The 223,031-nt window shown below is 39.1% G+C and overlaps 5 protein-coding genes, 1 long non-coding RNA gene and 2 other non-coding genes across 13 annotated transcripts in view; 5 read left to right on the forward strand and 3 right to left on the reverse strand.

Moving 5' to 3' along the window:
* Positions 1–23, reverse strand: part of LOC118814697 — a 1,340-nt gene extending 1,317 nt beyond the window's left edge. Inside the window, exon 1 of the long non-coding RNA XR_005007746.1 lies at positions 1–23. This exon is cut by the window's left edge and continues 110 nt beyond it. This is a non-coding gene — a long non-coding RNA (uncharacterized LOC118814697).
* A 585-nt stretch (positions 24–608) lies between these two features.
* LOC118814683 (trichohyalin-like) lies at positions 609–7,021 on the reverse strand. Of its 4 annotated transcripts, none has more exons than XM_036580398.1 (13): positions 6,993–7,021; positions 6,228–6,306; positions 5,912–6,142; positions 4,894–5,415; positions 4,087–4,188; positions 3,767–3,862; positions 3,522–3,573; positions 3,239–3,363; positions 2,360–2,491; positions 2,209–2,253; positions 2,051–2,119; positions 1,841–1,932; positions 609–1,372 (listed from the first exon to the last, which is right to left on the reverse strand). In XM_036580398.1, exons 2-13 carry the CDS (start codon positions 6,261–6,263, stop codon positions 1,216–1,218), a joined length of 1,659 nt encoding a protein of 552 aa, XP_036436291.1. In that variant the 5' UTR covers positions 6,264–6,306; positions 6,993–7,021; the 3' UTR covers positions 609–1,215. The 4 variants fall into 4 exon arrangements, with proteins under 4 accessions (XP_036436291.1, XP_036436289.1, XP_036436290.1 ...); XM_036580396.1 differs by having other exon boundaries at positions 2,209–2,256; XM_036580397.1 differs by lacking the exon at positions 6,993–7,021 and having other exon boundaries at positions 2,209–2,256; positions 6,228–6,398.
* An 11,044-nt stretch (positions 7,022–18,065) lies between these two features.
* On the forward strand, positions 18,066–21,931 carry rplp0 (ribosomal protein, large, P0). The gene is made up of 8 exons (XM_036580419.1): positions 18,066–18,111; positions 18,619–18,727; positions 19,300–19,475; positions 19,809–19,896; positions 19,982–20,128; positions 20,302–20,487; positions 20,826–20,966; positions 21,718–21,931. The coding sequence occupies exons 2-8, from the start codon at positions 18,674–18,676 to the stop codon at positions 21,874–21,876; spliced, it is 951 nt and encodes a 316-aa protein (XP_036436312.1). The 5' UTR covers positions 18,066–18,111; positions 18,619–18,673; the 3' UTR covers positions 21,877–21,931.
* On the forward strand, positions 19,001–19,129 carry LOC118815150. The gene has a single exon (XR_005007794.1). It is a non-coding gene; the product is annotated as a small nucleolar RNA SNORA63 (small nucleolar RNA).
* On the forward strand, positions 19,611–19,739 carry LOC118815151. The gene has a single exon (XR_005007795.1). It is a non-coding gene; the product is annotated as a small nucleolar RNA SNORA63 (small nucleolar RNA).
* Positions 21,932–22,306: 375 nt separating the features above from the next.
* On the forward strand, positions 22,307–31,669 carry LOC118814695 (ras-related protein Rab-35-like). Of its 2 annotated transcripts, XM_036580426.1 has the most exons (6): positions 22,326–22,573; positions 23,469–23,519; positions 23,822–23,945; positions 27,204–27,328; positions 28,541–28,665; positions 29,445–31,669. In XM_036580426.1, exons 1-6 carry the CDS (start codon positions 22,522–22,524, stop codon positions 29,571–29,573), a joined length of 606 nt encoding a protein of 201 aa, XP_036436319.1. In that variant the 5' UTR covers positions 22,326–22,521; the 3' UTR covers positions 29,574–31,669. The 2 variants fall into 2 exon arrangements, with proteins under 2 accessions (XP_036436320.1, XP_036436319.1); XM_036580427.1 differs by lacking the exon at positions 28,541–28,665 and having other exon boundaries at positions 22,307–22,573.
* Positions 31,670–37,204: 5,535 nt separating this feature from the next.
* cita (citron rho-interacting serine/threonine kinase a) lies at positions 37,205–192,579 on the forward strand. Its single transcript, XM_036580388.1, has 47 exons — positions 37,205–37,318; positions 38,513–38,613; positions 38,802–38,943; positions 39,312–39,487; positions 40,286–40,387; positions 50,242–50,384; positions 53,348–53,441; positions 54,051–54,257; positions 55,049–55,202; positions 61,218–61,401; positions 94,050–94,155; positions 97,609–97,752; positions 100,354–100,473; positions 117,597–117,767; positions 120,631–120,684; positions 123,213–123,266; positions 124,450–124,590; positions 127,428–127,553; positions 128,408–128,503; positions 129,451–129,567; positions 134,976–135,085; positions 135,510–135,684; positions 137,781–137,978; positions 139,001–139,054; positions 142,876–143,073; positions 145,068–145,397; positions 147,602–147,706; positions 150,242–150,382; positions 151,992–152,099; positions 153,513–153,708; positions 155,798–155,965; positions 163,688–163,825; positions 165,775–165,955; positions 168,777–168,868; positions 170,122–170,226; positions 170,924–171,093; positions 172,262–172,306; positions 175,970–176,050; positions 176,445–176,580; positions 177,356–177,495; positions 180,492–180,693; positions 180,820–180,948; positions 182,032–182,112; positions 182,316–182,394; positions 182,500–182,679; positions 187,436–187,766; positions 190,906–192,579. The coding sequence occupies exons 2-47, from the start codon at positions 38,515–38,517 to the stop codon at positions 190,927–190,929; spliced, it is 6,327 nt and encodes a 2,108-aa protein (XP_036436281.1). The 5' UTR covers positions 37,205–37,318; positions 38,513–38,514; the 3' UTR covers positions 190,930–192,579.
* Positions 192,580–193,702: 1,123 nt separating this feature from the next.
* On the reverse strand, positions 193,703–219,539 carry LOC118814679 (myotubularin-related protein 3). Of its 2 annotated transcripts, XM_036580390.1 has the most exons (20): positions 219,387–219,539; positions 211,228–211,287; positions 210,808–210,870; positions 209,677–209,793; positions 209,281–209,363; positions 206,501–206,664; positions 206,084–206,180; positions 205,405–205,518; positions 204,190–204,374; positions 203,970–204,104; positions 203,732–203,843; positions 202,885–203,080; positions 201,928–202,113; positions 200,785–200,955; positions 200,231–200,370; positions 198,367–199,408; positions 197,085–197,195; positions 196,235–196,323; positions 195,931–195,957; positions 193,703–194,727 (listed from the first exon to the last, which is right to left on the reverse strand). In XM_036580390.1, exons 2-20 carry the CDS (start codon positions 211,228–211,230, stop codon positions 194,541–194,543), a joined length of 3,222 nt encoding a protein of 1,073 aa, XP_036436283.1. In that variant the 5' UTR covers positions 211,231–211,287; positions 219,387–219,539; the 3' UTR covers positions 193,703–194,540. The 2 variants fall into 2 exon arrangements, with proteins under 2 accessions (XP_036436283.1, XP_036436284.1); XM_036580391.1 differs by lacking the exon at positions 195,931–195,957.
* Between the last annotated feature and the right edge of the window lie 3,492 nt (positions 219,540–223,031).

Below are 223,031 nucleotides of genomic sequence, written 5' to 3' on the forward strand. Positions count from 1 at the left end.
CTTTATGAAGCTGTGACAACCTGGAAAACACAAAAAAACACAAAGAGTTGTGGAGTGTTGGATTTTCTCAAATTTGTAATATTACCACATAACAAGGATTCTCATGAAAGTTCAATCAAAATTGGGAATGCTTAAACTGTTCATACCTATTATGTAGAGCTGCAACAACTAATCGACATCATTGATAACACTGATAATGAAAGACTGCAAGGAATCCAATTATCAATTAGTTAGATTAGACTGAAAGCGTGTCCACTTCTCATTTATATCACTTAAATCACAGAGGGAAAATATAGATGGTACAGACTACAGTACAAGGCTGTGCACGACAGGAAAAGAAAAATATCGCAACACCACTTTAAGGTCATCTAAAAAGAAGGTTTTCTATCTGATGATCTTACTCAGCATGGCAGAATGACTCACTGATTATGACGAAAGCCACCACCCCTTGTAAAAACTGCCATCCTTCTTTCTATTAATGTCGCACTAACATTATTATGTGATATCCAAGAAAATGTCTACTATACATACTTTAATTCCATCCATATTAGAGATTTACGTGCCAAGGTCCCTTGGATGTATGTGGACAACCCCCACTTCCACCAAGTGGTTAGAAATTGTATATAGAATATCATAGATGATGACCGAACTGTTTCTGTGTGGTTAGCGATATCAGATTTCATTATATAATGTTACCAACCACCCAGACCTATTTCATTTATTTTTGCTTTACCATTAGAGGATAAATCATTTAAACAGCAATGCAAGGTTCGTGTAAAATCAACCTGCCTCCAGAGTGATTGTACTGCCATTTAATATTTGTTTATGTGCTATTCCACTACCCTTTCTGCCATATTCACACTGAGCAAAGTTTTGGAGGCCAATGCAGATCTGTTGCTGTGCCCTTGATAAAGGTCTGTTTTTTTTTAAAATATGATTTAAACTATATGGTAAGAAATAATCCTTGTATTTTTAATAAGTAAAATATTGTTTATAATATTGTGAAATATTAATTTATTGGGAGTCTAATAACTGCATTTTTTTCTTTCAATGAGTGACTAACTAATGAAAGTCATAATGAGCTGATTAGTTTATAAAAACAGATGTTGCTGCAGCTCTACTTTTATGTGGTATGAATTACTGCACAGAATCACTATATAATTTGCCCTGGCCTAGACCAAGTTCATTGTGTGGCTTCTTCATGCTAGTCGCAGCTTAGGCCTTAATGAAGCTCGACACTGACCTGCCTCTCCTCTCCATGCAGTTCATTATGCCAGCAGATATCCTGCACTCTGTGTCTCTCTGTGCGTCTCGCTGCATCAGAGAGGACATTATGTTCACTGAGGATGGTCCGCAAGGGGTCGTCACATTACTGACAGAAAGAGAAATATGTCAATTTGTTGAAAATAACAGACAAACATTAAAGAAATGATGAATTAAAGTGTTACCATTATCTACTGATAGTGACAAATCTCTGAATGCTTTTTTAAGAAAATAAGACACACGAGGCCGAATGTAACAGTGATTTTGCAGTGAAAAACAGCAACAAAATACAATATAATAAAATAAATGTATGTCATTACTGTGAATAATAGTTGCTGTACAAAATTCTTCTGGTAAGCAATGTAGTTTGTTAACTGCAGGTTATAGATGCCAAACAAGATAATGGTTAAAGAATAATGACACAGAACTCAAGTGAAAGGTGTGGTCATATGTGTGGCTCATCCAATTGGATTTTAGAACTGAAAATTACTAAAATCTCTTTAGTAATTTATATAATATAAATACCTACAGAAATATTATTTTAGTCATTGTTTTAAAGAATGTCTATATGTCTCACTAGTGTGGATCTCTTCTGTCCTCAGGAGGTGGGCAGCGGAGAAAGAGGGACTCCTCCACCAGTTTCTCCATTGTCCTTCCAGGATGTTTCATCTGTAGTGAGAGAAAAACAATGCGCTCACCATCAAGATCTTCTTTTATTATAAGCAACAACATGGCCACCACACTTCTACAGATATCAGTACAATCTGCATCTGTTCTGAACACCAACCTGGTGAGAGTATCCATAGCCAAAGGACCCATATGTAAAGGTCAGGTCTGCATCCAACTTGCACACTTTCTGAAAATATAAGAAATCAATCTTACATCTCTTTTTCTTCCACATAAACAGAAAAAAGAATGTAATATTTCAAAGTAAGCATGACTTACTTTGCCTCCAAGCCTCAAATCAATCTGCTGGCTAACTGATGATTTCTGCTGGTAAAAAAGAAGCATTATGTTAGTCATTATTGGTAATCAGAGACACTGAGTGGCTTAAAAGAAAACGTTCTACAGATGTGTGAATGAGGGCGTGTCTCACATAAAGGACTTCCTGCAGCTTGATGGTGGTGCTGCCCATGAGTTTGGGGACAGCTGAATCTCCATCAAAAGAGATCAGATCCACCTTTACTGAACTGGACTCCTGGACCCCTAGAGCCTCTTCTTTTTGGATCTGCAAACACAGTCAGGAAAGGCCAGAAGGATTACAATTATTTTGGAAAAGCAGTTCTTCTCATCTGTGCAGTTTCTAATCATCTGAGCAGCTACTCACTCAGTTTGGATGATAATGCAAATTGAAACAAGCAATTATCTTTTGCACAATTATTGTGGTAAGTAATATTATTGTGCAAAATTAAAATAAGAAGTACAATGTGAGCATTGCAGTGCTTTACCCTATAGCTTGCATTTTGTGAATAGCTTCTTCTTCTCTGGCTACAAGTTTGGTTTAGAACCATGGTGTATTGTCTTTATTTGTTGTTGCTGCTAGCTGTGTAGCCTTTAAATTACTAACTAGTAAGATAGAAGAGTAAAGTAATGAAGTTGCATCAGCAGTGCTGTATAACAGATGGAGTAGTTTGCTCATAAAATGTTAGGATTTTAAAATATTAAGCATTTCAAAGTATCTTGAAGCTAATTTTGTTTTTATATTTCCAGGTTTGAAAAGGCAGTTGCTTCAGATTGCACTGATTTGTGACTTCTGCCGCTGAAGTGAGCACCTAAATTCACTCAATCCCTCACCCCTTCGAGCACTCATCCAGTAAAATTAGTTTGTGTAAATACAGTAATGATACGGCCCTTAAGATGGCATCGAGAATGATTAACATCATTTGAGTGATTTAATGACCAGAGTATCTTTAATTTTAACTTTACTTATTTATCTGTTGTACACAAGAAGAAGACACTGCTAAGTAATAGTAACCTGTATGGAGAAGTGTTTCACTTCATTGAAAGTTAGGTTGTCTTTGAAGGGCTGCGGCCTGGAGCACTTCACGATTCTCCCAACAGTGATCCTCACCATACACTGAGTGTCTTTCTGTATTTGAGCTGGTGCAGGGGTCAGGAAAACAGCCAAACCAGAACCAGCACAATTGATCCATGCAGACAAAATCAACTGATTTTAGTTTCATGGCTAGATAACAACACAAACCCAAACCCACAGACTACACATATAACAGTGAGACTGGAATAAACTCTAAGGATACTGTTTTTCTTGAAGTCTCTGCAGCCTCTTATGCGTATAGTCAGGACCCCAGTCTGTGCAATGAAAAAAACATAAAGACATCCATTCGCATCATTCCCTAATATATTCATGATTAAGATGACTTTATACTTGATAGCATGCCACAATGTGGACAGCGAGAGAGCCAAGGTGTAAAATGCTGAAATTAAGAGATATTTTAAAACATTTGCATCTATTTGTTAGGCTTATAAAATTAAAAAGACAAACCGGAGCTCCGAGTGCCACCAATGGACGACGTGGGGACTTGTCCTTAGGCTCTTCTTCCTTATCTTGAACAGCCTGAACTGAGAATTTTTTTCGGAACTGCAGAGCAGAATTAAAAAAGGTAAGAAAACAAAAATAAAGTTTCAGTAAATAAAATGCTCAATTCATTTTTAACCTGTTAAAAAACAACAAATATTAATGGTGAAATCATTTAGTAAACTCTGTAAATGAAATACTGTTAATTGTTTTATAAAAGGAGCAGCTTTCAATGAAAAATATCATGTAAACGCATCTTTCTGCGCAGTGTGGGAGGAAGTAATTACCTCCATGATGGACTGAACTCCAGAGTGAATACTGGACAGAACACTGGACAGCACTCTCTGCACCACATACTTCCTAGATGTGCTGGGTGCTGCGGGCTCCATCTGAGAGATTAAAACATGGTTTTGTTTACTAAAATGTACATATTATGTAATCTAACCACGTTACCCACAGAGTTCTTCAACTGACTTTGTCTTGGTTTCAATATACTGGCTAAAAATGTTGACAAGATAGCACTTAGCAGACCCATAAAAAGTATTTATTGAAAACTGGATAGTAGTTACTGAATAATAAGCACAAGGTTCAAATGGATTAACCCCTTAAATGGCCACGGTCCAAAGTTTTATTACACACTTCTACATCCTAAGAATAGCTCAGCCAGTTTGCATTGAAGCCCAGAAATTACTGAATAATAGGCCTTAGCATGTAATAAGCCTGGGATTTTAAGGGGTTAAGTAAGTTGAAGACACTGGGCCTCATTCACCACTATCTTCCTAAGTTTATTTCTTTCAGTTTTTCTTGAGAAAGGTCCTAAGAAAATATCTATGTCAGATTCATGATGTGTTCTTAAGGACTGTTCGCACCTTTGTGCTCTTGAGTGGGCATAGATTCTGTTCTTACCTAAGAAAAAAACCCCAAATGAGAACAGATTGGTGAACGTCAGACTCTACGTGAATACTGTGTAGGTGAGTTTTAGAAAGACATTTCATTTTAAGAACGGTTGGTGAAGCAGGCTCGCTGTTTTTAACCCCGACCACCCCTGTATTCTTTTTCTACAGGCCCATTTAGAAGGTGGACTTGGGTCTCACCTGAAGGTTCTCCATCTCGATCGTAACTTCTTTTCCGTTTTCTACTGCCTCCTGACTCTCTCTCCTCTCTTTCAGCTGTTCCTCCTCTCTCTGCTTCTCCATTTCCTCAAGCAGCTCTTCCTCACTCTTCCTCTCCTTTATCACTTCCTGCTTCTCACTGACTGTAGCCATCTTCCTATCATCACGCTTTTCTTTCTTTTCTTCCATTTCTCTGTCTGCCTTCACTACGGTAATGACAATTTCTTTACAGATGACCTCCCTTTGTCCCGTCCTCTCTTCCTCCCTCTGTTTTTCTTCCTGAACGATTCTCTCCTTCATTGCTTCCATCTCTCTCTTCCATTCCTTCTTTGTCTGTCTGGTTTTTGAAGTCTCCATCTCTACTCCTGCTATTTTCTTCTTCAGGGTCTTCAGCTCTCTTTTCAGCTCTTTCTTTCTCTCTCTGAATCCCTGAATCTCCTCCTCAAGCAGTCTCACTGCCTCTTCCAGATCCCTGATCTCCTTATCGTTCTCCTGCTCCATATTCTGAAATTATTTTGAGAAATTTTAGGAAATAAGGTCACAGACTACACATTTCATTAAATCGCAGTATGCAATGAAGAAATTCTCACTTTATAGTTAGTGTGAGTTCCACTGCTAAGACAATGTTAAATTCTGTTAGCGCTTCAGTGTTATGTTAGCGCCAAACTAGTGGTGGTTTACAATCAAATAGCCTATTATCCTATTCGATTTCTGCTGATCTGTTCAGCCTAGACCTAAATAAACATTTTTTTATATACACGCAATTAATAACAGCAAAAACATACTATGACTTCATATACTTCAAATCTGTAACTAACAGTTACAAACGTACGTGCATTAGTGTGATCCTGCTGCTGTGAACTTTTTCAGTGAGACTTAAAACAGCGCTTCGAATGCTAATATCACCCCCTTGTGGAGAATCTGCTAAACACGGCTTTATAATGACCTGCGAATACACAGTTTATCGTTTAATGATGAATTAATCACGAGGCTGAATTACCTTCCTCTGCCTCTCCTTCTTTCTCTTCTGGGTTGTTTCTTTCTTAGTCAGCTCCGTTTCTCTCCTCTCTGCCTGAAGCTGCTTGAGCTGCTCCTCCTCTTTCTGCCTCTCCTGCTTCCTTCCCCTTTTGCGAAACAGGGACATTTTAGGGATGCAGGTGCACCCAGGGGCTGGGGGGCTGGGTGGGGGGCTCAGCTCTCGCTCCTGCTTCATCTCCTGTGGAGCTGTTGACTTTACAAAACAAAATGGCTGGATTCAGTCAGGTGTGCTCCTTCAGAGTCTGATAAATAACTGCTGTGGATTATTAATGTTGTACCTGCTTTGTATTTTGGTGCTTTCTGCTTCTCTTCATGACTTTTCACTCTTCTTCTCTTTTCTCATATAATCACTGAAAACTGATATGGAGAATCATAAATAAGTAAAACTCTTCAGTGTCATACATAAACATTTACAGTTGTTTTTGTCTAAAAATGCAACAACTGCTTCATTATCAGACAGTTGAATAAGAAATAATTTACTCTCCCAGTGAGGCATAAGGCCAATTTCACACATATCTACATACATCATCTGAAACAGCTTGGAGAAAAGAAATTACAACAAGTGTTAATGAAACTCATCAATATTTTCAGATTATTAACTTTGCTTAATGTATATTTATTCTTTTCTTCCTCCTCAGTTGTATTTCAAAAGTCGCTCACAATTGATATCTCATTGGTTTGCAACAACACATGACAATTTTGTAAAAATAATTAACTATTAGGAGATGGGGTCAATAATTTTAAGAATATATGTTATTATTTTGAGACATTATGTTAATTTCTCGAAAAAATAAGTGACTCTCATTTTAAAATACATTAAAATTTTGACATACTGCAGTTAGTAAAACCTCTTCACAAATCTGCAGTTTCAGCATTGCAGTCCTTTAGATACAAAATTAACTCTGTAATTATCGTCTATCGACTTTTAATCCCATGTAAAACAAACATTACTCTTTTAAAATCCGATTGGCTTTGTTCACAAACAGTTAGTGAACTACGGACTTTTTGTGTGAATAAAGCTGCATAAAAAGACTCAGACTGACCTGTTTGTGCTGTTATTGTTGTAACGACGCGCTTCTGAAAAGAAAAACCTGGAATTGTCAGCTGGTAGTTCCGAGTATGACTTCACAATGGACCGGTTCTGTGAGGTCATCTCTCAGTGACGTGACTTTTACGCCACTGCTTCTCAGTGTTGGCAGGGTTCCAAACTGGGCGGGATTTGCTTTTATTGGGAAAAAAAGTGCTTTCAGACAACAATGTTTTCAGGATATTGTGGGGTTTTATACGATACTGTAAAACGTAAAACTGTAAACTGCGAGCTCCCCTCATCCAATCAGTTATCAAAAGATTGGCTGAGCTTTTTTCACTCCTGTCGAGAGGAGGCCGCCGACACGACCCTCGGGGTCGTTCACGGTTTCAAAGGACATGGCGGAGATTATCCGCTTCACTTGGCATTAATAACTGCACATATTTCTGATACAGTGTAAAGTTGGAATGGGGTGTGATCTGATCTGATTCCTTCATTTCTATCAAAATCACTGTTAGTTATTTGCATGGGATCACCCTGTCATATTCAGTACATTCAAACTAAACAACGTTAATAGACTGAAAACATTAATGGGTTTTATTTTACTGAAATGAGTTTCTTTGTCCAGGCGTTTTTCTGGTCGTGTTTGAGACACAAAAGCGTTTGGTTCTTTGTACCAGTAGCAATAAACACAAAAGAGTGACAGCGCCATCAACGAAATACTAATCTATCAAAAACATCCCTTATTGGCCTATCATCATCATCACTGCATTCATGGTTGTTTGCATTTATTTTAAATCTGAATTTTTTTCAAGCATATTTCTTCTTAAGTCCTTTTGTCTCTAAATTCCATTGATGAATACCTTTATTCATCAAAGGAATTTAGAGACAATTTAGGACGTTTGCTTTGTCAGCCCGTTAGGGTTTTTTTTTTAGTAAAAAATGCAAATTTGTATGAACTCTGACATTTCTTAAATGCGTGTTTGTTTTCACTTTTACAGTGACATCCTTTCTATATCCTATGTTTAAAACATGTCTGCAGAAAACGATAGCGCACAGCCAATGAACTGAAAATTGGTCTGAGAAATTCTAGTCAAATTACTGATTAAAATTACAAAAGAACATGATTTTTCCGTTGCAGACGTGCTAGAGAACTGCTCACACCAGCACTGTCCACCTCAGACATTTAGCTCATACCGGCCACAAGAGGACAGCACAGTTCAGCATAACACAACCCAGTCTCACAGAAAAACGTTCATATACAACTTAATTGCACCAGCTGACATACGCTGTGAACAACTTTCTGTTATAGGAATACAATACATGCCAACGTATCAGACCACGCTGCTCTCTTAGCCACGATCTGCAGCAATGTTTTACTTGAACACACAGCGTTCACGTCCGGGGTCATTAGCGCTCCCATGGTCTCCGGAGTATTATCCTCCTACTTGAGGATAATCGTTCAGTATACTTTCCATCACTGATCTAAAGAAATGAAAACTGGAGGAAGACAGGAGAAATGGAAAGAACAGAGTTGGAGTCAAAGGGAAAAGTTGGTTTCGTTCCAAAATGCATTATAGACCACGTTTAGGAAATGATATACATTTTTGGGAGTGGGCTTTACATGTACGAGAAATATCAATGCTATATTATGATTAATATCACCTTTATCAGAAAAATAAAAATGTGTTCCATTATTCATCAACTGTTAGTCTATTCTAAAACTTTTTATATCTATAACTCTTACTAAAGAATATACAGCATTTTGGAATGAAACTCTTCATATGTGATGGTCAAAGAGAGGAAAACACCACAGTATTAAAGATCCAGAAATCATTTCTTTAAATGGTTTAATAAATTAATTATTTTTATGTTCTCAGCGTTCCCTGAACAGCCCACTTACCCTTCAGACTGCAACAGATACAGAGTTAAAGGAAGGAATGCATGTTATAGAAGGAAAGAGGGCTGCAGTCTACACTGAGTGAACAGAGCATTCAGGCCACCTGCTTAATAGCTGAACATAACAGTAAAACAAGCTGCATGTGATCAAATTTGAGTGATAATAATGCACTTGTTCAATAACCACAGATCAGACCTGTTCAGTCATTAGAAATAGGTCAAAAAGGTGAATCAGATCAACAGAGACTGACAAACAGTACAAGACAATCACATAATTAAAAACAGACATACTGCTTAGATACTGTGCACACGCCTATTAGATGCACCTCAGAAGCTGGTGTTATGATTGCTTTGTACACTCAGTGTATATAGAATGAGGAAAATGAAAAGGAAAGTAGGAAAAGTTAGAGGAGATAAAACTGGGAAAAGTATGGAAAAAATAAACTGGAAGAGAAGCAGAAGAAAGTGCAGAAGAAAGAGCAGAATAAAGTAAACTAAATAAACACAATCAGAAACAGGTTGTGGTGCTGCAACGTTAAAATAACTGTTTAAGATTTTAGTGGGATTTCAGTTGGTCAGCTGGTACTGTTGGATCTTTCTATTTTTAAGACAATATTAAATGTCTAAATAAATAACTAACTAAATAAATAAAATAAATAATCCATATAAATACTGAAGAATCCAGCAGGACCAAAAGTAACAAGGAATTACTAAAGAGGAAGAATAGAAATAAGGGGAGGAAACATATTGTCACTGTTGCAAAAAAATCTTGTATCTCAATTTTTTATCGATTTTCATTTTTTGCCCTTTGCCTTGTGTCAAAATTTCACGATGAATGGGCCAAAAGAAATGGTCCAAAATTCATTAGAAAAAAATCATGTTACATTAATTTCCATTACAAATTAAGAATGTTTATTCCATTTTCTGTAAAGTTACTGTTTTGGAGACACGAATTTTCCGGACAGTGACCCTATGAGTACAGATAAAGAAAAAAGAGAGAGAATAAGAGAAAATGAGGGGTGTTGAATGGTGGTCCAGGAAGCTACTTCCGGAACCAGTTTCAGAGGGGAGCGAAGCAGCCACAGCTCCTAAAAAGGACAAATGAGAAAACTGTGTTAAAGGGGAACTTTTTTACAGTATTCTACATAATAAATGGTAACCAAAGCCATTCAGAGTGGTTTGATGTGATTTGTTCTGTTTTAGACATACTTGCCAACTCACAGTTGTTCACAGTGGTGGTGATAGGAACCAGACGTCTGAAGAGTTTAATGTCTCTGAAAGCTCCCTCACAGAAAATTATTAAGCAAAACGGTTAGATATGTGCTGCCTGATGTCTGACACACTGTTTTATAAGAGTTTTGTGACAAAAGTTTCATAAATGTGATATAGCTTTCATTAATGACGGAGGGGTACGGACAGGGCTTTGTGAGGCAAAATAGTCTGCAAAGAGTTGCCCACTATTTTACCATCACTAGAATTACATATAAAACGCAGAAGGCACCTGTAGGTTCTTTGCTGGTACTGGATAGTAAATACAATGAATGCGGGGGCCCGGGTGGCGAAGGTCGGGGCTTGCTCGTGCCTCTTGTGGCCGGCACCGTCGTCCTCGTCGTCCACCTCTTCCCTCGGCGGAGCTCGGGCTTTGCGCTCCGCCCCCTCCACACTCACGGCTCTCTCCCTGCGGTCTTCGCTGCGGTTCGTCGCCGCTGGGTGTTCGGGCCTCGCCTTCCTGCCGGCTCTCGCGGCCGTCATCGTCGGGGCCCGCGGGCACATGCCACAGTGTTGTAGGTTCCTATCACCACTAATGTAAAGAAATCAGAATGTGTAAGTTTCTCAATTAACCAAATCACACCAAATCAGTCCGAATGATTCTGTTTACATCTCTGGGACTGAATTATTTGAAAGTTATGAAACATTGGTGAAAATACCTTTTAATATAACATTGATTATTGCAATTCTTATTGGTATTTCTCATCTCTTACTAATATATATCTTTTAAAATATTTTCAATGTGAGAGTTACTGTCACCCTTACTTGCATTTCTTCTTTTTCTTCTTGCTGGCAGCTTCCTTCAAGGTCTGTTCTGTGAGAAGAGTGAAGATTTAGAAGTGAAGACTCAATGCTGTAATATCAATGTTATAACATATCCTATATGAATTTACATACATGAATTCCTAGCTCTCTGTTTCAGTACCTTGCATTGTCTCCTCGTCAGGCATGGCTGCCTCCTCTATGGCTCCAGCGGAGGTCTCTGGTTCCTCCTCCTGGTGCTGCTCCTCCAGGATGATGACCTCCCCGAGTGAGATGGTCTCCACTGCCTCCTCCTCTTCACTCTTCACCTCAGGCTGCAGGTTCTGGTGCAGCTCCTCCACTGTGGCCTGTAGACGCTGAGACACAACACAGAGAGAAAACTGATTTGTGGAACAGTTTAGAGACCTACTTTAAATTCCTTATTCTTTCACATATTTAGAATACCATGACTTCATCAGAAGCTTCATCCTTGACAGACTGGAGCTCCTCGACCTCAGCAGTGACCTATTATAAAACATTTTACATCACTGCAGGCCATCAAATTTACTAGCTTATCAGTCGTGTTATGAAGAAGGGCATCCTTACATTGGTCAGGTGACGATCACTCCGACATAGCCAGTGTTCCGAATCATGAACGATTCCCTGTAAAGAAGTGATGAAGATGTTGAAGGCAGTATTCAAATATTTGTGTTTTAGATATCTGAGTGAACTCAGTTCAGACTGTGGTGTGTTTACAGTGAAATTGAGTTTACCTCAAATTTGGAAAAAAGGGCTTCGTTCTCCTTCAACCATTCCTCGCTTCTCTGCACAGCCCTCTCATCCAGAAACAGCTTCACAAAACATACATAAGTATATTTTTAAGACTCCAAACCATCTTTGTGTCTTCATTTTTACTGACTTTGAGAGGTAAGGACAAACAATCTAGTCAATTCACAAAGGTATGAGTTCTAAAGGATCCATATCATGGAAAACTGCATTGTTCTCACTTTTTTAAGTAAAGAAAGTTTTTTAAGGTTTTACATATCAGTGAAGTTCCAAAACATACTCACTCTCACTCACTCTTCAGTTCATACAGTCCATATATGGAAATGAAGGTGTAAAAACAGGCTCTTTTAAAGTTACTGTTTTTGTGATGTCACGAAAACAACACATTTACATATATCTGCCTATTCAGCTTACTACAAATCAGCCCCATCCATTCACGCTGAAGTTATAAAGAGTGTTCAAACCTAGACTGCCTTTGGAATGAAGGCAGCAAATTAGAACACAGCCTATCTACATATATCAAAAATGTTTCAAAAATATTGCTCCATTGTGTTGTATATGATTGCTGTAGATATTAAGTCAGACCCTACTGTTCTGTTCTAATGAAAATATTAATGTCTGTAATACGTAATACTTCTTTCATATTTATTTTGCAAATTTACTGTTGCTTCCAATTGTTTGGCCTGTAGTATATAATATAAATAGTTTACTATGGTTCTTCATAACAGTCAAAGGGTGTCATGATTTCTGGGGTCCACTGTATTTTAAACACACTCAGGATTCTCTACCTGTTTGTCCAGTCGCTTGTTTTCATCTCTGAGAGCAGCAACTTCACACTCCCGAAACCAAAACCAGTACATGAGAATTACAGTAAAGAACAACAGGACACTCAGTAAATGATATTTGGGCTCTTCTAGCTGCTACTAATAGAAACACTGCTCCACACAGCTTGTTCTGTTTAGAAGGATGGAACTGGTGGAACTAACCAGCTGGTTGATCTTCATGTGCAGGCTGTACATGTCCAGGATGATGGTCTGATCTGCAGCCAGAAGATCGTAGAACCAACTGCCCGCACAAAGCATCATGAACAACAGCTGAGCAAAACAGACAGACAGACAGTCCATCACTCAGAGAGACTTTAGCTACAACACACAGGCTAAAGAATGTGTGTCCAGTTAATAACAGCACCTTTTATCCACCAGTATCCAACATTTATCATTTATCTCATGATCCCATCTGATTTAATGTATAGGAAGGTTTTCTGAGCTTATTCAGAGTGAAACGAGCGACAGATGAGACAGTTTAGCAACACGTGAGCTAAATCCAGCTTCAAATCCCACTGTGGCTAAATACTATCAGATCTCTACTTACATTCAGCAGCGCTTCAGACCGACGGAGCTATTAATTCACTTACAGCCTAAAAGAAGAGACCTGAAAGAGAAAACCTGAAAAAACAAATCCTACAAACACTACTACACTACTACAACACACTAGGCTAAGCTAAGCTACGTACAGCTAATCCTAGAGCTAAGCTAACGTTAGCTAACAATATAAAACACAGCTAAACAAAGTTATTTATCCAGTCAATAATAACCGTTACAGAAATATCTGTGTTTAATGTGTGTAAATGTATCAGTTGACAATTCAGAAAAGCTGTTGTTGGTGTGAAAGAGCAGGTAGATCTCAGGAATAATGAGAGTTCAGTCTCTGAGGGAGCAGTTTGAAATGCGCTGTCTTCAAAGGTTTTTGCTTTAGAACGTTCTTTTGTATCCACAGCGACTGTAATCATTTCTCTATGGTAACTCATTCATTCCAACACAGCCAGCATCTGTTTCTGTGACGTAGAAACAACAGCCAATCTTTAACCAGTCATTTCCTTCAAAATATAACAGAATGTATTTCCCTTCCAGTAAACGAAAAGGCTCTATCACAGCTGAACAAATAGCTGTTTTCATTCACCACAAGGAAGGTAACTAAAGCCCAAACATTAACATTCACAGAGGTTCCCCATTTAAGCACTGTCTGTCTTTAAAGGGCCTATGTAATAAAAAAAAAAAACAATTTTGTAGGCTTTTTGAGATAGAAGTGTTTCATGTGCTATTTAAACACTGTTAAATCATATACATATGTAAAAACTAAGGTGCGAAAACATCCCAGAGAGTCTGTGTCTTTCAGAAGTAAAGATGAGGAGGCGTTCACCACTCTGTGAAAGACTGTGCAGGCAAATAGTGCAACAATTCAAGAATAACGTTTCTCAACATAAAATAGCAAAGAACTTTTGCTTTTCATCATCTACAGTATAGAATATCATTAAAAGATTCAGAGAATCTGAAGAAATCTCTATATGCAAGGGACAAGATCAAAAACTGGACGTGCTGGCCATGATCTTTGGGCCCTCAGGCGCCACTGCATTAAAAACAGACATGATTCTGTAGTGGAAATCACTGCATGGGCTCAGAAACACTTCTGAGAACCACTGTGAAAACTGTCGCTGCATCCACAAATGCAAGTTAAAACTCTAAAACGCGGGCTCATTTAAGACAGACTGAGGGAAAGTGGAAAAGTGTTCTGTGGTCCAACAAATCAACTTTTGAAATTCTTTATGGAAATCATGGACACTGTGTCCTCCGGGCTACAGACTGCTCAGCTTGTTATCAGCACACAATTCAAAAGTCAGTATTAATGATGGTATAAGGGTGCATTAGTGCACATGGCGTGGGTGTCTTGTGAAAGCACCATTAATGCTGAACAATATATACAGGTCTTGGCAACATATGCTGCCATCCAGATGACGTCTTTTTCAGGGAAGGCCTTACTTATTTCAGCAAGACAATGTCAAAGCACATTCTGCATGCATTACCACAGCATGGCTCTGTAGTAAAAGAGTCAGGGCACTAAACTGACCTGCCTGCAGTCCAGACCTGTCACTACTGAAAACATTTGACACATTTTGACACGAAAAATACGACAAAGGAAACCTTGAACTGTTAAGCAGCTGTAATCCTATATCAAACAAGAATGAGAAAACATTTCACTTTCAAAACTACAGCAGTTGGTCTCCTCAGTTCCCAAATGCTTACAGAGTGTTGTTAAAAGAAGAGGTGATGTAACACATGCCCCCCGTCCCAACTTTTTTGGAAAGTGTTGTTGGCCAAAACCCAATATAATTTTTCAGTTTCAGCATTTGAGATGTTGTCTTTGTAGTATTTACCTTTAAAAATATGGTTTACATGTTACATTTGCAGATCATTCAAACAAACTCTGGACACAAAGTACTTTAATTTTTATTTATTTATTTTTTTACAAAAAGTAGAGGCAAATGGAAAGCGGAACATAATGGATACAAAACATCCTCCTTTTAGAAACCCTTTAAGAGGAAGTAAAGTTGGCACAAAGAGAGAGACAGAGAGAGAGAGAGAGAGAGAGAGAGAGAGAGAGAGAGAGAGAGAGAGAGAGATGATGATGATGATGAACTATCCAAGGTGCTGAAACAGGTCTAGCGTTCACTGCTCTGTTTTACATTATTTTTCCAATAAATGTCTTGAATGTATAATTAGATCAGAGGTTATTGAGCTGGGGGTCGCGACGTGGTCCCAAGGGGTCGCCAGGGTGGTCCACACAGAAAAACAGGAAATAATTTTGACGAGTGCGTTCAAGCTCTGCTGAATGGCTCCACCTAGAGGCCACAGAGGACAGGTTCAGAGCCTGGCTCTTCCTGTCCTCTTCCCACTGTATCAAAGACATGAGTGCAAACCGCCAGAGGGCGCCCGCGAGCGAGTCCTCATTGAATGGGGTGAATCGAGCTAACGCTAAACCACTAAAAATTAAAATGAAAATAGTTTCTAACCACTTGTTTAGGACCTTTCTTTTGATTTTAGAATGTAGAAGGATGTATTTCGCTAAAAAGCAAAGAAAACCTACCAGGGTATTTCTTTTTTCTTACAGCAAACAGGTTTTGGGCAGTAGGACACTAGCATAACAGTAGATAAGTCCAACTGTGGTCAATTGTCTACTGGGTTTGATAGTGAGTTGGTGATATTAATGCTTTCATGCGTCAATAAATAAAAAAATACACCAGAAGAGTTTTTCAATGCGCCAACTGTAATCTGTATATGTGTCTTTTTTTGTATTGTAATGCAATACATTACTGAGTATGTGACAGTGTACTCAGTATTCAGACATCACTACTTAATTAAAGTATTCTTTCCAATACTGTACATTTGTGCACTTAACTGTGTTTACAATTAACTCTAATTAAAACTGTTGAAATAAAGACATTTTTTTAAACATTTATAATGTGTAGCATAAATGAAAGTAAAAGCTCTTTTCAGCTCAAGGTATCTGTGCCCGGCACTGCCATTTAAAACAATTCTCACAAGGATTTTTAACAGTGTCCTGCTGAAATCAACAAACAATTTACATTTCACTGAAATTCAAATAGTTTGTATGAATCTGATTATTAAGACTAATTAAGACAGTCAAGATAATTCAGCTTTTTATAGTTAAAACATGGAATAAAGACACAATAACACAGTAAAGAATTGGTGTCTAAAAGCAATTGTTATAGAAGCTCCAGCAGTCTAGACCCTCGGCAGACAGTCTTTCAGTGATAGTTTTAGCAGTGACTGCTCACAAACAGGCAGAAATACCTTCTAAACAGTTTCAATCATGTACTTCCTACTTGTCAGTATTCAAGGCTGAGTGCATAAGTCATCCATGCAGCACCACAAACACTGTGGGAACATCAGCAAGTCCTTCCAGTGCAGTCTTTCCTCTATCAGAGCTGCAGAACTGCAGTGTTTCTAGGAAAGTCCATGTCACTGCTGGTGTCTGATATGTCCAGTATGGTCATTTTCATCCCTCTGATATGAGACGAGTTCCCTGGTCAAAAAATAAATAAATAAATAAATAAATAAATAAATACCATCCATGCATGAGTACTCACAGTAATACAGTAGATATCTGGTTAAATCAACAGAAATAAAGCAGAAAACCTATATTTTATTATGCTCAATTTTGCTTATGAGAGGAGTTTGAAACACTTAGAAATGCTTATGTCTTATGTCCCCGTCCTCAATGCCAAGCGTCCATTGGAGGCATATAAAGCCCCCCAGCATTAAGCTGTGTCTTCTGAAGACGTAGGTGAATTTTGATGACCTAAACTTTGAGCCAGGCCTTCTTTTTGAGCCTGTGTGTGAGTGTTAATACGTAAAGGCAATGTTTGATGCTGTTATCTAATAGAATTGGTGCACAGTTGTGGTAGTACCTTGATTTTCACATCACTTTAAATTGCTTAGGAGTGTTAGCACATCAGCACATCAGCACATCTATGACCCCAGGCCTGTCTGGGGTCATAGAGCCAACAGAAGAGACATAGCCAACGCTGTTAATCAGCTATTTGCAAAAATAAAACAATTCTATCTCATCATAAGAATTACAGTGTAAATATGCAAAGGATGGTCCAAAGGAGATCCAACCCTCTTCTGAAGTGATATAACTAAGTCCAACAGTGGTGAATTACCTACTGGGTTTGATGGCGAGTACATATTAATGTGTTCATGCAAAAACATTCTGAATTTTCCAATATTTTTTACATTCAGAACTGCATAAAATGTCATTTTTGGGAAATTTTCAGCGCAGGTATGTTTGGGTGACAACCCCTGCAACACATTATACATATCAGTAAACATAAAAGATCAACAAAGTAGGCCAACATAAACTTGTTTTAGACCAAAAATCAGGCAGAATGATGGCAAATTAAGTGGATTGTCAGGGGGAATTATTTATTTATTTATTTATTTTTATTTATTTATTTTTTGTTAAGTAAAATATTTTTTCACTGATTTTTATGACAAAGTGGCATCAAGGGCCCACTACAGACACCCCTCATACCCTCAGTACTGGCCTGGGCAGTATTGGCTTTGTGGCCCACTGCACACAAGTATGAATTGTTAGAGGGTTCTCTGAGAGCTTTAAAGTATCTATCTATGTATCTATCTATCTATCTATCTATCTATCTATTATATTATATTATGCGTAAATAGTGCAAAAAGTAACAAGAGGTACAAATAAAAACAATTCTTTGATTGCTTTGATTGCCATTCGTGCGTTCTTATTTTCCAAAATTGTTTGATGATGACATATTGTTTGAAATCTTCCAAAGATGAATAAAATTAGGCTTGGAGAGAGACTGTTTGATTTAATAGATTTAATAATTCGACTGTACAGTGAGCTCCAGCACCCCCCGCGACCCAAGAGGATAAGCGGTTTAGATGACGTATGTATGTATGTATGTATGACTGTGCAGTGAAAGTATGACGCACGCGACTGAACCTATAGAGTGACACCAATATTAACCAATCAGAGTGTCCCGCTGTGTCATATAATACCGCCCCTCGTCTTTTTCCGGTCTCTTTTCATCCACGCGTCCCTACTGTGAGGTGAGGGTTTCGCCGTTCGAGCTCACATTTTCACAGATTTACCCAATTTGTCGACAACTACGTCTCCACTTTTAAGCCGAATATGACTAGTAAGCTTTAACTGTAAGCAACTGGGACTAACCTTATAGAACAAAACGTATTTTAGGCAGACATTCAGTGAGAATTGCCCAGTTAGCTTGTTTGCTAACTAAGGCCTCTCCGCGCCATGTTTCTTCACGCATGAGATTTGTGTGTGTTGGTCGGGAACAGACTATAACTCTACCGCACTCATTTAAGCATTTCTTACGACTTTATAATGATATGTCAACCTCGTGGTTTTTTTTTGTTTGTTTTTACTAATCTTACAAAATTATTTTCTGCCATGTAACCGATCGTCTATGCTACGATGCTATCCTCGTGGCTTTTTTAAAATACTTGTATAACCTAATTTTGTTCCCTGGCTGTTATAATCCACACTGTTTGCAATGTTGTGACTAAAGTGTTTTTTTTTTGTCTTTTGTATTTAAGTTAATCACCTTGTCTTTAAACCGGCTGTTAACCGATCCTTGGAAGCACTGCAAAGATGCCCAGGGAAGACAGGGCCACGTGGAAGTCCAACTACTTCTTAAAAATCATTGTAAGTGTTGATTTCTACCTGTTCTGTGTTGGATTGCTTGAATCTAAAGTAGGATTTCTCCCCTCTATGGCATAAATTACAGGGGAAGGCCACCAATGTATGTTCCTGTATTAAACTCATCCAGAGGGGTTGGTGTGAAATGGATTATTGCAGAGAAACTTACCAACTCTGGTTTCTTCAGTCATTAAGAAATTTGCGTAGATATAGCGCTAAGTGATCAGAGGGCCTCAGATGATGGTGAGACATGAAACATAAAAGCTGTAGAATTAAGCTGTGCAGGAATAGTTACGAATCAGCTGATGCAGTGCTGGTTTGTCGTTCCCCCTGCATAAATTAACTTGTTTCTTACTATCCCTGACTGTCTGCATCCCACGACTTTCAGGGACGCTTGGTCTCACACATTAAAATGCAGTAAAGGAGTTTTAGCATAAGTATCTTGGTGTTATTCATTTGTTGTCTGCATCTCATGGCTCAAAAAATGTCTTGGACATAATCCCTGCATTTCCAGTGTTTTACAGTGTGTAATCAAATTCCTTGTTTCTCATTTTTAAATAACTCTTTTCTTTTTACAGCAATTACTGAATGACTACCCGAAGTGCTTCATTGTGGGCGCAGACAATGTCGGCTCCAAGCAGATGCAGACTATTCGTCTGTCCCTGCGGGGCAAGGCGGTCGTGCTCATGGGCAAGAACACCATGATGCGCAAGGCCATCCGTGGCCACCTGGAGAACAACCCAGCTCTGGAGAAGTATGCAAAGATTTGTTTGTTCATTGTGGCCTGAATCATTGTTTTTTTTTTTTTTGTTTTTTTTAAAGAAGCCTTTGCTCACTCCTATGTGTAGCAGTAAATGATCTGAGGACATGATCTATTGACACAAAAGCTGTGCAGGAACAGTTATGAATCAGCTGATGCAGTGCTGGTTTGTCGTTCCCCCTGCACAAATTAACTTGTTTCTTACTATCCCTGACTGTCTTCATCCCACGACTTTCAGGGACGCTTGGTCTCACACATGTAAATGTATATTGTATTGAAGGAATTTTAATGTTTTGCTGAGGAATGTTGACAAGCTGTGCTTCACAGGCTGCTCCCCCACATCCGTGGCAATGTTGGCTTTGTCTTCACCAAGGAGGACCTGACTGAGGTCAGGGACTTGCTGCTGGCCAATAAGGTAAGTTCTGTTTATCCTCAATATTGCTTTCCTGTTTCACATGAACATCTTGATGTAATGTTTTAACTTGTCTTGCACTTGTTAGGTTCCTGCAGCTGCCCGTGCTGGTGCCATCGCCCCCTGTGAGGTGACTGTGCCTGCTCAAAACACTGGTCTGGGTCCTGAGAAGACTTCCTTCTTCCAGGCTTTGGGTATCACCACCAAGATCTCCAGAGGAACCATTGAAATCTTGGTAAGGTTAAAAACAGATTTCTTAGTTTTGTCTTGTTTTGGTTTGTTTTTTTTTTTACACTGTTCTTTGCATGGAGTTAATTATTGCTTGTCTGATGGAATCTGATTTGGAGATCCAGCAAATGTCCATGCTGTGAGACTACTACTTTTAATTCTTTGCTCTTTTCTGTACAGAGCAATGTGCAGCTGATTAAACCTGGAGATAAGGTGGGTGCCAGCGAGGCCACGCTGCTCAACATGCTGAACATCTCGCCCTTTTCCTACGGGTTGATCATCCAGCAGGTATATGACAATGGCAGCGTCTACAGCCCTGAGGTGCTGGACATCACTGAGGATGCCCTGCACAAGAGGTTCCTAGAGGTGAGTAAGCATGTGAAACTACCAGAACTGGACATTTGTCATGTTATAATTACTGCAGATTCAGTTACATATCAGCTAACGCAGTGCTGGTTTGTCGTTCCCCCTGCATAAATAAACTTGTTTCCTACTATCCCTGTCTGTTGACAATCCAACAACTTGCAGGGACGCTTGGTCTCACACATTACTTTTGTCTGTAAATGGTGCCCTGGAATAGATTGTGCTTCTTAATTCATAGTAATTCAGCACTCTACTGACTTTGTAGTCATGTTTGATGGCATAAATGGTCAAGCTGGGTGTTGATCTGTTTCCCTTACATCTCCATGCCTTTTGTCTTGCAGGGTGTGAGGAACATTGCCAGTGTGTGTCTGCAGATTGGCTACCCCACTCTCGCCTCTATCCCCCATTCTGTCATCAATGGATACAAGAGGGTGCTGGCTGTTGCAGTGGAGACTGACTACTCCTTCCCCTTGGCTGATAAGGTAAAATCGCATCTTCCCTTATTCTGTTGTGGGACAGTATCTCGTCCTCTGCAGGTTAGGTTACAAAGCAGCTGCTGCAGTGCTGTTCTGTCGTTCCCCCTGCAAATAGAAACTGGTTTCTTCCAATCCCGGTCTGCTTGCTTCCTTCAGCAGACAGGGACACTGTCTCAGACACTACATGGATTTGATGGACAGACCAGCAAAGGCTGGCTTTGTCACATAGAACATATGAGTGGAGACTGCTATGGTTACCAGCCCTAGTCCTGGAATTTAGTTAACCTAAAGGGGTGGGTTTTTTCTAATTCAGCATATTAGTTAGATCAAGGGTGTTGGAGCACAGCCATGAAGGGGTATCACTTATAAAACTTTCATTCTAAATTTGTTTCCAGCATTTGTGCCATTTTACATATTCACAAATTACTGTAATACCTGTAGCACATTCACTCTATAAATCACTACAATAGTGAATTTTCACATTTGGTCCTTTTTAAGAGTAAATCTGACCATACAAATGTTGAAGGCCCTAGGTTTGGAAACCATTGCTCTCTTGAGTGCTTTCGTTGAGTTGTCTCAAGAAAATAAGTTCTTACTGTGCTGTCTTGCACCTAAACAATAATTTGGACTTCAGTAGCTGTTCCACCAACTACATTTCACATGGCCTGGGTTATCAGTGGGTACATTTATTTTTATTGTGGCTCATGTTCACTTACATTGTGAAGAGAACTTATGCTGTCAATCTGCTCTCCTCCAGGTGAAGGCCTTCCTGGCTGACCCCTCCGCTTTTGCTGCAGTGGCAGCTCCTGTGGCAGCGGCAGCCCAAGAGACGGCTGCAGCCCCTGCTGCTGCGGAGCCAGCTAAGGAGGAGTCTGAGGAGTCTGATGAGGACATGGGCTTCGGCCTGTTCGACTAAACTGCAGTGAACACCGTAACTGCTGATTTAACACCAATAAAATCTGGAAAAACTATAAATGTGTTCGTCTCTTTTGTAATGTGTGAATGTGAGGCTTTCCTGTATTGGGGTTGTCTTTTAGTAGTGGATGATGAAAGGGTGGTTTTTGCTGTGGAATCATAACTGACTTAGTAGTTTGAGTAAAGGACAACGTTTTCTTTGGAGACTATAACTTGCAGCAATTAAAGAGACCGCTTGTGTCACGGAGAACATTTTAAATACAATATAAATTAATTGGCTAATGCCAAAATAAACCATTGCCGCGCTAAATAGGTCAGTAGTTAACTGCTGTTATCTATATTTGTTAGCAGTTTAGTGTGCTGTGTGTTTTTGGATGCAGTCAATGTAGCGGCACCAACACAGGATGCTCAATGCGGCTGCGCAGTAGCAGGCAGCGGTGAAGGCGGGATTTGAGCTATTGAGCCGCAGCGAGGCTGGGCTGGCGGGAGACTCGCCCTGATGTCCTTACGGGTGTGAACCTTGAACAGAGCGGACACTTCTTTAAAAACACCCGGCTCAGAGGCGGTGGAGGGGACGCATTCCAGGTGAAAGTGCTGCCTCTCGGCCGGGGAGTGTTCCGCTAACAGGCACCGAAGCTGCGGAGGCATGGCGCGGGACTACGATTACCTCTTCAAGCTGCTCATCATCGGCGACAGCGGTAAGGAAACGCCGAGGATGCGCCACGGGAAACGGGCCGCGGCGACGCGGAAATGTATTCTGGCGGTGCGGTGTCTTAAGGTTACAGTGAACGTGTCGTTGTGTTCAATTTAAGCTACCAATTTGTCCTATTTAGGCAGTTGCTCTCCTGGTTTGACCGGCTGTTAGCTGCTGGCTAGTAAACGCAATTATAAACAGGGCGCTGCTGGGTCTTGTTAGCGGACGTTGAGTCGTGCTGGGCGGGGAGCAGCTGTGGCAGCTACCGTAACGCGGTCTCATATAAAAACTTCCACGCGTCAACGGTGGTTGGAAAAATGGAAGGCTGAACCCATAAAGTTGCTAAAATCGGCTTATAGATTAGCCTTTCCTCACTACTCGTCTCTCCACAAGTTTAGCCTCTGGTACATTATTGGTAGCTGGGGAGGTGGCTAACGCTAGCTAGCTCACACCTGCATGTTTTGGTTGTTTTTGGAAGATAAACGTTGCTGCCTGAGTTGTTATTTATATGGCATAATAATGTGAATTAAAGCAGGACACACAACTGGCTAGTTGAGCTATAGTGACCGACTGTTATCCCTGTTGTCCTAGTTAGCTAGTCGCTTAGTAATATGGTTATACTTAGACAGCTAACCTAACGTTAGACAGTGTTGCACCGAACAATTCAGTTCACAGTGGTTTCACGTGTCATTTAGGTGGATGTATTTTAACCCATGTTTTGTGTGATCTTTGGCTATTAACTGTTACTTTTTCTCTTGCCTTTTTTGGTTGTCAGCTAACTGCCTTTAGCAAGTGCAGGTCACATTGCTGTGCTCTCGGGCTTCAGTGTCTGTATCACTGTTTCTTTACTGAGTTTCCATTTCAACCTCTTTTTTTCCTTTCATGTCTTCTCTCTGCAGGTGTAGGGAAAAGCAGTCTACTGCTGAGGTTTGCAGACAACACATTTTCAGGTACGACACTCCTGAATGTCATTCTCATTCCCAACAGTCAGCAAATAATAGCTAAGGGTAACTTAACTCCTCATGTGGCCACAACCTAGTTTACAAATAGAGTGTTCTTACTTGGAAACTTGAAAGAAGTGAACATTGGCAATGACTTCGGCTTTACCGCCCAAACAAGAACAAGAATCAAACAAAATTTACATTGAGTGTGCAGTTTTCTTTCGGTGTTGATCTAACAGCAGTCAGCCATATCACTGTGCCCTCCATATCAGCTGTGTAATCTTTTGCCCTGATGTATATGTGCACTTCAGGTAGCTACATTACCACCATCGGTGTGGATTTCAAGATCAGGACAGTGGAGATAAATGGAGAGAAGGTGAAGCTTCAAATTTGGGACACGGCGGGACAAGAAAGGTTCCGTACCATCACTTCTACGTGAGTACCTCGTTATACCTTTGTACATCTCACAGCCAGGTCGCAAGACAGGCTGCCAACCACTGCTATTGCTCTGCACTTCAGTCCGTTTCTTTTTTGTTTCAAACTTGAACATGTTGAATGGACAGAGCTGAAGTTTAATTCAAGCATTGCTCTCATTCCATGCCTTGTTATGGTCATCAGAAACAAAGATACCAAAACATCCGAGATGGGTTGATGCTTTGTGCCACCCACGTTTGTCACACTGGCACAGGTGTGAATTAGACTGTTTTTTGTTATTGTGTCGTCAATATTGATATATGTAAATGACTTTTGTTCTGATTGGTTGCCCTGTGTCATTCAAAAAGCAGTCAAGGCAGAAACATTCCTTATAACTTAAGCATGAATGATATGGGCTAAAACACTGTAGTCTCTGTAGAGTTGATATAGATAAATGTAGTAAAGTAGATTTTCATCGCATCACAGAAAGAGTAAATTCAGAATGGGCTGTTTTTACAGCTTAGTTTACATATATGCAGTTTACTGACTTAGGAGTGAATGGTATATTTGGAATGTTGGAGTGTTTATATGCTGCATTAAAAATGTGTTTTTCAGTGATATAGGCTGGAAACTTGCATTGAGCTCTACACAGATTTTCACATCAAATTCAAGTTTTATGAAACATTTAACATATAAAAATGAATTTGCACATACTGCCGTTTTAAGATCAAATCAATGTGAATGTTTTATAAATGTGGCCCTTGGTTTTCACTAATAGGCTATTTATTCTTCAGAGTGTGAAAGAATACTGAGAAAGCTGTGATTAAGTGTGATTAAACTGTGCTGTTTTGACTACTGACAAAAAGTAACCTATTTAAGGAACATTGGTATCAATGCTTTTTATAATTTAGTTGGAAGAATATATAAACCTTTTAGTTATTCATTAAAGTTCTCTTTGAAAACAGCCACTTACCATATACTTACATGAACGCCATCTCATCAAGGAAATGGAAGGAACCACAGTTCAAAGCCGTCTCACTTCCTTTTTCAGACAGTGTAAAACCACAAGTCTGAACTACCTTCCTTTTAGTCTGCTCTATAAATGCAGTTTCAAAACACTAAGGTTAAGTTCACATATCAGTCTGTAATTCTTAGCTTAGGTTTTATGTTGTGGTGTGGTGTGGCCTAGCATAGTTTAAGACACAGAGTGGGTTAATTCTTGAAGTGATGTGATTTTTATCTTGACTATAAGTTATCCCCCCGCCCACATTTGTGTCTGAAATTTGCTTGGACCTTAGAATCAAGGAAACTGTCTAGACCTGTGCAGAATCCTGCAGTGGTGAAATACCTTCACTGCATGTACATAACTGTGGAGATAATTTAATTGATACATTGTGCTACTGTAAACCCTTTTTTTGCTCCTTGGACTGCCTTAGAGCTGTATACAACTTACCAACATACACACAAACTTGCAGTGTCTTGATGAGGTGAACAGAAGCCTGTTGTTGTTGATGAAGCCTGCTGGTATGCTGGAGTGCAGTGGCATGGTCTCTCATTAGAGTAAATGGATTTTAGCCATCCAGCACTGTTCTGTCTCAAAATCAGTGGGAAAGGAATATCAGTCTCAAGCAAGGCTGCTGACATGGCCCAAAACTAATGAAGTTTGTGTGCGTAAGCTTGTGTTCAATTCCCTGTCAGATTCCTCTCCTCACTCTGTAACCAACTGGTTGTGAAAATGTAGGTTCAAAACTGTCCTCTAAGTGTTTGCAAAGTAAACAGCAGATAGTAGTTGCATCCTACAGGCTTTTATGGTTTTTCTCAGGTGACCACTTCCTGTCTGTGGAAACGGTTACAGGAAGTGATGCAGCCACAGGTCACCACGCTTGTCCTTCTACGCCAACCCCTTCCTCTCCATTATTTTAAAACATGATCATATCTGAGCGAAGTAGTGGCCTTTCTTCAATATCAGTTCCGTCACCTGACTCCTCCTAACACCAGTCTTGATTATAGAACTTAATTGACGCAGATAGTGATTCTAGTAGGTTGTAATTGTCTCCTCAAAACCTGGTGGTCAAATTACGCTGTGTGTATGTAAGTTTGTGAACACCTGCTCATCCAGTATTTCTTCTCAAATAAAGGGTATTGAAGTAAACCTGAAATCAGGTTAGCTTATTCCCTGGTTATGCTAAGTATAATTGATCATATTATTTCAAAGGCCAATATCCATATAAAATCATATTTTTATGCATTTATTTCTCCTCCTGAGGTCCACATATAGTGGTTTTATGTACCAAAAGCAGACATAATTCATTGTTACATTACCATTTTCCACCTGGCCTCGATTGTGCCTTTAAGACTGGTATATGTAAATGAGCTTTGTTCTGTTTGGCTGCCGTGTATTGTGTCCCTTTCAAAAAGCAGTCCAGGCTGAATCATTGTGTGTAACTTAAGCGTGACTAGGCAGGGCTAATATGCTGTTGTCTGAAAAGGCGGATTTACTTATTTGGTTTGGTTTTCGTGACATCACATAAACAGTGAATTCAAAGCAGGCTGATTTTGCAGCTTGGTTTCAGTATACAGAATTTATGGACAGAGGAGTAATTGGTATGTTTTGAAACTTTAGCAATGTCTATTTTCTGTGTTGACCTATTTTATTCCAAAAAATGAGAATTATTTTGTTTTCCATGATGTGGGCCCTTAAAAGACAAAATTTTCTACAATCTACAAATTATATCACAATCATCAGTCTTTATGAAGACAGTAGAACACAAATGATATGGATTTTTTTTTTTTTTAAGAAAGTTTTCAGACCTCTAGATGAGGGGTCACTTCCCAGTCCATGCAGCCCATGCAGTCACAGAGACCAACTCTTTACATATACCACCTATTCAGCCTACAGCAGTTTAGCACAGCCAATTTAATTCTAAGCAATAAAGAGAGGTTGGAAAATAGTAGTGTAAAATTGAATTGCAGCTGCTTTTTGGTAAATAAAACCATGCAGATGTTATAAGTGAACCTCAGGGAAAAATAAAATAGAAGTGAAGAATTTGAGCCCTGTAGCTGAATTAACTTATTAGAAGGGGGGTCCTGATACTTTTGAACATATAGTGTATATTGTATGTTTTTGCTCATTAAGTACTGAAACTAGAATAAACTTATTTTATCATCATTAAGCAGACAGAGTTACAGAAGAGGAGTTAATCATTGTTTAGAGGGTGTGTTTTGGGATGCAGGCATTTAAGAGAAAAGCAACTGAAATCCTGAACTGTTTCTCTGCAGGTACTACAGAGGCACACACGGGGTGATAGTGGTTTATGACGTCACGAGTGCAGAGTCCTTTGTAAATGTCAAACGGTGGCTTCATGAAATCAACCAGAACTGTGACGATGTTTGTCGAATACTAGGTGAGTGTTTTGGTTCTTCTCTCTCTGGCTTGACATACATGTAAAGAAAAATATCTACAGTTTATAACTTGTTGCCTTCTGAATTTACTCTGTCATGCCTCATGTGTATGTGAGTTTGTGTGAATATAGAAGATTATTGTAGAATAAGAAAATTTAAGAGTTAATATAGAAGATTTTCTCTGTGTATGAGTATATTGTAGTACAGAAGACTGCAGAACTGACCCTGAACTAAACCCATCCCCTCAATACTAGTTGTCCAGTATAGCTTAGCAGCAGTAACCAAGCCCAGTGTCCTCTGACTAGCTTTCATAACAGTAAGGCATACAGTTGTGTGCCAAGTTTTTGTCCATGGTCAGATTAATGTTTCGATTTGATTAAAGTACGTCCTCTTCGGTGAACACAGTTCTGGTCGGTTTTATGTGCAATTACTGTTTATTTGCTGAATTTAACATAAAACATGAAATGTGGCACGTGCAAAAGCTATGGCATATTTTTACTTTGTTTTTATTTTTATCCAATATGTTAAACTTGGCAAATAAACATAAATTGTGCTCTAAGATTAACAGAAAAATGCCATATTTAAGTGTCTTCTCTGTAGGGGAGGTGTTAATTCATTTTCACTTGTCTGGTGGTGTTTAAACTTTTGCATATGTCCGTACGAGTACATTATGCATGGATTCTTATAAATTGGACCATAGCAAGTTTGGAGGGGGGAATAGATTTTACCCATTTCCTAAACTGGAGACACCTGAAAAGAGGTACATAGGATCTGGATTAAAGAGTAACCCAACTACTGAACTATTAACAAAGTCTTTCTTTCTTATTGTTAGCTCATTGGTTATAGTATGTGGCTAAAACAAATTAAAATGATGTAATTTGAAGCCAAAGGTGGAAAAACACATCCAAACCACAATATCACTGCTTACTAGCTAAGAATTTAGCTACCGCTAGTATTATGGAATATACACTACATATTATCCTTAAAATGCATGTAATCACCCTGCCCAACCCTGCATTTCAGCTACATTGTTGCTCTTTATCCTTCTTATCTTTTTAGCACTACTAGGTTGCCGGTCAGCTGAAAGAACAATCAGAACTAAGCAGATTCAGTATCCTCTGCATTGCTGTGACATTCTTTCCTTTGTTAATTGCCATTAATTTAAGCTTTTATTCCTTGCCTGTGTTAATTGCTCCTTGTTCATCTTGGCACAGTGGGTAATAAAAATGATGACCCCAACTCAAAGGTGGTGGAGACCAATGATGCACAGAAGTTTGCTGAGCAAATGGACATCAGGCTTTTTGAAACTAGTGCCAAGGAGAACATCAATGTGGAGGATGTAAGTAAGCAGTGAACCTGTGCATCTTGAGTTTTAGAAAAAGCAGAGTCAGAGTGCTAATAGACCATGTTCACAGACTGATTAGTTCAGTACGGTTTAAAATTTGCTGGTCATGAATAGGTTAGCAATTGTGTCGAAAAAATAGGAGATACACATTAAAATACAAGATATAATAGGCCGTTGCAACTGAAAAGTCACATTTGACATGATTTTCCTTAAAGAAATCACCACTTGCCTTATGTGGTGCAGTAGTATATGAGTGTGCTTTTTTTCTCAGTATAGGAAGTTGTCATAAGTCAGAATACATTAAATGACAACAGAGGACACATTGATACACATTGAACCAGACCAGATTGGTCTGGTTCATTTCCAAGTTGGATATTCCCCTTTAAATGAGTTGGAAGTTTGAGTAAAATTCCTTTTTAAGTGATGGGGAAAGAGGGCAGAGTTTGCAGGCGATCAGTAGGAGAGTTAAAGGGTCGTGTTCCACAGCTGAGATGAATAGAGGTTAGAAAGTTTAAAAACATTCTTTGCTTCTTCCCTATGCTGAAAGCTTGAAGAGGACTGACAAAAGCAGTTTTGAAATTTCTTTCATGAGTTTGAAGTGTTGGTGGCACATGTACAGATTTTGCCAAGCTAATCGTCATAGACCCTTTATGACAGATGTGTTTTTGACATGTATAATTTTATTGAATATCAGTAGTTTTTTCCATTTCTGTTTGAGCTGTATTTCTAATCTGGTATTCGGTATGTACGTGTTTCTGTCTTTTCCATCTCAGATGTTCAACTGCATCACAGAGCTTGTTCTAAAGGCAAGGAAAGAGTCTGTGGCCAAGCAGCAGCAGCAACAACAGAGCGAAGTGGTGAAACTCAGCAAGAACAGCAAACGCAAGAAGAAATGCTGCTAACAGACTGAACGCTCTTACACCAGCTGAGAGCCAGCTGAACATGCCACTGAACTGACAAGAGCCAGAAAACACAAAACGCAGTGTCCCGGGAGAGACAAGCCAAATAAAAGTTATAAGATGTATCTATATTTAGATTTACTAATGAAATTCTCGACGAGCCCTTTTGGACTTGGGAAATCTTAAAGGACTTGTACAGATTTTAAACCGGAATGGGTTCAAGTGGCACCCATGTCCCTGCTGCAAGGGTCAGGGAAGACCACTGCCATAAAGACTTTTAAAGAGCTTGAATTGCTTTCCTTCATATCTGGCCCCACTATCTCTCCCACCCACACACCTATTTTTGAAATGTTGGGAGCTGACAAGAAGGGCCAGATCTCCAAATCTCATCTTGTTTTCAGTCGTAAGCTTGAGTTTGAGTGTTCTGTGATCTCTTGCCACGGTGCCAACCGACAGAATAGGATGGGTAATAATGTGTTGAGTCATAATGTCAATTTATACAATATCACTGAAGCCAATTAGAGAACTGACATCAGGATTCTTCTGGAAACCCCTCCTCTTTCCTATTAAGCACCCAGTCATGTCCTCATGCGCCTCTGATAGACAGCCAAATGAAGTCACAGACAGAAAGCCTGGCCATCCGTGGACCAAATGCTCGCTCTGCTGCCAATCTCTCAGAGACAAGTGTTTTGCCTTTTTGCTCGTTTGTTTCTTTCGTTCTTCTGTTTCTTTTTGTAAATTTGTATTTTTTTACTAACAGAACTATTCCACTGTAAACAATCAAACACATGGGTAGCGTTCATGGAATTTGGTGCCAGTGATTGGACCTTTTTGCTCTCGCAGTGCAGGATGAATTCATTGGACCTCAGTGCAGTGAAGTGACTGAACCTGACTGAAAAATGGTTCCTTGGAAACAGATGACTATCTGTTCTAATCGAGAACAATATTGGACGCTGCTGGTTTTAGTGGAAGGAAAAAGGGTCAGACTTTCAAGAATGTGGACTGTTTGACACTTCGAAGAAATCATCTCATGAATGCGCACACAAATAACGCCACATACCGACAGACCACATAAACAATCTTCATTTTCCATCTTCTTTTCAGAATTTCTATGTAATTCAGTCGTTACAATGTAAACAGAGTCCTTCAGAGTGGTTTGACGTGAAACGGTGCAGAGAAACCTACTGAGTCAATATTGTTCATTGTGGTGCTGATAGGAACAAGTCTGAAGCATTTACTGCTTCTAAAAGCTTCACAGAAACTTGTTTTGTGAAATAGTTGCAAATACTTTTTGGCCTAAAACCTGAATCCCTTAATTGCATAGTTGTATGTAAGAAAGGATGTTGTAAGATAAAAAGTGACCAAAGCAACTTATTTTGTAAGATTTACCACTATTTAACCATTGTCAATATTACATATCAAAACTCACAAAACACGGGTAGGTTTACTGGTCATTTTGAATAGTAAATAAAATGGTTCTGTTGGTTCCTATCACCTCCACTGTAAGGGAAATTGGACTTAGTAAGTTTCTGTATTTCACATCAAACCACTATGAATTACTTTGTTTGTATTTCAGTGATTGAATTATGCAGAAATTTTAAAAGAACAGTGAAATTCCATTTTAAAATGCATGTGTAGCTCCATTGTATACGTAGCAGTCAGATCCAGTTTGTGCAGTGCACCCATGATTTGTAAGCAAAGCGCACATCAAAATGAAGTTTGATCAAACTAAAATCCCCTATGATGCACAGGAAACAGGGCTGTTTGCTAGTTTGGTATCGTATGCAGCTGTCCATGGCACAACGGGTCCATTGAACATTTATCAACAACTTTAAAGCCACAGTGAAATGGACATGAGCCCTAATTTATGTGTGTGCATATCAGCATTGCAGTGCAGTCTATGTGATGCACATACATATGAAAAGACACATATACAAACACGCATGTCTGTATATGGACACTGATATTTGTATGTGTGTTTATGTATGTGTAAACGTGTTGATCTGGTGTACACTGGAAAAAAGAAACTGAAATATTGCCACTCATTGTTTGCCCCATCATGAATCTAACCGATAATAATAAAACATTTTAAGATAACAGGTTGTATTTTGTTTTTCAAGCACATCTAAAGTTAAAATATGCTGCAGTTTTGCCATGTGAACACAAGGAGATGCTACTGTCCTGCACAGTTGAAATTATGCTGCAAGTTAATGTGAATTGTTGAAGGAACACCCCAGCAAACTGAAACCTAGCGTCTAACAGCTGCATCTGTTGCATATAATCAATTTCCCATTACTCGATTAAAGAACCAAAGAACTTTTACTCGAAACTCTCCCTAAACTATCATTTATTGTGCTTTTTGTTTTTTTTAAGTTCAGAGTTTGGTATCCTTTTTTATGTTTTGTGTCCATCAGTCTCACTACAATACCCAGCATGCATTATGCAAATATGCCATATAACCACTGGGAACCCACCTGCCCCAAGTGCCATAAGGAAATTCTATCTGCTACCATAGTCACTGAGGCTAATAGATACAGAAGTGGCATTTGATTTTGTAGCAGTATTGCTAGCTATCTGGCTTCCTTCTGCATTTGCCAGCTTGCAGTAAAAAAAACAAAAACAAATAAAAGAGCCTTCCCTCAACTAGTCTTTAAACTTGAAAATCTCATACCAGAGCCTACTGCAACACCGCTGTAGGAGGCGAGTAGGCCTGTCTACAACACGTTGTGATGGTTACAATTTGTCATTTTGCCTGAAGTGACTCTTTAATCATTTGTATAAGTAGCAGACATGTTTAAAATGCTCCAAAGTTGCTTATCCTTTGCTGAGTGCTGTGTTCATGGGGCTGTTTTTAGGTTGTTAGTGATCATCTATTCCCCTTTTTTGGTCAAGCTTACAAATCTATTCATTGGACCGTTTTGCTCCAGCTGTCCTTGTTTGTCCCTCCTGCTGGCACACTGACCGAGACTCCTGTTAGCATGACAGCTCCATCTGCTGCTACAATGTAGCCATTAGTGTCTTCAGTTGGCCTTTACCTTTTACCTAATAGTGGTTAGAATCACTTGGTACACAGACTTCAAAACTACTCTATGAAGTAGCATTATTCTAGTTGTTTGGGCTGTAAAAGCAAATAAAACATGAAATTTATGTATATTAATCAGTCCTTAATGCATAGGCTGTTAAATGTTTTTTGCTCATTTATATATGTTAATATGATACACATCTAATGTTTTGCTTTAAATGTAAATGATGGGCCTCATACATCAATAAGTTTTTTCTTAAATTTGTTCTTGAGAAAGGTCCTAAGAAAAGTTTACATCAGATTCATTACATGTTCCTTAACTCTTGAGTGTTTGTAGATTCTGTTCTTATCTAAGAACAGATCCCAAGTAAGAGAACATTGGTGAATTTCAGAGTCTTCGTAAAAACTCTGTAAGCAGTTGTTCGGAAGAAATTTCTTCTTAAGAAAGCTTGATGAACAGTAATAATTACATCATTATGGAAGCAGAGGCCTACTTATAAATCTGATTTAGATGTGTGAAAGTGGGGCAGGCCTTTTTGGGTTCTATTACGCTACATCGCCAAAAGTATGCGGACACCTGAACATCACATTCACATGTGTTTGTTGAGGATTTTAAAACCAAGGGTCTTAGTGTGGCGTTGATCCTCCCTTCGCTGTGGTAGCAGCCTCCACACTTTAGGGAAGGTTTTCCGCTAGATTTTGGAGCATGGCTGCGGGGATTCACTTCCATTCAGCCACAAGAGGATTAGTGAGGTCGGGCAGTCATGTTGTGCGATGAGGCTTGAGTCACAGTCTTTGGATGAGGTGGAGGTGGTTTCTGTGCAGGGTAGTCCTTCCACACCAATCTAGACTAACCATATTTTCATGGAGTTCCCTTTGTGCACAGGGGGCATGGTCATGGTGAAAAAGAGATGACTCACCAATCTTATCCCCAAAGGCAGTGTGGCTGCAGGTCTTTCATTTGAGGAGCTGAAACCAACTGATGAAACAAGTGGAATCAGGTGTACTGCTGCTTATTTTAATGAAGACTTGTAGCCACTCAGGCACTTTGTGGATAGGTTTAACTTAATAATGGGCTGTTAATGAGCTGATTAGTTGGATCAGGTATGTTGGGAGCAGGGTAAACATGAAAAAGTGCAGAGCAGTGGACTTCCAGAACAAGGGCTGGGAAAAACTGCTCCAGGGTGTCACTGTAAGCTTCAGCGTTAAGATTTCCCTTCAGTGGCACTAAGGGGCCCAGACCATTATTCCTTTACAACCAAACTTTACAGGTAGCACATTTTATGCCCCTGTTAACAATGGGACTGGCTGAAGTAGCTGAGCCCACTAATCAGAAGGGGTGCCCACATAGCCAGTGCAACTACAGAAGCAACTTTGGAAACCTGTCTTGGTATGTTTGGCGTAAGGGAGAAATTGTGTATTTGATTTTCGTTTAGACCTCACCAAGACTGAATTTAAAGCAACATGTTATAACACCTAATTTCTCTGTCCACCACATCCATATACTGTCGATTACCATGGACACTAAATTCCCAAACCTAGAAAAGAACTGAAAACTTGTAGACTTGAAACACAAATAATAGAAACCAATGGGCAGGTGCTTCAGATATTTTTATGTCACAGATTCAGTCTACGCTCATGTCCTTATATGAGTATTCTGAGAGAACTCTGCAGTGCTGTTGCTATGGTGTTCATACCATCACCAGGGAAACCAGATCCCTGCAGGCCACTGTCATACAATAAAAGACTAATCTGTGCCTGTCATACTGGACGACAGATCAGCTATTCATCACTTCGTGTAAGCAGCTGAGGCAGAACCCTGACACTTATACATATTGGTGCAAGCTGCTTCTCTTCAATACATAAGACTGATGGGCACAGTTTTTCTGCTTTTTCTGCAGACTTAATGAGTAGAATGGAACATCAGCATGACTAATATAAAAGCTTTTTAAATGAATGAGGGTGAAATGCATGCAGAGAAACTATGCAAAAATTACCTTCCATAGGCTTCCATGGTGCACTGAATAAGTAATATGTAGTTATTTTGTGCTAACAACATTTATAAATATGTATACATACTTGACCATAATTCACACAATAACCCAAAGACATGGTATCTTTCAGTCCTACAATCCTATCAGAGATTTTCTTGGGGACTCACTTATGTATGTATGGCTATGGCATCACTGAAGTTCAATCTCCTGTTGTGGTGATGGCTTAGTCAATTGTGCCACTCAGGAACATCTGCATTTGCTCACATTTTGTGTTCATAAAGTGAATTTGAAGCGCTGCAAAGCCACAGCTGTCCATCTCTGGAGACCCAAAGGGAGAAAAGGCCTGACGGGATTGTGTGAGGGAAAGAGCTCGAACATGAATTCTATTTTGTTTACCCAACCAAGATCCAGAACTAGAAAAGGGGGTTGGGAGAACTTTTGACTTAACTAAGAAGTTTCAGTTGTGTGGACTCTAGCGTCAGTTATTTTACAATTTTAAGTTAAGCTGACATCTCATTTTTTACAGTGGAAGTAATAGTAGACAGCATTTTTGGTGTGATATGTTAGGGCAGCTGTTCCTCAGGTGACTAAGAATATCAGTGCAGGATGTCACCAGACTACCAGCAAGAACTGTCCATCCACAACTACATAATGAGGGATATCATTGCAGGGTTGCAGTGCATAAACTCCTCATTACAATGACAAATGCATATTCAGTGATGTCCAGTGGTGTAAAATCCATCAACACTGGTCTACAGAGATATGGAAAATAGTGATCTTGTCTGATCAGCCATTCTTCACCATGTTCACCACAAGTGGATGAGAACAGTACTGGCCTGAATGCTTGACCGCTACAGTGAGAGGGTCCGGTGGCTGTATTATGATGTGAGGAGCACTTTACTGGCATGGTTTGAGACCACTTGTCACCTTAGAGGGGAGGATCACTGCAAATACAAAAGCAGAAGTGATCTCATGGATGACAGAGTGTCCACCCACAGGGCATAAGGGGTCACTGAATGGTTTGATGAGTATGAAAATTTTGTAAATCATGTGCTGCCGTCTTTGTCACCAGATCCCAACCTAACTGAACGCCTATGGGAGATTTTGCATTTGCTTTATAACTTGCAGTTAAGTTAGCACGTTTGATGTAGCATGTAAACCTTGTTGAAGTTTCAAAAGGTAACATTCACTGCCCAATCCATATGCTCCATATGTGAAAACACTCAATGTGTTTATGATGGCACAAAAATTATTGCCTTTACATATATCTGCCTATTTAGTCTACAGTGATATAGCCCTGCCTACTTATGCTGAAGAAGAGAGATCATTAACACATATCATTCTTGAAGGCACAGTAATAAAAAGAGCCTATTTAATTCTAAAGGGATAATGAAATTCAGGTGTCAAAGGTGGACATAAAATAAAAAATGCACAAAATAGAAATGTAGGATATGAGCCCTTTAAAACTAACATGGCCTGAGATGAGCGCAGTGTCTTTTCACTATCCAGCTATCAGGTTACTGTTCACTATGAAAACACCCTTCAACTACAAAGTGTGTGTTTAACAGCGCTCCTTCACCTGACTGAAGAAAAGAAGAGGTGATGCAGCACAGTGGTAAACATGCCGCTGTCCCAACTTTTTTGAAACATGTTACTGGCATCAATTTCAAAATGGGCATATATTTTTCAAAAAAACTAATAAAAAAATCTCAGCTATAACATTTGACATGTTGTCTTTGTACTATTTTCAGTAAAATATAGGGTTAAATGATTTACACATCATTGCATTCTGTTTGTACTTACATTTTGTTCAGCAGCTTTGGAAATGGGGCTGTATTAGCATGTAAGATTTTATTTTTTTAGTAGGGAGAATTTATGAATTTTTGAAAGTGTGAATGAAATTTGACATGTACTAATGAATTTTTCAAAAGTGAAAATTATTACATGATTAATGTGATTATATATATATATATATATATATATATATATATATATATATATATATATAAACAGTAGTATGGAATCAATTTCTCTAGCAAGAAATCAATTTGGGTTAAACTCTAAAATGGCTGAGCGTAATGATGAGCTGCTGTTTAGCTTACTTTTCAGATTAAAACATATGACGAAGACATAATAAATATGATGACAGGATATATTCTATAAATATATTATCTTACAAATAACATAACATTAAGAGAAAAGTTTTTAATAATGAGTCAAAGTCCATTAAGAAAAGATCAAACTTGGGTACATTAGCACTTGTGTATATATAGTATTTACCCTTTAAAATCATAATATTTACAGTGTAGTCCACATCTGGATCTGTATATGAGAAGTAGCATATTACGTCACGTGACTAACTTAGCGGTAGTGTTTTGTTTTTACTTGCAAACAAAATTGAAAGTCTTTTCTTGAGAGGGTTTTCTTTATTGATGCAATTATTCATAACAGTTATAACACACATCACTACAACATATATCACGAACGTTATTACAGTATATAGGTTTATATGGCTTTAGCTCATTGGGAGAGTTAACGGGAGGTGCCGGACGTCATTACGTAATGTCACTACGCAGCCAATCAGCTCTCAGAAAGACCGCGCAAAATTTGAAAGTTATCCGGAAACGAGGGCGCTTTCACTGGCAGCAATGTTTTTGTGTACACTCGTGAAATAGTTTTATATTGTCAAGCTGTTTCGATAATTTAGTCTAAAACACTCCTGTGGGTATTTGGTAAGTACTCGTATGCTGTTGAATGCTAGAGTGTGACATTTTTGTCTAACGGAAGCGCTAAAATGACTAATTAGCGCAACGGTCACTAATATCGACAGTAACGACAGCAGCTCTGGGTCAGTGCTGCTAACAGTGAGTTAAATACAGTTTAAACCATTTACGGTGTTCTCTTTACTGTTTTATTTTTGCTTCAGCAATACTATACTAATGGTGTTGCATTGTGTTTTTAGACGTACGACGAGTGGTTTGCCTGCTTTTAAGTTAGCTGCTAATGGGTCACCGTGTTTTGTCTTAGTTGTGTTTTTCGTGATGGTGTCTGAACTTCGTAACTTAGTCTGTAAGATAAATATATTGTCGTTACTTGACGTTTGTGGTTTTGTGACTAGCTACCTTAACTGTGAGGTAATGTTGCTCCGTGCTGACCGTTAGCTCATGGTGGTCAGTCTAAACAGTCCAAATATGGAACCACCCTGCACTGGGTCCTTATGTGGCTAGCCATAGACTAGCTTATTAGCTTTACATTCTTCAAAGCTACATTGACTGTACACTGATTTGCCCGTCGACAGTGTCTGTTCTGCAAAGGCACAGTAGTTCAGATGTGTAGCGTACACTGATCCATAGCCCTGGGCGAGATTGATAAAGTTCATTATTATGATATTTTTCAAATACATTACGGTGTCAAATGACATTTAAGATAGCTAAGCTAGCATTGTAGCAAGTTAATGAACCCTTTCATCCTGACTACGGCTACAGTATCTTGTTTTGACTGGACTGTTTTTTACATTTTCTCCACTTAAAATGACACAAATTGGAACCTTACAGTGTTGTAAACTTTAACCAGACAGAAATAACATTTCCAGTAAGGAAAATGATTATTTATTTATTTATTTATTTATTATTGTTTTTTAAAACATATTGTTCTGGCGAAACAGCCTGAAGCACCCAGTAAATGAAACACTCCAGCTATACTGCAGTTAACTGTCAGGTCCTGGATACCAGGTGTGAAAAAAATAGAATTAAAAAACTTAAACTATTTGGCAACAGGGACACGGCTATTTTATGAACATTGTATTATGTCCATAATGCTCATCAAATATGTCACTGAAAATATTGGTGAAACTTAACAGCAATGTCACCATGTATCAATAACATAGTACATCTGTACAGACTTACTGATCCACTATATTCCCCCAGAAATGTTGAAGTTCAAATATGGAGGACACGGCAGCGTCAAAGATTTGGCGTCAGTGGATCCCATCACAAGTCGCTGTTCACGCCTTAATCAGCTCCTACAGGTAAATCCTTCAGGCCTTTTTTGGACGACAGTGAATATTTCTTTATGCATCTTAATCAGGATTGAGACCTCGGTTTCATTCCAACCATGGTGACTGTACTTATGCTAATTTCAGGTAGCTGTGGTTTATGATGAAGAATCTATTCTGGCTCTGTTCTCCGTCTGATATTGTGTATAATGTTCATGTAGGGGAAAAGCAGTGTGTATAGCTCTGCCGGAGGACATGGGTTGACAAGGGAGAGTCTGCTGGACGCTTTGCTGCTGCTCTATCAGGAATGCAGCTCTCCACAGCTCATGAAGATCAAACATGTGGCAAACTTTGTCCGCAAATGTGAGTTCTTGCTTTGATTGTGAGGATTCAATTGCTTTCACGCAGAAGAGCTTTAGTGAGGGTCAGAGACTGATGTTGCATGATTGGGTTACAAACGCCATTTCAACTCATCCAAAGGTATTGGATGGAGCTTTATCTATCCAGAGAACTCAGTTCCACTGCTCCACAGTCCAATGCTCTGAGACTTTATACCTCTTATATACCCTCTTAGGCTCATGTGTGACTGCTCCAGAGTGCCCCATTCTAGTTCTTGGTTCAAGCAAGTTAACCAGTCTGTGCTAGCATTCATCAAAGCAGTATGAATTTACTCTGTTACTCATATTAGTAGATATTTTCAAGTTTTTCTTGTGTATGTTCGTATGTGTCAGTCTCTGACGTAGTGGCTGAGCTGCAGCAGCTGCAGCCAGGTAAGCGGGATTTTGAAGTGAGAGGAGTGGTGGGCCGCGGGCGATTCGCAGAGGTGCAGGTGGTGAAGGAGAGGGCTACGGGAGATATATACGCTATGAAGGTCATGGACAAGAACTGCCTCCGCACTCAGGACAATGTGAGTAACTTATACACACAAACATGCCTTCTGTTTTCTCACACAAATGCCTGCAACTGGACATTATATATTGTATTCATTTTGGGGGATACCCAATTTTCTCCCTAATTGTAGTTGTTGTCAGTTCCACCTGCTAGCTAGTTCTCCATCACACAATGTTACCAAGCTGGAAATGTGAAGTCTGGCTCGTACTTCCAGCTCCACCACATCTTTGTGAGCTGCTGCTAATGCAACGTCATTGTACGGCTCAACATGTTTTGGGGAGAACACTATCTACCAATTCTGTTACATTAGCTAACCTGCGCCCGTGCCAGGGGCATTCAATGAGGGGCAGAGGGAGGACTGCTCTCCCAGCGAGGCCATTTATGTTCTATAGGACTCCTGGCCATGGATGGATGTGGCATTGTCAGGGATCGATGTCGCAATGACCAGTGCAAGATCTTTATTTGACTTTTAATTGTTAGATTGAGGATTTGTTACGTTTGGACAATAGACAAAATACAGGTGACAAAGAATATGTAAATGGAGTTGTAATTGTCTGTAATCTGCAGCCACTTTGTTACAACACCAGCATTGTCACAGTGTGGAATTGGCATTGAAAGAAAATGCTACAAATGTATTTTTCCATTTACAAATCCATCATGCTAAAGATAATGATCAGCCATGTATTTACCATGTTATGATAGTTTGCCCCCTTCCCTTCTTAATTGTTGTAGATATTTGGGAGCCTTGCTAATTCTCAAAATTGCCTGGCTCTTGCTTTTTAAGCAGGCTTTCAGTTCACTGTCTTTCATCTAGGTGGCGTTCTATGAGGAAGAGCGGGCCATCCTGGCTCTCAGCAGCAGCCCTTGGATTCCACAGCTCCAGCATGCGTTTCATGACCAGGATAATGTCTACCTGGTGAGTGACCGCTTCTGTAACTTCATGGAAATTGCACTTTGTGGCGTGCTTCATGACAAGCACAATTAGTTCTTAAGAAGTTGAATCAGATGAGTTGGATCCTGTTGTTGTTTCTCAGTATGGAGCATTGTCAAATAATGCTATATAATGTAGAAAATGCATCATGTAAAACAACCAAGGGTGTTTTATATTGTGGTAGATCATTAAAGCCGTTGCCATTCTGTCCCAAGACTGTAGCCTATTTTCTGCTCTCCAGATATACACCTGTAGAGCCTGCAGGTCAGTCTTTATGGAATGAATGGGCTATTAGTGAACAGTGTTATGGTGGGTTGTGAGAAGTAAACTCTTTTTTACTCAGCTTCAGTGGGGGTCTTTAATGGACGCTGTATCTGAAGCTTTAGTGCTACAGTGCTCTGTCTGCATGGCTGCTTAATTCAGGTCGCACCAACCTAGAGAAGGAGAGAATAAAAGCCTTTTGTTCAGTTTTGAGAAACGGAAAGAGAGACTAAAATTACTCCAGGAGAATATGAATGAAAGAAAGGTTAAAAAAAAGCAGTGGCACAAACATTATAGCTTCAGATACCTTTTTACTTTTGCTGCCATTTTAGTAGGTCTACCTAAACTGCGTGCTCGTGTGTTTATAATGGGAGTGAAAAGAGCTCCTAGCATCTGTCATAGACACAGAAAATTTGAGATGTGCACAGAGCTTCTCTTGTTGTGCTCCTTGTGACCAGCAGAGGGTGCCTTAGCCATCTTTTATTCTCAAGCCTTCTCTCTGAAGTACTAACACTTGCATTCAGATCTTCTTCCAGGCTCCCTCACCACAAGAGTCTTTGATCTAAAACATTGCACAGCTTCGCTTGAAGCCTACACCAGATTATATTTGTATTAAGGGGTATGAATGGTTTGTCCTCACATAACTGGAAGAAATCTGCAATTTCATGATAACCCGAGGGGATGCTGATATCTGGCTCCAGCTCTTTTCCGTACCAGTCCTCAGGGACATTGCGCCACACCACATTGGGTAACAGGCTTAATGGTAGCTGACAAATGAAATAGATTACTGTGGGTGGAATAGACCTTAGCTGGTTATGAGGGTCTCCAGTGACTCAATGGGTACTAGTGCTGCCACTAACAATTATTTTTATAATCGCTAAACATATTGACTATGGATGCTTTTCACTACAGCCTGACCGATATAGGAGTTTTAAGACTGATACTTTTTAATTTTTTTTTATGTGTAGTTATTTAAGAGTTCTCACCAAGACAACATAAATGCAATTTAAAAATAAACTTGCAACTTTGGAATTTCACACTATAGTGTTATTAACACAGGCATACACCAATCAGGCATAACATTATGATCACCTCCTTGTTTTTATGCTCATTGTCCATTTTATCAGCTCCACTTACTATATAGGTGCACTTTGTAGTTCTACAGTTACAGACTGTAGTCCATCTGTTTCTCTGCATACTTTGTTAGCTCCCTTTTACCCTGTTCTTCAGTGGTAAGGACCCCCTTGGACCCTCACAGAGCAGGTACTATTTGGGTGGTGGATCATTCTTAGCACTGCAGTAACACTGATGTGGTGGTGGTGTGTTAGTGTGTGTTGTGCTGGTCTAAGTGGATCAGACACAGCAGTTTCAGTGCAATTAATTCAGGTTTCATTGGAATGAAATTCTCCTTGGATAAACATAAACAGTTTTCATTATTTGAAATATACTGTTATTTCTCTTTGTCCATTTTGCATAAACCAGTTACTTAAAGACAACACAATTCATTTATTTAATGTCAGCATATTTTCAGTTTGTTTGTTGAACAATCCCTATCATTCCATACATGCTGTTCTTTTTCAATGTTTGCCTGATTGTGGACTGAACACTGACCTTATCCAGAGGAAGACAGGTCTGCAGATCCTTAGATGTTACCCTTTGGGGTTCTTTGTGATCTCCCAAAATATTCCACACCTTAGTCTTGGAGTCAGGGAAGGGTAACAAGGGTGTTGAATTTCCATTTGTACACTGTTTGTCTAACAGTTGATGAGTGAAGTCCAAACTGTATGGAAATTGTTTTGGTCCCTCCATTGAGGTCCTAATGAGCATTGACAAATAGTTTTCTGAGGTCCTCAGAAAGGACTGAGACATGGCATACACTTACAAATGTGTGTGGTAAAGAACAGCATTTGATGGTGAAGTCTCAGGTTGAAGTTTTTAAAAGGGTAGGATCAGTCACACTCACACCTGATTGTCATTTAATTAATTGAATCTCCCGATCCTAATTATCATCTATACAAGACTGATAATTCTAAAGGTTCACATGCTAACTACCAACAAAGATATTTAATGTTAGATCACTGTGTTTAATAAATGGATGAAAAACTATATAATTGTTTGTATTATTTGTTTTATTGGGTTCTCTTTGTCTATTGATATGATTTAAATGAAGAGCCAGTCGTGTTTTACGTCACATTTATGTACAAATTTAGAAAATGATTAAGGGTTCACAAATTTTTCAGCGGCACTGTATGTATATTGCTGAAATTTTTGGCTGAAATGCTGACAAGCAGTATCGTGGTTTGTCAATATCGTGGTATTCTGGTATAGACAATGGTTCACCCAACACTTTTTTCAGAACTGGTTTAATTAGCTGAGCAGAACATCCATTAAACCAATTCTGATTCTGAAAAGAATAGTGACTGTACACAGTCACAGTTGATCATTGATTTAGTAGTTAAAGTGAGCGGTGGTTGCTGCTTACTGACATATTACGTAATTAGAGGATTTTAGTTTATTTGTGTGGCTGGAATTTGTAAATTACCCTTGAGACTAATATATGAGTCTATATATATAAAAGAATATATATATAAAAGAATATATATATATATATATATATATATATATATATATATATATATAGTCTCATGGGTATATATTTTTTCATAATTTTCATATGTGGACCCCCTCACCACACCCATTGCAGATGGGTTAACCGACACACACACACACACACACACACAGAGTGGTACTGTGTTTGAGAAGCCCCTGCTCATTATCAGAGGGTTGTGCTGAGATTTGAAAGCCTGCAGGATAGGAGTAGGAATCTCCTGAGAGTAAACACAGACAGAGCTAACTGCACAGGAGTGATTTTCTCATTCAAGCCCCAAACCCCCCCGCACTCCCACCCAGCCTCAATATCACCCTTTCCCCAAGCTGAGGCACACCACATAGGAAAATATGCGTGTGCAAAAGAACTGCCTTTGCTTGAGCATTGGGCTCAAAAGACCCTCGCTACCTAGTTGCTAGGTAACATGGACTAGAATGCTGCGGTTGCCGTTTATGGTCTGCCAGTTTTGCCTCCCATTCATGGTGTGTGTGTGTGTGTGTGTGTGTGTGTGTGTGTGTGTGTGTGCGCGTGTCCATGAGAGAGAGAGAGAGAGTGTGTGTGTGTGTGTGTGAAGGTGTGCGTGTCCATGAGAGAGTGTGTGTGTGTGCATGCTTCACACAACAGTGCAGCTAGGGTTGCCAGATTTCAGTCTGTCTGTGGCGGGACACACACATTTATATAGTGAAACCTTTGTAATATTAGGCCCGGACTGATATATTGGCTGATATATTGGCTGATATATCGATGCCCCTGCTAATAACATCCAGTTTTGGATTCGACACTGGTGGGATTTAAACTCTAAGATTGTTGTGCCAATAGTTTATCCTCTTGCCTGCTAGTCGTCACTCAGCAGACATATTTCTGCTCACGTAAAACACCGTTTCACCTGTGTTATGTGGTTTAATAGCCAAGATTAAACCATCCTAAATGTAGTATACAGCACTATCGCAAATAGGATATTTAGCCATATGGCACAACGCTAAGGTAGGCCACAACTAACTCTTTTTTAAATGTCATGATGCTTCTGTTGAGTGTAGCACCATGGTTATATTTTAACTGTCGGTATGCTTTATTAACTAGGGTGTCAACTTTGTTGATTGTTGTTTAAACTATGCATGTGAACTTCAAACTTACTCTTTATTTATTACAATTTATAACATTATGTAAGGCTGTATTTTTCTGTTCAGTAAAGCTTACAGCTTTGTTTTATTTAAAATGCAGTGCTGTTTTAAAGGTTTTTAAGGGACGTAGTTGTTTGGTAGTTAATGATTACGAGTATTAACGGCTGGTTCGAAAGTCAAAAGAGTTTTCCAATGATTTTTCTAAATCTCTCCAAAAGCCAATTATAAAGATATAGACAGTTATTCAGCATTTGATGTGAAACGCTCTGTTTGAGCGTAGAGAAACCTACCAAGTCAGAGTTGTTCACAGTGGTTGCAATAGGAACCAGACATCTAAAGAGTTTAATGCTTCTAAAAGCTACAGCACAAAAAGTTATTACATGATGTGTCTATGAATACGCTGTCTGATGTTCAAGACATTGTTCTATGATATTTTTGAGAGAAACTTTTGGGCTTTGATGTACATGTGTCTCTCCACCATTAATGGATTTAAACATGTAAATCAAAGTAGTCCCCAAAGAAAAAATTTGTTTTCAGATTTACCACTATTTTACTATTCTCAAAAGACACATGTAGGTTAACTGGTGGTTTTGGATAGTAAATAAAATGACCATATTTGTGTTGTACACATTGTGACCCCTGGTTCCTATCACCACCACAGTAAAGAAATGAGTTTGTAAGTTTCTCTGGAATTTATCAATTTATATAAAATCTGGATGGCTGTGACAGGTCTGGTTGTTGATATAAGCTAGAATAGAATGCAGCTCTTTTAGATTGTGATTTTGGTATGAAAACAATTCATCTTTCAGCCCTAGCTCCCAGACAGAATCCATGTGAGAGTGAAGCAGGATGTACGCACACACGCACACACACACGCACACACACACACACACACACACACGCGCACACGTACAGGTTTCCTTTGACTGCTGCAGTCCTGTAGAATGCCCATTCTGAAAAGCTGGTGCCTCAGTGGTAGAACTCTAGCCTCAGGCTGTTTAACATTGATGTTGCTTTGTGAGTTTGTGTGCATGCGTGTGTTTGTGTGAGCTCATGTGTGGAACAGTGTGGCTGGAAAGGCTGGGCTGAAGGCTCGTGCTCTGTGTGTGAATGTGTTTGTCTGATGCGATGTGTAATCAGAGCGCCATCACGCCACACTGAATCAGCCATATCACATCCAACTGCACTCCGGATGAGGCAAGCAGCTGCCATGCAGTCTCTCAGAATAGACCAGATCACTCAGATCAGACGTGTTTTCTGATTTGTTTGTTTCTAAGAGAGAACGTGTGCATGTCAGGGATGTAAATCTCTGACCAAGGCAACAATTTGAGTCGTTTACAGTTCTTCAGGAAATTATTCAGTGATTCATACAATCTCAGTTTTCATCCTAAATTGATTCTAGGGATGAACTGTAATATCAGAATCATACAGATACACTAAATAGGCAAAAGTGTGGACACTTGACCATCATACGAATATGAGCTTATTGGACATCCCTTTCCAAAACCATGGGCATTAATGTGGACTGTTTACTGGACCGATGGATCATGCTTCGTTAGCTGACGCTTGGCATTGCGTGTAGTGATCTTAGGCATGTGTGCAGCTGCTCAGCCATGGATACCCATTTCATGAACCTCTGGATGAACAGTTCTTGTGCTGAAGTTGCTTCCAAAAGCAGTTTGGAACACAGGACAGGCGATTTTTACGTGCTACGTGCTCTACTGCTTCACTGATAAGCTGTTGTTTCTCCTAGACACTTCCATTTAACAATAATAGCACTTACTGTTGACCAGGGCAGATCTAGCAAGGCAGAAATGTCATGATCCCATAACAGTGCCATGTTTAAAGCCACTAAGCTCCTCAATATGCCCCATTCTATTGCTAACATGTGTCTATGCAGATTGCATGGCTATGCGCTTGAACCTGTTAGCAATGAGTGTGGCTGAAACATCTGAACTTAGTTATTAGTAATTAGGAAGGGTGTTTATATTTGTTTGGCCATTTAGTGTATTTATTAAAATTATAATATTGACATCAGACAGATGTTCAGATTTCACCATGATAATAATAATAATAAAAATAATAATTAGCAAGCAACAGAGAGGCTATGAATAACCTAAAAAGTGCACAGGCAAACCAGTATCTTCATAGCAGTAAGGTCGGATGGGTTCTAGGTAAGACAGTAGACAAATTTGTTTACTGAAAAGCAGATGCTAATGGGATGGGCCTGAAGAGTCCATACCATCATAATTGGGTGGTCATGGCAAAGACAAGAGGTTCACCTAGCAGGCCGCTTGTGCATTGTGGGAATCGGGAGGTCATGCAGTCATGCTGCTGCTGTTTTATGGAGGTTTGGCTGACAAAGTAGCTTGTTTATTAAGTGAGATGAAATCGGTTTAGTCATGTTGGATTGCGACAGAGCGATTTGGCACCATGGTTTTTGGAAGAGCTGTCAAATTTGTGATTATTGGATATATGCAGTCTGCATTGTAGTGATGAACTAGATTAAGTTACATAAATTTGTATTTCGAACAAATAAATAAATAAATAAATAAATAAATGAATCCTCTTAGTAGGCCACCTTTTGTACAATTGGTAAGCAATAAACGGTCCTGTGATCTGAAAAGCTGCTTTCATTACTGTTTTTGCAATTGGCAGTTGATGGAACGAGAACCACTGGGGAGCACTGCGCTTTCTAGAGCGATTTGTGATCGAAACATTCCTTCTACAGCAGCTGATTTAGCTTTGCTTGGCTGTGGTGTCAGCCACAAACCGTAGTACACAGAGTTTGAAACTGGCTAGGTGAGCTTTACATTTCTCTAATTAATAATTTTTTTTTGTAATAAATCCTTTAGTTGTTTAGTGCTTGTGAAGTACTGACAGTTGGATCATCACCTTCAGATCAGTGCATCACAATACATGCAAAACATGCACATGCACGTCTGTGTGTGGGAGTGAGAGTCCGTCTGTCTGTCACAAAAAAATGAAGATGAGGAGATACTGAGAACACGTTCCTTCGGAGTGAGTGTGTTTATCTTAGTCATCCTCTTCACGTGGCTGATGGGCTTTCTGAATAATGCAGAAGTGGGAGTTTTGGATATTAGTAGAATGATTATGATAATGAGTCTGCTTTTATATGCACAGATTAGGTTTCTGATTTTCTGATATAACCTAACCAAAAAGCATGAAGCTCAGGCGGCTCCCTCGCACGTCTTTATCAAAACCATTTATTGTTAAATTAGTTCTTCAGACTGAAAGTTTTGTTGTAGGCCTACGGCATGGTAATAAAACATTCATTCACATTTAATAATTCACTGTATATGTTTCCATGTTATTAGATTTGCACCAGATCTGCCTGCTGCAATTGTAATAAAGCAACCTTCACTGAGACACATGACTGTGTTACAAGACTGCTTTTGAAAGTCGTTCAGCTGAGTGGATAAAACTTTACGACGCAACCTCAAGAGGCCATTAGGTCAAACCAGCGTTACTGGTCTGAGAGCATAACCAGTTCTAATTCAAGTAACATTCCCATTGAACTGATCTTAAAAGTTGTTCAGTTTTTCTTCTGCCATACATCTGCAGTTGCTTGGCATTTATGTATTGTTCTGTCTAAGCGTTTTTTCTTTCTTTTCACAGCAAACTTGCTATTAGGCCTGTCTCACGGTGCTGTTTAAGCCAGTTAATTAATTGGCTAATTAGCATTTGCGAGGGTAATTGTGAACAATGATTTGACCGTCTCCCCATCTCTGATGCTAGTGATTAAACGTGAATGAACATGCTCAAGATGGTTTCTCAGCGGACTGCCAAGCGCTCATTAATGGCTGATAAAAGGGCAAATGTAATTATTATTATTGGTCTTGTAGTGGAATTATAGCCAATTACTTGCCACCTTATTTTTGTTTATACATGCACTGACGTCAGATTTTACGTCACCAGCCTTCCATCCACACATTTTTATGCATGTTTTAATATATTTAATTAACGCTTTACATCTGTCGTGGCTGTCAGTCAAGTTAGGCGATTTAAATGTCCATAACATGGCAAAAGTGGTATCAGTGCATCCCTATTGAAAACTAAAAAGACAGAGACAGTAACAGTAGCCGTAATGCTACTTCACATGATTAAGCTTTAGTCAATTTATTATATTTAAGAAGAAGTGAGTTATAGGCTGCGGGTGTGCAGTTAATTTTAACCTATAGCAAAAACTACCAAACAGTTCCAAAAACTACCAAACCATAGCAAACCATAGAAGTTGGCATAGAGCCTAGCATTATCTGCTGTGCTGGAACGGGTTCTTGGATGTTTGTATATTGCATACGATATTAAATGCCCAGTGAAAACAGCAAATATCAAATACATTTGTTAAAATTCATGTAATAATTTACATGGGCTGGATACATGTTTTCGTGATGAATTGTGATGGAAACTGTTTCCAAATAAACAACATAAATACAAATGGAATAAAATGATATGACTGTTCACTTGAATGCAAAACACTGCAGGTGACAGTAGGTACACATGGACTTATCATATTAAAGAAATAAAATATAAGTAATATTAAGCAGTTAACAGACATAACCTGCTGCAGCTGATTAATGAGCATTTCCTAAACCATTATGTTTGCCAGTGCTTTGTGTCTCGACGCTCATATGATTTAACACATACAGCCGTAAAATTCAACAAGAAGTTGCTCAACATTAAATATTTCTCTGTAGACTTGCTGCCTATTTATCAAAGTGTTTTACGAACACGAAGTGGAGAGTTTTATTCTCCTGCAGAGCTGATGGAAACTCTTAATTTCTAACTGTGCGTAATTCATTCATTTCTTTTTTGCAATATTTCAGTTATTCACTTGAATTTAATTCGATGGCTGGCTGGAAACCAGTCTAATATCACTAATCATGTAAGCAGTTAGCGGGAGGTACAAGGAAAGAAAATGTGTATCAAATTTCATTTACAAAAGAACAGTGGCTACTTGATATTTAAACGAACTCCAATTCCAAATAAAAAAAAGAAAGTTTTGTTGAAAGTAAATGTTTTGCCCAAATCTTTCAGCCCTTTCAACCCTGGAGCAGCCAGTAATGAGGGCTTAGGTTGCTGTCATACGTCACCGTCGCCCACCCAACTCCTGTGAATGCCACCACAAATGGTTCTGAGATGATGTAGTGCCAAACACATACTTGTTCCTGCTGTGTCATTGATTATTTGAAAATTTGATTTCCATCACTATTTTTCACATTACCCCTTTATCGAGAAACCAACCTTTCCACCTAATCCAAGCGTAGAAACTTTTTTGGGGATTTTTTTGGTTTTTGGTTCTGAGTTTTCTGTTCATGGAAAACCTCTTTATTCACAACGATTTCTGATTGAGAGAGGCACTAAAGCAAGCTAGTAAGCAAAACTAACTCTGTTTAATGGATAACTGATTTACACATATTATAGCCATATTTTAGCTGTATTTGAAGAGATGTGGAGAAGTACATAAGACAAAATCAGTTGGGAACTTCTGGCGTAATGAATATTAGACAGCTAGCATCTTTAGCCTTTAAACCTATTTTATGCTTACTGCACTTCAAAATGCAGTTTTTCCTAGTTAACAGGGAATTCCTGGTAAGAAGCTATTCTTGGTAACGCTCACTCTCACTGGATGGTTTATCCATACCTTGGTGGTTCCCAGACAGGCCTCACAGACTTAACACAGCATTAGGATCACTTCATTCTAATCCTTCTGCTGCAGGTCTTTAATAGAGAGCTGTAAACAGATGCGCTGTGACCGGGGACAGGTTGTGTGTGTCATGCTGTAATCTCTCCTGAGCGTACAGTGTTATTTGTATTTGTACCTGCAGGTGATGGAGTACCTGCCGGGAGGGGACCTCATGGCTTTGCTGAACAGATATGAGGATCAGTTTGATGAGCCCATGGCTCAGTTTTACCTGGCAGAGCTGGTCCAGGCCATCCATGCCGTACACCAGATGGGATACGTGCATAGGTAAGATGATTTACATCTCTAAGTTAGAGACTTACAGTACTGTGCAGAAGTCAGAGACCTCCATTTCATTTATTTAATTTCTAATCATATTGACAGTTCAGTACATATTATTTATTTTTTAGCATCAAAAAAAAGCAGGCAACATATTTAATTGTCTTTATTGTCTAAGGACGGGATATCTGACTGACTAGCTGAAATTAGCCAGACTTCTTGCTTGTTAATTTTAGGGCGTTTTGAATATGGCAACAACATCATGTCACAATTCTTAAAGATATTATTTGTGATACGCAGCATGTATCACAATGTTTAGACATAGACATGATGCACCAGTTGTGCCACATTTAAAAACTGCCATTAAAACTGATTTTTGTTTAATGTTTCACATACTGTATTGCGCTACAAGCAAGTATACAGTAGAGATGAAACGGTTACCGGTTTCACGGTAAACCGCGGTAAAATTTATGGCGGTTAGTAGTACCGTTTGAACTTTAAAGTATCATTAAAACCGCGGTCGATTACCGCGGTGTGAAAACTCGGAGATATTTCAGCCTTCTAAGAAGACCAAGTCTGACGTTTGGTCATATTTTGGGTTTTATAAAGATGCAGAAGTAAAGTTAATTGAAGATGACCACCCTGTCTGCAGAACATGCCGAAAGAAAATAGCGGCGAAAGGGGGCAACACATCAAACTTTACGAGTCATTTCGCGACCCCCACCCGCTACTTTTTAGAGAATGCAAGGTTAACTTGAACGTAGAAGTCCGTGGGGACTTCGAAATAGAAGAAATGTCACGGTTTGTGTGGTTTAACTTGCGCTTATGGTTCGTTAATCATATAAAATGAAGCTTTTAGCGTCAAAAAAAAAGAAAAACAATCGGTGAATCAACTGTGAATCGAAACTAAAGCTTTTAACACATTTCTGTGGAGCAGAGTCTCCAAAATGAGCTCTGAGTTAACAGTCACACGAGCTCCTGAACGAGACGCTGCAGAGGTTCAATCTGCGCAGCTCCCCTTTCTCGTCTCACTTGCAGTGTTTACTTTCTGAGAAGAGAGTAACACCGTCTCAAATCACTCAGTGTCCCCTACATAGTGCGCTACTGTTCAAACAAACACGATCATCATTAACAAGCGGCTGAGTTTTAAATAGGGGATTTGTAACCTGTTGTTAATGTTGATTATAGATGACTTAGTCGAACGTTTCACGCACTCTTTGGGTGAAGGATTTGCTATTACATGATCCACGAAGTGCACTACATAGGGAAGATAGTGTGCTTTGGGACGGGACCCCGCGCGAGTAGACGCTGTGTGCTGATTTTAGGAAAAGCAGAGTTTCAGAGATTAAACTTTAGGAGTGTTTCTGCCGCAGCTCAGATGCGCGTTAATTTTAAGTTATGTTTTAGTTTTAAAATGCTTTCAGAGAAGCAGCTCCACAGGTGAAGACACACTGTGAGTTCTACACTGTCTGCAGCTCACAGCGCGGTCACGCAGTTCCTCTGTGATTTTGGCTGTTTTTCCTGGTGCACTGTGTTGATTAGTGGTACAGCGCCACAACGGCACAATAATGCTGCAGTTGCAGTTCAGACAGAAATCCCCGAGTGCAGCACTTCTTAGAAGTAGTAATTTTCCATTAAGACCCACCTCAGAGTTGGTCGAGATTTAATTCTCTATGCAGGGAAATCCCTAGTTATTGTAATTAATAATAATAATAATAAGAAGAAGAAAAAGAATAATAACAGTAATAATAATAATAATAATAACTGTAATAATAATACATTTGCTATTCTTTTGTTTACAGAGTATTACAAGTATTGTAAGTAATACAAAAGTAATACTAAAAATGTATTTACCTTATTTTTTAATGTTTATGCAAACAAAAAGTGCATATTGCTGCCAATTCTATTTGTGTTAATATAAAAGTTGGTGAAACGAGTTTCAGTTTGTGTATCAGTATTTATTTTTTAATTTATTTTACTTTTCAAAACATTTGAACAATATCGCGATAATACCGATAATCGTGATAATTTTGGTCATGATAATCGTGATATGAAATTTTAATATCGTTTCATCTCTAGTATACAGGACTAATTATGCTCTCTTTTTTATTGAAACACGCAGTTGATCAGTGTTTTTTTAAGTACTGACAATATCGACAATACAAAAAAAAAAAAGTCATACTAACACGATAATAAAATGTGTCATGATAACGATAAAATATCTGTCTTATTGCCCACCTCTAATCTCACCCTACCTTTGATCTGGGTGGTGAACATAATCAAGTACTTAACCGCTAGAAATTGAACTTTGTTCAACTCAAAGATGAGGCGCCCAGCATGCAAACTGCGTTACTACTATAGAAATTAGTACCACAAAGAATATGTCCATTGTGAACCCCCAAATATTTCAACCATAATTAGAATAACTGTGTGTTAAACTGTCTTTTACTTATTGAGATAATTTATTTTTATTCTATGTTCTATAACGTATGATGTTATTGGGCATCTTCATCAGTGTTCTTAAAAAATGACCACTTCTAGAGATATCCAAGTGCTTTCCAAATGGATGAGATTTATTGTCCGAATGGTGCACCTTGCTGCATGACCAAGAAAAACGTATCCCTCTATTATTCTCGCGATGAATTTGCGAATTATTATCCCAATATAAACCAACGTAAGGTTGCAAATCGCAGACTTGCCTCATAAAAGCACACAACAAAAATCAAAGAGTGTAGAGATCACACTTATTAAGAAAATAATTAACTAATTAAGGGAAAGTATGGCTTAAAAAAATACTGACTGCAGCAAAAAATTGGAATCATTAAGTCAAAACATTTCCTAACGTTTAATTCTTGCTTAAAGCATACGTGAATTCTATTTCTTTCCCTTTTTGTTTCTATAACTCTTTTATTCCTTCTCTCTCTAAGGTCTTTCTTACACTCAAACTACTCCCTCTCTTTCTCTGTTGGCAGAGATGTGAAACCAGAGAATGTTCTTATTGACCGTACGGGACACATTAAGCTGGCGGATTTTGGCTCTGCTGCTAAACTGACTGCAAATAAAACGGTAATCGTTTACAATCAGAAATGATTGAGGAATTGAATCTAAATGAAAAAATAATAATATCTTGTGTTTGTAGTTTATAGTTTGAATATGAAATGCATGCTGATACTTAGTAGTATGGTTGTGTATTAAAGGGTCACTGTCATGGAAAATAAGAGTTTTATGTAGTATGTAGACAGTTTTGGACACATTGTTCAATCCCTCTTCCATACAGTCCATTAATGAAAACTGCTATAATAAAATAAAATAAAACAAAATAAAGTTATAAGGAGTATTTTAGCTGACAGGACAGCCTATCAGAAAAGAGGTCTCTTACCTTTATCTTTCTTAAAGGCACAGTAACAAAAACAGGCTGTATAATTCTGAGTGATAACAGCTTGGAAAGTGGTCATGAAAAGAAATAATTATGACTGTTTGGAAGAAAAATGCACCAAATGGACTCCTTAAGAATTTAAATAAATGCTACAAGATCAGTGTCTGCTTGTGTGCTGAGTGCAATTATCTGTAATGATGAAGTTTTGATGATGATGAAGATGATGATGATGAGATGATGATGATGATGATGATGATGTTGATTGAGTAATCGCTGATAAAGCTGATGCTGTGCTTTAGGTGGGCTCCTCCAGGCTTCCAGTGGGCACTCAGGACTTTCTGGCCCCAGAGGTTCTCTCTGCCCTTAGTGGGGGCCCTCACTGTAGTTATGGTGCTGAGTGTGACTGGTGGTCTCTGGGGGTTATAGCTTATGAGATGATCTACATGAAGTCACCTTTCACCGACGGCACCTCAGCCAAAACCATCAACAATATCATGAACTTCCAGGTAAGACCATCAGCATCAGCTGCTCTCCTGCTGTGTCGCTCAGTCTGATGCATGTCTGTGAATACAGTAAGTAGACGGATAATTAGATTTGGCAGGTATTTCAAACTAATTATTGATGATGTATATAATATGCAGAACATTTAGGCAACGCTGGGCTACTCTGTTACGGTGTCTGCATTTTATTAATTTTAGCTACGTTTGTAATGCTAAAGTAATTAATTTTATGTTTTTCTGTCATTTCTAGTTCATTTATACATTTTATAAATGTTTATTAGGGTTGCATAAATAGAATGGACTACGATTCAAAAATCAGCAGATTTTTTCACACTAAATTTGGGTACTGAGGACATATTTTTTTGCCCTGAAAGAGCAGAGTGTTTAGGTGACTCTGGTGTCATGTGCTAAAATGTTTTATATTTTATTCATTTTACTTTTTTTGTCATGCTTATTACAGAAATAAACATTACATTTCTCTGTAATAATAGGCAGATGCAGTCCCAGTTTCTAAAATTAATATACAGATCAGCCAAAATAAAATATTAATAAATTGGCCATTCACACTTTAGAAGCAAAAAACCTGCTGACCCTTGTCGTGCATCTTTAGTAACTAACGTTAACTAACATAAACTAGGTAAGTGCCCTTGATTTGAAAGCTGTGGTTATACGTATAATAAAATTTCTTTGCATAATTAAATAGGACTCATTGTGCTCCCCGTTTGTGTAGAAAATTATTAGTGGTAAGTGTGTGGACATTTGTTCTCTTATTTACTGTGTGGTTCTTTCTGTCCCAGCGTTATCTAAAGTTCCCTGAAGAAGCCAAAGCCAGTTCGCAATTTGTGGATCTTGTACAGAGTTTGTTATGCGGGGCGCGGGATCGGCTGGACTACGAGGGCCTGCGCTCTCACCCCTTCTTCTCCAGTGTGGACTGGAGCAGCCTCAGACATAGTAAGACTCACCAATGCCAACTTAAGAGAATGTAGCTAAGCTGTGCAGTCTGCGAGAACAGCTATAGGCTGTTTCCTCAGTTCGAAGGCTTAGTGTAATCACATGGACTGATGGACTGATTGTTTAAGGTCAGTTTAAGCCTTGTCTTCTTTTAAACATACTCCATCAACCTCAGTATTGGATTGAAGGAGACAGACTTTGCACTAAAGCGGAATGCAGGGGATGATATTGAGACTGTGGAAGGAATACACTATAGCTGTTGGCCATTCTTTGATATGCGCCCCTAATGATCTTACTCTTGTGTGTGATTGGAGGATTTGTTCTTTAATGGGCTGTAATGGGTGGATTTTATGGTGTAATGGGCTGTTTTTTGTGTGTGTTTGTGTGTTTGTGTGTGTGTGTGTGTGTGTGTGTGTGTGTGTGTGTGTGTGTGTAATAAACAGATTACTGTGCAGATTAGGAAGGCAGTATGAAGTTAGAGGCTGAGACTCTGAATTAAGCAATTAAGCCTTAGGCACGTAAGGCTGAGTGCTCTCATATCCTCTTGATAGCAGAACCACTGCTGGAGACCAAATGTGTACAAGGCTTTTAATGTACATGGCTTTTAAATTTGTAGATGGACGATGATACGTGCCTTATTTTGTGTTATCTTTTAACTTTACATACCGTCAACAATCAACAAGAACATTCTTCATGATATTGACTTTTCCCAGAGGGAATTTCTATGCTATTAGGCAGGTTATGAAGCATGTTCATGTACCCAAAGGGACATCCAACCAGCGTCTGCTTACACAATACAACACATTTTACAATTACAGGTACACAAACATGTTTGGCTTTCAAACTGTTTTATTTAAGGATGTGCCTTTTGGATACTCACTTATTAAACAAAAACTTTGGCCAGCAAAAAATATATCCATCTGTTGTAAACACATTTACTCACAAATCCAGACAGCTAATGTTACTGCTAGGTAACCAAATATCACGTCTGTATTTATTAGCCTCATTGGCTATGCTAGCGGTCAGGATTTCTTTATTGCTGTGGGAGGGCAGTTGTTGCATGACATATTTGCACAGTGCATGTTGGGTACTGTAGTAGGAGAATGCTACTGAAGAAAAAAAAACACAAAAAGGATACAAAATCTTGAATTCTTTCAAACTGATGAGGCCAAGTAATGCAATGCTCTGCTACAGAATATTACAGAACAAATAACAGTAAGTGCTAGTTTTAGGCTGGAAAGCCCCTTTAATATAGAACTCTAGTACTGCCTCTTCGGATGAGCTGACACTAAAGCTGTTCATTAAGGGCTGTTGTGGAGGACTCTTCGTCTTCCACACAAAGTCTTTTGTCCGCAGTGGACAGTGTGCCAGCATGTTAGTTTGTCAGAGCAATATCTTTTCATTATTTCTGGACCTAGCTTCAATGAATTGTCAGCTTGTATGCTTTCTCTGTCTTCTTGTAAAGTAATGGAATAGTGATTTCAGTATTCGAATACTGACACCTGGACCTGTTAACTGAGTCCTCAAGTACCTGTGCACATCCCTGGTTTTTGTTGTCAGGAGAATAAATAGTTTTGAAACCATTTATGTCTTTTTGATTGTGGATGTCATTTAGTATTTTGGAACTAAACTAATTATATAATTAGTTATTAAGGTTGCAACTTATTGTGCAGTAAGTACTGTTGATTATTTAGTAAATACTATGAAACTAATATGCAAGATATAGAAGTTATGAGAGTGAGAAACTGAAATGTGTGACCATATAGTGGTCTTTAGGATTTGAAGGCTTAACACACACAGAATAATAATGAGATTGATCCAGACTGGGAGGGCGCCACATCCTACCCACTAGAGGGAGGACGGGAGACTATTCTGTGTAAATTATGCATCTGCTTAGTGGTAAAATCAAAAGAGGTGGCCACTTTTAAATGTTTTTCACCATTTTTTGTTTACTTATGGTTTTGACATTAGTATGTGGATAATACTACCGTACATTGGTTGTGATTATTGTGGTGCAGAGCAAGATATTGTAGAACATGCAGAAGATACATACAGTTAGTGGGACAATGTTTCTAGAAGAGTTCTTACAGGGTTAAAATTGGTGGAAATCCACATCACACTATAGAATGTCTAATAAAAATGTAGTGATGTTTAGATATGATAATTGCATGGAAGGTGTTTATCATCTTGTTGTTCATGAAACCACAATATAGGAACATTGCATCGCAAATTACATTATGCATGCATTAATGCCAGTGTTGCAGTCAGTGAATATACCCACATCCAGCACCTCACACTCTGTTCTGCTTTAGTCCACACCTGCTTTTGGTTTGTTGTTTAAAATATGTCAAAGAAATGTACCGATCAGGAATCAGTAGCATAGTTAGCATAGAGGTGGGCAGTATGACACTATTTTATGGTTATTGTGATAAATTTTGTTAAGGTGATGAACAGTATCCCGTTCTGAGTGTACTATGGATATCATGAGTACTTTAACGATACTGACCAATTGCATGTTTTATTAAGAAGGGAGCATAATTAATCCTGCTTATTGGGTTTGGTGCAGTGCATTATATGAAATGTTGATCGAAAATTGTTGAGTTTTTGATTAGATTTTTTTAAAGGTGGCACTACAAAGTATCGTGATAAGATATTTTTGCCATTTTGCCCCTCCCTAAGTCAAGGTTTGTATTGGTATCAGAATAGTACCAAGCCCTAGAAATCAGTCTGAATTTTTAACTTCTCTATATCTGTAACCTAGAATGCACTGTTCTCTTGCCAAAAAAAGACATGGATTAATGCAATTTTTTACATTCTGTACACTTGTCTTTTTTTAGAACTTATTTGTGATGCAACATGTGCGACTTGACTGAAACTGAGTGAAAATGTGATCATTCCTGAATGCAGCAGCAGATGCCCAGCTCCACAGCAATAATTCATGAACTGATTTCTAAACGCTTGTTTTACTCACAGTAGTAGTTTAAATATTTTTTCTGTTTATTACAATATTTGAGTCATGCTGCAATGATGACTTGTGGAAGCTCATGACAAGTTTCCCTCTTTTTTATCCTGTCAAAAACGATTGCTTCAGGGTTTTCAACTGTCTGTGTGTTTGTGTGTGCATGACTATAAAGATGGTGATGTTTGCGTGTTGTCAGGAGGAAGGATCCGTTATTGACCTTGGCGTGTAATTAATCAGTCGGTCATGCTAATTCTGCTCCAAGTAATTACAGCAGATCACAGTAACCCTGCACTGCCGCAGTTAACACACTCATTATAATCGCACAATATTTATAAACGATTTGCTCGTTATGTACTTTCACTTGCTTAATCATTTGTGTGTCTGTGTACAGTACAGTGCAAAAGTCAGAGACCACCCTTCATTTATTTAATTTCCAGTCAAAATGGCTTTTACAAGTACAAGTTATTTTTCAGCTCCTTCACAGAGAGAAAAAAGGCAGAAAATGTATATTTAACTGAAAATCCTCAACAATTAAATATAATATTACATTTTTCAGTATTAAGTGTGTTCACCCTTTACCTTTTACAGCTTCATTTTTTTTTTCAGGAGACTCGCTTTCAGTTTTTCAAAGATATTTGCCGATAATTTGTCCACACCTCCAGAGGTCAGTCTTAGAAGTTGGTTACATTTTTAGCTCTTCACAATCCACGTAATCCCAAACACATTCAGTGATGCTTAGGTCAGGACTCTGAGGTGGACCGTCTGTTGTTCTGAGAACACCAGCAGCTTCCTTTGTTTGAGTTGAATATTTTCTTCTTTTTTTTTTGGCTATTTCTGTTCCTCAATCAGGGCTTCTTGACAGCCACACATTCTTTCATACCTGTAGCACTGAGTTGTCTTCTCACAGTGGAAGGATGGAAAGAAACACCTGTGAATTTTTTTCAAATCTGAAACAAGAGTAGAGCTTGATTTCCCCCCCCTCTCCTCTAGTAAAGATGAAAGCATTAAGTACAGTTTATATGATGGTGACAGTTTTGGTGGTCTATCTTGCCTGGTTGTAAGGAGTCCCTTTTTCTCTGTCTCTGTTAATTATTTGTTTGTTTGTTTTTTCTACATCTTTCCTTTGACTTTCACCTTCCTTATGCAAGTTAATCTTTCAATAAATGTTGTAGGTTGTAGTATATCTTTATCTTTAATTTGGTCACTAAACTGTAATTTGTGTAGTAATCAATTTGCTAGATGTTTGAGAACTGAAGCATGGTTTTACTCATGTGTTTTTCCTGAGACCTGAAGCTGTTTTGTCTGATGTGTGAAAATTGACCCTGTGGTCTGAGGATGTCTGAAAATGTACACCGTACTTAGTGTGGGCAATATGGCAAAAATATATCACAATACTTAAGGACATTTTTACATTAAACGACAGGTGTCATGATATTTTGACATTGACACAATACACTAGTAGTTCCACATTTAAAAACTGCCATAAAAGACTCTGGTTACAATGATTTTGTTCAGTATTTCACATCTTGTACTGCTCCATGTCCAATAAACATGTCTAATTATTCTCTCTTTGTAATGAATCATGTAGTTGTTCAGTGTTCTGTAAGAAACAGAACAAGCATATTGTTCATAACCGTAATATTTATCTCAATACTGATAAACTATTGTAATATTTCCCACCTTTACACTATAGGCAGTACCATACAGGCGGTTTAATCTCATCTCTGCTAAGTACAGTAAGCATGGTATTAATCTAGGATATTACCCAACATGTTTAAAAGTTCAGTTATGTTCATGTGGTAACACTTTCTATGGTTTACGTGAAATAAATCAATAAATGAATAATTTTTTTATTATTTAAACCAGTGGTAGAAGAGTTTCCACCATTACTGCAGGCTGTTACCATGGTAACTCAGGCCTAAATTAATATCTTATACTCATTGATGGTTTTGACTGAAAGGCAAATAAATGATGAGTTGTGTTTTGCACAGTACTGTACTTCCACCGGCATTGTTTGACGAAAAAATTTGTTAAAGCAGACTCTAAATGTCATTTTGGACTACTGATTATTTTACTGTAGCATGTTATCTCATATTGTTTTATATTTAGTTTCTCCTCGCCATAATGATGGCTATTAATGTCACTACATAGTAAGCAGCGCTGACTTCTAGTTTTATTTGGCACTTTGGGTGATGGATGAGCCAATTCGGGTCAGTTTTGGACAGAACTTTGTTGTATTCATGTCAACCACATGATGTGGTTCTCAGGCTTGGGTCAGTTTTGGTCTCAAAACATGAAAATGTGGTTCTGGTTAGGCTCAGACAAGATTTTGTTCAGATTCAAAACATGATAATGTGGTTCAGGTCGGGCTCAGATAGAATACTGCTCGGCCCAGGTCAGTTTTGAAGTTAAAACGTGAAGCTGTGTGTCTGGTTGGGTTGTTTTTTTTTTTTTTAAGGCAAATATATGAATACTGATGTGATTCCGATAGCATTGTGCATCCCTAGAATATTGTGTGCAGATCCAGCTCAGGGGTTCAGGCTGTGACTCAGACTGATTAGCTGAGGCTGCTGCAGTGAGAAAGTGTGTGTGTGTGTGTGTGTGTGTGTGTGTCTGTCGCTTGAGAGGGAGGGAGAAAGATTTTGAGTTACTGCACTAGAACCTCATCACTGAGACCCTCTCTCTCTCTCCCTCTCTCTCTCTCTCTCTCTCTCTCTCTCTCTCTCTCTCTCTCTCTCTCTCTCTCTCTCTCTCTCTCTCCCTCCCCCCCTTTCTTTCTCACCCGCTCTGTTTTCATCTCCGTCCTCTCTCACTGCTTGCTGCTCTCGCTCTCCCGCCTTTTCTCTCTATCCCCCTCTGTTTTCATCTCCTTTCTTGTTCTCCACTCTCTCTCTCTCTCTCTCTCTCTGTCACTCTCTCTCCCCGTCTCTCTCTCTCTCTCTCTCTCTCTCTCTCTCTCTCTCTCTCTGTCACTCTCTCTCCCCGTCTCTCTCTCTCTCTCTCTCTCTCTCTCTCTCTCTCTCTTTCCCCTCATCTGCTCCTCTTCACTCCAGCCGTCCCTCCCTTCGTTCCGTCGCTCCGCGCTGAAGATGACACGTCCAATTTCGAGGAGCCGGACAGGGCCCCCCGGCCCGCAGCCCAGCCGCAGCTCCAGCACCCCCCGGGCTTCCAGGGACAGGACCTGCCCTTTCTAGGCTGGTTCTTCAGCCGGGCCCTAACTGCACTGGCCAGATCCGAGTGAGTACCTGAAGACACATTACATACGCTTTCACTTGCTCCACTTTTGAGTTGTCGTATCAGAGGGAACGTGGTAGGTTGCGGACAAGGCTGCCATGCATCGCCACGGCGACTGTCACCAGGCGACATCGTGGGTGAGTGTCAGTCTCGCTCGCTGTATCCATGCAGATGTTGCTCTCTGCCAGCAGCCGTCTTAGTGTTTTATCTCTGTCTCTCTGTCTTTCTCTCTCTGTTGTGATGAATGGGAATCGTTGAAGCTGAGTGAAAGCTCCGTGAATAAAAACAATAAGCGTGCGAGAGAGCATCTATGTGTGAAATAGAGAGCGCACCGATGCTTCCAGTGCTGCTCTCATGGCTCATCTTGTATCTAATGAACGTGTTCTTCATGTGAACACAGTAGAATGGGAATCCCCATTTCATGGTGTGCAAGTCCTCATCACAATCGTTTTGCTGCGGATTCTTTGCCTTTGCTCCGATGTCGTTTAACTGAACGTATTTTTAGAGTAATCAAAATAATGACAAAACAAAAGCCAGCTGTTTGCATGCTCTTGTTTGCCTGCTACTAACTTTGCCCTGCAGGCTTTTGTTGATTGATGGCCATGTTAGCATTTTTGCTGTAAATTGAACTGTCGTTGCTGTGTTGGTGCTGTTTTGCGTATTGATATGTATTTCCTTTTTCATATCTCCACATAAGTGGTCTTGGTTGTGTCCATGTGTGTGAGCCTGCTTGAATGTGCCAGACTAGTGGTGCCGTTGTTTTCTTCTCTGCTTTGGTTTAAATGGGGCTGATTTCAGATCAGCACAAAAGGACAGCATGTTCCCAGTGTTTCTATACAGCAGAGAGATGGATAGAGAGAAAGAAAAGGCAAAACAAGATTGAAGGGATGAGTACAAGAGGGAAACAGCAGGAGAAGAAGATAAAAAAGAGAGAACAGTGGAGATATGAGAAGCCAAAGCATTATAAAACATTAGTCGAGGAGAGGCTGATCCCCGATTGAGAGGAAGAATGTATTTCTATGGTAACCAGAGGGAGTTTCCTCCTCAACCCTTTCCCTCTCTCTTCTCTGCATGTGTTCTAGCGCCATCACTCTTTCTTTCACTGTTTTCCTCCCCCCTCTCCCTCTGCCTCTCTCGCACATCACACATTGCCCTAATGCAGAAATACAGGACTGTGTTTGCCTTGACCAGCTCTGTGTTCTTTTTTGCATTTGCATTGAAAACACAAGGTGACTGTCTTCAGAACAAAAGATATAGAGCTCTAAAGCAGGACGATACAAGAATAGAACATCATGATGTTTGAAGACGTGTAAAGTTGCAAAAAGCGCTATGCAAATACATTTGAATGTATATATTTTTTTTAAAAGGTTAATATTAGTAACTCTTTTTTTAATATAGTATTTGTCAAAAAAAAAACAGTTTGAAATGGAAAAGGAGGAGGGGCTCCTAAGTAGGGATGCGCATGGAAACTCAGATCATCAGACAGAAAATATACAGGCAAGTAACAGAAAGCAACTTTGTGTTCTCTTATATTTTTGAGTAAGTAGCTTCTACTTTACTACTCAGAAAAACGAGTGCCTGAACTTGAGCACAGTGTTAAGGATGAGGATGAGAGAGCACGGCTGTATTTCTTACTGGGTTAACTACTCTAGCTAATGTTGGTCAAGTCCAGAAACAATGGAATGATATTTATGTGACAAATAACGACACATCGTCCACTGAGGAGAAAAAATACATTGCGTAGAAGACAGCGAGTCCTCATCAGCATCCATGACACTGGTTAGCCCTGTTAGCTCATTTGCTAGCTCATCTGAAGAGGCAGCGTCCGTTACTCGTCCAACACAAAATGTCCCTCGGCTGTTAATGAATAATTAAACACGTGCCTCTGCAGGCTGCTGTTTTTTTTGTGCAACACCAGTCCTGTCACCTAAAAAGGTAAGCCTACAGCCCTACATTACCTTTGACCAAAGTCCATTTTTGTCTGTGCTGTTGTTTTTTCTTTCCCTGTGGTGAACTGGATGTCTGTTCATGAGCTCAAAATTAGTTGGAATGCACGTCTCTACTATCTATCTGAGTGGTGCAACTGCCTAAGCGTTGTCACTATTGCTGGGAGATTGCTAGTTTGATGCCAGTGCCATTTGTAGCCAAGAGAGTAATTGGCCTCGCTCTTTTTGAGTGGGTAAGATGGCCCTCCCTCTCCCACTATCACATTGCTATGCTAGCCAATGCAGGCGTCTGTTAGCTGGTGTAACAGCATTCCCAGTTAGCATTCTCCAAGAGTGTTGGAGAGTTTTGCATTCTCAATTTTTTTGTAATAAAGGAACAGGAGAAAAAAATCTAAATATAAGATAATGGCATAATGACTACTTTTTAGTATACAGTTACTATGCACTGGTTGTTTTTATAATTGGCTGAAATCCGTCTCTTTTATGATTGTGTTTGTTTCTGATGATAGAAAAGCATATTGTGATGTAAATTGCCTCAATAACGATTCATGTCAGATTGACCACCCCTACAGAACTCTCTACCTCTGATTCATAATCCATCTATGTCTCTTGCTCCTCCCCCTCTTTTTCTGCTGTGGTTTTATATGAGATTTGTTCTTGCGTTGTCCATAAAACACAGAGTGGTTTTAATGAGGGCAGTCTACCACGTAAAGGGCTAATGAGGACCCCTTGCTGTTGGAGCGAAAGCTCACATCCTTGCCACCTTGTGTGTCTGCGCGTGTGTGTTTGTGCTCCTTTATCTGCTGAGCTTTAATACCTTCCACCATTCACATACCCATGTCTCTTTTCAGCAACACACCCACAGATTTTCATTCATCTCAGCCTCTGCTGCGCTACCGTCACTCACTCTAATAGAGAAATCGGCTCTGATCTAGGAAATAGAACCCATCCAGACAGGCAAAAAAACACACAGATCTGGATTCAGTGGGGCAACCAAACGCTTCCCACACTAGCGGATTTGCAGTCAGCTCAGTGTCGTGACTGCCGTGCAAACGTATATGCTGAACCCCTAGCATCCCCTCCCTCTGTCCCTCGTGCTCCGGAACGTGCACTAGCTCCTTTCTGCTTAACCACCGTCAGAGTGTTTTATTGCGCTCCGCATCAAGTCAATGGCTCACGTGCTCCTTGGTTAGAGATGTGCATTCTGATTTTAATTAGAGGTGGGCGTTGCAGGATGCTCTGTGATTCTCTGTTATGCCCACCCCTAATTAAAATGATAACGCACATCCCTAAATCAGACACACGTGCACCAGACTCTTAAAGATGCAGTCTTAAAAATAAATGTTCCCAAATGGTTCTTATCTTGGACATACGAATCGAGGAAAAATCTTTAGTGGATTTAGAACCTATACATTATGTGGAGGTTCTTTAAACTTTAAAGCCCCAGGAAACATAGTGTAAACTATTAAAAATGTTTGTATCATGCTAAAATTGAATGATATGCATCCAGCAAAGTTTGAATAATAAAAAAGATAGAAACGTAATAAAATATTAAAAATCTCTTATGAGACCTTTCTGATAACTGTGCTGAGTATCGACAACTAGAGAGCAAGATAGATAAAAAGCCTGATTAGGCTTCAAATAGTTGCATGCGATGATAAAAAAAGAAAAATTGCTAAGTGCAGTTATAACCATTAATTGTTTAGGCAATTAATCATTAGCTAAAATTTCATGATTGTGACAGTTGTGAGAAACCAAACAGTGCCCAGGCTTCGAAAAGTACCGGTGGCCCTCGCTTTTCCTTGTGATCTGCGAGTTTTTTACTCCACAACTTAGCTAACATTTGTTCACCCTGCTCCCTTGAGGACTTATAAAGTAGTGATACTCGTGGAAAGAAATCAGTTTTGAGTGCCTGTGCGTTTCATAAAAATATAATATAATAAGAGGACAAGAACTATTGCAATAAATTGTATCATTTTTGTCCTCCCTAATTAATTATTAATTAATTAATTAATATTTAAATATCTGTAATAGTTAATATGAACGGATATTTAGTTAACCGCAGGGAAGAAAAAAATTGCATGCATGCATAGCAAAAGCTTTATATTGACAGCAAAAGCTTGAATTCAGGTCACTTGCTGTTGTTGCTTATAAAGTATGGTAAACACGTTCGTAATGTAGACAATTAAATTATTAAAACATGAAATCAGCATTTTTAATGGCCTGCACAAATTCTCCTGGGCTTCATGTAATGCAACAAAGCTAATACGAGAGTACTGAATCCAGTACTTAAAACAGTGGCTTGGCCAAAATTCAGGTTTACACTGTTTCTGCCGTACCTAAGATGTAGACGATCAGCCAAGACATATTTGACCCCGTTTATAGCTCAAATGTGTCTCCGGTTAGTCAGATTACTGTATAGTGTGTAATATGCCAATCAGCTTATATACAACATCCAGTTGCCTGTGTTGTTCCTAATTTTTCCTATTCTGTTCAGAAGATGGTTGCAATTTTGCATGGCATTCTTCATTTCCACGACTGTTTAACCACCTGTATTAGTGTGGTTGTTGTCTATGGGCTGATTTGCATATTACGCACTACTTAGCAATTGGTCTGACTAACCATTTGACACATTTGATTACCAGGTTTAAACGCATGTGGTTATAATCTTATCAGGTTACCATCCAGATATATTTCACATGAAATGACCAGGTGTAAATGGGGTCTTCGGTGTCCGAGGTTTGCTTCTTTAGCTTGGTTCTATAGTTGTGAGGCTAAAGTAGCTAACCGCTAATGTGTTATTTATGAATTGATAATAGTATGTCATAAACCATCACCATAAGCAAGTCTGTTTGAGATTACTCAACATGGTTTTAGGCACGCAGTTGGCACAATGCTAACCTGGTGGATATTAGTTTCCATTACCTGTTAGCTACGCTAGCTTCGTAGCTCTAGTGCCAAACTAAAGAAACAGTCTTCAGATGGCAAGCATTTCTTGGCTGGTCGACTCCACGTCTGTTGAGTCGTGATGTCTGCGTAAGGGCAGAGGTGTTATCTCTCTACTCACGTACAGGACACGATCAATACGACAGGAAAGTTTTGATTTATCCAGCATTGCACGCTCTCACAATGATTAGAAAACTAACAAAACGTGAGGTGAAGATGTGATTACTGGCCTCTGCTGAAACTGGAAGGACATACACCAGCAACACGATCAGAGCCTGTGTGAAAAATTCAGTTTTATCCTCACCTCCAAATCTCTCAAAGTGATAGTGGTATAAATTTTACATGCACTCTCTCTCTCTTTGTGTCTCTCTCTCGGGTGCCCTCTCTCTCTTTCTTATGCGCACTCTCTCTCTGTCTCTTTTTGTCACTCTTTCTTCTCTCTCTTACGCTTGTTTGCTCTTTCTTTCTTTCTCTTTCTTTCCCTCACATCAGTATTTCACTCTCTCTCTCCTCTCTCTTTTTGGTTTTCTCTTTGTCTCTTTCTCTCTCTCTCTCTCTCTTCTTAGCTCGACAGACTCACTATCTCTCTTTCGCTTTTCCCTTATCCTTTTCCTTCCTTCCTCACTTATTTCCTTCCTTCCTTCCTTCCTTTCTCTCTCCTTCTGTTTGATCTCTCTCATTTTTCCAACACTCTCTCTCTCTCTCTCTCTCTCTCTCTCTCTCTCTCTCTCTCTCTCTCTCTCTCTCTCTTTCTCTTTCTCTCTCTCTCTCTCTCTCTCTCTCTCTCTCTCTCTGCCCCCGCTTCTTCTCCCCATTTCCTCTCCCTCCTTAACCAGTCTTGGTGTAAAAATAGATTCCCAGTGTGAACGCTGGAATGAATGAATTTTAATCCTCAGCTTTTCTCCTTCATATTATGGTGCAGAAATGTACAGCTCTGGCAGAGAATCAGCCTCGGGAAGCAAGATCGCACTCGGTGTTAATTGCCAATTATAAACCCCACAAAATGCTGAATTAATGTAAGGCTACGGCATTGTTCATCATCCTGAAATCGTTCCTCATCGCAGTGTTTTGACATTAACTGGAGTCATACGCTGACTCTTGGCTTTGCGGTGCTCTGGTCAGGGTTGGTTTCCTTTCTGCTCTGTAAGGGCTCTAATTGGTGTAGCTCTTTGGCGAAGATACTGGTGTTTGGCGTAGGGTTCACAGCGTAATGGTCATTTTAGTATTGGAGGGTTCCTCTTTGCGCTGTGATTCACTCTTTAATGACCTGTGTGTGTGTATATCTTCGGCACTGTAATAACTGCCATTGGTGGAGACTGCATTGTTTGGGAAAACATTGCCTAGGTTTGCAGTTTGAACCCTAATCTGCATTAAAATCGACATAATGGTAGGGTAAACAAATCGAATGCAAAGTGTGTTCCCTGAGCTCAACTTAAAAATAGAATACACTGTGACTCATTGGTTTGTTTCTTTCAGTGGAGTGTATTGGCTCTTGTTAGCAACCATTCTTACCCCACTGAAAGTGTGAGACATGCAGACCAAATCCATGACCAATACTGTCCACCATTTTTTACCCTTAAATTTTAATAAGAGTGCCTTGAATATAATACAGTGAAAAGATACAGTCATGAGTTTTTTTTCATTTGAAAAATCATGTTGTTGGTTGTGTATTTTTTCTGTAGGATAGTAGTGTTTAAAAGCATCGTACGTTTGCGCAGTGCTGCAAACTAGGAGAGAGGTGCTGGTTAACATTAGTTTATCTAGCATAATAACAACTCTGCTCACCACAGAACAGCAGAACAGGTTTGATTCTGGCTAACTAAAGCACCAACACAAGTTTAGAGGGTAATGATTCAAATCTAAGGGAGTAAATTTGAACAACTGCCATTGAAGAAACAGAAAGGTGAAATTAAACCTCTTCTGTGCTTGGATCTGTTAGCTTAGTGAAAAGGCTATAAACCCAACCAGTGACACACATCATAGAACAGGTTTAATTCTAGATAACTGGTCCTCTGCTGAAACAAGAGCTGATGATGATAAAAAACTAAGGTCTTAGAGAGTAAAGGTGGAGTGACTGGTGCGGTAGAGATAGAAAGCCGAACTCAAACATGTTCTGCGATTTTGGGGACTGTAGTGTTTTGGCTAAGCTAACAAGAGCTCAGTTAACTAGTTAAAACAGTACATCACAGGCTTGGTTCCAGCCAACTGATGCTGAAATGACTCCCGTTTAGAAGATATAGACCGCATAGTCTAATGACTTTAGAGTGAAAGCTGAAATTGAATGTGCCCCGTGTAGCTCTTGCTGTTGCGGAGCCGCTGTCATACTTAGTTTTTCCAAGGTTTTTCCTGGCTCTGACTTGTACCTTTTTCTATTAGTTCCACCTATTGGTTAGCTTCCACACCACTAATCATTGAATGTGATAGAAAGTGTTTATTTGGCTGTGCAGACGTGGAATGGAAATTTGACTCATCATGATTTTGAAATACTGTCATCATTTTTAAATACCATGGTATTAGAGCTGGGCGATATGGCCAAAAACGTTATCACGATAAACAAAATTCATATCGTTCGATATCGATACATATCGCGATAAATGTCAAATCATGATTTCTTTCACATTTGAAGGGTGATTTTGCTCCTGGGTGTTTAATTGTGGTTTTAAACTATCACTTATGGTCCGATCATGACAAACACTCGGCAAACAGTGGAACATTTCACTAATCTGTCATGGTAGAGTGGGAGAAAGTTTCTGAGCTGTTTTTATCAGCTTGAAAAGCACAGCTGCAATTTTTGTAAAAGTCATGATTTGAGAAAGAAAACAGATTATTTTTAGCTGTCTGGTGACGAGCGCTCGGCTACCCCGTTACAAATGCTAAACAAGTGGCCAACAACAGCGCTAAACTCTTTAGTTTCTCAACAACGTCAACTCGGTTCGGTAGGTCACTGCTGTCACTCCTAACGCTACCACATCCATGTCAGAGCATATCACAGTATTCAGACACCAGCTAGCGACGACTGGATTTCTCTATGTTATCGTAGTAGTTTAAGGGGTGAACCGCAGTATATCTGACGTTTGCTGTGTAAAAGCATTATCTGCAGTGTGAATCTCTCACACCAGTCACAGAGTCCTCCTTTTAAGTATGTTTAAACTGAAAGCGGTGATTTTGTGTCGTGTTTGATCTACCGTATCATCAATTCACCGTGTTGTGCCGGAGCGCTGCTTCAAGTTAGCCAGCAGCTAAAAACAGCTAGCCTGGAAAGATAGCGCTCTCCCGCTCTCCAATGCCTCACAGCTTCCTCAGTTTACTTTCAAACATGAACCCACTTCCTTCTTTCACTTTCGTTGTTTGAAAATGCACTAATACTAAAATATGACGGTTTGGCGCTGTAACACGGCGCTGTAGACGTGGACAGTACAGTTACACCACTGACCTCGTCACTCACACTCGGTCACAGGAGAACAGATCGCCGGTCGCTCCACTCAAACAGGGACTGTATAACTCCACGTTTCAGCCGTTGCTAAAGTATATTTGGTGACCCTTTTTTTACTCGTGGCCCCCTCCCTCTCTAATCAAGTCGAAAAATTCGGAAGTGCACCTTCTCCTAGCGACAGCAGAGTAGTGTCGCTTTCCTTGCAGTAGAAAACGTCACCAGGGCTTTCGCTAAAACGTGGAAGTGTGAGAATGGTGTATTATATCGAAAAATTTATCGAACCTGTCTTATCGCTCTATCGAGGAAAAGTTATATCGCGATACTTATCGTTTTATCGCCCAGTCCTACATGGTATACCGTATTACTGTTATACCACCCAACCGAAGCTCTCAACTGATAACAGAAACAGCTGGAGCTCAAATAAACAGACATTGCTCATTGCTGCTCTCTAAAGGTGTTATAGTACAACTTTGGTTGCTTTCCTGAGACCCATGAAGTCTCAGTACATACTTTTCTGCTTTCTGTTATTTACATGTATTTCCCTCAACCCAACAGATGAAAACGCACCCAATTCACACCCTGTTTGTTGCAATGTAAACCTATGACTGTGAAAACTAACAACTGTGAAACATAATTGGAGTCAATTTAAGTACTTATGATCATCTCAAATAATTGTGATTAGGTGAATATGTAATAATTTTGACAGGCCTATAGTGCAGTAATGATAACTTTGCTTTGAATGTTAAACATTGTGTAAACATCTGAATACAGGCAGATGCCTTTTTTATACGTCATCACTGTCATTCAAAAAAATCTTAATTTTGTCGTTTTTTACTTTTTTGTGTAACTTGAGAGCTCCAGTTGTTTTTTGCCTTGTGTTAGCATTTCATGATGAGCAAACCAACAGAAATCGTCAAAAATTGCTTGGAAAAAAAGCTTATCATTTTTGAGATGCAAGGTTTCTTCCGACAGCAAAAATATTGCATGATACATTGGAATTACAACATGTAACAATATGACAATATAGTATTTTGTCTATATAATTCAGCCCAATAACGCACAGCCAGGGCTTGATGGTGACCTGGCTGCTGCTCTGCAGTCGTATGGGACAATGCTATGGATTATTTTTGTGCTCTGGATTGGAATGGCTGTTTAATCAGAGTATGGCATGTTTTTTCTTTGAGCCTGCTGTAGTTGTTTTTGCAGGAAGTGTGTTCTTGTGTTTGTTTGCAGCCGGTCTGATAGTGTACTTTTTATTTAGCTGCAAGTACAAACACCTCCATGAATGTGATGTGTCTGCAGTGTGCGTCATGTCTGCAAAAGAGGGTGTCTGCAGGAGAGTGCGTGTGTGTGTGTGTGGGAAGCCCTTCTGCCTGATATAGATCGAAGGAACAATAGTGGGCAGAGATGTGTATTCAGCAGGAAGTATTTCTGAAGCTGTGATTCATAGCTGGAGCGTGTTAAAGATACCTCTGCAGTCTCTGCCTCTTGGATTCCCATTCATTCACTCATTGGTTTCTGATTTTAAACCTTGGCCTGTTTGGTGAATGAATAGACTTAGACCTAGAAGTATTCATTTGTGCATAATTCCGTTGTTCAGATGTAAACAAAGTAATTTGGAAAGGTTTGATATGAAGTTCTGCATTGTAGAGAAACTTATAAATTCAAATTTCTGTACAGTGGTGGTGATATAAAAACTCATGAGACTGGTTTCTATGTAATGTTTACAATTATAAAATAGTAAAAAATAACCTACCAATGCATGTACGTCTCCGCCATGTATGGATTATATTAAATGGCTTTTTGGCCAAAACCTTATTTTAAAAACTATCAGAAATTAATGTCTTAGGAATCCAGCCGTGTATTCATAAGCATTTCATTTTCTAACTTTTAGAGGCATTAAATGCTTTAGTCTGGTTCCTGTCATCACCAATGTCTTTCACTTTTGAGGAGTTTGGTGACATCTTAACAAGTTAAATTTGAAAATCTGGAGGAGTCTCATGTGAAAAGTTTGGGGGGCATGGGGAGGTTTTTTGCAATAGTTTTCAATTATTGCTTTAGAAATTTGAATATCAAACCACTGAATTTCCAACCTCTGACTAAGACAAACTTAAAGAAAAATGTCCTACCAACTGGAAATGTGGAGTATTAGACATCACATCAACATGGCTGCTCAGACCATCAGCATTGACAAAGTACCACTTCTGTTCTTTTAAAGTACTCCATTTGCGTTAGATGAATCAATATACAGACACGTTGTCATTAAATATGACATTGATCATAAAGTTTGCAGGTTTGAGAAGGTAAATACAACATTTGCATTAAAGTTATCATTCATATCACTATCACTTGGTGCTAATAATACTCACTTTCATGGAGGTGTCCATGTTTTTTCCTCACTTTGTAGCTTTAACACACAGAGGTCAAAAAGAAAATTCCAAGCTGTTACTTCTCACTTTCGATTTAAATCTAACACAGCACTACACCTAGAAGTGTTCATTCATACTATTCTGAAGCATGTTAAAGATACCTTTACAGGCTCTGCCTTTTTGTTGCCCATTCATTCACCCATTAATTGGTTTCTGATTTTAAACCTCAACTTGTTTGATGTATGAATAAGCCTAGACCTAGAAGGATTGATGCATGCTGTTCTAACAATACCCATGAATTATTCATTTCTTTTCTAAATTTAGACTCAATCACTGATTCACTGGATTATCATTCTAAACTTTCTGATTCTATAGCTGTTTTCACACCCAGTCTGTTTGCTAAACACCAAACCAGAATTTAGGTTTTGTGACATAGTACCTTTTTTGTTTGGTATGGTTGGTTTCATACTGCAGCTGCTAAAGTACAACAAATTATACACGTGAGTGTTGGTTTATTGGTCAGAAATGGATTTGGAGGGATACTAGTGCTCCATCACTCAAATTACCCACCATCTGATACAAAAAAACCTCCTACTTTACTCTTAACCTCTATATATTAAACCTTACTTGACATCTGCTTTTTTATGATTTACAATTTGAACGTAACCAATCAGGTTGCTGATGCGATATGTTCTGTGATCCTTGTGTCCACATAAAACTCATTGCCTCGCTATTATTTCATCTCTTGTCTGCCATTATTAGCAGCTTGTGCTGCAAGAACAGTATCAGCGTCTGTCATGAGTCAGACAGTAAAACAGGCAGACAACAACAACACGTTCCCACCAGGGTTCATTTGGAAACAAAACGAGAACTGTGATTTTGGCAGACCACAGTTTATTTGTTTAGATCACATCCGAGTATGAGTGGAGTGTTCACACCTATCAAAATGGACTGAGCTAAAGAAAAGCTTCAGTAGGTTTAGACCAAACAAGGTAGGTGTGAAAGTACCCTAAATTAAATGGACCCTTACTCTGTTAGTATTGTGCTATACACGAGGAAACCACTTAGTTTACTAAGCAGCAGTAAAAACACATCGGTCAGTAAGTGAATTCATACACTTTCTCAGTCATCAACCTATGTGAGTATTCAACAGTTCCATAAACAAACCATTGTTAGTTGCTTAAATGAGGCTGAAGTTGGCTTCTTATTTGTAGCCGTAGACATGGGCAGAACTCTGTTTCTTGAAAAGTGTGAGGGGTGAGAACTGGGCAAGCAAACAGTACAAAACTTGTTTGGGCTACACATGTAATTCTTGGTCCATGATTGCAGTAACCTGCAACAATCAACATTCCGTGTTTTCGCTATATGACAAGCAACAGGCAGTAAACTTGTTTTTTGTTTTGTGTTGTACTGTGCTTCTGTTTTCTACAGCAGTGTTTCACCAGTGTGTTGAGAGAGTGTGATAAGTTTCATTACCTACCACTGTTAAAGTGAGCTAACGTTCCTCTGTCTGTTGCTTAGTAACAAGAAGACTCTCAATGCATTTCGGTACACATTCAACTGATGTACTGATCTACAGTGTTCACTAGAAATGCTTTGATGAAAATTGCAGTGCCCTTAATCACTCAAGAATTACATTTTTACAACGAGAAAAATCAGCAACATACGTAATAGTGGCCTAAGAAGTAGATTTCATGTTGGTTATAACCCAAATGTTACTCGTTCATTAGATTCTCATTTTAAACCTATTCATTTATTCATTCACCCCTTCACTGGATTCTTATTGGAAAGCTAGTGTTACTCATTCGCCTGTTGAGATATTCAGCCTAGTTTCGTCATACCCAGTTCTTACCTCTAAATGGTCTCTCCTATCACAAAACACGATGTTACCTGGTAGGGTGAAGGCTAGCGCTTGCTTTCTCTGTGAAATGTGAAGGGTGACCGCTAACTAGAGGTGTTATGGTTTTCATGGTATGATGACTTAGTCTAAATATCACAAGATGGTGGTGAAATTTATTGTAAAATTATTATGAAATATAAACATTTTCACTTGCACATACACTTAAGTCAATGTATTACATTGGCTTGATTTTTGAACATTAGTTTGAAAAAATTTATTTATTGAACAGAACTTTTTTATCAAATCTGCACACTTGGTTATAGTTCTACAGTATGATCAGCCTAATTATATACAGCCGTGAAAATTAATGTTTTATTGATTTTTTTTTTTCTGCCTTTGGAACCCTCTACAAATAAATGTTACATTTATAAAGGCTAATCCTGATAGATCTGTTCCCCATTTCTACATTTTATAAATGTTCATGCATCAGCTTTGGCTGATATGTACATGAAAAATATTGGATATCAGCATCGGCCCACAATTCCAATATCTGTGCATCCTTACAATATGCACATGTCTTCAGGCAAGTTATTTATCTCTGTGCACACCCAGGTCTACAGTCGTACGCAAGAACTTTGTGGCCAAATTTCGTTCTTCAAGTGAAAATAAGAGAAAATAATCCTCTACAGGAAACACGCTTCTGCACATTTTAATGCGCAATTACTGTTTATTTGCTGAATTTAGTAAATTGGAGACCTAAGATGTGGTCTGTGCAAGAGTTATGGCACATTTTATATGTTATGTTTCTTTTTTTCCCAATATGTTAAACTTAGCAAGTAAATGCAAACTGATGTAGCCGACAAACAATGTAATTTTACTGTGGGTGTTCAAACTTTTGCATGCAAATGTAAGTCATAGTACTGTGACTACTGTCTTTAGGTTAAGCTATATAATTTCTTGATACATCTAATAATGTCCATTGCTGGTGTATTTTGCTCCCCCTCCCCATCATTAAAAAATATGAATAAACATTCTACTGTGCACCTGGAACTGATGACTAAGCCCCATTCTGACCCAGGCTCATGGGATTTTTCATGGTCCGTTTGGTGCACTTGTCATCGTAAATCCTCCCTTTTGCTGGGAGATGTCGGACATGCGTATGATTTTGGGAGCGGTGATTATTCCGGCTTACAAACAGAGGGCATCTGGTCTCATGGGATTCGTTGGAAGTTCTTCCTCTGCTCGCTTGTCCTTTCTTAGCAGCCAATTGATTTGCAACCCACGGGAGGCAGGGAGGGAGTTGCAGCAGTAGCGTTGATGCAGCGCTGAGGGAACGTTTGGGATGAGTCAGGCCTCCGTGTGTGTGAATAGAGCAGCAGATCTCGCCAGGACTTAGGCAAAATCGATAGTTGCTGTATTGATACACACTGTGGGGTTGCCTGCCTTTATACCTGCTGCTGACTCCTGCTGTTACTCAATGCTACTGCTGCCCACCATAAGCAACCCACACTTGAGAGCTCTTAGAGGTGTGTGTGTATGTGCTTGGGTTCTTTTTAGGTGAAGTACTACAGTGCTCTACAGTACCGTACGCCTATCTATCAGACGGCCGACTAAAGAAAGCTTCAAATATTATTCTTTTTAAAGGTGCTTTTGACAGTGTGCTCAGAAATATCTTTGAGTATTCAAAGCCTGTAAATGCTGTTTGGGCCAGCCCTGGCAAAATGCATGGCTAATGAAGGTCAGATTCCTGGTGTTGCGAGCTAGGTTAATTGTATGCCAAAAGTTTGGGCGCCCCGGTTTAGTAGTCTTACCCGCTTTTGCGTGAGCGTGTGTTCTAGTGTAAGTACGCTGCTGCAATATGGCTGCTGCTTATCATCAGTTTTTTGCTTTTTGGTTGTGTTGTTTGTGTGTATGTTTTGATGTTTCCTCACGGGCAGAGGAGTTTGCTGTCTTGTCCTGTGAGGTAGTGGCTGAGAGGGACGCCCCCCCCAGCTTTTTCAGGCTGGTTGCTATACTGCTACTATAAGGTTGCCTGGACCGGTTGAGTAGCTAAGAACAGTAGTAGTTGCAGTTTAGATCTTGAAGCCTAAATTTTGTCTTTATTGTTATCCATTTTAAGGTTTTTAGATGTATTAAATCCACATAATGATCTGTAGATTGAAATACAGAAGTGTACACATGGAAATATTGATTGCTGCCCCCAGCATAGAGGTTCCAGACTGGTAACTCCCTTGTACCACCCTTGTAGGTGGTGAGTGTCTGCAAGTGTTTATGATACCCTTTTATGTGTCTATGTGTATTCATAGAAAGCACAGGATCTAAAAAAAGGCCCATTCAGTTCATTACTTCCCTGACTCCACCGCCGCTTTGAAGCTCAAAGACTTGTTTGCATTCCCCTCCACCCACCCACCTATTGTCCTGCTATTTGGGGCTGCTGACTATGCTCTGCATCTAACTAACCATGAACACCTCTCTCTCTCCCTCAGCTCCTTTCGAAGTGCCTAGCCATGACCAAACACGCTGAAGGTTGATAATCAAATTGATTACAGTCTGTTCTGCCCAGTCTCCGTGGGCAGTGAGAGTTAGGAAAGTGAGACATTTCTCCAAAGGCAGAGCCGACTGAAGGACTTCTCTGGAGGAAAATAGGCAGAACCTCTAATCTCGTTAGAGCCAGAGGTGTCGCTTCGTAAACAGCCGAGCCACTTTAAGACCCACGCCAAAATACCCTGGGACTGTGTATGTGTGTGTCTGTGTTCAGCCACCCACACTCTAAACTGATGGGCTTTTCCGTTTTGCACTTCTTTAAGTGCTGCCAGCGTGTCTTTGATGCGAGGACAGGCTCGACAGCTTGTGCCTCCTTGTCCCCGAAGGGGCGCACCAGTTGGCATCATTTTGCCAGAGCGCGGACGTCGGCGGTCAAGCAGCCCCTGCAGTGCCCTCGCAGCCTGGCGTGGGCACAGCTACTGCACCAGCCAGACTGCCTCAGCCTCGTTTTCACCATTAGCGGACATATTCCGCTTTCTGACCTTATAACCTGACGCCAGTTGGACTGCGCTCTGTTCTGAACCTGCCAGACGGTAGCCATCTAAGGCAGACACAGCCTACTCAAGTAAAGCATTATGAATGCTCCTTGTTCGTTGCTGCCTGTTAGGCTTGGGTGTTTTGATATTATCGTCACAATCTCAATGGACCAGTGATATAATTTCGGCCTTCAGTTGGTGTTTGGCAACATGCTACCAAAAAAAAAAAGAGTACACCTTAAACGTAGACCATTTGCATAACTGCGGAATGATAGACCGCACAACTAAATACATAGACAAAACATATCTTTTTATTAGGCTACGTTTACACAGCAGGTAAAAGTGGCCCAAATCCGATCTTTTTCCTCATATGTGACACAGATGTGTCATTTGTGTGGCAGTGTGAACAGCAAAAAAACGCACTGAATCTGACATTTTCCATTGCGATTTGAGACGCTTTCATATGTGGTACTGAAATCCGAAACTTATCCGATCTGCGGCAATGCGACTCAGTCTGAACAGCCAGATCGGAATTCATGCGACTTTTACGTCAGTACAACTCGACATTCATCATAATTTCGCGCTGCTGAGACTCATAAACATTTAGTCTGATGTTTCTGTAGCAAAAAATAGAAAAGACTTATCGCAGCCGCTCTGTGCTCGAAGAGGTTTCGAACGAAACGGCCGAACGCGGCCGGAGGAGCCCGAGGCTGCAGCGTCAGAGAACAGTTTAAAGAATCCGAGGACACGAACCAAAGAAGTGGCCGCGACCTTTTTCGGCGAACTTGAACACACTGTGGGTGATAAGTCCAGCTGTCAACCACTGGAACTTTATATTCGCTCCTGTGATGCTGGCGAAGACGAAACTGAAAACTCCTGGAGCGACTGGCGTTCGCTGGCCGTCGTGACTGTTTACCTCTGGACGAGCCGCCACGTGAAGCACTGTTCTTTTGCGCATGCAGGTCGGTTTAGGAGCGTGATCTGTTCAGACTAATGTCGCATACAGGTCACATTTAAAAGATAATGTGAACAGCCAAACAAAAAAAAATCGGATTTGGTGAGAAAATCAGATTTGGGCCACTTTTACCTGCTGTGTAAACGTAGCCTTACTGCACTTGCGTTGTTTCATGTGAGTCGCATTGTAGTTTGCTCTTCTGTCTTGCATATTGTCACTGTCCAAAGAAAAACATGTACCTCCATTTTGTGGATTTTTATTTTTCCATGTCATTTGAACATGGCAGTTGTCCTTTACATGATGTGGAAATTTCATGAAGGGCGCTGTAGACATGCTTCAGCATCACTTGGAATAAAGCCTCATTGCATTTACTTACATAAAAGTTAGGAATGTTTTTTCCTTGGAGATGCATGTTTTTCTTTGGACAGTGGTGATATGCTAGTACTGTAAAGGTTTTAGTATTTAAATTAAATCAAGTAATATCTTTTTGTTACAGCTTTAATATGAAACGCCAACTGATAGCAAAAATTCTTTAGTGCAGCATTCCATTAAACATACATTTTCTACTAATATGCTTTGCATGTCTGGGTTGGGGGGGCTTGGGTCCCTACAGAAATTTGTTGGGCCACAATGGTGCCTTTCTGCTGAAGTTGATAATTGATTGCTTACTATATTGTTTATCATGGTTGGATAGTATTTTGTACTGCTTCTAGGTTAATGATGCTCGTGGGAAGTGTAAAAATGGGCTTGCCTGGCTGGTATTAGAAGTTAGTGGGTTTGATGTGGTTTCTTTGCTGAGAGTTAGTGAAATGTATAACATAAGCCCAGAGCATAAATATGTCATTGTCTCTTTGGCTCTTTTCGCATTTCGTGAATGGAGCTGAGAAGAGGAGGCGAGGGTGGACCAGGAAAACATTTAATCATGGCGGAACTGTCAGCAGCCATGAAGTGTGAAAATAAGAGTTTTTAACTCAGGATTTTAAAGAAATCTTAATAAGTGAGTTAGTGAATAAAGCCTTAGAACAAAAAAAACAATACCACCCCAAACCCCAATAAACGGAAGTTAAAGCTTTATCTAACCAATGTTTTCTTGTGCTTGTCCTCTGCTATACCCTTGATTGTCAACTTTCACATTTATGATATTCATTGCAAAAATGTTGACATTTTCTCAAAATAGAGGAACATTCTTTTAAAGATTGGCTCAACACATTTTACTGCTAGCGGGCACTTCACGAGACTATTTAGTGCCAGATAGCATGGTCAGCAGATAGATTCTAAAGAGTGAATTGTGAAGGAGCCTATAGACCAGGGTTTCTCCACCTGTGGGCCGTGAGGCACCCTCTAGTGGTCCGTGGGCCTGTACTCAGAGTGAGGCCAGTAACATCACTGTAAGTCATAAAAACATATGTGGAAAAATTATTAACTTAATAAATAAAAATGTGAGAATGAAAAGTTTTTACACTGTAACCAATAAAAATGTTAACAGAGACGTACAAATAAAAATGTTGCAGTTGCAGGAAAATTAAGCGTCATCAGTCTGAGACAATGCAGCCTCGGGTGCGCGATGCAGACAGCTAGCCAGAGATGCAAATGTTTCTCAGGGTGCTTTTTTTGCTGTGGACTTATCACACCTTTTTCTTTCTAGTTCGCTCCGTTTTGATATGCGTGAACACTCCACCAGTATTCAAGTATGCAACAACAGCTGAAACCGTCTGGCAGAAACCATTAGGTCTCGATCCACTTTAAACCGAATGCTGTTCAGTTCACTGCTGATGGAAACGCTCTTTGTGATCAAACGAAGGAATGCATCAGCAGAGCTGGTTTTGCTTCTCTTCTAAAGGCACGTCTGCGCCGTACAGTCAGCATAATGACTATTTTAACAACTGACTCTTTAGACACTGAGCACAAGCTGCTGCTAAAAACAGTAAACGAGCCATAAAATAATAGAGTAGAGATGTACTTGATTTCAACTCATGGATCTCAGGGCGTGTATTTGGTCAAGCATCAGAGACCTGAGTGGTTAAACCCAAATTGATAAGCCAACGACAAAGAAGCAGATATCAAGTAAAATTTACCATTATTATTAATTGTGATGACACTAATCCAAAAGCCCGGTGAATGGAGTGTGGTGTATTTCAAATGAATCACAAAAACTCTCAAAACTAGAGACATCTCAAGACCAAACAATTACTCTTTTGGAAAAAGCTAGCGGAGTATTTTCTGTGAAAACGCAATGGACTGCAGCTCAAAATCACATTTACCTCGCACATTTCTATTCTTTTTTTTTTTTGTTTTCCCCCTTTTTAACATCACTACAACCATGTAGTATTTTAACATGTTTTGTGTTTTTTTTTTTTTTAACGTACTTGCAAATTTAGCAAAACCTACTGACAACCAGAATGGCCAATCTGATCTTTTTCAGGACCTCATTTTCAGGTTTTAGTGTTTAAGAAAAGGAAAATAAAGTTGTATTTCAAAAGGTTGAGCAAACCTGTGGGCTGCTATGCTTTGCAGTAATACACAGGTGGGCCTTGGGGTGGAAAAGGTTGAGAACCACTGCTGTAGACTACTATTTTTGCTGGACTACAAGTGTCTCTTACTGAGTGACTGACTGACCGACTGACTGACTGATGACCATTGTAGAAGTGCACATGTGTAAGCATCAAGCAGAAGATGACACAATGCATCATTAAATGTCACTCTCAAACCCTTGGTACCAATATAAGACTAACAAATAACGTAAGAATGCAGAAACGTATTCATTGAAACAGAAACCAAATAGCGTGAAATAAAAGGGGTGAGTACTTCTCTTTAAGTTCGAGCTGTCTGACTTCAGTTGGAATTTTCCTACATTTTGCTGTATAAGCAGTTTCATTTAGCTATTCCAAGCACTAGTACATGACCAGTTAGCGTACCACATTGTAAACTGGAATAATATTTTGCTGTGTAGATTGCTATTTTTATAATTATCGCTCTGTGAAGTTACTTGTATTCACCAGTGTGACATTAGCTGGCTAGTGCTATTAGCATATCTGCTAGCAGCTATAGATTGAGTAGTTTGCTCTTATTTTAACTTGATGTTAATTGTTCATTTATTTGACTCTATTCATCAATCTAAGTAACTGTAGACACTTGTGTGAATGAGAATACAAGTAGAAATCATCTTGGAGCCTTACAGATATGCTGCTGTGCTAGCAACAGTCTGTTATTATAATTTAGACTTAGCTGGAGAGATAGCTAAAAGTCTCTGTGGATAACAGTGATAAGCAGTGGGTACACCATGTTAAAATTATGAAATTAATTATCAACAAATCCATGGAGAACACAAATTTATTTGCAACTGCTCCTTTACCAGCACAGGATCAGCGAATTTCTAATAAGTCTTAAACTGGCGATTGTATAGCACAGTGCCTCGAATGCCACTGCTATCATAATGCAAGTCCTGTATAATTTAACTGTTTAAATAAGATAATTTGATTTACTTGAGCAATTACTGAATGTTGTACTCAACATAAGTGCTAATTCTAAAAATACAGATTGACACATCAAATATCTCCTGTCCTGTACCCTATCTTATAAGCTGTATCATAGAGATTTTGTGGCGTTCCAGTAAAGCTAGGCTTGCCTAGTCTTGTTTTTGAAGTCTGCTGAGGTATTTTAAAGTGAGCTATTAATGATTTTGAAATGTCAGTATTGTACAATTGTATGACTAATAGTTTACAAACCTTTAGCACATGATGTACTGTAAAAAAATCTGCCAATTTAACTAGCAAAGCATAATAGACCTTTACTTCTTGTTTGTCCATAGTACCGTAATTCATTGCTAGCTACCTAAAGCAACTGGACCTCTTCTGTCAGCAATCTTCACCCACGCTGCTATTGGAGACACTTCGTGATGCCAAGATCTACACATTATTTCTGCTTATCTAGTCCCTGCTCTCTCTTTCTCTCTCTGTCCGTGTCCTCATATAGTGTTAATTAACAAGGAGAGCGATGTTAAGAGTCTGTAAGAGTGTTCTAGCGCTAGTCTATCCAGAGGCACACAATAGATCTCTCACAGGTAGAGAATGAGGCATTGTGTGAGCTTTCACATCAGAGCTCTTTATGGAATTAGACAAGAAGGCCCAAAAATATCTCCTCTTTTGTATATTCTCATTCAGCCAGCATGTCTGCTCTTTCCATCTTTTGAGCTCAATGGAACTCTAAAGACCATTCGTTTTCTGCGTATATAGCACATGTGGACTGATCGCGAATAAATATGCTTTGGTGTGGTTGCCTGGATACAATTAGAGCCCAGTTCTAGAAGGAGAAACAACGATAATGGCCATAATAAATGGGACACCCAGCTAGTCCTCAACAGTATTATTTGGCAGTGAGCATGGGACAATATGAAAATATCTCATCATGATATTTGAGACCAAAATGAAACCAATACTCCATTATTATTGTGGTATTCTTAAAATCTACTGAAAAAGAACTAATGATAGAGATGTAAGGAAACCAGTTTTGTCTTTTCCGATATCGATATTGAAACCTTGAGTATCGGCTGACATCCGATCTGATATTTTTTCAGTTAAATGAGCATCTACATTTTTATGCGTTTGGCATACGCTCTTACCCAGTTTAATCATGTTATAGAAGGAGACGAATGTTGCCTTAGGAGTTTTGCCCAAGGACTCTTATTGGTATGGCGTGGTGTGCTTGCCTAGGCTGGGAATCGAACCCCAGTCTGCAGTGGGGGGTGGCAGTGTTGTTACCTACTTAACTAAACCAAGTACATTCTCAAACTGCTCAAATACTACCACCCCACAGACAGAAATATACAGCTAACATTATAACATCACATAATACATTTCAGGCTAGATTTGTTACAGAATTGGGTCTGATTCATTCTTTTTTCCCTGCCATGTCCGATCCAGTGTTTTCTGCTGATACCAGCCCAACACCGTGCATGGTATAAGCTCTGTGCTATTTTTAAGTAATACACATTGAAATCATTTCATCATGGTCACACGGGAAGTGAAGCTGCTAAGGGCACTACAATACTTGATACTGGCAACGGATTCTGTAGTTCTTATTTAACACGATCCATGATATTCCTAAAAGTTATAACCACAAACGAAAAAAAAACCCTCCCCTGCGCAGCTCTCGTAACAGGTAAAAACTGGCTTGATTACCCTACCTTAGATGGTTGATAAGCTATACTGTTTAAAATGTCAAGCAGAGAGACCAAGCTTGAACTGGAACAAGCAATATCTTCCTTGCTGATGGAACAGCTTCCCTGTTGAGTACGGCGATAATGAGCAAAAAGTGATAGACTGAATGTTGACAGTATGCCAACATTGCTAAATGCAAGTATCAAATACATGTGCTAACACCTAAATATCACCCAAATGCGTCAGTTACCAGAGTAAGGAGAAAGTGTGAGGTTAGCCAACTTTTTATTCAATTTTTCTGTTCCGCCTTAAATAGAGCAGCAATTACATGTTACTGCTGCTCCACTTAAGGTGGAATGGAAAATTCTGATAAGAAACTGGCAAATAGAAAGCTAACTTCTGGATGCATGAAACGAATAACTCGCTCCACAGGGATGTCTGTTGCCTCAAATTTGCTCCAGTACTCTGTTGTAAAGAGTCATTGAGTCCACACTAGAAAATTGGGAGCCACACTAGAAAATCCCTTCTCACTTCTTTCAGCCAGAAGGTAAGAGCCACACTATATAGAAGCAAAAGATTAGGCTGCAAATGAACTTGCAGTGCTGAGTTCTATAAATATTGAGATGTAGCTGTATAGTTTACTTTTATATTAATATTGTGCTTTTGTTTATATTCTTTTTTTTATGTCTTTTAAGAAAATAACTTGTGCCACTTATCCCTTCAACAAGCACTGTGGTCTTTTTGAGACAACAGTGGGCATAAATTAATAAATAATAAATGCTGAATTTGTATTAGTATTTCTTTTCTTTTTCCATGTCAAAAATGCATTATTTCATGACGTAAGAATGACTGTACGTATCGTATCATGAAATTTTGTATCACAGCACCCCTAGCAACCATACACAGTGTTTAAGTTAATACTGCATTTTTTTACAGTCAAATCGCTTCCCTTGTCAAATGTTGGCTGCTGTGCATTATATGTATATTTTGTTGTCTCTTGTTATATTCCTGCACATAATGACACATTCTATCTAATGTAAGTTGTAAAAATGAATATAATTTATATATATATATATATATATATATATATGTGTGTGTGTGTGTGTGTGTGTGTGTGTGTGTCTAAAATAAAAAAGTAACAGCAATTATGAATATAATAAGGGATATCAAGCATTTGAAAGCTTGTGTATATCTTTTTATCAGAACTCATTTCATCAGAACATTTATTTCATTATAATAACTAAATGTCAACTAGAATTTGAATAAATATGAAACTTTGACTAGTACTACTGGTGTTTACTGTTCAGATAATAGGTATAAACATATTGTCCAGACACATTCTTTGCAGGAAGTCTGAACAGTAGGATATTTACTTCCTCAATTATTTTAAAAAGAAGGTAATTGTATTCAGATTTCATTTCATTATATAATTATACTGCAGAATGTCATTGAAACCAGTAGCTATTACATTCCTATTTGGCACACAAGTCGAGGGTTCTGTCTGTTTTTGTTGCTCTTTTTTTTCAGCAGCCTTTCATTTTGATGTTTGGTCCTGAGCGAGAAGCTTTGGGTTGTGCGAGAAGACATCAGGTTGGACTGTTTGAAGCGTTTGGAAATGAAAACAGTGCCTCTGCAGTCAGCCAGTGCGTCTGCTTCAATCAGTGCTATCATGTACTCTCTCTCCCTCTGTCTCTCGTCCGCTCGCTCTCTGTCTCTGGCCGGTGATTGCTATATTATGTCCCTTGCCCCAGGGGTGCTGCTCTCTGCTGGCTAGCTGTCAGTCATGTGGTCAGACCATGAATACACATCAGCTGCTGGGCTTTGGTTTGTTTGTTTAGAGGCTCTACTGCATAATATCACCCTCTCTAAAACACTCGCTTTCTTTCTCTTTTTCTTTCTCTTCTTCTTTCTGTGTCTCTGTCTTTCTATCTCACTTTTTTCTCTCTCTCTAGCTTTCTCTGTCTCTCTCATTCTCTCTTACTCTCCCTTCTCTGCCTTTCTCACTCATTCTATCTATCTATCTATCTATCTATCTATCTATCTATCTTCTGCTCCTTTTTGCATTTCTCTCTCTGTCCACCTCATTTGCATATAAATGGGAGGAAATTTATATTTCCCCCTTTTTCCGATATCTTCATCTGTTATGTCTCTCTACATCTCTGTCTCTGTCTATCTCCCTCTCCATCTGTATCTTTCTCTCCCCCTCTTTTTTTCTCTCTGTATCTTCTGCTCCATTTCAAATCGATCTCTCTCTCATTCTCTTTTCCCCTTCCTTTCTTTTATCTCCCTCTTCTCTCCTTGTTTCTCTTCTCTCTCTCTCTCTCTCTCTCTCTCTCTCTCTCTCTCTTCTGTCTTTCTTTCTCTTTCTCTCTCGTTTCTCTCTGCCTCTCTTCTTTCTCCCTTTTCTCTATCTCATACTTTTTCTTCTTTCTCACTGTCTTTCTTTTTCCATCTTCTTTCTCTTGCTGTTCTTCTTTCCTCCATTCTCTTATCTTTCCTCTCTCTTGTGTTTATTTCCTCTCTACTCCTTCCTCTTACCTTCTCTCTGTCTTCTTTCTCTCTATCTTCTCTCCTCCTTTATCTTCTTTGTCTTCATTCTCTCTCTCCTTTTTTCTCTCGTTCTCTCTTCCTCTATCTTCTTTCTCTCTTCTTCTCCCCTCCTTGCTCTTCTTTCTTTCTTTTTATGCTTCTTTTTCACTTTCACTTCTTTCTCTCCTGTTTGTTATTTTTTCTCTTCTTTCTCCCTCTCCTCTCCTCCTTGCTTTTCGTTGTTTCTCTACCTGTCTCTCTGTCCTTTTTTTCTCTCTGTCGAATGAAATTTGCATTTCATTTCAATTTTGTCTTTTTTTTTCCTTATTTCTCTGTCCTTCTCTTTGCGCTCTCTCTCTCTCTCTCTCTCTCTCTCTCTCTCTCTCTCTCTCTCTCTCTCTCTCTTTCTCTCCCTCTCTCCCTCTCCCTCCCTCCCTCTCCCTCTCTCTCCTCTCCTTCTCTGATTTGTGCATTCGCAGTGCTGCGCTATCAGTAATTGCTCCTGCTGTCATGTGTCTGATGGGTGTTGGGATTTTAGGCTGTATTTTTAGAGCTTGTTCATGTGTCACTAGTCACTTCCACAAATCTGATTCATAGCTGACAGAAGTTGCGTTGGGGAAAATGGCTTGTTTTTTTTATCTCTGCTGTTTTGCTCTCATTTATTGAATGCTTTATATTCAAGGCATCATAGGCATAGATTTTAGCTCCATCTTATTTGATGGCCATAGTCGGTCGGCTCGACTGGGTTGATAGTCGTCTGTTATGAAGGATGGCCACGCATTCAAGAGAGCCATTTCCTTTTCAAGTCTACAATTCAACATAAAAAGCCGTGGTTAGAACATGTAAACCATTTGTAAACTGCTGCAACAATGAAAATAGGAAGCTGTTACAGATTTTTCACTGGCTGTATTAATTCAAGTGATCGAACCTCCGATTTGATCTGTATCAGATACTAAGACGAGATTAATATATATATTTTTTTAAACACTAGCTAGATCCAAGCTGGGATAACGAAAGTTAGCACAAGCTTCCTCTGAGATATGTAAAGCCGGACATATCGCTAACACAGTGTCATTGTACAGCTCAAGATGCTTGGACATCACCTGACAGGTGCTTGTATTGACTAGAATCACGCTGGGGAAGTTATATGTAATGTTGATAATGGCAAAATAGTTTTAAATCTGGAAAAAGACGTTTTCTTTAGGGACTGTTTTACCTTACAACACTCTGCATGCACTGCTTTGCCATGAATGTATTTGAAAATATATATTTTAGGGCAAAACCTTCTCAAAACTGACAAAAAACAATGTCTCAGGCAGCAGGATGCATATTCATAACCATTTCATGTACTAACTTTCTGTGAACAAATTTCTCTACGACTGAGGATCAGTTTACTAGTTACTTGTTTAATCAGAGGTGTGTTGAAGTGTGGCTGATGTGTGACTTGTATTCCTTTTCCTGTGTTTGCTTTTTCAGACAGGTGGTTGGTAGGACAAACTACAAGGTTCCACAAGGTTCTGGCTTTTGTTAGATCACATTCTTTGCATATCTAACAGGCGCAACCACATCATTCAGAAATCACATCATCAACGAAAACCTGCAGAAATAGCCACTTTTTTGCATCAACCTTATAGAGCTAAGGGGTTAAATGCACCACACTCTCTGAAAATAGACCCTTTCACATTTCTTGGGTTATTTTGACATGGAATAGGAAAAATGGGTTAGGTAAAAGCTTTGTCATATGTTGGAAAAGTACTTTTGTGTCAGCATTTCACTGCTGCCAGCTAACATTACAGTGATGGCATTTCAAGCTTTAAAGTTGCTGCTGTTCCCAGCTGCTTTCAGTGGAACAATTTTCATTGCCCTCAAAAGCTGCCGGCATTTAAGAGCAAGCCATTCACTGGAGCCAGTGTTTGTGGAAAATGTCTAAAGTGCACCATGACTAAGCATGCGTTCGTGCATATTTACCTTCTTGCCAACTTTACACCAACAAGCTGTTTCACCATCTCCAGCTAAAATAGCTAGTGGAGATTTTTTTATTATACTTATTTAGTATTTTCACATTTTCACACATTGTTGTGTGTTTGATGTTTTCCACCCACTCTGGACCAGTTATTATTGTTAACGAAAACCATAACGGAAATGAAAACTAGCAGTGATAAATATACTGAAATAAAACTGAAATATTAAAACTAAATCAATCTATAATGCTCACTGCAGTATGAGCAAAAATGAAAGAGTTACATAGAAAAAACCTTTAGTGTTTGTATTTTATAGCATTTATTGATGACTTTATAGAAGTGGGTTCCATATGTGAAGTCACCCAGCAGATGGTGATGTCGCTAAGAATCCTATGGCTTGCAGCACAGCCGAGCGTAATTAGATTTTAGCCATTCTAAATTGGCAAAGCTTGTTGGAAGGAAACAGCAGAGTGTGGTTTGGAGTTACTTTGATCACTGACAGTGATGGTGATGTATGTGGAGCAATTCTGAAAGAGAAGAATCTCAAGAATATAAAAGTGTGCGAGTTCAGTTTTGTGCAACATCATGTCCCCAGCTCACATGTCCAACGTGGAGGCCAAACACAGCAACCGTTGCTTCAGTGCTTTCAACAACTTGATGGAGAGTGGTAAAAAAAAACAAAAAAAAACAACAGTGAAGAACCATAGATAAGAACTGGATGTCGACAAGACTGTGTGTGTTTTTTGTTTTAAGCGATTATGCAAAACACAACTAAGTTTAAAACACTGGGATCAGCCAGAGTCAGTGGTTCAGTTGGGTCAAAAACAGCCATTTAGAAACTTAAAGAGAAAGTCAGAGAGAATGTTGATGGATGGAGTTAGTGAGGTACTAATTGCTATATGCAAACAACATGAAGTATAATTATTTTGGCAGTAAGAAGTACTGTAGCGCTCATGATTGACCTTGAATTTTCAGTTAATGAGTTATTTTTTGACACACTTTTAATGCAGTGTATAATAATTGTGTGGAGGACAAAATCATTTTGTACATTATCATGCATTTATGTACATGCATTTTTTCCCATTATCTTTGTCAGATACTTCCTGTTGTTAGAGCTTGCATAATAAATATTAACAACTACAAGTGAAAGGGCAGAAGTCCTATGTTTTAGGTAGACAGACACTGGGACAAACCGTCCAATCAGGACAAGGCTACTCATCTGGCTCAATGGGCTCTGACCAGAACCTGGCAATAGTCCTCTACAGCTTGAAGTTTGGGTTTTCATAATAAAGCGGCAGCTCTTCTGAATGCGCACACACACACACACATACACACACAGACACACACGCACACACACAAGGACATACTTGCACAAACACACAACCCTGATCAGGCTCCAACTTCTGTCAGATTAACATAACTAATTTGCTTCTCTAAAACTGCACGCAGCATAGCCAGGTAACCCACACAAACACTGCTTTGTGTGTGTGTGTGTGTGTGTGTGTGTGTGTAATAGGCTCAGGCAGTGATATAAAGCCTCTCTGCATGGATCCGTGCCGGGTTGCCAGGGTTAAGTGATTTAAGAAGAAAATGACTTATGCCCGTGTTCCTATCTCAGAGGTGCCAAATTGCTTGGTTTAAGGTGATAACATGCTGCTCGTGGGCACAGTTCTGTCTATATCCATATTTACTGTGACAGAGCTGTCCTCAAGTGGTTCGCATACAATCTGACGACTGCAGAAATGAGCCCAGCTGATAAGAAAATCCTGAGCTGATTTTTGATATTGCCTTATCTGTCTGCCAATATTGTTATGTATGTTCGCTTTATTGGATGTAAATAAGAATATCAATGATAGAGGTGATTAAACAGGATTTGCAGCTTTGCTTTGACAAGCATTCTTCATTTAGCTGCAGTTTGACTCGAGTTTGAAAACACATTGATGTTGGATAAATTAATCCATTATTCTAGCAACACAAACTGTAAACTGATCAGACTTGTAGTGATAATTGCAAACAAAGATAATTGATACTGGAAGTACTAATACTATTAGTCAATCAGGACTGGGTGACAGGCTATGATATACTTTTCCACATCATTATCTTGGTAATTACAGTGCCATGAAAAAGTATTTGTCCCTGATTTCTTCTATTTTTGCATATTTTGCCACATAAATGGTTTTAGATCCTTATACATTGTTTAATGTAAGGCAAGAAGAATATGAGGAAACACAAAACAGTGTTTAAACGTTTATTTAATTAATTAAGGAAAACAAGTTCTGCAACACTCGTATCACCTGCGTAAAAACCCTGCAAAAAAATACCCGCAAAAACTTAAGAACTGCTGCCTTTAGCTGTAACAGCTGCAGCCTACCACTTCTTATAACTGGTGATCAGTCTCTCACATGAACTGCTTGTTTAAAGTCCTGCCACAGCATCTCAACAGGGTTCAAGTCAGGACTTTGACTAGACTTGAGCTTCAGGTCATGGTTGATGACTGGACATTCTCCTGCAGACTTTTTGAGTATAGAGCAGAATTTCTGGTCCATTATGGCACGTGGCAAAGCATCCCCACATCACACTACCACCACCATGTTTTACTGTTGGTGTGATGATGTTTGTTGATTGTGGAAGGCTATGTCAGCTTTACACCAGATGTAGGAGACGTGTCTTCCAAAAGTTCCACTTTCTACTCAGCAGTCCACAAAACAATATTCCAAAAGCCTTGGGTTTCATGAAGATGTAATTTTGGCGAATGTGAGACAAGCCCTCATGTTCCTCTTGGTTAGCAGTGATTTTCACCTTGCAGCTTTCCTATGGATACGCTTTTTGCCCAGTCTCTTTCTAAAGAAGGAGTTATGGATGCTGATCTTGTCTGAGGTGAGCGAGGCCTGTAGTTGCTTAGATGTTCGTCAGCGTTCTTTAATGACTTCGTGGTGAGTTGTCGCTGTGCGTTTTTTCCAGTGCAGTACTGGATTACAGAACAGAAAGGGATTACAATATTTGATTTAGATATTTATTGTTATCACTTTATGGCCCAGGCCTGCATTGATCCCTATCAGAAAATGGTCTAGAGGCTTTAGAGGTTTTACACACACTCTAGCCCGGACACACTTAAGGGCCTAAAGTGCTGAGCCTGCTTCTGAGGTGGTTAGGATGAATAGCCAGGGAGTAGCACTTACTGAAAATCAGTGTGTGCTGATCATCCATCGGTTCAAATCTTAAATCTGTCCTAACTGGAAAATGCTTTAAATGGCTGAATATTCAGCTTTCATGCTTAAAAGTCCACATATATGCTCCGTAAAGTCTGCACTCTAAATGACCGTGGAATGTGTTAAATGATTTAAAAACTGCCCAGGGCAGGCTCTGACTGAGTGATTCAGTTATTTAAGGCTCCTGCAGAGTGGGGAATAAGAATTAGACAAAAACAGGGCTGCACCGGTCAAATACACAGATTTGGGCTCCCCTTGTTAAAACATACTTTTGTAGTTTTGTAATCATTTCTGTACAAATTAGAAATTAAACTACTTTAATGGTCTTCTGGGGACATAAGTTACAATACCATTTTATAATATCCCTCTCTCTCCCTCTGTCTCTCATTCACACATGTTAACAAATGTTAATATCAACAGTGATTTCACACTCCCTCCCATGAGTCTCTCTCTCTCTCTCTCTCTCTCTCTCTCTCTGTGTAGTGTGATTAGCACTTTAGTAAATGCTCCCTCCCTCATTTACTCTCTCACACTTCTTTTTTCACTTAGTTTCTCTCTCCATCTTTTCCCTCCTCAGTAGTTACAGTGGTAGTGAGTAATAGAGGGATGAGATAGAGAAGAAATGGTCTTTGGCAGGGAGGACAGAGAGAGGGGTAGCTATGTGTATCATGTAAGCTGACTGTGGGCACGCTGATATTGTTATCTATAGGAATGCACTGTTATGGAATCTGTTCTGAAGCAATAAGTGATAATTAATAGTGTATTGCGTTCAGTATCAATATCAGTAAGCAATTCTTTGTTTACATTTTTGAAACATTCTAAAACAAGTTCATAAGTATGGCTGTCACGATCATTAACTTTTGGCTGAGTAATTGTTATAAAAGTAATTGTGATTAATGATTTAACTGGTTTTTATTGTTCATTCCCTTATTACCCATCTTGCTTCCTTGCTGTGTTTACTAGGTAGCTAACACTGGTAGTATTGTGAAATTGGTACACTACACTACACAAAATGTTTACAGCTGCACAGAACCGTGTGTAGAGTTGAGCGAAGCATATTTTTTTCCTTGAGACTGAAAATGCATGCAAAAAAACAAAAGCCTGCATGCTAAAAACATTAGAATTAGCTTCATAGCTAACAAATAAGCAAATTTCATAAATCATTTGTCTTAGACGTGTATCTTTGTCTTTTGTCTTAGACGCGCTACATCTCTGAGTGTCAGACTCCGGCAGAGTTTAGTAAATATCACCATTGTTCATGATGTCAGTAGTAGCTCCTTTCAGCATTTCTTCCTGGTTTGGTTAAAGCACAAGGCCACAACACACCACTGCTGAGTGATACAGCTGGCTGACAGAGGCACTGGCAGACGGCTAGCGGGCTGCTGCACTAAAGGCTAAAGCAAGGCTATCAATGCTATCATTGCACTGAGAGTACTGTGGTTTCTTATGCTCCCCCATTAATGACCTGGACTAACCTTTAATCAAACTGTAAATACACAGAAGTAGATGAGTGATCACTGAAAGAAGCCTTGCTCAGCTATTCAGGTAAGGGGCTTTGTTTTCTCTGTGAAATGCTGCCGTTACAGATTTTTCCATTAGCATTTTCACTGCTACTTGTCATCCCACACTCCTGAACGTGTGCGTGTCAGAAATTGCTTTGTGGTGTTGGTCATAGATATTGGTTTTCCTCATCGTTGATACTGGTGCAGCGTTTAAGTGCCAGTATTGGCGCAGATATGGCATGGGTACCAGTGCAACACTAATAAAATGACTGAAATCCCTTTAGTTAAGGAGAATAATTGTACCATATTCTATTGCAGCACACACATGTTCACACCTAGAGATAATATAGTGTGTCCAGTTGGCCTGGCTGCATGTCTTTGGACTGTGGAAGGAAACCCACGCAGACACAGGAAGAACATGCAAACTCCACACAGGAAAGATCCTGTTCATTGACTCTGTACACAATGTCTTGGCTCCAGACTTTTTATGTTATTGTGGTATTTCAAAACATTAGATCATGATTATAAAAATGTGCCTTTCCCCCAGTTGGATCTTAAGACTATTGTTGTTGTATTGTTGTATTGGGTACATTTACATCGTACCTTGGTGAACAAAAATGTAGCTGCATAGCACCTTCTTTCTGACAATGAATGGATTAGCCTGTTAGCTCATTAGCTCATATTTTTTGTGTTACACCATGGTCCTGGGGAAACTTTGTTTCATTTCACTGTGTACTTGTGTATATAGCTTAAATGACAATAAATCCTCTTGAACTTGAGCTCATCTGAAGAGGCAGCTTCCGTTACACATCCAACATAAAAACCTGGCGATTTCCCTCTGCTAACTTTGAGTAATTTTAACGTGTTCAAATGTATTTTTCTGTCTGCTGCTAATATTTTGTACCTCCCCCTACATTTACTTTGGACAAAGTCTGTTTCATACCTGAATATCTGTTTGCTAATTTTTAGGGTTACTTGAATCTCAAAATTAGTCAGAAAGAATATGGTGAATCTCGTCTTATTGAAAGATGCAGGCATCAGTAAGCACTTCTTTAAGTTTTTCTTTTCAGACTTGTGTACTTAAGCAGTGGTCACCAGCCCTGGCTCTGGAGATGAACCTTCCTGCAGAGTCTAGTCTCAGCCACAGTCTGAAACATATGCTACAGCTAATTAACTTTTTTAGAAGTCCCTGATTGGCTGAATCAGATGCATTAGTGTTGAGTAAGGAGGATGCAGCATTTTAGATGCAGTTTGGACATAAACTCTGCAGGAAAGGGTTGATAACCACTGGTTGAGCGTTTTTAGAGTGTTTTAGGTTTATTTGGAGACTTAGTCTCAGTATTTGAATTCTGCAGTGCACTGATTTTGTAGGATCCCTTTGTAATTTAATATCAGAGTGTATGGGTTTAGATTTTCTTTTCTGAGAAGTTTTTGAATGTGGACCAAAATCTCTCCCCTCGGATGCAAATTTTTTAACAAGTCAGTAATGTTCACAAACTGTAATCAAACCACTGTTGAGCTATTGTGGGTTATGAATGGCAAGTAAAGAGGCTCCGCTTTGTGTGTTTGATGAATAATGAATTTAGAGCGAGATCAAATGCAGGTGGAAAGTGTGAATTGACTTTGTGTGTGTGTGTGTGTGTGTGTGTGTGTGTGTGTGTGTTAAAGTCTCTTTGCCTTAAGTTTTTTCTGATTTTCCATCATGGTGCTTTTCATGGTGCTAATCTAAGACTAACATCATTGGTGTAATTGTTTTAACTGTCCTCTTTGTCTCTGTGCTTTTAGATCAGTGGCGGCAGGCCTCAACTCTCCTGCCAAGACCAACTCCATGGAAAAAAAACTGCACCTCAAAAGCAAAGAACTTCAAGACACCCAAGACAAATGTCACAAGGTAGGATTACTCTTCAGTGGCCTGTGTGTGTGTGTGTGTGTGTGTGTGTGTGTGTGTGTGTGTGTGTGTGTGTGTGTGTACAAAAAATAATCTGCGTGTTTAAAAAATAGTGTGTCATCAGTAATTAGTTGGCAGTTTATTTTCAGAAAAAGACCCCGATGGATACACTTATCAGTATATATTTCAACACATTTTGGTGTATGTTTGTTATATGTGTGCGTGTGTATATACATGTATTAAATTTCCAGTCAAAATGGTCATTAAGTACAAGCTCTTAATTTTTTAGGAGATATGTCTGAGGAGATTAGATATGACAGTTCACTTGCTTAAAAGGGGAGTGTCTGCAGAAAATAAGTTTAAAAAAAAAAAAACTAGCGTTTCAAAACATTATTAACAAATACAGAGAAAGTTGGACACCTAACAATCCTGCAAGACCTGGTAGGCCACCAAATCTGTCACCATCAGATAAGCAGCACTTAAGGCTTTCATCTTTGAGAGAAAGGAGAAATTCAAGCTCCACTCTTGCCCAAGATCTCAAATCCACCAGTATTTCTGCCCATCTGTCCACTGTGAGAAGACAACTAAGTGTTATGGGTCTGACAGGATGTGTAGCTGTCAAGAAGTTGTTACTGACAAAAGAAGAAAATATGCGAGTCAAAGAAGCTACTGGTCTTCTCAGAACAGTGGACTGGCCACCCCGAAGTCCAGACCTATTTGACATCATGTGTTTTGGATTAATTGGATTGTGAGAAGCAGAAAATGCAATGCAACTTCTAAGTCTGAACTTTGGAGGTGTGAAAAAATATCACTGCAGAATTTGTTGAAAAAATAAAAGTCTCCTGGAAAAAAATAGAAGCTGCAATAAAGGCAAAGAATGAACTTTGTATTTACAATTATTTGTGCACATTTCTGTTAAGTATGTTTTCTGTTTTTTTTTTTTCTAACACTGAAAAATTAATAACTTGTACTTGTGGCTGTTTTCACTGAATTAAATAATTAAAAGTCAGGTCTCTGCTTTTGCGCGGTGCTGTATGCATGGTTTGTTTTTCAGCCAAGTCTATTTTTTTACTGTTTAGCTATTTTTATAAACTTTGCAGTCACACATCAACATTATACATACTAAATGTATCAGTTACCGTACGGTAAAGGTCATTGATGGTGACAGCCCCAGTGTGACATTTTTTCTGGTTCCCATGTGAGATAGACAAAGATTTTTCAAAGAAACTGAGTGCGCAGCAAGAATAAATTTCCCCCTGCATTTTTCATGCTAATTCACTGTGTAATTACTGTTCGTTTAAACCTGTAAAGGAGTAATGGGATTCCTAACCTTCCTTTTTGGAGCCCACAGTCGATCCGACCTTCCATTTTATTAATAGCTTCAATTAATTGATCAATTTTCACAGCACAGTTTAATTAGCAGCAAGTTGCCTTCCGTATGTATCCTTACACTGGTGTTCATGCTCGTGAGTGCTGGCATCAGTCAGTGCATGTGTGCATTACTTGGCAAAAGCCTCCTGGTATCTACTGCTTCCACTGGATTCAAAATTTTTCTATACTGATATCTTAACATAAATACTGAACTTTTTTCGTGACCTTCTAAAAAGTCTGCAGAACAGAGGAACACTAGAACTAAGGCACTCAGAACCTTAATCCTGCTTGTTGTGGTGGTTTGTGGTAGTTGATGTGGTGAGGATCACAGGTTCTTCTGTTGTTGTAGGCGCTCCCAGGCAAACTACTCTAGTGCGAGGGAGAAGTTCTTTCCTTTTTGGGGGTGGTTGGGGGTGGTCTATGGGGGGGTAGGGCCAAAGTCCTTATTAAAAAGAGAAAGAAAATCTGTTCACTTAGTGGCCATCTTGACAATACCACTGGGCAGTTATTTCCAGTCTAACAAGACCAAGCTCCTTTCTCTTTGAATGTGTAGAAGAGACAATACAACTAGAAACTAAAGGCCAAATTGCAATTTCAAAAACATATTTGAAATCATTGGTAAAATTTGAAATCTCATTCAGGCTGCTGTGCTTGCGCAGATCTCCAGAACAAGGGGGGCTTTCCCATTTATGGTTTTACCAGCAGAGCCAAAAAGACTGGCTCTTTTTTATTTAAAGGTAGCACCTGTAAACAGATACCATGTTGAGCCATTATGCCGTGTTATAACCTTTCCAATTTTTTTCCTAATCAGTGACCTGTCTTCTCCTTTATAATGTCTCTGATACGACACACAGCTGCATCATTGCCTGTGATATCATATTGTACTTGCGCAGCAAAAAATGTAGTGTTTGTCCTTGTAGAGAGATGGTGTTGTATGGCAAAAAAATAAGTCAGAGCAAAAAAAAACTAATAAAATAAATAAATAAATAGATACATAAAAGTCCACAGAACACTGCACTAGGCGTTTTTAGAAGCACTGTTTTTTCTAACTTGGTTAAGTAGTGAGTCAGTAATTAGTATTTGTATGCAAACCGATAATTAAAAATAAACCAGACATAATTGTGAAGTGTTGGAAGTGGGTATATTTACTATAAATGCACCAAAATTTTGGCGACCAGAACTTTTTTGCTGAAAATGAACACAAACGTTAAATAGGACAAATTTATATTGCAAATAGTCCAAAGTTATTTTTCAGCTCTGTTTTTTTGGTCAGATCTTGGTCAGATTTTCAGTTTTATAAAATACTATAGTAAAGTTTAGTCTTCGCAATTCTGTTTGAAGATATGTGGACTTTCTGTGGTTCTGCCGATCATTTTTTTAACCTCCATTTTGCTAGCCTACATGCGTCCACCTGTATTGGGGAAGTGGTTGTGTGTTGTATTTTTTTTGTTTTGTTTTTTTTTGTATAATATTTTTTCTCAGTTTTCTTCCCAGTTTAGTCATAGCTGATTCCACCCACTAGTTAGGACTCCCCCAGTTACACAATACCACCGGTGCTAGCACAGTTTTCCTGAATGCAGTTGGGAGAAAGCGCCAACCGCCAGTTCTGCTACGTCAGCTAATGGTTGCCTGCGCTGACCAGTATCATGCTGAGTGAGGGGGAAGAGGGGGGCCATCCTACCCACCCCAGAGAGAGCGAGGCCAATTGTGGTTCCTTGGACTCCCAGCCACGGGTGGCTGTCTCATCACCAGGGATTGAACTCTTGAGAGCCCTTGTGCCATATGCACATATTTATATGTGAATATATCTTTGTTGCTTTTCATTTTTTATTATTTATGTGAATTGGGCTGTCACTTTCAGTTATCTTAGCAACCGAGTATGCTACCAATTCTTATGACCTTTATTGTGTAATCAGAGATTTTAAACAGTGCCAAACAGTAATGAACTCAATAACAAACCCTATATATTCTTTGAATAATTCCAGAAAACGTCATGGGAGAAAAACAGGTAAACTAAGAAACACTTTAAAAGAGCGCTGCTGTAAAATGCATTTAGATCTGGTGCTTGTGTTTGTGGCGGCGCAGATGGAGCAGGAGATTTCACGCTTCCAGCGTAAGATGACAGACCTGGAGTCGGTGCTCCAGCAGAAGGATGTGGAGCTCAAAGCCTCAGAGACACAGAGGAGCATCCTAGAGCAGGACCTCGCCACCTACATCACAGAGTGCAGCGTGAGTGCCTTCAACTCTGTCACATTCAGCTTGACGTGATTTACCTTTGATAGGTTTACTTTTGTGTTAAGTTGCTGAGAGTTCTCATCTACAGCACCAGTCAAAAGTTTGGACTCCTCTGGTTGAATGTGTGTGTAATCTTAAAGGAATTTTGACAAGGGATGCATCTATACTATTTTTTTAGGCCAAGTTAGAGTACGTTTTAAGTACTTGCCGATACAGAGTATGATACTGAGTCCGATACTGAGTAACTTGGAATGAAGTAGTTGTTAGTGTAAATGAGTGCATTGTACCTTAACAGGTAATTCATTTAAATCTAGCTGATTTTGACATTCATGAGTTACCTTGGATCAAGTAGCGTTGCAGTGGAAATGAGTTTTTTTCTTCCACATCAGAAAAGCGCTTCTGTTCTGCTGTAAGTAAAGTATGTTTCATAGTTTTGATCTGTCTCGTTCAACAAAAGTCTCTGCAGCACAGTGACACCAGCTGTCACAACTGAGGAGCTAATTTGTCGAGTTTCTGCTGGAGTCTTTTTGGATGGTTGGCTGGTTGAGCTGTAGTTGTCCTCTAAAGCCAGACATACACAGTGTGATTTTAGAAATATGTTTTTTTGGTATCTGACACTGTATGTTTCAACAGACTGTCATGTATGGACAAAGCTTATGATTTATTCACTGTATGACATGCTTGGTCTGATTGGCATGCTATGTGAAACGCAGTCTTTACAGACGCTTCTGTCTACAGACAGTTATTGATAAAGCTGTAAATAACACCCTGAACCTGAGTATTAAACTAAAACCAGGTGGTGATGTACACGGTAGGACAGCACTGTCTCTCCACAGCTAATATAGCTCACTATATTAAAGTTTATACTTCACAGTTCTATTTGAAGTTATATGCACCTTGGTTCTGACAGTCATTTTTTTTTATCTCCGTTTTGCTAGCCTGTGTGCATACCCCGGTATTGGGGAAGTGGTTGTGATAGTGTGTTTTTTTTTTTTTGTTTTTTTTTAATCATTTTTCCATCCTACCCACCACAGAGAGAACGAGGCCAATTGTGTTCTCTTGGACTGTCGCATCACCAGGGATTGAATTCGTAATCTTCTGATGATAGGGCCAAGGCTTATACAGTTGCGCCACTTGAGAGTCCTTATGTTTGTGTGTGCTGGCCGGCATATGCCAAGGCAGAATGTTAAAAGTGACCTTTTTGTCTGACTGCCATGGTGTCAGAAACACTTAGATGTTTGAGCAGACACTTGCAAACTGCCAGCTTGAGTCGTTTGGCTTACGTCACATTGTATCTGATGGTACCTGATGTTGTTGGTATCAGAAGTATATGAGCGTGGTATCTGGCTGATACCTGCTACAGTGCAAGTATTGATACATCACTACTAAAGACTTATGCTTAAGTGCTTGGATTGTGTTTCAAAGAGAAACATAGTCATGGCTGTACAGTGTAGCATTGGTGGAAAACACACAAAACACATCACAGTGACATTTGTGTTAAAGAACTTCATTTCTCTGTCCATGTTTTGACAAGTCCTAACGCTCATGGTTGTTGCTGTCAATTACTATTCCTATTACTTGACATGTGCAGTATCAAACAACAGGTCCCAACTGCCCAAGCCATTTCATTAGGCTTGCTGACAGTGAAGCACATTAAGTTGTAGTCTTTATGGTAGTACCAGTACTCTTGAACAAATGTAATGCCATATTTATAACCAGCAACGATTTAGGATTTTACCATTCTGAAAATAGCAAGCCAGCCAAAAGACGTGTTTGTCCTCAGAAGCTGCTCCTACTATCTTGGCTATCTTTAGGTGATAAACTTCCCACAGTTGAAAGACCATTGTTTAATATATTTTTTATATTTACATGTATTTTTATATTTATTAACATTTTTTTTTATAAGCGGTATTATGGAAATTTTTCTCAGTGCTATAATACTTTTATTTGTGCTAAAGCGCTTGCAACACCAATGCTACCTGCTCACAAAGTTTACATATAGCCCTTTATATAGTGAAAACCACCCAGTGAAAAGCTGCATCAAGGCAAAGTGTGGCTAATTTAAAAAATTGAAGAAGAGGATTTATTGTTATTTATTTTTTCTTTTATTTTTTTATTACTTTTTAATCACTGCATACTTTCATTGGTTTGGTGTTTTCACTATTAATTTAAATGTGGAACACATTTGTGAGTAGAAAATAGGAAAAAAAATAGGTGACTAGATGTGTCTGAACTTTTGACTGGTACTGTATATGAGTGCTTTTTTGTGATGAAGGAATAGAATGCTTTACCCGGTCTAAATCCATCAGTAAATATATTTATCAAGCCAAGGCAATGCAGATATGCTTTATCTGTAGCTGCAGTGAGGGCTATGTGAAGGCCCCATTTATTATTCTATATCTAACATTATCAGTCACTGAAGCACAAATGTGGATAGTACAGATCAATAGATATGATGCCCTGTGTCGTTGGTCTGTGACAGAGGTGCCTTTAGGGAGACTTATTGTCTGTGTATCAGCTTTTTCATCATCGAATATGACAGTTGTCCTGTCTCTGCATATTTGCGCGTGCATGTGTGTGTGTGTTTTTGTGTAGAGCTTGAAACGCAGCTTGGAGCAGGCTCGCGTGGAGGTCTCTCAGGAGGATGACAAGGCTCTGCAGCTGCTCCACGACATCCGCGAGCAGAGCAACAAGCTGCAAGAGATTAAAGAGCAGGTGGAGTGTGCTATTACACAACATCATTACACAACTTCATCATACAGCCTCACGCAAAATTGATTGCACAGTATCACATCTGGATGATATATCACCGGCCAATATATTGTGCACTAATAAATGGAAATTTTTATTTTTCGCCTGATATTGAATTTATAGGTGATAATCACAACCGCGAAAATTACGCCATTGATAGTATATTTCAAGCACACCACTCCAATTCCAGAAAGAGAATTTCACAAGATTCTTTGGACAAGTCTTCCAACGTTACGTTCACTTACTGGTGTCTACAGCTTTTTATAGACATGTATGCTAAACGTTTAGATGAAGTAATGTAAAACTTTAATTAAATTAATTAATTTAAAATTACATTTTTTAACCCACAGCAAGGTTAATCATTGGTTATTGTACCAGCACAGAAATGCTATATTGGCACATCCCTCACAGCCAGAGCACAGGCTCACACAACATCATAACAGCCTCACACAACTTCAAAACACATCATAACACAGCCTTACTGAATTTCATTACACAACATCAAAGCACCATCTTCCGCAACCTCAAAACACACCACAAAACAGCCTCACACAACCTCATTATACACCATCATAACACAGCACAATAACAGTGTCCCACAACCCCAAAGCACATCATAACACAGCCTCCCACAACCTCATTACACAGCATCATAACACAGCTTCACGCAGCATAATAACACATTATAACACAGCCTTCCACAACCTGAAAACACATCACACAACCTCGTTACTTAAGCAATAGAACACGAGAGGGAGTGTGTTATTGCGAAATAACATCACGGCTGTAATTTGGTCTTCGGCGAGTGCTCGCGATAACTCACAACCTCTTATGTTTATTTTTTATTTATTTAACTGTTTATACAACATATACAAATAAAGTAGTAAATAAATAAATTGCGATGTGAATGTGGCACTTAATATGTTATAATGTTAGCAATTCCTTCTGCCAAATTATAGTTCCTTATCAAGCAGCTTGTCGCTACGTCAGAGTAACGAGCTCCGCTCACTTGCTGCACAGCCAGCAGTTTCGCTCTCCAGCTCCTTACACTAAATTCCGAAACTGTCATTGCCACTGAGCCATCTTTTCAGTCGGCAAAAACCTGGAATTAGCCAGAAATTAACCGAATACCGTTCGTCAAATGTGTAGTCTCATCTTCAGAGTCTGACCAAATCGGACTGAGCCATAAAACTGCCACAATATCAAGTTTAGTTCAGTTTTGTCATTTTTTGCTAGATCAATATTAATGTTGTTTTATTCCGGCCAGTCTGTAAAGCATTTTACAGCCCATTTTGTTTGCCGAATGGTATTCGGTTCTTTTCTGGCTAATTCCATGTTGTTTAGGTGTTGTTCTGTCACAGCTGCCGACTGAAAAGCTTGCTCAGTCGTAATGACAGTTTGGGAATTTAGTGTAGTCTCATCTTCAGAGTCGGACCAAATTGGCTGTAGGTCAAATGTAATCTTAAAAGAATCCATTTTCTGTTTGTGCGCAAAGTATGAAGTAAAAAATGTTCAAATGGCTTGAGCGTCTCCTACAGCTGTCAAAGTTGTTGCTTAGCAACAGCGTCTCAGCGGAGTGATAGTGTTTGTGGAAAAAAACGTGATGTTATGGCGACAGCATAACACATCATAACACAGCTTCCCACGACCTCAAAACACATCATAACACAGCCTCACACAACCTCAAAACACAACCTCACACAACCTTATTACACATCATTGCAGCCTAAAACAGTGTTATTACATAGCAAAACAGCCTCACACAACCTCAAAACACTTCAAAACAGTCTCATGCCAACCTCAAAACACTTCAAAACACAGTCTCATGCCAACCTCAAAACACTTCAAAACACAGTCTCATGCCAACCTCAAAACACTTCAAAACACAGCTTGACTCAACCTTAAACATTATAACACAGCCTCCCACAACATCATAACACAATCTCTTTACACATCATAGCACAACCTCACATAACCTCTTATGCATCATAACAGCCTCACCACAAACATGCGCACACACACAAACACAAACACACACACACACAGAAACTCAAGCACACATACACAGAATTTTCAGTGTGTTGGCATGCTTGTGTGAACAGGACCATTTGAAGGACAAAGAAGCAAAACCTATACTCAGCCCAGATATTCTCTCTTGCATTATATGATTAATGGAGAAGAGCAGGTTCTGGAGCAAGCTCAATGATGCCTGCAGCTTCTAGTTGGCATTCAGTACACACACACAGACACACACACACACAAACACATACACACACAAACACACACAGACATGCTGTCTTTGTAGGTAGGATTTGTTCAGGTTGGGCACTTCATCAACTTCTGAAGAAAGTTCTCTTGCATTTGCCCTCTTTTTCATGTTAATATTGTGAGCATATGAGTCACAAAGAGGTGCTTTAATTTTTTTAGCTTAATGAAGGTAAATGGAGTCGTGACTGTCTTTCAATGCAGCACACTGCAATGGAGACAGAACAAGGAGAAGTGGAAGTGTTAAGTAAAGGAAGAGTTTTAACTGAATTTGTGCAGACGAGCGTGAACTCAGAAGGAGGGAAAAACAGGGGAGAAGGTTTGGGAGAAGAGGAAATAACAGAATGACTCATTTCTGTGTGTGCTTGCGCACAGAGACGAGGCTCATCTCCACGGAAACAGCAGCTGTAAGTGATTAGGAAGCTCTTGGGTTGGTAGCAAAATTCTGTTCAGCATCTTGATGCAGAGTGTTTTTTTCCTTCTGCACAGAAATACACGCCGTATACCAACACACACACACACACACTCTCTCATGCTGTGACCACCACGTCTTATAGCAACACCCAGCTCGGCTGTTAAGGCTGGGCTATGCAATGCCGGTACGTAGCTGAGCCCAATATTAGCTGTCTCTGTGATGTCAGAGTGCAACATTCAGGTTAAATAAATGTTTTAACCCATGAGATTTACATTTGCTGCTGTGAGACTGCAACAAAGGCAAATGATGTAAGTCTTACTGTAAACTAGTATTTCTTAACCGAACAGTGAGACATGTATGCAGCTTAATTCTTTTGCAGTTTAGTAAGGCTTATTGTGACGTGTTATGAGCTAATTTTTTCGTCATGCACTGTAAATGTAGTATCATTTGAGGTCAGTGGCTCAGAAAAAAAATGTGTGTTTTTGGTTCATGCTTTATAAATATGCCTAATAAATCGGTAGGCTGTTAAACAAAAAAAAAACAAAACGAATAAAGGACCAGCTGCAGAACCCTGTATTGAATTAAGACGTGTATAATTTTATAAAAAGTTGTACAATTTTAATGTGAAAATTAAAATTTCTGATGCACTCTGAGATATAGGATAATTCAGAATATTGGATTTAGCAACTATGCAAGTACGAGTCATGCTATAAACTATTTTGATTTTGGGATTTGCCTTATTTGTTAAACAGCTTTTGCTTTTATGGCTGAAAGGTCAGTCTGTTCGGAATTTTGACATATTCGAGACATCATATCCGCACTTATGGTAAATCATTTGTTCTATCTGCTACAAGACCTGTACTGGCCCACGAGGCTTCATGTTGGTGTCCTGTGCTTGGACCCCAAATATTGCTGCTTGCGATGCAATTTGTAGACAGTTCCTTAGCTCTCTATGGTTACAACGATCCACAAAAATCAATGTTTCCTTTGAGTTTTAAAAAGGAATTAATTTGAACCTAATTAAAATATAAAACTATTGAAGAGAAAAGTCATATATGCCTGGAATGAAACCAGCTTTACCGCTCTCAAGGCGTTATTTTTATGTTTCGGTACAAACTGTTAACTAATGTTAATGTTAGCTCATTTCCAGTTGGAGATTTAACATTAAAATCTGGCAAGTTGCTGTTAATAAAATTTACATTTATAATCATTCAAACTGTAGATTTTAATGTAGCAACAAATGAGAATGAAAAAGCAGGTTGAAATAAATAAATAAGTACCACGATTCAAGTATCTTTGGAAAAATGCTGTGTAAAATATAAATAAATGTAAATAAAAACAGAATGCAATGATTTGCAAATCTCATAGACCCATATTTTATTCACAATAGAACATAGAACACATATCAGGTGTTGAAAGTGAGACATTTTACCATTTCATGAAAAAAATATTAACTTATTTAGAACTTGTTGGCGGCAACGCATCTCAAAAAAGTCGGGACAGGGATTTGCAAATCATTGCATTCTGTTTTTATTTACATTTATTTATATTTTACACAGCATCCGAACTTTTTTGGAATTGGAGTTGTGTTTAGAACTAGGACCTGCAGCATTTTTCCAAAGATTTTTCATTCTCATTTGTTGCTACATAAAAATGTACACTTTGAATGATTATGCACATATTTGTGGAAAATGTATTTGGTTTTGGTGGCTGTTTGCTCCCAGTGTTTATTAGCATGTTAGACTAGCAGCTCCAGTTTGAAACTAAAGAAACAAAATTTGGACACCAAAATATATTTTAGTGAATTCACTCAATATTAGTTAAGTAGAAAATCATGTAAATGAGATTGTTTGCCAAGCTACTGCTTTAAAAATCTTTAAATTTACACCATTCAAGTGAGTGGTGTATTATTATTCAAAACTGAGCATTTCATTGTTATTGATTACTGTCATTATTTCTGTAACTGTAATGGAATAAAGTTACCTTTTTAACTTTGTGAATATGCAACACTGTTAAATGTATTCCGTTACATGTATCCCATTATGTATTCCGTTAATCCGTTGCTGAGGTGCCACCAATATTGAGTGGCTTCTTTGTTCTACTGTTCCAAGCAGACAACTCTATGTGAAATCTGTTTAATTCTGAGAATCTGAACGGATTCTTCCTCATATGCTAGTCTTTATACAGACCACCACACTAGCAGGCACCACTCGGTGATATCAGTTGTTGGAATTTTTAGTGCAGTGGGATTCCCATCTGTCTCACATATACAGTATCCCCAATTGTGCTTAGGTGGTTTCATTAGCTTGTGTCCTGCTAAAACCTCCTCATCATTAGCTGGTAACGGCTGCTGTACGGAAATCAGAACTCAAATTACAGTCACTCCACAATAGACAACACAGATTTAGTGATAACAGCACACATTGTGGTCCTTATGGAAAAGGTGCTGCATGTGTCCTTTCAGGAGCCCATTCCACGAGCAATTAAATGACTAATTAGCCGTTTCATGTGAGGGACCCGTTTAGAAAGATGATGATTGATGGTTTAGAAAGGAGGAGAGCACTCTGTCATGTCCACACATTAACTTTTATCAGCATACGAAATGAAATAATGCCTTTAGCGTCACGGTGGTACCATCTTGTGGGCTGAGGTCTTTAGGGAGCTTCTTTGTGTCCGTCCTGTCTTAGTTCGGTCAGTCCACGCTACCCCCGCAATCAATAGCAGTCTGCTTCAGTCTACAGTGCTCTCCCTCAGACAATCATTAGGCCCCTCCTTACATATTGATCTTTGGCCCACTGTCTAAATGTAGCCGTAAGGTGATAGCTTAGAGAAAATTATGCTTAATCCAAATGTAGTTCACCAAGAGTGTTTCTTTAGTTTTGCGCTGGAGCTATGAGGCTAATGTAGCTGACAAGTAATGAAAGCTTATATCCCAAAAAAGTTCACTGCATAGCTAAAACATTAGCAGTGGCTTGAATTTGCTACATTTTTGTCAATTTTTATCTGTTTGAGATCATTTAAAGGAATAGTTTGGTTGATGTGGTTGGTTTGATATATTCGATTTTCTGCTCACCTCAGATGTAGTCAATCAGCCAAGACACGTTTGGTGTCCAAATTTTGCTTATTTAGTTTAGCGAGGAAGCTACAAGATTAACATTGCTAGCAAAAACTAGAACATTAACAGACTTGTTGATGTGATTTAGGATATAGTGTGACTTACTGTGAACTAGAAAAAATACATGCGCGTCACACAGGCATATGGATGGTAGTACATTGGCAGTTTCTGTTGTTTCTATTTATAAGCACTTATTTGGTTTGAATAATATAGATTAACGGCTATGTATAGAAAGGACAACACAACAACGGCATCTGTATTCCCTACATGACATCTGTCTACTTGAAGGGGCAGAGTCTGTTGCCTGCTGTGTTTAACTATACTGTTACATTTTATTATTTTTTTTTGGTCGTTCACAGCAAGTCATTAATGATCCTTGATAAAGACATTGATGTAGTTTGATCTTGTTGAGAGAGGTTTTGGGGATGTATTTACAGAAAAGATTTGGGTGACTATTTACCCTTAGTGTTTGCAAGAAACCTTAGCTTCATCCAGTGCAAAACTAAACTGTGGACACCAAACATGTCTTGGCTGATCAACGTCATTTGAGGTAATTGAGAAAAAAGTAAATTTGTAAATTTGTTTCTTTTTGATTCCACTTCTTTAACACTGTTTGATGCTGTGATGATGCAGGCATGCAAGTGCTAAATGGTGCAGCTTTCTCTACTTTTACTCATTAGTCTTGTAGCTTCAGTGCAAAACCAAGGAAGCAAGCTTCAGACAACAAGCAAGTCTATGTCAAGCATACATTTTGCCTACATTTGAGGGAGGGGGGGAATTGTGTAGATGTGATTTTTCACTGAACTATCACTTTGAGCTGGAGCATCTTTAAGTCGGCCAGGTTTGGGGCATGTGCAGGCGTACATACAAGCATGAGTCGTGCTCTCGCTGTAATTCTCTTCATGTGATCGCACGGAAATAGAGGACACCTTTAAAAGGAGCCATATTTTCCACACTCTCCTTAATGCTGCAGTCATCGTTTTACAGCCCTCTGTTTATCAGCCCTCAAGCCTTTTTAAATGTAATGCATTTTTAATGGGACCGTTGTGGCCTGTGGTTGGCAGGCCGATGAGACACACACACGCGCACACACACACACACACACACACACACAATTCCCTGCGGTTGTTCTCACCTCTTGCACTCCTAGCCATTGCAGTAGCAGTAGCAGATAGAAATCTCTGAATTACAGTCATTTGGCTTGACTGTGGTTCTTTAGGAAATGTGTGGTTCAGCGTTATTTTGTATCTAAAAATCCTGAATACACAAATGAGACTGGAGAGTTGAAAATAGTCAATACAAATAATACATACTAGCACAAGAAGTATGTATTATGTTTGAAAATGAATATTTAAGCCTTCATTGAATGTCTTTATAATATTCTAATTAGAGATGGCACCATACCGCTTTATCATGATCTTTATTTATAAAATAGATTTTGCATTTGGGCTCTAAACATTGAGCTGCACCTTCTTTTTGAACCTGTGTCTGTGTGTGTGTGTGTGTGGCATAAATTTGTAAAGAAGTATGAGTAAAAACTCAAAGCCCAAAATCAGCTGATTCTGATCTGTGACTGATTGATTCTGATCTGTGACTGATCTTTCGACCCTTCACTGATACCCGCTGATACCAATTTGCCATCTCTAATTATAATCTTTTTAGCATTCTACAATCAATGCAATTGATTCGCCACCTTCAGATCGAAGCATGTTTACACCCCACGGTAGCAGCAGTAGCGGTACACCTACGATCCCTTCAGAACTGAACGCACTGCGCTTCTTTAATTAAAAAGAGAGTGACGTTAAGAGTGTGTGAGTCTGACGGTGGGCTGTGCACTGGGCTGGCAGGCCGGATGAGGATTTGCAGGCAGCACTGAGAGTAATGGGGCTGCGGGGAGCTTTGATTTAGACGGTAAAATGCCAGAGGTAAGCCTGGGGGAACAATAGTGTTGCTGGATTTGGGCATTGGTGGCTGAGTGCTCACAGTGAGTTACTTGGGGTTACTGCATTGTTGTGTTTTGCGGTGACATTTTGGTCCGTCCTGTGTCGGCTAGGTGCTGTTCACTGTGCCTTAATGCCTCGTATGGAAACTGGCAGCCTTTTCTTTTTCCCCTCTTCTGTTCCTGCTCTCCATCTCCTCCCTCGTATATCATCATGCCATCCATCATTAATCCTGCCTTTATCTATCTTCTCTGCTTCTTCCTCTCTCTCTTCCTCTCTTTCTCTTTCTCTTCCCTTATCTCTTGCACTTGCTTGCTATATGTTCTTACCACGTCTCATTATATTTGTTATATTTTTGCCACCAAGATTTCTCTTATCAATAGAGAATACTTTAAAATACCACTTTTTCTTTTCTGATACTGATATTGAAACCTTGAATATTGTTCAATTCAATGTCTTCTTTAAAAAGCTTTTAAACCTTTAATGATATGGTACTTTGTCAAGGCAAGGAGATATTCATGCACTGTGGAAGCAGGGAACTGTAGACCTCTGAAATCTTATGTCATTCTGTAGTTGCTATCATGCCTATATTAGGAACTCTGGGTAATCGCTGCTTTTGCACCCTGTGGTAAACAAAGAGGTTCCACGTTTTGTCTTGCATACATTTTTCCACTGAATGTCACTGGATCTTCTGAATTACAAGGTCGTTTGCGATTGAAATATGAGCATTTCTACATCCACACTAATAGCAAGCTACCACTCCTGTACATAGAAATGATGTCGCTTGAAAGTAAGTTTACTGAGCTTCAACATTATTATATAATAACACCAGCTGCTCCAAGTGTACTCTACTACTGCTAAAGCAACCAGATCACTACATTTGACAAAGCTTGCTAATTTGTTTAGGGTATTTTGACGAGGTTGCCGGTCCCACTAAAAGAATGCCAGCATGCTAAAAGAATTCTCTCTAGGCAGACAGTTGAAGGTAGTAAATACTTACTTGCAAAAGGGATAAAAATTAAGCTTTTTTATTTATTTAATTTTGGTCTTTTTTATTGAAGCACTTCAATTAAAGCCTCTGTCAACATGCTTTCAAATGTTTAAAAGTTTGTTTTAATAGAAAAACAGAAAAACACTTACCAGTGTTATATTACAGAAATATATATAAATTTAAAACAGTTAAATTCATTGTTGATAGATTCTCCAAAAATTAGAAGTTGCTGCCTGTTCTGAGAACTGTGTGGGTGTGTCGGAACACACAGTGATTAACAGTGATGGAAACGTAAACAGCCCGATACCAGTGGCGAGCGACACCGCCAGTGATGCCAGAGATGGCACAAGCAGCAAGCAGGATCAGTGTAGTTCAGTTCTGTCTCAAACAAAAGCCCCATGCATGAAAATAGTTCACAGCACCAAACAGTTTACTTTCCATCAGTTTCTGAATGGTGAGTAAAAAGTGCAAAATGGAGAACAGGTTGTCTAATGGTCTGAGGTCACATAGGCTCCCGTTTGAGAGGCAGTTGTAGCTTGCATTGGCACCCAGCGTCTTTGGAAACTTTCCCAATTTGTGGGAGTCACACTTTGAGCTAATGTATCATTTTACTCCTACAGTTAAAGTGGGCCACTAGCTATCGCGCTCTCGTAAATGAAGTTGATTGCTAAAAGTAGCATCTTGCAGCAGGTGATTAATGCAGGTAAGAAGCAGCATCTAGGTACACTACAAACAACAGCGTAATAAACCTTCGCAACATACACTGTTAACACATAGCCTACTTGCTCTTAGTTTTGGCTAAGACTCAGAACAGTTTCGGTGTGTAGTAGAGGCTGAGACTGGCATGAAGGAAGAGAGGGAATGGCTCCATCAATAAGAAGGAGGTCCTGTGCAAATTTGAGTTTTATTTTGTTAAAATTTTGGAGCTGATATTCGGCAAAATTATGGGCTGAGTTATGGGCTTAATGTGCCTTGATGCATGATTGTAATAATGCTAACTAGTTTCAATAGCAGTTGCTCAGTCGCAAAGAGGCTGAATGCGCTGGAGAGGAAGAGGAACACGGGTAGAAAAAACCAATAGCATTCTTTCTCTGCCAGTTTATAGTAAATATATCTCAAAACCTGTGGATACTTGTTAGAAGAAAAAAAATGAAAATGAGTTAACAGGGTGGGGTGCGTTTATACTTGTAGTTTGAGTCTCTTTGTCCAGACCAAAACAGTAAATGATACATTGTTGCATTTTAGTTTCTGGTTTGCTTTGCATTCACACTGACATTTAACAGTGGACCAAAAGATGTAAACAAAAGTCACTACAGATTTGATGACATACAATAACTGCTATAATGCCCACTGAACTTTCTGAAACATGCTGCTCTCTGTTCTGTCTGGGCTCGTTGGTTTTATGTATGTCTTGTTTTATCTGTCTTGTAATTTTTCACCAAACTCCCTGCAGTACTGTAGTTTTGCACAACGCAGGGTGAAGTCAGCCTCGAGTGGCTCACTGCTTTAACAAAATTGACAAAATTACAAAACCTTGGCGCCTTAATACATAATGTAATTTATGTGTGCAGTCAAAGGTGTATATTGAGTATTTTATAATGGCTTTAAATTGAAACTATCCATTCTAGATTTACAGATTCAGAGTTTATAAAGAAATGATAATACACATACACATGTCAAAACAGCAATAGAAACTTGTCTTTGCCACATACCAAAGAAGTTACGTAGTTAGGAGACAATGGTTCCTTGTCTTTGGTCCATTTAGATGTCTTTGATTTTGTTACATTTTCTGCTGATATTGGCCAGATACTGATAACTGGTACACACAGACATGTAGACTCCGTGTCTACATGACGCAGTGTGTGAGGTGAGTGTGTGTCTGTAGGGGTTCTCAGCAGGGAAGGTGTTTAGTGTGTGATTGATGTGTCATCTATCAGCCAGACTCCTTCCCTCCTCCAGTCTTTCACTCTTTTTTCCTCTCTCTCCGTCATTCTATCTCTAATCTCTCCGTCTGCATGCTTTTTTCTCCCCTCCTCTGCCTACCTCAGCTGTCAGTCACCACTCTTCTTTTTCTCTTTCCTTCCACTTCTCTCTCACTCTCTCTCTTTCTTTTTCTTTTATCTTCCTTCCCTCTTTCTCCTACCCAGGGATAGACAGATAAAAATTTGCACTGGCCACTTGGGCTGCCAGGCCAATGAATCTTGTGGACCACAGTAATAGAAACAAATTTATCGTAAATGGACTGTTGTACCAAATTAGCTCAAACTGCAGTCTCATGGTGTAAAAAAAAAAAAATTAAAAATGAAGTATTCACACGTTAGATATTTACAAGCTTTATGTAATGATCTTTTTAAACCCAAGGGATTAATAGAGAGGGTAATAAGCTAAATATATGCAAAATCATCATTTCTGCTGGGAGATCTCAAACCCTTACCCTTAAATTTCAACTTGTGAGGCACATCTGCTGTGTGGTATTTTCCAGAGAGAAGATACCACAGCTTGCCCTCTTGTTTTCTATGGCCTGACGCTTCAGAGGTTCAGGAATTCATGTGGTTAAAATTTATCTAGATGAATTTAACTTGACGCTAACGCTAAGCAAATTTTCTTTTTGCATTCTTGTGCCTTTCGTATTCAAGTGAATCAGCATTTGTGCCAGGCAGCTTGTGTTAAATGTGGTAGCAGCTTTATTCCGAAGCTTTTTTTGCACCTGTTTCGTTTACTGAAGTCCAAATCAGAGTTTGGGTTTTTGAGACATAGTATCTTTTTTGTTCGGTTGGTTTGACACTGCAGTGGCAGAAGTGCACCAAATTACACACGTGAGTGCAAGTAATTTTAGTCTCACATTTGCCACCAATTGAGCCAAAAAAACTGTCCTTGCATGAAAATAGAGACTCGTAACGTCTACTTGTACCACAGTAAAAGCAACAATAATAAACTTTACTTGATAAATGCTTCTAATTGATTGGTTTGTCAATTAGAAAGTTATCAGGTCACTGATAAACATACATATCGTGATCTAAGTGTCAAAATTAAAATCGTTGCTTTGCTGTTATTTTATTGTTCGTCCACCTTTATTAGCAGGTCATGCTGTAAGAGCGATATGAGCCTCTGTAAGTCAGCGATTAAGATAGGCAGATTATGTAGACAGTACAGTGCTGATATCCTGCTGAAAAAGCAGAAAAGCATTGGAAGCGAATCAAGACCTGCATCTTTTGCCGGACCATGGTCCAGGTGTTCACACCTGTTAAAACAGACCAAACAAAAAGATTGACAGGTCCGTGCTAAACTAGGCAGGTGTGAAAGCACCCTTAAACTTACTGTATGATACATCCAATTCAGTATCTCTTATACACTATACTCAGGAAGGTATACAAAGATATAATTTATGATGCTTATATTATTATACAACTGTGCAAGCAAAACCCAGTAGTCCTTTCAGTAATTTATTGTGAAGGAAATAGCCAACGACAGTAAACATCATTTAAAAGACATGTTACTGTTCCTGCCTTTAAAGAAAGCATAGCAGTTATGCTGATTAAAATGAAACTTGGAGACTTGGACTAGCTGCCCACTCCCACTCTACACTGAAGTTTTCATGGACTCCTAACTACTACTACTACTACTACTACTACTACTATTAATACTAGTAGTATAATAATTTTGTAGGTAGTTTGACCAGAGGAGGATGGGTCCCCCCATGTGAGCCTTGGTTCCTCCCAAGGTTTCTTCCTCAGCTCTGAGGGAGTTTTTCCTTGCCACTGTCGCCCCTGGCTTGCTCACTTGGAGGATTTACATTTCATGTTAAAACTTTGTCTTTAATGGATTTCTGTGAAGCTGCTTTGTGACAACATCAGTTGTAAAAAGCGCTACACAAATAAATTTGACTTGACTTGACTAATATTTGAATAATAATACTTTTATGCATTACTTTGTACCTTGTTACCCCCAACACTGGTAAAGTAGTAAATATAGTTTATTAATTTTTTTATTAGTGCTGTCAAGTCGATTGTGACTCGTGGAGACATATGGAAAGTGTTTCTCTAGAATATCCTGTCTTCTTTCTGGGTCTTTAAGCTTTTCAATGGCTGGTATATGATTCCTCTGATTGTATCCATCCTTCTTGTTGCAACCTTTCCAACTTTCACGTCAATGAAGAACCTCAGAGAAGACCATAGCTTTAACACTTTCGATTTTTTTGTTTAAAAAGACAAATTGCTGCATTTGAAAATCCTCTCAAGCTCCTTCACCATGTTCTGCCGAGTGCCAATCTGTGTCTTATTTCTTGAGTGCTAGACCCTTCGTTGTTAGTAACTGGTCCAAGTAGGCAAAAGCTGTGCACCATTTCCACATCTATTCCATCAAAGTTATCGATCTTCAATGTTGTCATAATCTTAGTTTTATATATACTTAAATTGAGTTGCAATTCCATCTTTTTATTCTGTGACTTTCCTCATAAGAGGCATCAGGTCTTACTATAAATGGATGACAACAGTATATCTTTATAATTTGAAACTTCTTGTTGCTCCCAAAAATTCAACAGTCTTGTCTAATTTATAATATTTTGATATTATTTAAGTTCTATTATTTAAGAAAATATCAGTAATAATTAATGACGAGTGATATCAGACCTTTGGCCAGTAGTGTATATGATTCCCAATCAAAGCCATAATCAAGCCGAGGCTTGTGACATTTACAGGTAACTCTGGGTGAACACATTCACTCATTTTTCTGACTCTAAAATCTCTGGAAATGTTTTCCCGCCGCCTCCCAGATCAATCCTGACATTTTAATCCCCACGTACTTCACGCTGGCTGTTGACTCAGAAGAGTTTGACTTTAATAAAAGGAGCGTTTTGACGGCAGCAGGCGTGAGGAAAACATTGTGCCGTTACATCTCTCACTCCCTGAAGTCTGTCTCTCTCTCTCTCCTCTCTCTCTCTCTCTCTCTTTGCAACTCAGACAGAACTTGTCACTACTTTCAACATTGTGACTCGCGCTTTGTTCCTCTCCTCTCCTCTTCGCTCTCTCCTCTCACTTTGAGACTTTCTGGGTGGTGTATTTGCAGGAATACAGAGCCACTTCAGTAATTAAAATTTTAATAGAGGCATAATGATGAATGGCAGGCGGCGAGACATTCTGGCTGAAGAGACGGAGATGAACAGCCCTGCAGGGGTTTGAACCCAGCTGAATTGAGCTGCTGCTGTGTGTTACTGCGTCTGGATCTGTCTGTGTTTTCACATTGTGACCTCTTCTAACTCACTTTTCCCGCAGTTCACATTGTGCACGCTAAATTTGCTTTAGGAAGTAAATTACCACATGCTGTCACTGCCAGTATAAAAGCATTTAGAGAGACATCAGTGTAAGCAGCAGTATTACACTGCACTGAAGCTGCTAGGCGAACACAGCAAGCAAGTAATGGAAGCTTATGCTTCATCAATTAGTGTCATGCCAACTGTATGCCAAGTTAAATACTTTTAGGCCTGGACTGAACAGCATTTTACCGGCTTTGAATGCTTGTTGATATAAATGAGTGCTTATTCTCAAAACCAGCGTTAAAAACAGTTCTATTTAAAACATTTTGATGAAACAGATACTCTTCCGTTTTTTATAATGTGTTTCTGTCCACACTGACTGCAAAATGCACATCTTACAACCAAATGTTTTCTAATGGTGAAAGGTCTGGACTGCAGGCAGGCCAGTTCAGCACCTGGACTCTTCTGCGAAGCCACGCTGTTGTGATGGATGCAGTATGTGGTTTAGCATTGTCTTGCTGAAATATGCAAGGCCTTCCCTGAAAGAGACGTTGTCTGGATGGGAGCATGTATTGTTCTAACCTCTATATACTGTTCAGCATTGATAGTGCCTTTCCAGATGTGTAAGCTGCCCATGCCAAAGGCACTAATACAACCATCAGAGATGCAGGCTTTTGAACTGTGCGCTGGTAACAAACTGGATGGTCCCTCTCCTCTTGAGTCCGCAGTACGCAGCGTCTGTACTTTTCAAAAAGAATTTCAAATTTTGATTCATCTGACCACAGAAGAGTTTTCCGTTTCGCCTCAGGCCATTTTAAATGAGCTTTGGCCCAGAGAAGATGGCAGCGCTTGTGGGTGGTGTTGATATATGGCTTCTTCTTTGCATGATACAGCTTTAACTTGCATTTGTGGATGGCACAGCAAACTGTGTTCACAGACAGTGATTTCTGAAAGTGTTCCTGAACCCATGCAGTGATTTCCAGTACAGAATCATGCTTGTTTTTAATGCAGTGTCGCCTGAGGACCCAAAGATCACGAGCATCCAATATTGACCGTCGGCCTTGTCCCTTGTGTACAGGAATTTTCTCCAGATTCTCTGAATCTTTTGATGATATTATGTACTGTAGATGGTAGGATATTCAAAGTCTTCACAATTTTACGTTGAGGAACGTTTTTCTGAAATTGTTCCACAAATTTTAGACGCAGTTTTTTGCAGATTGGTGAACCTCTGCCCATCTTTGCTTCTGAGAGACTCTCCCTCTCTAAAATGCTCTTTTTATAACAAGTCATGTGAATTAGTTGCAAATTGCTTCTCCAGCTGTTTTTTTTATTAGTACCACTTACGTTTCCAGCGTTTGTTGCCCCGTCCCAACTTTTTGACATGCGTTGCTGTCATCAAGTTCTAAATGAGTTAATATTTTTTATGAAATGGAAAAATGTCTCACTGTTAATATCTGATGTGTGTTCTATGTTCTATTGTAAAAAAAAAATGGTTTTGCAAATCATTGCATTCTGTTTTTTTATTTACATTTATTTACATTTTACACAGTGTCCCAACTTTTTTGGAATTGGGATTGTATTTTAATTAGTTTAGCAACAGGATTTTCATCATGTCTCCTCCATCTTTCATTCCATTGTATGTCTTTTCATCTATTAGTCAGTGCTCAGCAGATACATTTCTACTCACGTTATTGAGTATGGATAACAAAAACGCATTCCATGTACACTTGTGGCAAATGTAGTTTAAGATTCCTCTCTGACCACCTCTGACTGTGGTGTGAGTGATCCAGTCGTAATCTGCTCACAGCGTCCTGGGGTGTTTATAGCTGGCTTTTCATGCAGTCAAGTGAAATCTGAATGTGATCCGATCACCTAAAATGCATGGTAATGCAAACCCAAAGAGCGGTGCTGCTGAGTGATGAAGCGCATAAAAATCACCTGTCCTCGGATCGGAATGGGTTTCCAATACTGAGCACTTGCACACAAGCTTAAGATCACTATGCACCGTTCCAAGTGCTGGCTGGAAAGATGTAAAGCACACTCTCACTGAACGAATCTGGGTTTGACGGATTCCCAGAGAACGCTACCTACCAGAATGCATAGTGCCAACAGTGAAGTTTGGTGGAGGAGAGAAAATGATTTGGGGCTGTTTAGGGTTGTGGTCGGCCCCTTAGTTTCAGTGACGGGTAATGTTAATGCTACAACACACAAAGACAATTTAGACAACAGTTACTACAATTTTTAACTGCCTGCATTTTGGCTTCTCAGTGCTTAGGCTGTAGATTTAGAATATGAATGTATAAACTATACCCTAAGCATGCTCTAGTGCTTTGCTGATATAGGTTCTTATTCTCTATAGTGTCAGAAACTCAAAACCCATCCAGTAAATAAATGGATGAATGATAGCCAGTGTCTGTGCGAATAAGAAACATAAAAAACCCAAGCCCACAGCATGTGATCCCTACAACATATTCACCTTAATCCATCTTCACCAAAGCATCCATACGGCCTTGTAGCCCACGCTGCATCTAAAAAAAAAAACTCGATTAGTCACTGTTGGCTGCACTCTGCAATGCACCTGACTCACTCTTACTCTCATTAACCCGCCTGGTCCCTATCAGCAGGCAATTTCACATCATCAGATGCTCTCCTATTATTGCTCAAGAAGTAGAACGATTAATTTTGACCTCCTGAAGCTCATCATAACCTCTCCTTTGACTACTCCGTTTCTCCCCCAGCTCTCTCTATGAAGAAGTGCTCACAAAAAGAAGCACATTGAGACATCAGTTAAGATTAAGAGGCTTTTGTGATTACGCTGAGGCTTCCATGGCTTCCGTTTCTTAATGGGAGGACATCTCTCTTATACCGTGCAATTATTCATTTAAGCTTGTGTCCTAATCGAATAGACGTTTGATTAAATTAAATGTAACTCATTTTTTTCATCAGTGATTGAAACTTTTTTTCCCCACCCTCCCTGTGATATCTGCCCAGTCTCTTCATTTGTTACTTTGCGTATCAAGTTGACTTTGTAATGTGAAATTCGATATTGTATTGTAATGCAAAATGGTGAAAATGTAGTGAAAATGTCCTTCTGTGGCTGCCGTTCTCAGGAGTACCATGCTCAGCTGGAGGAGATGCAGGTGACCATCAGGCAGCTGGAGGAGGATCTGTCGGCTGCCCGTCGCCGTAGTGATCTGTACGAGTCCGAACTCCGAGACTCGCGCCAGACCAGCGAGGAGCTCAAGAGGAAAGCTGCGGACTACCAGCAGAGGATCCAGAAGGTTTGTGTGAGAAATAGTAAATGAATGAGTGAGTGAGTGAGTGAGTAAGTAGATGACAGTGAGTGAGTAGACTAATAGATGAGTGTGTAAATCAATGAATAAGAGTGAATGAATCAGAAAGATAGGGAGCAATTAAATGAGTGAGTGAATAAATGAATGCATATGTGAATAAGTACAAGAATAACTGAGTAAATAAATGAGTGAGTAAATGAATAAATGATATGTGTACATGAATGAGTAAGTAAATATATGAATGAATGAGTCAGTTAACAAGTGTAAATGAATGTATGTAAATCAAGGAGTAAACTAATGAGAACAAGAGTAAGTGGAATAAATGAGTGAATTAGTAAGTGAATAAGGTCAAGTGTGAGTAAATAAATACATCATATATAGTGAAGAATCTAAACCTCTTCAGAAACCAGGGAGCAGCCGCATGTCTGGAAAGAAGTTCATTTCTTACGTGCAGGTACCAGACATTTAGCCAGCCTGTAAAACAGTGGACAGACACAGTTTTATAGGCTGGACTGATGCCAAGATTAGGCCCAGTCTATACATGACAAGTGACAGGTGTGATGGACGAGACCATGTAGGGATTAACAAAAATAGGCAGAACAGAATGTTCTAAATACCATCACAGCACATGCACAGATGATACTGTATACAATAATAGATAACACAGCACTAAACACATTACACAGCAATACTTTCCTTCAGAAGTGAGTGAGGAGATGAATGAGTGAATCAGTGAGTTAATGACAGAGACGGAGTACGCGGGCTGTGATTGCATAAGTGCGTGAGTAAGCAAGTGAATGTTAGTGAGTGAGGGAATGAATACATGAGCGAATCAGTGAGTAAATGAATGAGAGAGGGAGTCAGAGTTGGTTTCAGTGGTGGTGATAGGTAACATCTGAAGAGTTTAGTGCCTCTAAAGGGTCCCTCACAGAAAGCTATTACATGAAATGGTTGCAAATATACTATCCAATTCCTGAGGCATTGTTTTGCGATAGATTTGCAATAAGTTTTTGGCCTAATACCTAAAATCTATCAATGGTGGAGAGGTACATGCAGGGCGTTGTAAGGCAAAACAGATGCCAAAGAAAACATATGTTTTCAGATTCACCCGTATTTTACTATCGTCACCATTGCATATAAAACTCAGAAGAATGAATAGGTTCACTGATAGCTTTGGATAGTATGTGAAATGGGGTTATTTGCGTTGTAGAAATTGTGACCCCTGGTTACTATCAGCTGCAAATTTCACATCAAACCACAACAATTACATCAATCTCAACAATTGAATTATGCAGAATTATTGATAAATCCTTCACACATCCTCTTCTGTGAACTTGAATATAGTTTTTTTCTCTCAAAATTTCCATTGATGTGCTGAATTTAACATATTGGGGAAAAATGATGTGCCATAACTTTTGCACACGCCACATTTCATTTTTAATTTTTTACTTCAGTATGTTAATTCAGCAAAAACGAAAACAGTAATGGTGCATGAAAATGTGCAGAAGTTTGTTCTCTGTAGAGAATGTAAACTTGTTTTCACTTAGTAAATCAACAAAACCTGTAATTTGACCCGGGGTTCCCAAAGTTTTGCATACAGCTGTAGATCACCAAATGTCCATGTTAAATCTAGAAAGCTGCTAACATGTAAACATTCACTACTGTTAGCTTGATGTATAATTTATGACAAATCCCTATTATCAGGCTAACTAACTTAGTGTGCTCTTAGCGAAGCTAAGCTAATTCAAAGCAAATCACAAGGTGTTTACATTGAACAATGCTGTGTAAGCACATGCTAGGATCTATATCGTCATTGTGATATCCAACATTACATTTTATGTCATTATATTTTATGTCATACAGCCCTTGTTCACACTAACATATTTAACATTAAACTAAATAAAAGATTTAGACAAAACTCATGTGAGTGAAAGGTTACAGCTGGTTGGGTATATTGTGTGATGTACAATAACAGTCCACCAAACTTTCTGAATCGTGCTGTTCTCTGTTTTGTCTGGGCTTGTTTATTTCATTGAGCTCTCGTTTCATCTGTCTTGTGATATTAGAGCAGTAAGCCAGGAGACTGATGGTTTTGCACAGTGTAAAACAAGGTCAAATCCCTGCAACAGCCTCGAGTGGCTGAGTGCTTTTATAGTACATTAATACATAATGTAATTTATGCGTGAAATCAAATGTGTGTATTGAGCATTTGATTACTTCAAACATGCCTCACCCTCATTTTAAAACTAACACTTTCCATTCTATACTTACCGAATCCAAGCTTATGAAGAGATGATAAAACACTTGCATGTGTCAAAGCAGCATCAGAAACTAGTGTTTTCCACGTACCAAAGACATTATACGGTTCATTCGGTCATAGACAGTTTGTTCCATTTAGACATTGTTGGTCTGCATTGCATAATGTGCACTGAGACTGACCTGCTCAGGGGGTCTGCTTACTTGGTGCGCACCAGATTTAGGATGGCAGTGTTCGCATGTGGTCTAATGAACCACACTTGTGCCAACAGAGCAATCGCACAAGGGTTCATTTTAATCAAACTAAACCTGCCAACTCGTGAACACACAAATGTGAAATGTATGGTCTCTGTTCTGTGCTCTGCAGCATAATTAAGCTTTTCACCATAGCAGAAGAACAACACCCCCCTACTCCACCCCTCCCACATCAATGACGGCAGTGTTCATTAATATGGAAAATCACCACCCATAAAATGATCTGTTCTTCACAGAGGAATAAATGACAAGATAAAACATATTTAGTATTTGTTTTATATTCTTCATAGTTGTCTTTCTGCACAGGGAAATCTATGAAATTGTGTTTGTGTGTCATCAGGCAAAAGAGCAGGGAAAGACTGAGGCGGAGGAGCTGCTCACTAAGCTAGAGAAGGTAAGAGCTTCTGCTGGCCTACACACACTGTCTGTGTTTCTCCCCTAAAACTATAAAAGCATTCATATTTGAGCATCCCTGAGTCTGGAGCATCCTCACAGTCTAACTCGGTCAAAATCTCAAATGCCATCACTCAGCTTCAAGTCTCATAAATACTCATTTACAGACTTATAGGATAGATCTAGCCATTTCCCACAAAGCAAACATACCAGGCTATGTGTGTGTGTTGCGACTGTGTCCATGTGAGTGAGAGAGAGAATGAGTGCGTGTAGGCGTCAATCACCCTAGATTGCTCACTCATCACTTGCTACTCTCGCACTCTTGGCTTTTTTCCCCCCATACAGTGAGATCACTTACAGTTCAAGTTGGTGTTTCATGTTAATGACCACACTCTTTGTGAAGCTGCTACTCTAATGTGATGATAGTCAGTCATTACCACTCAATCCGTAGTGGAGGGGGTTTGTCACAAGTACTTTTCATTGATAGAAAACTTACACAGATGATAGCACTGACATTTATTGTTTAAAAAGACAGCTTTGACACCACTATGGTGTCACTGATGGGCTTTTCCCTAAGATTACTACAAGTTAACTTAATAATAACTGGGAGTTTAACCCCCTCAAACTGCAAGGGCCTATACTCTCAAAAAAATGAACCAACTGGTTTGTTTGATTTACGAGTAACTGGTTCACGAACAGAGGACAAAAATGAATTAAAGTACATTTCAGTGAATGAAAACTATTTATTTTGATCCAAAGAGAATTCTGTTCAAATGAAACCCAAAAAAATGGCCTGAAATGTTTGTTTTGCTCCACCAACAGTTAAACTTTATATTGAGGTAAGCAAGTTTGTGTATACTGGCTCTACTCTGTTTCATTGAATGGAAATGTTTGGCACAGATAAATTACGTCCATACAGCAGTTTCTTAGCTGGTGTGCATGTGGGCTCATGCTTCTGTTTTGCTCACATAACCTCACAACTTACATATTAGTTTTATGTTAGTTAGTGAATAATTCATAGTAAGTACTGGCTGGGGTTTAACCTTACACATATTTTCAGGCAATTTGTGATACTGAGGTCAAGATTCAATAGGTGAAAAAATAGGCCCCAAAAACACAATAGCATTTATAACTTGTAAGCAAAAAAAAATTTATTCTGATGCGATGCACCAAGATGCCTATTTTGATCATTGTTGATGGTTTTCACACAAGACCCATAGCGTGGCAAAAAGTAATATGCTAAAAAGAAATTGAAGGATGTTTTGGCAATGCAGATGTAATTTTTTTTTATTATTTTGGTTATGATTTTTCAATACAGAATTACAGGGCTGTACATACGCTTTTTGAGCAGGTAGCACTGGTATTAGAAATGTTGCAAGGGTTGTAGCACAAATAGCAATATTGTAGTACTGAGAAAAATGCCTATAACAATACTCCTAAAAAGTATTAGTCCCAAGAAGTTGAGCAGTTTGTCATTTTAACAGTAAAACCAACAGAGACAACATGTACAAGGTATAAATTGTAGTATGTAAAATCCAGTTTGTATAATATGTATGTATAATATGTATAATCCAGTTTGCCAACAACATTGGGTTTTGTGTGTTTCTGAGAGTAAGAAAACCCACACCAGCAGGAGCTTACCAATGTATATTAACAGTCAAAAAGGGAAATAATTTATTGTCTAAAGAAACGATTCAGTGTTGTTTAATATGTTTTAAATTGTGGTTAGTTATTTTGAAAATGGATATGGGCTAAGGATAGTTAGTAGAAGCAACAAATAAAAACATGTCTTTGTGCTAGTGGTCGGCAATATAACAATATCATTGTCGTGATAATATGCTTTTCTGAGCATACTGTGAATACCATCTGTACTCAAAGAAAACAGATCAACTACAGGCGCAAGCCATTTTGTTCTGTAGTGTTGGGATGGACCACAACTACCATAAGCACTAAAACTGCGCCTGAGGTGATAGCTTGAGCAGTTGGGAAATGTTGTTTCATGCTGCACACATGAAGAAGTGGGAATTGTTCACAAATTTCATAACTTCCATGAGCACTAGGACTAGATAAAATATTTGGATGGAGAAACTACATAGGCACATGCAAAAGTCTTTTGAACGATTGTGACTGTGATATTTTTGTGTTTCTGCAGAAATCCTCCTAGCAAGCAAGAAAGTACTGTAGCTCTGTACAGTCCTGCTATATAGAACCCCCATAGTTACTAAATAATAAGATTAAAGGTTAATTGTTGTATAAAAAGCTTGTGGTTTAGTTATTTAAACCAACAACTGTCTACCACAGATCTTCTACCATCACCCTGTTCTCTAAGAGGATCTCCTGATTTCAGCATCTGTGCATGCTTCAGCGTTTTTATTTGTTCTCTCCCTCGTGTTGTAAATAACAACAGCCTGGAGTGTTGTAAACAACAACAGTCTGCAGTGCCCTTCAGTGCAGGTTTCAGAGTGTGTGTCTGCATGAGATGATGCTCTAATGTCCTTGGCTGATGTTCTGAGGCCTTGTGTTTTTCAGACTAACGCAGAGCAGCAGCTGAAGATCCAGGAGCTGCAGGATAAGCTGTCTAAGGTAGTGTCCTTCAGTCAGTTAAAGTGAATGGATATGATCTGGTCTCATAAATATAAAGCACAAATAAGGCATTCTATTCTTTCGTAATGAGAATGAGAGAGTGAAGTGTATGGGTGCTAAGCTCTGAAAGGTATGTACATTTTGTAACTAATATTAATTTTAAAGAAGTAAAAGCTGTGACGACCAATAATATTGATCAATATCACTTTATATGGTCAAGCATTAAACAGACTCCAAAAGTTTTAATTAATTAGAGCTTTACTGACCATCAGTTATGATTGTGAATTGTCAAATATTACTATATTTTTTCTCAGTGATCAAATTTCTTGAGCTTGAATAAACAACAGAAGCTCTGTCTTAAACAATATAAATATAAATCAAGCCATTTAAAAAGTAATTGTATAGCTTTACGTTAAGACACATAATTAACAGTAAAACATGTTTGTTGTTTAATATAGCATCCCTTTCGTGAGTGTGGTCCTCTTACAGGATGAAAAGATGCTTTGTTAGGGGAATATCTACTGATGCAGATAAATCTGTGAAACCTTAATATCAGTCTATTGATAAATAATTTTTGCCGTTGCGTGCGTGTCTTACAGTTCTGCTTTAATTGTCAGACTTCAAAAAATGTTATCTTGGCAAATGAAATTATCTTTAATATTTTTTTATGCATTAACTGTTTCTAATATTAGATATAAGTCTAATACTTATCATTTCAAGATTATATAAGATTATTATATGCTTATTTATGTTATTTCTAGACTTTTAAAAATTAGTTTTAAGTGATTTTAGTAATTATCTCCCTATTTTGGCAGATAATTTATGAAGTTATACTTGAAATAAGCCAAATTATGTACCAATATGATGAGATAATGTGACTTACTAAATTAAACTAAGTTAATTTAGCTTAATTTAGTAATAAGCTTATAATAATCTCAAAATGACACCTATCAGTTATAGTGACAAGATCTAAGATTTCAATAAGATTTCAAAAGGTACATTCTTTTTTCATCTCCACCAGCTGATCCAGCGTTTTCTGCTAATATCAGTCCAATACCTATACCCATCGATATGAACACTGACCATATAGTGGTCATACTAGTTTGCTTCTCAATGTTCTTTGCTATGAAAACCGCTGTATGGCTTGGATGCATGCCAGTTGATGACCTTTATACCCCCACAGGCTGTGAAGGCCAGCACAGAGGCTACCGAGCTGCTACAGAACATCCGTCAGGCCAAAGAGCGACTGGAGCGTGAGCTGGAGCGGCTGCGCTGCAAATCTGACCCCAGCGACACCTTACGCAGACGTCTGCGCGAGACTGAGGCACTGTTCACATACCACACACCATATTATATGTACAGTATTGTGCAAAAAGTAATATCCAGTCAAAACTGACGTTAAGTAAAAGTTATTGAGTTTTCTGGAGATATTTCTGAGAACTGTAGATAGAAGATAATCTACTTGAATAAGGAAGGGGAGAGTCAGGGGAGAGAAAGGGAGGAAAATAAGTGAAAAACAGGAGTTTCCAAACCAGTTCAACAAAATTACCTAGACGCAGTGGGACACTTAACAACCATGCAAGACCTGGTAGACCACCAGGACAGTCACCATCAGATAAATGGTAATTTAAGCTGTCTTCTTTTGGAAAGAATGGAGTCTGTAATTAATACAAAGGGTGGGCACACTAAATACTAAAAATGGCATTATGGTTAGTTCTTGAGGATGTCATTTTCCTTAACTATATTTTCTGCTTTTTCTGATGCTGAAAAATGAACACCTTGTACTCAATCTTTGACTGGAAACTAAAAAAATTACGTATGGTATCTGACTTTGGCACAGTGCTGTATGTGCACTGTGTCATCGGTTTATCAGGAACACCTACCTTAAGTCTACCCTCGTTGGCCATTTTTCCGGGAACACCAACCATATACAGTAGTTGCACTTTGTAAGTTTATAATTATAACCTGTTTCTACACAATTTATTAGCCACCTTTTATTTCATCCATCAGTGTATAGGGACCACCATAGGACCGCCACTGACCAGGTATTATTACTTTGATAGTGGAGCATTGTCATTACAGCAGTGATACCATTGTTGTAGTGGCATGGTAGTATGTATATTTCTGTTACAGGTGTATCAGAAACAGCAGCATTGCTGAGGGGTTTTCCACTACTTTAGAGTCACTTCTGAGTTTCAAACAGTCTGCTTACCAAAAATATCAAGCCAACAGTGGTGCTGTGGTCAGAAACTGACCACTAATGAAGAGCATGTGCAGGGTTGTTGAGCATGATTTCCCTGCTCAAACACACCTAATTAATTACCATGTTTAGGAGGTGTTTTTGAGCTGGAAATCAAATAACTGTGCGGGACTTCAGCCCCCCAGGACCACTGTTGCCAGCCCCAGGGCTAGAGAGTGACTAACACATGTTGTGCATGGAAAAAGGATGAGATGTAGTCTCTAGCTGCACCTACAAGGTGTATCTAGTATGTAGTTTCTTGTAAAGTGATCAGTGACTGTGCACAGTGTTTAAAAAATCCAGCAATGCCACAAACTGTAGTGTTGGTTTCACTGATGTGCTCAGAATGGTCCACCTGTGGTGTCCCTTTCAATGGATTGGATATGGTAGGGCTGGTAAAATGTGCTGCAGTTGATAGGCTAAAATCAGTAATTATTTATCTACAAAGTGCACCTATACAAAATGCGTTTCTGATAAAAAAGGCCAAATTGTGTAGAAATAAGCTCAGTGTCTGTATATATTGTATATGCACATCTACAGGGAGCAAACCTAAATATGGCATTTTCTGCCAATTTTACTGCTTAATTTCTATTTATTTGTTGAGTTTAACATATTAGGCAAAACATAATGCATAAAATATGAAATGTGCCACTACTTTTGTACAGGCTGCATTTAATATTTTTTTTCCATCCAGCAAACAACTGTAACTGTGAATTAGTAAGTGTAAATGTAAATGTGCAGAAGGTTGTTTTATGTAGTAGATGTGTTAACTTATTTTCAATTAAATCAACAAAATGTGGATTTTTACCACAGGCACACAAACTTCTCTTTTTTTAAAATATGCTTGTTTATACACCCTGCAGGTTTTTAGTAATATTAGATTGTTTTGTTTGCAAACAAAATGATTAAAATCATGAAACCGCCAATAGGAAAACTAATTTTATTTGGGATGTTTTTTTCTGTGGTATCTAGTTGTACACAGCCAAGATAGTTCTCCCATTGGTTAGGACTTGAACTTGCCTTACACCTGAAATTAACCTATAACATAATTAAGATGTTAGGACCAATTAGGACCAACCTCATTTTGATTTACAGTGGTCTGTGGGCTTTCTGGAAGTCCTAAATACAACACTGACTGCAATTATGAGCTGTTTCACTTGTTAGAAATGAAACAGCAGCTCTATGTCAGAGCTCTTCACTAAAAGAGTCGCTCTGAATCTGATGCTTATTACTGTTACATGTGTCAAATAAAATATAATATGTCCTTTACAAGCTTTAAATGTTTGTGTTTAATCTAGAGATGTGCACAGGGGTACATGAGTACTCTGTTAGTCTTTCTAGGTGCCAGTATTCAAATCACTGTATCACAATGTAATCACTGTTCAAGTCTGTTATGTTTCATTACAGGAAGACAGAGAAAATATGCCAGCTTTTATGTTTTAAGAGGACTGTAACATGTGGGGAGTTTGTTTATATTTGTTAGTATGTATGTATATATATTATACTTTGCAACGGCACGCCATGAGTCCTTAACATGAGCGTCTTTCGAAGGACACGTTGTTAAGGACATAACTGAGAAGACAAAGATAGCGCAGCTTTATCTCTACCTACTCTAGCTGATGTTAGCTAGAATCTAGCATACAGTAGCATTTTCCTAGAAGTGGATTTTTCTCGTTTTTTTTTCTTCAATTTATGTTGTGAAATAAAGGCTTAGCTCAGATGATCACGGTACGCCACTAATACACAGCTTAGACCACACAGATACTAATTACTCAGTACTGCATGTGTGCATGGTATTATAAAACTATGTTTAATGCATTTCTGCTGTTTATGCAGATGGAATATAAAATTAATCTGTGTATTTGTGTGTGTGTGTGTGTGTGTGTGTGTGTTTGTGTGTGTATGTGTGTGTGTGTGTGTAGGAGGGTAGAAAGACTTTGGAGAACCAGGTGAAAAGGCTGGAGATGGTGGAGCGCAGAGAAAACAAACTGAAAGATGACATTCAGACCAAATCCCAGCAGATCCAGCAGATGGCCGAGAAGATCCTGGTAAACCCCCATCTCTCTCTCTTTCTTTCTTTCTTTCTTTCTTTCTTTCTTTCTCTCTCTCTCTCTCTCTCTCTCTCTCTCTCTTGCTGTCTCACTCTTTCGCTCTCTCTTGCACTCTCTCTCTTGCTCTCTTTCTATTGTCCATCTCTCTTTCTTTTTGTGTTTTTCTGCCTCTCGTTTCCAGTTTCTCACTTTATACCCCCACCCTCATCCCCTTTCTTTCTCTCTTTCCATCCTCTTAGACCCCCCTTTTCTAAGTCTAAGTCATTTCCTCTTTTTTTATCACCCCCCACCATAATCTCTCTCTCTCTCTCTCTCTCTCTCTCTCTCTCTCTCTCTCTCTCTCTCGCTCTCTCTCGCGCTCTCTCTCTCTCTCTCTCTCTCGCTCTCTCTCTCTCTCGCGCTCTCTCTCTCTCTCTCTCTTAATCTCTTAACTACCCCACTCCATCTTTCTTCACAGATTACCTCTTTGGAAAAGAACGCACACATTCACTCCCACTCTGAGGCACTCATCCCTCTCTAACGGGATGTCCCGTCTGCTGCCGTCCACATACTCTCACGTTCCTCTCACAGGGGACCAAGCATACTCTTGTTCCAGCATGAACGGCCTCCGATACCATTTGGCGACCGATGCACATCTTTTTAAAGCACGTTTTTAAGTTTTCCTCTCTTTTTCCAGTCACTTTTCTCATCTTTCCAAGTGCTTTTTTCTAAGCTCTTTTCCTAATTTTTTCGTGCCTTTCTTTATGGGAGTCAAGCTCTAATGGATGTTGCCCTACTTGCGTCTTTAGAAGTGATTTTCTAACCATGAGGTGTGTGTGTGTGTGTGTGTGTGTGTGTGTGTGTGTGTGTAGGAGCTGGAAGAGAACCTGAGGGAGACCCAGGCCACAGCCCAGAGGATGGAGGCCCATCTAGTTCAGAAGGAAAGACTGTATGAGGACAAGATCAAGGTAGTGTGGAGCAATTTCAGCACTGCAGCATTTGTAATTTATTCTCCATAAAACAATCTGACTGAACACTACAAGTTAATGCATGTACTGAAGCATTTGTGTAAGTGCTCAGTAATACAGTGCCAAAATTTGACCCTGGTCAAATTCCACATTTCTCACGTAAATTCCAAGTTTTCTAAGTAAAAATAAGGTATGATTTTACATATCTTATTATTTTAAAATCATATGATTTACATTAGATATGAATATACATAAATATTGATAGGGATATTTTACCTTGCTTCCAAAGTTTGGTCTTAGAAGTTGGTTGAATTTTATCATTTTAATCCCAATTACAGTTTTTTTTCGCATATTTTCCTTTGACTTTTCCCTTCCTTTTTCAAGTGGATTGTATTATATCTAATCCCCTCAGTATTATCTTCTGAAAAATGAATTACTTGTATTTAATGGCTGACTAATGTATAGTACTATGTAGGTATTGACCAGCCGAGATAATGGCAGAAAAAGAACACTAGTGTAACCATGGAAAGACTAAAGGAATTGATGCAAAGTTTTAATAGTATAATCATCACTGCATGTAACTGTATTTTCCAAAGTATATCATGTTGTTCCGTTCAATAGTGTAAACATACAGAAAATACAGTCATATGCAGTTTGAGGACCCAAATGACATGTTTTGTTGATTTTCTAAGTGAAAATACATCCTCTAAAAAGAACACACTTTTTATGAACGCACATTTTAATGCACAATTACTGTTTATTTGTTGTATTTAACATGTTGGGAGACAGATTTTATATTGATTATCTTCAAACTGGTGAAACTGAATTAGAACAGTATTTCTCTTAGAACAGTATTTTCTTTTGTATGTTTTATTGCTAGACAGCAACATTTCTCATCTAATACTATATTAGCAAGTTAAGAGATTTGTGTATGTGTTTGTGTTTAGGTGCTGGAAGCTCAAATGAAAATGGATCAGGCTGATAAAGATGTTCTGGAGGCCAAGCGAGCTCAGCAGGAAGAGGAGGTTCGCGAGAAAGGCAAACTCCTCAGCGAACAGAAAGCTGTAAGAATCTCCTCTCACCTCTTCCTCTCCTCCGCTCAGTCAACAGCCAGCCTGCGTCTTCCACTCTTTCTATATTTACCCTTCCGTCCTTTTCAGATCTGGGTGCCATGCTTTGCTGGCTTGTGATAGAAATAGTTTTTGTTGGAATAACTGTGCCCACTTCTTTTGGGTTCCCATCTGGCTATTGTGTGTATGTGTGTTTGTTTGTTTGCGCCTGCACAGATTCGCCGGCATGTTGGTAGGCTTAGTCCTGTTTGTTTTTGGAGAGCACACAGTCTAGTTTGTGCTGTGGAAACAGATTTGAGCTGGGCTTTAAGGGCTTTCAATTCATTATGCGAATCCAGTTCTAATGAAGCGCTTTATCAAGCTCAGGCTTTAGACTGTGATCTTGTTACCTGCTGAACTCGAGCTAGCTGCACTGACTAAGAAGCCTTTTTGTATTAGGATTGAATAGTATGACAGTGTTTTCGAGTGTGTTTATTGTGATAAATTACTAGGCCGCAATTAAGGGTGGAGAAGATACTTTTTTAAGTATGGTATATCACAGGAAAGATTGATAGCCCAAATACAATGATATAGTATATCAAAAGCAAAAATCCACAAGTTATTAAGACAGCTGGTTCTGTCTATGTCTCTAAGACAAAATGTAATGCACAGCAGTGTAAAGCCACGTGTACACTGTGTGATTTTAGCCCGTTATTAAGCCCGATTTGGTCGGAGCCAACTAAATTTCATGTTCGGGCTGAATTTCAGCTTCATCGGCCGTCGTTTGCCAAACGAGTTCCGATTGAGCAGTAGGATGATCGGATGGATTTCTGACATGTCAGAAATTTTGGTCACTTGTTTCACAGTGTGAGCAGCCGCACGAACCGATTTTTCAAACTTGCACCCAAAACCACACACAATCACAGCCACCGCTTCTCCATGGAGGCAAAAAAGTCCACATTTGCGGCACCAACGTCCATTTATGACGACTTTGCCCCCTTTGACTGAGCTGAATTGGTATAAATAAATAGTATTTTTTTGTCTTCCTAGAGCTGTCTGTAGACCTCCTGTTCTTCAGTTTCAGTGCACAGTGTGACACAAGTTAGCAAAACTGTTGTAGCGGTTTGTCAATGGCTGAAACAGCCCCCTACTTCCTATGTAGTAGTTCTGGCTTTTACATCAAAATTGTGCACATATGGATGAATCTCAGAAGGCTATTTATTCGACGTGATGCACTTTATGGGTGCAGGAGTAACTATTTTAATATGTGGTACACTATGTAGGGAGCAGGGAGCCATTTGAGATACAGCTGGTGTTTTAATTAGGACATCAGAGGCGTCTCGTGCTGTTTTGAATGAAACAGCTTTATTGTAGACAGTGCTGTCTGTAGAGGCTGCGTTTCACGCGCAGTGTGAGCACCCATGTTGTGTGTTTTCATACAATGTGAGCACATAAATCACAGGCTTTGGCCATACAGAGGGGCGATTCAAACGTACAGTGTGAGTTGTCACCAAAGAACAAGACTTCTAAAATTGCACAGTGTATGCCTGGCTTAAGGAAATCACGCTTGGGTGTGCTAACCTATAGAAAAAGACCTGATGGATGGTGGCGGCTTTCGAGAGTTACTCAGGTGCATTGAGCTAGGGCTGTCCCGGTCGTGGCATTTATGCTCCTTTTAACTTGGGCTAGTAATGAGTGATGAATATAAATTTGTGAACTTTTAAGTATTTGGTTATGATCATAGTGTAAGTGTTTTATAATCATAATCATATTATGAGTGTCTGCCCCTCTGTTTAAACAAAATGATGTTTAATACATTTTAGGGCTGTTTACTTTATATATGCACAAAAGCAAAACTACAGGGGAGCAGTCTGGGCAGTGGCACTGGGGCCCACGGTGAATGGGAGCCTGTGGCGACTGGCCCCTAAGTTTTTTAATTGAGCACCTACAGGCTCGGGCTGCCCATCGAGACCTGTCTGTTGGACCGTCCAGGCCAGATGCAGTACACATCAACACAATTAGTGCACAGTGCAGCGACATCCATTAATATGTAAACATACTCCTCCCTGTGCCCTCTGTCCCCTGATCTCATACGTGATTGGTAAACTTAAAGCACATACATAGTATATGTCTAATAAACAGCACCAGCTCAGAGATGTGTAGTAGAACTCACTGGCAAGCTGGCTTAATCAGCTTCAGCATCGCAGTTTGTGTTCACAACTTGCCATAACAGATAAAAAAAAATGGAGAGAAGGTAGGAAAGTGAGCGTGCACTCAAAATAACTAATTGAGCAAGAGAGCAACAGGTCAGTCCTTAGCCTCCTCTACTCACATGACCGCTCTGGCTAACTAGCTGGATACTGCTTTGCCTCTGTCAGGAAATAAGTTAATTCACCACCGATCAAAATGTTCTCCATTATTGATTTTCAGCCTCCAGCTAACAGATTTAATTAACGATTGTACGTTGAGTGTTTGCTTACAAAAATAACCCAAGTTCTGCTTCCTTACGTAGCCAACAAGTGATTGCAAATAGAACCTAACAGAACCATGTTTAGTCATATGTAAATTTGTATTGTATTCTGCTCAGGGAGATTAACTTCATGTGTCCAGATATTTAAAAAATAGTATGGTATAGAGCATTAATTGTATTGGAGTGTTTATATGACTGAGCTGATTATGGTACTGTCGTACTTCATGGATGGGTATTGTGGTAAGGTGGGCTAATTGGTGTCACCTGATACATTCATTTTATTCATTTCTGTTTAACAGTTTGGAATCACTTCTTATTGTAAATAAACAATAATGTTAGAATATGCATACTCCTGCACAAAAGTGTCAGGCATCTGAGAAAATAATCTGTAAAGCCGTTTATCTGGGCAGTAAGTGTATATTAGTTCCAAACACACTAACATTTGGACAAATTTGAATGAACAATACATTGTGATATACTGTGTGTTAGTTTAACCATTTCCAAAGCTCTCCTTGAGGAATTCCAGTATTTTTAGTCCAATACCTATTTCATCTAATCAGTCCTTCATTAAATGCAGTTAAACAAATCTGTGTGATGCCTGGAGTGCAGTGAGAAGTCAGGAACCAAACCTGTGCTGTTCTAACTGTATTCATTTAAGCTATATATATATCATATATATTTTAACCTATATATTTTGATGGGTCGACAATTAATCACTGACTTATGATGGTTGCTTTGGCTGGTGACGCTCAAAAAAATGTATATCCCTAATATTAACAATTAAATTCTAAATTAAAAAAGTTTTTGTTCTGAGATACAAAGTAGACTGAAATGGACTGAATAGTGGGGTAAATTATGGGCTTTAAGCAGCTTTGAAAGGCTGTTTTGAAAGATTACTGAATGTGCAGGTGCTCTGTGATTAAGATCTTTGCGCTCATTTGATCGATTCAGAGGACTCCAAAATAAACACCTGTGAACATTTTGGAGTGGATCCTTCTTTTTCAATTAGGACTGTCCCTTCTAACTGAACTAGTTTAGAGGTCTGCACGTGGCGGGCTCATCCTTGGGTTCTGCATGATCTGCAAAATAATTTGTGAGCGTGATTCTTTTTAAGGCACTGCAGTGATTACAGATAAACAGCTAACAGGTCTTCACTGTGAGTGAAGAAGACACAAAGCTCACAATTGTAATACAGTAGGCATATGTTAAAAAAAACACAATTTCTCATTTTCAACATTTGATATGTTGTACTATTTTCAATTAGTTAAAGGATTTAAATGATCTGCACATAATTGCATCATATTTTTATTTACACTTTTTGCACAGCGTCTCAACTTTTTTGGAAACGAGCCTGTACGAGGCTGTAATACCTGTGCCAGTGTATTTCATACACAGGGATTGACCTCTGCATTTAACCCGTCCGTGAGAGTGAATACAGCTGTAGCTTCGGCACCCGTGGAACATTTGGGTGCTTTGCTCAAGGCCACTTCAGCTATGGACAGGAGGAGTCGGAGATTGAACCTCATACCCTGCGCTTAGTGGACAACACGTTCTACCATTTCATCTATGGCCGCCCTGACTGAGCTGTGGCTCAGTTATGGAGTCGGTCGTGAATGGGCTGTAAAGGAACAACCACGAAAACATTCGGAATGACGAACATAATCAGATGCTTAAAACGCCATCACCCTGCTGAACATGCCCAATTTTAAGAAACTAGAGAAAGCAAAGCAGCTAAAACCAAAGCTAGCGAGAGCACAGAGCCATCCACAAGCCAGCAGCCTCTGCTATCTTTCATGCATGTGAGGTTTTTAGGTGATGTGTAAAATATAGCATCTACTGATAGTTTGCATGTGAGGCGTTTAGCGGACATCTGTAAATTGTAGCTGCAGAAAATAACCTGGGTTATATTCTTCCACTCTAAACTGCATAAATCCCTGCATCAGTCGCACGCCATGTTCCCACCACCACAAGTAAATTCTCAAACTGTGGAAACACTGACATGGCGCTTGAATTCTATGGAATTCGCTGTTTTATTTTGAAATGTGTTTGAGTGAGAGCAGGTCCTATAACGTGGAGCGTTTTTGGAGAAAATGTAGAAAGTTCTTTAATAGTCAGTATTTCATTATCAACTTACAACTTTAATTCTTCTTTAAAGAAAAGTTACAAAAATATTTGTGTGTACTCTTTTTTAATGCCTTTGGTTTTGGAATGGGATGTGTAACAAGCTCACATAGGTGTGATGGTCAGGTGTCCACATACTTTTGTGCCATGTAATGTGTTACTGCAGATGTTGCTACTAGACAATCTCCGAATCATTGTAAGCATCTTTTTAGTTATTGTGAATGTGCTGTTCACTCTTTGCAGTGCGCTTGATACTGAAACTATGTTTTACATTTTGAAAACGTATAGGGGATTTCAAAAAAGTTTCATTTGTATGTGCTTGGACGAGCTTGGCTTTTTACCTCTACAGCTGTATTAGGAAAGAGACAAGATATTTGCAGTTTGAAGGCCGAACATGTATTAGTACAGTGGAAACTATGTATTGTATTATAGCATGTGTGTTTCCAATATATTGACATTGTTTCAATGTGTTGCACACATCAAAAGCTTGCATGAAAATAGTTTGCGTTTCTGACAGGTATAATTAGTGTCTGCATGTATAATAAGCCATGACAGTGTTTTTGTTCAAGAAAATAACAAATGACCACGGTTTTTCCCCCAGTACAGTGGACAGTGGTACATTCCATTACAACTAATGCAAGCTCTTCCTGTTAAATATATGTCTGTCACAAGGATTTATAATTATGTCAGGCTGATATTGAAACTGTTGCTTATTGTAGTTGCATCGTCTTTGAAATGCCACCGTAGAGTATAGCAGTATTAAGACTGCATTGCTTATGTAGAATGGTGCTATTTGTGTCATATTCACTGTGTGTATGTGTACTCTCTGTAGACCATCAATGCCATGGAGAATAAGATGAAGAGTCTGGAACAGCGTATTGCTGAGCTCTCTGAGGCCAACAAACTGGCAGCCAACAGCAGCATCTACACACAGAAAAACATGTAAGTGTCTAAGGACATGCAAGCAAAGCCTAAACATTACTGCAAACACAAACTTTAGTTTCAGCTTAATGGGAAGAGATAGATGGAAAGTGTCCATGTTTAAGATGATTTAAGATGATTTTAGTACATACAGTGGGCTCCAAAAATCCAAGATTACAATTTTTTTTCATTACAAATTATACAGTTTGAATGAAAAGTAGAAATTTAATGTATGTATTTATTTATTTCAAACTTTCTGTTGTTTATTTCCACACCTTAAAAAAACACAGATTTTTACTGTTTTTACTTTCTTTTTCTGGGACTCCACTGTAACTGCACTGTTATGTGCAGTTACAAATGTTTGACAGACATCCAAATCAAAATGTAAAAAGGAGACTTTGTACTCTGCTGGGCCATTATGTGACTTTGTGTGTGTGCTGAGCAGGAAAGCCCAGGAGGAGATGATCTCTGAGCTGCGTCAGCAGAAGTTCTACCTGGAGTCCCAGGCGGGGAAGCTGGAGGCTCAGAACGCCAAACTGGAGGAACATCTGGAGAAGATGAGTCAGCAGGAGCAGAGCAAAAAGAGCCGTCTGATAGAGCTGGAGGCCAGACTCCGAGAGGTGAGAGAGAGACAGAGAGGGGGGAGAGAGAGATAACAAAAAAAAAAAGATAATGGAGCCAAGAAGGAGAGAGGGAGACATAGACGCAGGCAAAGAGAGGTTGAGAGAAACAGGGAGTGAGAGGCATAGGAGCTGAGAAAGAGAGAAAGGGAGACATAGGCGCAGAGAGAGATTCAGGGGCTGAGAATGAGAGAGACATGGTGAGAGAGATATAGAGAGATGTAAGAGCTAAGAGAGAGATGGGGCTTGGAGAGAGAAATACATAGAAGCTGAGAAGGAGAGGGAGAAAGATATAGGGAAAGAGAGATAGAGGGACATGGGGCTGAGAAAAAGAGAGAGATGAGGCTCAGAAAGAAAGAGAGACATAGGCACTGGGAGGAAGAGAGACACAAGAGCTGAAAGACATATAGGTTCAGAAGGAGAGCGAGATGGGATAAATGAAGAGAGAGAGAGAGAACGATAGAGATGTTCTCATAAAGCTGAACTGGATGTGCAGGAAAAGAATGATGTGGCAGAAGAATTATAACCTGTCAGTAACTAAACAAAAAGTTTTTGTTCTGAGTTACAAAGTGGGCTGAAAAAGATTGAATAATGGTGTGAATCACAGGCTTTAAGCGGCTTTGACAGGCTGTTTAGAAAAATTACTGAATGTGCAGGTGCTCTGTGATTAAGGTCTTTGCACTCATTTGATCAATCCAGGGACTCCAAAATAAACACGTGTGAACATTTTGGAGTGGATAAAAACCTAAAATACTAGTCAGTCATAGCATTCCTGGTCAATGAGACCAGGATGAATTCTTTATTTATGTATAACTCAATTTTTGTATATTTTTACAAGCAAATTATAAAAAACTAGTAAAACTTTACATGTTTTTGCAAATAAAAGTTTAGTCCATGCTGCTAGTGGAGGATGTTTACATCGATGAGCCAAAACAATATGACGGATGAAAACATTAGACGGTAAGTGAACAGTCAGTTGTTGTGGTCGATGTGTTGGATGTGGGATAAATGTTCAGGCGTGAAGACTTGAGCGACTTTGATAAGAGCCAAATCGGTAAGGCAAGGTTTGTAAAGTTCTCCCAATCAACAGAGGTGAGTGCCTACTGACAGTGGTCAAAGGAGGGACAAACTGTGAACTGGCAACAGAGTGGGTGCCCAAGGCTCATCAGTGCACAAATGCAATGAAGTCTATCTCATCTGGTCCAAACTGACAGAAGTGTTGCTGTGGCACAAGTCACAGAAATTTTTATTGCGGGAGGAATGTGTCTCAACGGATAGTCCATCGCACTCTGCGTAGCCGCAGATCAGTCGGAGTGCCCTTGCTCTTTCCACCTTTGAAAGTGTCTACAATGCACATGAGCGTTGGAACTGGACCTTGGTGCAGTGAAGATGGTCCAATGAGTACCGTTTTCTTGCATCACATGGAGGGCCACCAAATTCCCCATATTTAAATCCCATCCATGGCTACTTGATTTACACATTGGCATCACACCAAGAGTTCTGTACTCAGTATATATCTGCGTATATTAATTTCATTTAACCGTAGTATCTTTCACCCTGACCATCTACTGAGCGGTCTTAAGTCAATGCAGTATGTCATTAGCTTGGAAATTTATCTTTTATGACAGTGAGCAATGGGCAATAAAATAAAGAGAATCCTTTACAAAATGTGTACTTGAGGTCAGGCAGTAAATATCTTGATTTGAGCCACTGAATAGAAGTAAAAACTTCAAGTGCCTCCATACTTACAGCTGCACTAGGTAGGTTTTTTGTGTTAAAGTAGTAAGAGGTAGTTTTACTGAGTCGGGAGACAAAAATGCGCTAAAATATAGTGTGCAAATATAGTGTGAACTCCTTTTCCACAGGATATGTTGGAATATTTACTAGCATGGCAATTAACATAGTTATTTCTACACTTTGTTTAAGGTAAGTAAAAACACCAGAATTTTACTGATGCTGGACCACACAGTAATAATGAAAATATTATAATAATTACCCCACACCCTGTGTAAACCTAATCCCATCTAAATGGTTCTCAAGAAAATCCTTAGTTGGTGACTGCCTTAGGTTTCAATCAGTGACGTGTGTGTGTGTAGATGGGTCTAGAGCACGAGGAGCAGAAGTTGGAACTGAAGCGGCAGGTGACGGAGCTGACGCTGTCTCTGCAGGAGAGAGAGTCTCAGATTAGCAGCCTGCAGGCTGCACGCCATGCGCTGGAGAACCAACTACAGCAGGCCAAGACTGAACTGGAGGAGACCACCGCAGAGGCTGAGGAGGAGATTACTGCTCTCAGAGTGAGACACTCACACAAATTACAGACTAGAGGATGAGATTACTGTTCTTAGTAAGGCACAAATACACAAACTTTCAGAATCACTTGTTATAGTAATATATATATATATTTTATTCTGTAGCGTTTACACTTGAAATGTTATAAACTATACATCAGAAGATATTTTTGGATGTTTTATTCAGTATTTCAAAATTCTTGACACGAACGAGACGTAGAGTACTACAATCATATTAGAATCATTTTAGAACAATCATATTAGAATCATTTTATACTTATCTTTGTTATTATTTCTATTACTTAAACATCTGTTAGAAGTTTCTGATGTCTGTGTTTAAGTAGAGCTGGCTGTGTAGTATAAAACCCTCTGTCACACAAATTTCTACAGTTGCTCAGAATTACGTGTTAGCTGAGCACAGACACGTTCTTCACATAAGTGAAATTATAAGCAAGAAACCACTCATTCTGCTAGCATGCATTCTAAAAAGTTAGAATTAGCTGCATAGCTAACAGATAAACATTACTCAGCTCTGCATTCAAAACATGTTAGAGCACCAAGTTGGCAGTTAGAGTGTTTGTTTTTATAAGCCCCATGATGGCTCACTGAATGAATTTACTTTCTTTTATATACATTTATTTGCCTCAACACAACGCATTCAAATCACATTTTGTCTGTTGCAGCATAATATGACTTACATCTAATGACAAACCTAATGGAAAATCATTGCAGTCAGCTTAAAGAATTCTGATCATCTCAAATAATTGCAATTAGGTGATTTTGTAATAGAATAACGTGACAGGCCTGCAGTAATTAACGTATTAACTTGCAGAAGTTAATATAATCATATATCTAATGGCTTGTACATCAATGTTTAAAAAAACAAAAATAATTTATTATTCACAGGAATAATGTACTATTTTCTGATATGTACATGTCGCTGTTGCAGGTTTTGCATCAGTTGTTACATAGCCTGCTACTAGATGAACAGTAGATGCTAGTTGAACACTTCTTTCCTCCTTGTCCAGGCACACAGAGATGAGATTCAGCGCAAATTTGATGCCCTAAGGGACAGCTGCTCAGTAAGTAACACACTAACACACTGTCTCAAAGCTTGAATCTTGAATCTTGAGTGAAACGGCCTCAGTGTTTTCATCTGCATGGACCAGCGTTTTTAAAGGAAAAAAATCAAATTAACATATCACTTAACCTCAGATGCAGTCGATTAGCAAAGACATGTTTGATATCTGGCCTGTGCTTCTTTAGTTCACAACAATAGTTGCTAGACTAATGTTGCTCACAAACACTGGACTGCACAAAGACTGTCAATAAACTCATCTCCGTGAATACATACCAAACGACAATTCATTCAATCTGCTCAAAAAGCATCCAGATCGTCATTTGTTTTGCGCAAGCAATTCGATGTGATAACAACACATTATGATCGACTTTAGTGCAGGGGTGTCAAACTCAACCACTGAAGAGGCCATATTAAAAAATCTCAACAAATCTGTGGGCCAGAAAGAAAAAAAATGTTTTTTTTTTTTTCGTTTTTATTTAACGTGCTATAACCCCAACTGGCCATTATTTATTCAGAATATGCAAAAACGTCAACAGTAAAATACAGACACTTGTAGTACACCTTGAAATATTCAAAATTTAAATGTTCCCAGGAACTTAGTCATTTAAACCTACCTATTTGCTTGAACTAGACACCTGGCATCCTTTCTTTGCTGCAAGTTCATTAAGACTTTGGCTCAGTTTCCAAGCTGCTGAGCTAATGTTAAGTGTTTATATGTGGTTGAACTGCAGTGGAAATGCATTTTGGTGATGTGACTCGTAAGGAATTGTGTAGATCTAAGGTGTAACCGCTGTCCCATAGACTGTTGATGGGGTAGGAGAGTTAGAGCACATTAAGTTGCAGTGCATGCTGGGCGCTGTAATGCAGCACACTGTGAAACAGGCTAATATTAACAGAAAATTAAAATACTTTCATGGGCCGAATAGGATTGTGTGGCGGGCCTGAACTGGCCTGCGGGCCTTGTCTTTGACACATGAGCTTTAGTGTATAAAAGCTAAAACTTTTCCAGATAGGTGAGCGGTGGGGCAGCCATTTTGAGTAACTCAAACCACTCTTACCTAATCTGTGGTATCATTCTGCACAAGACGACCAAATGCAGAGCTCCTAAAGTGAGTGTAGACTGTGTAGTGCAGAGTCCTAAACACACAGACGCAACTAAGGTAAGGTAACTTGGCAGGAAAGCCAAAGTAGTGTACGTCTTGGCTTATTGACTGCATCTATTTATTTGAGTATTTGATTTTTTGCCAAACAATTTGTTTAAGTATGTGTGTTAGAGATGGGATGATACCACTTTTTCTTTCACAATTATTGTTATCATTATTATTATTCAAGATGACCTCCAGTGTCAAATTTTTATCTATTAGGTGTAATGAGATTCTGTTAGATTAGATGTTAGATAGATTAATATAAAAAAAAAAACTGCTTAAAGGTCTAAATGCTAAAATTCATGCAGTTATTAGTACATTTAATCACAATGACTGCATTTGACCACTTACAACATGAAAAAAACCTTGCTGATCCTTGTCTATAAAATGCAACTAAATTAACTGCTGGTTGATCATCACTGATTGCTGTTGCAGGCTCTCTTTAACCAGTTTACATTTTATATTTTCTCTAACTGAACTAAATTCTGCCTTCGTTAGACAATGCCAGAAGGTAGCTAATTAGTTAACAAACTGGTTTAATAATATTGAGAAACAGACTTTAAATGCAAATCTTTCAGAGAAGATTCACAGTAAAACTGCATATAGAATAAAGAATATTTAACTTGTATGCCTGTTAAAAGCTGCACATGCCTGCATTAATCTGACAATGCATTGCTGCTTCTAAAGAGAATTACAAGATTTATGCATTAAACATTACTATTTAATGACACGTAACTGAAATATCTTAATGATTTTGCAAGTGATTTACAGGATAAACCAAACTAAGGAGTTTATGAAATGTCTAGAATGTCCCTTGCTTTATTTTTAACGTTCTGTTAGATTTGTGCTATACTATTAGCAGTTACAACTCAGCGGTCCGTAGCCTCAAACAGTCCGAGAATAGGATTTGTGCATGCTGAAATAAGTTCTCTCCTGTTGATCTAGAAAAGGAGAATCAAGGGAGGAAAATCTCCCCGACCACTGTGGCTGTCGCTTTCTTTTCTATCTCTAGTTATGGTAGCAATTTATCTAGGTTTTAGGACACTGTCCACTTTATGAGTTAGGAATATTAAATATTACAAGTCACATCATGCTGCACTACAAATAAGCCACAGCCCCATGTCTATTAAAAATTTAAATAGAGTATTTGCCACTGCAATGCACCTTTAAGTGCCATCAAGTCGATTCCAACTCCTGGCAACCACATGGACAGTGCTTGTCTAGAATATCCTGCCGTTTGTGTGGGTCTTTAAGTTTGTTCTTGATTTCTCTAATTCCAATACCAGTACTGTAACCTTGACCATCGGCTGATACTGATCTGATATTTCTTCCAAGCTTTTAAATATTTTTAATACACCTCACCTAAAATACACAGCCACCTGCACATCATCACACAACTTGACATCACACATCTGTGCTGCATTGTTTGCCGCGTGCCAATAGCGCATCACCACACATGGTTGATGCCTCTGGCACCAAGGACAACCTCCCACACTCCCTGCAGTGTTTATTCCCCAATGAACAGCTCCTTAAGCCTGTCCTTGTCTGAACCTAAGTGTATTCCACCTGACCTTGGAGCACTGCAGAAACAGCTGGCACAGACCATAGTGCACACCATCAGCCAGCTACGGTAGAAACTACAGGCTGTAAAAAAACCTTGATGCACTGTTTTGAAGGTGGCAGTTCAACTGGATTGTTTTTACAGTTTCTCTGGCCTTGCTCCACCCTGGGCCCCCTTGTCTTGTCTAGGTATTAATCTTTACACCTGTGTTTTATTTACCTCCTTTTCTTTCCCAATTGTGTCCTGTTGGGCTGCAGTATGATCCACTCCCTCAGAAATTTGATTGGAATTTGATTCGGGGGGTGGGTTGGTATTATTAAAAGTAATTCTGAATTGTACCAGATAATTAGATCAAATTGAATTGTGGTGAAATTTGAACTTATTGATGCATTGAATTATTTATTGAAGAATCGTAATTAAATCGAGTCACTGTGAGGTTAAAGATTTAAGCCACTAGTGTTACAATCCTAGAACACAGTGATGATTCTCACCATCATCTCTGCAGTGATGATGGATGGTAAAGTGTGCAAAGTATAGGTGCCACAATACCACTTTTTCTTTTCCGATACCAAGATTAGAACCTTGAGTATTGTCTGATACTGATCTTATATTTTGTCTTTAAAAACTACTGTGCTTAAAAATAAGACATTTTTAATAGAAGCACTTAAGATGAGCATCTAAAAGTATCATGTTTAAACTACTTAAACACTCTACTACTCCACAGGAAGAAATACACAACTAACCACATCACACAGTGTGAGTATGTGCTATTTCAGGTTAGATTTGTTACAAAATTAGTTCAGATTCTTTTTTTTTTTCTTCTGATATTTTGTCCAGCATTTTCTGCTGATATTGACCCCATACAGATGCCCATTCATACCAGTATGCATCTCTGGTGCCAAGTTTTAAGTATAAAATGCTGCAATCAGCAGCCAGTTAATAGATAACATGCTGATTATGCTGAACCTATTTGCCAACAGCATCATGGAGAAACTTTGCAGGTTTTGATTGCTATCTCTAACCATCAGGGTGAAGTTATTTCTACAAAGCTTGTCTTGAAAAGCAGTTGACCAGTGTTGTGTTAAAGAGGGTATAAATGGAATGCCGTGGTTGCAGGTTATCACGGACCTTGAGGAGCAGCTGACTCAGCTGACCCAGGAGAATGCAGAGCTGAACCGGCAGAACTTCTACCTATCCAAGCAGCTAGATGAGGTGACAGATGAGCGTGAGGAAAGACTGCAGCTCACCCAGGACGTGGACCGCCTGCGCCGGGAGGTGGCCGACAGGGAGATGCATCTCAACAACCAGAAACAGGTACCGATTGCACAGACCACACACACACACACACACATATACACACACGGATTCAACACAGTACACAGCCCTTTGAAAAGAAAGGCACTACACAGTCTACATTCGCTGTCCATTTTATCAGCTCCACTTACCATGTAGGTGCACTTTGCAATTCTGCAGTTACAGACTTCAGTCTAACTGTTTCTCTGCATACTTTGTTAGCCTGTTTACCCTGTTCTTCAGTGATCAGGACCCCCATAGGACCACCACATAGCAGGCAGTATTCTGGTGGTGGATCATTCTAGATAGATAGATAGATAGAACTCTATTGATCCCGAAGGGAAATTGCAGTGTTTCAGTAGCAAGACATGTAATTTCACATGAACTTACATATACTATGCAGAAAATAAAAAATAGAAATAAAAATAGACATAACAGTAGAAATAAAGTATGTCTATTTGCATATTTACGTAGCGTATAAGACAGATTTGTTGTATTTGCATCATAGCAGGCACTGAGTGGTATGAGGTAAACTAAAAGCACAATGAGTATAGACATAACTAGGAGCTGTGGCAATATTGCAATGTAAAGTGCATAGTGAAAGTGTCATTACAGCAGCAGGTTATGATATATTGCACAGTGAGTATTAACAGGAGAGGTGATATAGTGATGTGGTTTAGCACAGTTCAGACAGCAGGAGATCAGTACCGTCTCTGCAGTAAGGAGACTCGTTGTAGAGCCGTATAGCAGTAGGTAAGAAAGATCTTACATGGCGCTGTTTAACACAGCGCAGCTGTAACAGTCGGCCACTGGATGTGCTTCTCTGTTTATCCAGTGTAGCATGCAGGGGATGGTGGGTGTTATCCAAGATGGCTAACAGCTTGTCAAGCGTCCTTTGTTCTGCCACAACCTCCAGAGAGTCCAGCCTGACTCCTACAACAGAGCCAGCCTTCCTAATAAGTTTAATTTGTTCAGAGCACTTTTGTTAATGCTGCTGGCCCAGCACACAACAGCATAGAATAAAGCACTCGCTACAACACACCGGTAGCACTGCAGTGACACTGACGTGCTGGTGGTGTGTTACTGTGTGTTGCGCTGGTACGAGTGGATTCGACACAGCTGTGCTGCTGGAGTTTTTAAACACCTCAGTGTCACTGCTGGACTGAGAATAGTCCACCAACCAAAATATCCAGCCAAGAGCACTCTGTGACCACTGATGAAGAACTAGAGGATGACCAACACAAACTGTGCAGCAACAAATGAGCTGTCGTCTCTGATTCTATATCTACGGTGGACCAACAAGCCACCACCATGTCAGTGTCACTGCAGTGCTGAGAATGATCTACTACCAAAATAATACCTGCTTTGTGGTGGTCCTGTGGGGGTCCTGACCTTTGAAGAACAGCGTAAAAGGAGGCTAACAAAGGATGGTAAAAGTATGTAGAGAAACAGATGGACCACAGTCTGTAATTGTAGCACTACTAAGTGCTCCTATATGGTAAGTGGAGCTGATAAAATGGACAGTGAGTGTAGATGCAAGGAGGTGTAGTTAATGAAGTGGCCAGTTTGTGTATATTTTAAGCAAACAGTCAAGTGTGATAATTTATCTTCGTCAGTGCCTACTGATCGTAGATGATTAAAATGCTCTGTACCTCTTTGCCACAGCTTTTTTAAATTGGCGTAAATGCTCAATAATGTGAATTTTTAGGTTAGCAAGCATTATCTAAAATCAACGTAGCTTACACTGTTTGCTCCACTAATTAGCTGAGCGTTCTGCAGTCCACTACAGTAACAGTCTTTGTTGGAGACAAAGTTTGTTCCACTTTTAAATTTACTGTGACCCCCATCATGGGTGCACCCTCCTTTCATCAGCAAGTGAGTACTCTGAGCAGTGTCATCTGTATGACGCAGATATAAACTACTGTAGGGCGGTCATTCTGTAAGTTGACTGCTAGTATTTGTAGAGGTGAACCACCTCATAGACCTGTCTTGTAAGCAATTTCACAACCTCACAGAACATCGAGACACTGAAGACAACATGCAGCATGCTGGAGGAGCAGGTGGTGGAACTGGAGACACTGAATGATGAGCTGCTGGAAAAAGAACGGCAGTGGGAAGGCTGGCGGGCTGCACTGGAGGATGAGAAGGAGCAGGCGGAGCGCCGAACCCGCGACCTACAGCGTCTCCTTGACAACGAGAAGCAGAACCGACTGCGTGCTGACCAGCGCAGCACTGAGTCCCGGCAAGCCGTGGAGTTGGCCGTCCGAGAACACAAGGCCGAAATCCTCGCTCTGCAGCAGGCCCTCAAAGAGCAGAGGCTTAAGGCAGAGAGCCTGTCTGATACTGTGAGTCATGCATATATGTGCTTTCTCTCTCTTGTGCCTCAAAGGACCCCATTTTTGTTTACATTTTATTTTTTTCTTCACTTTCTTCTATTTTTAACTTTAGTTCACTCAAGGCTGTGTGGTTTTATGTACCAAAACAATCATCATTATTTTTTACATAACCATTTTCAGCTCCTTATCCTTTAAAATTAAACAGGCTGCATGTTTAGGATTGATATATGCAAATGTCCTCTGTTCTTATTAGCTGCCCTGTATTTGTCTCAAACTAAAAGCAATCTTGCCTGAAATAGGTGGAACAAACTGTTCTGACTAAAATCTTCAGAAATGTTATGTCTGGCTCTTTTACAAGGCTGCAGTGAAACCTTTGCTTCCCAACAGCTAGGAAAAGTGCATTTCTCCCCACGTTTCCACAGTAACAACGCTACTTATCACTTCAGTGTGAATAAGTGGGCTTAACAACGGTAGGCTGAATGAGTGATCATATGTAAATATGATGTCACAACATGATACATTTTTGCTTCTTTATGGACCATTCTACCTGATTAGTTCAAACTGCAGTCCCACAGTAAAAACGACCGGTTGAAAAACAATTATTACGTAATGAATTAGTATTAGAGAATTAATAAATTAATGATTGTTATCTATGTCTCATCTATTTAAACCCAAAGGTATTATCAAAGCAGTAATATGCTAAATATATACAAAAATCATACATAATCATAATAATAGCAGGTGGCTGTGCCAAACCCTAACCTGTAAATTTCAACTTGTGAAAAAAGTTCTTTTTTTATATTTAAAAAATATATTTAATAATATAATATATATATTATATTTTTTTTATATTTTTATATTTAATTTATGTTTATAAATTTTGATTTCTTTTGAAGTGAAATTGAAAGAATTACATTTATCATGTGTTTAATTTTTAAATAAGAAAAAAGATGCTGCCCCATTTTTTCATGTCACCAAAACACAGTTTTAGCCATAGGCAGAGCCTTATTTTAGAGCAGGAAGTGAGACTTCAAGCCCTGCCCCTCATGGCTGCATAGTAAACAGTTAAATCCCTTTTAAATGTGTCCCAAAGTCTGAAAATTAGTGTATAACATGAAGAACTGTCACTACCAAACACACATTTTCTGCAGTCAAGTGAACATTTTCATTTTTTAATGAAAAATATGGTGATTTTATATGAGTACAACTGTTCAATGTGTTTGTTAGTCTTTTATTGGCTAACATTTTTTTATTACCAAAACATTTGATAACGTTTTGGAGGTTTTATTATTGTATTGATAGTGACAAAATGAAAATGGGTTTTCAACTCTGACTTTAAACCAGTTTGGTAGAATGGTCCATATACTGATCCATATGCTGACATGAACAGAATTTTACAGACTTTGAACAATCCCTCACCTATATTTATATTTCTTAATTAACCATAAAAAATTTTAAAGTACATTAAACTCTTATATTTCAAAATAAAAAGGAAGGTTCTTTTTTTCATGATATTAGCTTTAAGTCTCTGTGAATCTTGTGACTCATCCTTCCGCCTCCCATTCTCACTTTCACCTTTTCTCTGAGTTGTTTTTAGAATGTGTTTTCATTAATATAAGAAATGACATTTGCCAGCAATCAGGAGCTTCTGTTCCTGTCTCAGTGTAGACCAGCAGGCGATCCTTCCTCTGCGGCACTGCAGTCCTAATGCTAATGCTGCTAATAAAGAATTAAAGCTGGTGGAGACTATTTAGCATTATGTAAATGAAATCGTAATTACAATGTCCCAGCAGCTGTTGCGTACTAAGCCTAGATAATATATCAGAAACACCATATTCCAACACTTTACTGTAATTAAAAGTTCAAATCTGCACATCACCAAAGCCCACAAGCAAATTAGTAATGAAAAAAGCTATAAAAATCAAAGAATGTATTACGTATATGCCTTCTTTACTTAACTCTCAGCTGTATTGCTGTATCCCCCTTTGAAATCCTATTAACTGCTGTAGGAAGAGTGTTTCAAGTTAGTAGTTCTAGCTGTCCTCCATCTAAAATTCCATATAAAGGCCCATGATGCCACATGTGAAAGCATTATCTCACTGCAAGGCTCAGAATATGTACACATTTGAGGAAAGTACTTATATAAAACAGCTCTGCTTTGATGTGTCTTGTGCCTGTGGCTCTCATCGCTGCTGTTGTGGTTTGTCTCACAGCTAAATGACCTGGAGAAGAAGCACGCCATGCTGGAAATGAACGCTCGCAGCCTCCAGCAGAAACTAGAGACGGAGAGAGAGCTCAAACAGAGACTAATGGAGGAGGTGGATCTCTTAACTATCTCTCTAACACACACATACAGTTATAGAATGAGGAAGACTGAGAGAACATGTTTGTCGGGACATGAATTCAAATGTGTGATGTTATGTGTACTGTCGCTGTCGTAACAAGACATTGAGTTCTCTCTGTACCTTTATAGGAGAGAGAATAAAACATTCTTAACTTCAATCTTTGTTAATGTCACAAGATTTTATTGAAAGCCATTTTGGTCCACTCATCACAATGTAAAGAAGAGCCAATGTGTTCAAGTGATGCCAAAAAAAAACAAACAAACATGGAGTTGAAAAGTTTTGATATGTCAGTTACTACCTATAGTACTGTGCAAAAGTCAGAAACCAACTTTTTGTTTATTTAATGTCCAGTTAAGTACATATTAAGTACATAAGTTAAATTTTTTTAATTTCAGTAAAAAGAAAAAAATATATTTAACCGAACGTTACACGTCTCAACAACTAATTTTTTTTTCGGTATTTATTGTGTCAGCCCTTTTGTTGACACAATTTATTACAACTTAGGTTCTTTTCAGGTGACTTGCTTTCAGTTTTTAAAGAAATCTGCAGAGATATTCTTTCACACTCCAAAGTTCAGTCTTAGAAGTTGGTTGCATTTTCTGCTTGTCATGGTCCAAGTTCCCAGTTTTTTTCCAATTTAAAGTTATCAGTTCATAAAAGCTTACTCCACAGCTCAGATGTCCAGTTTTGGTGTTGTTAGAAGTCCCATTTTCTCTGTATCTTTTAATTGGAATTTGAACAGTTTTGGAAACTGTTTTTTCACTTCATTTGCCTTTAACTCTCCTTTATGCAAGTGGATTATCTTGTGTCTAGGCTTCTCAGAAATATCTCCTTAGACACACATAAGAACGACATTTGAAAGAAAGTTATGGTGTGTTTCGGTAGTTGCTTGTGTGAATGTTACTGTGTCTCTTTGGAAGGGAACATAATGTCAGTGACAATTTTGGTAACAACTTTTGTCAGGAGGACACAGCTGTAAATTGGTTTTAAGGTTGGAAGGATGAAGTAGTTAAAGGGATAGTAGAGTGCTTTAACTGGAAATTAAATAAACGAAAGGGTGATCACTGACTTTTGCATAGTAGTGGTTGTATGATAAGATACTTTACCCTAACCTTAAGCTCAGTAAGAAGGAAATGCTTTTACCACTGAGGGCATTTGAGCAAAACGTGCACTTGCGATTTTTCTGACCATTTTTTTAACTGTTGATTTCAATTGTGAGTATTTTTATAAATTAAGGGGTTTTTTTTGGCCAAAAAGACCAGCATATCCATTTTTTGTGGTGTGAGGCTTGAACACAGAACACTGTATGCCAGACTTTTTAGTTGGATTTAAGGTGGGCAGTACTATATTTGGCACAGGTGGTGTCAGATCTGCCAAAGTACCAATCAGAGTTAGCAATATTCCTTTCCCTCACCAAAAGTTCTGTAGGCAAGTAGATTTTTTTAAGCTTTTCTAAATGTGTTAACGGTGCTTATTATGGTTTATTGCACAATTGTTTGTAGCATAGCTAGACACTGCCTGCTTGTTGCTTTAGCCACCTGTTGCAAGATCTGTAAGCAGTTAACTTGATTTATGAGAGCATGATAGCTAGCGGCCCACCTTAACTGTAGGAATAACATTATACATCAGCTTTGTGTTACATTAGATAGACCTCTGTTAAGATAAGGCTCACAGTGTATCCCCGCAATTGTACTTTACAGGCGTGACACAGAATAAGCACATGAGAAATTTCTCCACAGAGTCAGCAAATATGACCGGAGCTTGTGTGACCTCAGTTTCAGGAACACAGCCCAGCAGTTCGCCAGCAAGCTAGCTATAGGTCACGGATATGAGCGTTCAAATATTGGACACAATATGTCTATGAATTACCTGTCAAAAGATGAAATCCAGAGTTCTTGAACATTACCTGCAACTAGATATCCAAAATGACCATTTGCCAGCTCAGTTTTGCATTTTTTACTCACCATTCAGATAGTGGTCAAGAAGAGCAAAGTGGTATATTGTGGCTCATCCTGCCTACTGCGTGTGCCATTTCTAGTGTCATTGGCAGTGTCGCTCACCACTGCCACTGCCGCCGCGTTGTTTACGATGCCAAGGACACCCCGCTGTCAATCATTTTGCATTAAGACACACCCACACAGTTCTGATCAAGCAGCAACTCAGACTTTTGGGAGCATTTATCTACCATTAAAATGTATTCGTTTCTGTATGTTTTTTGGACATAGCTCTGGTAAACACTTCTTCTTTACAAAACAGTGGCTTTAAGACAACATTGTTGATAATGTAGGCTGTGATAAAAGTTGCAGCTATTATTGCCTTTTTGCTTGTTTTTCTATGTGGTCAAGATATTTTTGTCCTGAGGATCTGTGGAAACATACCTCTTTGGTATATTATGTATATTGTCCCCTGTTGACTTCACTGCACCTTGTATACATTAGCTATAAAAAGATGAGTGCTACAATAGTAATACTGAAACTGATTGGCCTCTGTTTGCATGTGTCCTTTCAGCAAGGGAAGCTGCAGCAGCAGATGGACCTTCAGAAGACTCACATCTTCAGACTGACTCAGGGCCTCCAGGACGCACTGGACCAGACTGACCTTCTAAAGACTGAAAGAACAGACCTAGAATACCAACTTGAGAACATACAGGTATATTCACACTGACTCATACTCGCACACATGGCTTTGATCAGCATTCACTTAACAATATTCAATTCCCAAGTCTAGCTACAGCGTTTACCAGCCATCCCCTATTCTGAACAGCTCATCAAAAGCATTTACAGATGCATGAATCATTGATGGCCCCTGAGGGATGAATAAAGTTTACTGATTTAGACTGAATGAAGTGAAGAGTGAAGAGGTACGAAGGCATTGTTCAGCTCAACCGGGCTCCCACAGTCTGTCTCTCTCATCCTTAGAGTCTGAGCTCTAATTACACTCAGACACACTCAGCTCTTGGTTTAATGAGCTGTTGTTTCTGCTGTCCCTCACAGATTGCTCACTGCTTCATATATGCACACACACAAAGCAGCTTAGAAACAGTGAGGGTGCACAGAGTACACTGTGACATAACTTAATAAGATGGCACAAACAAGGGAATTTTACTTCAGCCCTAACTGATAGATTGGTTGACTGTTATTATTGGCTGATATTGAGGTCCAGCAGACATTTTGTTAGTGCAGTGCAGTTCTGCCCAATTAAGCACTGATAATTAACAGCAAGTCTTATATTGTAACAGACCTCTGACATGAAGAAGACAGTCAGAAAATTACTTACTTCTGAGACTACTTAGCAGCAGTTGTTAAGTAGTGGCACATTTTACACTGCAGCTAACTGGTGCTAAGAAATAAAACACCTCTTTAGCACATAAAACAACAGAAGATTTTAACATTAGATAACTTCAATAAGATATTATTTGATCTGCAGCCCTGTCAGATTCAAAAAATGCTGAAAATGCTGAGTTGAGCTTGATGTTGAGACAGTTTTAGGGCTGTACCCGTAATGCAAAGGCTAGTATTTTTAAAGGAAGGAATTGCCAATATTAAATCAAATTTGATTCAATGTTCGGGACTTCTTCGCTTTACTTGTGTTTTATTTTGCAGAACTATTGTGTAAAAGCAATAGAACACTCGAGACTTATGTTATTGTGAAAAGCATCATGGCTGTGGTGATCTACAACTGAATCACAGCTGTGATGTTCTTCATTATAAACCTCTCATGTTCTATTGCATGAATGTCAGGAAAGGCGCTCTCAACTTTGATTTCAGCATTAGATGTCATGTCAACATGGCTGCTCATGCTTTTAACAGTGATGAAGCACCACTTCTCTACTTTTGAATGGGATTGTAAAGGTATTTACTTTAGATCAGTCAACATACAACACAAGACACACAGTACTTGGTTAAATCTATAATATACACCATATTGCTCTTTTGAGAAACTAGATACGTAGTGAACATTCTCTCATATTCTCTCATATAACATTAACTGGCTAGCTTGTTCCTAACAATACTCGCTTTCGTGGAGGTGTTTTTTTTTTTCATATTGTAACTCGTGTAGAGGTTGAAAATGGCGCAGTTCTGAGCAACAACGTCTCCCTTCTGAGTTAATTCAAAGGCGGTAGAGCACTAATCAAAAACGTCTGGAAAATAAAGTTTTTAAATTTTAGATCTGAATAATGTTTCTGTTGGCTCTTCGTCTCCCCCATGTGCTTTTTCCTTGCTTTCCACATTCTACCTCACTCTCTCTCTCTCTCTAGGCTGTGTATTCTCATGAGAAGGTGAAGATGGAGGGCACTATCTCCCAGCAGACCAAACTCATCGACTTCCTTCAGGCTAAGATGGACCAGCCCACCAAGAAAAAGAAGGTGAGAGAGAGAGAGTGAGCTCTGCACTCATTAACAAGCTTGTGAAATCTTCCCCTTCCCTCAAGGTCCCTAAGGTTTAACCTCATTCATAAAACCTATGTCTAATTACAGAATGATTTATTCTTTAAGAATACTCTAATGTACTGCAGTTATTCATAAAGGTGTGGGTTTGGTCTCTGTGGGAGAGGAAATTGATTTGGACTCAAAGAATCTCCCTCACACTCAAGTAATCTCCCTCACAATCGTCTTTGCTTTGTAGTGTAGAAGCTGCAAGTGATCCTTTAAACACTTTCTAATAATACCATTTAGAAAATTACTTTATGAGTTACATTGCACAAAGAAAGGCAAATTTGAACTTAAACGCTTCCTTAAAGCGATATTTCAGCAAAAAAAGCAGATTAACCTCTACTCTGTATGTAGTTGTTCAGCCAGTAAAATCTCAAATAGACATAAGTGCTTTCTGACACTGTATAATGTACACTACATGTTGAAAAGTATCCAGACACCCCTTTTAATTAGTAAATTCAGCTACTTTAAGGTGTGCCCTTAAAGCACACACCTTGTCTGTATAACCTTGGTGCTCTGCTCCACAGCACCAATGCTGTATGTTTGAAAGGCCAGCACATCTGAGCTGTGGCACTCATGCTGCTGCATCACTCACACTACGCAGAGGCAGCATGTGTAAATCAGGCATTAGAGCGATGGTGGAGCCTTCAGTCCATGGCCACAGCTGCCAAGCCCAGTAAAACACCAAAAATAACCACACTGTGGTTTAATTCCTGCTTTTACTGGGAATAAATGGCATTTGGTGAAGTTACTCACAGTGAACTTTATGACCATGACTGCCATGTTATTTCAGCAGAGAATAATGTATTTGTGATTAGACTGTGTCAGATGTTAGATGTCAGTTCGCTTTGATGGAACTGTGCAGGTGGAAGCGGGACAAAATGCTTTGGATGCGGGTGGGAGTGGAAGAAATAATTCCGATTTTCTGCGGGAGCAAGCTGAAATCTTGCAGGAGTGGGGCTGAAAAAACAGTCCCGCGCAGACCTCTACTTTGGAGTGATGGAGCTCCATCCAGTACCTCTGGGATGAGTTGGAGTAGAGTTGGTTATCCAGAGTTAATCATTCACCATCAGTACCTGACTTCATTAATGCCCCTGTGGCTGAATGCAATCAGATTCTCACAGCAGTGTTCCACCATCTTGTGTAAAGCATTAATTTCAGAAGAAACATTAGATTAGAAAGCTTCTTCAGACTTTTGGACATATAGTGTATTGCTATCTCTGTAAAAAACAATGAGGGTTCAAGATGGATGCTACTACTGTCTTTAACTGTGCGCTTTACCTTTGTCCAAACATTTTGGGCCATTTTCAAGCATGTGATGGGTTCTCTGTGGTTGTGTCACTGTAGGGTATTTTTGGGCGTCGACGGGAGGAGCTCGGGGCTAGTGGTAACGGGGCGGCGGCTGTGCCTCAGAGCCAGCCAGCAGTGCCCATGCAGTACAGTGACATGAAAGCAGCGCTGGATAAAGAGAGAGCACGCTGCTCGGAGCTGGAGGAGGCTCTGCAGAAGATGAGGATAGAACTACGCTCTCTGCGAGAGGAAGGTGACAAGAAAAGACGTCTCCAACCTCTCTCACATGCTCTTTCTCACTCTCTCTCTGTACAATACATACACATGTGCATGTGTACCCTTTGCATAGTGTTAAAATTTCATGATGAAAATGACAATAGAAATGGTCCAAAATTACAGTGTTCTAGAATTTTCTATATTTCTGCATAAATTTGACCTAAAACTTCATCAGATTTGTCCTAATAATAAAGAAAACCAAATTAAACAAATGAGACAAAAATATTAGACTTGTTCATTTATTTATTTTGGAAAATTATCCTATATTACGTATCTGTGAGTGACAAAAATATGTGAACCTTTGCTTTCAGTATCTGGAGTGACCCACTTGTGCAGCAGTAACTGCAACTAAACCTTTTCTTTGTAACTGTTGGGTTAGTCCTGCACATTGGCTTGGTGGAATTTTAGCCCATTCCTCCATACAAAACAGCTTCAACTCTGGTTCTCTGGTTTTCTCCCATGAACTGCTTGCTTCTGGTTCTTCCACAACATTGCTATAGGTTTAAGGTCAGGACTTTGACTTGGCCATTTCAAAACATTAACTTGATTCTTCTTTGGTAGAATGACTTTTGTGCTTAGGGTCATTGTTTTGATGCATGTCCCACATTCTCTTTCAGTTTCAGCTCACGGACAAATGTCCTAACATTTTCCTTTATGTCTGTTTGCTGGATTAATTCAGAGTTCATTGTTCCATCAATGATGGCAAGCCATTCTGGCCTAGATGCGGCAAAATAGGCTCAAATCATGATACTACCACCACTGTTTCACAGATGGGATAAGGTTTTATGCTGGAATGCAGTGTTGCCCTTTCTCCAAACATAACTCTTCTCATTTAAACCAAAATGATCTATTTTGGTCTTATTCACCCACAAAACATGGTTCCAGTAGCCTTCTGGCTTGTTCATGTGATCTTTAGCAAACTGCAAACAGGCAGCAGTGTTCTTTTTGGAGAGCAGCGGCTTTCTCCTTGCACCCTGCCATGCACACCATTGTTGTTCAGTGTTCTCCTGATGGTGGAGATGAACATTTCCATTAGCGACTGTGAGACAGGCGTTTAGTTGTTTAGAAGTTACCCCCTGGGTTCCTTTGTGACCTCGCGGACTGTTACACGTCTTGCTTTTGGTGTGATCTTTGTTGGTCGACCACTCCTGGGAAACATAACAATGGTCTTGAATTTCCTCCATTTGTACACAATCTGACTGTGGACTGGTGGAGTCCAAACTCTTTTTTTTTAGATGGTTTTATAACTGTTTCCAGCCTGGAGACCATCATCAACTCTTCTTCTGAGGTCCTCAGAAATCTAGTTTGTTCGTGCCACAATACACTTCCACAAACATGTGTAGTGAAGATCAGACTGTGATGGATCCCTGTTCTTTAAATAAAACAGGGTGGTCACTCACACCTGATTGCTATCCCATTGATTGAAAACACCTGATTCTAATTTCACCTTTAAATTATCTGTTAATCCTAAAGGTTCACATACTTTTGCCACTCTAAGACATGTAAATCTGATCAGGCTTTAGGTCAAATTTATGCAGAAATAGAGAAAATTCTAAAGGGTTTACAAACTTTTAAGCAACACTATACCTGGAAAAAAAATCTATCTATCTGTCTCTCTCTATCTGTCTTCTCTCTCTCCTCCTCTCTCTCTCTCTCTCTATCTCTCTCTCTCTCTCTTTCTCTCTCTTTAAATGCTCTTTCTTGCTCTCTCTGTTTCAACCTTCAGTTCTGTTGGCCCTTTTGTTTGTCTGTTTTTTATTGTCCTCAGTTGGCCTGCTACAACTGATCTCATGTTTTCCTTCTTTGACATCCTGAGGGGAAAGATCCAGTCAGACCCAGTTATTGTTATGGTCACACTGTTTTTGTCTATCCTCTGCAGTCTGACTCTTATCATGTGACTATCCTTCCCACTCTACCAGATATGAAAGTTAGCAATTATATGGCATGAAGCTCTCATCATTTAGACTTCTCCAATCCATTTTTCTTTTTTAATGCTTCACTTCTTATCGATGCTCTCACTTTGACTGTGTCTGCTCTCTCACTTTCTCTCTCTGTTTGGCCTCCAGCAGCTCATTTCAAGGCGCAGGAGCATGTGGCCCCATCCACACCCGCCTCGGCCCGACACCAGATCCTCATGTCGGCCATCGTTAAATCACCCGAGCGCCAGCCCAACCCCAGCAGTCTGCTGAACCCAGCCAGCTCTGCCCGCCGCAAAGAGACCTCCACACCCGAGGGTGAGCCACACCACCTCTTCGCTCTGGCCACTTAATTTTAATCGGTTTGCAGAATTATAATTAAGGCAGTTGCCTAAATGTTGTTTCTATATTCAGTCCAATTGAAAGCTTTTATGAAGTCTCTTTAAAGGGCCTATATTGTAGACCTTTCTGGTATTTTTTGCCTCCACAAAATCTCCCTGGTTTCATTTACCAAAATCGTTAACTTGTTAGCCACTAGCCAGCTAACTATAGATAAATAACACTAAAAGTGAATTTGCTCACTATTACACCATCTCCCTGATATAAGGGCTCCAGTACTCCAAGTTAATGAATCTCACTATAAGGCATCTCTGAAGTCAACCAAGTTTAACTCTGTCTTTTTCTCTCATCGTCGTGCATGCACGGGCTACCTGCAGCATGTAAATGTGTTCATGGTTGTGACATCACAACCATGATTAATTACAAATGGCTGTTTTTGCTGTTTAGTTATCATATATGGACCGGGCAGTGAATAATATGTTTTGGAAGAGAGTTTATATATACATCAAACTTAATTCAAATTTATATTTAGTTTTGTTATAAGGACTAGGGAGTGAACAGAACGTTTTAAAGCAATATTTACATAGGGAAATTAGTTTTTTGTTGCCCCTCCCCCCCAGATATGGGCCCTTTAAATAGGTCTAACACAGCCAGTTACATTATGTTTAGTATCCTTTTTGGAATAAGAAGAATAGCAAAAAAATCATATTAAGCTTTTATTAGTTTTTACTCAGCTTTTATAAATGGAAAACGGACATTGAAAGTGACATACAATATAGCCTAACATTTATCACACTGTGTTTGAAACAAATAGAACGTTTCAACAAAATACAATTGTATGCAGAAGTTTGGGCACCCCTGGTCAACTTGCATGATGTGTACCTACAGAATAATAATGTTTTTGCATACGACTGTATCCTATGTTTCTAAAAGCAAAAGTTGTTTCTAATTCAAAAATGATATAGGCCCTGTTCATACCTGATGTTAACATCCATCTTGAGTGATCTGATCACAAGTGGACAGCGAGAGGTATAGCTGTTTACACCTGCCATTTCCATGTGTCTTGAACGCGTCTCCAGTCATCACTTAATGAGTGGATGAAGAGTGCTGCATGTATTTAGCTAGGTCAGTTTCTCGCTGCAAAAAATCTACTGTGAGTCCTTGCTCATGTACAGTGGCGTCTCTGGCACAGCAAGCGTGATAGGGCACAAAAAACTGTAGGGGCAGCAGCCGACTCATCAATGAAACTACACACAGATCTGATCCAAACACAAACACTTCATCAATGAAATCACAATTCACAAATTAACGTAACGTGGTGCAGAAGTTGGAAGTGGAGACAGGAATATGAGTGATATGATAACGACATTAGATGTCAGAAAGCCATGTTAGAGCATCGCATTACAAATCTGAAGTTATCTATCAGTATACGATCATTGTGCAGGCAAGGAAAGCAGGAGAGTGTTTTTTAGCTACACTTGCAGTTAGCCATGTTTTTCTCTTGAACCACTCTGGATTGAAGCAGCAGTTTTTCCAGACTAAATGATGTTGAAATCCTCTGGCTGATGTGGTCTCAAGCGTTTAATCTCTTAATTTCTGCTCTAATTGTAGGGTACCAAATTTAACTTTTTTTGCTTTTATTACATTTTCGTCTTAACTCATTCTATTGCCTTGCTATTAAGAGTGGCTACCACAACTGATGAGGAACAATGGCTAGCTGCGTAGCAACGCCCTAACCGTAAACGGCGCTTACTAAACGTCTGGACATATGTACATTTTTTTTTTTATTGGCTGCTCTCAGCATGGGTTAGTTATGAAGAAAAAAATAATAATAATAATTGTAAACAAATGTGCGAGAAGACAAAGAAGTTGCTTTCATCTCAGCTGTGATGATACAATGGATTAGGTGGTCCTTCTTTGTCAGGGACGCATCGGGGCGCTTTAGCATTCGTACTACAAAGGTCACACGGTCAAATGCATCCCTGAACTACCACTGAAGATGGTTTAAGTGATCGGATCATGATGCATCTCAGAGACGCATCGTACCCCGATCACTCCCTTACTTGCTGCTGCCCATTTGGAACCGGTTCACCCAAGCTGCACATTAATACCAGGTAACAATGGAGCCTCAGACATGAATAGTCAAACTTATATGCATAGTTTTGATTTGCCTATAGGCAGGATATTGCGTCAATGTATTGTTAGCCTGTTTAAATAAAGAACTGAAAGTATGGAAAGTTAGAGTTTTGAATGGTTTCCCATATCGTATGGAACTTTTGATGCATAATGCAACTTAAACCTAAAACCCACTCGTTCCTCCTCACCTCTGTCTCTCTCTCTGGCTGTGTGAGGGACGTGATGCATCCTCTTGCTCTGTCTGTGCCCTATTCTGCTGTCTTCCCTCAGTCTTTGTCTGTCTCTGTGATTCCTGAGACCTCTTTGTCTTCTCTTATCTCTTCTACTCTTTTCAGAGAAGAGGAGAGTTACGTTTGAAAGTAAGTCTCTTGCTTGCATCCCGCCCCTGCTCCTTCTCTCTCTCTCTCTCTCTCTCTCTCTCTGTCTCTCTCTCTCTCACTCTCTTTCTTTCTTTCTCTTTCTCTTTCTCTTGCCCTCCCTCATTTGCTTCTCTGTCTCCTTTGTAAGATATGGTCCGTAGAGTGGATTTATGAAGCTATGCACTTCAGGAATATGCTCCCCTTCCTTGGCAAACAAAAATCTTTTGAAGCATTTTCTTTTCTGGCATTAAGTTTTGATGATTTTTTTTTGGATTGTAGGATTTTTGGAACTGTTACTCAGAATAACAGAGAAAATCGCTGATTACCTGATGTATCTGCCAATATTTTAATCCTTAAAGCTGGGATGACAAATAGACCTTATTCTGCACAGATTGGTTTGAAATATTTATAGTATTTTCAATTTTAGTGCTGGAATGAGTAACAGACCATTTGTCTTTAAGACTGCATTAAAAAAACAAAGGCATACAAGGCTATTTATTGTATTACAGGAACATAATGTTTAAATCTCTAAAAAATATAAAATACATATTGATACTTGTAGTAATTTGAGAGATTCACATTCCAGGAGAACAGCATTGTTGTAGCTGTTGGTGTTATGGGATGTTCTTTGCTCACCTGCTAAGCTCTTCTGTACTGTTGATCTGGGCATCTGTTAACGAATTGGACACTAGGAAGCTGTTCAGTTAGTTCATGTTCATGATTCATGTCAACAGGTAGTTACAATATAGTATTTATCACAGAATTTCTAAAAATATTGAATAAAACATTAAAAAATACCTTTTGGTCAATATTTTGTAATAAAGTCCATGTTGTGTAAGTTTTTATTGTATATAAAATAACCAAAATAATTAAAATGGTAAAGGATTCCAAATTTTTGAGGAGTATTGGTGGTACAACATAAGTAAGATGTAAGAGTTGGTGGGCTACAGGAAATGAATAGATAAGATTATTAACTAGTAACAGTGATTTCAACATTTATGTCCACAAAGGATGATTATGATTTTGGGTATGTTTTTGTTTTTAGCAAAATACTGTCTGTTTCCAGTTTTTGCATTCATTCCTCGATTGTAGTCGAAGCCTAGATGGATAGAGGGAGTGATAGGTAGATAGAGACCTATACTATAGACAGACAGATAGAGGGTTGTTTGGTTGGTCTGTTGGTTGGTTAGTTAGTTAGTTAGTTAGTTAGTTAGTAAGTAAGTAAGTAAGAAAGTAAGTAAGTAGGTAAGTAATTAGAGGCAGACCAATACAGGATTTTAGGTTCAATACCAATTACGATATATGAGAATTTAAAGATGATATATCAGCCGATATTCCTTTTTTTAGTCAGAAATACAGAACTTGGCGAAAAAAAATTACTTCAGCTTCATCATTTAGGCAGAATAAGTTAAACGCTGTTGTTCAGCTGCTCATGAACTTTAGTTGTTTTCCACTGATAAACACAGTGTTAGCTAGCTTTGTGGGTAACCTAATTGGCAATGAACAGCATTATAAGCTGCTGTAAGCAATGTTGCCAGAGAAATGACAAGCTAGAAACAAAAGATAGGACCATTTGTTTGTTTACTTGATATAACTGCCACACCATTTCATAAATAATTCTACAGTAAAGTTTGTCAGTAACTTAGCCTACACCATTGAACTACTGTAACATTTAACATAGGCTAATTGTGATGTTTGCCTGACAGTACCAGCTTTTACGTTATTGCAGCAAAATCAGACATGGCTGACATGAGCGTTGCCAGGCTTATTTAGGCTAAGAGAAGAAGTGATGGGGGTATTTTTATTATTATTTTAGTAATGTTTTTCACGTGTCAGTTATCAATTTACCATGAATGCGGATAACCTCTTTTGTAGGGTAAAGTTAATCTGCTCAACTCTGCTTGGTCAGCTGATTGTTGTGATTTGTGCCGTTCCACTGTGTGTTGCCAGTGGGAAGTTGCACTCTAAAGTTTGTCCTCTGATGGACAAACTGTGCAATGACAACACTTATAACGTGGTTGAAGAATCTGTCTTCCATCTCTTTGTTTCTTTTTTAATTGTTATTTATCGGCTGTTGTTAATGCCGATACAGATTTATCTGCAACTAGCTCATATCGGCTGATAATACCGGCACACTAGTTTATTGGTCAGGCTCAAATGGATAGCTCTCTACCACAGAGTAAGGGTGGGCAATATGACGCTATTTTATCGTTATCATGATACATTATGCCATGGATGGATGGATACATGGAAAAAAATAAGAAACTAAATCTCATAGGAAATTGCATTGCAGCAACAAAAAATTCTGGCAAGGCAGTTGTACAAGGCAGCTTAGAAATGTGTTATTGAATGCACCTGAATATTCACATACATTATAACCACAGGCAGCTGTTAATCAGATATGCAATATATAGTCTGTGTTGTTCCAGATGAGATGTGCATAAAGTAGTAAGCCTCTCTCTCTCTCTCTCTCTCTCTCTCTCTTTCTTTCTCTCTCTCTCTCTCTCTCTCTCTTTCTTTCTCTCTCTCTCTCTCTCTCTCTCTCTTTCTCTCTCTCTCTTTCTTTCTCTCTCTCTCTCTCTCTCTCTTTCTCTCTCTCCCCACCCTTTCCCTTCTCTGGCCCAAACACTCTGCCATCCCATTGAGCCTGCCAATCAAGCCTGGCACCACCACAAACAAAGCACTTCTCTCTCCCACTCTCTCTCTCATTCAAACTCTCTGGTTTGATCGTTCCTTTGATTCAATAATTGGGTTTCGGCTCCAGCTCCCGTCATTGCCCTGAAGCATGCAGTCTACTGCCGCTGGCTTTGATATGAGATTGCACTGTCTCTCTCATCTGTAATTTTGGCAGTTGTTGTCCTAAACTCTGCTTTCAGGACTTTGCTTCCACATACTTCTTCAATCTTCTCTCTCTCTCTCTATCTCTCTTTCTTTCTCTACTTATCCTACCTCACTCAGTGCACAGAGCTCTGCATGTGAACATGCATCTGTAGAAAGCCACTCTCGATTTCTTCCACTCACTCTATTTTGTGTGCGCTCTGAGCGAAGATGAATCTGCATCTGCTTTTGTTTAGCCATACAATTGGTATTTATTTATTTATTTGTTTGTTTGTTTGTTTGTGGAATGGGAGAAATCTGTGTACTGTTCTAGGGGTTGCATGACTGTTCATTTTTACTAGTAAACTAATCATTAAAAAGAAAGAATTCTAATTATTACCCTATATATTACTGTTCTCCAGATGCTTACTAATAGTGTGGCTAGTGTGGCAGATGCTGCGGTTTGCAGTGTGAGATATGCATTCCAGGAGAGTTTTGTGTTGTATTTCTGAAAGTTTCAGTTTGAGACGCTCCGCCCACAGAAGCACACAAGCTGTCTGAAATCACCACAGTTCTCAGAATATTACTTTTCATGGAGAATTTAAGCTAACTTTGGCTATCTGTGCTTTCGCACACTGTCCTTTTAGGGAATACACTATATTGCCAAAAGTATTCACTCACCCATCCAAATCATTCGGGTGTTCCATGGCCATAGGGTGTATAAAACCAAGCACCTAGGCATGCAGACTGCTTCTACAAACATTTGTGAATGAATGGGTCGCTCTCAGGAGCTCAGTGAATTCCAGCATGGTACCGTGATAGGATAAGTCCAGTCGTGAAATTTTTTCGCTACTAAATATTCCACAGTCAACTGTCAGTGGTATTATAACAAAGTGGAAGCGACTGGGAACGACAGCAACTCAGCCACGAAGTGGTAGGCCACGTAAAATGACAGAGCGGGGTCAGCGGATGCTGAGGCGCATAGTGCGCAGAGGTCGCCAACTTTCTGCAGAGTCAATCGCTATAGACCTCCAAACTTCATGTGGCCTTCAGATTATCTCAAGAACAGTGCGTAGAGAGCTTCATGGAATGGGTTTCCATGGCCGAGCTGCTGCATCCAAGCCTTACATCATCAAGCGCAATGCAAAGCGCCGAATGCAGTGGTGTAAAGCACCGCCACTGGACTCTAGAGCAGTGGAGACGTGTTCTCTGGAGTGACGAATCATGCTTCTCCATCTGACAATCCGAAGAATGAGTCTGGGTTTGGCGGTTGCCATGAGAATGGTACCTGTCTGACTGCATTGTGCCAAGTGTAAAGTTTGATGGAGGGAGGATTGTTGTGTGGGGTTGTTTTTCAGGAGTTGGGCTCAGCCCCTTAGTTCCAGTGAAAGGAACTCTTAATGCTTCAGCAGACCAAGAGATTTTGGACAATTTCATGCTCCCAACTTTGTGTGAACAGTTTGGGGATGGCCCCTTCCTGTTCCAACATGACTGTACACCAGTGCACAAAGCAAGGTCCATGAAGACATGGATGAGCGAGTTTGGTGTGGAAGAACTTGACTGGCCTGCACAGAGTCCTGACCTCAACCTGATAGGGATGAATTAGAGCGGAGACTGCGAGCCAGGCCTTCTCGTTCAACATCAGTGTCTGACCTCACAAAAGCGTTTCTGGAAGAATGGTCAAAAATGCCCATAAATACACTCCTAAACCTTGAGGAAAGCCTTCCCAGAAAAGTTGAAGCTGTTACAGCTGCAAAGGGTGGGCCGACATCATATTAAACCCTATGGATTAAGAATGGGATGTCACTCAAGTTCATATGCGTGTGAAGGCAGACGAGCGAATACTTTTGGCAATATTTTGTAGGTGTGTCCGAACTGTACATTAACCCAAACACTGAAAGAAATGGGTCGGTGTGCGGTAACAGCTTGTAGTGGCATAGTGTAGGGCTCCAGTGAATTGCTTCTCAGTGAGACGGTAGATTTGGGCTTTAGTTTAAGCTTTATGTTCAATCAGAACACGCTTCTGCTAATAAATCTGCTTTAGAGCTTGTGAAACAGATTAATTCAGCATAAGCCATACTGTCGGCATTGTAGAGGGAAGATCTATTAGCAGTGAATTAGGAAAAAAGCTCATTGGAGCCATGTGGTCTGATTTTTCTTAGGGATTAGTTGTTGCTGTATGTTTAGGTAGAGTAACTTGAAGTTACTCAATGAAAATGATCTTGGAAATGTATTTAGGCCCATCCTCATATAGAATGATTTAATATCAGCTTTCATGTTTATAATGATCAATACAAAGCTTCAAAAGCAGACAACAGAAAGACCATAATAAAACTGATAAAACTATTTATCTAACTGTGACTCTCTGTCCCCTTTTCCCTCTCACTAGAGTACGGACGGCGTGTGAAGGAGAGGATGCACCATAACATTCCTCACCGCTTCACTGTGGGGCTCAACATGAGAGCGGCTAAGTGTGCGGTGTGCCTGGACACTGTGCACTTCGGCCGACAGGCTGCAACCTGCCTGGGTACACTCTCATACACAAACATACACACAGACACATATAATCAAACATTTGTCTCCCTAGACACATTTGGTTGCTCATCTCCACAGATTTACTAATGTTTTGTGCCGTCCCAAACCCCGTTTTGGTGTTACAAAGTGGCTGTTGCAGTGTGCTGAATGTACGTCCGTAATAAGATTAAAGGGGATGGTGCTTGCTTGCGCTTTTGCCTTGTTGCATATGCATTTATGGTAGTTTCCCTCTCTAAAAGAAAAATGCTTGGAAAAGTTTATTGTAATGAAGCACACATTCCTATTTACCAAGGCTGATAGCGAATACCGACTGTGGTTGTTTAGCACCTGTGAAAAGCTTTGTCTAATTTACCTATGTTTGCCTGGCTGAGAGTTTTTTTAACACATTTTTCTTGACGAACAAAAAACGTTTATGAATGCCTGCCGTGTCCTAGTATTTTTAATAATATAACTAAATATGTCAGTATAATAATTTTAATATGAACTACATCATATTGTAACCCTCCCTCCTGAGGGTTAGATGGGTGGAGGAGCAAAGGGTTGATATATCAGTGATACTAAGGAATGAAGCAGAGGCTACAAAAGTCAAGTTTTGAGTGTGTTGAAGAATGTATACACATATTTAAACATACTGTTCAACCCAACAGTTTCTACAGTTCACAGCATAAAATGAATCAGAGCTGCCGTTGATACATAAACACACACAAACATCATAAGTGGACCTGAAGGAAAAAAATAAAATATAAGAAAAATGTTATAGGCCATAGAAGTTGTTCAGTACAGTTTCTCATTGTCGTAACTTTCAGAACATACATAACTTACATATTAATTTCATAGTAGTTATTAAATAACTGAATGATTAGTCATCATAACTAGGCACCATTATTCTTAATTTGATGAAGAAAATAAAGAAAATAAAAGCAAATCGTTTTAATAAAGCAGTCTTTTAAATTGCTGTTTCCTTTTACTTTAGGCATGTTTTCCAACACTTAATCAGTGTCTTGAGAGCAGGTTTCTTTTTCAAGCTATTGTTATAAGTACATATTAAAATTTTGGTGACACAGTCCTGCGTTGCTAAAGCTACTTATTCTTTAAAATGTAGAAATGCACTCTGCACAGAATGGACGGTCAGCAAATGAACCAGTTTTAAAGCAGAAACACCTTTCTATGTATTTGGTTTTCAAATTTTAGACATATGTAAAAAAAAAACAAAAAAAACACTATTTTCCCAAAATCGTGACGTCTTACGTTGAAAAAGTCTTATTTTAGGCACAAGAATGGCTTAGATTTGGCTTAATTCTTTAAGTCTGAACAGCTCACCAGTGATACTTTCAGTCTTTGTCCCCTTTACCTCATTAAAATCTGTTGCTTGAGTAGTTTGTTAGACTGCAAACATGTCCGTGTTGTCCATAGTAAAATATATTAGCGAAAAGAATTGGAACTGTTTGCTCCCATATTTTCTGTCACTATATAAATTAAGCACCGTATTGCCTTTATTTTTGGATGCATTGAGATCTAGCATGCACACGATCAGAACGCAGTTTGTGTTTGGCTTGCAGTTCGCATAAAGCTAATTACTGGGGTATAAGCTTTATCCACTTGTGAGCTTGTTAGCCTAATAGCTCCAATGCAAAACTGTTTGTAGTCTTTTAAACACTTTAACAATTAAAGTAAATGCTGATAACATAAACTAGTACAATGACATTAAGGCCACCAAAACAAGATTTTCACAGTTTTCACAGAAAAGTACAGAAAAATAATGTTGATTTTGTTTCTAAAGAATCCCTTTAAAGGCTTCAGCTGATGAAGTGAATTATGTCTACATAAAATAACTACTTTTGTCGTGCTTGAAATGTGACCTTTCTCTTTTCTTTTCACCTCCTTATCAGTCTGTACACTTTTCTCATCTCTTCTCTCTCTTTTTCTTTTGCTCTCTCCCAGAATGCCATACTCTGTGCCATCCTAAGTGCTCCCCCTGTCTTCCCGCTACATGTGGCCTGCCTCCGGAATACGCCACCCACTTCTCGGAGGCTCTGTGCAGAGACAAGGCCAACTCTCCAGCCCTTCAGGTCAAAGAGGCCTCTGGTCACGTGCGCCTGGAGGGCTGGATGAAGCAGCCCAGGTAAGAGGGTCCTCCTGAGGGGCAGATTGGTGGAGGAACAGATGCTTGTGATACTAGGGTGTGAAACAGCAGCTACAAAAGTAACCTAAAGATTGAGAGTGTAGAGGAATGATATTTTTGGAAATACCACACATTAGCTGTTTAAGTAATTCAGTAAGTCTGTTAACCCTATATGTGGGTACACACTCTAGTTTCTCATTGTTGTAAATTATACCACAGTTACTAACTTGCATGTGCATATGTTTGGGCCGCAGTGAAATTACATGTTTTGTTGAGTTTCAAATTGAAATTAAGTTAACACATCCTTTACAGAGAACACAAGTCTGAAATTTTAATGCACTATTACTGTTTATGTGCTGAATTTAACATGGGAGGAAAAATAAACATGACATGTGGCCTGTGCAAAAGTTATGGCACATTTTGTATTTTATGTTTCTTATGTATTATTTTGTTTTCCAGTATGTTAAACTTAGCAAATACATGGAAATTGTGGTCTGAAATTGCAGAAAAATGCAAGATTTAAGTTTGTTCCCTGTAGAGGATGTGTTGATTTTCGCTCAGAAAATACTTGTCATTTGACCAGGGATGTTCAGACTTTGGCATCCCACTGTAACCTACATATAATTTCACAGCAGTTGCCAAATAATTTATAGCAGTTACTGAATTAATTAAGTCTTGAAATTAATAACTGAATAATAAGCCTGAAATGAAAGGGGCTAAATGTGGAAACTGCTGTCAGTCATCAAAATTAGGCATCTGGCACAGTGGGGCTGTATTATAAGCTGGCTATTTTTTGCAGTCCTTTGTTTTGAAATAAATATTTTTCTGAGCCAAAACAATCTATGTAGCATATAATTAGAGCATTTCAAACACAAAAGGTGTTTTAGGTGTTTTATTAACTATTTTAAAAATATTGGGTTATTATATGCTGTAAAGTCTGTACTGTAATTTCTAATTTATTATGATCTTTTTACTTCTGTTTGATTTTTTTATATCTTCTATTGCTGCAAAATTTGATCACCATTTCAAATAGGGGCATTATGTTTTTTTTATAAGTTTAGCCTCACTGTTACGCATGTACCTGAAACCAAAAAAATTCTTAAGTTGCTGTTTTTGTGTAAAAGAAACAAGATTTTGAAAATAATCAAGGCTTTGATAGATACCTGACGAGCTGAATTAGTTATGTCGGTAACAGGGAAAACTCCATTGAACAGTACTGTGCAAAAGCACCTGAGAAAGTTATATTTAAAACTACTAAACTACTACTAACTTTGGGCAGTAAATGTTTATTTTCTGAGAAAAAAGCATGAATATGACAATAAATACAAAAAAGTAGAGATTAAATATGTTAATGTGTTTGTTTACTGCATTTGACTAAGCAGTACTGCATTGTGTTAAAACGTTGAAAGAAAAATGCTTGGAAAAGTTTATTGTAATGAAACACACATTCCTATTTACCAAGGCTGATAGCGAATACCGACTGTGGTTGTTTCTGTGAAAAGCTTTGTCTAATTTACCTATATTTGCCTGGCTGAGAGTTTTTTTTAACACATTTTTCTTGATGAACAAAAAACCTGCCGTGTCCTAGTATTCTTAATAATATAACTAAAGATATTAGTATAGTAATTTTAATATGAACTACATCATATTGTAACCCTCCCTCCTGAGGGTTAGAAGGGTGGAGGAACAGAGGGTTGATATATCAGTGATACTAAGGAATGAAGCAGAGGCTACAAAAGTCAAGTTTTGAGTGTGTTGAAGAATGTATACACATATTTAAACATACTGTTCAACCCAACAGTTTCTACAGTTCACAGCATAAAATGAATCAGAGCTGCCGTTGATACATAAACACACACAAACATCATAAGTGGACCTGAAGGAAAAAAATAAAATATAAGAAAAATGTTATAGGCCATAGAAGTTGTTCAGTACAGTTTCTCATTGTCGTAACTTTCAGAACATACATAACTTACATATTAATTTCATAGTAGTTATTAAATAACTGAATGATTAGTCATCATAACTAGGCACCATTATTCTTAATTTGATGAAGAAAATAAAGAAAATAAAAGCAAATCGTTTTAATAAAGCAGTCTTTTAAATTGCTGTTTCCTTTTACTTTAGGCATGTTTTCCAACACTTAATCAGTGTCTTGAGAGCAGGTTTCTTTTTCAAGCTATTGTTATAAGTACATATTAAAATTTTGGTGACACAGTCACCAGTAATGCACAACTACACAGTAAAATGTAGAAATGCACTCTGCACAGAACGGAAGGTCAGCAAATGAACCAGTTTTAAAACAGAAACACCTTTCTATGTATTTGGTTTTCAAATTTTAGACATATGTAAAAAAAAATATGTTAATGTGTTTGTTTAATCATTTCCAAACCTTTCCTCAAAGAAGCCCAGTATTATTTGTAGTTATCAACCAATACCAGCTTTGACTAAGCAGTACTGCATTGTGTTAAATTGTTTGCTGTTGGTGGAATTTTAAAACTGTGCAATGGCTGGTGGCTTTGAGGAAAAATCTGGAGTCAAGCCTTGTTCTTCAGACTAGCTCAAAAGACATCAGCTACTTTTTGAAGAATTTCTTATTACTGTTTCTTTATTTAACATTATTTGTGGTTATTGTAATGTTATATGTGTTTTATTGGCAGAAGCACACTTACTGCCAAGATAAACTGTTTTAAACCTATTTGCTTAGATAGCTCAGACTTTTGCGCCATGCTGTATGTACTGCTGGACAGGACTGAAAAACACTGCTGCAGATGAAAGAGTGAAGTGTGAGCTTTTGATGATCAATGTGATCGTCCCGCAGGAATGGCAAACGTGGTCAGCAGGGATGGGAGAGCAAGTATGTAGTTCTGGACGGAACCAAAGTCTCCATCTATGAGTCCGAACCCAGAGAAGGTACTTGACTGCTTTTACACTCTGTAGCTTGTGTGCAGTAGGGCTGCAAGAGTAATCACATTTGTTTTTGTACATGATCATGATATGAATTTTCATGATTAAACACATTGAAAAGGACAAAGATAACCAAACAGATCAAAACATTACAAAGTGATGGGCAAAAACACTAAATTCTGGATATTGTCTATACTTAAAGAACACTGACCAAGTGTTTTGGACCTGCACACATTAAGAAATAGTTATTAGAAAGTTAGAAACAATAAGTAGTTTATTGATGTACCATTATATACAATCAGGGAAGGACTCATGAATATACTGGCCAGACGTGCAGTGAGGAGCCACAAAGGCCACTGTCATTGGAACTACAAATGGAATCGAGTAGACAAAAATATGACTTTTTGGTCGTGCAAACTCTTTTTTTTCTTGCCGAAAAAGCGACTGCATGTGATAAAAAGCACTTGATACACACTGTTAAATATGGTGGTGGATCATGTTTTGCTGCTAGTGGTCCATGGGACTCTTTTAAAAGTCAGTGGCATAATGAATTCCATTAAATACCAGGAGCTTTTGGCCCAAAATCTGCCTTCGTCTGCCAGAAGGCTGAAACTTGGCTGTTTCAGGATAAAGACCCCAAACACACATCAAAATCCACCCAGATATGGTTTCGGGAACACAACATGAATGTTTTGTAGTAGCCCTCTCAGTGTCCAGATTCAATCCTAATTGAAAACCTGGCACATGTATTGAAGTGGGCAGTCCACAAGTGAAGTCCCAAGAATATTAAGAAATTGAAAATGTTCTATATGGAGGACTTGTCCAAGATCTCTCAACAAGTGTTCTCCACCTTGTTAAGCATTACAGAAAGCATCTTAGTGCTGTTATTCTCGCCAGGCTTCACAAAATAATAACAGTGGGTGTGTAAGCCAGTTATCAAAAATAAATAGGTTTTTTTTTCTTATGCTAAAAAAGTGTAAAAATAAAAATATGCATTTATCCATTTAAGTCTTAAATATCAGTGACACTGTTGCATATGTGGTTGAATTAATATATTGACTTTAACTCATTTTAATGAAGGGTACCAGTAAGTGTATATCATTACACACTGAACTTGTCGTAGTTATCACAACAGCTTATCATTTCATGTATCATATCGGGCGGCCCTAGTGTGCATTATGTATAGATGTATACACAAGCCAGTGCTAAAACAGTCATGTTTGAATGTGTAAGTAACAAGTCTGTCATGTATGTTGCAGATTCCGTGAAGCCGCAGGAGGAGTTTGAGCTGTGTTTGCCAGATGGTGAGGTGACAGTGCATGGAGCTGTTGGAGCTTCAGAGCTCATCAACACTGCCAAGTCAGGTTAGAGTCCAGCAGTGCAGTGGACGCAGCTGAGCCTGTGAAGTTACTGACATTGCTAATGTTTGTAACACACTATAGCATTTTAGACACTTAATCTTTCTACAAAATTGAGAGTTACTTTTCCTGGTTTACATGAACTTATTTTAAAGATACAACATTTGTTTACAGAATCACTTGTTATTGTTCAAAAAAATTCAATTTACCCAGTTTTCCCTCTTACCCCAAATGTTATCCATCAGCCAAGATATGCTTGGTGTATGAATTTTGCCGAAGGGCTTTGCACCAGAGTTACGAGGCTAATGTAACTAACAAGTAATAGAAGCTTATAGTTAGCATTGTCCAAACTGCATGTCTAGATTATCACACACTTGCCTTAAAACATAACATACAGTACACTAGCATAGTAACAGCTGTCTTGAAGCCCGAATTTCGTCCAGTATTAAATATAAAATTGTCATACAGTGTCAGAAACCATACAAGCAAATCTGTTAGAGGCTACTGTGGGTGGAGTGTATCTAATTATTGGGGTATAAGCTTTTTACTCTTTTGTGATATTAGCCACGTAGATCCAGTGCAAAACTAAAGATTCTTTAGAAGCAAACTTCAGCCATCAAACATTTCTTGGTTGATGAACTACATCTGGGCTAGATTTTTTTTCTACAGAAATTTAGCAATAAAAAAGTGTCTGTGCATGCAGATATCCCGTATGTGCTGAAGCTGGAGTCTCATCCTCACACTACGTGTTGGCCTGGTCAGTCTCTCTACTTCATGGCCCCTAGTTTCCCTGATAAGCAGCGCTGGGTGGCTGTTCTGGAGTCAGTGGTGGCTGGCAGCAGGGGCTCCCGTGACAAAACCGAATCAGATGCGGTGAGTGAATGTCTGCATGTGTCCTTAGGGCTGCAACTTACAGTCCTTTTTAGAATTGATGAATCTCACTTATTGAACAATCATTTAATGGCCACAATAGAAGCTACAGTCATATAGATGTTAGAACACCCCTGGTCAAATTACATGTTTTGTTGATATTCCAAGTGGAAATAAGTTATAATAAAAACTAATATTTTCTGCACATTTTAGTGTACAATTTCCATTCCATTTCCATATTGGGAAAATAAAACATAAAATGTGCCATAACATTTGCACAGGTCAAATTTTATGTTCAATGTTTTTTCCAATATGTTAAATTCATGAAATAAACAGTAATTGTATATTAAACTGTGCAGAAACGTGTTCTTTGTAGTAGGGCTGAAAGATTCATTATTTGGTATTTAAATTAAAGTTTGAAAGAGTGCAATTTTCAAATTGCAAGCGCTTAAATTTTTATTATATCCTACATTATTTTATTTACTTTAACATTATCTGAATAAGTTGTAAGTGGACAAATTTAACCTAATATCATAGAGCTTGTGAACTGGCAGTATGGCACACTACACTCCTTACGCCCAAAAACTGGGTGTGCTGACATTCTTGAGGGGGAAAAAGGCCTGCAGCTCAATTTATACTCTTTTTCTACTCTTGTTGTGTATTGCAATCTTTCGGAATGAGTGTGTAAAGGCCTCAGTATAATACATTCGGAGACAATGTACGCCTAGGTTTGTTAAACAATATGTCCTAATTGCAGAGAAAACAAACAAATGGGCGAACTCATGACAAAGCCTGTGATTTGTTGTGATTGGTGCAGAAGAAGTGTGCCATCTTTCAGAGATGGGGCCAACCAAAACAAAATCAACAGTACATCACCTACCCATAAATGACTAATTGTTGCAGCCCTAGTGTGTTTGTATGTACACGCATGTACATCTTTGCTGTTTGTTATATTTTTATAAATGTAACATTGAAAAGTGCCATTGTTTCTAATCACCCCGCTGAAATTGATGTATTTTCTAGCTGTCTCTAATATTCTTCTCTAATTCGTTCTTTCTCTTGTGCACTTTTGTCTTCCTATAACCTAAAGTCTGTCTCCAGTCTGTGTGTTCTTAATCAAATCTAATCTGTAATCCTCTGTTGTCCATGTGTTGTTTGATGAATACTATAGGCAGGTGTAGCTAAACGACAGAAGAATCTCTCACCATTGGTGCAGGTAAACCTATTTTTGGGCTTCCAGTTTGGCCTGAGTTTGCCTGCTGCTTGGATCTTTCCCTGTTTATTTCCTTGTACACAGCACCGGACAACACACACACACACACACACACACACACACACACATACACATACATTAGAGATGGCATGTCAGTATGGGTGGAGGGGCTGAAAGTAGAGCTGAGCGATATGGCAAAAATGTAATATAGCAATATTTCAAGACGTTTTATGATACACAGTATGTCAATATATATTTTTTTAGACATCTGAGAAATTTGAAATGACAAAGTAGTGCCTTTCCTAAACGTACTGTTAAAAACTAGGAATACAGTGATTTATATACAATACCTCACATACTGTGCTGCTAATGATGCTGTCTTTGTAATCAAACATGCAGTTGGGAAGTTTTGTGCAGTTCTGAAAATATCCATGATATGCTCAGAAAAAACATTGTGACATTTTGTGGTGTAATTTATCATGATAAATATTTTCATATTGCACAGCAGTAGCTTTATCTCTTTTTATTTTATTTTTACTTTATTATTTGTATTTTTTATTTATTGAACAATTTTTAAATCGCAAGAGCTGCAAATTTTATTATAGCTTGCATTGGGAAAATTTAACCTAATAACAGGCCTTGTCCACTGTCTGTAGATGAGTTGGCAGTATATTGCAAACGACAAAAGAATGAATCTACCACCAAACACACTGTTGAAAATATGTTTAAAAAGAACATGGTGTACATCTCAGCACCAATAGAAGCCTGCTTCGTGCAGTGGATCATTCACAGTCATGGGGAGGTCTCGGAACAAACAATGTAATGATTAGTAGTTAAGTTTAGTACGTAGCCCATACTGTGCCATACAAATTCAAACCACTGCATTGTTAAGGCCTAAAAGACATCTGTTGCAATCAGACAATCAGATCCACCTGAACACCCATGTGCTGTGTACATGACACAACACTAACTGGCACGGTGGTGCGCTATGTGCAGCATTCAAGCCTCAAGCCATGGATATGGTGGTCGGTCCTGATTTTGGGTATGGCTTCTGTAAGCATTCCCCTGACCAATCCCAAGGCTGACTTTTCTTGCCCCGCCCACACAAAACAATGTCAGAGTCAGTGAAACTAAGTAAAGCTAACCCAGCATAACCAAAAGCTAGCAATCTAGACCACCTGTCTGGAGCTGCCTGTTATCCCTTCATTTTTTTATCTATACACCAACATTGTTTGTTCATCCGTTTCTTCATTCAGACATATATTTGTCCGTCCATTTGCTCATCCGTCCGTCTGTCTGCACGTCTGTTCATCCATTCCTTTGCGCGTTGCTTCATCTGTCCGTTTATTCATTCATACATGCGTCTGTCTGCACATTTGTTCATCTGTGAATTTTTACCATCACATAAAAGCTGGATAATGTATAGTCCTATATAAGTGGCAGAGCAGGCTGCCAATCAGGCTGCTCATTAGCCACACCCACACAGTTTTCAGTTAGGTCTGATCAGTGGTTTTTAAGCCAGGTTTTATCATATTTATCACATCACACAAACATTTAAAATATTTTACTCTGTGTTCCCTGGGACTTTAAATCACAATCGCAGTAATACTCCGAAACATCACAATTTAGATATTTAGATATATTGTTCTGTCCTAATCGGTGGATATCAGTATCGAGGAAAATGCTAGGTATCAGAGGAGAAATAAATTGATGAATCCAGTCCATTCCTGTTACACATCTATCTTAAAATAGCACACGCTCACATTGTGTGGTGTGATGTTAGTTTTGTAGTTCTTCCTGTGGGGTAGTAGAGTGTTAGGACGGTTTGAGCATGATAGCCCACTTTTAAATACTCATCTTAACCACATGATTCTGACAAGCTAAGTTAAAAAAAAAAGTTACTCGTTTAATCTGCCTAATCTTATCCGAGGTGTTACATCGCATACATATGCTTATTGACAACAGTTAACAGTTCCAGCATGTAGACACAGAGCTTTACTATTACTGTATAAAACGTGAACAAGACTCTTGTTGAATGATGTCAGATCAATAACAACGGTAACAAAAAAGTAATAATTAAGCATGAATGATGCATGATCTTTTTTCTGTTTCTATTCATGTGTGTCCAAAATGGTAGTTTGTGACAAGCTAAATGAAAAATCTCCACATTTTTTGACTCACGTCTTTTACAGATGAAACAAAACAACAGTAGCACTCAGAAATCTTATTAGTAATGGAAAAGAGTTGAGAAAACGGCAGAAATAGCCACATTTTTGCATCAGCCTTGAAGGTTTAAGTGCTTATGTTAAAAATTGCTAATTTAAAAGCATTTTAAACTAGTTTTTTAAGAAGAATATTGTCTCAGTTTCAATATATTGGTGTTGTTATCTGAAAAGAAAATCAGGTATTGTGCCATCTCTGAGACACATACACACACACACATACACACACATACTATACATTCAAAAGACATGTTCACACTCTCAAGTGTGAACAGTCACAGACTTGCAGAGCTACAGAAAGCACGAGTTTGAGTCTGCATTAGTGCGTGCATGGCATGTCTCTTTGTTTTTGTGCCTCCTTGTTGTGTGCATGTATGTGTTGTGCTTGCATCTTCAGCCCATGAAGGCGACCATCTATTTTCTCCCGACAGGTCTCAGTGAATGGATCTAACTTTATGCTTGCTTCAGCCATTGTTGCTTATAAGCAGATGCCTCATGTTGGTTTTGTGTGTGTGTTGTACAGGCCAGATGCTTTACAGCTAAAAACATATATAAGCAGTGTTGGGTTACTCAAAAAAAGTAATCAATCAAGTTACAAATTATTTCCCTAAATATGTAATAGGATTACATTGCTCATTCTTTCATCACTAATTTCTTTACTTCTACAATGCTCTGTAAAAACCTCTTTGGTTTTACACTCTTTGTACCACTATCAGCTCCACTTATCATATAGGTGCACATGTACCCTGTTCTTCAATGGCCAGGACTCCCCAGGGGTGCACTGCTGTATCTAATTAACTCGTATCAGCGCATCACACACTAACACACCACTGCATCATCAGTGTCAGTGTAGTGCTGAGAATGATCCAGATATGACCCAAATTATAGCTGCTCTGTGGTGGCCCTGTAGGGGTCTGCAGATATACAGTCTGTAATTGTAGAACTACTACACTGTAGTAACTGATGAGTGTTCAGATACATGGAGATGTACTTAATGAAGTGGTCAGTAATTTCTTTTCTTTAAGACGTACAAGTAACAATTTTTTTATGAAATCAGTTACTGTAATGCAATTACAAGAATTTAAACTGTAACGTGTTGCCCTACTTTGTTACACATTACCGTAATGTCCCGTAGTGTGTTACCCCCAACACTGCACTGTTTCTTTTTACACGATTAACTAAAAACAAACCTGTCTTATCTCTCCCTCTCCTTCTCTCTCTGTCTCTCTCATTCTGTCTTTATCTCTCTGTCTCACTCTCTCTCACTAACTCCCTCCTCTCTCCCTCCCTCTCACGCTCTCCCTCTTTCTCTGCTGCCCTCCCTCTCTCCCTGCCTCCATCTTTCCCTTCCTCTGCTCTCTCTCCCTCTCCCACTCTCTGCCTCATTCTCTCTCTCTCTCTCTCTCTCTCTCTCTCTCTCTCTCACCCTCTCTCTGATATGTAGAAACTACTGGGTAACTCTTTGCTGAAGCTGGAGGGTGATGACCGTTTGGATATCAACTGTACTTTACCCCTGACTGATCAGGTATTTAATTAACAAATGTTTTGGCACCCCAGCCAAATGGCGTTTTCTTGAATTTCCTAAGTGAAAATAAGTTAACACATCCCCTACAGAGGGAACACACTTATATACATTACATGTCTTATCTTTTTTCCAATTTGTTAAACTCTACAAATAAATAGAAATTGCGCACTAAAATTTGCAAAAAAATGGCATATATTGGTTTGTTCCCTGTAGAAGATATATTAACTTTTCACGTTGAAGATCAGCAAAATATAATTTGACCAGGGTGTTCATCTCTTTTTATATGACTGTATGTATTGCAGTTTTTGTAATTTAGTCAGAGCATTATGTAAATGATAGTGAGAAAAGGTGGCCTAACACTGTGTGCGTGTGTGTGTGTGTGTGTGTGTTTCAGATTGTAATGGTGGGTTCAGAGGAGGGTCTGTATGCTCTGAATGTGATAAAGAACTCTCTGACTCACATCCCGGGCCTCACCTCCGTCTTCCAGATCCAGATTCTTAAAGAGCTCGACAAACTGCTCATGATCACGGGTTAGTTGCATAATACATTCACACAGTTAGCATTAGTTATTAATACAAACACTGATAGATGTGATGTTCTAGTCTGCCAATTAATGCTACAGTAAAATAATGTTTATAATGTGCCCAGTGTTACATTTAAATTTTATTGTGTTGGTATATGCTCTTTTGCTTTTTGGTCAAAAATGCATTGGCCGTGTTGAACACAGCCTCTTTTTACTCATCATTTACTTTGATTAGTATATGTATATGTTTAAGTATAAGTTTAAGTTTAGCTCTGTTTGTGTAACGTGATAATAGGGGAGCTCTGGGATTCTTTCATAGCCAAAACTCATTGTGTGTAAAACTCTCTCTCTGACTTAAAAAGACAAGACTGATGATAAGTTTGTGATGCTCTCCATCTTAGGAATGTATTAGGATTATTAGTCATGTAGTGTATGCCCAGCATGTAGGCCCAGTAATTGAGTAGAACTAGCTTTTGATTATTATTCTGTAATTTCTTCAGTGTGTATACTGGTGCATGTGGGGAAGAAGAGCTGGAAGGGGGTGTGAGTTGGCAAAGGGAGGGTTGCAAAGTACTTTTAACCCCAATAAAGGTTGCATTGTGAAAAAGGTTAAGAACCCCGTTTTAGATTGTATTGAGACATCCCTACTGAGCCGCAAAACTTTCATGACTGACAGCACTTTGGTCTTTTCATGTAACTGTTTTCTGTAACTGTAAAGTCTGTGAGTCTTTAAATGTTCAAAACTGACAACGCTTTGGTCTTTTTCTGTGTGTGTTTTGTAGGAGAGGAGCGTGCTTTGTGTCTGGTGGAGATTAAGAGAGTGAAGCAGTCTCTGTCTCAGTCTCACCTGCCTGCCCAGCCTGAGCTCAGCCCCTATATTTTTGAGACAGTGAAGGGCTGCCATCTCTTTGCCTCTGGCAAGGTACACACCCAAAACATCTACATGGCCTTGAGATGTAGCCTGAAACTCTGCATCATGTAAGCAGCCGAAATAACTTTTTGCTGGACTAAGTGGGTCAGCCTGTGAATGTCAGTGGCCCTTATTATCAAAGTCAGATCATAAAATGAGTGTACACAAATTTTACAGATAGTTTTGTTATTCCTCAGTTGCATCTTTGTGTATCTGTAGAAACTCACATCTAGAAGTGTGTGTAATATAAAGCAGAATATTTTAACAGCCTGAAAAATGTTTGATTTACAATTGAATCATAAAAATAATTGTCAATAACATCATTAATATCAGCAATAACAGTATAAAATAGAAATGAACAATGATAATACTGCTAACTTTGCACAATGGATGTAATTATTTTTTGCATTCCCACTGATATAAACAAAGGCTGTGACTATACATTCTGTTTATACTGATACAGTAAGTAACTACCTCCCTAAAAATACAAAATATAGCTTTCCTAGAGTAGAATACCTGCAATAGAGGCCCCCCATATGCTGCAATATTATTGAGCAGCCAGTGTTTTAGAAAAATAATCACTCTACACAAACACCTCACCATACCATCTAAAACAAGCTTTGCCATTTTATTAGTTTCACATATTATTCCTTTTGATCACTTTAACACTGTAAGGGTGTTTACATCCTGCTTGACCCCAAACTCCACTTGTGAGGACAATTATTGTCTCATGAGCTGCTGAATACTTTTGTTTCATTGGCTCACGACTGAAACATACGCAAGAATGAGGGCATGCTTTGTATAAATTATATGTATGAGGGCAAAATCATATGTAAATAAGGTACTCATGCACAGGAGCTTGTCTCCACACGCTAAAGCTGATTCATCAATTGCGCACACACCACCGCTCGTTTCCTCTCCCTGCTACAGTTTCCATAATCAGATGTGGAGTAGTTTGTATGTTACTCAGGACAGTGAATTCTGCACTCGTTTCTGCACAAAAAAGGGACAGTGTCTCTAACTGACTGACTAACTGACTGATCTGTCCCTGACAGACACCTGCTGTTGAAGGGCACATGTGCAAGAGCTTGAAACAAGCACACACTGTGAAATGTCACCCTTGCACCCTACCATTAGTATCATAAGGCTAACAAATAATATCAGAAAGGAGAAACACCTTAATTAAAACACATTATGGATCTTACGACAACAAAAACCTAATAACAGGTAAACAGTAACAGTAGCGAGTGCTTCTATTTGAGCTTGAGATGAAGTTGGAATTTTTCCTTTATCTTGCTGTATAAGCAGTGAGGATGTGACCAATAAGTGCAACAAAATTTAAAGTGGAACAATATTTTGATTTGTCAACCACAATTTTTTAGAATGATCACAAGTGGGTTTTTTTCTTTTCACACTCTCATGAGAAAATGTACATTTTCCTGATTCTACAAATGTTTCTTAGTTACTGTAGAAAATTTGGACAGTGGGTCTGCAAGTAGAAATCATCTTGGAGTCTTATAGATATGTTACTATACTAATCACAGCCTTTTGTTATAATTTAGACCCTGGAGAGGTAGCTAAATCAGTTTCCATGTATTCATTCTTGACATAGAAGCATATACACCACTGCAGAATTATGAAATTAGTTATGAAACAAATCCATGAAGACTGCTACTGCTCCTTTGCCAGGACAGGATAGTGATGGAGTAGATTTATGAAGAGTGAATTTTTTGACCCCAACATGTCTAGGAGCTGGAGTCAACTCTTGGCCAATGACTCTGAGAGTCAAAATGCTTGTTGTAAGCTCTGTACACTGTCTTTTTTTGCTGTAATTTGCGAAAAGGACATTTTGTCAGAATTGTATGTTGAAATTGAGTAGCGCAAGTTTGTTTACCAGCTTTATGATAGTCCAGCACTGCTCACCAGCTGCTGCCACAGAAATGTTTTTGATATGTCTGTCTGTATACTGCACAGCTCTGCATCCTAACTCTGCAACAGAAAACCAGACTCTTAATTTTCTTCATGATGAGGGCTGCAGCAAACAACAGTTTAAAATCGTACAAGGAACAAAAACAAAAAACAAAAGTAAACAATATTTTTCACAGAACGTTGTGGAAAATGGCATGGCTTGTTTTTTGCCAGCTTCTTGCTCACATTTTCCATTCCACCTTAAATGGTGCTGCAGTTATGTTTTTGTGTCTTTACACCCTTTAAGGTAACTCCTACATCATTTAAGGTAGAACAGAAAATTTGAACTTCAGCCTCATGAAAAGAAGAATAAGAAAACATTCAGCTGCTTCTGAATAAAAACTTTACTTCTTACTACTTAAATCTGGTTAACTGGCTATTTATGATATATTATGGTGTGTTTTCGCACACCATGGTAATGATTTTCTCAGTCCGTAACTCAGAGTTACATTCAGCAGCCTCATTATATGAAATGTGAAATTATGTGAATTCTGATGGTAAGATGTGTTGAAACCAAGATGAGTTTGCTCCAACTCTTGACTCCTGCAGCTGGAGTCAATTTAACCAGGACAATGCCAGAGCCGGTGATATCTGTTACTTAATCACCGGCTTTATCACCGTTTAAAATTGAATGAAGTCAAGGGATCGTGCAGGAGCAGGTGCAGGAGTCGAGAGTTGGAGTGAACTATACCTAGATATCATGGAGAAAAGAATTTCCTGATTGGCCCATTTTCCATTTGCCATTTGAAGAATTTAACCATTTTGTGTCCATCTAGAACTTAACAATGAAACAAGAGTAGCACTATTATATTTGCAGACTTTAAATACAAGCACTATTCTGTTAAATAAAAATGAACAAAAAATTACAAACATATTTTTTATTAGTTCCTAGTAATCATTAGGTATTCTCTGAAGGCCTAGAAGGCCCGAGGATTCCCCTCTGATAAATATTCTGTGGATTCTGTATGTATCTTGTTTTGGAAACACTGGTGGTTTTTACTGGTTAATGCAGTATTGGTTGTTTGTGTGTAATTCTGTAGATTGAAAATACGATGTGCATTTGTGCTGCAATGCCCAATAAGATCACCATCCTGCGCTACAACGAAAGCCTCAGCAAGTTCTGCATTAGGAAGGAGATAGAGACCTCAGAGCCCTGCAGCTGTATTCACTTCACAGGCTACAGCATCATCATCGGCACCAACAAGTTCTACGAGATCGAGATGAAGCAGTATGTGCTGGAGGGTAAGACCAACAGTGTCAGTCTCACTCTCACTCACACATATACAGTCTTCACACCTGGATGGATTGAGCTTGTCGTGGCTTGTCTGGTTTAGTCACTTTATTGATCGTCTGTGTGTGCGCGCGCAGAGTTCCTGGATAAGAATGATGTGACTCTGGCCTCGGCTGTGTTCGCCGCCTCCTCTCACAGCTTCCCCATCTCCATCATCCAGGTCTCCTGCGCCCCACAGAAGGACGAGTACCTTCTCTGTTTCCATGGTACACAAGCTACACCTCACTGAACGTGTGTCTGTGGGTGTGTGTATGTCTAGTGCCTACTGTTCAAAAGTTTGGAACCACTTGCCATACTGACAGTGTGTTATTTTATATACAATAATAACTTAGACTGTCCGTCAATGTATTTTTAAACATTCTTTTTCAAGAATTCTGCAAACGATAAGTAGTATGATGAATGATATACTGTAATCGTATCTATTTGCTTTCATTTTGCCTTGAGATTCCATTTTTTTAAGTACTATTTAAATATTATTCTTGAAATAAGTTCATCATTCTGGACTCATCAAAAATGTGTCAGTTTTTATTTACAACTTTCGGGTGCCCTACTAATAATTTGAAACCTGTGAAATTGCACATAACTAACGTATTAGGTTAAATTTATACATTCATCTGCCAAATTGGTTCCAGACTTGAATGGTAGTGGTTATTTAGCTCTTTCTGGGGACCAAATTACCCAAGATAAACATTTGATGTTATATAGACTTTGTTTGTTAACAAATAGGTTTGTACATAAGTGAGTGGTTTAGATGTAAACAAAGCAATTCAGAGTGGTTTGGTGTAAAATGGTTCATTACAGAGAAACCTAATTGTTCTTTACAGTAATGGCGATAGGAACCTGGGTTAACTATCGTTACATCTTCATGTGTCTTCTGAGTTTTTATATGTAATGAGGATAATAGTAAAATAGTGGCAATTCTGGAAAAAAAAAGTCTTTGGGTACTATTTTATCTCTCTACCATGAATCTATTAAGTGAAAAATATATTTTAAACTTATTCACATAACTGTGTAAGAACAATGTCTCAGATGTCAGAGAGTATCTTTGCAACTTTCACTAAGGAGGCTTTTAGAGGTATCAAACACTTCAGATGTCTGGTTTTTATCACCACCTTTGTGAACAGACTGACTGATTCTGACTTATTAAATTAATGGCGTATTTGCCATCAAACCTCTCTCAATGACTTTGTTTACATCTTAATGATAGAATTATACAGACTTATTCAAAAACGTATACAGAATTATACAAAAATCAGTGGAATTCCCCTATATTGTTATTGCCTTATCAGAGTTTGGAGTGTTTGTGGACGCATACGGCCGCAGAAGTCGCAGTGATGATATCAAATGGAGCAGGCTGCCACTGTCTTTTGGTAAGTCTTGGTGTCGCTGTTCACCTTGACATAGAAGCACACACTTCACACCTTAGCATCCTTTAGATCCTCTTCAATAGACTCTATTTGCTTGTTTACAGTGTGCTGTATAGTCATAGTGTTTCTTTTGTAGACTTCACTTCTTTTTTAAACTTTAGAACCATCAGTCTGTATGTATGTTAAAATGTAATCTTTCACTTTAGCCTACAGAGAGCCTTACCTGTTTGTGACTTACTTCAACTCTTTGGATGTGATCGAGGTCCAGAGCCACTCTGCTTTGGGGTAAGATAGAGAGTCATTCTTCATTAATCTATTATATTATATACTTAAAAACTGGACATATAATACGTTCTGTGCGCAAGTGTGTATATATGTACTTTTTTGTAGGCCTCACTCCTACGCCCACCTGGACATCCCTAACCCAAGGTACCTGGGTCCTGCCATTTCATCTGGCGCTGTCTACCTGGCCTCTTCCTACCAAAACAAGCTGAGGGTCATCTGCTGCAAGGGCAACCTGGTGCAGGAAGGCTCTGCCTCCGAGCCACAAAGAAACGGCTCCACCCGCAGGTCAGCTGCCATTTCACAGTGTGCACTGAAGGGCACATTCACATGTTCCTCAGAAACATAGATACCTTTTACTAAAGGCAGCAATTTGGCAAAAAAATCTTATTTAGTACATTTTCCCCTTAACCCAAATGTAGTTGGTCAGACTAAACATGTTTTGGTATCCAAACAGAAAACACATTTAACTTGCTGCAGGGGCCTTTCTGAGGGACACACTCCCAGGAACATTGTATAGGCAGGACTTTCTGCTTCAAAACAGTTAAAATAAATTATTATTAGAATAGTGTCTCTGATCCTGGGTGTGCAACAAATATACACCCTTATTTGTTTTATTATTTGTTTGTGTGCAACAAAACAAAATTATAAATTACACTTACTGATGTACATAATTATTGTGCAAAACAAAGTTACAAAACACTAACAGCTACTTACATCACAACTACAAGCACATGTATTGTCTACTGCAATGCTGTTAGGAAAAAGTCAAAGTCAGCATTCCCTGAACAGTTTTTGTATACACCTACAAAAATGAATACATTTCTCTATGTATGTACATAAGACTCCAGCAGCACTGCTGTGTCTGATCCACTCATACCAGCGCAACACACACTAACACACCACCACCACATCAGTGTCACTGCAGTGCTGACAATAATCCAAATAATTGTAGAACTGCAAAGTGCTCCTATATGATAAGTGGAACTGAAAAAATTAACAATGAGTGTGGATACAAGGAGGTGTGCTTAATGAAGTGGCTGATCAGTGTATATTTAATCACTTAGAAAACTCTTTATGATGATGCAGATTTGTTGTGACTGTAACCATTACTGCTTCACACATTTTAATGAGAATAAATATGATGTTTACAATTTTTTTTACAGGTTTGTTGTTAATGGTTAAAGAGCTATAGACTTATGTGGGTTTTATAATTGGCTCTGTATCAGCTTGGTTATGTCAGTCGCTTTGTTTATTTGTAGAAGACGGGTTCAAAACCTGGTCCAAGAAAACACGACTCATAACACTACATTCTCGCCAATTTAATGTTGTCACTTTTGTGCTGCACACACGTAATGCAATTTGATCTGTCTTGTCATTGCAGCCCTTTACAAAGTTTCTGTCACAGAAACTCATAATGATATGAGTTTAAAAATATGATTGGTTGTGCAGTCCTAAGTTAAAGTTTCCTGTCACTGAACACACAACTAAAGATGTCAAAAATACTGCACATCTTCTTAGTTGGGTAAGAGGAAAATTATTAAAATTATTTTTTTGCCAAACTGTGGTTTAAAGGCATGACCAATTTGTTGTTGCTAATGATGTTGGTGCATGTCTGGGATGGTGGTAGCCAGCAGAGTAATAAATTGGCATGGATTGGTTGGCAGTCACCGGTATTACACCCTTATTCAAAGCACTTAGTGTGCCTACGCACTATGCAATGCATGGACATAGCAATAGACGCATACGCATACAGACCTTGTCCTAGGATGCGTGTGCAGGGGGGAGTTTGACAGTACAGTTTGAAATCGAACTTCGTCTTTACCAGCCCATCCATGTTTCCATTGGTTGACGTATCTCTATTTCAGAATCATTTGCAGCAAGTTAAAAATTGGTTTCAATGCAAGACAGAGCATATTTTCTCTGCATGTTTTCTAGGGATGTTTTGTAGTCAGTCAGAGCTAGAAAACTGAAATACATTGAACTCAGTGTTTTTGACACTGCGTCAGCCTAATGTGTAGGCACACATAATGGGGCACTCTGGCCTAAAACTTTCATATGTCATTTGTTATGTAATATTCTTTGATGCAGCATTGCATCCCTCAGCCTCCTGATTTTGACAGAATTCATGATTTTGGATCCTTTTGTCCATCAGTGTTCTCGCACTACAGTACCCAGCATGCCTTATGCAAAAACTACTACTGGGAAAAAGAATTTTGACTAATAGTGAAGCCGCTGATAAAAAAAGCTAATAAATACAGATCATATTCGGCTTCTTGGCAGAGATGTCAGTTATATGGCTTCTTTCTGATTTAGCCAACTAAAAGAAGGAAAAACATTTCAAACAGGCTGCCCTGAAGTATCTGCCCCAAAGCAGTTGTAGTTTTTCAAAAGATTCTCCCACCTTCAGCATACATCATCAGAAGGTGTTTTTCCTCTTTAAATTGTAAAATCTTACTCTAGAGACTATTGTGGCACTGCAGTAGGAGGCAAGTAGGCTCTGTTTACAATGTGGGGTAAACTTTTAGGTATGTTTTTTATTTTGGCTGGAGTGCCCCTTTAACCTGAAGCTGTTGGTTCTGAGAGCTCACATTCAGTCACTGTGTGTAAGGTGCATGAAGGCATCTAAACTCAATGCTGGTGGGGGTGTAGTGGTGGAGATTCAATACAGAAGGAGCGAGCAGGTTTTAGAGGGTGTGGTTCATTTCTCTGTGACCAGCACTGTGGGTGTAACAGTTGGTGACAGTGATATGTGCGTGCTGCTCACAGTACATCCTGTTCTTTACAGGGGGAAGACTGCTTTTTTCATTTGCTCCAAGAAGTGAGGAGGGTATTACTCATTTTTAAAATCAATATAACTGCAATCATACACAGTATGGATAGCTGTGATTAATTGAAATGTGTTAAATAAAGTAAACAATAGGATGCTATGTGGTGCTGCCACCTGTTGGTAGCTTTGTGTACATGGCCGTTCAGAAGTTTGGGATCACGTGCTGTATTAATATATTTTATTTTTAACATACAGTAATATCTTACAAAATATGGATTTAAATTTTTACAAATAGTTTGTTTAAAGGTGTTTTCAAAAACTTTATTTGAAATTTCAAGAAGTGAATAAATGATAAATAATAAATTGTAAATATATATGAATATGAATTTTTGTTGTCAAGTTATCTGCCTTGTGATTTTATCTTGGTATAATGAATTCTGAATATTAATATTAATTCTCAAAGTTATACATCTTTCTCTTCTACAGCTCTGTTTATCATTCTGGACTCTTTATATTGTACTGAAAAGGGGTGTCTCGTTAGAATAGTGGAACCCTTTTTGGTGCCATATAGAACTATTATTAAAGAGTTCTTTGAAGAACCATACCACTAGAACCATTGTCTTTAGTAGAGACCTCTTGAAGAACCATTTTTACAAGTGTAGTGTCCTATTAATGATTTGAAAATCGTTTGAAGTTCCACAGGACTAACATATTTGTAGCATTTTATACACGTTTGCTAACAAATTGGTTTTATATTGTTGAAAACATTTATTCCAAACTTTTGAACGCTAGTGTACGTTGTGAATCCGTGCAATGTCTTTGCCATCCTATCAGGAGGATATAATTTTTCATTTCTCATGCAGACGTGCTTTTTCTGTCTGTCCAATACATCATAGCCCTGAAAGTGCACAGACAAGTGTGGCATCAGCCATATGTGTGAATGGTGTGAGCACAGAATGCAGATTTTCCCTAAAGCTCATACAACACAGCTATTATTTAAAGAAAAAAACTTAACAATCATTCAGCCCTAAGTGTTATGACAGCACTACTCTGAGTATATTTCTGTTGCTGAAAGGGTAAGTCACTACCAGATTTCTGATTTGATTTGTTGCACTGTGGTACTAATTAATGGCTACTAATATTTGCACAAAGTGGAAGATGGGAAATGCAGTCCACTACAGCATTTTTGGTGATGAACATTCAATTTATTCACAAGCACACCTTTCTTCTCTATTCAATGAACAACACTTACTTTAATCTAGGCATGGGTGTGGTTATTCAAATATACATTAGGACTCGAATACTAATTTACTTTGTTGGGAATTCTGAGTTGTGTACTTTAGAATAAGAAATTAAATAAATTACGTATTAACGTTTAAATATGCTTTTCAACAGTGTGTGCAAATGCAGAAAATGTATGGGCACAGGTTACTGATACTTGATTGCAAAATATACAAAAACGTTGTGGATGTTGTAAGTTATGCAACTCCAAGTTGAAAAGATCACCTTTCATGTGATTTTATTTCCAGTAAAAATGGCTATTAAGTGAAGTTATTTATATTTTGCTGTGTCGGGGGGGAAAAACACATTTAACAGAAAATTAAACTGGAGCCTCAACTATAAATTTGCCTTTATTATAGCCGCTATTCTTTTTAGGAGACTTAGTTTTTTTCAGAGAAGATCTGCAAGGATGGTTTTCCACACTTCCAAAGTTCAGTCTTAGAAGTTGGTTGCATTTTCTGCTTTTCACAATCCACGTAACCGCAGTCGAATTTAATGATGCTCTTTTAATGATTTTCTCTGTAATTGCTTTTTGACTGCTACAAATCCTTTCAGATCCATAGCATTGTCTTCTCAATGTAAATAAAATTCTTCAGTGGAAGGATGGACAGAAACACCTGTGGATTTTTCAGATCTGAAGCAAGAGTGGAGCTCAATTCTCTCCTCTTTTGATGAAAGGTTTAAGTCGTGTATCTGATGGTGACATTTCTGGTAGTCTACCAGGTCTTGCACAGTTATAGAAGTCACATTTTCTGTGTATCTTTTCAATTCCTGTTTTTACCCTTATTTTCCTTTGACTTTCCCATTTCTTATTCAGCTATTTTCTCATATCTCCCCAGAAATATCTCCTTAAAAGTTATATAACTTTTACTTAATGGCTGTTTTAACTGGAATTAAACAAAGGAAAGGTGGTCTCTGACTTTTGTGCAGTAATGTATGCTTTTATGTTCTTGACCCTCCTACTTATTGTACTCTGCTGTGTCCTCCCCACAGCCCTAACAAACGTGGTCCTCCTTCCTACAATGAGCACATCTCTAAGCGGCTGGCGGCTGGTCCTGTGTCACAGGAGAGCCTGCACCAGCCTGGAACGCCCCACCGCTACCGCGAGGCCCGCACTGAGTTCCGCAGGGACAAATCTCCTGGTCGGCTGGTGGAGCAGAGGCTGGAGAGGTCACCTGGGCGGGCCATGGACCCCCGGCTGGACCGCTCGCCCGGCAGGGTAATGGACCTGCGGAGAGAGAGGTCACCTGGCCGGGCATTCGAGGAGCCTCGCCAGAGGCTTCACACAGGCTCAGCACGCACGCCTATCAATGGGGTTAACAAGGTATGACCCAGGGTTAAATTGGGATTAACAATTACAAGTGTTAACAATATGGGAATTATATCTTTAAATTTGTAATTAAGTGGAATTCTCAGCATTTATATCCTTTAATTGGTATTAAAACTTGTTTTGAGTGTATTTTGCAACAGCCAGGTGGCAAAATGGAGTAATTAATTAATTATGTTCAGAAAAAGAATTTTTATAAAAATCCCTTCACGTTGAAATAGGCCTAATGTATGAATACGTTAAAGTTAGCTACCTCAGTAGTTAGTTTTATCTGGCTATACAAATCTACCTGCACGTTTTACTCCATGGGGAATCAGAAGTAATGGTTAGACTACAGCATGAATAAACAGCAATATTAGATGAATTAAAGACCCTATATCCTGGGAACCTTTTCTAAAAATTCACAGCAGTTTGACCTAGTATGTAAACACTTAAAGTGTCAAAACATTTATTTCATTCACTTCCAGTTCAAATAGTGTTAACAATTATATGCAATTTTAACACCCCTGTTTAAATTACATATTTTGATTTTCAAACTGAAAAATGTCAGCTTGGACTGCTATTTAAATGAGGCACAATACAAGGAAACCGAACAGAAGAGAGCTCAACCAAAAATACTGTGTTTAATTCTAAAGTCCATCACACACCAAATGCGACGCATAAAAAACAACGTAATAATGTGAATTATTCGCATTCTCATTTGGAGATGCAGCTCCACACGAGACAAAGTTCAAAATGAACAGGTTGAATGCCATTAAGTGCAAATAGGATCTGATTCTTTGCTGCCCACAGAATGGACAAATGGTGGAATTGGGCTACTTTCCATTTTGGAAAAGTGAAAGTAGCTTAAAGAGCTTCATTACTACATTGAGAAGCTGACCATCAAAGTCACCATCAAAAGTTGGCAAAAATCAAACAAAGGCGAATAAAATATCACATTTTTGTTGTCCAAAAATATCACGTTTGGTGTGCAAATGATGTAAACATGGAGCAAAAAACATGGAGCATTAGAAGAGGATGGGGCAGATGTGTAGCTGTGTAGGCATTGTTTGTCAGGGTCATTTATCTGTCAAATAGTTAAACGGATTTCATAAAATCAGCGTTGGAAATTAAAATGAGGGGTGATGCACACAAACAAGACGAGACAGTAACATACTAATAAGTAAGTGCAAATAAACAAATGCTAATTTCACTAATTTGAATGCAACATGGCTGTCAGTTTAGTTTTCTGACCATGTCATGGGGATTTTAAGTCTAATGATTTTCATGCTAACTTGAGGAATTTTTCAAAGTTTTGGCTTAGTCAGTCATTAACAGTGGTTTGATGTGAGATGGTTCATAGTAGAGAAACATACTGACTCTTTACAGTGAGTGGTGATAGAAACCAGGAATTGCTATGTCTGCAGTGCAAATTGAGCCATTTTATTTCCTATACAAAACCATGAGTGGACTGGATGTATCTTGTAGTTTTTATGTGTAATGTTGAGAATGGTAAAATAATCTTTAAAAAGGGCAGAGGGGGTATTTGTTTATTATCTTAGTTGGTTTTAGCGTTCATTTTAATTTACTTATTTGTTTTTTAATATTTTTTTCCACAATTTTATTCTTACTTTTATTTTTGCTTTTTCATTATTAGTTAATTCAGTTTAATTTTTACAGTTTCAGTTACACACTAAATGGCTAAAAGTACATGAACACCTGATCATCACACCTATATGAGATGGTTGGACATCCCATTTCAAAACCATGGGCAATAATATGGAGTTGCCCCCTTTTGCTGCTATAACATCCTCCACTGTTCTGGAGTGTGTCTGTGGGAATTTTTGCCCATTCAGTTAAAAGAGTATTTGTGAGGTCAGGCAAAGATGTTGGACAAGAAGGCCTGGCTAACCATCGACGTTCCAGTTTGTTCCAGAGGTGTTCATTGGGGTTGAGGTCAGGGCTCTGTGCAGCCACTGGATTTCCTCCACACCACACTCATCAAACTGTGTCTTTATGGAGCTCATTTTGTGCACAGGGCCAGAGTAATGCTAGAACAGGAAAGGGTCTTACCCAAACTGCTGCTACAAAGTTGGAAGCATATAGTTGTCTAAAATGTCTTTGTATGCTGTAGCATTAACATTGTCCTTCACTGGAACTAGGAGGGGAGCTGAGACCAAACCCTGAAAAACAGCCCCAGCCCATTATCCCACCTCCACCAAACAGATAGTGTTCCCCTGGCATCCGCCAAACCCAGCTTCAATTTTCAGACTGCCAGATAGTGTAACTTGAATCATCACTCCAGAGAAAAGAGTCCAGCGGCTGCAGCTGTTTAGCCATGAAACCCATTACATGAAGCTCCACACGCACAGTTCTTGTGCTGATGTTGCTTCCAGAGGCAGTTTTAAACACTCAAGTGATTGATGCAACCGAGGATACATGATTTTTATGCACTACACACTTTAGCATTTGGCAGCCCCACTCTATGTTTGTGTGGTCTACCGCTCTGAGGCTGAGCTGTTGTTGCTCCTAGAGTCTATTTCACAATAATAGTACTTACAGTTGACTAGGGTGGATCTAGCAGGGCAGACCCACCCTTCCATGTATAAAGTCACTGAGCTGTTTAGTGTGACCCATTCTGTTGCCAGTGTTTGTGTATGAAGATTGTTTGGCTGTGTGCTTGACTTTATACACCTGTTAGCAATTAGTGTGGCTGCAACACCTTAAAAACTCACAAACTTAAAAATTTAGGAGGTTTCCACATACTTTTGGTCATACAATGTATTTATACATGCATGCCTGGCTACATTGTAAAAGAGGGTCATCCTCAGTGTTTTTCCAAGTGAAAGTAAAGGTTGATTAGATGGATTATAAAAATGTTTTAGGCCAGTTGTCTCAAAACTATTGCAAATCAAATAGTTTCAGGCATCAAGCGTTTTTATAACCATTTTATGAAAAAGCTTTCAATGAGGGCAGCTTGTAGAAGCATAAAACACTTGTCTGGTACTTATCACCACCACTGTGAATGACAGAATGGAATATTTTGCATCACACCACTCTGAATAACTTTATTTACATCTTACCAGTGTGATTTTGCAGATATTTTAGGACATAAACTGCTTTGAGTACTTACGTTTGTGTTTCTGTGTGCGCATAGGTATGGGATCAATCATCCGTGTGAGTGACTTGAGCTCTGCACCAGTCAGAGGAGAAGAACACAGCCCACACACTACAGGACAATTAATCTATCATATCAATAAGGACGAAGTAAGTCATGTGACCTGGTCAACAAACCCCCAATACAAAGAGGCAACCAGTGAAATCCCTGCACAGCATAGCAACTACAGCACAATATCTCACTGTAGAAGGCCTTACTGAAAGAATAACACCAGTTATTATTGAATTATTAGCGCTCATCTGGCCAGCAGTGTGTAGTAATACTAACACTTCTAAACTAATGGGGAAGGGTTGCTCGGTTACATGATTGAACATTCCTGATTTAACATGGATACTGGATAAAATGCAGTTGTCCCAAATTAACAAATTTACGAATACAACGTATACGCCCCTTTGTTCTTCGTTTCCGTCCGTCTGGTTTTCCTGTCCTTTTTCTTCCCTCTCTTTCATCTTCTCAACCTGAAGCGGGTTGCCAGAAAGCACAGCAGCACAAAGATCATCTTGAGATGGTGGAGTGAGTATCACTTAGTATGTTCATCCTTAAGGTGATCCTAACACTGCAGTGCTTTTTGGAAACCAGGTTCTGCACAGTCTCTGATGTCTGTCTTTATATCCTTCTCTCACTGCACTACCCACAATGTCCGGCAAACAGCCTCTAGCCCTGTTGAAGGAACAGGGAATTTGTAATACTTCAGGATGTCATTTGACACTTGTATATAAGCTGTTCTTTCTTTCTTTTCTTTTGTCTTTTTTTTTCTTTTTAACACTGTAAAAGGGAATACTAAGGCTGGTTAAGCCACGTCTATTTTTGTTAACGAAGAAAAGCGAGACACTCGTTTGTAAACGCCTTCTTGAATGTCTAAACTAAATATGTGGACCACATACGACGTCCATGCATATGCTTCGAAGTGCAACATTTTTGCTTGGAAACCGGCTGGTGTACGTGATCATCTTGTCAAGCAAATTTACGTATTGGCTACGGAATTGTATAACTTGAACATTTCTACCGTGTTTTGCTACCATACAAGCTCCATCCAGGTTGTAAGATATGTATCTATAGAGGGTTTTACTGTTTTTTTTGGAGCTCCAGAAGACGATTAAGCATTATGACAAGGATTGTTTGCTTTTTTTAATACATGCGGCACAGGAAAACGTAACGAGTGGCTGCGGTCTGCTAAGCCGCCTGTCGTATTTGGATGGTCCCTGGCCTATTACTTGAGCCAGCGTGACCTTTGACCCTCAGGATCCGAATGAATGAACTAGCAGAAATATGAACAGAGTAGTCTTTCTATTCGAATGAATGGTACACTGAAGTGCCATGTTCAACGAGTGGCCTGCAAAAGAGCAGATTATCCATAGTGACTTCTCAGTTATACCGTTCAAACAGTGCTGGGTCAAACATGAAACACTATGATAGCCATTCGTGAAGTGCAGTGTCACTCTGTAGCATGTAAAACTATGTGAGGAAACCAACCATAACAGTCGTTCGTTATGTTTCTGCCTCTTCGTTTTCCTTACTTGCACTCCATTGTGCTCCTAACGCTGATGTCTGAGAACTGCTGCCCAGAGAACTAGCATTCCTTGTAGTTTTTACTTTTTTTTTTATGTCAAATCACATTAACTATAACTACTAATAAAAGAAGCTCTATCTTTCTTTGGGGTTTGCTGCCTGTCATTTGTCTTCTGTTGTGTTATACCAGCTGTGAGGTGAGAACAGTGCTCTTCTTCAAACGCCTTTTGAAACACTTAAACCAGGGGTGTCAAACTCGAGCACTAAAAAGGGCCATATCAAAATCTCGACAAATCCATGGACCAGCGGTATTTTATTTTAACATTTTGCCATGACCCCAACTAGCCATTGTTTGTTATTCCACAGTGGCAAAAAACAGGCACTGAATACTTGAACAATTCAAAAATAATTTTAAATTAAAAACAAATTGTTGTATGTAAAACAATAGACTACATTAGCTGCAGATAACTGTTAAACCTTTATAAATGTCTCCAATGTACAGTAGGTTTTTTAAAACTGCCTGTTTGCTTCAGCTAGACACTGGTGCTGTGCCATGGATTGTTGTCAGGGAGGGCTGGGGGCACAGATTATGTTGCAGTGCATAATGGGAACTGTAGTGCAGCTCATGGTGAAATGGGCTAATATTAAAAGAAAATTAAAAAATAATTTTGCAAGCCGCATAGGATTGTGCCACGGGCCTGACTTGGCCCACGAACCTTGTGTTGGACACATGGGGCTTGAATAGTTCAGTAAGTTTACTTTTCCCCCATGTTGGTAATATCCATAACAGTTTACAAAAATACATCACATAGCTTTAAGAAGCCACCCTGAACACTGAATTTTGTCTGCACTTTCTAAGCGTATCACAGATATCACCAGTACTGACCAATAGCATGCCTCATTACAAAGAAAGCTTAATTATTCCTGTTAATACTTCTTTGTGCAGTGCAGCATATAAAAATGTTGCGTAATAATCGCTGTATGTCTTGGCTGATTGACTACATTTGGGTTAAGGGGAAATTTTTGTAAAGTAGTTTTTTGTAAAGTATTTTTGCAAGTGTAGAGCACTGACACTGGACTATTAATTCAACACAAAAAAATGTACCATGAATATGCTGCATCTCATCAGCTAAAATTGAACTTCCTGTTTGTGCTTCCCAGTCTGGCTCGGCTCTATAAGAAGTACAGACAAATGAACCGAGAGCCAGAAGGATTTCTCACAGAGCCCCGCCAATCTTACTCTGACCCACTGAAGCATACTCAAAGACCATACTCGGAGGTTTGGCTTGGCAGTGTGTTGTGCTTTTTTTATTTCATTCACTCAAATGTTTGAGCTCCACAGACTCCAAAGCAGCAGCAGTAGCACAGAAGGGGAAAAAAAAGGGAAGAGGGTGATGAGCCTTCACCAACAAACACGCACGTACACAGCTTGCATCCTACAGGCAGCGAAGCAACGCGAAACACATTTGAGACATTAGCGAGCCATACACGGGATCTGCTCCTGTTTGTCTCACTGTGAGTCCAAGTGGCCAGGCTTGCTCTGTCCATCCTGTCCATCCAGCAATCCAGCGAAGGCGCTCATCACTTGAGAAAACCTGGAAACTCTGAAAAAGCTTCCAAATCCCAAGTCCATCATCATTCAAATTCAAGACTTTATAATATACATTGCTCTCTCCATTGACTGTACACATGGCATTATATACAGACATTTCCTATTCACATGAGCACAGCTGTTCAAATGTGTACAGTCCCATATGCAGCACTGTGCATATTTAAATGCCTGCAGCTTAACCAAAACAGAATCCACTTGTCAGGAGTTCAAGACCACTAAATGGGATCCTTCTATTATTAATAATAATAATAATAAATTACGCTAATTATTTGATGCTTTGTTATAGGATTTGAACTCATGACATCATTCATAACCAAGTCCTCCATCACCTAAATTGATTCCATATGGCTAAGGAACATGTTAAAGGTTCAAATGGTTTTGGAAGTTACACAGTCACTAATCTAAGATCTTTATCCTGTTTCTCATATAAACGGATTCAGAGAAGATTTCTACAGGACAGTGTGGTCCTAGATCAGCATGTAAAGGGCTGCGTTCAGTTGGAACTGGCAGTAATGGGTTTCTCCAGCTCCATGTCAGCAGGGGGCAGCGCAGGGGGCACAGCAGAGGGCCGCAGATGACTGTAACAGGCCTGGCACGTGCGGTTAGGCTCATACAGCTGCTGACTCGCCACCGCCACCTTCTGGTCACAGCAGCTGGCACAGAACACATTCCCACAATTCCTAAAAGGGCAGCAGGGAGGAGGCAGTAGCTTTAGTACATTAAACTAAATAAAGCCAACAACTTATATTTTATATATTTTTTTTTACTTTTAATTGAGAACAGTGTTTTTCAACCTAAACTCTATCCGCTGCATCTGTGTTATATTGTCAGTGACTACAGACAATCATAACATTTTCCTGTACTTAGAAAAGTATACACTGACATCCCTTGTTAATAAAAATGTGTAGGCTTAACTATTAAAACTGAATTCTTAGCTGTGGCCACGTAATGTTTTTTATAGGAAGGGATATCACCAGCAGGGCTTCACAGAAAATAACCGAAAACCTGTGGACTTATAATAGAAGCCAAATGAGCAGTTGCTTTGAAATGTTTAATGCAAATTTGAAACTACAATTGAGCTCCTCCAGCGAAAAAACATTCACAATTCCACCCTTTTTTAGATTGTTAGTTATTGTTTTTTTTGTTTTATTTTATTTTATTTTGTACCACCTTCTACAATACCAGACTATGCTTTATTTATATTTTAGTGACCGCTTTATTTTAAATACGGGGCATCGGACAATGCCATACCATGTTTATATGATTTTTACAAAAATGTCATGGCTGTTTTTCATTGCAAGTGCTCAATTGTTGCACAACAATAATACAGGCCTTAGGATGAGAATTTCTCATCAGAGCTGTTCTTATGACGTTTGAATCAAGGCAAAGCAATGTAGTAAAAAAAGTAGTTCCGGTTACTTTCACCCCCCCCCCAAGTGTTCTGGTTGCCATGGCGATCATGTGTTCCACCCACACCATTACACAGGTAATGAGTTACTGCAAATCCTTCCTTTTGGAAAACTAGTGTAATTTCATAGAGAAATTATACAGATTTACAGCCTGACGGAATTCAACTGCCCAGTGGCTTTTATTGAAAGTGCATTTCAAGTTGAGTTTTCTGTTGTTTTCAGAGAGCGCTCAGAGAAACATGTTGAAATAATTGTCTGTAATAATTAACAAGCAGACAGACTGAAAAACACCGAAGTATTCCTTTATGTATGAAGTGTAGTGTGAGCTGTTTTACTCTGTTTGTTGATGACCTTGGTTAATGTGTATACAGTACACATACAGATACTATTCAGAGGGGTTGAAATGGAAAAGAACAGACGGATGGATAGATGCAACAGATGGATGAAACAAAAGAGGGGAAAGGGGAGTCTCACCAGGCTTCCTCAACAGGTTCTCTGGCACTGTGGGGGGAAAGGGAGGAGACAGAGGACAGGATGAAAAGTCAGAGAGAAAGAGAATTTGAGTGGACAGCAGAAGCCCTTAACTAACAAAGAACACACCTCATTTCATCGTCCAAGCCTACTCTACACTATTTTAACTGCTGAGTGTCTGAATGAGGTTCTGTGATTAGCTTGGCCAGGACTGGGGATTAGGAGTGTTGTGCTGTAAAGCTGAGAGTGCAACATCTCATTTAAAGGACAGACAGAGAATAGTAGAGAAGAGAGTGCACATTTTCACCTGCAGTGATGTTTTCTAGCAGCCAACCAAAACTTGCTCTCACACCCGTAGCAGCGGGTTGGTAGGTGACCTGGATACCACCGTGATACCTAGAAACAAAGAACACACTTTCAGTTTCTCTTTACTGCACACTCAGCCTTGCATTTATGTCCGTGTTGTCAGTGGATGCACTTCGTTTACCACCTTTTGTGTAGCAGCAAGAGGGGAGATAACTGTGTAGAAGGACTGTGGGGCTGCGATTATACTGGCCTTTACGTACATTGTTGCGCAATTTATCTACATTACAAATAATGTCGCTAGAAAATGTTGTCACTGTCCTTATTGAGGATGAATTGTTACTCGTAAATTCAGAAAGTACATTTCAGCTGTATCATTCTTTGCAAGGGCGTTTGTTATGATGTGACTCTCAGGCAGCAAAGGCAGCATATGCCAGCTACGTGTAACTCCTAAGTATGTCATGGTACAGAAGGAAAATGTGTTACAATTTCCAATTCCTGTTGACATTAAGGTGCTTTTATCTACAAGCTTGTGCTTAAATGCCTAAAAAATGGAATTCCACTAATTGTTCAAAATGTCTGTATTAATTACCTGCTAAGATTTTAAAGTTATCCATGGTAGTTTGATGCAAAATGCTTCATTCAATAGCAATAGTCGTATTTCACATCTTTATTCAGAGGGTCCAACAACGTTCAGAGGAAAAATGTCCATACAGGAAAACATATCGACTTTGCTACATTTTAGTTTACCACAGGACGCGACTGTGGCGCTCTTCCAAAATAGTGTGTTAGTTAGTGTGTCCAAACTTTTGAGTTGTTTGTAGACTATTCTTTATTTTACACCATCCCTTCACCTGTTTGTCATTCTGTTCCTCCTGTTCCCAGCTGTTATCGGAGAAGAGCTCAGTGCTGCAGTGAGACAGACACACACCCTCCACATTATTCTCCCGGTCTGGTACAGCCGTCTGCAGAGAAAGATATGAGAAAGAAAGGCAGGACAAAGGTGTTAATCAAGAGTTAATAAGAAGGGGTAAAGAGAAAAGAACAGCAAGCAGTTGACCATGTCTTTATGACCGACTTTAAAATTTAAGGTCATAAATTTCTGAAAATGTCTTTTTGAACTCAATAGAGCATCACACGCATCATGTAATTCAGAACAGTCTGTTAACCAAACATATCCAGCCATCCAAGCTCAGAAACTGAGAAAAGTAGATAGATAAAAACAAAAGGAAATGTGCATATCAAAAAAGTCCAGACCTTATCACTGAATGTGTTTTGATTGTTTGGCTTGTGAAAAGCAGAAACTGCAACCACCTTTTAAGACTGAACTTTGGAAGTGTGGAAAAATATCCCTGTAGATTTCTTTGATAAACTGAAAGTAAGTCTCCTGAAAAAAACTGAAGCATAATAAACAGTGTGGACACACGAAATACTGAAAAATCGTCTCAAGATAATTGAGCCTCTCCAATAAAAAAAATAAATAACAAAAAAAAACAACCATTCCAGCCATTTTTGGATTATCAGTAGTTTTGTTTTCTGTTTTATTTTCTACAAACTTTTACATGAAAAAGCCCAACTATGCTTTATTTACATATTAGTGACCTCTTTATTTTAACTACAGGGCATCAAACAATTCCATGTTTATATAATTTTTAGAAAAAAATGTCACATATACTGTTTTCCAAGGTCTCAAATATCTCTAAGGTATCCTGAAACAAATTTAAGAATATTTCCCATTCCACCCTGTAGATGGCACCAATATGCCATTCAGGCTGCATTCCATTCACTATTACTCCCCTAAGCCCCTTGTCTGTTTTTTAGGGGTGCTGGAAGTTGTCTATCAGTGACTGGAACTATTCTAGTGAAAACTGACCACTATAAAGGACTTTATTTAAAGTGCTCACCAGCAGGCATTATTTAAAATGTGTTTTAAAAGCAATAGACTGTTTTGGAGGTGCTGTCTTTTCCTGGCTCTGTACTAATGTGTAATTTTCTGTTAAACATTTTCTGCTTTTTTTTTCTTTTTTTGTCAAAATATTACTTGGACTTAAAGTCCCTTTTGATTGAAAATTAATGACATGAAGGCACAGTACTGTACATCCCTGTTTACATGAGAGAGTACGGTATGTTCTTTACCAGCTCTCCAGTAACGTGCAGCCGGCTCCACAGTTCCTGCACCTGTCTTTTCAGCGTCTCCACCTGCAGCTGGTGGCCAGCCTCCATCTGTCTGAGGCGCATTTGCACAGCATCGCTGTGCATGCTCAGCCCGTCCTGGTCCAGGTGTCCCGGGACAACTGGCCCTCGCTGCTGAGGGGACGTGAGCGACCCGCTGCTCGTCGTTGACGTCTGGCGGCTAAGTGAACCGCAGCCGTTGACACGAGGAGCTTCCCCATTACACACAGAGCTGTCGTGATGGGTCAACAAGGATAGAGGCTGCAAGGCACACTGGGAAGGCGAGCGGAGGGATTTGTGTGGTGTGTGTGTTGGGAGTAGGCACTCCTCGGTTAAAGTTTCTGTGGAGCTCTCCAGTGGAGAGTCGTTTTGTGAGAGGGAGCGAAGGGTGGGGTTTTTAATGGGACTAAGAGGCTCCTTTGTAGGTGATGCTTCATCCACTCCGTTTACAATAATGTGGCCGTTAGTGAGGTGGCTGAGCTGCGAAGGTGGAGAAACAACAGGGGTGAAGGACTCCTCTGTGGAAAGTTCCAGCGCTTCCTCTATTTGCTCTTCACAAAAAGCGTCCACTGCGTCTTTGCCGTTCTGTTCAGGCACATTCTTGAGCAGTTCTGAGGGTGGGGGCGTGGCAACCTGGAAGGCGGAGCCAACAATGGAAAGGGTGACTTCGCTACCCCTCTCTTCCTCAGCCCCACCCCCATTTGCTAAAATAGTCCCATTTAATATTTTTGAGTCACTACGTTCCACCCCATTGAGTAACCCCTCCTCCCGTAGCCTCTCGTCCAATCCGTTCACCATCTGACTACGATCGGTGTTTAGATTGGCCGGGCTTTCTGGTTGCTGAGGGTTGTCCTCGGCTACCGTTGCTATGGTGATCTCCACTGAGCGAAGGTGTTCCTGCCACTTCTCGTTGAGGTTGGGGTCACTGCAGCGGCGGTTCGACGCTGCAGGATTCGTTTCCTCGCAGGTTGTTAGCAAGTTGTCATAGGAACGCGTCTTTGGCAATCTGGAAAAAAAAGAAAATTCAGCTTCACTTCATGCTGAATTCTCATGATTGCAGATTCCAGTCAAATTGCATGTTTTGTTGATTTCTCTAAATGAAAAAAGTTACACATCCTCTACAAAGAACACACTTCTGCACGTTTTAATACACAATTACTGTTTATTTGCTGAATTTAACAAACTGGGAAAAAAAATACAAAATAAAATGTAGCCGTGCAAAAGTTATGACACTTTTTCCCCCCAACAAATAAACAGAAATTGTGTAGTAAAATTTGCAGAAAAATGCCATACTGAAGTTGTTTCCTGTAGAGGATGTGTACTTATTATGTAATATGACCAGGGGTGTACAACTATACATTTTGAGTGCTTCATTAATTGATATTTATTCTGTATGTATGAAAGGTCACACTGTCAAAATGTAGCAGGTGTAGTTTTCTGTTGTGTAATTAAGGTTTTTAAAGGAGAATTGTTTGTTTTTCAAGTTATTCTAAGAGGGTCCATCTGTCACCCTTTCACACGATGAGTGGAATTTTTGCCAACATTCTGTCCGACCTTGCAACAGTTGCTTTAAATAAATATGCATATATGGGCAGAGCACAGATAGGTCAACTGAGGCAATCTAGATGACAATTCACAGGTATATGAAAAGATGTATTAACATGTAAATTTTAGACACAATTGCGTGAAGAAACCTGGCGGGGGTTCTCAAATGTAGGTGCTCATGCACCTGTGAGATGTAGTGCTTTGTCAGCTGTAAAACATATCAGGTACTTATGAAGTCTTTTTTGAACAGCCTCTGACGTGTGTTCCTAATCAAATTATTTACCTGCCCGGAGGTGTGCCCTCAGGTGAGACTGAAGGAGAAGTGTAAGAAGACTCCTCACAAGGCAGAGAGGGGGCGGAGTTAGGCAGGTAGACGGCACTCCACAGCATCAGGTTCCGCACATGGCACACCGGATGAAGCACCTGACAGGAAGGAGAGGACCCAGAGATAATGCATGGAGAGAAGTTGAAGGAAAGGAAAGTAAGAATAGGGCTAGCATTAGTTCTCCTGTGTTAGCCTGCAGTTATCTACACAAAAGGGTTTGGCATATGAAAAATTCTAGCTTCTTTGGAACTATTGGAACAGCCTGATTGAATGTGTTGCATGCATAAAAATTACAGATCTTGTAATTTGTGACATACAGCCTTGGTTTCTAAAAAACCTCAAGTGTCAGAATGCCCTTTTGACAGCGGGTAAGAATTACAAGCCAGCGTTAAGTAGATTTCAGGAATTGTTTTAAAGCTCAGAACTTATAGAAAATAGACGAAAGGACTGAACTCATAATAAAAAGCTAAAAACTTTAACTACTGCAAAGCAAAGACCGAAAGCAGCAGTACCATCTCGGAGTGTGGTGAGTAGAGGATGTTGTGGAAGGCTCTGTTCGCTGGCTGCAGAAGGGACCAGACAGAGCAGGTGTTTTCCAGCACACCCGACTCCTCTCGCTCCTTTCTACTGTTACACAAGAACGTCCCAAATAGACAGGAATAGGTATGCTGCACCAGCTTCACCTGCACAACATACAACAACTCCTTAGATGTGCTTTGTTTAACACTTTGGATTAAAACAAAACATACAGTATAAAATGTACCACAACTCTTGCACAGGCTGCATTTTATGGTATTTGTTTTGGTTTACAATATGTTAAATTCAGCAAATCAACAGTAACTGTGTATTAAAACATGTGGGATTGAGTTCTCTGTAGAGGATGTGTTAACTTTATTTACTTAGTAAATCAACAAAAACATGTCATTTGACTTGGGGCACCCAAACCTTTGCACACAACTGCAAAGAAGCTAACTTCAGACTACAGATGCATGATCCAAATCAACCAAGATCCAACCAAGACCCATAGCGAAATGTTGTAGCATAATTATGCACGACGTATTATGCTAAATACCCAGTTACCTCTCACTTTATTTAATCCATGTTTTTAAAAAAGGAGCAGCAGATTTTTCATTTAGGATTTTAAATTGCCAATTGGGCCCATCAGAAAGCATGTTATTTATGTAGTGACTTTTTTGTGACTGTGAGCTTCAGGTTAAAAATAATAATAAAAATCAGCCAATTTGCCAATTTAGTTGTAAAGAATTTGCAATCTGCCTTTAAAAATCCAAGATCGGTGCATTCCTACTTCAGACACCAATTCACCCACATTTGGTGTAAAGAGAAGTATCTAATTTTTGGGTGAACTACTTGACATTGTCACTTTCAAACATCTTTGGCAAGAAAATCTAAAATGGCAATAAATGCTTAATTCATAGAACAGTTTACAGCAATAACAGTGAAATTAAGTAGCAGTTAAAGGCCTTAACTGAATCTGGCTCATTCTCCTCCCTGGACTAGCTCTGTTTGCTATGTATCCTTAAGCGGGTGGGACATCGCAAGCTTTCCTACTTCCAGAGTGTGGCATTTTTAACTGCCACTAACTGTTGCTCTGAACTGTGCAGTACACAATAGAAACAGTAGGGGGCGCGTGGTACCAGAAAGGCCTCGTTGAACTGAAATGAGCAGGGAAACTGCCTCTGCAGCTGATGGACACAGTCCAGCCACTGCAGGAAAACAGGACAGCGCTCGTTCACGTCGTCCGCGTTCTCCCCGTGTCCACAGCGGTCTGCAAACTTATGCCCGAAATCCAGCCACTCTGTCTCCACCAGCAGCTGGAAACCCTGCAGAGATTAAAGAAGACAGTGACTCAGAGCGCGCCATGAGAGAGTTTTACTACCTATTGACAGGATACTGCTGTTAACAACAGAAGGTACATTTGGCTATTAGAATCTTCAGTACTGTGAAACCATAAAGACTTTATCACATTTTTTTATCACATTCTTCTGATGTTCCAAGGTTAACATCACAATTGCATGTTTTACTGGGTGAGAAGTAACATGAATGAAAAACACGCCAAGAATTCTTTTAGTCACACTGAGGTTTTTTTTTTTATTGTCCTTAGAAATGCCATACTTTACATACTTACAAATTGCACACCAATTTGCTTTAAGTTAGAAGACAAAGTGTTTAAGTGTCTTTAGCTGTCATAGCTGTTTATATAGCTGGAAGATAAAGCGTATTATTAATTAATGATGATTTACAATAATATATGTTTTGCACCATGTACACGGAGCAGAAAAAACTGTGCAAGACACATCCTGCGCCAGGTTTTGACTTGAGTTGTCTCTGAATACTCTTTCAACACATTTGCACTAATCTGATTAATCTGCTCGAGGAAGCGGCCCAAAGTACAACCAATGTTACAAAATGTGCTTCCACATGTTGCATGCAACTACATATTTCCACCAGGGAGGTCTCCAAAATCACCAAAATTTACATAGTGCAGCTTCAACTAATAAAATCTAGTAAATGTTTTGTCACAGATATGATAGCATAATACTTTTTTAGAAGCACAGATTTTAAAATTTGCAAAAATGGTTAAAATGGCTCACCTCTATGGTTCTGTAGTAGGGGTCCAACAGCAGCTTGGACAGAGCCACTATCTGCGGCGTGCGGTCCCAGCCGTCAGAACAGTGCACCAGCACAGGCCTCCTGTCCCTATCCACAGCGTTCACCACCAACAGAGACGCCTTCAGCAGCAGAGACAGATGCTGCAGCCATTTAGTGCCCTCTAAAGCGGACAGCCAACTGAGAGAGAGAGAGAGAGAAACAGAAAGAGAGAGAAGTGGAAGCAATATTCAATTTAATTAATATAGTGCCTTTCTCAAGTCATCTGTCATAAAAGGCTTATCAATGCCGTTAGAACAAGCCTTGTATCTCCATTGTTTTTCAGTTTGACAATTTAAAAATGCCTGTTGCTCTTTTACTTTCTGCGTAAATTTCATGATGAATAGACCAAAAAAATAGTCCAAAATTACTTGGAAAAAAGTCTGGTTACAATCACTAAGAGTACTAAAATTAAAGATTGTTTTTTCTTTCTCCTGCAAAGTTGTCATTTTGGAGGTAAGAGGTTTTGTTCTGACAGCAGCATTGTAAGTGTTATGGCCTTATGAACGCTGCCCTCCAGTAAAGTGTTACTGAAAGTTGTGAAACAGCATCAGGAAATGAGTTAACCATGTTTGCAGTTGTTAGACTTTGTGAAATTGAAACGAAGTCAGGAACTCTGATAATGGTTTGTGGTACAGGCCACAGGCTAGTAGTATAACATTACTGTCTAAACAAAATCTCGTATCTACATTTTTGTCATTGATTTTTCTTAAATTAATGTTTACACTACGTCAAATGTCCATTTTGAACTGAATAAATCAAATTGTGTATATTTGACGAAAATATACTTACTTTGCAGGGTCAGGCACTTGGGCACAAAGCGCCCTTAGGCACTGAAAGCTCCTCCTGATGGAGTGAATGTTGGCCATACCCATGAACATCACCTCACAGTTTGGGTAGTACTCTACAGAAGGCAGAGGAGTATATGCACTTACTTTAGTTCACATTCAAATGGGAGGATCCCTAAAAGAACAGGACAATGAAAGCATAACATCAGTTGTGTACTGATTAAGTAAATAGGTTTGTTTACCTGGGCATTCACAGCCGCCTCCTTTGGCCCGATTGGCAACCGCGGCAGCATATGACCTGGCATCCAATATCAGCAGTTTCTGAGGAGGCGTGGCTAGTGGGTCCACCTCCTCGTTGCCATTGGTTATGACAGGATCTAATATGCACAAGAGAAAGTCAGCTAAAACCTCTTTGGAAGTCAGATTTCATCTTCAGCCAAATAAAGAAACTGCTGTACAGACCTGAGCTGTTGTGAGTACCATTAGTATGGTGGTGGCCGTTGCGCAGAGGCTTAATGGCTGCAGGGTCCATGGCACAGGCCTTAGCGATGGACTGTACCAAGTGCTCGTCATCCGCATTGCGCCACCCCCACCAGCTCACCTCGGGCTGCCCACACCGACCAATCACAGCACCTGTACTCAGATGTCTGGGTGGAGGAAGGTTTTATTTAGATAAAGCCAATATAAAATGCAGATGCATGTGTCTAAATACTATTCCTGACATTCTGACTCCAGTTCCATGTGATCGGAATCTATGTGGACAATCCCAAGAGTCAATTCCACACCATTTTCTCGATTCTCGATTTTCTTAATGCACATTTATATGTGAGATGTTAACAGTAATGAAGAGTTGAAATGCCAGCAAGATTAAACGGCACACAGACGCAGTACAATTCCCTCAAAATTAGCAAAAGGACTTATGTGGAAACAGAAGCCAATACATTACCGGGAAAATAATAATTTCTTTATTAGGACCAGCAAAGTGGAATGTTTCTCAGATGGTTTTGTTTTTATACTGCTGAGTGTGGGGCTGTCAAGATTATGAAATTTTAGCTGACGATTAATTGTCTAATAATAACTGTAACTTAATAACTAAATCGTCTTTTATTGTTCATCGAATGCAACTGTTACAGTACAAGCTGAAAGTGGCCAAAATGGCCAATTAGCCACCTTGCTTTCTAGCCATGTTAGATTATTATTAACACTGGTTGAATTCTCGAAATGATAAACTACACTGCAGTGCGCACGGCCAGATACTCATGCAAATGTCTACAAAATCATGTGCAGAGTCAAGCAAACCTATGCAAGAGTAAACATTCATTCTGCTAGCATACATGCTAAAAAATGATTGAGACAATTACTGCAGTCAGCTTAATTAGTTGCAACCAGATCAAATAATTATGAGCAGGTCATTGTAATAATTGTGAGAGGCTGTCTAGACAATGACAGCAGAATCTCACGTTCCACACGCTGGTGCAGCCAAGCTTGAACGTTTCTGTGTTTCTGAAAACAATTCCAGAACTTTGGAGTTGACTCTTGGTTCCCAAATGCCTGGAATTGGAGAACTAACTCTTTTTGGAAGCGACTCACAGCCATTCTAAATGCATATGTCGTCTGTGATGGGGTCAAGTGTTAGCCTCGAAAAGGGTGCAAGAATGCGCACACACACACACACACCTGTAAACAACAGCTGGAATCCTCTTCCAGGATCGGAACGAAGCCACATTCTCTAGCTCTAAGTCCGTGATCCAAGTAGGCACCAAAAGCTTCTCAGGATAAGTGGCACACAGTCTAAGAAAAAAAAAAAAGTTATATATATATAAAATATAAAAATTTACACAAATGTAAAATGTAAAAATACATTTCCAAAACTTCTTTCATACAGTATCCAGGTCCTTCTGTGTTTGGAGCACATTGTGACTTTCTGTGTTAACTAGTCCTGGGTGATATCTAAAAATGATTAGCACAACATTTTCTGGTGAAAAATTTGCAATTATTGATTATATTGACTCCCCACCCAAACCCTCCAGGTAGACCTAGATGCTGCTTGAGGGGGATAAGTTTTGATGACTTGGGTAACTGAGTCCTAGTGTTTGTTAGCAACCTTAGCTTAGCAGACCTAGTGTAAACTAGAAGAAGCAAAACTTCGGCTCCAAAAACATGTTTTGGCAACTGGGGTAAGTGAAAAATTGTGAGGTATAAGCTTTGTCTCATTAGCTTTGTGTCTAAAGAAGCAGACAGACACCAGGAGATTTTAGGTCGATTTATCATTTTAAAATGACCCCTGAATCACATTTTATAGTAAAAACAAAAAAAAAAAGACACAGAACAATTCAGGCTTCAAGTAAAGAGTCACCTGAAGTTGTTGTTGATGTCAGAGATTCTCCAGGCACTGTGGTTGCTGAACCCCATCCTTTGCACTTCGTGCTTAAACCGGTCCCTCACATGCTCACCTGGAGGATACACCAGCATGGGTGGGTTACGTCAGTTCAGGTACAAAACAAACCGCACAAGAGCACAGCAGAGCTCAGACCATTGCCTAATGAGCCACCTCCTCAGATTAGTGCAATAAGTCCAGTTTTGGACTTGAAAAACGCTTTTTCAACAGTTCTGTGCTATTAACAGTAATTTTCTAGCAGGATTTGGTTTAATCTCGTCTAGGAAACCTCCCCCTGAACAAAACAGAAGGAAATCGGTCTATTAAACGTGTGATTGTGTAATTATGCAACTGTGGGTGAGCTAAAGCGTTGTGTAAGCATGTATATGCGTGTACCAGAGTGGCAGATTTCCTCATGCAGGTCTCTCTCAGCTGGCTGGGTGGCACTGCAAGAATGGAAGGCGAAGGCGAAAAGCTCATCCAGTCGCGCCGGGGGGCGCACGGCTGCATTCAGCCGCCTCAGCCAATCCTGGGCCTGCTCTGATGACCTGAAGTGACACCTGAGGGCAGCAGGAACAAGTTTGAGATCAATTAAAAGGGCAACAATAATGAAGGTACAGAACATTTAAAACAAACATTTGGTAAATTTGTTGCCCCAAATGCAATTTTTCAAGTCAAGATATGTTTGGTGTCTGAGGTTTGCATCTTTGGTACTTTACCATTTTGTTGCTGTTAGAAAAAAAAATATATATATATATCTCCAAAAAGGTAACTTTACAAGAGAAGAACAAAACAGGCTCAAGTTTAAACAGAAGTTAATGGAGAACTCATTTATTCTAAGTAACACTTTGCAAAGCGTAGCTGGTATTTCCAAAAATGCAAGATTTCCAGAAAATGAACACATAATAAAAATGGAGAGTTTTTGTCTCCACAGTGCCAATCTGTTCTTTTGATTGTTTATTAGTTTAAGTAAAACCTTTTGGGATTGTGTTAGATTTACGTCACATGCTTTGACATCAACATGGGGCACAGCTTGAAACTGCTCCACAGGCCCTTATGATATTTCAGTAACTGAATCATTTGAACTCATCCATCAGGTCAACAAAAAACAGCTATCACATACAGGTATTACAATAAGCAACCTTTTCCCATTTTTAAACGCCTTTTTTTTTTTTTACTTTGCTCATTTTAGATTCACTTTAGACTTCATATTTTCATTAATGTTAGATAACTAATGCTTTTAGGTATTAGTTTTGTCCTTCTAGCTAATACTCGTAGCTGGCCAACTTAGTTAACTACATAGAACTACATACATTTCTACCACGCTACTTGGAACTTAACTAACCATTATTCTGTAAGAACAACTAGTGGGTGTTACCTGAGAACCCTAAAGCAAACTAGAGAAGGAAGGTGAGTGGCTGCTCCAGAGTGTCCCGTTCTATTGGCAATGCTTTTCTGACGATATATACACTCACTGAGCACTTTATTAGGAACACTTGCTTGTTTCTACACTTATTGTCCATTTTACCAGCTCCACTTATCACATAGGTGCACTTTGTAGTTCTACAATTACAGACTGTAGTCCATCTGTTTCTCTGCATACTTTGTTAGCCCCCTTTTACCCTGTTCTTCAGTGGTCAGGACCCCCACAGGACCACCACAGAGGATATTTTTGGTTGGTGGACTATTCTCAGTCCAGCAGTGACATTGAGGTGTTTGCCAGCACAACACACATTAACACACCACCAGCAGTGTCGCTGCAGTGTTCAGAATGATCCACCACCCAAATCATACCTGCTCTGTGGTGGTCCTGACCATTAAACAACAGGGTGAAAGGGGGTTAACACAGTAAGCAGAGGAACAGATGGACTACAGTCTGTAATTGTAGAACTACAACGTGCACCTATATAGTAAGTGGAGCTGATAAAATGGACAATGAATGTAGTTACGAGGAGATGGTTGTAACGAAGTGCTCAGTGAATGTATTTAAGCAGCCTGTGCAAAATTGTATTGAACGCTCATGTCAGCAATAGGTGCACCTTAAAGTAGCTGAATTTAAAAATGAGGAGTGTCTACAAATATTTGGACATAGAATGTAGCACACTATCTTTTGTTTTCCATGGCTTTTCTTCCATTTCTGAAGCAGACGTCTCTCTCCACACCCTACATTAGAAGGAGGTGTGTATCTAGGAGGGTGCATTGCATTCCTGAGTGTCAGGTTAATTATGCAATAAAACACAAGACAGAGTGCTATACTGTACCAGTGTACTGCAGTCATAGATCAGCAAAGCAGTGCCAACCAGTGCCAATGTCTTATGTGTTCGAGATTATAGCAGTTTCATTGCTGACATTTTATTATTAGCTTTTTTGACAACAAAGTTTATTTCCAACAATAGTTAAGTTTTTTTGCAATAGCTGGCAGGCAGTGCTGGGCTACAGATAACTAAGGTGGAGTGACACAAAGATATTTTAGAAATGCAGCAAACAGCCAGTATCATAGAATGCCTCTCAGCCAATCACACTGCGAAATCGCCCCTGAATGTGGTGTAACTGGTAGTAGGTTTATTACGCGCCAACATATAGTCATATGCAAAAATTTGAATTAATATGTTAGCATTGTCAAAGTTTCAAAATGTGACATTCACCCCCCAAGTCCATTCAGTCCATATATGGAAAACATTGTTTCTGTGATGTCACAAGAACCAACTCATTTACATCCATCCACCTACTCTGCCTACAGCGTTTTTGCACCACCAACTCATACTGCAGATCTAGAGTGTTTGAGCTCTGAGTTCTTTCTGAACAGAACAGAGCTACTTTATCTTATATCAGTCTTAAAGGTACAGTAACAAAAACAGCCCAATTAATTCTGAGGGATAAAGAGAGTTTGTAACATTAGTAAAAATTAATTAGCACGATTTTTGGTACTTAAAACCACACAAAATGTTATAATTTGACCTCAAGGGGAAAAAAATAAACTGCCAGAAAAATGTAGGATATGGGCCCTGTAAATGAGCAAATAAATAGAAATTAGGCAGAAAATTTACAATTTTGTTCCCTGTACTGAATGTGTTGACTTTTTTCACTAAAAAAAACTGATAAAACATGCAGTGTGACTAGGGGTTGTTAAAACATTTGGTTTGTCATCAGTGTCAGACCAAGGGTTGTTTATGTACCTGATGACCTTGCAGTCTTTACAGGTGAGGTGCAGCTGGACCATGTCCCGACACTCCACACTCTCTACCAGCTGCAGTGGAACCTGACAGTGAAAGAAACACAGAAAGACTGAGTAAAATCTCTTTTCAACACAACAGGCTTATAGTAAAATATGCTGTGAAAGAAAGCAGTTTGTCTTTTTACTGCAGGCATTTACAGCACAGTATTTGACTCTGTGACAAACAGCACTACACCCTCACCCTCGCTCATTCTCATCAGTTACCATTCAAATGCTCAAACAAATATACTCGTACTGTTCTTCCCACACCTCCACCTGCCTCTCTCTCTGTCAGTGAGGGTGAAGAAAGCATGCACATGGGCGTGTTCGGGAGAAAAACACTTTAAACGACACTTACATTTATGACACTGTCTTTGAACTTGATGTGAAGGCGGTAGCTGGACAAGGCGATGACGGCCCCCTCTGCCCTGCCCACATACTCCACACTCTCACCATGCAACACCGGGAATGGCACCTACACACAAACACAGTTGTACAATTTCAGGTCAAATAGCATTAAAAAACTAATAAAATCTGGGCTAAGCAACAATGTTTATTTTTATTTATTTATTTTTAACTGAAAGGGCAAAGCCATTACTTTTTGGTTCCTGAGTTTGGGGTTAGGCTTAAAATATTCTTATTACATACGGATCCTTATAATACAGTACTGTGCAAAAAATAAATTTATTTACTTTCCTCTCAAAACAGCCAATAAGTAGAGGTTTTATTTTATTCAGAAGACATTTTTGAGAAGATCTGATATAAAATAAATTCAACTGAATAAAAAAGCGAGAGTCAAAGAAAAATAAGTGAAAAGGTATGAATTTCCAAACTGGAGTTCAAAAAATTAACAGAAAAAAGGGACTCCTAACAACCACACACAACCTGGTACACCACCAAAACTGTCGCCATCAGCTAAACAGCACTTAAAGCTGTCAGGTAGTCCTTACTAAAACAAGGGGGGGGGTAATGCAACCAACTTTTGAGACTTCTAAATATCCCTTCAAAATTAAAAAGAAGCCTCCTGAAAAGAATGTTATAAAGGCAAATGTGATGTACTATTCAATAATGTGACATTATTGAAAAGTATTATAAACATTTTGGTATTAATAAATAAATAAATAAATTCTGTTAAATGTACGATTTCTGCTTTTTGTCTCGACGTTAAAAAACAAATAAGAATTCAAAGGTTGCCTTCACAGGAAATTAAACAAATGAAAGTGTGGTCTCTAACTTTTGCATAGTACTGTACATACATGCAGTAAATAATTTATATGGGACCTATTATATATACACCCACACGTATATAACACATTATTACATATGGGTACTTGTATACGAGTATATCTGTACCTACAGATGCTTAAAGATAATTATTTATAATACATACGGAACACATGCATGACCCCACATCCTGACTCTGTATGAAAACAAACATGTTTGTGTGTGTGTGTGTGTATGGGCTCTCTTGTTGTGGTAGGTTTCTTGCCTGCACATGTTCTTCTTCCACAACCGGACTACCGGCCTCCAGAGTGGGCTGCTCCTCTTCACCCTGATGCGCACAAACATACAGTTAGACAACATATGCAGTGCGTTTGCTTTTAAGATAATTTCTCCTTAATGTATGATCCATGACCAGTATAAGCAGCCTATATAAATTCTCTTTAACAGTGGATACAAAACCTCCTCCTAGAGATCTACCTTCCTGCCAAGTTTGGATCCAACCCAAAATTCTGAAGCCCAAAAAAAAATAATAAATAAAAACAACCTCACCCAGCTTGTAAACGCCTTCTGAAAAAGTAATTGCTTATTTGGAGCAGATGTGGTTGATTAGTGTTGAAACTACTGAACGCTGTAGGAAGCTAAATCTCCAGGAAGCAGGTTGGTTTTGTACAGAATCCACTCTTACCATGGCCCCTGGGAGCAGGGTCTCGGCCCAGAGAGCAGCAGGCCTCTCTGCTGGAGCTCACTGAGGAAGAGACAAAAGACACATTTCAGTTTTTATGTTTGACATCATTTGAAAACACCAAATTTTCACGATGAATGAACAAATTTTACAAAATTACAAAGTTCAATTCCACTTCTAAACTTGCTTGTGGTGCCTGCAACACCTTCCAAAAAAGTTGGGACAGGAGTGTATTTACCTTTCCTTCTAACAACACTTCATTGTTTCTGGACTGATGACACCAACTGATCCAGTTATACTAGTCTTCAGCCATACAACTGTACAAGCCTTTGTTGTCCCATTTTAAGCTTTAATTTGCTCCACATATTTTCAGTGGAGGACAAGTGTGGAATACAGGCACCCGCACTGTCTGATTACAAAGCCATGCTGTCGTAACACATACAGAATGTGGTTTGGTGAGGTCATGTTGAAATAAGCATGGATGCCCCTGAAGAAGACATCATCTAGAAGGCAGCCTATATTGGTGCAAAGTGTTTATACATCTTTCAGCATTAATAGTGCCTTCACAAATGTGAAAGTTATCCATCCCATGAGCACTACCACCCCCTATACCATGGGGTATTGAACTTTATGCTGGTAACAATCTGGATAGTCCTTTTCTTCCTTATCCCACAGACATTAATTATTTCCATACATAATCTGAAAGCTTGACTCGTCAGACCACAACACGTTTTCACTGTGCATCATCCCATTTCAGAAGAACTCTACACCAGACAAGTCGGCAGCATTTGATGAACTGTGTTTATTGACAACAGTTTGTGAAAGTATTCCCAAGCCCATATGGCGATATCCATCACAGAAGCATGCTGGTTTTTAATGCAGTGTCTGCTGAGAGATCGAAGGTCATGGGAATTAAATTGTGGTTATCAGCCTTTCCCTTTACGCAGAGATTTCTCCAGATTCCCTGAATCTTTTCATGATATGCACTGTAGAGCGTGAAATGCCTGAAATCCTTGCAATGGCTCGCTGAGGAACTTGTTGGACTATTCGGTGACACATTTTTGGCAAAATGGTGAACCTCTACCCATGCTTGCTCATAAAAGACTAGGCCTTCCTTGATGCACCTTTTACACCCAAGCATGCCCGCATCACCTGTTTAGGATGGTTTGGACATGTTTTTTATGTGAAATTGTCCCCGTCTCCCCATTTTCAAATATGTTGCAGGCATCAGTTTTTAGAATGATATCTTTACAAAAAAGACTTTGTAAAAGCAAAGAAGCTGATGAAGTAAAACATTAAATATCTTGTTTTTGGTTTTGATTAAATATAGGTCAAAGTGGACTTACAAATCACAGCTTTCTGGGGTTTTTTTTGTTTGTTTTTTTTACATTTTACATACTGTTCCAGCAATTTTGCAATTAAAGTTTGTACTTTGAAGTTTGTAATATTACCACAACAGACTTTAAGAACGTTTTCCCCGTCCTGTAAAGTCATCAATTTGGAAATACAGGGTTTTCTTACAACAGTGAAGATATGCACGTCTAAACACAGCAAACAACAGCAAACATAAAGAGGAAATACTTGTGGTTTTTCTGCAGCAGCACTGAGTAAATGAAAAAATGCTGAGAAGAGCAGAAAATGTCAATGTAGACATACGGTGCAGCTCATGAGCATTTGGACAGGTTTTGTTGTTTTGGCTCTGTTCTTCTGAGGTTGTAGGTTGTAGTTATAGACCTTCGTACATTATTGCCCCATTTCAGGGTCTATAAGTAACTGAACAAATTAAAATTTACTTAAAGGGCTCATGTCCTACATGTTTCTTGTATTCTTTTATTTGCCCCCTGAGGTTGGATGTGACATCACATAACAATTAATTCATAAACTGCAGCTTTGTTTCCATATATGGGTGTATGCAATGGGAGTGGTATGTTTTTTAATTAAATGTTTACACACTACATCAAACTGGCTTTTCAAAAAAAGGTGAGGAAAAATTCTGTTGTCCATGAAATCAGCCCTTTCAACAAAACTGTGATGCTTAAGCAAATTCTTCATAATCAATGACTGCCTGACGTCCTTTGTCCTGATTTTTCAGCCTCATGAGCTCCTGCTTTACTGGCATTGATACTTTGGTCCCTGAGGTCTCTTTGAATTCCTCTTTTAACACACAAACATCAGATTCATTCCCTCAGATTCAACCCGTCGTTACAAAATGTTCCTCCACATGTTGCATGCAATTACACATTTGCACCAGAGATGTCACTAAATCCCCAAAACTTACAAAGTGTAGCTCATAAAAGATCATAACATTTTAGCTGACGATACACTATCATATTAATAAATGCAATCAATGATTTATCTTTTCTTGTTCAATGAATGCAATTATTAAAATGGCCAAATTGGCTTTTTAACCATCTTGCTTTCTAGCCATGTTTATTTAGTAGCCAACACAGGTAATACAGTCAAATTGACACCATGCTGTTGGGCGTGCAACATTTGTTTGCCTTAACCCAACACACCCAATTTACATTCTGCTTGTTGCAGCTTAACATTATTGTGAAATCTCAAACTGCGTGAGTTCTCCTTCTACACTGACAGACTGCTGGGAGAGCTCTGTGATATAGAACCAATGAGATCTTTTCTCATAAAATATTATTCTGTTAGACTGGGGTGAGATGAGACAGACACAGAAGAGTTCATGCACATGTGTGACAATATTCTGATCAAAATGCTCAAATCTGAGGGTTGTTCCTCAGGAGCCAAATTTCAGAAACAATAGAAAATGGCTTAAGTCTCACTCTTCTTTCAAACTGGATTTGATCATGTCTATGAGAAGGACATGAGATTAAGAGGAGATCTCACTTAAAAGTCAATCTCGAGGGTACATCTCAGTACCTTTAGTCAGGGAACATAATTGTACCATAATCTAATGAATATGTACTTTTCCACTGAGAAAAACTTTCTTAAGGTACACAGTTGGACCCTAAAACCACTGGTGTACCTTTGAGGGTACATTTATATTGTTTATACCTTGATGAACAAAAAACGTACCTACACAGTACCTTTATTTCTAACAGTGAAGTCCAGCCAATCAGTGTTTGATCTGGAATTTTGGCCAAAAGTAGAGCTGCAAAGCTCTGATAAGGAAAAGCCCTCTGCGGCGTCTTACAACTACAAACAGACTTGCGTGTTTTTCACAGTGTGGACTGAGTCTTGGTGACTGGGAGAAGTTTATGTTTTGGAGAGATTTGCTTTCACTTTTACTTTCCTTCTCTGACCTGACAGCTGTAACAACTTACTATTCTTTTTCATATCAAGCGGTTTTGGACGTTGACTTGGACTTATTTGCTTACTTGGTCCAAATAAACATGAGCTTAAAGTGCAAAAATAAATAAATAAGTAAATAAATAAGTAAATAAATAAAATAAGCTAGCCCATTTTCTCTTAATCCTAATTGTGTACAGTCTGCCAAGACATGACTGGTCTTTCACTTGGTGATTTTAACTTCTTTAGTCTTGCAATAGAGCTACGATGCTAATGTAGCTAACAATTAATGAATGTGTTACCCCACTAATTAGTACAGTGTTAACTGCATGCCTAAGCTATCACAAGCCAAACTGTGTTGAGTTGTTAAGTAATCTCAAATAGGCTTGCTGATGTGATTTGACACACTATTATCTGTAAAACTGGACAAAAGACCACAGCACTGCTAAAAGCAGCAGCAGTGATCTTTAAGCGAGAAGTTTCTCAACACCTCATTAGTATGTTATCTACAAATCAGAGGCTTCTATTTACTTTCACTTTTACTTACTTTCTCTGTCCAGACTGACACTTGTTCAAACAGCTAGCATAAACATACGAATGCAAAGTCTTGGAAACAAAACTTCATCCCTTCAACCCCATGCTCGACCACACAGTTTTATCTCCATACAAATCAAAGGGACCCCCCTAAAGTCTTTCCACATGGCTTGAAGAGCAAAGCAGCTTAAACCCATTGAACTCAAAATGGAATTCCAATGATTTCTCAAAACGTCTTCAAAAGTCAATCGTTGAGATGCAAACAAAGCCATTCAGAGTGGCTTGATGCGACGCGGTACAACTTACTGACTCAGATTTCTTTAGTGTTGGTGAACCAGGGGTCGTGATGTCTACCTCAGTGTTTTTCAACCCTGTCCCTGGAGGCCCACTGCTCCATGATTTCCTGCCACCAACAAACCTGATCCAATGAATCAGCTCATTAACAGCCCATTATTGAGTTACAGTGGCTTTGTTAAAGCAGAAAAAGCTCTAAAATGTGCAGATTAGTGGGCCTCCAGGACCAGGGTTGGGAAACGATGCTCACATCATGATATCTGTGAATTTCTCCAGAACTGAGCATTTCACATTAAACCACTCTGACTGACTTTGCTTACATCTTAACCGTTTAATTGCACAGAAATTTTGAAAAATCTGTGAAATTCCCATTTAAATAATTGAAAATAAAGTTGCCAAAAAAGGTTCTTTGGGGTGATGCCATAGAAGAACCAATTTGGGTCCCTAAAGCACCTTTCAATGAAGGTTTCTTTAAAGAATCATTTTTCTAAGCAGTGCAAGTCCAACAAAGGGCATTACCATAGAAGAACTACATGGGTTTGCTAAAGAACCATGTAAGGAAAGTGATTTGTTAGTATGAAGAAGCTTTAATATAAAAAGTTCTTTCCCAATGTAAATCAACCCCCCAAAAGACATTCTTTCAAAGTTTTAAAGTTCTTTCCACTTACAAAAGAACCATCCACTGAAACCTTTAAGGAATCAAAAGTGGTTCCTTTAAGGCATCATGCAAAGAACATATGTTGGTTTTCATGATGTCATGATTAGTTTCTATATATGAGTTGTGATATGGGCCTGTTAAGATTTTCTACAAATTTTTCATATAACCTTCAAGCCAAGAGCCATTTAAGAAACCCTTATTTTTAAGAGTGCATGGCCAATACTGCAACACCACCTTAAAAAAAAAAGAAGCAGCTACAGAAGTAGCTGTACAGAAGTGGACATGTGGTGTGCTAAGTCAAGGGCCACTTACGTCACAACTTGTCTATCTTATCTTAGCCTATAACCACCAGCACCTCAGCACTCCGAGGACACATGAAAGCAGTGTTTTTATCTGCCTGTTTTGTTATGGTGGTGTCTGGAGTGGGAAAGGTCTGACCCTGAAGGAGGCCTGCTGGGCCACATGCCATTCAATCTGACATCTGAATGAATGGAAAAATGGTTGAGATACCAGAAGAGAGCCACAGAGGATAACATCAACATCAGATGATACACCTGGCAGATGCTGAAAAACAACTGTTCCCATACGTGCAGTTGTCTCTTCTCACCACTTTGGAAGACATTTAAAGAACCCATAGAGAAGCTGATGTAGCACACTACTGTCAATAGTCCCATATCAGAATTACTGATTTCAATAATATAAAACCAACTGTGTTGTAGATATATATAAAGGATTGTAGGTTGATTATAGGTTGCAGATAACTTGTGAAGAAAACACTAGTGCTGGACGAATTACGCACACCCAGTTTTTATCTTCTCCACAGAGCACTGTCAGTAGAATGGGATGGTCTGGAGCAACCACACAAGAGCCTAAGGTCACTATCCCTAATGACAAACATCAGCTAGAGGGTATAAACCCGCCCAGCATTGGGCTGTGGAGCAGTGTAACTGTGTTCTCTGGAGTGCTAAGGCACCCTCCAATATCTTTGGGATGAGTTACGATCCAAAACTAATCATTCACCATCAGTACCTGACCTCACTAAAGCTCTTGTGGCTGCTATCAAATCCACACAGAAATGTTACCACATCCAGTGTAAATCCTTCCCAGAAGAGTAGAGGCTGTTTCTGTAGCAAAGTAGCGACAAACTCCCTTTTAACACCTTTGATTTCAGAAGAAATGTTGTCTACAAACTCTTGGCCACAGTCTACTTTTCAGCTTACCAGTTCAGTTCCAATTCAGCCAACACTACCACCAAACTACAGCAAGAGCAGCTCTGTTTTAATGTATTATGTAATTACACAAGTGACTGAGGTCACACATGCTTAGAGCTGAAAGAAATATGCAATCTCCCACTGTTATAAAACAGCCCATTCATGTACCAATAATCCAAATAAAACGTAGCCGGAGCAGTTCTCACCTTCTAAGAACAGTTTTAATACTTCTCTCTTGTAAAAACAGTCGCTGAGGCTAGAAATGCAGGCCACAGATGGTTCATTTGTAAAAGTAGATAAAACAGGCTGAAGGGAGTACGTGCAGGAACTTGGCCATATATGATTTTACATTAAAGCTCATAATAAAGAAGAGAGACTGTGAAAGCAAAAACAACTCTATCACATGACTCCCACATTATTATGTGCTGAGGCTTAAGAATGGCAGCCAAGTCTGGACAACAATTAACCCTCAATGACATTTGTAATACTTTGTTTACTCCACTGGAAACGATCTGAAAAGCTACCACAGACTTTATGTTTTAGTGCTGGATAGTAGTGATAACATTCAAAACACTTGATAAATATCACAGTATTTTTCAAATACAGGGATAGCAGGATGGCTTTACTCAAACTGTTCTGTAACATTTCCAATAAAATTACCCCCACGTTATTGTTAATTAGGGGTGGGCGATGTTGCAAAAATACATCACGATATTTCAAGACATTTTCACAATATATGATATGCAAACATGTAGTCAGTGTTCTTTAAGTACTGATGATATTCACAATGTGCTCAGAAAAGCGTGACATGATCTGTTATTGTAAGACATTATCATCATGTTGCCCTCCCCAACTGTTAACATTACCCTGCTAGAAAATAACAGCATAGACCAGCATAGCTGGTCACCAGGTAAATCGGCATATGTTGTGTTTTGGATGCTGGTACACCAGTCAACCATCATGCCCATGCTGGGAGACCGGTACCAGACCAGAAATTCATGCTCTTTTTTCTGCTGCTTGGCACCTGTACCGGTATATTGGTACTGAACGCTATATCGCCCAGCGCTATCCAACCGTGCAGAGATGCTGAGATAAACAGAGCCTTCAAGCAACTGCTTAAGCAAAGTTTAGGTGCTAATTGTTGTTCAGCTTCTTTATGTCTTCTCTTGTCAGTGAAACTAAGGTGTTAAGTTGAAGTATATGCGTGATTTAGGACTCAATGTATGTCATGTTTCTTCTGGCAGGCTGTTATATACTTGCTTTTCTCCTTGCTAGCTAAAATATCCAGGATGCTATCGTTTGTTAGCACTAGCATTGATTTCCACTATAGCGGTAAGAAACTGCAGATTAACGTTAGTTACATTACATGGGTGATGCTGTAAGTGCGGATCTTTCCAGATTTAAAAAAATAATAATAATAACTAGTTTGTTCGGCAATATGCGAGCTTTATGGTAGCCCAGCTAACGCTAGCTAGCTAGCGAGGTGCTTCGCGGTGTTCTGTTCAGCACCGCGGATGCAGAAGTGAACAGACGTGGCGTCTTTATCCTCAAATGCTTCGAAAGTTGACAACTATTTGTTTTGCACGTTATGTGCAGATAAACTATTCAATTTGACAAACATCGACAGCATTGAAGTTCTTTCAACCGTGAAGCTTCTGTCAGCTTCTTATTTGCCACCTTGTTACGATTTTCCCGTTCCATCTTAAATGGTGCAGCAGTTACATTCTGGTGCCTCTTGTTCGAATGTAACTGCTGCACCATTTAAGGTGGAACGGGAAAATTCGAACAAGAAGCAGCCGAATAAGCAGCTCACTTCAGCCTCGGCTCGCCGGTTGAACCCGTGTGTGTATTTAACGCTTTGTGGGCACCCTATGAATGATGATTCGACGTTGTGGGGACCTTTGGCTGGTCCTGACGATTCCTTTTTTTACAACAAGGTCAGCTGTTATTTAAACAAAAAGCCCAAAGATGTGCTTTTGGTTCCTGCGCTTAAGGTTAGGGTGGGTTAGGTGTCGCAGAGCAGCAGTTAGCTACTGGCATTCAGAAGGCAACAGAAACAAAGCTAAGGAACCACAAAGATAGCAATACAAACTCTGCATGTATGTGTGTTGTGGCTGGCAGGACGAGGGCGGACCCCGTCCGGCAGGCCCGGGAGGCCCTGTGCAGAAAACAGCGGCTCTTTTTCAATATAAATGCGCACTCACCTCCAATCTGCCCTTTTCAGACGCGATCCGTTCCTTGCGACTCGTTGACAAGATAGATGAAAAAAATCACACAATAAAAACGAAAATAAACTGTAAACGTCGCTCCGGTGTCACCGCTCTACGCAGCCATCGCTCCGCTCCTCTCTGACTGGCTTAAAGTGCTCTAGTGATGTCCGACTCCTCAACGAATCGGTTCTTTTGAACCGGTTTTTCTTCATAAGTCGTTCGCAAGTCCAACTGATTCGAGCTTTTTAAGAAGCCGTCCTCGAGTCTTAAAGGAGAATTTCTGTTTATTTTCTGGATGAATGGGCAAACATTCCCACAGACACACTCCAAAATCTTGTAGAAAGCTTGCCAGAAGAGGGGAAGTTGTTAGCAAAGGGGGACCAGCTTCACATTAGTGCTTATGGACATGGAATGGGATGTCATAAAAATTTCTGCGGGTGTAATATATAGGTGTCCCAATACCTTTGTCCATATAGCGTATGTCTGATAGGTGAGTGAACACAGATATGAAAGAAACGAAGATGATGCAAAAGAACCTGATGTTATATAACATGAAGCTGGCATATATTTCTTATATATTGGTGAATATATGTGTTACAAAAATCGCTGAAAGGGGCGTAATTCATTGATCTGAACAGTTGGAAAGAATCGGTTCGGGAAACTGAATCGAACTTCTCTTCACTATCAAAGAGCGGAGGCGTCATTACGTAACGACGTGTTCCGAGTTGACACGTACGTGCTCGCGATGTAAACAAACGGAGCGTGCTGCCTATGAATGCGATAGTGGACAAAATAAACAACATGCAAACAAACGGATTAAAGCTGGAGCCGATATACAGCTTTGACGAAGATTATAGAACAAGATCAGCTTATCGTTGAACGAAGGAATGAAAGGAATGAACTGAAAGGGGAATTCCACCGATTTTTCAAAATTTCTGAATAATTCGGTCGTTGAGATGTAAACAAATTGACTTAGAGTGATTTGATGTGACGTACTTCTTTATAGAGAAACGTACTGACCCAGGGGGGATATTTCACAAAGCGGGGGGGTTCACAAATATATATATATATATCAGTCAGCAAATTCATAACCATTCTGTGTTAGAACTTTCTCCACCACCACCACTGTGAACAATTCTGACTTGGCAAGTTTCTCTAGAACGAAGCATTTACATCAAATAATGACATTGACATTGACATTGAAATGACACTGTTTACATCTTAACGATTTAATTATGCAGACATTTTGAAAAACGGCGAAATTTCCCTTTAAGTAATACAAACCTGACCTACTCTTATTTTATTAATGCCCTAATTAATCAGTTAGTGTAGTTTTCTAGTTTTGCTCAAACGTACAACATATGTAATCTCTTGATCCTTAGTAGCTGTGTAAGCTACCACAGCCGCAACTAAACACTTCACAACAGTTCATATATAGTTCAATGTCCACAACACTCATAGTTTCTTTAAAGGGGAATTCCACCAAGTTTTCACAATTTCTGCATAATTAAGCGGTTGAGATGTGAGCTAAGTCATTTAGAGTGGTTTGATGTGAAATTCTCTGTTCTAGAGAAAAGTCAGAATTGTTCACAGTGGTGATGATAGGAACCAGACGTCGTTTTATATCCGGAGCATTTAATGATTCATTTATAGCTTCTTTCTCGAATCCAGCATGCCTCTAACAGCAACCTCACAAAAAGTTAGTACATGAAATGATTACAGATATGTTGTCTGATACATTGTTTGACAATAGTTTTAAGCTTTGGGCCTATTTTTGTAAATACATTCCTGGCAGAGAGGTACATGGATGACGTTATAAGGCAAAATAGTCCCTGAAGAAAATGTTATTTTTCTAAATGTACCACTGTGTAACATTACATTTAAAACTGACAGGATAGGTTCGCTGCACATTTTGGATAATAAATAAAATGGCATTTGTATAAACATCAACACCACTGTAAAGAAATATGAGTAGGTGATTTTACCTTTAATAATCCATTTCACAACAAAACTCTGAATGACTTTGATTACATCTAAACCACTGAACTATACCATTTAGTTTTCTGAAAACCAGTGAAATTCCCCTTTAACGTGTTTGACGTGTAACTTCTCGTTTGCAGAGAAACTTCATTAGTTTCCATACTAGTTTCCACATTTCACTGGAGTCACTGGATTTTTTCTACACTAGTCAGTTCTCACAAAATAAGACACTGGGTTAGGTTTAGATTTGCCATTTCTGGCTGGACTGTTTGGAAACAGAAAACTATTGAACGATTTTGCATTTCGTTCTAAGCAGTTTGTAGTGTGCTGTGCATGATTTGGTTTATAGCGCCCTCTACTGGCGCTAAAAACAAGTGGAAACCAAAAAACCTTAAAATCTATTTTAAGCCTAAGCCAAAACTTTATCACAAAGCTATTATAAAACAATGTGTCAGGCAGTGTATTCATAACCATTTCATGTAATATCTTTACATGAGAGTGCCTTTAGAGGTGGACGTCTGGTTCCTATCACCACCTCTGTGAACAATTCTGACTCTGTTTCTCTAGAACAGAGCATTTCACACCAAATCACTCTGAATGGCTTTGTTTACATCTCATTTAATTATATAGAATTTTTTAAACATCTGGAGTTTCCCTTTAAGAATATATCATTTTTATATGTTTAGACTGTAAAGTAAGCTTATGGTTGTTTTATCATTTCAGCCTGCACATTGTTTTGAAATGATATGTCTATTCTGTCTATACCGTCAAGGGGAATTCCACCAGCATTTCAAAATTTCTGTGTAATTTGATGGTTGAGATGTAAACAGAGTCATTTAGATTGGTTAAATATCACGTGGCTCATTGTAGAGAAACTTACTGACTTGAATTTCTTTACAATGGTGGTGATGGGAACCAGGGGTTATATTGACTACTGCACAAATATAGCCATTTTACCCTATTTAAAATGAACCTACACGTATCTTGTGAGTTCATATATGAAATGTTGGTCATGGCAAAAGAGTGATAAATCTGCAAAAATAAGTGTTCTATTTGACCTTATGCTGCCCTGCATATTAGGCCAAAAACATATTTCAAAACTATCAATAACGGTGTCTCAAACATCATGCAAAAACTTTGTGTAATTAGCTTTTAGGGGCATTAAATCCCTCAAACATCTGGTTCCTATCACCACCACAGTGAACAGTTCTGATTCTGTTTCTCTAGATTGAATCAAACTATTTAGAATGATTTTGTATATATCTTACTGATTTCCTTTTGTCAAAATTTTGAAAAATGTATGGAATTCCCCTTTAAGCCACTCTTTATTGTTAGCCACTGTCTTTGTTTCCTTATGATTATTATTATTAAGCAAATATATACATGTACAGGAGTATACATTCATGCCAAAACATTACACAAACATAGAATTAAAAAAAAATGATTGCAAATTAAAATACAAAGCATTTGTATGATGGGGAAAAAGAAGGAAACGTATTATAATATAAAGCATTTTAGAGTTACTTTTCCTTTAAATTGCTTTATCATTTTGTTCAAAAATGAGATATTAATAGCTTTTTTATTATGTCAGAGAGTCACTGAAAACCAATAAAAAAATAAAATAATCTGAAGTTAGGAGTGGATGACATAACCCTGGAT

Source organism: Colossoma macropomum, unplaced genomic scaffold, assembly GCF_904425465.1.
Source record: "Colossoma macropomum unplaced genomic scaffold, Colossoma_macropomum, whole genome shotgun sequence".
NCBI lineage: Eukaryota > Metazoa > Chordata > Actinopteri > Characiformes > Serrasalmidae > Colossoma > Colossoma macropomum.

Bases quoted from the DNA above. Each gene is read 5' to 3' on its own strand.
- LOC118814683 (XM_036580396.1), bottom strand. From the start codon at position 6,263: ATGAAGAGAAGCAGAAAGCACCAAAATACAAAGCAG. The intron at 3,863-4,086 runs GTAATTACTTCC...TCTGCTCTGCAG, and splicing joins GAGTTCAGTCCATCATGGAG to TTCCGAAAAAAATTCTCAGT. The intron at 1,933-2,050 runs GTTGGTGTTCAG...CTCTCACTACAG, and splicing joins GCTATGGATACTCTCACCAG to ATGAAACATCCTGGAAGGAC.
- rplp0 (XM_036580419.1), top strand. From the start codon at position 18,674: ATGCCCAGGGAAGACAGGGCCACGTGGAAGTCCAACTACTTCTTAAAA. The intron at 20,129-20,301 runs GTAAGGTTAAAA...TTTTCTGTACAG, and splicing joins GAGGAACCATTGAAATCTTG to AGCAATGTGCAGCTGATTAA. The intron at 20,967-21,717 runs GTAAAATCGCAT...GCTCTCCTCCAG, and splicing joins CCTTCCCCTTGGCTGATAAG to GTGAAGGCCTTCCTGGCTGA.
- LOC118814695 (XM_036580426.1), top strand. From the start codon at position 22,522: ATGGCGCGGGACTACGATTACCTCTTCAAGCTGCTCATCATCGGCGAC. The intron at 23,520-23,821 runs GTACGACACTCC...TGTGCACTTCAG, and splicing joins TGCAGACAACACATTTTCAG to GTAGCTACATTACCACCATC. The intron at 23,946-27,203 runs GTGAGTACCTCG...GTTTCTCTGCAG, and splicing joins TTCCGTACCATCACTTCTAC to GTACTACAGAGGCACACACG.
- cita (XM_036580388.1), top strand. From the start codon at position 38,515: ATGTTGAAGTTCAAATATGGAGGACACGGCAGCGTCAAAGATTTGGCG. The intron at 50,385-53,347 runs GTAAGATGATTT...CTCTGTTGGCAG, and splicing joins CAGATGGGATACGTGCATAG to AGATGTGAAACCAGAGAATG. The intron at 180,949-182,031 runs GTACACAAGCTA...TTGCCTTATCAG, and splicing joins GTACCTTCTCTGTTTCCATG to AGTTTGGAGTGTTTGTGGAC.
- LOC118814679 (XM_036580390.1), bottom strand. The intron at 209,364-209,676 runs GTAAGTGTCGTT...TTTCACTGTCAG, and splicing joins TCAAAGACAGTGTCATAAAT to GTTCCACTGCAGCTGGTAGA. The intron at 197,196-198,366 runs GTAAAGAACATA...CTTTCTCTGCAG, and splicing joins TGCACGTTACTGGAGAGCTG to ACGGCTGTACCAGACCGGGA.